Source organism: Tenrec ecaudatus, chromosome 9 (assembly GCF_050624435.1).
Source record: "Tenrec ecaudatus isolate mTenEca1 chromosome 9, mTenEca1.hap1, whole genome shotgun sequence".
NCBI classification, from domain to species: Eukaryota; Metazoa; Chordata; class Mammalia; order Afrosoricida; family Tenrecidae; genus Tenrec; species Tenrec ecaudatus.
Window position 1 is genome coordinate 56,745,769 of NC_134538.1, and position 251,424 is coordinate 56,997,192.

The 251,424-nt window shown below is 40.5% G+C and overlaps 1 protein-coding gene across 1 annotated transcript; it reads left to right on the forward strand.

Annotated features, from left to right (window-relative positions):
• The first annotated feature begins 98,844 nt into the window (after positions 1-98,844).
• VWC2 (von Willebrand factor C domain containing 2) lies at positions 98,845-234,931 on the forward strand. The gene is made up of 3 exons (XM_075557503.1): positions 98,845-99,543; positions 136,807-136,936; positions 234,495-234,931. The coding sequence occupies exons 1-3, from the start codon at positions 98,845-98,847 to the stop codon at positions 234,644-234,646; spliced, it is 981 nt and encodes a 326-aa protein (XP_075413618.1). The 3' UTR covers positions 234,647-234,931.
• The last annotated feature ends 16,493 nt before the right edge of the window (positions 234,932-251,424 follow it).

Consider the following 251,424-nt stretch of genomic DNA (forward strand, 5'->3'; position numbering starts at 1 on the left):
CTGATCTCAATGTCTGCAGCCTGGTAATCAAAGACTGATGTAACTCTTCTAGTTTTAGCTGTTCTTTAAGCTTTAATTTTTTCTTTAAGTTCCTCTATTATAGGAGGACCCTTGGCCCCTCTTCGTCACTTTCTAGGGAAATAATGTCATTCTCCTTCTCTGGTGGAGCCTCTCTGAGATCTGTTTAGAACTGACTTTTAATATTTCCTCCGTGTGGCGATGACCACCATTATTTGCAGACAACTATCCTTTCTATCTATCAAATCTTTAATTAAATTCCAATAAGAAAAATCTGTAACAGGAATTCTATCCGGTCCAAAGACCTCATAATAATGCTCCAAAGCACTGCCAACCCTTTTCCATCTTTTTATATCAATCGTCCCTTCCTGCGGAAACCAAGGACAAGTATCTTTTATAAAGGCAAAAAATTTAAATAAATCACAACTTTTAACCTTACTCCTCGTGTCTTTAAAGCCTCTTTCAATTGTTTAACATAAATCTGATGCTGGCTTAATTCTTGTCCCATTTTCAGGCGCTTTTACTCACCTTCATTCTTGGCGCGGCAGGCTCCTTCGTGGCCAAAGGATTTCTTTCACTTTTACTCACCGGCCTCCTTTGGTGCCTTCTTCCTCAAGATATCCCTCGTATCTGGGCCCCTCATTGGGTGCCAGATGTCCTGACCGGCGGGAACTTCAATGGGAACACTGGAGGAGAGAGTGGGAATTGGGGGTACATGAGACACGAGAAACAGAGACAAGCCAGCAGTCTGATCAAGTCTTGTTAATTGAGTAAAAGGCTACAGCTTATATAGGCCAGGGAAAGGGAAACAAGCGGCAGGTGTTTCCCTGAGAACAATGACCGCAGAAAAAACAGTTACTGTGGAAAGTTACAGAGCTCAGGCAATAAAGATCAAGACAATGACTGGGCCTCATGGCTCCGGACAGGCAAGGTTATGGCCGGACCTCATGGCTCCAGACAGCAAAGAGAAAAAGGACAAGATACCCCACAAAGTGAACTGACCAAAGAAATTTATGAGGACCAAAGAAGCCAACAGCACCACATAAAAGGACACAGCAAAATGGTAGCAATATAATCAATATATCAATACAATTATGAATGTAAATAGATTAAATGTTCCAATCCAAATAGTAGCATATTGAGTAAAAACAGGACCAATTAATATGCTGCTCACAGTCACAATTTTTAAAGTAAACTAAAATTCAAAGGATGCAAAATTACATTTCACACTAATGTCAATCAAAAAAGCAGAAATTCTATAGTAGTCTAATGAACAGACTTCAATGCAAAGCCCATTACAAGATAAAAAGAAGGGTTTTATATAATTATTAAAGGGGGAATTGAAAAAGAATTATATTACAATAATAAACACCTTCAAAATAAATCAATCAAACACTTAGAATTGCAGAGAGAAATCAACAATTCTATAGTAATAGTAGGAGACTATTGTGGTAGTTACATAATCCTGTGTCAATTTGTGGAGTTGTGGAGCCTAGCCTGTCAATTAGGTCACAGCTTGATGACCTCATTTGGAGGCACTCAGGAAATATATAGCTCGCTGGAGTCAGGACTAACACACTCCCTGGGAGATATTCCTGCTGACAAGACACATGGGAGCTACGCTAGAGCACTGGAGCTGAAGGAACCATCTGGAGAGCCATAACAGCGCTGAGATGCTTCCACCGCCACTGGATCTACAAGACTTTCCACCCACTGGTCTGTGATCTTCCTGAATTCGGTGCCATTGCATGTGTTGTGTGTTTCTGAATAGGAATTTCTAGATTGTTATTGGGCATATAGGTGAATATTGGACTTATGAACTTGATCTGTGCTGGATTGGGATGTTTCACAATGTCCAATTCCTCTTACATATAAAGCTCTTTCTTATACACATATGAATTTCCCTGGATTTGTTTCTCTAGTCTATCCTGATTAACACAACTACTTTTGAGGAAGGATATAGGAATAGAAAAGAAAATCAATAAAGACATAGAAGTAAACAAAACGATTCATTTGATTTAGTATTAGTCATATACAGAGCACTCAGACCAACAATAGAAAATACACATTATTTTCCATGTTATGCAGCGCCTTCTCCATAATAGAGTATATGTTAGATCATAAAGGGAGGTTTTCATGAATTTAAAAACTGAGCTATTGCAAATAATTTTCTCAGACAACAATGCTGTAAAATAAGAAATCAACAATAGGAGGATCAAGGGAAAAAATAAAAACATGAAAATTGTATAGCACTCCACTTAATTGCTACTGTAATTGAAGTAAAGGCAGGCCTGGTGGTATAATGGTTACAGTATGGGCTGTGATCTGCCATGTCAACAGTTCAAAACTACAAGCCACTCCACAGGAGAAATTCAAGGTTTTCTACCCCTGTAAAGAGTTGCCGTGTTGGAAACTCACAGGAGCAGTACTACCTTTCCTATAGGGTCACTATAAGTTATCATCGATTTGATAGCAATGAATATGTTGGTTTGGAATTGAATGAAATGGAATGAAAGTGAAAATTCTTTGACACAATTGATAATTAAAACACAGCATCAGATGAGGATACCAAAATCAACACCAACTAAATAAACCTTTAACCAACAAAAGAAATAATAAGTATTAGACTATAAATAAATAAATCAGAAGACAAAACAATAGAAATATCAACAAGCCCCAAAGTTGGCCCTTTGAAAGGATTAACAGAATTGACAAACCATTGGGAAATTAACAAAGGTGAAAAAGAGAGGCAGCGATATCAAGTATAGCAAATGAAATGGACAAAATCATCACAGAAGCATCTGAAATTAAAAAGAGAATAACACAATACTGCAAAGGGCATAGCTGCAACAAATCTTAACACCGATATGTAATAGAAACAAATTTCTAGAAAGACCTTACATCCCTAAAGTAGCTCAAACTGATGTTGAAGGAAGCCTCAATCAACCCCAAATAAAAGAAGAAATAGATAAGGTTATCAAATATAGGAAGACATGTTTGCAACCTCTGGTTATTCAAGAAAGAGTTGCAAATCCAAACAACAGTGAGAAACCACCTCACACTGGCACTGATAGCAAAGTTCCATAAACAGGAACAATTATGGAGAGGGTGCAGAGAGATGACAATGCTCATACATTGCTGCTAGTTTTTCTTGTTAGGTGCCGTTGCGTCAGGTCTGACCCATTTCAACTTAATGCATAAGAGAACCACACGCTGCCTGATCAAGCACCATCGTCACACTGGTTTCTAGACTTTAGTGCATTGTTCCAGCCACTGTGTCCATCGTTTCACGGAAGGCCTTCGTCTTTTCTACTGCCCCTCTACTTTAATACGTCCTTCTGACATCATGTCCAAAGTACGTGACACAAAGCTTTGCCATCCTTGACTCTAAGGAACAATCTGACTATACTTCTTAAAAAAAAGCATTGTGCTTTTGGCAGTACTTGACACTCAATATTCTTCTCCAAGAGCACAGGTCAAATGCATCGTATTGTCTTCGGTCTTCCTTATTATATGTCCAACTTTAACATGCATGTGAAACCATGGAAAACACTGTCTTAGGTCAGGTGCACCTTAGTCTTCAAAGCAACATCCTTGCTTTTCAAAACTCCAAAGAAGTGTTGTGCAGCATATTACTTAATACAAATTGTCATTAATAGTGGGCCCAAGCAAGAAAAAAATCCTTGGCGACTTCAATGTTTTCTCTATTTCTCATGATGCATGTTGCCTATTGGTCCAGTTGTGAGGATTTTGGTCTTCCTTATATAGAGCTGTAATCTACACCAAAGGATGTAACCCTTGATCGTCATCAACAAGTGTTTTAAATTCTCCTCACTTTCAGTAGGCATGGTTGTGCCATCTCCATATTGCACCTTGTTAAGACATTTTCCTCCAATCCTGATGCTGAATTCTGCTTCATACTATCCATCTTCACTGATTATTCCTGATGATACAGATTGAATAAATATGGTGAGAAGATATAACCTGTGGCAGTTGTATAATCTCCTGTCAAACTTAATGAATGGGGATGAATCTAGCTTGTCAACCTCATTTGGAGGAGTGGTGGAGATAAACAACTCACTGGAGGCCAGACACCTCTCTACCTCCCTCTTCTGCTGTGGAGACACTCGGAGAGCTAGAGGAAATACATGGAGACCCATGCCAGTGCCGAGATGCTTCCACTGCTACTGGATCCACAAGACTTTCTACCCACTTGCCTTTGATCTTTGTGCATCCAGCATCATTGCATGTGCCACATGAGTCTAAAGAGGAATTTATGGACTATTATCAGACATATGGGCTAATATCAGACTTATGGACTTGATCTGTACTGGGCTGGGATGTTTTCTCAATATATTATTGTTCTTTTATATAAAGCTCTTTCTTATACACATATTAGTGTTTATGAATTTGTTCTCTAGTCAACCCAGACTAACACACAACACTAAGACATACCTTTCTTGGTTTTAAACTATGCAATATGGTTTTTCTGTTTGCACAACTACTTCTTGATTAATGTACAGCTTCTGATAAAGTCCAATAAAGTTTTCTGTAATTCCCTTCTCAAGGCTGTCCATAGTTGTTTATGGTACACAAAGTCAATCAAATGCCTTTGCAATCATCTTTCTGTTACTCTCTGCTTTCGGTGGAAATCCATCTGGCATCCACAATGAGATCCCTGATTCCACATCTTCTACTGAATGTGATCTGGACTTCTGGTAGTTCATTGTCAATATACGGCTGTGATCATTGCTGAATGATCTCCAGTACAATTTTACTTTCATGTGATATCAATGTTATTGTTCTATAAATTGAGTATTCTGTTGGAGCACCTTTCTTTGGATTGGATACAAATATGGAATTTTCCAATTAGCTGTCTTCCAAATTTCCTGGCATAGGGTACTGCTGGTGGGACTGTAAAATTGTTCAATCATGATGAAAAATGGGACAGAACTTCCTCAAATATCTCCAAATAATAATACCATCTGGCTCAGCATTCCCTTTACTTGGTATACACCCTAAAGAATAAGAGACAGCACAAGCAGAAATATGCAAACCCATTTTCATAGCAGTACTATTCACAATACCAAGGAGATAGAAACAGCCTAATGTTCATGCATTGATGAATGGACAAACTGCACATACATGCAATGGATACTACATGTCACTGGAGAGTAATGATAAAACTGTGAAACACCTTTTGACATGAATGGACCCGAAACATGATTGGTGAAGTTAGTCTATCACAAAAAGACAAATATTCTATGAGGCCACTGTCACAAGAGGAAGAATCAAGACATTGCTTTTCATTCCAGAGGAAACAGATTTCATGGTTATACAAAGAAAGAAGAGAAGGGCCAAAGAGGAAGCAATGGGCTAGGAAGTCAAGTGTCGTTAGCCTAGGTGACGGGGAAAATACTGTTCAATACGTGAGAAGATAAGGTGGGGCGAGAATTCTCCAGAGAAGCAAAACCAGTAATCACTACCGCCAGCCAGTAGGCAGAAGAAAGATAGGGGTTTCTACTACTGTAAACGTTTGTAGTTTTGGAAACCCCAGGGCAGTTCTACCCTGTCTTATAGGATTGCTATGTCAGAATGGATTTGATGGCAGTGTGTTTTGACTTTGATTACAAAATATGATTGATTACAAAAATATGATCTGAAATGTAAACGATAAATTTAAAATAAAATGAAAGATAAACTTAGGCCAGGTAAGTAAAGTTTCAGGAGTCTATGACTTCAGGTCTTCATACCAAATCACATGGAATTTTGTTTTTTAAACATAAGCAAAGCATAAGAAACCCTTTTTTTTGGGGTTGTTGAAGACTGTGTGTGTGTATTCATATATATATATATGATATGTATTTGCCATTTAAACTTATTATAGGTTACATTAATCAGGTCTGTAACCATTACCCTTTATAAATCTGATTTTTTCATCACCATGAACAGAAAATCAATACTCTATAATCAATAATTCCTCTTATTAACATTCCCTCCAACAAAGATCTTATATATATGAAAAGGGAAGCAAAAATGTCAATGTCACAGTGATACAATGTGAGAAGAATTGAACCCACTTGGCCTGGTTTTGAAGAAAGAGGGGTGCACACACCTAGGAATGGAGACAGCCGTACTCCAAAAGATAAAAGAATCAAGGTAATAAAGGTAAGTCTGAAGCCTCCAGGAAAGAAATGCTGCCAACATCTTAATCATAATTCCATAGAATTCCTATCAACCTTCTTTCTGCCTTCCTGGACTTTAAGAAAATAAACCTGTGTTGTTTTAATCCACTAAATGGATGGTAATTAGCAATAGAAGCAATGAAAAGCTACAACATAGCTTATACACCATGAAGGCAGCACTTGTATCTTGTTCACTGACATGATATCGCCAGCTCTGAACTTAGCTCATAGGTTAACTATTATTGTTTCCTGGATGAATAGACAAGTAAGATCTTGACCTTTTTAAAATCAGTGTCTCTATATTTTGTTTCTCTCCAATCTCAAACCCACAGATTTCTTTATTTCTATAACGAGTAAACATGGGCACTCTGCTGCCAGATGACCTTTCTAAAGCTGAGATGGTGAGAGTCTTCTGCTGAAATCCAAGGACTATTACTGAGACCGCTGTGCAGCCTTCACAACAGGCTTCAGTATGGGCCTTATGCAGATCTTTATTCTTTACAAGTTCTTGTTACATGGACCAAACCACTAGCTATGAATCCAGAGAGCTCCCTGCTCTGCTCTGCTCTGCTCTTACTCTTACAGAGATCCCCTATTCTGTCGTCTAATGGGCATCAGACTCACCTGTCTAGCTCTGCTTCATATCACGTGACCTTTCCCCATAATTTGATCTCATTGATCTTAATTAATTGGAGACAGATACGTGTTTTATTTTTAAAAATCCACACAACTCATATCTGAGTTGAAAATCAGTGATACAAAGATCACCACCTCAGACCACATCTCTGTGAAATGTCCCCAGCTGGACAATCTTCTTTCCTTTCAACTGCCCTCCTGGTAATAGATATTTAAAATGTTTTGAATTGTATTATAGCTATCTGCCTTTTCTTTTTTCACAATGTGTTTGTTGGTGTGTCAAACTGATGGCCTCCAAATTGCTAAGATGCTGCCCCTTGTCGTCCTGACTGCTGGCACGCTGACTGGCACTGGAGTACTGCCCAGCGCTGAGAGCTGCCAGTGCCTTACCAGGGTCCCACTGACCTTGCATGACCTTGCATAACCACATGACTCTGCACCCACCAGCCTGCGATTTTTTTTTGTTTCTTGTTTCACCTTTGTGCAGCCATTGGAGATGACTCCATGAATCTGAAGAGGGATTTATGGACTAGCATCAGACTTACAGACTTGAATAGACTGGACCGGAATGCCTTCTTAATATATAAATACATTTTTATATAAAGCTCTTTTTTTTAAAAAAAAAAAAAAGCATCTTATTGGGGGCTCTTACAGCTCTTATCATCAGCCATACATACATTCATTGTGTCCAGCACATTTGTGCATATGTTGCCATCGTCATTTTGAAAATATTTTCTTTCTACTTGAGCCCTTGATATCAGTTCCTCATTTCCCACCTCCCCTACTCTCCCACCCTCATGAACCCTTGATAATTTACAATTTTTTAAAATCTCTTTCTTATATACAGACAAGTGTCACTGGATTTGTTTCTCTAAACAACCCAGTCTAAACCACCTGGTAACCATCAAAGTCTTTTTTTTTTCCTGTGAAAACTCTTCTTCTTTCCTTGTAAAATAACAATGGTCTAATTCAATATCTGTCCTTTAAAAAAATACTAATTTCATTCAACACAATGTTCTCCAGACATATCCATGTATGAACTCATCCGTATTTATTTAATATTGTGTATTATTTCATTTTGTGTCTGTACCCAAGTTTACTTACCCATTTTCCACCAATGGGCATTTAGAATGTTCCTCTCTCCCTTCTAAGTGCCTTATAGATGCCTCCCTTTGGTGGATAGCTCACCTGGCTTGATGTAGCTTTCACATACCACCTGAATACTTCCCCAGACCACGTGCTCTCCCCCAGCTGCCTTAAACAGCTCATTACCCTAACTATATTTGGAGCAAGGTCCCTCAACTCTTTTTTTTTTTTTCAGGGAAAAAGTCTATCCAACGACATTTTCTTAAAGAAAACAAATGCAAGTATATTTTTGCTAATCTGGTATATAGTTTAAATAAAATAATTGGTAAGTAAATTAGTCCAACCCTCATAAGGAATCATTTTTCAACCTAACGCAGCACTTCAAAGTTTCTATAGCCCCAAACTAGAAGATTGGAAAATTGACAATGAAATATATATATATATATATATATATATCTTTATAGCCATAATGGCTATTTCTGAATTGTAAACTATCTGTGGAAGTTATGTTGCCACAAGTCTGGGAGTAGAATCCATGGAATCAATGCCAAGGTGAGGGGATTAGGAATCGTCCACACAGAGCTGGACATAGATTTAGCCTTTGACCTCAGAGCATCCTCCCCTCTCCTCTCCCTCCGACTCAGAAAGCAAGTGAACAGCTTACTCGACACCCTACTTCTCCTCCCTGGAACTCAGTTGCCACCAACACAGCATGAGTATTGAACTATATGTCTTAAGGTTAAAATTTCTGCTCCCACTGTGACAGGTTGACTGCAGGGAAAACTTTCTCGCATAGTCACCTCCGGATAATCAGCAGCTTATATATTCACTTATGTCTGTCTGTTTGGTTTTTACTTATGTTAAGCCTTCCACAATTGATTCACTTTTTCATTTTTTATGTAAACATCGACTGTTCATTTGATCTTCCAGAGTGCCATGACACAAAGATTTAAAAAAAAAAAAAAGGAGAAAAGAAAGAGTGAGAACGCAGGCTGTGGAAAAACCCCTGGCCTAATTCAGTTGATCAACTGCCCTGGTTTTCCTAGCACTAAGCAGCCTCCTCAGACTTCTCAGTACTCAATCCAGGAAATTTCTGTGCAAACTGTAAAGTTTGTTCATCTCATCGGAGCCCTGGTGGTGCAGTGGTTACGCATTGGGCTGAGGACAGAAAGGTCCGCAGTTGATGAGGTAGTTAGGTTATTTTGCCAACCTGGCCGATAAACACTGTGGGGTTCATTGAAGGGCAGATGGATAAATGGCTCAGTGAGCTTTACCTTTCTAGTTCTCAGGTTTCTTGCTTTCTGATGGTCGGACCAGGGTGCAGATGCCTTAGCCAGGTCCCTGTTTCAGCTGAAAGGCTCAGTTCCTGCAAGACATCCCCAAGGAGAAGCTGCATGGACCTACCCCGATGCAACCCTGGGTGCTGGAGCAGCCACGAGGAGACCCCTGCCAGTGCTGAGACACTTACATGTTCACTGATTCTGCTTTCCTCCTGCAGTCAGCATGATTGCATGTGTTTTGTGAGATGGAGGAGAATTTTATGGATTGGTATTGGACATATGGGTTAATGTTGGACTTGTGAGCTTGGGTAGAACTGGGTTGGGATGTTTTCTTGATGTGCACTCACCCTTTATTTAAAAATCTCTTATACATATGAATTTCTGTGGATTTGTTTCTCTAATGTACCCAGACTAACCCAGTTAAAAACCACCAGCAGTTCTGTGGGAGACAGATGGAGTCTCTAGTCCCATACCCAGTGACCATTTCAGTGACCCACAGGGCCATTGCTGCTCTATCCTGTAGGGTCACTCTGAGTCAATATAGACTCGATCACTGAGTTTACAGTGAGTTCACCTTCTGGTGGAAATCAAAGGACGTCCACATGATTATAGCACACAGCCCTAATAGAGATACTCTCCGAGTACTTAAGAAGGGCAAAAGTGATTCCTCTTCTCTGATCCTAGATGTACAGAGATTGGTTCAAGAAAGAACATAAAAGAGAACTTCTGGTATAAAGAACCTTGGATCTAAAACTCCAACATTCAAGGAATCTGTATAGGAATAATATATTCCGCCTAGAGGATGGGTATTTCCTCAAAAACAAAATGAAGATAAATAACGTACTGTCTTTAAAGAATGCCCACAAGAAAATCAGGGCAGGAAGTACACAACTATCCTAGATGGGAAAAGAGGAACTGTCAGAAGCACAGAAAAATGAGACATCTTTGAGGACGAAAGGGTAAAAAAGCAACGTGGACTGAAGATTACAAACAGTTCCTAGTAACCTAGCTCAGGTCACCAGCTCTCAAACCTGGCTCAGACTCGCTCAAATACCTGGGTTGATATTACAAACCACAGGGGTGGAAGGATACAGTTTTTAAACAATAATTCAATAGAATCTATTTGGGTTTTGGAAAGATTATGTCAATAGTATAGAGGGAAGACAACTATGAAAAACATGTAATACGCAAAGCAAGGTGTTTCTTAAAGCAACATCTCTAGCATTGTGTTTTGGCAATTTTGGGAAACTAAAGCAGTGGGGGGAAAGTACCTTTTAAATTTATGCAAATATGGGTTAGAGACATTTGGGTGCTGGCTTTGGCTGGGTTCTCTACAGAAGCAGAACTAATAAAGGTTATATAGATATAGATAAGTTATATCAAGGAGATGGCTCACACTATTGTAGAGGCAGGTAAGTTCCAAGTCCTTTGGTCAGGTATCAGGCTGAAGGCTTCTCCTGACATTGAGGTTCAAGGACTGATAAATTCAATATTGGCATGTCACAGCTACAGAGGAAAAAGCATCCAAGATCTACAGGTGTATGGCCATTTATAATTAATAGAAACCCTATAGGACAGTTAAAAATCACTCTCTAGGGATTGTGAAGCTATAAATCTTTACAGGAAGAGATAATCTCAACTTCTTTTTCAGAGAAGCTGATGGTTTCAAACTTCTGTTTAGTTGCCCAATGGGTACTCCACTATGCCAGGGCTTTGTGGTACATACATACAAGGAGCAAATACAATCCTTGTTTCTGGTACTAATCACCTAGCTGGAGCTGGTACTTATGACAATTTTCTTCCATCACCCATTCTTAGCCCCTTTGCCTTCAGCGATCACCTCAACTGATTATGGTTCTTTGCCTTGTAGGGTGAAGCAAACCTTCATTTTGGAATGTTATGACCCATGACTTGTCCTATCCAAATTGAATTGCTATAGTTGACTTTCAGCGTAGGGCCTGTAAGTACTAAAAGACATCCTAGGGAATCTTCTAAATTTCTGACATATCTGACCAATCTTTTTATGCAATACAAGTCCTTTCTTTGCCTATTGGTCCTGAAGCACAAAGAGGTGAAACAATCTGGGTACCATTCCTACAATACGGTCCAATAGAATTGGTGTTGCATTTTCAGGTGGAAGAACTCTTCATTTTGGAACAAATTTCTCCAACTCAAAGAGCTAAGTGTCACAGGGACAGGAAGCACAGTTGTTGCTAGTAGAAATTTATCCCACAAATTCTAGCAACTGGAGAAACAGTACTATAATTCAGATAATGATTTTGAATATATATAACTTTCTGGAGAACCATGCTACCATAATTTTGTTTTTAAAAACCCATTCCATTATTATATCAAGGAAACTCCTTCAGGATAATGGGAAACCTGGTAAGATCAGTGAATTCCATGGTCATGGGCTCAATTCTATACTTTATGTGCTATGCAGTGAGTCCCATGATGTAAGACCATTGCAGAGAAGGCAAATCCACATCCAGAAAAATATTTATTCTAATAAGAATAACCCCCTGCACTTTTCATGATGGAAGTGGTCCGATGTAATCAACTTTCCACCAGGTAGCTGGTTGATTTCCCCAAGGAATAGTCCTATATCACAGATTGGTGTTGTTCTCTGATGCCGACAGTTTAGGCACAGCCAAGTGTAGGCTCACAGCCAAGTCAGTCTTTCTGAGCAGCAGTCTGCATTGTGGCACCAACTCACAAGTCATCACTTCCACCATGGCTACTTGCTTAATGAGGCCATTGAGTAATGACTGGAATGTTTATGAAAAATATGACTGGTTTTCAGAGCATGCATCATCATACCCACTTGGTTAAAATCCTCCTCTGACAAGTTGAAAAAAGAAAAAAAGTAGACAAAACAAAAATCCTCACAACTGGATCAATAAATAATATCATGATAAAAGGAGAAAAGATAGACGTGTCGAAGACTTTAACTTGCTTGGCTCTACAATCAATGCATATCAAGGGATGAGTCAAGGGATCAAATGGTGCATTGACTTGTGTAAATCTGTTGCACAACACCACTGGAAGGTGTTGATGAGCATCTTTGAAGACTAAGGAGCACTCACCCCAAATCATGTGATTTTTGCTTACCTCACATGCATGTGAATGTTCGATGTTGGACAAGGAAGGCTAAGGAAGAATCCACACCTTTGAATTACGATTCTGGTGAAGAGTCATGAAAGCACCATGAACAAACAATTCTGTTTGGGAAGAAGTACGGCCAGAGTATTCCTTAGAGGCAACGTCATGCTGGACATGTTAGCAGGAGAGACTAGTCCCTGGAGAAGGACATCATGCTTGGTAATGTAGAAGGACAGGGGAGCAAGAGGAAGAGCCTTGATGAGAAAGATTGACGCAGTTGCTGCAACAATGGACACAAACAGAAGAACAATTGGGAGGATGGCAAGATTTTGTGCTGTTACATGGTGGCTATGAGTTGGAACCAACTCAACGGCACTCAACAGCAACAAGCACTCGAGGGAACCCATTAAGGACTATGCATGAGGATGCGAAGATCTTCACTCTTGTGGTCCCTTCAGGAAGGTCTGTCCACAGACCTCTTTCTTACACTTTGTTGTCACTAATTTTTCAATCATGCCTTTTCCAAATTCCTGACTATCCAGCCAAACCTGTGGCCATTAAGCACAAATCAGTATACAGTCTCGCGTCTGACTATTTCTCCTTTCATGCACAATGCACAACTGGCAGGATCCTGATAGAAGTTTTACCCATTAAAAGGATTGTCCTTCACCATTTTCACTCAGGAAGAAGTCTTGGTTGTGTAGTTGATTTATGTTGGCTGCTAGCTAAGAGGTCAGTGATTCAAACCCACCAGTCCCTTCACAGGAGAAAGATGTAGCTTTCTGTTCCCATAAAGATTTCCAGTCTTAGAAACGAATAGGACCAATTCCACCCTGTCCAATTAGGCTCACTATGAGTTGGTATGAACTCAATGGCAATGAGCGTTTCAGGTTTTGTTATTGTTACTATAATTCAGGTGTCCCAGAAAGGGGCTGCATGCTGCTACTGTGCAATTTTAAGTGGACTGTGCACTGCTAGTGTCAATTGCATGTGTATAGAGCCATCTGTAAAGGAAGCATAGGGTTTTGCCTCCTCAGTCATCAGAAATTTCCTATGAGGTCATAGATGCCTGTTGGAATAGGGAAGACAAAGTGACAGGATAGGAAACATCAACATTTTGGCCACTTCTCCATGTAATTTTATTGAGCCTTTAGGTACTTTTCAATATATATATATATATATATATATATATATATATATATATATATACCTGTGGTAGTTACATAATCTGTTGTCAATGTGGGACTTGAGAGGATTAAGAGTGAAGAGGTAGAGGCTAGTCTGTCAATCAGATCATAGCCAATGAGGCCTCTGTGTGGACATGGCTTTCTCCTCAGAATTGTGCAAATTCCTGAATTTCCTCCTTGGAGGTAGGAGACACCTCTTTCTCCCTGCGCAGTCCCTGTGAGACATCCTAGCTGACAAGAAACTCTCCCTCGGCTCACTCCCTGAGATGTCAACAAGACACATGGTCCTACTCTGATAGACCCCATTTCCTGGGCACTAGAGAAGCCACATGGAGACTCCTGCCAGTGTTGACATGCTGACAACACTATTGGTTCCAAAGACCCACTGGCCTGTGATTGTCCTGCACTCAGTGTCATTGCATGTATTTCATGAGTCTGAAAAGGATTTTATGTGTTGGTGTCAGACATATGGGCTAATATCAGAATTATGGACTTGATCTGGCCTGGGCTGGGACCTTTTCTCAATATTCAACTACTCTTGTATTTAAACCTCTTTCTTATATACATGTGAGTGTCTATGAATTTGTTTCTCTAGTCTACCCAGAATAACACAATACCACGTAAACTTAGTAATAGAGTTCTTCGGTGCACGTCTACCTTTATGACTCTGTGGGTCAGGTAACACCTAAATCAGGTACCACCTAAATCAGCCTTCATGGTTAGGCTTTCAGTCTCTTCTAAGGCCCAGCCATAAACCAAAAGCTACTTTTCAAAAGATTAATCATCTGCAGGGGATGGCACATTGTGGCTCCAAATTCCTAAGGGTTTGTAAGGTGATCACCGATAGGGGCTGGCCAAACACTCCAAACTTGATCTCATTTTGCCACTGACACAACCAACAAGAATCATTGGATCATATGGTCCAAGTGGCGGGGCAACTTACATGGCATCTTGGCGGTTTGGGCAATGCCTCCTCTTTTTCCTGGCCATACTAAAAACTAACACTTTTTGAATCAATTGATAAACAAGCTGGAGTAGCACACTCAAATGAAGAACTAGTTTCCTTCCCAGTCCAAAAAGGACTCCCAGGCATTGTGTCTTCCTTTCAGTTGTGGTAGCAGACAGATGCGATAACCTAGCCCGACTCTAATAGGAACCGTTTCAATAGGTCTCACGGTAGTGGAGCCCTGACCATTTCAAAGGTGTAAAGTGCCTGAAGTTTTGTCATTGAGTTGCCTACCCACCAACAAGTAAGTAAGGAGGCCTGGTGGCACGGTGTTTCTGTATAGGGCTGCCAAGTAAAGTCAGCAGTTAGAAACAATTGCTCCCTGGAAGATAAAACTTTCTATTCCTAAAAATAGAGTCAGTCTCAGAAGCCCACAGAGACAGTTGTACCCTGTCCTACAGGCTCGCTATGAGTGAAAATTGACTCAGTAAGAGTGAGATGTTTTTGTTGTTTTTTTTGTTTGCTTGCTTGTTTTTTTACCTGGAGAAAATAAAAGTGTAACCAATTAAATCATTGCTGCTCTTTCTTTACTAGATCCAATCAGCATACTATATCAATGTAATGAAACAATGTGATATTGCACAGTAGGAATGGGAATCAAGGTTCTAGCAGACTAAGTTATGACCCAGGGCTGGAGAGGTCGTTTATCTGCAGTAAAACAGTGCAGACTTATTGTTATAGCTATGCCAGTGGAAGGAAAATTGCGTCTGGAGACCTTTTCAAGCCAACCTTGGTGAAGGGAGAATAGGCTGGGTCAATCACTGAATATCAGGTGCAAAGAAATATATTTGTTTTTCAAATAATAAAACTCAATCTGGAAGCACAGTTGCAATTGGGGTTGGCACTGATTAATCTACAATAATCCACGTTCTTTCTCCAAGATCCATCTGATTTTTGCACAGAACACAAAGGTGACCCCGTAGGACAGGGTAAAACTGTCCCTGTGGTTGTCCAGTTGTATCCCCAAATTATTATCATTCCTCTTACGCCAATAAACAAGCTTTTTTGTTACGAGACCATAGATACTTTGGAGTAGGCTGGGAGAAAGTCGAACAATGAAAATGGTTGGCACTGTAGTGGGACCCTTCCTCAAGGGGAGTCCGCCTCCCCTTTACATAAGAGGTTATAGATTTCTAAACTGACTCAAGTTTAGTAATTTTTGAGGGGATGTGATTTCTGATAATTCAAGTTATACTACCATTCAATTGATGTAAATTTCTTCTATCTATACAGATCAAGTAAATATTCTTTGTACTTCCTTGACTCTGCTGTCCATTCCAGGAAGCATGACCACCTTGTGTGTGTCGTTTAAGTGTCTTCCCTGGGTTCCTACCTCCACTAGGTTCAATCAAACCCATTTTAGTCAGGTGTCTTCACTCAATTATGGTGCTTTCCACGGACAAATCTGACTTAAAATAGTAATCTCGTAAAATAATAATCTCAGCAATCTTCAGAGATCCAGGGGCTCTGTTCTTAAATTTGTTCCTCACCAAGTGATAAATAATATATCCTCTTGACACTCCACGTGTGGGTCTATGTGTCTATCCTGGTAAATCTACGTTAACATGCCAATTTCCACAAGTCTTTGGATAATTTCTTTGACTGTATATCAAGGTAGGTTTAGTACTTCAACTTGATTTATTGTCAATGACTGCACATTTCATGCTTCAATGACCCAGTCGAATAAACTTTCAGAAGTTTCCCTAATCTCCCGAAATAGAACATCAAATGAAGATTTGGGGATGGGTCACATGGTGGGGCTTGCTGGAAGTTAAGTCTAGTTTTCAGTCTAAAAGCCATAATGAGTGGTGGGACGATCTTTCCTAGAATAATAGTTTTACTTGTAACAAATTAGCAAAGATTGAACAATATCTTCAAATGGGAAGGGAGATCATGTTGGCAAGATTGATTCAATTGGAGGTAGGGGCCCCATTTTCCCATCTTCCTGATTACCTGCTGATATATTACCATCTCGTGTCAGGATGCCATTTCTTTTTAATCAATGCCTTTGCTTTACAGCCACCATTCATGGCATGAACTCAGTTGGCACTGTCAGACAGCCTATGATGAGACTTTGGGTTTTGTGAGGTCCTTTATGCAGGCTATGGGCTCTCACTTGGAGTCCTGGCCCTCCACCCTGTCTCACCCCCTCATCCTGCGCTGCCCTCTCTGCCCCTTGGCAATCATTGTTGCCTCCCATTTGAGATCAGCAGTAGTTCAATGACCTGTAAACATGGTATCAAATGACTGAAGCCCATGCACACGATTTTAAATATTGTTGCAAGACCAAAAAAATGCCACTTATGCAGATCTGCGAATGACCTGCCTACAAACATTACATGACAAACCAAGAAAATTATTAATATCTGCTTTGAAAGTGCTGTTTTTTCACTCTCTCATCCTTGAAGAACATAATTATACATTTCAAATAATGTTTTACACTTAAATTTTAAATATAAACATTTTTGTTACTATCTATATTTGAATGCAAAATGCATTTTATATAATATATTAAATATGTAATCAGTTTATCAATTACTTTTAGTGAAGTAAGTATAGCTCAATATTTCAATGTCTGTAGATTTCACTACTGATCTTTATCATAAAAAACGCCACTAAAGTGTCTTATTAAGGCATTATCTCAGACAGAGCTTGACAGCGCCAACATCTAACATATTGCTATTTACTGCATTAGAAATAAATATAACATTTTAAAATAATTGATACTTCAGATTAAAACTGCCAACATGTCTGTGGGTTAAATAATCATTTCTGCTATACAGAATTTTAAATTGAAGGAATGAAAATTTCCTTTGCAAACCAATAAGTCTGTAAGTCAAAAGATCTAGAATGTGTTTCAGAAGTATCATTGAATCTCTATGAGATCCATCAAGAAGTAATGGACTTTTTCCACCAAGAATAAACAACTCTGGTGCCTTTTATACTCCAATCGGTTATTGAATTATTGGGAAGCTAGAAAATTCATGTAGTTAACAATTACTTAGTAAGGGTAGAGTGAGACATCTTACTGACATTTATTTCCCATTTCTATACAATCGTCATCTCTTTTTCTTCCAACCAGCTACCCTCTCCTGAATCCTAATAGACTTATTTTATGTATGTACAGCAAAAATTAGTTTTCTCCTCTTTAAGTTTTTCATGAAAATAACATGCTATATACAGTGTGATGCATCCTGATAACCTCACTTCATCTAGAAACTAGATACATTTCCATTTCTGTACAGAGTTAACACTTCTCTTTCGTTGCTTCATAGCAGTTTATTGAGCTTCTATCAATATGTCCTATCTACCCTTCTCTCCTCTATCCATCCATCTATCTGTCTTTTGACATTTGCAACAATTTATGCAAAGTTCCAATAAAAAATAATAGAATTTTCATGAACTTTTTTTTTTAAATCTTTTTATTGGGGCTCATAAGGCTCTTATCACAATCTGTACATACACCAATCGAGCAAAGCACTCTTATACATTCATTGCACTCGTCATTCTCATAATTCACCTTCCACTTGGGTTCCTGGAGTCAGCTCGGTTTCCCTTTTTCCCCCCACCCCCCTCCCTCCCCGATCCCACCCCTGGTCCCTTGATAGTTTATAAATAATTATTATATCTTATCTTACACTGCCCGGCGTCTCCCCTCACCCGCCTCCCCATTGCCCATCTCCCAGAGAGGAGGTTACACATAGATCTCCAAGATCGGTTCTCCCTTTCTACTCCCCCTTCCCTCCTGGTGTCGCCACTCCCACCGCTGGTGTTGAGGGGTTCATCTGTCCTAGATTCCCTGTACCTCCAGATCCCCACTGCACTGCTGTACATCCTCTGGTATAACCAGGTCCGCAAGGCAAGGTAGAATTGGGGTCATGATGATTGGGAGGGGAGGAAGCGTTCAGGAACTAGAGGAAGGTTTTGAGTTTCGTTGTTGCTACGCTGAACCCTGAGTGGCCCATCTCCTCCTCACTACCCCTCTGGAAGGGGTGTCCAGCTGTCTACAGGTGGGCATTGGGTCCCCATCATGCACTCCCCCTCTTTCACGGTGATGTGATTCTCACCACCACCCCACCTTTGTTGTTGGAGACCTGGTCTCCTCTGTCCTTCACGGTCACCTATGTTGGTGTGCTGCTTCCGTGTGGGCTCGGTTGCTTCTGGGCTAGATGGCCGCTTGTTTGCTTTCAAGCCTTTAAGTCCCCAGACCCTATAGCTCTCAGTAGCCGGGCACCATCAGCCTTCTTCACCACACTTGCTTATGCACACTTTCGTCTTCAGCGATTATGTGAGGAAGGTGATCACACAATGATTGTTTTTGTTCCTTTGTATCTGCTACATGGTCCATTCAACACCTTGTATTCGCTTAGGCCATGTGCTTCTTCTCTGTGGGTTTTGTTGCTTCTGAGCTAGATGGCCGCTTATTTGCCTTCAAGCCTTTAAGACCCCAGATGCTATATCTTTTTGATAGCCAGGCATCATCAGCTTCCTTCACCACATTTGCTTACACACACGTCTGTCCTGTTGTTTTCTTCTCTCATTATTTGTCCAGCCTATCTTGTCTAGGTGGACCTGCTGACAAGTACTATGTGCTTACAAATGCATATGACTTTGACTGCGCCCAAGTGGCCCATAAGAACATGGCTTTGACAGAAGCAACATCGACACGCTGATAAGCAGAAAAGCCACTAACATACAAAATTTACAAGGTAAAAAACAACAAATTTTAAAAAGACTAAACAAAAAGATAGCAAATATTAAAAGAAAAATTGCTAGTAGTTCAAGGTCAGTTCGTGGGCCTTTAGGAGTGTTTTCTAGGTGTAGCTTGTGAGGCGCCACGTCCTGGCCCGGCAGACCATCCTTTATACTCCCTCGGGGTCCCTTTGCTCTGCTTCCTCCACTGCTCCATTGCACGCCCCCAGTGTTTGCCTCAGTGTGGCAGTGTCAGCTCAGTCGCCCATCCCCCATTGTGTCTCAGGTGCTGTCCCGTGTAGGGCCATGTGTTGGTGCAGGATGTCGCATCTCGTAGTGTGGTCAGCTGAATGGTCCTCTCAGTATGATGGGCCCTTCTAACTGGTCTATCGACCTTGGGCTTGGTGGACCCAGGTGTACTCCACTACGTCCTTTCTCCTTCTTTTGTTTCAGCTTCCTTCTGGATGTGTTGTGGTGGGTCAGTTCCTTTCCTACTCCAGACGATCTATTTTTGTTTTCTGTGTTATTCCCTTTGAGTGTGGGGGTCGGCCTAATTCTGGTTTGGGCCGGCTTGTCATCCAGCCTCTTTGTGTAGACCTCTGTACTTTGCGTTGCCCTCCTTGTTTGGTGTGTTGTGTTGGGGTCCGTATGCATGTTCCAGATCTGTGGGGACACAACCGATACTCTCTCCCGGGTGGGTTAGTACCCTGCCCCCCCACCCATACCATCCATTCGGATTCTCCCCCTCCCGGTTCTCCCTCTCCCTACCCCACTTTTTGATGTCCTTCATATTACTCCATAATTCAATTTATTAGTCCCTTATTGATGAAAATATTAAACTTTTAGACTTTTTCTGCACTGAGAGTAAAGGTGATTCAAATAATACTCTACATACACTATTTTAAAATGTGGCTTACAGTTATAGAATAATTTTCCAGAATTATAATTGATTTTCAAAAAGTATATGCATTCATTGATAACATGATCAATGTTGTTTGATAAATTGAATTAATCTTTAATTTTTTTCCTTTTTCTATTATTCTTGTACTTATGATTTATTCAAGCCTGTTAGCTTGATACATCAGCTAAGAAGCTATCTGTTCACGATTTCTATTACATAACAATTTTACTAGTTCTGTATTATCTGTACAACAGCTTATTAGATTCTTCTCTTATCTATATTAATACTCTTTAATTATTTTATCTTCTGTTGTCTAATTCACTCTTATTTTTCTAAATTTCTGAGTGAAAGGTTTAACTATTTAGTATTTAATTTATATAATTATCTATGGGTGTGATTTACTCCCACAGGGTTTGTAAAGTTGTACATCTTTACAGAAATAGATTGCCAAATATTTCTCATGCAGAGCAGCTGGTGAATTCAAATCATCCATATTTTGGCTAGGAACAGAATATTTTAACCACTATGTTAATGTTACTAGAGCATGATAATATTATCTCATTGCTTTGTTTTTTATTGTAAATTATCCTAAAACATGTGTTAAAATATTTAAAACTCGACATAATTTCCTTTGACTCCCCTTTTAAGTGAGGCAATCAGTGTGCTGTTTCCATCTTCTTCCTTCTATTTTTATTCCGATATCGATTTTCTCTTACTACAAAACATTCACTTTTTTTGTTTTCTGAAACACTGTACCACCTCTAACCTTAATTATTTACTTAAATGTGTTCAATTATAAATGATTACTTCTCATCTTATTCTTTTTCTTTGTGTGTGGTGGTGGGGATATGTCTTACTTTACTCAAGTGCATAATTGATGACCAGTTTTCTCAAGAAAAATATTCCTCAAATCCTAATATATTGACCTTCATGATTTTGCAGGCTTTTAATTAGAAGAACAACTTTAATGGACTTAAAAATCTTGACTTGCAGCTTGTGGTTCGGTTGTAAGGTTTCAGCAAATAGGTTCCAACCCAGGGTGACCTTGTGTACAACAGAAGAAAACACTGCCCCACAGTGCTCCATTCTCACAACTACTCCGATGTCTAAGCCCATGGTTGCAGGCACTGTGTGAGTACATCTCCTGGAAAGCCTGGCTCTATTTGGCTGCCCCTTCACTTTACCAGGCATAATGTCCCTCTTGGGGGACTTGTCTCTCCTAACAGAATGTCCACAATATGTAGGAGGAGGTCTCACTGTCCTTTGGCAGCCCAGGATACTTAATAATATTCTTCCTCAACACCACAATTCAAATGCATCCATTTTTCTTCAGTATTCCTTATTGATTCAACTTTCACATGCATATGAAGCAATGGGAAAATACCATGGCTTGGATCGGGCATGCTTTCGTCCTCTCAGTAACATCCTTGCTTTTCAATACGCTAAAGAAGATTCTGCAGCAGATTACCCAATGCAATGCATCTTTTGATTTCTTGACTACTGCTTCCATAAGCATTGATTATGGGTCCAAGCAAGACAAAATCCATAACAACTTTGATCTTTTCTCCGTTTATCATGATGGTGCCTACTAGTACAATTGTGATTTTGGATTTCTTTACATTGCATTGTAATCCATTATGAAGGCTACGCTCCATGATCTTTACCAGCAAGAGCTGGAAGTTCCCTTCAATTTCAGTAAGAAGGTTGTGTCATGTACATTTTGCAGGTTGTTACTAAGCCTTCCTCCACTTCTGAGGCCACATGCTTCTTCATATAACCCAGTTTCTCTGGATTTCTCAGCATGCAGATTGAATACGTATGCTGAGGACAAACAGATTCTGATGCGCACTTTTCCTGATTTTAAAACATGCAGTAGTCCCTTGTTCTGTTCACACAACTACTCCTTGAGCCCTGTGTGAGTTCCACATGAGCATCCGGAATCCCCATTATTCTCAAGGTTATCCATAGTTTGTCATGATCCATAATGCAAGTAAGCATCTTTCTGGTGTTTTCTGTTTTCAGTCAAGATCCATTTGACATCCACAATAATATCCCTTCTTCAACAAGGAATCTGACCTAAATCTCTGGCAGCATCCTATCAATGTACTACTACAATTATTGTTGGATGATCTTCAGCAAAATTTTACTTGCATGCGATATCAGTGGTATTGTTTTATAGTCTGAGCATACTGTTGGGTCACTTTTCTTTGGAGTGGGCACAAATATGGATCTCTTCCAGTCAGTTGGGCAAGTAGATGCCTTCCAAATTATTTTCCTGGCAATGACAAGTGTTCCAATAGGTATTCTATCAATTCCTGGAGGCATGATTTTGGCTAATGCTTCCAATGCTACTTCTTCCATCAGCATCATTGGCCCTTGCTCTTTGCTGCCTCCTGAAATGTTGAAATGTCGATGAGTTCTTGTAGATACAGTGACTCTGTGTACTCTTTCCATCTCTTTTGATGATTTTCTGCATCATTCAAGAGTATGCCTATAAAATCTGAATATTTCAACTCGAAGCTTGAATTTTTCTTGGGTTCTTTCAGTTTAAAATATGCTGAGCGGGTTCTTCTTTGGGGGTCTTCTAATTCTAGGTTTTTGCATATTTAATCATGATTGTTGACCCAGCCCTTTGAAATTTTCTTTTCAGCTCTTTGACTTCATCCTTGTTCCCATTTGCTGTAGCTACACTATTAGGAAGAGCAAGCAGTCTTCAGAGTATCTTCTGACACCTACTGTGTTCTTTCCTGTCTATTTAATGACCTTTGCTCTCTTCATTAATAATGTTCTTAATATCCTCCCACAACTCATCAGGGCTTTCTTAGTGGCCAATGCACCATTGAAGAGATGTTTGCTTGTGTTTTGTTGGATGACTCTGTGGGCATCATAACAAGTTATGAATATCCTTAAGAAGAATGGGAATTCCAGGACACAGCTGTCAATAGTGTTCAAGGCAGCTAATCTATTCTTGCGATGTTCTGGAAAATCAGGTGGGATAGACTCAAAATTTGATTTAGGCTCTCATGGACTAGTTTTAAATTTCTTCAACTTTAAGCTAAACTTACATATGAGTTGTGGATGCTCTGTTCCACAGTCAGCCCCCCACCCCCTTAGTTTTAGCTGCTTACATTGGGTTTCACCATCATCTCTTCCTACAGATGCCATCAATTTCATCATGTGGATTCCTTCTGAAGAACTCAGTGTTTATAGATGCCCTTTGTGTAAGAGAACAAGTATTTGCTATTAATACATTGTTGGTATCACAAAACTCTATCATGCAAACTCCAGATTCATTTCGATCACCAAGTCTATATTTTCCAACAACTGGTTCTTCCTCTTTGTTTCCAACACTTACATTCCAATCTCCAATAATTCTCCATGTACCTTGATTGCATATTTGAACAATTTCTGACTGAGGTCACTGGTAGAATTTGACTATGTATTCATCATCAGCTTTTGTGGTTGGTGCATAAATTTGAATAATAGTTTTATTGATTGGATTTCCCTGACGGAGGATAGATATAATCCTATCACAGAGAGCAGGGCACATCAAGATTCATTTTGAAATAAATAAAATAAATAAAAGTTTAAAAAAATTCATTTTGAAATGGCCTTTTTGCCAATGAATGCCACATAGTTCCTCTCTGTGCTTTTTTGGCATGGTAAGTCATATGATTTTCTGATTCAAAATGGCCAATACCAGTGCATTCCAGTTCACATTAAGACCTGGGACAGTGATCTTTATGTGTTCCAATTCATTTTTGACAACTTCCAATTTTTCTAGATTCATATTCCCACATTTCAGGTTCCAATCATTAGCCTATGTTTGCAGTTATTTCTTCTTATGCTGAGTCATGCCCCATCATCAAATGAAGGTGGCCAAGGCTCCCCTCCTGCAGGCTTTACTCTGGTCACGTCACCCTGGGTGACTCCACTCTGAGAAAGCAGCTCCTCCTCAGTCACATTTTGAGTACATCCATTCATTATGTGTTCAGGATCTGACAATGCTTCAAAACTATGCCTATCGTTCTCAGGGGCTGCTTGATCAGAAGTAGGCAGCTAAATCATTCTTATTCTGGAAGCTCTGCTAAAACCTGTTTATGTTAGTTGACCTGTCTGGTATTTGAAATACCAGTGACATACAGTAGGTTCCAGCAGCACCGCAACTCAAGCCACCGCAGCACGACGCACTGACAGATAAGTGGTAGGATTTGCCGTTTGTTTCCTTGCAAATATTTCAATGTGATCGTAATATTTTCTCATATTGAATGTGTTGCAGATTTCTGTGGATCTGAGATTAATTTTTTTCTTCCCTTTTAAAAAAAGATTTGATCATTGCATCTAGATGCCCATATGGTTGCTTTTTTTTCAATGTGTGTTATACATCTTATGTTTGAATTCAATACTTTATGTCCCAGCGTTAGTCATCTTAGGAAACGTGTAGCCTGGCACAGGGAGCTATTTTCTAGAGTAGAAATTCAAATCTTGTTTTATTTAAGGAGTTTCTTGAATTATATCTGTTTTTAATTATTGTGTTGGTTTTGTTCCTTAGAAATTCCGATGACGTGTGTTTAGTTTTCTTTCTTTGCATTTTATATTTTTATTTTTCTCTCTATTCTTTTTATTCATATTTTGATTTTTTCTCATTTTATTCATTTTTTGCTTCTATGTCTTTGAATATTATGTTGTCTACTTTGTCTTCCTTACTGTGATGAGTCTGTTTCTTTAACATACTTCTATCCCAGTTTCTTTCCATTTATGCCTCATAAATGTCCTTTGTGTTTTAATTTATTTTCTTTTTTATCTTCCTTCCTAAACACAATTATTCATCATGCTTTTGTTCTGGTTGTTTCATTTTTAATTCAACTCAATGATTTAGGTTACAATGTTATCTCAGTAAAGCTAAATTTTGCTCATAAATATTTTTAAGGTCATTATTGCTGATCCTTTATTTTTGCTTGAATATACTTTATACCAACATTATACATTTATAGTCTAACATTAATTGGCATGTTAGCTTTTCTAGATTTAAGTCCCTAGAGTCAAAAAAGGTCATTTAAATGTTGCTATTTTCCACATTCTTCTTGTTCCCTCTTATGCTCTCTTAACTGAAGCAATTCCAGAATGTTTCTGATGTCATAGTTTTCCACTTTGGAAATTCTCTTCTTCTTTAGAGTTTAATTCATTTTTAAAAGATATTTCTTGGATCTGATACTAGATACCATTGAAATCTTCTTTATGACTTCTTACTCTTTCTTTTCTGTACTCTGTTGGTTAGTTCTGAATGTTTGTTGTTGGAGTTTGGAAATTACATGTCTTTTAATTTTATTGAGAATTAAACTTTATTTTTTATTTATAAGTTTATTTTTGAATAATTTCTAGGACAAGAAGGACAACACAAATTTCGAAGCCAATTTCCTGTTAGAAGTTATTCCTAAGAAATTATTGTAATTACTCTAAAATAAATACATTTTTTCATCAGAGCAAAGAAATAAATTATTTCAATATATTTATTTATAAAACTATCAGAAAATAAATGTAATAGTGAGCTAAACATAAATGATAAATAGATATTTTTATTTGAAAACAAAGCATATACAGAGAGAAAGAAGTCACATAAAAGATCTAGAAGAGAAACTTTGGTTATTTGAGCAATCTCAATTTTGTGTGCTAAATAATAAACAATGATAAACTTTTTTTCAATATTTACTATCTCATCCTGACAATCAGCACTGTAGAAAATCACTTGAGGTATTGTAATCCACTGGTACATTTCCCTAACTACAGTAAACTCACCTAGAAATATAACAGCCATTTAACCCAGAAATATAACAGTAATTCCAATAGTCAGAAGAGTCATCTGCTAGTTGATGTTCGTCACCTTAGACAGACAGAATTCTCAGTGAGGTGTGTGTTCAGCTATAGTATAGTCACGCCATGATGAGGTCTGCTGTGAGCCACCAATCAAGTGAAAGGAGGTGGCCTTGAGGATGTAGCTGGCTTCTAAAATAAACGGGCACTCCAGAAAAGACTGTCCACTTTCCGCTGGACCCGGGTCCTGCATTTGGCTCCTCATCTGACCTTCACTTCTCTGTACTTGAGCCAGCAGACTCCTGTATTTCCTGCTTTTCCTGGGAGTGACTCTGTAATTAGACATGAATATTCATTATAGTGAGATAATAGCCCATTTATTTTAAAAGTGGTGATAAGAGTAACAGCAGACAGGATTTATACGAGGACTGGAAAGGGGATATCATTATGGCTGTCACATGAATCTTCACTTAAAGCAGAGAATACCAGAAAGATGTTTACTTGTGTTTTATTGATTATGCTAAGGTATTCTACTGTGTGGACACACTCTGGAGAGTCTTAAGAAGAATGAGAATTCCAGAACACTTCGGTGTTCTCATGCAGAACTTGTACATGGATCAAGGGGCAGTTGGGCGAACAGAACAAGGAAATTGGCTTAAATCAAACAGACATTGGGCTAAATTAAACAGAACACTGCGTGGTTTAACATAAGGAAAGGTGTGCATCAGGGTTGTATCCTATCCCGATACCTATTCAATCTCTATGATGAACAAATGATCAGAGAATATGGATTTTATGAAGAATAATGTGGCACCAGGTTTGAATAAAGCTTAATAACAACCTGCAACACAGAGAAAACAGAACTCTACTTGCTGAAAGGTGGACTTGAAGCACTTGTTGTTGAAGATCAAGCATTATACCTTTACTAAGTCCAAATCTTCACAGCTGGACCAATAGGTAACATCATGATAAACGAAGAAAAGGTTGTACTAGGTTGAAGTAAGTTGTCATATATTTTACCTTGCTTGGATCCACAATCAACACTTCTGTAAGGAGCAGTCAAGAGATCAAAAGACAAAGGTAAATCTGCTGCATCTCTAAAGTGTTTAAAAATAAGAGTGTTATTTTGAGGACTAACTTTGCCTGATCCAAGCCATGGGATTTTCATTCACCTCATATGTTTGTGAAAGTTAGACATTGAATAAGGAAGACCAAAGAAGAATAGATGAATTTGAATTGTGATGCTAGCAAAGAATATTAAATCTATCACGAACTGCCAAAAGAGCAAACAAATCTATCTTGGAAGAAGTATGGTCAGAGTACTCCTTAGAGACAAGGATGGTGAGATGTCATTGTTACATACTTTGGATATGTTGTCAGGAGAGACATGACCCTGGAGAAGGACATCATGCTTGGTAAAGTAAAGGGTCAAGAAAAAGAGAGCAAGGCCCTTAATGAGATCACTGGTACTGTGGCTGATAGAATGAGCTCAAGCAGAGGAACAACTGTGAGGGTGGAGCAGTATGGGCAGTGTTTCCTTCTGCTGTGCAAAGGATCACTGGTCCCAAACTGACTCCATGGGGCCTAACAACAACAACAACAACAGGTGTGTGTATCCTAATCATGTCCCATGTCCTGTTCCTGGTGTCCTTAGGCTGTGATAAATTGATCAGCCACCCATCAAAATTTTGTGACAAATTTCCTTTATTTTTCATGCTTTGAAATTTGATCCAGAGGCTGTGAATCCATTAGGAACCCTAATGGTCTTCTTTATCTAGACAACTTGACTTTGTCTTAGTCCTGTTTAAGATTTAATAAAGGGATCTCAATAAAATACATTTAAGTTGGCAATCTTGTTTCCTCCTAAACAATGTGTTTGTGAGCCAAGATCTGATGCTGATGAACCATTTTTTTATAATGACGGCCTCTGCTGTCAAACGAAAAGATGCAAATGCATGCAAATGCACAGTTACTCACACCAGTCTCCATTCCCCAGTGTGTGTGTGTGTGTGTGTGTGTGTGTTTCCCCAATCATTTCATGAAGACAACATGTAGATCCTAGTGTCCTTATTCAAATCCTCAGTGCTGTCAGACTTTCAGCTCTTCCTCATATGCTTTCTGACCGTTTACACTTTTCCAAGCAAATAATATATGCAAATTTTAAAAAGCACAAGTACTACAAAAAATTGAGCCATGTTATTCTTCATGCAAACATATCTGCAATCCTCTTTTGATGACTGTTTACATGAACACATTCACTTGACCCGCATGCCCTAATAGGGGGTGAACAAATTGACATGGGCATTTTAATTGTGTTATTCTATTTGTGATATTAACTAATAAGCTTATCCTAGGATTAATGATTTTCCCCTCTAAATTTGGTGGCAAAATATTACCTAGCATTGTATATTGATGAAATATGAGTTTTAAAAATATAATGATTAATTATGGAATGCACACTTGGAAATAACTAAGCTAAAATTGTATTGGCCCTTGAAGTCCTAGAACCAGAATAGGTTCCCCTCCAGCCACTTTCCTGTCTAGAGCAACATCTGAGCCCTGAACACCAAGTGTGATTTAACAAAATATGAAAAGTAAAGGCTTTGTTTAGAATCATGAACCAGCTCTAAACTACACAAATTATTGATGCTGTTTAATTCATGTGGTTCTGAGAATAGTCTCCAATATTCCCCAGCCTGAATGCTCCTTGAATTTCCCTTCCACTCTATTTGTCTTTAATAACCAAAACATTTGTTACTTATTTATGTATAACCCCTGGAAGAAAGCTCTGAAAAGTCAGCCATGGACCCCAGAGAACACTGTTCTATTCTGACACACATGGGATCTACATAAATTGGATTCAATACTTGATATACTAATTTTTAAGTCAGGATGCAACTGTTGTTTTCTTGTTTTCTTCTTTTTCACCAGCGTAGGCAAAAGAAGTTAGGACAGGGCTTGAGGGAAGGTGAAGGGAAGAATTTCCTGAATTATTCTGATTGTAATTTCAGGGAAGACATAGGGGAAAAATCTGTACCTCCAACAATATAGCACTACAAGTAATAATTCTGATGTTTCATTCTAACCTGTCTCTTTAGTCAATTTCTCAATGGGCTCAAAGTCTGTGCATAGAGAGAGTGAATAAATATCTTCCATAGTATATGAATCCACAGGAACCATGAGTTCTTAAAGCAGCGAGCTTGGCAAAATGATTGACTTCACACTGAGGGCTCAACTGAGCAGCAAAGGACCAAGAGTAGAATTGACACAGGGGTTTCAGGCATAAATAGATGATTGTGGAAGCATAGTATGTGAAGGATCAAGGATAAACCTGCCTTGGTCTGAAGCAGAGCCTGACTCCACAGAGTGAGGGTAAAAGGGAACACATATCCTATTGGCAGCATGAGAATCTGCCAATCTCTTTGGAAACATCAGAAGAACTGGGCCCGAGAGAGAGCTACTTGGTGAGGATGAGGTTATGGGGAAAACACTTGATTCTGCCCAAAACTTTGTTTAGCCATTGTCTATTTTTGAGACTCAAGATTAAGTATATTTTGGTTTAAATACAATTAAAACGTTTTGCTTTATTTTGTCTTTTTAATTGCTTTGAGCTATTGATTATTTTATTTTACTTTTTTAAAAAGTATTATTAAATTGGATTTAATACATATATCATATAATTTCTCAGTTCAATCACATCAAGTAAAATTGAACAAATGCTACTACAATCATTGCTGGACATTGTTTTTCCTTTCTTTCTTTTGTTTTCAAAAATAATTTTATTAGGGGTTCCTACAGCTCTTATAAAATTTTATCAATCATAATTTTATATTTTTAATGGAAGACATATTTCTTACTAAAGATGGTAAAAGCATTATTAAAATAATGTGATGTGTTATAGTTTTTAATGTTGGTTCACCCTTATTTTGAATGCCCAATCTCTGACCTTTTTTTAGTTTGATATGTTGCAATTAATACACATCATTGCTTAGATATAAAAGTGCTCAATATTTTAAAAAATATATTATGGGTTAAAAATATACTATGCCTATATGTTTTATAAGCTACATTTGCTCGTGAGGCATGACTGCAAAAATCTCCTAATGATCAGAACTTGGACTGTACAAAGTATGAGTTTAGGAAAATTGCAAGTGGTCAGAAATAAAATGAAACACATAAAAATCAATATCCAAGGCATTAGAGAGCTGAATCAGAAAACCATATGATTTACTATATTGGGAATAACAAAATAAAGAGATGTGACATGGTATTCAGTGTCAGAAAGGATCTTCCTATATCCATCATAAAATATAATGCTATATATGATAGGATTATATCTATTTGACTCCAAGGAAATTCAACCAATACAACTATTATTCAAATTTATGCACCAGCTACAAAAGTTAATGATGAAGAAATTAAAGAATTCTACCAACGACTGCAGTCTGAAATGGATCAAGCATGTAATCAGATGCGGTCATGATTATTAGTGATTGGAATGCAAAAGTTGGAGACAAAGAGGCAGGACCAGTAGTCGGGAAATATGGACTTGGTGATAGAAGTAAAGCTGGAAATTGCACAATAGAATCTTGCAAGACTAATGACTTGTTCTTAGCAAACACCTTTCTTCAACAAAATTTGACTATACCAGTGGACTTCCCCAGATGGAATACACCGAAGTCAGATTGACTACATCTATGGGAAGACATAATGGAGAAGCAAACATATGAGCATCTAAAACCAGACCAGGGGCTGACTGTGTAATAGACCATCAATCGCTTGTATGTAACTTCAGGATAAATCTTAAAAATGAAAAAATAAGTCCACAGGAACCAAAATATGACTTGAATCTATCCTACCTGAATTTTGAGGATGTCTTATGAACAGATTTGAGGCATTGGATACCAGTGACTGAAGACCTGATGAGCTGTTGGAGACATCGAGACCATCACCATGAAGAAAGCAAAAAGGTCTTTAAAAAAGATAGAAAGAACGAAAAGATCAAAGAAGATGTTAGAAGAAACTCTGAATTGCTCTTAATCATAGAGTAGCTGAAGCAAATGGGAAAAGGATGAAGGAGCTGAATGGAACGTTTCAAAGGACAACTTGAGAAGACAAAACCAAATAGTATGACTAATGTGCAAGAACCTCAAATTAGAAAACCAAAAGTGAGGTACATGCTTAGCATATCTGAAACTGAAAGAACTGAAGAAAAAAAAATCCACACCTCTATGAGCCCCTAATAAAATGTTTTTAAAAAATGACAAAAAATCTTTAAAAAAAATAAATAAAAATAAAAATCCACACCTCAAGTTGCAATATTGAAAAATGCAAGATCCATCAAGAGAAGATAGAAAGAACACACGGAGTGTCTGTACCAAAAAGAACCGGTCCACAGCCCGCTATTTCAGGACGTAGTATATGAACAAGAACTCCCGGTGCTAAAAGAAGAAACTCACACTCCATCGAAAGCTTTAAACAATAATGCTTAGGAATTGACAGACTACTCATTCAAAGGTTCAGCCAGCTGAAGAAGCACTGGAAGCACTCACTGGTGTGTGCCAAGAAATTTGGACAATAGCTACTTGGCAAACTTAATGGAAGAAATCTGTGTGTTTGCTCATTCCAAATAAAGGTGACCCAACAGAAAGCTCAAACTATAGAACGATATCACTGATAATGCACAGAAGTAAAATGTTGCTGCAGGTCATCCAACCGAGGTGCAACAGCGCATTGATAGGGAGCAACCAGATGTTCAAGCCGAATTCAGAAGGCTTGGAATAAGGGATATCATTACAGATGTCAAATGGATTTTAGTTCAAACCAGAAAGGTGTTTACGTGTGTTTCCCTGACTTTGCAAACACATTTGACCATGTGGTCTACAGTAAACTGTGGATAATTCTAAGAAGAATGGGAATCCCGGAATGTGTCATTGTGCTCTGGTGACACTTGTACATGGATCAAGAGGCAGCTGGGTGAACAGAACAAAGATCGCTGCATGGATTAAAATCAGGACAGGTGAGCATAAGGGCTGTATCCTCTCACCATGTTTTTCAATCTGCATGCTAAACAACTCGTTAGAGAAGATGGATTATATGAAGAAGAATTTGCAGATGACACAACCTTACTTGCTGAAAGTGAGGAGGACTTGAAATACTTGCTGATGAAGATGAAGGATTGTAGCTTTCATTATGGACTAGAACTCAATGTCAAGAAGACCAAATCCTGACAGCTGCACCAATAGGTAGCATCATGACAAATGGAGAAAAGTCTGAAGTTATCCAGGATTTTGTCTTGCTTGGTCACACAATGAAGGCTCATGGAACCAGCAGTCAAGAGATTTTAAGATGTATTGCACTTGGTAAATCGGTGACACAAGACCTCTTTACAGTATTGAAAAGAGAAGATGTTACTTTGAGGACTGATATAGTTAAAGTGCATTGTGCCAACCTGGCCGATAAACACATGTGGGGTTAAATGAAGGGCGGAGCAATAAATGGCTCGGTGAACCTCATCTTTCAAGTTCTCCAGTCTCTTGCTTTGTGATGGTCGGACCAGGGTGCAGCTGCCTTAGCCAGTTCCCTGCTTCAGCTGGCAAGGCTCACTTGCTTGGCTCACAGCTTGCAAGGCTCACTTGCAGTTCCCTGCTTCATCTTGCAAGGCCCACTTCCTGTAAGAGATCCCCAAGGAGAAGCCGCATGTTACCCTGATCCAACCCTGGGAGCTGGAGGAGCCGTGTGGGACCCCTGAGATGCTTACATGTTCACTGATTCAGCTTTCCTCCTGCAGTCGGCATCATAGTGTATGTTTTGTGAGATGGAGGAGGACTTTGTGGATTGGTGTTGTACATATAGGTTAATGTTGGACTTGTGGGTTTGGGCAGCACTGGGTTGGGATGTTTTGCTGATATGCACTTAATCTTTCTATAAAACTCTATCTTATACATATGAGTTTCTGTGGCTTTGTTTCTCTAAAGTACCCAGAATATCACAAGGACTAATGTGTGCCTGACCCAAGCCATAGTATTCTTGGTTGCATCCTATGCATGTGAAAGTTAGACAATGAAAAAGGAAGAGTAAAGAAGGATTACTGCGGAGGAGTAAACAATATTTTACAGATGACTGAACTGTGGTGCTGGAGAAGAATTTTGAAAATACTATGGACTACTAAAAGGACAAATCGATCTGTGGTGGAAGTAGGGCCAGAGTGCTCCTCGGAGGCACAGATTTATAGGAACACTATAGAGCTGCAGTACATTGAACTTTTTAATATGGCTCTTTTAGCCAGCCTCTTTGTAATCCCCACCACGTAACTTTTCCTTTAAAAAGTTATAGGTCGTTTTCTGCGAGACATCCCTGTGGAGAAGACACATGGATAGAGGCTGATGGGGCCAGACCTCTGGAGCCAGAGAAGCCACGTGGAGACTCATGCCAGCACTGAGATGCTTACAACTCCATGGGATCCACAAGACTTCTGACCCACTGGCCTGTGATCTTCCTGCATTTGATGTCATTGCATGTGTTGTGTGAGTCTGAAGAGGACTATATAGATTGGGACAGACATATGAGCTAATATTGGGCTTATGGACTTGATCTAGACTGGGCTGGGATGTTTTCTCAATATTCAACTTCTCTTGTATATAAAGCTCTTTCTTATACACACACACAAAAAAAGTTATAGGTCTGCATAGGAGAAGGTGGGAAAAGATATTGAAAAATAATATGATTCAGTTGTCAGTGATGTTAATAAGCTTAATGTGAGGATCAGTAATTTTGTCCTCCTGCTGGGTAAAAAAGGATATATTTCCAAAACAAGCAGGTGGGGAGTGAGGGGGTTAGGAGAGAGAATTCCTCAATACCATCAAATAAAAAAGGCAAGCGGTGTGGTGCTTCCTTTGGGTCCCCATATCCTCATGCACTGAAGTTCCTTGATCTAGGGACAGACTTGTGACATTAGAGGTGGGACAGAGTAACAACGTTCCCCCTTCTAGAGAGGACATCAAGGCAATGCTACCTTGATGCTTCTGACAGAGATTGTATGGTAAAGCTTTATGGGAGCAGACTGCCACAGCTTTCCTTGTTGGCCTTTCATTAACAGCGGACTATCTCCGCTACCTTGTAACCAGGACTCTGGAAGATTTGCAGAACTTGCAACAATTATCAGCTTCATTCTCCATTTTTATAATCAATTCATAATTAGGCTTCCTCTGAATAATATTGTCTTTTTTACACTCTATGTTAAAGTGGGGGTTGCTTTTTGAATGTTTTGTGCTTAATAACATGAATATTTTAACAATAATACCATGTCCAGTTTTATAAATTAAGTTATCCCCAGTCCTTACTTCTGGACATGGTTAAGCTGCAAAGGTTTCTATAAAAACTGGTCTTAAGTAACCGATGGGGGTCATACTCCATTTCAGTACTGACATCTCCCAGATGGCTCATTGCTCAGGGTACCCTTTGTGTATCTTGGAGTGCACATGGTAAACAGGCTTCTCTTTCATACATGACTTACTTGCTACCAAAGGGCCTATAGGGGTTGAGGTGGTGGGGGTGATCATAAAGGGCTGCCCACCACCAGCCACCTCCTACTACTCACCTTTGCTGGAGATCCCATTAGTCCTCCACCTGCCACCTGCCACCACCTATGCTGGGTAAGGACACATCCTCTGATGTCCCCAGGCCTTATATTTAGTTGCCAGCTCCTTCCCACTCCAGTATTGCCTACCTGCTCCCCTGTGAAAGTCCTGGACATATTCCAATCCTTATCTGGCTTCCCTGTGCTTTCTAGGACCTTCTGTGGTGAGACCAAGACATTGCAGAAAGACAGCAGATTATATCTGACAGTTGGTCAGTCACTGTTTCGCTTGTGGCCGAGTCTTCTCCAAGGCCTTTGTTGTATTTCTTTAAGCAGAAGCACACCAGACCCTGCTATGATCTGTGTGGGCCCAATTCACCAACAGTGCCACCTGAGAGTAAATCTGAAACGTTAAATAAGGAGATGGTCAACAAACGAGTGGTAGGTCTAGATGACTTCTTCTTCTTCAATCTTACATATTTTCAAATTTTCTGTTTCTTAACTGGAATGTGCAGATCTCAAAAACAGGTTTCTAGTCCTGAATCTACCTGGTGTAAGATGAATTGGTGGCAGTTTGGTAACCAAGAGTATGGAATACACGTAACGTACGTGTATTGGTTGCCCCCTCTGGAGCTCATTGTCCTCATCTGAAAATGGCGGTTACAGTGCTTTCTCCACGAGATGGTAGTGAGGACAGAATGAGGGAATGGCTACAAATTCTCTTGCACTGTGACTGGCGCATCATAAATACTAAATTACTCTTAGTTCCCTTTCTTCCCTCTTAATAATACATAAAATAATTCAAATTTAGTAGCTAAACACCAACCCTTTTCAGAGCCACCTTCCATAAGTCTTTAAGATTTCTTGACTCCCTGTGATATCTTTCGTTAGGGAGGAAGTTTATAGCAGGTAATATATATGTGTGTATACTTTTAATGAATATATATAAATAATCTTTAATCATAAGCCAGTCCACACTATGGCTGCATGTCAAGAGCAAAGGTAAAGCAGCAATATATAACAACAGTTTTGTTCCTTCCAGCAAAATGCACTTGTTCTGTAGAGTGAATTCTGCTGTACAGAGAGAAGTCAACAGAGTGAAAGAGGTGACCTCGTAAGGATTCCCTTGGTACTTGGAAAGCATCTTTCAGAAACCTGCTGGCAACATTCTAGGAATGAAGATGCTAAGTTTCCCCTTAATTCCAAATTATGCTCATACTGAATATGTTACACCGCATTGATGCAATTAAAACCAAAACCTCACCAAAGTTTCTAGTGTCTTCAGTGAACAATAAATAAATAAATTTGAGGGGATCTTTTTTTTTTTTTCAGAAACGATCTTTGTGTTACATCTGATTCAACCCATGTCCATTTTCATGCACCTTCATGAAGATGTTTATACTGTCCTAAACCAAAATGCATGAGCGCAGTAGTGCTTCAGCAGAATTCTCTAAGGACTCGAGGTTCAATCCCAGCAAATGCGCTTCAGTATGGCAATCTCCCATTCACGAATGGAGGTCTGAGCATGGCTATGATGCTCATTAGCTTGCAGTGGAGGTTCTAGACCAAGATGGGTTAGTAAAAAATGTTTGAAAATCTTGAAAAATCAGACAAAATCTATGGAGCAGAATAATCTGACCCACAGTCAACAGGTTTCTGGTAAATAGGCAGTGCTGTTTAGCCATTTAAGGACAATGGAATATTACACAGAAATCATAGATTGGAGAAAGACAAATGATAATTGTTTATTCTCTTGCTATCAGCAAACCATCTCTTACAATAAAATTTCACAATTATGTTACCTTTCTTTTCATGTTAGGGGCATTCTAATCCAACATATGCCATAAAACTCTACAAAGTTGCATGTGAAAGGTATACTATGAAGATATTTTTAAGAGAAAAGTGCCTGTTTACTGCCCAGTAATATTTTTGAAATTTACTAAATTTATAAAATAAAGACAAAATAATACAAAAACATATTTTTTCTAACCAGAATTGAATGAAATTTTATGCAGGTTTCAAAGTAAAACAATCTATAAAACTAAAATTACCACTGATAAGGAAATATTGCTTTATTGGAGGAAAAAAGGGAGGGGGCTGTAATCACTAACAGAGAAATAGCTAATTAAGCTGAAATTATTCATACAACTATAAATATTAAAAACATTCCTAAATCTTAATGACATGGAATTTATTCATTATATTAAATTTGTGTATTTTGATGTAAACGCTTATGTAGAATATACCTATGAAAAAGCCAAAAACGTTATGTGTGTATGGTAGAGAGCAAGCCATACAAGAATGACATGAAAATGTTAAATGTGTCCATCCATCTTTGGAATATTTAACATATTTTTGTTAGTGGAAAGGACAGTAAATACCAGGATTTTCAACTATAATAAATGTTATCAATCCTTTCCATAGAAAGTTTATCCCATTACAATGAATATATATAGCCTCTCAAGGAAACTGCTTTATTAAAGGAATATTTGTTGTGTTTGGTTAAAAATCCATTTATAATCTTAATATTCATTTACATAATCGAATAATAAGATACTACATATATTAAACAAAAAATAATATGATATCTGACCAGCCTGTGACTTCATCATACGAAGAGACTTCAAAGAATTCATAGAAAAATTCTGTTGCTTTCTTTTTTTTTTTCTGTTGCTTTCTAATGTACTTTTCTGATGAACCTTTTGAAGACTCTGGTGTTGTATTATTTATCACCTCACATATTTGGAGGATGTCTTCCTTACCCCTTTTAAGCTTCTAGCACATAGATTCCCAAATGTATTTGGCCTACTGCCCTCTTTTCAGAAAACAAACAAACAAAAAACATTATTCAGTGCACTCTGGCCATTAAAAAAAAGGTTGTACTATAGCCCATAATCCAGAAAACTCTGCTGGTATCTGCTTTCGCAGCCTGCGTGCCCCCATCTGGATCATCCTAGCACCCCCCAGGGAGAGGTATTGCCTACATGGAGAAACACTGATCTAGCATACCAACAAGCCTATATAAAAATCAGCAAACCTGCTGCATGTGTTTATGCTATAAAGTTTTAAAACTTTACCCCCAAAATACAAATAAATCTCTATTTGTTAGAACTCTCATCCTTGTCAGCCAACGGGCTCTTCTTCACATCAATACATATTTCAGAATACCCCATAATTCTTTCTTTTCTTTCTTTCTTGAAACCTGGAGCTACTAGCATGTCCCTGGCAGAATTCCCAGATGCCTGATGCTTTAGTTTTATTACAAAGCTAGCCCATTTTAATCTGATTCTTTCTTCATGATACATGAGCTGCTTCTTGCACGGTAAGTTCATTCAAGTACAGTTATCTCATTTGAAATTAATCAGCTGCTTTCAGCATTCCCCAGATTGAAGTGTTGATTGTGCACTATTTATCTTCTTAATAAAAAAATAATAATCTGCAAGGGAAGAGTAAAGAAGGTGGTTTGTTCTCCATGGTGAGAGATGAAGCACTAGGATGCTTCCACTGATAATAACACTGGCATCTTTATATTTATTTCTGGATGGTCATTATTTTGTTTACATATTATTGCTTTGGGCCTTATTTTGTTTCAATTATTTTATTTGGGGTTCATACAACTCATCACAATCCATACATACATCAATTGTGTCAAGCACATTTGTACATTCGCTACCCTCATGGTTCTCAAAACATTTGCTCTCCACTTAAGTGCCTGGCAGCAGCTCTTCATTTTCCCCCTTCTTCCCTCCTCCCCCTCCCTCATGAACCCTGGATAATCTGTAAATGACTATTTTTTTCATATCTTACACTGTCTGACGTCTCCCTTCACCCACTTTTCTGTTGTCTATCCCCCAGGGAGGGGGTTATATGTAGATCCCTGTATTTGGTTCCCCCTTTCTACCCCACCCTCCCTTGACCCTCCCGGTATCGCCACTCTCACCACTGGTCCTGCAGGGATCATCCACCGTGGATTCCCTGTGTTTCCAGTTCCTATCTGTACCAGTGTACATCCTCTGGTCTAGCAAGTTTTGTAAGGTAGAATAGGGATCATGATAGTGGGGGCTGGAAACAAGCTTTTAGGAACTAGAGGAAATTTGTATGTTTCATCATTGCTACACTGCACCCTGACTGGCTCGTCTCCTCCCCGCAACCCTCTGTAAGGGGATGTCGAATTTCTTACAGATGGGTTTTGGGTCCCCACTCCACACTCCCCCTCATTCACAATGATATGATTTTTTTGCCCTTTGATGCCTGATACCTCATCTCTTCCACACCTTGTGATCACACCGACTGGTGTGATTTTCCATGTGAGCTTTGTTGCTTCTGAGCTAGATGGCCACGTGTTTATTTTCAAGCCTTTAAGACACCAGGCACCATATCTTTTGATAGCTGGGCACCATCAGCTTTCTTCATCACATTTGCTTATGCACCTACTTGGTGTTCAGCGATTGTGTCAGGAAGGTGAGCACCATAGAATGCCAGTTTAATAGAACAAAGTATTCTTGCATTGAGGGAGTACTTGAATGGAGGCCCAAAGTCCATCTGCTACCTTAATATTAGACCTATAAATATATGCATATATATATCTATTTCCCCATGCTCATACATACATATATTTATACATGTACATGCCTTTATTTAGACCTCTATAAATGCCCTTTGCCTCCTAACTCTTTCCTCTATTTCCTTTTACTTTCCTGTTGTCCCACTATCATGCTCAGCCTTCATTTGGGTTTCAGTAATTCCTCTCAGTTACATTTCCATTGGTCACACCTTACCAGGCCTCCTACACCCTTCTCATCACCGATTTGGGTCACTTATTTTTCCCTTGTTCTTGGGTTTGATAACACCACTTCTTTTCCCCCTACCTCCCCCTCTCCTATGTGCCCCCAGAACTATTGGGCCCATTGTTTCCTCCTCGATTGTTCATCCAGCCTGTCTTATTTAGACAGACCTGCAGAGATAATAACATGCACAAAAACAAGACAGATCAAAACCAAGCAACAAAAGAAAACAAAATAACAACAACAAGCCATTTTATTTAACATTATTCCTGGAACCTCGTAAAATGTATTCCAGGTCTCAATGAGACTAGAAAGTATAGCAGGCTGTCAGAAAAGCTGAGTAATGCCTCCTAATCTCCACTTTTAAACCACCCATCTTTCAGAGTCACGGACACAGCAACATTTCAAAAGAAAATATTGCAAATTGATGAGGTCAGTAAAACCTGGCTTCCTCCTTGTTAGGTCAATTCAAACCATTCATTAAAAACACACTTGCTTATCATACCAGCTACCTACCTACTTCCTACCTACATTATGCTTTGAAGAGTGCGCAGCCAAGTGTAAACCAGTAGGAAATTGTTTATTCATAAATGCCAGTTATAGTGGGGTGTGGGGAGCACCCATAAATGCCTTAGAAATTATATCAGTTGTCAGAATTCTGCTTACCAAAAAAATCAAATCTATGCTTAATACAAAAGTCTTCATGAACTCTTAGATCAGAAATAAATGTTATTCTTATTTCAGGAAAGCGAAAAATTCTGAAAGTCTGCCTCCAATGGAATCCACAGGGGTATGTGAAACAAATCCCTTCTAAGAAACAATAATACTTCAGGAGCAATGGGACTGGAAGACTGGGTGGTGGAAACAGTTCACACTCTGGGCATGGATTCAATGTTCCCTTGGAAGGAAGCCATTGAAAACCATAAGGAGCGTGTGCGACCCTGACACAACTGGTGTCACTGTAAGTCAGGACTTGAAAGAAAGTGGTATTTGCAATCCAGGATCACTCCAGTAAGACTCAGAAAAACCTTTTTATGAAACTGTTCAGAATAATGAGTAAATGAGATGACAAGGTAAAGTAAAAAAACAGCAAGAGGCTCCTGAAATTAAGCCCTAATCTCTACAAAATTTCTTCTATCCAACGACCCAACCAAGCTCTCTCAAACCATGGAACAGAGCAGCAGCCCCAAAAAGTAATTCTCAGTATTCACACGAACTCCTTGTCTAGGACTTGCTATTTGTCAGGCATTGTTCTTGGTAGATGCTTTCCATGTATTATTCTTTTAATTTTCTCAAAAATATTTTAAGCAAGTCACAATTGTCCTTATTTTACAGATGAAGAGACATGGGCACAGAAAATTTGAATAACTTGACCCAAAGCTAAGATTTGGACACTGGTGGGCATGCCTTTCCTTCCACGTCTCCTCTCTGCTCACCTCCCCTGCCCACCTCTCCTATCTATTCTTGCCCTTTATTGGTACCAGAGAAGTTGACCGTGTCTTCTGCATGCCAATGTTGAAACTGTTTATACATGCTGTTGTTAGCCTAGAGTGGGACCCTTGTCTGACTTCTGTCAGACAGAGAAGTCTGACTATGGTTCCTAAGCCTTTGAGCAGAGACTTCACCAGAGTGGAGACAGGGCGGTTTGATGACCCCCAGTTATGTCTCAGGTAGTACAAGATTCTCAAGTGAGCATCCCAGCTTCCCTGTTAGATATTGGACAATCTTGATCAGATGAGAAATGTATTATCTTAGAGAAGGGAAATAATGCAAGTTTACCCATTGTCATGGAGTTGATTCTGACTGAGAGTAACCCTATAGGGTCGAATAATATTTCTCCTCATGGCTTCTGAGGCTGTAAGTCTTAAAAGAGCAGAAACCCCATCTTTTTCTTGCAGACTGGTAAGTGGATTCAACTTGCTTACCTTGCAATTAGCAGCTCAACAAGTAACCACTACACCACCAGGGTTCCAGGGCTACAGTCCCGAGTTCATGGAAGAATACAGAACACAGAGACAGGTTATGAGAGGACAAGCAACGAATGTTGGTCATTTTGAAAAAATGATAAAAGCTCCAGACCTAGCTGTAGCTTAACAAAATGAGATAAATGATCCCATTAGAGTGTAAGTCTCATTCCCAGCTGCTCCCGTGAACAAAACAAAACAAAAAACTCAGGATGCAACGGACTCATGTTCTAAATAACATGACTGAATTGACTTAGCAGGTCTGTCAGTCTTGTTATTGCTACAAACCTGAGTTATCACCTACTGAAAAGACCACGGTGAGTGTAAGTAAGGTAGATGTGAAGTTACACAGGACGTCTCCCCTGTTCTAACTGATGGACTTCACTTTATGAGAAAGGATTGTTATTGTGTGCCATGGAGTCGACCCTGGCTCATAATAACCCTTGGTTATGAATAGATTTGCTCTGACAGTGCTTGAGACTATAATATTTACGGGGCCAGATTGAAACCCACGGGTTGGTTTCAATGGCCAGCTTTTCCGAAAGCAGCTGAGTTCGTCAGCATTGTACCAGCCGGGCTTCTTATGGACAACGATAAAGCTCTGGACTTTGGGGGTGGCCATGTAAATTTACTCTGAGTACTGTGGTAACCTGACAGCTTTTCTGTCTTCTGCTACTTCCAAAGAAGTTTGAACTTAGCAAAATAAGGCAGCATAGACATGCAGGGAAAACAACACAACAAAGCAAGAGAGTGCTTTAAGGCGACACAGGAGCAAGGAAGGAAGGGGCGGAGGGATGAAGGACATGCAGGAGAGAGGGAGAGAGAAAGCCGGAAGATTAGAGGGATCATTTCACCAGCCATGACGCTCAGCGCGCTCCCGTTAGAAATTGCTGGAACCACTCACTAATCTAATGCTCCCATCTTGTCTACCTGCCCCACCAGGTGAGCGTCCAGTCTGCGGAACACTGCCCTTACAGCAAGTCAGCCACTTCACTCCGACACCCATCTAAAAACGTATTCGCCTTTGACTGAGAGGAAGCGGCTGAGAAACAGTACGCGCCCCCCCCACCCCCCCATCTAGAGCCTTCCAAGAAATTGGAAAGAGTATAAACCTTCTGCTTAACATCTGCTATTGCCTGCAGCTTACATTAGGGGCGAATCAACTTTATCCCAGAAATGTGAGATCGCTTGCAGTGGGCAGGCAGCAAAGGAGTGATTTCAGCCTCAGGTTTGTCTACTTGTGGATATTCCTCTTTCTCAACCAGGCCTTTGGTAGCATGTACGAGATTAGAACGCGCTCCCTCTGCCTTCATAATCATTCTCATGAAGAAGCTCTTTTATCTTTCCCACATATCTTTTTTGCCAGATTCCTATAATAGAAGGACTTCAGAAAACAGTTTTCTAAATTGCCTATTAAGTAACTCATTTACTTAATTTTTCTAAAAGAGACCTCACGTTTCATATCAAATGAACGCAAAATTTTATTTTAGACGACACAGAATTTAAGGACTTAACTATTTTATCCGCATGCCCAAGTTGCAGACAAGAATCGCTAGGTTCTAGTGCATTCTCCTCTGGAGGTCGAGCCACACAGGCCTGCAGAGTTTGTTAATATAGCCTTTGAAGACCTGGCTTTAAATGGACTGTCTCTGGCCAAGGACATGGCATGAAGCAATGAGTATTTATGTATGTAATTACCTGATTTGCATAGCTAATTGCCCTCCAACGCTTGGGCTGTGTGGACTGTGCCAATGGTCTAGATGTGGGGCAGGGAGCCAACAACTGCCTCGTGCAAACTCTCTCTCTGCAATTCATTTGCTGAATGGCTTAGACAAATCATTTAGAGCCTCAGCATCGCAGTTCGCCAATCTCTAACAGTGGCCATGGGTTACACTCATTTACTAATTAGCTGACTTAGTTAATAAATTTAAATTGCTTGGTAGGTAGATGATAAGGAGTACAAATAAGTATTAATTATTGTAATTTGTGAACACCTCTCAAGTAGTGAGTCTTATATATAAATAAGGAAATAACTAGTTTAATTTGGTGGAAAAGAGTAATAAATGCTAAGTAGAAGTTGTGTCAGCAACTGTGAATGTTTACATGAATGTAGAAAGGAAGAATTAGAAAACTTGTTGACGGGTAATAGTCCTTGGACTGCAAATTCATCTGTTGCTTCCAGAGTTAAAAAAAATAAAATAGATTCAGTGAGTGAATGAGTTAGTATTGTGTAGCGAATTACTTGATATGGTCTTTCTAACCATAGCCATCATTTTGTGATATATTGTAAATCCTAGCCTCCACATTTGGGGTAATAGTCCCATTTTTTAATCTGTTCTGCTAATGATTAAGGTGGGATACATCTGGAGTCCTCACCTTAGTAAGGTATGACTCAAGTCAGCTTGTGCCTCAATTCACTACCTTTAGTTTCCTTGGGGATGTAGTCTGCAGATTAGCTTTCTATCTTTAAATAAGAGCTAACCTCCTATATTAAGCTGCTGCCTTAATAGGCAAACACCAGATTCCTATTTAATTGAGAAAAGTAGGAGGTTGTGGAGACTAGACATGGCCTGCCTAACATGTGTAGATTCACTATGACGTCCTTTAACTAGCCTTTAACTTCAGAAGGCAAGAATCATACCTTCATCAAAGCCCCAGATATGGGCAAGATGATGTCTTTGGGACCTCTCTCCTCTTTGTGACTGATAATGTTAGGAAGACTAATGCTGAGTCACTCAGGGGAAGACACCAGCCAGATACCAAGTAACTCCATAAAAGATCGCAGACCCAAGGCTCAGAGAGCCACCTTGGTGCCGTGGGTCCCTGGAGCTCCTTTGCTTGACCTTCATTCCCTTTGGGTCATTTTGCATCTCTGTCGCTCATCTAAGCAACCTTGGCAGGATTCTTTCTCTTGTTCTGCATCCTGTATCTGCTTGGCCCGCACCAAACCGCCAGTTTTGGGACTTGAGTCAATGACCTGTCAACCTGATCTGATTGACCAGTTTCTGCAGCTTTGTGAATTCTGTGAGAATTTGTAGTGAATTGTTGAACCTTGGGACAAAAGGAATACTGAGGGTAGTGGTGGCGTTTCACATAAGGGACACGGAGTGGAACATTTTGGAAAAGTTAGACATTGGGGATATCTTTAATTTCCATGCCCTGGGGGCCAGCTCTATGCCAATCCTACTAACAGAAATTATTTATTCACAAGGGAAATTTTATCATGGACTCTCGCCCTTTCACGTGGCAGTGGAAATCTTGGATGTTGGAACTCAACAGTAGAACCTGAGAAAAATAGAGCCCCAAGGCAGTTAACAAGGCAGCACTACTTGGTAATGTACTATTTTATCCACACATATCTGAGGGCCAGCCTCATATCTTAGCTCAGACAACCATAGTTTCTGTGGTTATAGAAATAAGTAGAATTTGATGCAGAGATACAGGGAAGCTGGAAATTATTCCGGGAGGTAGCATCAGAGCATGATCAATGGTGATCCTCTCAGAGGCAGTTCCCCAGGACATTGGTCTATCCTCCTGGAGTTCAATGTCTGGCCAGGACCCCTCTCTGAACTGCAACCATTCAGAGTAACTCTACGAATTCCCAATATATTCTGGAAGTTTTTATCCTGTCCTTAATTTTATAACCAAGAATTTTATAACCCAAGCTCCAGAACTCCCCAACCTATACTTGGAAGAGTGTAGGCCAAATATGCCTTGTCACTTGGTTATGCTTTCTGGGTTCTAGTCACAACATTAATTTCTAGCACTTTCCAGAAGTAGTGCTAAGTTAATCAAAGTCCATCTGAGTTTGGATGAATGAGGAGAATGGAAAGCTATCCAGTAGCTAATATGACTACTATGTGGCCTGGCTTTCTTTCTTTTTAAAATGTAATCCTCTATATCAGTAATTCTCAACCTTCCCAATGCCGTGACTCTTTAATCAGTTCCTCATGTTGTGGTGACCCCCAACCATAAAATTATTTTCATTGCTACTTCATAACTGTACTTTTGCTACTGTTAGGAATCATAATGTAAATATCTGCTATGCAGGATGTATTTTCATTGTTACAAATTGAACATAATTAAAGCACAGTGATTAATCACAAAAACAACATGTAATTATATCTTGTGAAATATTTATTTCTAATGATGAATAAATGAAATTTTGTCTTGAAGCATGGGTAACTGTCTTCATGCCCAGTACTCATATGTGAGCATATCTACATGTAGGTGGACCTTCCTGGAGATGGACAGAGGAGTGGTGTTTCAGTTCCTAAGGCCATCAGAAATACATGCTTTCCAATGGTCTTAGGCGGCCCCTGTGAAAAGGTCGTTCTACCCACAAAAGGGTCATGACCCACAGGTTGAGAACCACTGCTCTATATTCATACCTATGACAGATAAAGGAAACCATTTACTTAGCTGCTACCATGTGCTTTCTCTTTAGCTTGTTACTTTAGTTGTCCTAGTTTAATTTTCCTATCCTTGTAGGACAGTATTATCCCTGTTTCTTGAGCAAGAAACAAGCATCAAAGACATGCAAACCAAAGAGATGCAGGAAAGAGACAGCCGCAAACATGCCCATGAAGATAGTCGAACATACAGAAGGGAAGGGGAGGCAAATTTCTTGGTCATATCTAAACCCCTTGAGGGAAAGAGTCACTGGGCCAAGGGGCCACTTGGGGAAACACCAGGTCAATTGGCATAATACCGCCCACAAAGACAAGTGGCTGCTTTGATGAGTAGCCAATGGATCTTAAAAGCTGATGAGCAGCCATCTAAAGTACAACTATTAGTCTCTCCCTGCCCAGAGCAAAGAAGAGTGAAGAAAATCAAAGACAAAAGAGAATAATTAGTAGAGTGAAATAATGGACCATGTGAATCTCAGTCCCCACAAGAGGCACAGATTGAATTGTTTCCCTCAAATGCATCGATCAACTTGGCTAGGTCATGATTCTCAGTGCTTGGTCAGAATGCAGTGTGACAGTGTAATGGTACCTCGTGAGATGAGCTGATGTGATGAACAGTGCACTGTGAAAGGACCAAGGTCGGGGTGCGTTCATCTCAACCATGTAAGGACCATTTCCTTGGAATGCGGCCCTTTTCTCCTAAAGGAGAAAAGGAGGAAGAAACCCACAAAAATCAAAAGGATCCACAACAACAAAGATGGAAAAAACAGGACTGAAATGATTTCTTTGAATCTGGGGTCCTTGTGCTTTGAAATTCCACAGTCCCAGGGAAAATTGATGCCAACAGATGTGGAAATCTTCATGGAATGTGAGGCCTACATATGTAGAAATAAGGACTTTCCATAGCGCCAACAGAGAGAGGAAACGGTCCCCTAGAACATGCACTCTAAATTCAACCTTCTTATCTCCTAACTGTGAGAAAATAGACTTCTGTTTTCCATACCATTCACCATGCTATCTCCAGAATAAAAATGAATAACAAGCGGTGACCAGAATGCCGATAATTTAGAATGCTGACATAATGCTGGTGGCAACACAAAAAATATATATATGAACAGAGATAAACTTTGAAAATAGATAGATGAACTTTCAAAAGCACTTTGCTTTAAATTATCTAGAAAAAACACAACTAATGACTAGTCAAGTTGGCATATATTTCAGTGGGACATTATTCAATCCATGGCCCATTATGTGAATGAATTCAGTCACAAAAGACCATGGATTGTGCAAAATCGAGAGAGGGAGAATCGATAGGAGCTGGTAAGACTGCAGCTGGGTTGGGAACTGTGTTGGAGATGGGGTGGATAAGAGATGATAGCGGGTTTTGTTTTTAGGTGATGAAAATATAGAAAATTGGCTCCTGGTTATGGCTGGATAACTTTATAAATACACTAAAATATACTTTGAACTTTGTTGTATGCATATTATATGTTGATAATGCTATTGAAAGAGAAAGCAATGTTACTAGTCCAGTCGATACTTGTGCTCTGTGACAAATCGTCCTCAATGCTAAAGATGTTATGAAAGTTGTTTCTAACAACCCCCTCCCTTTGAAGAGGCAGGGTGGAGGGTGGTGTTAGGCACACAGAGTTCACAAAGGGAATGACAAACAGGGAAGCCAACTGTGACCAAGCTGGAGCCAGCAGCCACAGTGGCATCCATCTCACCGGTGACGAAGAAAGAAGCTGTGTCATGTGTTTAATCCATCAGATATCATCCAAATGAAAGCACTCTGATGTATCCAATAAACTTGATCTCTAATTGTACGATGGTTTATAAAGTGCATCCTTCCTCCAGTCCATGTTCTTCTGACAGTATGGACTCTCAGATGTGTTCAGGATGCAGTCTGAGCAGATCGGGTGAACGGATGAACTCTGCTGCATGCCGTTTGTGAATTTTGAACTCTGTCTCAGAACAAATAACTTTTGATCGATACAAAGGTTACACAAGAGCACATTCACTGTTCTGAAATGTCCATTTTTTAATACAATTTTGACGATAATTTGCTGTGATCCACATGATCAATTGTCTTCCCGTCATCAACAAAACAAAGGCAAACATCTTTCTGTTCTTTTTTTGTTTTTGCCAAAATTCATCTCATGCAAGCAGTGATAAGAATTGTGAAGGTTGTATTCTGAATCCATGTTAATTTTTTGTTAGTTGCTTGGCTTGTCAATATATAGCTACAAACAATGGTGGAGTTCAGCCAGTTTGCACCAGTTCAAGAGAATGAATACCTAATTTTCTGTTGCATTTGTGAAACTTGTTTTTAAATTGGCACTTGTAATCAAAGTTCTTTCAAAAGTGGGTAGTGAGGCAGTCGCCCAATGTAGAAATAACAAATTTACATTCCTACTCTTTTTTTAACATTCATATGTCCAACAGTAGTATTCTGATATCATGTTGAAATAATAAAATACCTTTCAGTATATCATTTGTTTGTCCTTAAAACAAACACCAGGGCAATGAACCAGTTGTTAAATTTGAATCACTAAACCAGCTACCACCACCACCACCACCCTTTTCTTAACAAGAAAGACAAACATAATATTTCTTAGAAGAGAAACTTAGGCTCAATTATTTTGAAAACGTTATTAGGAAAGAAAATACTAGAGAAGAACATCATATTTGGTTGAAAAAAAAACTAAAACTAACTGCAATGGAATAAATTCAGGTGTACATAGGCCTTTTATGGGATGTCTGAGATTGTAAAGCTATACAAGAATAGACAGCTTTGCTGTGGAACCCCCCAAAACCTCACTCATGCATTCCCCAGGGTTCCATTTTGGATAAAGTGTAGGATTTGTGAAACCCTCAATAAGGCGGATCGACACACTAGTCACAAAAGAGATGGGACAAAGTGAGTCAACATTTTGTTTTGTAATGAATTGCCATTGTAAGTAAGACTTGGAAGTAATTAATAATAACTACAAATACTGTTTCCATATTTTGGTTGAGAAAAATAAGATTCAGGCAGGGTACATTTTCTCCCACACTATTAATAAGTAAAGATCGCAAATCCCCATTCCCTAGGCTCTTAAATCAAAGATTGTTTCTACTTTGAAAACCAAACTGCTCTCTTCAGTGTTATTAGCAACTTTCACTGTGCAAATGACCTACCTTTGCTTGCTGAAACCGAGGAGGACTTGCAGCACTTACAGCGGCCGATCACGGACTGCAGCCTTTGCTACAGATGACAAACAAATGTAAAGAAACCTCAAATTTTCACAGCTGTACCAACAGGTAACATGATGACAATTGAAAGAGAAAAGGTTGACGTTATCAAGGATTTCATCTTTGTGGGTCCACAATCTATGCTCACGGAAGCAGCAGTCTGAGGTCAAGAGACACGTGGCCCTGGGCAAAGCTGCTGCACAAGACCTCTGTAGAGTTTTGAAAAGCAAAGCTGTTACCTTGAGGACTGTGTGCTTGACCCAAATCTCAGTATTTTCAATCTCCTCGTGTGCATATCAAAGTTGGACACTGAATAAAAAATGGATGCATTTGAATTGTGATGCTGGTGAAGACTATTAAAAGTGCCACGAGCTACCCAAAGAACAAACACTTCTGTCTTGGAAGAACTACCGCCAGAATGCTCCTTGGAAGCAAGAATGGCAAGACTTTGGTCTCGTGCACTTTGTTATCAGGCGAGATCAGTTCCTGGAAAAGGAATCATGCTTGACAATGATTGACACAGTGGCTGCAGTGATGGATTGGAACCTAACAGCCATTGTGTGGATGGTGCAGAGTGAGGTAGTGTTTCCTTCTATTTTACATAGGTTGCTATGAATGTGATCCCTCAATGGCACACAACAACAACAACATTCTTCAAATTTCGAATAGTTCATTATAAGATATAAAAGCTCTGAGAAATTAGAGAAACCAAAATTTTTCTCATGGTGATCACAAAGTAATAGGAACCACAATATAGTAGAATGTTCAAAGGTTCCTAGAGTTGTTTGAATGATGATGTTCATTCAGTTATCAATCCACTGCTCCTGAAATTTTTGAACAGTCCCTAGAACTTATATTTAAATATATTTTCTTTAGTTCTTCTGAGTTAAGTTTAATCTTTTTTTTTACTTTCAAAGTACAACAATTAATGCACTGATGGTAAAGAGAATCAGACTTTCCAGTACTTGAACAGGTGTTAAATTAGACACAAGAGAGCTCTCATATTATTTCCCAAATGTAATACAATAGAATTACAGGGAATGCATCATTAAAAAGAAAAGCTTTTTAAAACTTTTATTCTCCAGTCTAAATTAATAGCTTCCAGATTTACTCATTCCCAGAAGGAAAAAAGCTGAATTTGTTTACTCTGACATATGAATAATCATGTCCATCATGTCCCATTGAAAGAAAACACCAGAATGATTAATGTTCTTTATTATAGGGAGTAAACAGAATGCATACTTGGAAGTAAGCAAGGAGAGAAGGTTAAAATGTAAAACAAAAATTGGATCTTACCATGGGGAATTTGAATTTATGGTTAGCTATCATAAGAGGTAATAATACAATTAGTACTAAAATATGTGATCCCTACTATGTTCTAACCAGTATTAACTTAGAAGCATTTTCCTCCCATTTACGTTTAAGGTATGGCTAACATGAACATTGCATAAGGAGTTCTAGATTTCAGGAGCTAGGAGATAGAAAATTGAGAAATGGAAATTGGTCACTCCCAAGATAAAGTAGCCTTATTTGGGTCTTAGTTGAAAAGCATTTAGCACAAGCAATCTTATTAAGCAGGTTAAAATAGTGTTCTAAATTAGTTCCACAATTATAATCTTAAGGTATCACCCATCTGTCATTGTGTTATACTGTGGTGTCTTCTGCTGGAAGCTATGCCAAGGCTATTTCAAATACCAGCATGATCATTCATTGTGAACTGGTTTCAGCAAATCTCCCTGACTAAGATAGACTGGGAAGAGAGACCTAATGACCTTCTTCTGAAATTGTTGCTATTAGGTACCATTGAATCAATTCAGACCCATAATGACCTTTGGTGGTTACGTAATCTGTCAAATTGCAAAGGGGTGGAGTCGAGCCTGTCAATTAGGTCACATCCATTGAGGTCTCTGTGTGGGCATGGTCTTCGCCTGAGGATTCTGGGAACTTCTATCTTCCTCCCTGGAGGTGGGACACACACTCTCTGCTTGTCTCCCTGTGAAACATTCCTGTTGACAAGCCACATGGAGCTACAGGTTGATGGAGCCAAGCCCGGGAGTTGGAGGAAACATGTGGAGAACCACACCAGTGCTGAGGTGCTTCCACCACCACTGGATCCATAGAACTTTCCACCCACTGGACTGCGATCTTCCTGCATTCTGCATCATTGTATGTATTGCATGAGTCTGTGAGTCTGAAGTAGAATTTACAGATATATGACTAATATTGGACTTAGGGACTTGAACTGGACTGGGATGGGATATTTTCTTAAGATGCAATTGCTCTTTTATTTTAAACTTTCTTATACACATATAAGTGTGAATGAATTTGTATCTCTAGTCACCCCAGACTAACCCATGACCCTATACACTGCCTGGCCTTGTGCCATTCTCACAATTATTCCCATGTCTAAGCCCGTGGTTATAGCCACTGTATCAATCCATCTTCTAGAGAGATTTCCTGTCTTTTGCTGCCCTCCCTTTTACTGAGCATGGTGTCCTTCTCTAGGGACTGATCTCTCCGGACATGCCCAAAGTATGAAAGACAAAGTCTTACCATCCTTGGCTCTGTAAGGAGTACTTTGGCAGTACTTCTTCCAATACAGAAAGGTCAGTCCTTTTAGCAAGCCATGGTATTTTCAGTATTCTTCTCCAACACCACAATTTAAATGCATCTATTTCTCTTTGGTCTTCCTTATTCAATGACCAACTTTCACATGCATACGAGGCTATGGAAAATAACATGGCTTAGATCCTCAAAGTAACTTAGTCCTCAAAGTAACATCCTTGTTCTTCAAGACTCTACAGAGCTCTTGTGCAACAGATGTACCTAATGAAACTTGTCTTTTGATCTCTAGACTGCTGCTTCCATGAGCATTGATTGTGGAGCCAAGCAAGATAAAATCCTTGACAACTTCAACCTTTTCTCCATTGATCATGATGTTTCCCATGAGAAAAGTCGTGAGGATTTGGGTCTGCTTTACATTGAGTTTCTAATCCATACTGAAGGCTGCAGTCCTTCATTTCCACCTCATTTTCAGGAAGCAAGATTTTGTCATCTACATATTGCAGGCCATTAATAAGCCTTCCTCCAATCCTGATGCCACTTTCTTCTTTACCCAATCCAGCTTCTCTGATGATTTTTCAGCCTACAGATGGAATAAGTACGGTGAGAGGATACAACCCTGACACACACCTTTCCTGATTTTAAACCATGCACTATCCCCTTGTTCTGTTCACACAACTGCTTCTGGGTCCACGTATAAATCCCACATGGGTGCACTGAGGTGTTCTGAATTTCCCATTCTTCTCAACGTTATCCATGGTTGTTGTGATCTACAAAGTTGAGTGCCTTGGCACAGTCAATAAAAGCAATTTAAAATATTTTTATATTGTCTCCTTTGAGCCCAAATACATCCCTGTCAATTTCTGCTGTAAATGTTGTCAGATGATCTCAGCAAAATTATAATTGCATGTGATATCAATGATATTGTTCCATAGTTTGAGCATTCTGTTGGGTCACCTTTCTTTGGAATGGGCACAAATGGAGATCTTGTCCAGTCAGTTGGCCAAGTAACTATCTTCCAAATTTCCTGGCATAATCTAATGAGTGCTATTTAAAAAAATATATATCAACCAACTTCACTTGCATTGGACATTATCAAGAGGAATCCATAAATAGAAGAGAATATAATACTTAGTAAAATTAAGTTAGCAAGGGAATTAAAGACATGCAGTGAAATGCAATAGTGTACTCAAAACAGGCTGGTGAGCAGGAGGATGCTGTAGGACTGGGTAGCCTTTTATTCTATTATTCAGAATATTGCCAAAATCCAAGTCAACAGCCGTGAATAAAAACCACATTTTTCTTGAAAAACCTCTCGTAATTGTTACTCTTAATTGCTATATGAGAATACCAAAGCTAGAGAAACTATGTGTCCCCTAGTTTAAATTGCCTTGTCTGTGTCTACCAGGCCAGGCAATTTGATCTCTAATTCTAGTCTCTGAATCCCCATATTTATAATCTTCTCTTAGAGGACTGAGCAAGCTCAAGACTGAAGACATCATTAGAGACATGCAGGCCAGCCGAAAGATGCTGAACCAATATGACATGCTCATTGGACTGCCATCCAAAGGCAAAGCTGGGGAATGGGAAGCAAATTAATCTGGAGAAGTCAGGGCTTAGAAAGCATTGTAAGTAGTAGGTTAATAGCTCTTGCTATGAAACATCCAAATTTGAAAATATTAATTATATCCAAATTATACATTTACTTCTTCCTTGAAGATCAGTTGGGATGACTTTCATCCATATTTACTTTGTCCTTTATTCAAGACCAGTAAACTACTAGGTCCTGTCCTACCTGTGGCCATGACAGAAACACAAGAAAGCTGTCTCCTATGCATTCACACAAATGAAGCCTCTGCCTGTGGAAGTCTTCTATTACCCCAGTGGTCAATAAATCAGAGCCCAAGCCAAAGTTTAAGGGCAAAGCAGCATATTCTGCATTTTGTGTTAACCAGTTACAGTCAAGTCATTCCAATTCATGGTAACCCCATGTGTGTCAGAGTAAATCTGTTCCAATGAGTTACTCAATGGCTTCTATTTGTTGGAAGTCAATTGTTAGGCAAGGGAGTGGATATAACGGTCTAAAGAACTGGGCACACTAATCCAACCTACTTGTGTTACAGCATTTCAAGTAATTTGATTTCAAAAGGCAACTGCTAGAGAATCATAAACACCTTTCAAAATCATTTTATTGGGGGCTTGTACAACTCTTATCACAATCCATACATCCATCCATTGTGTCAAGTACATTTGAACATATGTTTCCATCATCATTCTCAAAACATTTGCTTTCTCCTTGAGCCCTTGGTATCAGTTCCTCATTTTTCCGCTCCTTCCCCTCTTCCCTCTCCCCCATGGACCCTTGATGATTTATGTTATTATTTTGTCATATCTTACACCATCCAATGTCTCCCTTCATCCACTTCTCCACTGACTGTCCCCCAGGGAGGAGGTTATATGTAGACCCTTGTATCGGTTGCCCCTTTCTCCCTTACTTCCCTCCAGGTATCGCCCTCCAGGTACCTACCTCCAGGTATCTACCCTCCAGGTACCTACCCTCCAGGTACCTATCCCTGCAGGTACCTACCCTCCAGGTATCTCCACTCTGACCAGTGGTCCTGAGGGCTTCATCGGTTCTGGATTTCCTGTGTTTCCAGTTACTATCTGTACTAGTGTACCTCCTCCAGTCCAGCTAGATTTGTAAGGTAGAATTGAGGTCATGAGAGTTGGGGGAGGGGAACATTCAAGAACTAGAGGAAATTGTATGTTTCATCATTGCTTGCTACACTGCACCCTCACTGGCTCCTCTACTTCCCGCAGCCCTTCTGCAAGGGGATGTCCAATTTCCCACAGATGGTCCCTGGGTCCCCACTCCACACTACCCCCATTCACAATGCTATGATTTTTTTTTCTTTAATGCCTGATACCTAATCTCTTTGACACCTTGTGACCTCACAGGCTGGTGTGCTTCTTCCTTGTGGGCCTTGTTGTTTCTCAGCTAGATTCCCCCTTATTTATCTTCCAGCCTATAGGACCCCAGATTCTATATCTTTTGACACCTGGGCACCATCAGCTTTCTTCATTGCATTTGCTTATGCACCCGATTTGTCTTCAGCGATTGTGTCGGGGTAAGCTAGTGTGCTTTCTTCCTTGTGGACTTTGTTGTTTCTCAGCTAGATGGCCGCCTATTAATCTTCAAGCCGTTAAGAATCCAGACACTACAGGGATCCTCAAACTTTTTAAACAGGGAGCCAGTTCACTGTCCCTCAGACCCATTGGAGGGCCGGACTATAGTTAAAACAAAAAACAATTAACAAATTCCTATGCACACTGCACATAGCTTAATTTGAAGTAAAAAGCGGGGTGCAAAAACACCCCGTGGGCCAGATAAATTTCCTTAGTGGGCTGCATCTGGCCTGCAGGCTGTAGTTTGAGGATGCCTACATGATATCTTTTGATAGCGGGGCACCATTAGCTTTCTTAACCACTTTTGCTTATGCACCTGCTTTGCCCTCAAAGATTGAGTTGGGAGACATGTGGGTTGTTTCTCAACTAGATGGCCGCTTATTTATCTTCAGGTCTTTAAGACCCCAGATGCTATATCTTTTGGTAGGCGGGCACCACAGCTTTCTTCACCACAAGCATAAACAACTTTTACTGTAGAATTTGAGAAGACTTTGATTTTAAGGTTAAAAAACAACACAAAAGTAAACAACAACAAAAAACTTTTTGCAGTGGTTTGCAATGAGGGGATCATAGAACATCATGTCTGCTTATTCTATGAGACCATAGATCCAGTCTACTTTTAAGGAGAGAAGATTACCCCAAAAAGTGTGAGTACCAAGAGGCAGTGCATTAGGCTGGATCCTCAAAAGAAGCAAACCAGAGATGCTTATATGTGTTTGTTTATAGAAAGGTGACCCGTCCCACGGGTCATCAACAGCATGGGTACCTGAAAGGGGGACTGGGAATGAAGATGGGCAAGAGATGCAGAAAATGGAGACAAGACAGGAATCTGATCAAGTCTTGTTTATTGAGCTGAGAGCAGAGGCTTAAATAGCCAGCAAATGGTGGGCACCATTACGTCATATAGAAATAAGGTATACCTGGGGTAGCCAATAGTCATGCACCTGCCAAATGTCGAGCGACTGTGCTCAAACCGGCCCGCATGCTAATGAGGCATACCAGGCACCTGGTGGAAGTGCCGCCAGGTGTGTGTTGTCCAATGAGCGTAGCGGCTGCTAGCAATTGAGTACCAATCCTAGCAAAGGTCGAGTAACTAATGACCACAGGGGGAACAAGGGCAGGAGGACCACTAGGCACAATTTATATGACAGAAAACCGAGAGTAAATACATGAAAGTTGTATATGGCTTTTGATCCAGGGCTGAGGGACATGCAGTTCCCTACAGAAAGGGATTTATATCAAGAAATGGCTCACACAGAAGAAAGTCTAATCAAGTTCATGTTCATAGGTCAGATGTTAAACTAGAGGCTTCTCCTTACTCATGTAGCTGTTGGGCTGAAGAACCAGGAGGCAGACATAGCAGGAATAACTCAGACTTTCAGATAGAATGTTGAATTAATCTGAGGTGGGATATCTGCTAATGGTTTCTGGGATTGGCAAGCAATATGGCAGAAAGTCAATGTAGCAGATGCAGGATCCAGACTGAAGAGAAGTGGCCAGATTTCCCACAGAGTCTGCTTATAAAGGAGGATCCTTTATTCCAATTGCATGAAGGCTGTGACCTGATCAAGGAGGCTACATCCCACCACAACTGTTGGTTACTCACAGGATTCATTATGTAATGTTACATCCCATCGTAGAAATGGTTACATGTTGTTAGAGGGCATCATTGGATTACTGCCAAACTACTACAAGACATGGCCCAGGCAAACTGACACAAAACCTCAATATCCTATGATGGGGATCAGTGGGAATCATCTTAGACTCTATGAGCCACATTGGTCCTTCTTTTTATTTATTTAAATGATTTTAAAATTTTTTAAGTTGGTGGGGTTTATATTTCACAGCATCAATTTTGTATTTGACAACATAAATGCAACTTAAATTAGTTATCAAATGCCCCCTAACTTCCCCTGCCCCTCACCCCTTTTGATTTCATTTCACCCTCTTATGGAATACACCTTCACTTCACCCAAGTTGATGCCTGTCCACCTTCTAGTCTGTTGCTTCATCTCCCCTCTCTTGCCTCCCTATCCCACATAAACACCAAAGTCAGTTTCTTCAGGTATAGGAATCTGTGTCTTTATTTTTATTTACAGCAATGGTCTAATGCAATATTTGTCCTTTTGTGATGACTAACTTCATTAGCATAATGTTCTGCAGGTCCCTCAATACACATTGACCATTCATAACAGGAGAGGAATGGGGAAAGCAAATAGTTCAAGAGACAGAATCAAACTCAACTCTGAATTTTTTCTAAATTGTCTATCTGTTGTGACATAGCTATCAATTTTGCTTATTTTTGAGGCTGACACACTTTTGATATGTAGTCATTTGAGATCTAGTCATCTTTTCCCTTTTAAAGACTGTGGAGCTTCACACGGAGAAGAGAGGACTCCACAGTGGAATGCGGGGGCATCTGAAGGTGAAGGACTAGGGCAGATCCCATCTCAGGAAGACCCCTGCCTCATACTCTTCTGTTTCTTCAATGACTATTAAGAAAACAATTCTCTCTTTTGTCTTTGAATATATTGTCTCCGGAGTTAATGTGTTAATGTGTTACTTATCACTTGGGATATTCAAGCAGAGTATGGAAGATAATTGGTTAAGATATTGGAAAAGGATTAAGTGCTTATTAAATTAAATGACTTCTGATAACAAGTTTCTAGTACAGAAAATTAATATATGCTGAATAACTACTGTTTTACAAACACTCTTAAAGATGCTTTTTTTTTGAAGTGTTTGTTTTTGTTTTTTAATGAAATAATGCTAGAATTCTCTTTTACCTCCCCTTTGTTGAAAAGGGAAATAATACACATAGAAAAAGAAACTTTCCTAAGCTTCTGTATCTAGACAATGGCAGAGGTAGGATTTAGGCTAGGTATCTCAAGAATTTTACTTTATTTCATGAAGTGTGCATTTGTTTTGCTTCATATCATAATACAATTTATAACCTTAGTACATAAGAAGTGAACCTTTATTATTAGAGTATGAATTTGATTTAATTTGGGCTTTTTCATTAGTGACTAGCCATGTCATCCTATTAGTCAGAAGGAAAGAAAATGAAACAGCAGTTTTTAGTGGAATCCTATTGTACACATAGTTTCACTGAAGAGAAGGGGGCAAAACATAGTCTTTCAAAATAGCATTGAAGGTAGAAATAAAAGTAAAACATTACCTAAATAAAATGGGCACTTTTTTTAAGCCAAGAGAAAATTGTAACTTAGCAGGTTTGGGAAGAAAAAATTTGAAAATAAAAGCTTTCCCCTGAAGCAGGAACATAGAAGAATTATAAAAAATCTAGATTCTCCCAGACCTACAATGAATCTCTATTGAACGACCAAATCACAGGAGACAGAAACCAACATTCCATATAATGCAATTATTGTTGGTTGGAAAGACCTTGTTCCTGGACTATCCTATGGAGATACTCACTTTCGGAGAGGTAATCAAGTACAGGTTTCCAAAAGAACATAGACACGTTTTAATGTTTTGGCCTATTCAAAACACCAATTATCATCCATTAATTATCAAAACATGGAATATAGAATTATGGATCTCAGAAATTATCGAATATGAAATGAAACACACAAAATCAATATCCTAGGTAGTAGTGAGCAGAGTTGAAATAGATGGTCATTGCCCATTTTGATTCCAATAATAATATTGTCTATTCTGACTTTATCACTGGGACTTACATACCCTTGCTCTGTTGACCCTGTGGGATTAAATAGCATGCTTCTCAAAAATGAATTACCAATTCTCACTGCTTCTGACTTTGTTATTCATGATCTTGTTTATAATCTTACCTCACAACCGCAGTCATTATGCTTAACAACACTTTCCTCATCACCATCTAGTGTTTTTCCCCTTGACGATGATTAGCTTGCCCTTCTATCTAGATGTCTCTTAGATACACCCCACCCTACGTCTAAAGCCCTTTACAGGCACCTCTACCAAGGTCTAAACGCTGCCTCCACTTGCTTTATCTAAACCAGCAATTTTAAGAGTTTCCATCTGTGTTAATCAGCAGAACCAGGTGAATAAATTGCAGGTGCCAGTGCAAGATGAAAATGCAGGATCCCTTGCTTGCCAATTATTTTGAATTTCAAAATAGTAGGAGTAGGACATTAAGCATACTTAAGCCGTGTGCAATTGCATAGGCTGCACACTTATGGACCCAACCCTGCTAGACAGGGTCAAAGCCGGAAAAGAGAAACCACAGTAAGTATTTAAAACAGAGAAAACCTAAGGTAGGAAGTTGGTTATTGAGTTGAAACAAATAGCTGAAAAGACCAAAGGGGACAGGGTAGTAAATCAGAAATGGACATCACTCGGAAGCTATCAATAACCGTTAGACCAGGTTGCAAAAAAAAGGAGGGTGTTCTTGAAGCCAAACCTGAATTCCATATGGCAGGTCTCTGCTGCGATGATGCCCTTCAAGGTGCAAATAAATAATGCACTTACTGCCAATCCAAAGGGAGGTTAAAATGCATCCCAAGGCACAGCAGAAGAATGGCCTGGCGTTCTACATACCTAAAATGTCAGTCACTGAAACCCTGTGGAGCACAGCTTGACTCTAACATGAGCCAAAGTCAAGTTTGATGGCAAAGAGTCTACTGGAGGTTGCAACCAGACAAGAGCCTGCTATAGGCAGCAGAGTCATCTGAGGCCCTTGTTCCCTCCCTTTTCTCTTCCGGTCTCCGGTCCCTCCTACTGACTGCATCCATCCAGGAGCCAGCTGACACAGACGCCTTGGGCATTTAGTCTGGAGGATCAAGCTCTTTTCTCAGGGTCCTCCAGGGGACTCCGTCTCATAGCTCCCCCCTAGGACAGCATAGGCCTGCCTCTGTGAGTTTCTGAGACTGTAGCTCTTTACAGGAGGAAAAAGCCGCATGTTTCTCCCACAGACTCTCTTAGAGATAGGAAAGCAGGGGACAATGAGGAGGGCTCGTAAGGGGACAAATTAAGGAGCAATATGGTTCATCATTTTTCCTGCCAGCATCTCCAGTCTACTCTTATTGAAAAACGTCATGCTTTCCTGTGCCATGATGCAGCATTTGTACAAAGGAAGATGCTCTCATGGGCCCCACTGTACGGCATATGGAATTGACAGACAGCACTTGAAATGTTTCCACAAACTAACATGTGACCGGAAGTCCTCGCTAGTCTATGCAAAGAAATTTGCAGGACAGTTGCCTGACCAAACAACTGGAAGTTATCCAGGCTTGTGCAACTTCAAAACAAACAAACGTGACTCAATAGAATAGGGAGTGGGGGGGGGGGGGACCAAAATCATTTAAACAAAATAAATCATTTTAAAAAGCAAAGTATTGAATAAAATCATTAATATTACATGAAAGTAAAATTTTGCTGGATAATTTTTTTAATGTTTCAGCCAAACATCAGAAGACAGAGGCAGGAAATTCACGCAAGGTTCCGGAGAGCACCTGGAACTCGGGGTAGCATTGATGTCGAATGGATCTGGTCTGAGAGCAGAGGCAATCCGAAAGATTTTCGCATGTGTTTGGTTGTCGCTGCAGATGCCTTCACCTGCGGATCATAACACGCTATGGAGAACATTGCAAGAAGTAGGAATTCCAGACCTAACTGTGCTCATGTGGAAACGATGCATAGACCTTCAAACATAGCAAGGGGATGTTCCAACCAAACCAAACTCACTGCATCAAGTCCATGCTGGCGCACAGCTACCGCCCTGTAGGTTTCGCAGACTGTACCTGCTTATAGGAATAATAAAGTACTGAGTATTAAGATTGAGAGAAGACTAATTAACAATCTGCAACAATTGTAATACAACCTTGCTTGCTGAATATTAAGAAGACTTGAAGTACACAATTCCCACACTGTGTCTCCAGTGTTGTCCCTCCTAGCACTATGGGTCAATGCAGGACAACATGTCTCCTAGTGGGGCTGGCCCTGTGGTCTTCTCCACGCATTAGCTGCTCCAAGCTAGAAAATCAGCCTCAGAATTTGGTGGGCCAGGATGTGTTCTACCACATCGGGTCGAAACACTAAGGGCGTGCAAGAAAGCAGAAAGAGAAGCAAAGCAATAAAGTCCTGGGGGAATCCCAAAAATAGCCTTCAGGGGCAGGACATGGCACCTCATCAGACTCAGACTCAACTGGAAAACACACACACAGAGGTCAGCAAACAGACCTGAAACATTTATAGGATTTTCGTTTTTCTTACTGTTTTGCTTTGGTATTTATTATTGCCTTTGCATGTCTATCTAGATAAGACATGCAGGATAAACAACCTGGAGGAGAAAACAAAGGGACCAATGTTTCTGGGGAGGCACTGGTGAGGGGGTGGAAGGGGAAAGGTAGGGGGTTGTCAACAAATCCAGGGACAAGGGAACAACAGTGATCTAAAATCATTGGCGAGAAATGCATAGGATGCCTGGTGGGGCTTGATCAAATGCCATGTAGCCAAGAGGAATTAATGAAAGCTGAATGAAGGTTGAACATGGTAGTGGGATAAGAACAAAGTAAAAGGAAATAGAGGAAAGAACTGGAAGGCCAAGGACATTTATATAGGTTTAAATCCAGGCATGTACATATGTGAATATATTTATATACAACAATAGGGACATTAATCTGTGTACATATATTTATATGTTAAGTATTAGATAGCAGACAGATATTGGGCTTCTACTCAAGTCCTCCCTCAATGCAAGAACACTTTGTTCTAATATATTCTCATTCTGTGATGCTCACCTTCTGGACAAGATCACTGAAGACAAAATGGGTTCATAAGCAAATGTGGTGAAGAAACCTGATGATGCTCAGCTATCAAAAGACATAGTATCTGGGGCCTTAAAGGCTTGAAGATAAACAAGCTGCCACCCAGCAGAGAAGCAACAAGTCCACATGGAAGAAGCACACCACTCTGTGTGATCATTAGGTATCAGTGGGATCAGGTATCAGGCATCAAAGACCCAGAACAAAACAAAAAAACCATTGTGAGATGAATGAGGGGTGGGGCATAGCAGAAACAAAAAGCTCATCTGTAGACACGTGGACATCCCCTCACAGAAGGGTCACAAGGAAGAGAGAAGTGAGTCCAAGTACAGGATAGCACCGAGGAAGCACACAACTTTCCTCTAGTTCTTTAATGGTCCCTTCCCCCACTATCATGACCTCAGTTCTACCTTACAAATCCAGCTAGACCAGAGCATGTACAGGGGTACAGATAAAAGCTCACAACACAGGGACTCCAGGACAGATAAATTTCTCAAGAAGAAGAATGAGAGTAGTGATGCCAGGAGGGTAGAGGAAAAGTGGGGGGAGAAAGGAAGAACTGAACACAATGATCAACATATAGCAACAACCCTCCCCCTCCAAGGGGGATGAGCAACAGAAAAATGAAGAGACAGCAGAGTAAGACATGAATAATAATAAAATTTATAAATTATCAAGGGTTCATGAGGGAGGGAGAGGGAAAATGAGGAGGTCATACCAAGGGCTCAAGTAGAAAGAAAATGTTTTGAAAATGATGATGGCAACATATGTACAAATGTGCTAGACACAATGGGTGGATGTATGGATTGTGATAAGTGCTGTAAGAGCCCCAGGATTATTTCAGGATTTAGCTAATGAACCCCTTTTTTTTATCTCCTGACTGCAGTTTCCATGAGCAACATTGTGGATCCAACCAGGAAAAAATCCTTGACAACTTGAACCCTTTCTCCATTTAATGTGATGTTATCTACTGGTCCATTTGTAAGGATTTTGTTCTTCTTGACCATTAGCTGTAATCCATACTGAAGGTTACAATCCTTGATCGTCATCAGCAAGTGCTTATCACAGGTTGTTAATAAGAGTTCTTTCCTTCAGAGGACAGCACTGAAGCTGCAGCTCAGGGAGGGGGGCACATCTGATCTGCGCACACAAAAGCAAATGAAGAGGGAAGAAAAGAGAGTGGAACACATGCTGCCCCCCCCCAAGCCCCAAGGACAATATTTCTGGTCAGAGCAGCCAATGTACAGAGAGGACCGTAGGGCCGTCCCCACCAGGAGAACATGACATCCCTCACTGACCCATAGTGCTAGGAGGGACAACACTGGAGGCACAGTGAGAAAACTGTGCCCACTCTGACTCCACTACACCGAGGGCATGTACCAGAGCAGCAAGTGGGGGCAAGGCAATGAAGTGCCCGGGGATTACTAAAAGTAGGCTTTGGGTTCAGGGCATGGTACCCCTTCAGACTCAACCAGAAAACACTCATAAAAGTCAACCAACCGACCTGGAACTATTTATATACATTCCTTATTTTGTCATTGGTTTTGTTGTTATTGTTTGGTTTTTGTTTTCTTTTGTTATTTTGCACTGCCTTGTTTTTGTGCTTATTATTGTCTCTGTATGTCTATCTAGATAGGATAGGTGGGATAAATAATCTGGAGGAGAAAACAATGGGACCACAGTTGCAGGGGACACAAAAAATCAATGGCAAGGAGGGCATAGGAAGCCTGGTAGAGCTTGGTCAAGGGCAATGTAACCGGGAGGAATTCCTGGAACTGGAATAAAGGCTGAACATGATCGTGAGACAAGAGGAAAGTAAAAGGAAACAGAGGAAAGAACTACAAGGCAAAAAGCATTTATAAAGGTCTAAATACAAGAGTGTGTACATATGTAAATATATTTATATATAGCAATAGGGAAATAGATCAATATACATATATTTATACACTAAGTATTAAGGTAACAGACATTGGGTCTCGTCTCAAGTCCTCCCTCAATGCAAGAACACTTTGTTCTAATAACCTGGCCTTCTATGATGCTCACCTTCCTGACACCTTTGCTGAAGACAAAAGGGGTGCATAAGGAAATGTGGTGAAGAAAGCTGATGGTGTCCGGCTATCAAAGATATAGTGTCTGGGGTCTTAAAGGCTTGAAGATAAACAAATAGCCATCTAGCTGAGAAGCAACAAAGTCCACATGGAGGAAGCACACCAGCCTGTGTGATCATGACGTGTCATGGGATCAGGTATCAGGCATCAAACACCGAGAACAAAAAATCATATTAATGTGAATGAGGGCGAGTGTAGAGTGGAGACCCAAAGCACATCAGTAGTAAATTGGAAATCCCCTTACAGAAGGATCACAAGGAAGAGATGAACCAGTGAGTGTGCATTATAGTATTGATGAAACATACATCTTTCTTCTAGTTCTTTATGCTCCACTCCCACTCCCCACTTACTATCATGACCCCAATTCCATCTTACAAATCCAGCTAGGCTAGAGTACATACATGGGTATATATAAGAGCTGGAAACACAGGGAATCCAGGACAGATAAACCCTTCAAATCCAATAATGAGAGCAGCAATACAAGGAGAGGGAGGTGGGGGAAGAAAGGGGGGACTGATCACAACAATCTACATGCAGCCCCCTTCCCAGGGGGACAGATGACAGAAAAGTGGGTGAATGGAAACATTGGTCCAGTGTAAGACATGAAAAAAAATTATAAATTATCAAGGGTTCATGAGGAAGAGAAGGTGTGGAGGGAGAGAGGTAAAAAAGAATGAGGAGCAGATACCAAGGGGGGCAAGTAGAAAGAAAATGTTTTGAGAATGATGAGGCAACAAATGTACAAATGTGCTTTGACACAATGGATGGATGTACGGATAGTGATAAGAGCTGTATGAGCCCCAATAAAATGATTATCAAAAAAAAAAGGAAGAAAGAATTCCTGCAATCTTGATGCTACATTCTTCTTCATATAAGCCAGTTTCTCTGATGATTTGCTCAGAAATTGGTTAAATAAGTATGGTGAAAGAATACAAACCTGTCACACAACTTTTCTGGTTTTAACCATTCAGTGTTCCTTTGTTCTGTTAGCACAACTGCCTATTGATTCATGTACAAGTTCCACTTGAGCACAATCAAGTGTTCTGGAATTTCACATCCTCTCAAAACTTGTTCTGATTCACAGTCAAATGCCTTGGCATAGTCAGTAAAATACAGGTTTCCTGGTGGTTTAATGCTTATGCATTGGGCTGTGAGCCACATGGCTGGTAATTCCAAACCATCAGTAGCTCCGCATGAGAAAGATTGGACTTCCTACAGTTATAGACTCAGAACTCACTGTGGTTGACGATGAGCTAGCATTGACTTAATGGAAGTGACAAACATCTTTCTGGTATTCTCTGCTTTCAGCCAACATCCATCTAACATCCACAATGATATCCCTGTTACAAATCTTCTTCTGAACCTGGCTGAACCTCTGGGAGCTCACTGTCAATGTAGTGTTGCAACTATTGTTGGATGCTCTTCAGCAAAATTTTATCAATGATATTGTTTTATACTTTGAGCATTCTGTTGGGTCACCTTGCTTTGGAATGGGCACAAATATGGATCTCTTCCAGCTACTTGGCCAAGTAACTCTCTTCCAAATTTTGTGGCACAGATGAGGGATTACATCCAGTGCTCGTCAACCTTTTGAACCATTTTGATTGGCATTCCATCAGTTCCTGGGGCCTTGTTATGGGCAAGTGCTTTCAATACAGCTTGAACTTCTTCCTTTAGCACTACTGGCCCTTGCTTATTTCCTCCTCTTGAAATGTTGGAATTTTCAGTAGTTCTTTTTGGTACAGTGACTCTGTGTAGTTTTTTTTTTTCATCTTCTTTTGATACTTCCTGCATCATTCAATATTTTGTCCAAGAAACCTTTGAATATTTCAACTAGATGCTCGAATTTTTTTCTCGAGTTCTTTTCGTTTAAGATATGGTGAACGTTTTCTTTTTGAGGAGGTTTCTAATTCCAGGTCTTTGCACATTTCACTACAATAATGAAATGAATTTGCCTTCTCGAGCTGCCCTTTAGAATTTCCTATTCAGCTCTCTGGCTTCATCATTCCTTCTGATTTCTTTAGGTTAAGAGCAAGTTTCAGAGCCGTTTCCAACATCCACTTTGATCTTTTCTTTCTTTCCTGTCTTTTTAATGGCCTTTTGCATTCTTCGTGAATAATATTCTTGCTGTCTCCCCACAGCTCATCACGTCTTCTGTCATTAGTGTCTATTGCCTCGAAGCTGTTCGTGATATGTTCTTGAAATTTAGATAGGAAAGACTCAAGATCATATTTTGGAACTCCTGGACTTGTTTTAATTTCCTTCACCTTTTCCTGAACTTCAATATGAGCTATTTTATTGTCTGTTCCACAGTCAGTCCCTCGCCTTATTTTTAGCTGCTGAAAGTGAGCATCTCATTGTCTCTTTCCACAGATGAGGCCAATTTGATTTGTGTGTATTTCATCTGCTGAAGTAAATGGGATTGTTGCATCTTTGGTTGGTGGAAAAAGTTGCTTGCTATGAACAAGTTGGTCTTGAAAATTTCTCTGCATTTCTATAATCCAAACCATATTTTCCAACTACGATGCCTTCTTTTTGTTTCCAAATTTTTCCATAATCATCAAGGCATTCTCGATTGCATATTTGATCAATTTCTCACTGAAGTCATTGTCAGAATTCTTCAAATTTTTCCACTAATTTTTTTGCTTAGTGCATAAATTTGAATAATAGTTGTATTCATTGAATTTCCTTGAAGATGGATAGATACAATGCTATCACAGACAGCCTTGCACTTCAAGATTGATTTTGAAATGTCCTTTTTGAGAATAAATACAAAACCTTTCACCTTGATTATTTCATTCCCAGAATATTAAGTGAGGATTTTCTGATTCAAAATAGCTAATACCAGTCCATTTCAGCTCACTAATGCCAAGGATATTGATCATTTTTGACAACCTCCAGTCTCCTTAGATTCATACTGCACACATCCAAGTTCCAATGGTTTGCAGATTTTTGCAATGACATCTCCTTACCTTGAGTCGTGCCCCATCAGCAAATGGAGAGATCCAGAAAGCTCCCCTCCCACAGACTCTACCCCACTCATGTCACGTTGGTGGACTTGACTCTGAGGAAGCAGCTCTTCCTCAGTCACATTTCGAATACCCTCTGCTCTGAGGGCATGATGTTCAGATGCATATGCCTTGAATAAAGTCTAAAATATAGGGATCGTGTAGCTGGTTCCAGGGGAAAAAAGATGCCCTACCTTTGGTTGCTTTTGCAATGAATGTAATTCAAAGTAGCTTTTACTTTTCTCCCTCTGGAATTGCTTAGAATTCCCATGTACTCATTTCCCTAGGCCATCCAGTATATGTTTTTTCCTACCATGCTGTTCCTTTTAAGTATCTCTGTCCCTGCCCCAGACATCAATTTTGCTGCAGGTCTGGGATCATTTTTCATGCATGCAGTCTATATCCACGCTATGATGGTTATGCTGATATAGGCTGATTGGTAGGGTGGGCTCCATCTGTGAATCTCCAACTGCTTGCTATCTCTACTTCAGTCTTTCCTGATTGGTGCGCAGTTTTAATCCCCAGCCCTTGTTTCTGCCCATGGGCGGAGGCAAGAAGGGTGTAATGATGGGAAGGAGCAGGAGGAAAGTACAAAAGGGCAGGCGTGGCTCTGTGTCTTAGTGAGAACTGTGAAGGGAGAGTACTAACACTTAGCTCTGGGGCTTTGTAATACTTGCTGGACCTGGGGACCCAGGTGCCTCCTCTCCACTGCCTATGGGTGCAGCATTGGCAATCCATCACTGCATACCTGCTATGGGAAAGTCTCACCCCAGCACCACACATCCACTGAGAAAAGGTCCTTAATGCCATACTAGGAAAATCATCACTAAAAAATGGAATGCCACCACAGGAAGGTCATGTGGCAATTGGATTTCATGTCAACTTGAAGATGTATGGAAGCACAGGGGGAGAATCCAACCTGTCAATCAAGTCACGGCCTGGTGATGCTTCTTCGGGGGACTACCCTTCTTATAAGCAGGGAAACGAATCTTCCTCTCTCGCTGCCACTCCACTTTTCTGACTGCCTGAACTCTGCCTGCCTCTAGAGGCGCACCCAGGGGGGCCGCCTACCCTACGAGCGGTCAGCACCCTGTCATGTTTCCATTGACCTAGGATCCACATGACTCTGCACCTACCAGCTTGCAATCTTCCTGTTCCCCGCTTTCATTTTCTGCATCTCTGGCCTATGACTACATGAGTCTGAAGAGGGACTTATGGACTGGAGTTGGACTATGATGGGATGTCCTCTTGAAATATAATTACTTCTTGATATAAAGCACTTTCTCATACATATATGAGCATCACTGGATTTGTTTCTCTAGAAAGCCTAGCCTAGCACACTCCTCAATGTACAGGCCACTGTGAGTAGGCCATGTCTACCATTAACCAGCTAATCAGAGGAAAATCCCACTTCAGAGATGCTGCCTTGTTGTAGAAGACCCCACTGAAGTGCCTGTACCTGTGACGATGCTTTGGTGTGAGAAAGACACCATCAGCATCCCATAGGGCCTTTGTAGTGTCTCCAGTATATCTACTGTCTGGAAAAAGGACCAACTCAGCATTACTGGCATCCTGTACAATTCTGCACAACAAATTCTGTTGGGAAACCACACTCAGCTAACCAATAACTCCCAAACCATAGGCATATCTCCAGGGGAAAATGTGTGTGTGGTGGGGGGGGGGGGCACAGTGCGTATAATTGTATCCCCACCAGTTCCAGCACAACAGAAATAAGATTGAGGAACTCCCAGCAGTCAGCTGACTGCTGAAAGAACACATGACAGATCATAGTACATGTCACATGTTAGACTGATACAGTGGGACGTCAAGATATCTGTAAACAAACTTGGCACAATGTGACAAGACAAGTAGTGTGTGCACAAAAGTTCCACTGAATTCCACTGAATGAAACATGAAGCAATTTAATGATAAAATACTGAAGGCTGGCAACTCGAGGCACAGAAAGCAATAGCAAAGAGGTAACAAGTGCATTTACACAGGGAGGCGAGAGTAGAAACAGAGAAGTACCTGCTTAAATAATATTTAAAAATAGGAATAAAAATAATTCAGAAAGAACAATCTAAAGAGAAGTGGAGGAAACAAATTTCCTGATTTATCAAAGCAAAACAAACAAAGGTGTGCCACAAAACAATAGATAATTATAAAAAATTATGTAGAGAAAGAATTGTAGAACCTCAAAGAAAGGGAAATTGTCTTCAAATCTTACTATGAACTACACTTCAAAGAAAAATTTTAAAGAGGCCTTTGTCGACATAGACATTCATTTCTTGGAGTTTATGCCAAGGAATGGAATTGCTGGATGCCATAGGTTGAATTTTGTCCCCTAAAAATTATGTTTTGACTTAGCTGGGCTAGACTAATTATGTTTCGACTCAGCTGGGCTAGATTCTCAATGATTTGTCAATTATATAATGATGTCCATTATTCTCCATGATGTGATTTCATGTGAACCATTACACAATTGTAAATGGGATGAAGTTTGATAGAGAGAGAAATAATAAGCCTTAATAATAAAATATCAGAAAGAAGAAGAACATTAAAGAGATAAAATATACAGATCATGGCAAATTTAGTAAGGTCAAAATGTAATATCTTATCATTTGATTTCCCTTTAGATTCATTTTAAAGCTGTTTCCATTTTATAAAAATTGAAGAGGAAATAACATGTGGATTAAGTCTTGGGAAATCCGGTCTGAGCCTGGCCAAGGATGCCTACAACCTTGCTAGCAGACAGAATGCATTGAAAAGTGGATTGTTGCAGATGCAGTTTGGTTAAAATTTAGCATTCTATCATTTTTTTCTTTCTTAATTTGTTCTAGTTTTTAATTTTTTCACTTGCTTTTTTATTGAGATTTTTATGTTTTTCTTTGTTATTCTTGTTTGTTTAGAGTTTTAAAATGTGTTTCTGTGTGTAAAATCAAGGATAGGTAAATCTCTAGAAACATTAATTGTGTTAATGGTTTCTTAGGTTTATGAGAGGAGAGGTTGGGAGGAAATAGAAAACTAATAACTATGAGTAAAGGATTAAAGAAAATGCTCTAAAATGATTTGTGGTGATGATTGTACAATTCTTCCTGATGTGTTTGAACTATTGAATTGTATATTATGTGAATTATATGCCAAAAAACTACTGGGAGGGGGGAATAAAATTTAGAATTGAAATAAGATAAGAAAGGATCAGTAAAGACAAAATAGTTGGGAGCCTTGAGACTACTCAATCTGAGGAATAAACAGAAAAAAACAATGACGATGAACAAATTGTAAGGGCAATTGAGAACACCACCAAGAGGAAAGAATACAAAATCTGAAAAGAAAATGTAGTTTCAATGCCATGGAGTATTCCTACATGCTTTTTAAAGCCCGCTCACATACAAGAGGATACCCCCCAAAAAACAGAATTTTTTTTTTCCTCTGAAAAGCATTTAATTTTTTTCACAAAACAATCTTATAAGCTTCAAAGTACTCTCGATTACACTTGACAAATCTGTGATTCCATTCTTGGAAACATTGTTCAAACTCATTTGTTTGGAGGGCCGAGAGCACCTCCCTTGTTTTTTTTTTCCTTTACTTCTTCTACCTCCTCAGGTCACTGTTCTTTCATGTCCCTCTGCATTCGTGGAAACAAAAACAAGCCGCACTGAGTGAGGTCAGGTGAGTGAATGTGCGGGGCAGGAGAGGATGATCTCTTTTTCCAAACACTGGTGCACTGTGATGGCTGTGTGGAAAGATGCATTGTCATGGTGGCAAAACCAGACCCCCATGTGCTGCAAATCAGGCAATTTTTTTTGTCACATATTGTTAACTCAATCTTTTCAAAACCTCTAAATCAGTGGTTCTCAATCTGTGAGAAACAACCCCCTTAGGGGTCAAACAACCCTTTCACAGAAGTCACCCCATTCATAAAAGTAGCAAAATTACAGTTATTAAGTAGCAATGAAAATAATTTTATGGTTGGGGCATCACCACAACATGAGGAACTGTATTAAAGGGTTGTGGCATTAGGAAGGTTAAGAATCACTGCTCTAAATAGAAAGTTTGATTAACAGGCTGATCTGGTAGAACAAACTCCAAATGCACTACAAGTCAATATTTTTGTCTGTTCCAGAAGTTGATGGACATCCAGAAAAAGGTTTTTCATCAATCGACATTTTACTTTTCCAAAACGAGAAACCCATTCAGACAACTTGAGTTTTTCCCAAAGCACTGTCCTTATAAGCTGAGTTCAACATCACAACAGTTTCTACTGCATTTTTCCCAAGCAGGAAACAAAATTTCACCAACACACGCTGTTCTCTTAAATTGGCCATCACAAACAAACAAGATCCAAGGGAAACTACTTTTACAAAAAATACTTACTGTGACCAAAAAGAACCTTCCCAGGCAATGCTACTGGGTGCACTAACTGAGAGCAAGTTGCTCAGTGTTTGCCTAGCGGGGAAAGTGCTTACCATAATAATGTGTCAATTTTTCCTCAGAAACAATATATTTAAAGTGCTAAAAAAAAAAGTATACTAAGCACAATTGCCATTCAAACTGAGGGAGAAATTAGGACATTCCGGTATGAGAAACTGAGAACTGGGAAAAAAAGAGTTTATGCAGAAAAATTCTCTCTGCTCATATCTATGATGTCTGGAAGACAGATTCTGGTGGAGAAGCCTTCATGCTTGTGAGCCGGAGATGTATCCCAGTCACATTCTCCTAAGTAAAAGTTAGTCCTTACAATATCCCCCCCTCCGCATAATCTTGCCCATTTTAAGGTGTTGCTTGAGAGCACATAGTAGTTGCTAATATACTCTCAAAGGTTAACTGCTTGAAAGTTATCTGTCCTAAGTTGTCTGACAGCAAGAGCAATCAGATCATGGAACCCTAAGTACAGCCCCCTCCCTTCTGATAAGGATCATTGATTGTTCCCCTGGAGAAGCACTCAGGGACACCTAAGGACAAGCCAGCTCAGGGATAACAAAGGTTAGGCCACCAACCTGCCCATCTTGTTACACATGTACCTTCCTGTCAAGTGTATACTCCTAGCTCATCCCCCTTCCTGTTATGTGTGTGCCTCTAATACAACCCCTTCGTGTTACTTATTTGTACGATGTGGCTTGCGTGCCCGAGATTATATAAGTGTGTAAGAGAATCCATCCCCCCACTCTCTGGGTCCAGTCGTCATGGATTAGGTGAGCCCTTGCATGTCTTGTCTGATGACTCTTTAATCTACCCTTCAATTACACACCCCTCCCTTGGACCCATTCAGTTGGGAGGCTGGTCCTCCCATAATTCCGGGATATGCAAACCTCAAGATAATGTATTATAACCATCTGAGCTTTGCAAGAAACATGAAAGGGGCATTTTCTGTGAATGGCCACCAGATAATAAGCACAGGAAGGTCTCCTCAGCAAATACAGAGATGTCAAAATAGAAGGGAATCCTCAGCTCCCTGGGACATAGGGAAATAATATAAAAGCTAAGTGTACCAAGTCCTTCTTTTCATTTGTATTCAGCAACGATGGTTGATGGTTTCTGTTCCTGACGCCTCTCCACCGTTGGCCAGCAGTGTGACCAGCATCAGAGCACACGCCTTGACCATGAATGAGTCTCAGTAAGATCCATCCCAGGTCCCAATTCAACTCACCCAACTGAACGCCTCACTTGACTAGACTCTGGGAGACCTGAATGCGTAGCTGACCAAAGTTATTATCACTACCCAAACAACAATTTTTTTCCAATTAAAAAGAAAACATTTAATTTTCCTTTTTATTGTCTCATTTCTTGTCGTCCCTCCCTCCCCAGTGTTATAGACATTGGTACATAAAAGACTCACCAATGAAGCAGGAATCCCCAATCAAATTGAAGAGCTATTATTTTTTATAGTTTGGTTTTTATATCCTTCCTGCACTTTATTTTAATCTATAAATACTGAAGAAAGGGAATTCCAGAATACTTTATTGTGTTCATTCAGAACTTGTACATGGATCAAGAGGCAGCTGTATGAACAGAATATGAGAAGACTGCATGACTTAAAATCAGGAAAAGTGTAAATATCTAGGATAAGACATGAGAAAGATGACATCACAACAGATCCAAATGAAATCAAAAGCATAATAATACAGTACTATGAAAGACTGTACTCCAACAAGTTTGATATTTTGAAAGAAATGGATACATACCTGTAAACACCTGTGATCGGTTTATGGCGCCAACTAGGTCTCCATAGGAACATGTGGGCGGAGTTTAATCAGATCACATCTTGATTGGGGGGGTGAACGAAATAAATGTTTTCTGAGACGAGCATCCCTTCTGTCTTTGTCCCTAGTGATTAGCATGCTCATTCTGCTGCTTGAGCTAGTTCTTTGCCTCAACCATGTGCTGCACTACCTATGGGCTGAGTCAGCCTGTGGACCATGCCGACATGCGTACATCGCTGGAGCTTGAGACCCGGTCAGGGCCTGCTTCACTATGCTCCCACATTACTGACTGGTGCTGCCCCACCCTGCAGCCTGTTGCCTTTGAATGGACTCTACATGTCTTGCCTGAGTGCAGTCTGCTTTCTGGAGCTTGGACCTGTGGGCAGGACACATGCGTTGAAGGACCTTCAGTGTAGTACCTGTTCCACAACAGTAAGTTGAACAGAGCCCTCTGTACTGCTAAGTGGACTAATTCGCCATTATATTCCTTCTTGCTGTATAGACCTATCCCTTTATATATACATTATCATCATAAGTGCCCTGGTTTTGTTTCTCTAGAAAACCCTACCTAACGCACACTCTAGCTACCCAAACTAAGACAGAGGGATGTGGAAAACCTGAACAGACCTTACACTTTGGACATACTGTAAGGAGAGAACAGTCCCTGGAGAAGATCATTATGCTTGGTAACATGGAGGAGCAGCAGAGAAAGAGGATGATCCTCAATGAAATGTTTCATTGGTAACAGATGGTTACAAGGATGGATACAGGCATGGGACCACTTGTGAAAATCAAGCAGGGTCGGGCACTGTTTCCTTCTGTTATGCATAGGGTCTTTGTGGGCTAGAAGCCACTGAATAGTGCCTGTGTTAGACAGGGTTCTCTAGAGAAACAAAACCAGACCCAATGACTTTACATATACTTATACAGATAGAGAGAGAGATAACATAAGAAATAAACAGTTAATTAAATCATAAAGCAATACAAATTGCTCATTGCAACTCACTCCCGTGAGACAGTTGTGAGACACTGGCAGTCCTTCAAATCTTGAGGGCCGTTGGGTAGTCCTCTGTAGAGCAATTCAGGCTATCTCGGCACAGGCAGCAAACAGAAAGACAGGTCACCAACAGTCAGCCAGATGACAAGGTCTGACAGTCCCCAGCTCAAGAGATGTAAATTCCAACGGTGTGGCGAAGCAAGTCTTGAAGGAACCTCAAATTACAGTGACACAGTCCATGGGTTAGGTGTCCCACAGGTAATGTAGCTTGCAAATTGAGGCACAGAACAAGCAAGGCAGCCGCACACTGGTCCAACGATCAAAGAGCAAGAGACAGGAAAGGCAAGGCTTGCCAAGTAATTTAAATCTCCGCCCTTCAATTAATCCCACATGTGTTTATCAGCCAGGTTGATACAATAAACTAACTACTTTACTACCTAAGAACAACAACAACTATGTGAGTCTTTTTATTAATATAACTTTCCCTCTAGATATATTATATATGTAAAATTATAGACTAAAATTTTATATATGGAAATACATACATACATATATGTAATATGAATGCAACATATATAATATATGCAATATATTAAAAGTTTCATAGGTACTGAAAATTATATTTATAGAACAATATACATCCATATATAAAGAACCTACCTAGATATGCATTACCTATATATGTGTATATATACTGCACTTATGTGTAATACATAAAATATATATTTAATATTGATGGAAAGTTACATTTTTTTTCTTTCCTGGAAAACCCAGCCTAACACATAGGGTTATTCATGATTCATGAAATAAATTGTTTTCTATCCTTTTGTATAATCTGGAATAGTTTGAGTAGAATTAGTGGTAGTTATTCTCTGAATGTTTGGTAAAATTCACCAGTGAAGCTCTCTGTTCTCTCTCCTTCCCTCTGTCTCTTTCTTCTCTTCTCCATAAATTAATCCTATTTAATGAGAAGACACTTAGTCTCTAAGGAACGGCAATAACAATAGGTTATTTTCAAAGTGAAGGTATTGATGTCAGTTGACTTATCCTGGTTCCCAATTGTAAGAAAAAACAAGTTGAAAACAACTCAACCAGATTATCTTGTTTCCCATCTGCTCTCACTTCCTTTCCTCTCTTTAACCAAAAACCCACTGGAAACCCCAAACAAACACACAAGCCCATTGCTCCTAGTGAATTAGTACTCACAGCAATTTCTACGTTTCTGGGTTTCTGAGGCTGTATACCTTTCCAGGAGCTGCCCTCTCTTCTTTCCCCCACGAAGTAGTTGGTGGATTTGAATTGAATTAACATTCAAAAAGTCAGTGGTATTTTGCATGAGCAATGTTTGTTTCTTGCCTGGGAGGCTCCTTTTATTCAAAAACCTCTTCTGCTTTCAGTAAGACAGACTTGAATTAATTGATATTGATTACTTGTATAGCTTTATGTGTGTGAATGTATTACATTTAAGCACTTTGGTTGCATATTTGTAATGACCTGATCAATTTCTTCTTTCATCGTAAGTCTGCTCAAGTTCTCTACTTCAATATATGTTAGTTTGTAGGTAGTGTTTTTCTACAAATTTATCCATTTCTTCTAGATCTTCTAGTATGTTCTTTATTGTATTCTGTTATCATCTTTTCTATTCATTGCATCTATAGTATTATCAAGAAATTCATTTCTTATTAGTATGATTTGCATTTCCCCCCTCTTCTGTTTTGTTAGATTTGCCAGTGTTTTGTTGATATTATTGACCCTTTCAAAGAATCAACTTCTTGTCTTATAGATTTTTTTCTATAATTTTCTTGTTTCAATTTTTTTTCTCTGATCTAATCTCTCTCTCTTGCTAGCTCACTCTTTGTTTCTTCTTCTGGTAACTGTAGGCTTGTTCCCCTGCTGCACCTTTTCCACTCATGGGAGATGTTGGGTTAAAGTGTTCATTTTGAATCTTTCTTCTTTTTTGATGTATGTGTTTATTGCTATAACTAGCCCTATAAGCACTATTTTGCTGTGTCCCCAAAATTTTGGATTGTTGTGTTTTAATCCTTTTGCTTAATCCACCATTGTATTTTGGAAACAGAGAATTTATATTCTAGATTCCATGGTTGAAGTGAAATTTTACCCCTCTATTAAATAGTACTAAAAGCTCACACAGATTTGATTTAAATAATTCAGAAGGTGAGATTTTAGATTCAGAGATGATTTAAGAATCTTGGGATGATGTAATGGGATGAATATGTTTTACATGTGGCAACAATATGAACTTGGGGGAGCAAAAATAGGAAATGTTATAGATTGAATTATGTCATGAAAATTTTGTGTTGTAAACCCTCATCCCTATGCTTGTGTTTATAATTCCTTTTGGCAATAAGTTGTCTCTGATATGCTAGTGAGGCAGAATTCTTGTAGGGTACATTGTGAGGCAATCTCTTCTGAAGTGTAAAATGAGATTAAGCAAACAAGCTGACAAAGGAGATGGGTAAGGTACATACCAAGATATACAGAGATAAGAAACAGGGAAGCAGAAGCTGAAGACACTACAGACTTCCTCCAGAGCTGACAGGGAAAACAAGATTTCCCTTAGCAGTGGCATCCCAAATTTGAATGTCTAGCTTCTTAAATACTGAGAAGATAAGTTTCTATTTGCTAAATTAATCCATTTGCGGTATATTTTTATAGCAGCACTTGATGCCTTAGACACCTTATATCTAATATGTTAAATGTGGTAGTTAGTTACATAATCTGTTGTCAACTTGAGACTTAGGAGCACAGGGGTAGAATTTACCTGTCAATCAGGTTGCAGCTTGATTACCTCATTTGGAGGTGCTAAGGAGATAAATAGCTTGCTGGAGGCAGGACACTCTCAGTCCCTGCAAGACATCTTCATTGACAAACCACATGGAGACAAGCTGATGGCAGCCAGAGCTTCAGAGCTGGAGAAGCCACGTAGAGATCCCTCCCAGCACTGAGATGCTTACAACATCTCTGGATCCACAAGACTTCCCACCCACTGGCCTGTGATCTTCCTGCATTTAGCATCATTGCATGTGTTTCATGAGTCTGAAGAGGAATTATTGATTGGTGTTGGACATATGGGCTAATATCATACTTATGGACTTGCCCTGGACTGGGCTGGGATGTTTCCTTAATGTACAATTACTTTTTATATAAAGCTCTTTCTTATACTCATATTAATGTCCATGAATTTGTTTCTTTAATCTACCCCGACTAATCTATCAACGTATTTTTATATTTTTGTAAAAGCTGTAACCATAAAAGTGTTTCATTTTATGTTTGTATATATTTAATAAAATCACAATTGAAAGGATTTAAGTAAACTCTGGGGGTCTATTTTCTAGTTTCAAAGAGTTCCATACATATTTTAGGCTGAGAAATACTGAGTATTCCTAAATGGTGTTATAATTGCAGGAAATCCAGAAATCTTGACTGGATGCAAGGAATGGCAGACAGATATAGCAGAGCTGGCAACCGCACAATTCAGAAACAGTTCTGCCTCTGAGATCATGCAGGCAGACTTGCTGGGATCGCATGAAAGGCATTCTTGTGTAGAGAAGGCAGCGGCTTAGTTTCTAAGTGAGAGGGGACTTTTGAAAATCCTGGATAGGATTAGGAACTATTTACAGGCTAACCATTATGGGAGGGTTTTGATGTCCACAGATATATTTGGTGGACACTATTTGAATTGTGATGTAGCTGAGTTTAATTAATGAATCATTTTCTTTTCCGGGGCTAATAAAATAGCAAGTGACAGAAACCTCAATTTACACCAACTTAGCAAAAAATATATATACATCAGCTGTGGCCAAGGAAAAGGTAATAGCTATAGGCATCTTGGAGACAGAAGGACGTCATATAAAGCCATCAGTGTTTCCTTCTCTCGCTTCTGTTCTGTTTCCCTGTCAGGTGGAATTTATAATTGAAGATTCAGGAGGTTTAGGATTAAAAACAACAACAACAAAACAGATCCAAGTCCAATAGGGAAAAGAAAACTTTATTATTATTTTTTTTCTCAAATTGATTGAGCAGAAGTTCTAGGCCTCATTTTCTTAGCTTGAATAGGATAAGATGCTAGTCAGCCTTACATCCATGCTCTGTTCTGCTCCTCAGGTGGAGAGAGAGTGTATAGAGTAAGCTTACGTTATTGTTTGTAAATAAAAGAAAGCTAGTGGACATTAGTGCCAAAAGTTTATGCCTCTCTAAAAATTCTCCGAGTATATTAACCATTTATAGCACCTAGGAACTCCATATATCCCTAACCATATCAATAGCTGTATCTCTCTACTTGGATATAATATCCAGAAAAATAAGTATATGCATAAATAAGAGTATGATACTTTAATGAATGAATAATAACAATATCTTCTGGGCACACAAGCATCAAGGATACCGATGATTATGAAGATGGCACTGGATGGAGCTGTGTGCTGTTCTGTGGTACACAAGGTTGCCATAGCCCCCCAAATTCTACACAATACCATTCTGTGGTACACAAGGTTGCCATGACCCCCAAATTCTACACAATACCATTTTGTGGTACACAAGGTTGCCATGGCCCCCCAAATTCTACACAATACCATTCTATGGTACACAATGTTGCCATGGCCCCCTAATTTCTACACAATACCAGGCATGTACAGAGAAGTCTTCCTCTGGGCCTGTCTGAAAAATCCCTAAACAATGCTCCAGAATATGTCACCTTTGTTAGATATGCCAAGATCCCTACCTATGGAAGCTTGGTGATTATTCATTACCAATTCCAATACCATATGGCTTATGGTATTTTTTAGAAAACTAAATGTTGGACGGGCTCTATTTCATGATAGAAGTTTTTGGAACTGTTCTAGTCCTCAATTTTACTTGGTCTTTGATACTAATGCAGTGCATGACTCTCTGGTGCATTAAAAATTGGTCCCTGGAAATCTTTCAAGGGACAAGTTTTCACCACTGATTTCAGACGACTCTTTGTTAGGCAGTCCCTGGCTTGTCTGAGCAGATGCTGCTAACTTCTGACATGAAGCAGGAGCAATGGGTCCCAGAGGCGTGGTGTGATCAGACAGAGCGTCAGCAGGTAGGCCTGGGGAGCAGTAGCTCTCCGCCTTAGGCATGGATTAAAAGGATACACAGTAATGCAGCTGTAGCATCTGCTGGCTGGTAGCTGCAGCCAGAGCAGAGCTTTAGTTGGCGGGTCCCTGAACAGACGGGTTTTCATGTTTGCCTCCATCAAAAGACACCTGAGCACCAAAGGGGGTCTCTCCAGTCATTAAGTTGAGTTAATGGTCAACTTTTTGCCTCGATCACCAAAACCTTGCTAGCCCCTGACTTGAGGTAACGTGGCGTTTGTTCCAGCTAACATTGAAAGGGTGGGGTCGCAGTTCCAATGTCATAAGCTTTTCCAAAGGTGCGAATACAATGAAAGAAATGCTCAGGACAGAGCCCAAGAGATCAGCAGGGATAGAAGAGGAAACGCCCATGTTTTCTGAAGGCACGGTTGCCCCACTGTGAAGTATCAGCTTTCTAAAGTCTTCCTTTTCTCACAGAAATTATACTGCCCTCTCGTCATTGATAAAAGCAAGAAACACAGGCAAGCCTCCCTCCTCACCACCCCTACCCCCAACTTCTTGGGTTCCGGGATATGATGTCACAGAGAGGCCCATTTCCACACCAGCATCTTGGCGTCCCTGGGGGCTGCAGTGGTGATAGTGGTGTGTTGCACACCATCCCCTTATTGCCTGCTGCCTGCCCCGGGTGAAGTATTCTGTTCCTCTTGGACTGGCCTAGGTCCTCCTGTCCCTTCTCTTCAACCCCAAGCTACCTTCCAAGCTCCTTTGAGCCCTGACCCTGCCTTACCCTCCATGACCACAACCTCTGGAGTGCCACAGTTGGCCCTTGTCCTTCATGGCCCAACATCACAGATTCATGAGAGAACGCTTTCTGCGTCTGGGAAGCAACCATCTCTTGAGTGACCTGCTCCTTATCTGAGCCTCTTACATGACATTTGGGGTGACCCAAGTAAAGAGTACCAGAGTGCCCAACGGTGGTTCTGAGAGGCCTTGACCATTGGGATCCTGAGCCTGAGAAAATGTTCAAAATAAACAATCAGTAGACAGTAAATGAGGAGTAGATGCACATAGCTGATATTAAGATTTTATAGGAACTAATGATGATGACTGGGCCTGCACATGCAGCATGTTGACTGGAAAGCTAACTTAGGCTCCTGAAACAAAACTTAGAATTCTACCAATGAGCTACGACCACTCTCCAGAGATCGGTAGTTTGTGGAATAAAGGACTCCCAAAATAGATTTCCACTGGTACCTCAGAATGTGACCTTGTAGCAAATGAGATATTTGCAGATATAAATAAGAACATTTAGTTGAAATCATACTGTATTAAGACTGGGCTCTAAATTTGATGACTAGTATATTTCAAAAGGTCCCTGGAGAAGACAAAAGGTTTGCACTCTACCTTGGCCTAAAGGTTGGTGGTCTGAACTTCCTCCTAGTAGGAAAAAGGCCTGGCTGTGTGCTTCCACCAACATTGCCGTTACGAAAACCCTACGCAGTAGTTCTACACTGTTGCACATAGGGCTGCCAGGAGTCAGAATTGGCTTGAAGATATCAGGTTGTGGTAGTTACATAATCTTGTGTCAACTTGAAGAGTGAAGTGATGGAGTCTAGCCTGTCATTCAGTGATGCCTCCTTGTGGGTACGGCCTTCTCTTGAAGATTCTGGGAACTTCCTCTCTCTTTCTGCCTTCGTCTTCCTGTGGACAAGCCAGGCCAGAGACTTGCTGAGACCTGCAAGGGGCCCTTCTCTCTACTTCCCCTTCCTGTTGAAGAGGTACACACAGAGAGCTGGAGGAGTCGTATGGAGCCCGTGCCAGCATTGAGATGCTTCCCCCGACATTGGATCCACAAGACCTTAAACCCACTGGACCTATGATCTTCCTGCATTCGGCATCACTGCATGTGCTGAGTGAGTCTGAAGGAATTCATGGGCTAATATCAGACTCATGGGCTAATATCGGACCTATGGATTTGATCTGGACTGGGCTGGGGTGCTTTCTCAATATACAATTGCTCTTTGATATAAAGTTGTCTCTTACACACATATGAATGTCCCTGGATTTGGTTCTCTAGTAATCCAGTCTAACACACGAGTATTTCTAATAAGAGAGAAGAGGGAGATTTGAGAGACACAGAGAAGCCCATGTAGAGACAGAAGTGGAGATTAACTCAATGAGTGTGCACTATCAAAGGATTGCCTCCAGCCTCCGAAATCTGGAAGAGAGGCGTGGAGCAGATGCTGTCGAGCCTCCAGGGAAAGCAACCCTGCCTCCACCTTGATTCCAACTTCTGACTTACAGAACTAAGAGAGAATAAATCTGTCATTTTAGGTCATCCAGGTTGTGGTAATTTGCTACAGCAACTCTAGAAAACTTGTAAAGCTTAACTTCATTCCACTTTATATTTCACACGGTGTTTTTTCTACTCTAAAGCCATAAGCATCATTTCGGCCGCTCATGATGCCAGTGGATGAGCCTTTGAGAGCAGGTCGGGGCTTCTGAAATCCATTCTGCTTCACTTGTACATTTTTCTGCATGCTGGTCTGACACACATTCTATTTCTGTGAACCTTTTCTTACTTGTTCTTCTAAGGATCTCATTTCTCTTACCCTTTCTCCTAATCTAAGACATTTTATCACCAAGTTATTCGGAAACATATCTGCACTGACTCATTCGCTCAGCCTTTTTCTGGGTGCGTCAGTATCTCAGTGCTGCTACAACCAAAACATCACAACACAAAAGGGTGGCTTTAACAAACAGAAATGTCTTTTCCTGAAATTCAGGAAAGGATGCAAAGTGTCCAAATAGAGAGCTATTCTTCTAGAACAAGCCTTTCTCTGGAAACCAAACAAAAACCCCTCCCTCTTTCAATGTCTCTCTCTCTTCCTTTCTTTGGTGATCTTCAGGTGGACATTAAATCCACTCCATTTGTCCTTCTGATATGCAGCCTGATTAGGGATAAGGTGGGGTTGTCTCCCCCAAATGCCTGCCTAGCAAAAAGTGGATGACCAGGCCACGTAAAAGGGTTGCAGGAAAATAATGGGTTCATTGTACACTTATGGGAAAATCTAACCCGGGCCCACACACAGTACTGGGTCCCGGCAACATGACATCACTCAGGTGCAACTAAAATCAGCCAATAACATCGGCCTTCGGCAGTGCCTCCCCAGCCAGTGGGGACAGGAGGGTATAAATAACAGGTTGAGAGCAGGACTCTTCTCTCCGTTGGGGTGTGCTCGCCAAGTGGAGGGTGAGAATCTCTCCCGAGTGGTGCCGAAGTGACTGTGGCCCCTCTCAGGGCCTTGTTCTCTTGGCTCTCTTGGGATTTCCTGCTCTTGGCTACTCACACTGATTCTACGCTCCTGTTCTGGTATTCCTTGCACATGCTTTTTCCATGATCCCCTGAAACAACCAATTTCAGTTGCAACCTTCCCAAGGCCACTGCCATGAAACCTGTACTATCTGAAACTTCCCTTCCCTCATGAAAGTCACATGAAGTCACAAAAGTGCTTCTGCCATGTGAATTCTGTCAGTGTTAAGAGGCAAGAACCAAGGTAAACCATCCCCAAAATGTAACACTTCCTTGCTTCTCTGCCTACACTGTTCCTTTTCTATCTGGTATGTATTTGGCTAAAGCCATACTCTTATTGATATAGTCCAATTTATACAACAAAGAAAGTTCTATTTCCAGATGGATTATATTCATATGTTAGGAAGTTCAGGTTTAAGGCACATTGTTTTGGTGGGGGTGGGGGAGTACAATTCCATCTGTAGCATTTAGTAAGGACAAATGGGATCCTCATTATGAGCCGGGCACTATTCTATGTTTGTGAAGATGAGTCAATCTTATCAGCGAACCCCAAATGACTCACAGCCTTTACTGGGCCTCTTGTCACCTGAGCTTCCTGATGAGATTAAGACCCGGGACATAACTCGTGTAGGATCAATGGAATGGAAAAGCTAGGGAAAACAGATTTCATTTTTTTTAAGCCTAATTTACATATCAACCAGGAGATGGCAGGTAGCTGTAATGTCTTGACAGGAAGGCACTGGGATAGTGCCTGGGGTCTTAAAGACTTGTCTTTAATACAAACAGCTTCTGAGTAAGGTGCCAGCTAAGAAGCACACCAGCCCATGTGACTGAAAGATTGCAAATAATAAAATCCAAGACAAGAGTAGGGCCTTATATTAGAGCTGAAATTCTGAAAACTCAATTAAGTTATGAGCAGAAGGCTTTGGAGGACAGTGAATACCCAAAGGCCATTTGCAGAGTTCCTGGATAGATTGTCCCCACTCAATTCCCTCAGAACTTTGAACAGATAATGTGAATAGTTTCGCCCACAGAGAGCACTGAACAATGTATTCCTGCAGAAAGAGTTAGCTTAGAATTTAACATATTCGGGGGTTTAGGGTCATCTAGTCAGAACCTCTGGGAAACCCTCTGCAAAGAACGTTTGGGCAAAGGGAAAGCATCTTGGGATCCTGAGCTCGGGACCACGCCTGAGGAGCAGAACCCTCTGCTAATTGTTCCTTGGAGTTTTATGTGGCGGAATTGTACCCCGAAACCCAAGGATTCTGTGCCCAGCTGGATACCTGCAGAATTGCCCCTCCCCCAGCACTCCAGACCCGAACTGACACCAAGTCTCTGCACCTGCCCCCACTAAGACTTCTTCCCAAGCCTATCTGACTGGGTTCACTAGAAAGGAGGTTCCTGTGACCTAGGGATGAGAGGTTCCCCGTCCACTCACTGAATTCAGGCTGCTGAGTGGAGAGACTGAAATCGCAGAGGCTGGATTGTGGTAAAATTTCCCCAGAACACTGAAGGGAGGAGACATCTCTGGGGCCCGTGGGCCTGTGTCATTGAGGGAAACAGCAAAGGAGAGTTTGAGCATCTTTCCACAGACCCAGAATTCAAAGTTGTATCACCTGCCTATTGATCAGTCCTCACCCAAATAGACTATAGGCCCTGTTCTGACATACACAGTCAGTAAAAATAGCTTGGATGGATGACCAAGCAGTGTTTTAGATGGTCTCTTACAACTTCAAAACCAGCATGATGATTGGGAATAGTATTTAATTATTTAACTCATTTGGCTCCTGCTCAGGGTAGCTTAGTGCCAAACCACCTGGCCATCCTTGGCTTGGCAAGGTATTGTCTTCAGGCTAGGAACAAATAGCAAAACAAATAAACACAACAACAACAACAACACCATGTCACAGAAGCAGCAATCAATGTGTGCACATCCAGAAATAGGAAAAACAACTCAAATGACTGGATACATAGAGACGTGGACCCAAAGGATTTCTTGGAGTAGGAGAAATCTTGAGATTCTACCACAAGGCGTTTAGAGCAATGATCTTTAGCTTCCTTGAGCAATTGGAGGGAAAAATTGACGAAATTGAAGAAAAACCAAGTAAATATAGATGAACTCAGGAAAGCACTACAAGATCAATCTGACCAAATAAATGAAAATCTAGAAATACTTTAACAATTCCAGCAAGAAATTCAAAAGACAAACACTAAAAATAAGACACATATAACACTTTGAAAAAACAAAAGAGGACTGAAAGAGTGGAGAGAAAAATCAGTGATTGTGAAGACAAATCTCCAAAGACCAAAATACAAGTTCAAGTGAAAAAATTGTAGTTAGGTTAAAATGTAATACCTATTATTTGATCTCATTTTTGGCCCATTTTAAAGTTGTTTCAGTTTTTAATATATTTTGCTTACTTTTAAAAAAATACTATTTCATTTGGAGTTAATAAAGATATCACACCATTCCATAATTCGATCACATGAAGCACTATTACACATTTGCTACCGCATCGGTTAAAAACATTTTCCGTCTTGAACTCCTTGACATCTGCTCCTCCCCCCACCATACTAGTGTACCTGTCAGAAACCCTTATTCTACTTGCTGTCCCGATAGGTTATCAATCTGGATTTCATATACAGCATATGCAACCACAAAAAAAAAACATATAGGAAAAATTCAGGGCAGTCATCCCAATGACAAAACGCATCTGAGATAAACTCCAATATGAACAATAAAAAAGAAAATGTTGAAAACCAGATCAGACTTAGCATGCATCAGAGGGGGGATCAACTGACAAGGTTCTAACCATTGAGTCAGGTTTATCGCTCTGATCCTCTGTAGTCACTTCTGTAACGCACTCTACTTGGTTAACCACTTTCCTCCCATCCCTCTATTATGGACAGAGGGAAATCAACAATGGCTTATTTCCTATGTAGATCCCTTGGTGTGTTAGACAGGGTTCTCTGGATAGACAAAACCAGATTGCTAATAATTTTATATATATCTTTATACAGCTAGATAGATATATAACACAAGAAATAAACAGTTAAATTATAAAGCAGTACAAATGACTCAGTGCAACTCACTCCCATGAGACAGTTGTGAGACACTGGCAGTCAGGCAGTAAACAGCAAGGCAGGTCACCAACAGTCAGCCAGATGACAGGGTCTGACAGTCCCCAGCTTAAGAGATGTAAATTCCAATGGTGTGGCAAAGCAGGTCTTGAAGGAACCTCAAATTACAGCGACACAGTCCACGGGTCAGGTGTCCCACAGGTAGTGTAGCTTGCAAACTAAGGCACAAAACAAGCAAGGCAGTTACACACTGGTCTGATGATCAAAGTGGAAGAGACAAGAAAGGAGAGGCACACCGAGCCACTTATCTTTCTGCCCTTCAATTAATCCCACATGTGTCTATCGGCCATGTTGGCACAATAAACTAACTACCTCACTTGGGTTCCCACTGTCATCCATAGCCTTCTGCAAACCAAATTCTCACAATTTAGGTTTTGATACGATTCCCTCTTTTGACTTTAGATTATATGATTTACAATCCTCCCATCATTAATGCTGGTGGACTTCGTTGACATCTCAATTAGATGGTTGCTGGTTTGGAAACAAGCTTTTAAGATCCCGGGTGCAATTTTGTCTGATAGTCAGACATCATCTAATTTCCTCACCAAATTTTGCTGTAGCACCAGTGTGATCTGTGTTCCCTGGCTGAGGATGAGTGTTGAGCAGGCAAATGATGTAAGTACTAATTGTTCTTAAATTGGAGCGCAGGTTTAGTATGAGCCCCAAACTCATTCCAGGATCTATATGTTTGTTTGTTTGTTTGTTTTCATCTGCCTTTGGCTCCCTTTCAAAACCTTGTTAATTTATGGTAGAGAGTTTTCTGTTTTCTCATTAATATTGTTAGTTTGTTTGTTTCCTGTCTGTGTGTTCTATGGTTTTCTGTATATCAGATCTAGGGTAGGTAGATCTAAAGACACAGACACTGGATGGATAATTATCTAGGGGCACAGCAGGGGAGGATAGAGTGGACATAGGGAGCTAACAAATATGATTATGAGAAGAAAATATCTTGAAATTAATTGTGTTGATGATTCTACAAATCTTCTTACTATGATTGTAGGTGAAAAACGTATGCTATGTGAAATATATACCAATAAAATGTGTTTCACTTTGTTTTAAGTTGAAGAAAACCTATGGAACATTATAAAAGGTATAATCTGTGGAACATTAAAAAAAAGGTAAATGTGTGTTTTATAAACATTCCAGAACAGGAAAAGAAATATTAGCTATAGAGAAAAAAGCTGAAGAATTAGGAAAGGATAATTTCACAAAAATTATGACAGAGCAGAAAAGATTCAAGAAGTCCAAAAAGAATTTATCACAAAAGAAAAGCACTGTGGGAGGGCGGGGTCATTAGAACTGACTTTGCTGATGTATGTAAAACTCTCTTTTTAAAAACAGTTTACCTATGAAAGTGTGTGATAGTGAATGCTATATTTAAGAAAACTCCCTTGAAAAAAGAATCAAACTTGACGTGTGGTTATCATGGGTCAAAGAGGAAGAGCTTTTGGTTAGGGAGCATTCAGTTCATGGTGGTGAAATAATTTGGGAAAAAATATCAAAAATACTTGTACAACATGAAGAGTGTAATCAGCAACACTGAATTGTACGGGTCGAAATTGTTTAAGTGGAGACTATTTTATCGTGTATATTTTTGCCAGAATTTAAAATATTAGATGAATAATAATGACTACAGGAGAGAAGAAAAGGTTCTCAAATTGAATGTGGTGATGACTGTACAATTCTTCCAGATATGATTGAACTATTGAATTGTACGATATGCGGATGAAGTGTCAATAAAACATAACAAAAAAGAAACAAAAACAAAAATAAATAAATGGAAATCACCATGAGCTGCCCCAGTCAAACTTTTTAACATCAACAAAAAGGAGGAGTCTTGAGAATAATGTGGGAAAAGGAACAATCACCTCTAAAGGCCAACCAATTAGGATAAGTTCAGATATTCTATAGAAATCACATACGAGCCCCCAATAAAATGATGGGGGGGATAATCAATGCAGGCAAGAAGGCAATAGATTGATATCTGCAAATATTTGAAAGAAGAAACCTTGCCAACCACGAATCCTATGTACAGCAAAATTATCTCTCCAATATGGGAGAGAAATTAAATCATTTTCAAATAAGGAAAAAAGTACAGGAATTTGTTAAAACAAAACCAGCCTTACAAAAATATATTAAAAGGAGGTCTTCAGAGAGAGAATCAACAACGAGAGACAGCAAACTAAAATTATCATTCAAGACATTGCTCTTGAGAAATCAACCTACTTAAGTAACACAGAATCATACAAATCAAAATAAGGAACCACAGATAACACATTAACACATTACAAACAATAACAAAATAGAGGAAACAGTGAAGATAGGAAATATTTGAACAGAGAAGTATGGAGTCTTTTGCAAAAGAACACAAACTATCTTAAATTTGGAATGAAAACAACAAAAAGCAAATTGAACTAAAAAAATTAAAACTTCAACAAAACAAAAAGAGTGAAAGATCATAAAACCCTGTTAAACAATAAAATTAAAACAAAAAAGCAAAGAAAGCACTGACAACAAAATCTATAAACAATAGGGGAGCAGCATGGAAAATTATCATGAACAATGAAACCAATAAAACCATAAAACATAACAATGACAGTAATGAAGCCATATCTACTGATAACAACATGGAATGTAAACCGATTGAGTTTGGCAGGTCGAGACAAGTAATAGCACAATGGAAAAGAAAACACAAGCTTGTTATTATGTTGCTCATAAGAAATACATCTTAGATATAAAGACAAACAGGATCGAAAAAAGTAACAAGCTAAGGGCAATCAAAGGAATGCAGATACAGAAATATTAATTTCTGATAAAATGGACAGCACAGGGAAAGCCATAATGAAAGACAAAGGGTATTTGTTATACAATGAACAACTGAACCAGAGCCACAAGCATACTTAGCCTCTATTCATACAGTGAAAGGTCTGCAAATACATTTATCCAATTCTTATAGAAACGCAGAGACAAATGGACCATAATACTATACCACTAGGAAACTGCAGCACATCACTTTTGAGCAAAGATCAATCAACTGGAAATGAAAATCAACAAAGAAACAGAAGAGCTAAACAATTAATCAACTTGCTCTCTTAGCAGTACACAGAACACTCAACTCAACAGAAGCACAATATATATTTTTTTCTAGTGTGCATGGAACGTATGCCAGAGTAGATCACGTTTTCGGCGATATAAATCAAGCACCAATAAGTTTTGAAACATCAAGGTGCTACAAACCGTGTTTTCAGATCACAATGCTACAAAATTTGAAATCAACTATTGGATGATCAACTCTAAAAATTCAATTACACGAGAATTATATATGAAAGAACCATATGATTAAATCAACATACAGGAAAGACATTTGATAAAATTCAACCTTCTTTTTTGATAAAACACTTAATAAAATAGTAATGGTAGGGAAATTTCTCAACATATTAAAGGGTATATATGCCAAAACAAGACAAATAAATATTCTATTTAATGGATAGAAATTGAAAATATTCTCCTTACTATGAACGAGAACCAGACAGGGATGTACTGTAGGACAACTCTTATTTAATATGAAGGGGGTATCCCCCCAAAAAACAGATTTTTTTCAAAGCTATAAGTTTACTTTTTTTTTTTTTTTTTACCAAACAACCTTATTAACCTCAAAGTGCTCTCGAATACACTTAATACATTTACCAAAACTGTGATCCCATTCTTGGAACCATTTTTCAAACTGCTGACAGCACCTCCCTCATTTTTTCCTTCGTCTCTTCTACATCCTCAAATCTCTGTCCTTTCAAGTCCCTCTTCATTCGCAGACTCAAAAAGAGCTGCATGGAGCAAGACCAGATGACTAAGATCAGGTGGGGCAAGAGAGGCGTGCTGCTTTTTGCCCAAAACTGGTGCACTGAGATGGCTACATGATTAGGTGCATTGTCATGGTGGCAAAACCAGTCCCCCATCTGCCACAAATTGGGCCTTTTTGTCTCACAGTGTTACTCAATTTTTTCAGAACCTATAAAATGAAAGTTTGATTAAAAGTCTGACCTGGTGGAATGAATTACGAATACATTATCCCCCTCACATCAAAAAAAAAAAAAAAAGAGCATCTTCTTGATCTTTGATTCCATTTGACGAGTAGTTGTGGGGGGGGGGGGGGACAGGTGAACATGGTGTCTTCAACTGGCTTGATTGCTGTTTGCTTTGTTGGGAGTCATAAGAATAGCCCCTGTCTTCTCACCAGTAATGACCTTGGCAGGGGGAAATCTGGGTAACTTTGGAGCTGTTCTTTCAAAGCACGGTCTGTTTCTGTTTGATGCTCTTTTTCCTGGTCAGTCAGCACAAGTTTCACAGTGACCCTTCTCATTCCCAAATCTTCCATTCAAATTGGCTGAACCATGCTCCAAGACAGTCCAGAGAACTTCCCCATGTCTCAGTGGTCTACTGCCAATCTTCAAGCACAAGTGGAAAAATTTTGTAGACATTTTCATCAGTTTGGGAAGTTGATGGACTTCCTGAATGAGGTTTGTCATCAATCAACATTTCACCTTTTTGAAACAAGAAAACCACTTGTACACCTAAATTTTTCCATAGCACTGTCCTTGTCAGCTGTGTTGAATAGCACACCAGTTTCTGTGTCATTTTTCCTGAGCAGGAATCAAAATTTCACAGCTGATTGCTGTTCTCTTAAATCACTCTTCACAAAAAAACGAGATTTAAGTGAAACTGTTTTATGAAAAATAATGTACTGTTCCCAGAGAGAATTTTCCCAGGTGACACCACGGGGTGCACTAACTCAGAACAATTTGCCTGATGCTCACATAACAGGAAAAATACATACTATGAAAGGTCTGCCACCGGATAGGGCAAGATATGACAAAATAATAATCTGTAAATTATCAAGGGCTCATGAGGAAAGGGGGAGCGAGGAGGGAGGGGAAAAACGAGGACCTGATGCAAAGGGCTTAAGTGAAAATGATTAGGGCAAAGAATGTACAGATGTGCTTTATACAATTGATGTATGTATATGTATGGATTGTGATAAGAGTTATATGAGCCCCTAATAAAATGTTGTGGTTTTTTTTAAAGGAAGGTCTGCCCAGTGGAGTTTTCTTCCTTTTTTAGGGGGTATTTGGGGGGTGGGGTGGGAGGTAGTACACCATCATATATTTTGGGATGTCTTAGCCAGAGCTATAAGACATCAAAAAGATATTAAAGGAATCTGCATTGGCAGAGAAGAAACAAAACTCTTTATTTTCAGGTGATATAATCGTAGATATAGAAAATCCCAAAGATTCAATTAAAAAATGCTACAACAAATTGAAAATATGGGCAACATATCAGAGTATAAGAGTAACATAAAAATCTGTTGAAGTTTTGTATATTAAAGAAGATGATACTGAAAAGAAAATTACAAGCACTTTACCATGTACAATAACTACACACAAGCTAAGATAAATCTTACCAGAGAAGCAAAAGACTTACATGCACACAAATACAAGCACTATAAAAACACTTCTACAAGAAACCAAAAGAGGTTTACAGAGAAGTCCCATACTCATGGACAGATCAAACCAAATTCACTGCCATCAAGTTAATGCCAACTTATAGCATTCCTATAGGAAAGGATAGAATGGCCCCAGTGAGTTTCGGAGCTAGCCCTTTATGGGACTAGAAAGCCCTGTCTTCCTCCCACAGTGCAGGTGGTGGCTTTCAATTGCTGACCCGATGGTTAGTTACCCAACACATCAGCATTTCACCTCCAGAGCTCCTCGGGGTTCAAGTAGAGGAAAACATAATAGAATGAAATGTCAATACTACCAAAAGCACTCCATAAATTTAATGCAATTCCTATCTAAATCTCAGTACAATTTTTGAAAGAATTTGGAAAACCAATCACTGACTATATTGGGCCAGGCTGACTAGTGAAACAAATCCAGTGGCAATCATATATGTATAATAAAGATCTTTCTATCAAGAACTAATTATGTGTCAAGAAAGCATCCCAGCCCAATCCAAGTCCATAACTCTGATATGCAGACCTTGCATCCAGACTACAGAAGACAAAATACAGTACGGGGACCATTTTAAATTATGACTTTTATATACATCACAAGGTTTCATCAAAAGAGCAAAAGAGACACACAGATGGGGGTGGGGGGGTTGGCAGTGATAAGTCAGATAGAGGGCTAATTTCAAAAATCTATAGAAACCTCCAATACCTTAATAAGAAATATACAAATAACCCAGTCCAAAAATGAGCACACGTTTTCAGAATGCCATGGGTGACAGTGAGAGCCCAAGGTACATTTGTGGGCACTACATAAGAAATAAGCCTTGGCAGATCTCTCTCTATCCATATTAGAGTAATGGGAGGAAAGTGGTTATGAACAGTGCATTGGGGAGATGAGCACAGAAGATCAACAGGATACACCTGACTTGAACAGGTAAAACTTGGTCAGGAGATTCCCCCTCTGCTGCACTCTGGCCCTGATCTGCTTTTCATCGGTCTCTGTATTTTTGTTTGTTCTGTCTCAGAGGTGGTATGTCATTGGGGGTCACCCTCTTGAGATTGCACTATTTGTCTTTCTGGTGTTCGGTATATGAATCCCGGGTGCTTGAACCTATAGGGACAGCAAGTAGAATAAGGACTTCAGGAGGGGAAGATTACAGTGGGACCGAGGGGGGGGGGCGTAAAAGGGAGATGATGTCAGGAGTCCAGGAAGAAAGAGAATGCTTGGAAACGGATTGTGGTAACAATTGTACATTATTTCTTGATGTGATTGAACTGTGATATGACACGTCGGAAACTGACTGTGCTAGCAATTGTACAATACTGTTTGATGTGATTGAACTATGATATGAGAGATGTATTAAAACTCCCAATTAATAATGAATTAAAATAAATATTGTTAAAATGGGCACAGGATATGAATCGACAATTTTGTAGAGATGACATCACAGCAGCCAACAATCATATGAAGAAAGGTTCCTGTTCATTAGCCATAAGAGAAATTCAAAATTAAAACACCAGGGACATACCACCTCACAGTGACACTGTTAGTAAAATTCAAAAACAAATAAACAACAACAAAAACCCAACCAGAAAATAGTAAGTGCTAGGTTGGATGTGGAGCTATTGGGATCCTCATACTTTCCGGTGGGATGGCACACTAATGCCATCGCTATGGAAAACAGTATGTCACTTCCTTGAATGAAAATGCAAATACCTTATGATCCTGCACTCTCTCTCTATTTGGTATATATTCTATAGACATAGACATATGCATATCTATGTTTATTGCACTAATTTCTATAATAGCAAAAATATGGAAACCACCCCAAAGCCTGTCGTTAGAGGAGTGGACAAACCAAATTTGGTAAATAGACACAATGGATCATTATGCATCCTGAAAAACAATGATGAGCCTGACCTCATGAGATGGAAAAATTTGGAGCACCCTGATGAAAGTTAGTCAACCTCATTGAGATAAAATATTTTATGACACCATTATTATAAGGGACAAATTAAATTAATATGGTTTTCACACCAAAGGACAGGATTGTAAAGGCTACAGTGAGGCCAAGGTCAGGACCTGCAGGGAGGAGGAGCTGGAAGGGACAGGAAGCAAGGAGGGAGGGAGCGTAGGGAACATTGTAAACAAAGAACAAAAATGTACCACATGTATAGGGGGTTTAATGGGATACTATCTCTTTTCTTATGCGATGGCTTTTGTAACTAATAAAAACTAAATGAGAGAGATCCCTGCCTTAAAAACCACCAAGATTCCTAATCCATCAGGCCTACACAAGAGTCTGCATGGTTGTACAGGAGGAAAAATAAAAGTGAAACAGATTTAAATTCTCTTATGGCACACAAGCTAGTTTCAAACAAACAGAAATTAACATCTTTCATTTATTTTCCTCGACTCATTTTTAACTTGTTCAAGTGTGTATGTTTTTAATAATTATTTTATATGTTCTTTTGGATTGAAGTTTATCTGTGTTTTACTTCGTGGCTGCTGATGGACTTTTTATTTAGTTTTTTTTTTTTTAAGTATGACTTTCTTATGGTCAGCAGCCCAACGCAAAAGCACTATGAAAGTACAGCATGGTAAGACTTTCTTTACATAAATCCGAGGATCGGTCAATCTATAGTGGGACTATGTGGATTAATGGGTCCTTGGGTTATTGACAAGGGAGGCTGAGGGATGAGAGGGAGTTAATAACAATAGATACAAGAATGAAGAAAACGATCAAACCTTGATTGTGGACATGATGGCACAGTGCTTTTTAATATGTTTAAACTATTAAATCATAGTGCATTTGAATATGTCAATAAAATGTTGTTTTTTTAAAAAAGGATTCACATCAGAAGTCTGAATTTCAATCTGATCCTTTCCCTATTAACTGTGTGTTCTTGGTCAAGACACAATACCTTTTTTTGAGATTTGTATTCCAAGTAGCAAAATGAGAAGCCAATAGTAGTCCACCGAGACTAGTGGTATTGTAAGGAACTGAGGAGATAGTTTCAAAGTGCCCAGATTATGGGTGATTCCAGGCTTCCCTTCCTCCTCCCCTTGTTTTCCCTCCTCTCCCTTCCTTTTCCTTCCCTTCTTTCTCTCGTTATCTCCCTCGCTCCTAACACTTGATCCTGTTACGGTCTTAGGCTTCAAGCACATGAAGACGGATATAGTATAGTCCTGGCCCCTTAATAAGCTGTCAATTTGGACATAGTTGCAGATACCTGGTTGAAAAGTCCGATTGGGAGAAGTGCTGTAACGGTGACATGAATCATGTTCTGGCCCTGCAGAGGAAGGAAGGAAAGAGTACGTATGCTTTAGGGGACAGGAGTGCCTGCCATGGAAGTGCCTCAGGACCCTGCAGAAAGCCTGCCTTCTTTACACATTGCTCTGGACTAGCCCTGAAGCCAAACACTTACTCCCAGGCTCAGTATGAAACGTGAATTCTTATTTAAGCTGTTTGATTTGATTCCTGCTTCAAAGGAGACGTGGAAATAATATGCTGGGATGAAATAGGGCAGAATAGCAGACCTATTTCCAGAACCTTTCTTCGTGTTTTTAAGATTCAACAAATGCGTTGGTGAGACATGTGGAGACTTGTCTATCTCCTCAAAATTGGTGCTTTGTAGAGTCATCATGAGGTCCAGGTCACCTCCCTCTGTGACCAGAGGTCTTTCCATTGCCACTTTTAGTCTGTGTCCTGGGAAGATTTAAACAGAAGGAAGGAAGGAAGGAGGGAAGGAAGGAAGGAAGGAAGGAAGGAAGGAGGAGAGAGGGAGAAAGAGAGGGAGGATAGGAGGAATGGGAATAAAAATCAGTCACAATTATTGCATTGGCAGTAAATCGTAATTCTTTGGATGGCTGCAAAACCCCCTATATTTTCTGAATTTAGTTAATCAAGGCTGGACGGTCACTGTTCCTCACAAAGGATGGAAATCCTTCTGAAATTGCTTTCCTCTCTCATCTCACCTGCCCTATCACATCACTTCTGAGAGTATCTGAAAGAATAAAGTGATGTGAATACTTGGAAGCATAATTAATTCCTAAGTGTGTCATTCCTCTTGCAAGCTTGACAGGCTCATATTCTGAGCTCTCCACTGTGACCAGGAGACTGTGACAGAGGGTTTCCTGATTAGACTAGATTTGTGATTGAGTGGGATCAATAAAGGAACGTCATTAATCTCTCCATATGACCCCCATCAAATGCTCACTGGAAACAGAATCTTTTGCACCTACTATGATAGCTTTATTCTTACCAGTTCTATTTGGAGCCGGCCCATAACAATAAATGAGAGTGACTGTTGACAAAAGCAAAACAAAATCCGTAAAGGTCTGAAAATAATGAGCTGGTAAATATTGCAATGTAATGGGAAAAATTGTCACCTGAACCAAGATGTCTTGAGCGCATCACAAGCCACTCCAGGGAGGACCCACTTACCGTATTATAAACGATGATGCTGCAAAGTTATCGTTTTCGCTTTGGTGGCAATGTGGAATCCGTGGTTATTTATGATACAAGCATGATTTTGACAAGAAGGTCATGCATTGAGCATATGGTGAAGAACTAGAAGGAGGTAGATACAGAGAACCCCCAGTTACCCTATCCCAGGGGTCAAGCTGGCCTACCTACTGGCTTGAAATAATAGGACGAGAGAAATGGCGGCTTTGGAAGTAGAGAAGCTCAAACCCTCTGGGGATAGGACCGGGGGAAGAAAATATTCTGGACACAAAAGCCTTCCATGCCCATCATTTTGGTTTCTAGAGAGAGAAGACTGGCCTCCCACAAGCATTTCGCTTCCTGTCCTTCTTGGCGCTTCCGTTAGAGCTGGTTTCTACATTATGAAGAGTTCCGATGAGTTAAGTACTCGGTTGTGGACCTTTTGAACCCACTGTGCACCCCTCTGGAGGAAGGTGTGCCGGCTGCTGCCACAAAGACTTGTATTGCGACCTGACCGAGGGAGCCCCACGGGCCACTTCCACTCTGTCCCGGGGCTGGGGTATCGTGGGAAAGGAGGCACAGTGGCAGTGGGCTCTCTACTTTGAAGACTGTGGGGGAAAGTACAATGTGTCTCAATGCATCCCCTCCCCCCCCCCCTAATACACACACCCTACTCACCCAGAGTAGAGGGCCTGAACTTTAAGTCAAGGGAAAGGTGTGTGAGGGACACACAGAGCACATGACTGGAGATCTGGTGACTCTAAAGGCTCACGTGCTCAGCCACTATGCTCAAGTCCACTCAGAGCTGCCTCAGAAGACGGGTCCAGTGCTCCACTCCTAAACAACGAGCCGCCAAGCCTGATGGCACAGATGTTACACTGACCCACACAAAATCTTCGTGGGTCCGCTCCACAACTGGATTGCAGGTTTACTATTATATGAAGAGGGATGGCTGCACTGTGAAAGGATGGTTCTATCCAAGGGCCCTTTTAAGGATGACTCTGAACACATTGGTTGGCCTTCTTCCTTTATCCAAGAAATGTAACTAATCGATGGACCGAGATCAAAGAGTGAAAACAAAGCAATCTCCGCCACAGATCTATGCTTACCAGCTTATCAACCTCCCAAAGAAGCAAAGGGTGTTTCCATTTGTAGCAGCTGAAAGAGAGATGGGGAAGGAAAGGGAGAGAGAATGCCTTTGGATGCTTCAAGTTTCTTCCTCTATCACATCTATACTCCCTGGGTTCCTGAATGCAGAGGAGAAAAAAACTCCCAACAGTCCGCTCAACTAACAAGGTCTCTGAATTCCAAAGTGAACAATTTCGTTTCCGTATTTCAACAGTGGCAAACAAAGCGTGCCACAGAGAGGAAAGCCAGAGGGGGGCCAATTAGGAAGGATGGAGTCAAAAGAAAGAAAAAGGGGAAAGAAGTGGGCAACAATGAAAGGTCCAGCTGAGAGTGAGAGACAAGGGAGGAGGATGGCAGTCCGGCGAGGATTCTGGCCAGCCTCTGAGCTCCGGAAGCTGCTGCTGACAGGTGGGTCCTTCAAAAGGTGTGGAAGAAAAGCCAGAGCGGCTGGCGGCCCTCTGGCTGGGTGGGTGTAGGGGAGGGGGAGGGCAGCGCTTCATCCCGGAGGCAACACTTCCTGAGAGGCGCCAGTAGGGGCGGGGGCCCCCATGGGAGCGGACAGGATGCGGCTGCGGTAGCTGCAGCAAAAGGACAGGAGAGAGCCACGCGACAGACATGCCGGCTCCCACGCAGGTCCCGGGACCCACTAGCCCGCCAGCTGCTCCCTGGGCCACTCCTCTCTCTCTCTGAAGGGCAGAGGTGGCCAGGGGGATTTCAGTCACCTGGTCTGGAGAGACCGGGGTGTGCAGGCCAAGCGCAGCTGCCTGCCTGCCTGCCTGCGGAGCGGAACGTGGCGGGACCTGGCAGCACGCGGGTGCATTGTCCCGGAGACTTCGGGAAGATCCACGCCGGCAGGGACTTTCGGCTGCGCCAACTTGCTGCCAGAAGCTGGATGAGAGCGCCCGCGGAGACGCCCTAGCGGGGTGCCCGCGCTGGGTGGAGCGCGCAGGTGGGGCTGCGCACTCTGGGCCAGGTCCGCACCGCGCCGCGTGGTCCGCGCCGGGTCGGAGGATGGGCCAGGGCGGCCCTGGGCTGCGCCCTCCCTGGCAGCCTCGGCGCCTGCAGCGGTCCTGGTGTCTGGCAGGCGCTCTGCTCTCATGTATGTAGACTGGGTGCATGCCCACAGGGGTGAGGGTGCATGTGCATGACTAGGGTGCGCTCCAGGGGTATTGGCCTCAGAGGGCATCTTCACTCACCAAGTTTGTAAACAGGGGCGGATTCACAGAGCAGACTGAGGTCTGCTGGCCTGGGCTGGGGAGGAGCACAGGGCAGGCAGGAGCCAAGCACTATTGGGGGTGGGGAAGGTCTGAGGGGAACCGAGAAGTCCAGGTGGGAGCCTAGCTTTGAGAACAATTTGAGCTGAAGATGAAAAAAAGAAAGGCTAGGTTGTCCTAGTCCTAAGGCACTTGGGCTCTTGCCACCCCTTTGGGGAATCACAGAAATTGAGATCAGAGGGCTAGGGGAAACTAGGAGTGCAATGAATGGTAGCCAAGATCCAGTGCCCCCAGCCCCAATTACCTCTTTCAAACTGTGCCCCTTCATTCACTCACTCACTCACTCACTCACTCACTCACTCACTCACTCACTCACTCACTCACTCACTCACTCTCACTCCCATTTCCCTCTCTTTGGCCATGTCTTCTCCAAGGCCATGGTCCTTTCCCTGATCAAAGCAGCTCTTCCGGTAAAAGTACAGAGCTTTGTAGTTCCCAGCCTTGCCCCAAGTCTTGAACAGAGGACTGGACAGAACCCTGTTGGCCAATGCAGAACCAAATCCCCCTGGTACCTCCATAAAGCCTCTTTGGGAAGGAGGGGCCCAGGCATTCTCTTGGGCAGCAGGGGTTGGGAGATGGCAAGGCAGGAGGCATCTGCTGCATTACCAAAATTAAACATCAAAAAGTTGTTGAAAATGAGCCACAGGATCCTGGGAGGAACTTTGTATTTTTCCTCCTCTCCTTCCCCCCAAAGGCCCATTTGTCTTTCTCTAACTTCACTGCAGAATGTTAGATTTAGAACCCTTTAAGTACTAGTGATGCCTGGAGCTAGGGAGGGGTACTTAAGGTGCTTGACTTCAGTAGCTCTTAATTGAGCACTCCTGGAAGCATGGGCCCAGTTCTCAGTGGGGAGCCGATGCTGGTCTGATTCCCCCCCCCCCCCCCCCCGCAGGGCCACCCATTCTTCTTGAACCTTCTAAAATGACCTAAGGAAATACAGTGGGCAGGTGTTTTCCTCGGACATGGCCTCTCTCTGTACCCATGCCGCTTTAGAACATTGGGTACTTCCCCAGGGGCAAGCCCCTGGCCCAGACGCCCAGACCTTTGCTGGAGAGCCAGAGCAGAGCCCAGAGCCCGGCAGTGCAGGGTAGGGTGCGGGGCCGCCGCGAGCTGCGGCGAGCTCAGGCCTTGGGGCTCAGTTGTGCTGCCGTTCTCTCCGCAGGGACGGCGGCTCCCGGCTGGCGGCGGCGCGTTCCCGGGTGGTGAATGCCACTCGCCCCTCCGCGGCACTCCCCGCCCGCCCGCCCGGACGTGGTCGGGGATGCCCGGTTCCTCTGCAATGGCAGTTGGCGCGCTCTCCAGTTCCCTCCTGGTCACTTGCTGCTTGATGGTAGCTCTGTGCAGTCCGAGCATCCCTCTGGAGAAGCTGGCCCAGGCGCCGGAGCAACCCGGCCAGGAGAAGCGCGAACACGCCTCTCGGGACAGCCCGGGGCGGGTGAGCGAGCTCGGGCGCCCCGCGAGGGAAGAGGGCGGCAGCGGCCGCGACTGGAAGAGCAAGAGCGGCCGCGGGCTCGCCGGCAGGGAGGCGTGGAGTAAGCAGAAGCAGGCCTGGGCCGCCCAGGGCGGAGCGGCCAAGGCCGGGGACCTGCAGGTGCGACCCCGGGGGGACACCCCCCAGGTGGAGGCTCTGGACGCCTTCGCCGCGCAGGACTCGGCGGGCCAGGAGCTGGCCCCGACGCTGGAGCCCCCCGAGGAGTACGCGTACCCGGACTACCGCGGGAAGGGCTGTGTGGACGAGAGCGGCTTCGTGTACGCCATCGGCGAGAAGTTCGCGCCCGGCCCCTCGGCCTGCCCGTGCCTGTGCACCGAGGAGGGGCCGCTGTGCGCGCAGCCCGAGTGCCCGCGGCTGCACCCTCGCTGCATCCACGTCGACACCAGCCAGTGCTGCCCGCAGTGCAAGGAGAGGAAGAACTACTGCGAGTTCCGGGGCAAGACCTACCAGACTCTGGAGGAGTTCGTGGTAAGCGACCGGCCCCGCCGCCGGGGCGACGTGGCACCTGGCAGGAAAGGGGCGGGAGAAGGGCGGAACCGAGGCTTGGCTTTGAAAAACAGCACCTATGGCAAGCGCGGAGGCTGTAAGCCCTCTCTAAAGCCCCGCCACTTAAATAACGACCGTAACATCTCCAAAATACAAGCCAACCTCATTAATCTGTCATTCATTGCACTGGGACGCGCCATGCCAATGACCACGGCCTCTTCTTTGCTTTCAGTGATGAAAATTGATCCGTTCTGTGGTACAGTCGTTTGTAATAGTTTCTTTTCTTTCTGCACTCAGCTGAGCTAGATGACATGGTCTGCCTTGAGCCACGGTAGCTTTCAAATTTGAAAGCACTACTTTTGCTGAATGGTCTGTCACAGCTCGACAGAGAAATGACCAGGGTTGATAGAAACTGCTCAGTGTGCCCCCTACTTGTGGCCCCGGGGCATTGACCTTACCTGCTGTACCAGATCTAGACTTCTGATGGGGATATGTAATTCAACCTACTCTAAAGATGAGGTGGTTCTGGTTGTCAGGGCCAGAGAGCGTGCCCCTGTAGCAAGACCTGAATGTTTCAGCAGAGACATAATCATTTAAAGCAGGGTGGCTAATCCTCATGAATTCCTTTGATACTCGCTTTAAAGAAAGGTGTCCTTAGGATGAAGCTCATGACGGGGTTGGACACTTAGCAGCTGTACTTTCAACATTCATTGGCCGCTTCCAATTTAAAGGTGTTGGCGAAATTCTCTTCCTGTTTTCAATCATGGGATAATTTACAGTGCCATTTGGGATATATCCTTTAGCTAATAGCTAAGCCTATTCACATAACTAAACCATTTCCCTAGATTACGCAGTCAGGACACCATGTGAGTGCTCTAAATATTGAAAGGAAAAAAGGAAAACCCTTGCTTATTGAGGGCCAAAATCAAACAGTTGGCACAGAAGTCTCCTTTATGTGTTATTTTTGATAAGCAGTTGTAATAATATAGATAGCATTGCCACTTCCCGGATGCATATCTCCTGAATGCTGGGCACCTGGTTGAGTTGAAAGTTTTGTCACTCTATTATACAGATCACTATCTCTTAACTCTATCTTGTGGAGAGGAGGAAACTGAGGCATAGAAAATCTAAATAACTCCAAGGCAGCACAGCTATCAGGAGCATATTTATGAGTCCTATTAAGTGTTCTATTCCAAAGCCCATGCCTTCTCCCCCATGCTCTACTTGACAGAAGCCTCTGTCTCACTGAAACCTTAAGTGTATGGAGATACTAAGAGGACTACTGGTGGGCCTGCACAACACTCTGAGGCCTCAGTGGGTAAAATCTGAAGATCCTGCCCCAACACTTTAGTAGGTTGAAGGTTGAAGAATAGCTGTTAAGCCATTTCACATTCAGCTAGGTAGGGAACCCTGGTGGTGTAGTGGTTAAGTATTGGGCTGCAATCTGCATGATCAGCAGTTCAAAACCACCAGTAGCTCCTCAGAAAAAAAAGACTGGGTTTTCTACTCCCATAAACATTTACAGTCTTGGAAACCCACAGCGGGTCACTAAGGGTCAGCATTGATTTGATGGGAGTGAGAGACTCAGCCTGTGGCCTGCCTGTGTTGATGTAGCATGCTGCAGATTTTGTTCTCTGCCAGCAGAGAGAACTCTGGGAAGAGAGCCGCAAAGCATGGAAGGCCATGTTCAGAGAGATATTATTTTAGTTTTCTACTGATTCTATGATCGGTGTGTGTTGGGCACTTCATTAATGCTTTTAGGAAGGGGTTACTAAGTGTAGTAGAGGTATAAAATCAGGATGGTCAGAAATAGTGCTGATGTACGGGATGTGGAAAGAATGCAGAGACTGAGTGGGATATTATGTGTTACCATTCTGACTTTAAGGGGCCTTGGTGACACTGTGGAATTAGCATTGTGCTGCTAACTTCAAGGTCAGTAGTTCAAACCCATTCACAACTCAGGAGAATGATAAGGCTTTTAGCTCTTAAAGAAAAACCCTATCCTATAGGATCTAGAAGAGTGGGAATCAACCTTAAGGCAGTGGGTTTGGTTCTGATCTGCTGACTCTGAGGAACCCCAGTGGTTCAGTAGTCAAGTGCTCAGTTTTAAACTACAATGTCTGTGGTTTTAACTGAGGGGTTTCACAGGGCAAAGATGTGGCAGTCTGCTTTTTTCAAAATTTACAGTTTTGGAACTCTAGGGCAATTCTAATATGCCCAATATGGTCATTATTAATTAAATGGATTCAATTGCACTGGGTTTGGTTAAAAGTATTTTGACTTTACCCCTAACTGATGAGCAATCAAAGAAAACAAATTCACCTCTCTCTGGATTATGTTTTTCCGTATCTGTAAGATTAGAGAGATTTGGACCACATTTACCGAAGGCTAAGGAGTCTGGGTAGCATAGTGATAATGCATTGGGCTGCGATCAGCAAGGTTGGCAGTTTGAAACTAGCATTTGCTCCTAGGGAGAAAGATCGTACTTTCTACTCCTGTAAAGAGTTACACTCTCAAAAACTCACAAGAGCAGTTCAAACCCTGCCCTATAGGGGTCACTGTGAGTCAGCCTTGACTGGATGGGAGTGAATTTGGTTGAGTTTCAATATACCTAAAGTGCTTCCAGCTCTGACATCTTGATTGTCAGAGTAGAGCTACAGAAATAACTTGTTGACTTCCAGTCTTCAGTGGCTCATGATGATGTCATGTTTGTCAGAGTAAAATTATGTTTTAAAGGGTTTCAATAGTTGACTTCTCAGAATTATCCCATCAACCCCTTCTCTGAGGCACCTCTCAGTGAACTTGCAATTTTAATCTTTTGGTGAGCAGTCAAGCATGTTACCTGTTTACCCCACCCTGGGACTCCATGAGGATAGATTCTTAAATTCAGCCTTTAGGGGAAACAAGGCATACTTTGATGGAAACTGCATAGAGACCGAACCCTAGCAATACAGAATAACTAAGACAGGAACTCTGGCCTCAACCTTCTTCCTGTTCACTGAGAATATTTCTCTCTAGATCAGCAGTTCTCAATCTATGGGTCGCAACCTCTTGGGTGGGGGGAGGTGTCTAAAGACCCTTTCACAGGGGTTGTCCAATTCATAACAGTAGCAAAATTACAGTTATGAAGTAGCAACGAAAATAATTTTATGGTTGGGGCGTCACCACAACATGAGGAACCGTATTAGATGGTCGTGGAATTAGGAAGGTTGATAACCATTGATCTAGATAGTTTGAGTGCAGCCCAGGAAGCGGTTAGGCAAAAGTGCCCAGGCTAAGATGCTCTGGGTATTAAAGGAATCTAAAGGAGGGGAAACTCAATATGGCTTGGGATAGCCATATTGAACACAATGAAGCAGTTATCTCAAATATTGTGAGATCTATGAAAATTGGTTAGAGGGTCAAATATAGGCAATGGCTGCTGGGAACAGTTCCCTGCGTGCTTGGTGACTAACCAGGGGCTCCTCAGAAGACCGCCTCCATCTGTTCCATCCGGAACACCACGTGAGGTCTGATCTATGGCTTTGACTAATTGTCCTTCTGTCGCATATAGCTAAATGATGACTCTAAGGGGATCTTCTGAGCAGTTTGGCATTTCTGAGTTCACCTGCTCCTGATGTCTGTCATACGAGTCAATGGCATTTCCAATCTCTTTTTATTATTATTATTCCATTTTGAGCAACAAAACAAGGTATTCCTATCATGGGGGATCCTAGTCCCCTGAGGCACTGTAAAGACAGAACTGGCGCCTGCCTGTTTCTTTAAGTGCTTTACAGAATCTAATGGAATTTATGCACCCTTCTGAGATAAAGCCTTATGGGACCACGAAAACTTCACATTTCTTCCCTTTGGGTTGGGATATCAGTTCACTGTATCGACATTAGTTGCCAGAACTTTTCATAGCTGATTTATAAGCCTTTGAAGAAAAGGAGGTGATTAATTAATAATAAGTACTCCTTGCTAAATTATCTCTCAAAGCATGAGAACAGTTAAGCAGGCACTAATGAAAAGGGCCCTAGGAGGGGACATGATCTGGGACTGAGAAAATGAAACCCTCTTTTGGCTTTGCTCTCCAGCTTGTGATTAGTTCCCTGTGGAATCTTAATATCTAAAATGTCATGAATGTAAAACACCTCTATATGAAATTTGGAATCAAGAGATCATTCCAAATAGAACTCTGTTGCAGTTATGAATAAGTGTTAGTAAAAGGACGACATGAGTACTCATTTGTTAATCTAATGGTATTAGTATATTTTGACTGATGTTGCTTAACTAGAAACAATACTATTGTTATTTGCCTTGGCAAAGTGGAATGGATCAGTCTGTACAAAATTCATGCTCTTTTCTGTCAGTCCAACACGCACGCTGTTGCTGACTCTTAGTTTGTTTTGGGTATGAGTAGGAACTCGAAGATTTGATACAATTCAGTTTTTTACTTTCTTTCTGAATCCATGTAGCCAATAAAAAATAAAATATTAAGCTTTTCTAAGCCTTCTAGATATGTACCTAATACAGGTTGGTGGGGGGAATATAACTTTTATGGCATATACCATCACATGATATTTTATATGTAAGTATGATAAAATTTTGGTCTTTTGTAATAGGAAGAAGGAAATTATGATTCTATCTAATGTCTACATTTTTATAACTCTTCTAGTTTACATAACAGAAGGCTATGTCCTGGGCATTGTCTTTCTTTCTAAGAAGGGAAAACTAAGGTTCAAAGAAGTTAAGTAACTAGAGAAAGTCATCAAGCTCTTAAGATTTGGGTTCTCGTTTGTCAGACAATGGAAATTGTGCTCACATTCCAGTGTGCATCTTCGTGATTATAGGGCCATGGAGTATGTGTTTTATGTGCAGCAGAGTAAAGGCAGGCACATGGATAAAGGAAAGGTTACATAGGCATGTAGCACATAGTGCATGCTCATTAAACACTGGATCAATTCAGTAAATGTTGATTTATGTGGATTTATGTTGTCTTGTAGTGGTACAATGGTTACATTCATTCCTAGAAACAAGCAAACAAGCACAGGATTGAAAATCATAATCCTGGGAAGAGAGGAATCCTTGACGTGCTGACTGCCCAGGGAACATCTGCAGGTCTTGAGGTCTGGATATTTGGTCTTCCTGGACAAATTGGGCAAGTGACCTAGGACCGGACCTCAAGGAGAGAGCATCAGAAAAGACTCGTGAAGCCTGGCTTTCCTGAAGAGTCTGTCTTGCAGGGAGATACGCCTGGCTGAGTCTCAGCTCTGTGCAGAAAGAAAAAGACGTGTTTTTCTCAGAAGTTGCAGACTCTCTCATGCATGTCCTCTTATGGGTCTGGAGCCGCATATTTGTTCTCCCATGCAGTTTGAAAGATCCAAGAGAAATGGTTTTGTTTAAAGTGGCCCAGATTGGCAATGGCCACAGATATCTGACTGAAGAAGACACAGCTAGACATGAACTAGCTATTAGGAATTTAAAAAAAACTAAATGTCATCAGAAAGAAATATGGCATAAGTTTAGCTTGCAGTCAGTTCATAAAATATATTTAAAAAAATTTTAAGGCCATATATGTTTGCCTTCTTGCTGTCTAGGGTGACCCATGACATTTGCCACCAAGCTTGCTCCACTCTACTTTGGATGCTTGTTCATGTTCTGACTATACAAAATTCCAGAACTCTTAAAAGTAATGGTCCCTTCCTACCTATCCCTCTCTACCTTTTGGCTTCTAGGGAGCTCAGCAATAAATCTTAACTTCCACTCCGTGGAGCACTGGCCCCTCTGTATTACATGTTTGCTTTCTGTTCATGCTCCCATGCTGCACTGTTTCCCAGTTCCAACTTTTAAAGGTTTCTTTATATTTTACTTTCAATGTTTCTTTTTAAGATGGCATTTAATATTTTCATCGGAGAAACACCAACAGCAACCACAACAAAAAATAGAAAATAAAGTTAATAAATAAGATTCATTGCATGCAGGCAAACCACTATGGTTACTTCCTAATTCTTTTAGGTTAGGAGCCCCTGGGTAACACCAAGTTTACATGCCAGAAGCACACCAGAAAAGTTGGTAGTTAAACCCACCTCTAGGCCTGTTGGAAAGAAAGCCCGGTGATTTGCTTCGGAAAGGTTGGGGCCACTGAAAGCCCTGAACACAGTTCTGTCTACTCCAACACATAGGGTCTCAATAGCGTGGAAATTACTTGACCAAACCCACTGGCATGGAGTTGACTCTGACTCATGGCTACCTTAGTACTCCCTAGGGTTTCTGAGGCTGTAAATATTTACAGGAGAAGAAAGCCTCATTCTTCTTCTTCCTCTTCTTCTTCTTTTCAGAAAGCCTCATCTTTCACCCTTAGGGCAGCTGCTGTGTTTGAAGCGATGACCTTCTGGTTAGTAGCCCGACACTTTGCCCATGATGCCACCAGGGGTCCAAAAATAAAAGCAGGGTTCCCGGGATATAGCTCCTCTTTTAATAGCATTCTGATGCTACCAGCACATATGTTTTATCTTCAGGGGATATAGGAACCGAGGACATTCAATCCTGGAACTTGTTCCTGCAGTCAGCTCGAGCTCATGGCAACCCAGGTGAGTCAGGTTAGCTGTGATCCACAAGGTCTTCAGTGATTGACTTTCTGGAAATAGATCGTCAGGTCTTCCTTTCAAGGTGCCTTCGGGTGCCTTTTGGTCAGCAGCTGAACGAGTTAGAATACTGTCCTGAGGGCCTTTGCCTTGACATCCTGGCGATCGAGCTGTGTGGCACACATGACAATGTCAGGGTGGATAGGTTGAAAACGAAAAAGAATACTGACAAGGGCATTACGCTTCCTGGGCCTGTGAAGAGTACTGAGAGATGCCAGTGGCCTGAGGGATAAACTGTGCTCTCATGTCTGGCTGCGGAACCTCCCGCTGGTAGCCAAGTTCACCCCTATGCTCGCAGAAGCCTCCAGGAAGTGAAGAAAACAAACTCATCTTGCTCCTGGGCAATGTGAGGGACGGCTGATGGAACTTAATGGCCAGACCTTCAAGGACTGTTTTATCTAGTGTCTCAATGCAAAGATAGATCATTTCTGTACGAATGAGCAGTTTCTCCCTCATCCAGGCTTACAACCTTTACTGAATAGGACTTCATTAACTGAAGAAACTGCTGGTGGTGACCTGTTCAAATTTCAGAGTATTTTGAAAGAAGTTGACTTCAAGAGGCAGGGAGAGCTGGCAGAGCTGCTGCACTTTGGCTTGGGCAGTGGTCCAACTTTGGCTGAGTAATTGGCAGCTGATGTACTGAAACCAAGTTTAACACGACAGCCAGACTCTTACTTCAGATGGTGTCCAGACGGATAGAGCTATGGGCTCAGTTGATATATATGGGGAGTGTGAGTCCCGGGCCTGGAACAGGGCCAGGTTTGGACAGAGTGCAATCTGACTCACGTCTGTGATCATCCACATGACTCCCTGTTTAAGGTGCGAGCAACAAACCCAAGGCATGGTATTCTCTGTCACCTGCTGTGCACGCGGAAACTATTCAAGGAAAAGAAAGACAGATGAAGAATGTCTTTATTTATCTGAATTATGGTCCCGGCAGAGTATTAAATATACCGTGCACTGCCAGAAGTACAAAATTCTGTCTTGAAAGAAGTATAGCCAGAAAGCTTTGCCACAAATTTGGGAAAGCGGAGGGTCCTGGAAGAAGAGGAAGACCTTCAATGAGATGAATCAGTAGGAGTGACTGCAACAAGGGACTCAAAGATAACAACAATCGTGGGGGTGCTGCAGGACCGGGCAGTTTGTTGTGCTGTTGCTTAATGGGGTAGCTGTGAATCAGAACTGGCTTGCTGGGAACCTTGGCATAGCGGTTACACACGGGACTGCAATGTGTGTGGGCATCTGTTTGAAACCACCAGCAGCCCCACAGGAGAAAGACTGGACCTTCCACTCCTGTAAACAGTTAAAACCCGCAAGGGGTGGGGTCACTGACAGCCTTCACTCAATGGCAGTGAGTTTGGGTTTTTTTTGGGTAAACAACAACTGGGACTATTTTATCATTCATCCAAAGCAAAATGTGTTTTGATCTTCTTGTTTTCTAAGAAGAAGGACTTATCACTGAATAACATTTGCCACCTGGTCTTCCCCCTCCCCCCCCCCCCCCAGCTCCATGTGAGACGGTACTGCACAGTGAGCAGTATGCCACGACGTCACTCACTCCTTTGTGGGTGATTGTCTTCTTTCTGGTCGCTGGGACAAGCAGTGAGCCATATTGTTGTCATGTGCCACTGAGTCACTCCCACCCCTTATCAACCTTTACCCATACCAGAACAAAGCACTCCCTGACCCTGCGCCATCCTCACCATTGTACCTAACCTTCATCCACTGCTGCTATCTCCCTGAGGGCCTTCCCCTTTGTCGCTGCCCCTCTGTTATGCCAAGCATAATGTCCTTTTCTAAAGACTGGTCTCTCCTGACAACATGTCCAAAGTATGTAAGATGAATTCTCACCATCTTTGCCTCTGGAGAGAGGCAGAGATCTTCCAACACTGATCAGTTTGCTTCTTAGCAGGCCATGGTCCTTTCAATGTTCTTCTCCAGTATCACGGCTCAGATGCATCGATTCTTTCACTGTCCTCTTTGTTCAATGTCCAGCTTCACACGCACATTATGCAATGGAGAATAGCATGGCTTGGGTCATGTGCACCTCAGTCCTCAGAGTAAGCAGATTTACCTAATGAAACCCTTTTGATCTCTCGAGTGCTGCTTCCATGAGCACTGACTGTGGATCAAAATCCATGACAATGTCCACCTTTTCTCCCTTTATCATGGTGCTACTTATTGGACCAGCTGTGAGCATGTGGGGCTTTATTATATTGAGTTCTAATGCACACTGAAGGCAATGTCAAGGCAAAGATACTCAGGACTTTCCAACTCATTCAGCTGCTAACCAAGAGCCACTCAAAGGCACCTTGAAAGGAAGACCTGGCGATCTATTTCCCCCAAAATCAATCACTGAAAACCCTATGGAAAATGAGCTAATCTGGCACACATGGGTCAGGGGGTGGGGGTAGGGGTAGGCATGGGGGTAGGGGTGGGTTGGGGGTGTGGTAGGGGTGGCGGTAGGGATTGGGTTGGGGGTGGGGTAGGGATAAGGGTAGGCATGGGGGTAGGAGTAGGGGGTGGGGTAGGGGTTGGAGTAGGGGTAGGCATGGGGGTAGGTTGGGGGTGGGTGTAGAGGGTTGGGGTGTGGTAGGGGTAGGGATGGGGTAGGAGTAAGAGTCGGGGTAGGGGTAGGGGGTAGGGTTGGGGGTAGGGTTAGGGGTAGGGGTAGGAGTAGGGGGAGGCATGGGAGTAGGGGGTGGGTTGGGGGTGGGGTAGGGGATGGGGTAGAGGTAGGAGTGGGGGTAGGGATAGGCGTGGGGGTAGGAGTAGTGGGGGATAGGGGTAGGGGTGGGGGTGGGGGTGGGGGTAGGGGTGAGGGTGGGGTTGGGGGTAGGGTTAGGGGTAGGGGTAGGAGTAGGGGGAGGCATGGGGGTAGGGGGTGGGTTGGGGGTGGGGTAGGGGATGTGGTAGCGGTAGGAGTGGGGGTAGGGGTAGGTGTGGGGGTAGGAGTAGTGGGGGATAGGGGTAGGGGTGGAGGTGGGGGTAGGGGTAGGGGTGGAGGTGGGGGTGGGGGTAGGGGTGAGGGTGGAGATAGGGTAGGGGTGGGGGTAGGCATGGGGGTAGGCGTGGGGGTAGGAGTAGGGGGTGGGGTAGGGGTAGGGGTGGGAGTAGGGAGTGGGGGTGGGGGTAGGGTTGGGGGTAGGGGTAGGGGTGGGAGTAGGGAATGGGGACAGGGGTAGGGGTAGGGGTAGGGCGTGGGGTAGGGGTAGGGGTGGGAGTAGGGAGTGGGGGCAGGGGTAGGGGGTGGGGTAGGGGTAGGGGTAGGAGTAGGGAGTGGGGGTAGGGGTAGGGGTTGGTGTAGGGGTGGGTGTGGGGGTAGGAGTAGGGGGTGGGGTAGGGCTAGGGGTGGGAGTAGGGAGTGGGGGCAGGGGTAGGGTTGGGGGTAGGGTAGGGGTAGGGGTGGGAGTAGGGAATGGGGGCAGGGGTAGGGGTAGGGTGTGGGGTAGGGGTAGGGGTGGGAGTAGGGAGTGGGGGTAGGGGTAGGGGGTGGGGTAGGGGTAGGGGTGGGAGTAAGGAATGGGGGCAGGGGTAGGGGTAGGGATAGGGGTAGGGTGGCCATGATTTCAGAGTTGACTACAGCCACCGACTCACAGGCTTTAATGTGCTTTATGAATCCGTCCTGATGCCATTCATTAGGCCTTCAGGATCTGGCAATGTTTTGTAGCTATGCATAAGGTTCTCAGTGGTTCCTTCTTCTGAAGCAGAGAACTTCCGACCTTCTTCATTATCTGCTCTTCAATAGAGTCTGGAGGCTCTGCTGAAACCTGTTCACTGTGGGGCGACCTGCTGGCATTCAAAATACCAGTGACGTAGCTACCAGCATCACAGCCACACCCAAGCCACCAGAATATGACAAAATGAGTAGACAAGTGGTGGGTGAGTCATTTGAGCACCTCAGTATCACCCATATTTCCAGGTTACAAGATGAGTCCACTCCTTGCCGTGGACCCAGTGTCCCACATGCCTCTGTTCTGGTGCCTAAAATTTGGTGCCCAATCAGTTTCTCCCTGGCTGATCTTCTCCCTCCCTCCCTCAGTGCTGTTTTCAGTCTGCAGGAGGATCAATGACCAGTGTCAGGACATACCTGAGTACATGCCTGCCTTCCCAGGTGGCCAGGTGAGGTTTTGCTGCACTCCTCCTGTTTGTATAAAGGCCAGATCCGCGCACTTCAGGTGGGTTCTTTAGGTCTGGGTCATTAGGCCATAAGAGGTCAGCGTTGCGTTCCTTGAGTTCATCTCAGCGACTCAGCTTCTTGCCACCAGATGAAATCAGTATGCAACTTAAGCCCCGCCAGCAGTTTTCTCCTAACAAATGACCTAGCAAGCTCTTGAATGAGCTGTTTCATCTGAAGGAATTATTCAGGAGCGCATTGGTAGATTTTAGCAGATGAAGGGTTTTGCCTCCCGCTAAGCCTTAAAGAAGGAAAGTTATTCTTTAGTGCCTAAGAAGAAAGCCACGTTCTTGTGCATTTGTCGGACTGGCTTCGTGGTAATCTGGTATATGGTAAGTGGAGCTGTTTTCTTCCTGAGACTCAGAAACTGACAGCTTCTGGGGACAGTTCTTAATTAAGTCCCTTTGTGTAGAAATTCATTCTTTGACGGAGAATGAAAAGACAAAGGGGGGCGGGAAGTTTTTCTCCTAACAACAGAGGAAGCAGGAGCTTTCTGTTATTTACATGGCTCGCTGTCTGTCTTGGAGCCTGCGAGGCAGTTCTTCGGGGCAGATTCATTTATGTTAGGATCAGAGGCAGCCGGCATGGGAGGGATAGACTGGGATCTGAAGGCACTGGGTTGTGCATTGCCTGAAGCTGGAAGAGCATGTGGCACTTGTACCTGCCTGAGCTAGAAAATGGGGGTTCCCTTGGAGGGTCGGTGCAGGCCTCTGCTACGTTTCAAGAGACAGGTGAACTTGGAGACACTCTGGGCTGGTTTTATTAGGCAGGTCCTGGTAAGGTATCTGATGAGGTTTGAGAAAAGGTGTGATTGTTGGAAATAAACCTATGACCTGCCATAGAGTCTTCTGGGTGTCTCAAGTGATGAAGGAGAGATTGACCAAATAGAGAACTGATCAACTGCAGTGCTTCTCAACCTGTGGGTCGTGACCACTTTGGGGGTCAAACGACCCTTTCACGGGCATCCCCCAATTCATAACAGAAGCAAAATGACAGTTATGAAATAGCAACAAAAATAATGTTATGGTTTGGGGGCGGGGGGCACCACAACATGAGGAACTGCATTAAAGGGTCGAGGCATTAGAAAGGTTGAGAACCACTGAACTAGCATCTCAGGATTCATGCTGAATTGTCTGTTAAGAGTAAAGACTTTGTCAGTTATACACCTGGTCCCCTGATTAGCACTGAGTGCCGGCAGCTGTGTCTGGGTTGCTGGATAGATTCTTGGAGATTACTCGACATGTAGATACGCCCTCTCTGCAGAAGAACCTGGCTCCCGGTGACCCCTTGTGCCACAGGGTAGCCCTGCGTCCTGCAGGGTTTTCCATGGCAGGATTTTCAGACACAGCTCGCCAGGTTTTTCTGCTGAGGCACTGAAAACCTCCACCCTCGTGGTTAGCAAGCAAGTGTGCCGTTTGCACAACCTAGGAACTCCAAAGGTGTCTCAACTGCCATCAACAGGTGCCATTGTAGAGCGATGGAGCATTAACAACTTCTGCCAAGGGGCCTCCCTCATGCTTATGACAGGCATATGTACTAACGTTTTTGAAATACAGATTGGGCAACGGGCGAGACACTTTCGCCATCTGGTGACAAAACTGAGAAAATGACTTTGGGAAGCTGCTTGCTGTCCAAAGCCAGAGGACAGTTGCTGTCAGAGAAGCAAGATTCTCGTTCGCTACTCTGGCAACTCACTGCTTGAGAACTTTCCCTCCAAACACAACACATGTCCGTTTTCTTTCCATAAAACCCGATGCTTACTGTTACTGATAACTCAAAATTGAGCAGTCAGGTTCTTGTGCTAGGTAGCATCTGTCCCCTTTGGAGATACAACTCTTGGATTTTTCTGCCCAGTTATAATGGTGGATGACCTGAAAGGAAGAATTTTGATTTTTTTTCCCCCAGAATATTGAACGACTATAATTGCAACAGATAAGCACTTATTGAGTGATTGTTGCATGCTACTCACAATTTGAAGCACGTTAAATTAGCAGCTGATTTAATCACACTCCCTTTCCAGATAAACTCAGGAATTAAGCAATTTGTGCAGCAGGGGTACAAATACTAAGCTGCCCCAAGAATTGAAAGATTCTATAGGCAAAATGTTGCATGATGCAAGAAGCATCGGCAGAAGAAGGAAGGAATACACAGATTCACTGAACCCAAACTAACTAGATGACAATTCACCAGTTCAAGAGATAACATCTGAACAAGAACCAATGGTGCTGCAGGAAGAAGTTCAAACTTCCCTGAATGTATTCATCAAAAGCAAGACTCCAGGAACTGGTGGAAGACCCACTGAAATGCTTCTGGAAGCTGAAGAAGCACTAGAAGCACTCGCTGGTTCTATGCCAGGGAATTTGGAAGACAGCTACTTGGCAAACTGACAGGAAGAGCTCCTAATTTGTGCCCATTCCAAAGAAAGGTGATCCATCAGAGTGCTCAAACTATAGAATGACATCACTGATACGGCGCCCAAATAAAATTGTGCTTAAGGTCATCTAACCACGCTTGAAGTGGTACATTGACAGAGAACTGCCAGAAAGTCAGGCCAGATTCAGAAGAGGCCCTGGAATAGGGATATCATTGCTGATGTCAGATTAATCTTAGCTCAAAGCAGAGAATACCAGAAAGATGTTTACTTGTGTTCCCTTGACTATGCAAAGTCATTCAACTGTGTGGGCCATGATAAACTGCGATAACCTAGAGAATGGGAATCCCAGGCACCCCATTGTGCTAATGAGGAACCTTGACCCAGATCAAGAAGAGGCAGCTGTGTGAACAGAACAAGGGGGCACGGCAAGGTTTAAACTCAGGAAAGGTGTGAACCAGGGTTGTACATTGTCACCAACTTGTTACATCTGTCCGCTGAACAAATCATCAGAGAAACGGGATTATATGAAGAAGAATGTGGCATCGGGATTGGAGGGATGCTCATTAGAACCAGCGATATGCAGATGACACAGCCTGTTGCTGAAAGTGAGAAGGACTTGATGCTCTTACAGATGAAGATGAAGGCTTGTAGCCTTCAGTGCGGATTGCAACTCAATGTTAAGAAGACACAAATCCTCACAACTGGGCCAATAAAGAACATCATGATAAATGGAGAAAAGTTTGAAGTTGACAAGGATTTTATCTTGCTTGAATCTACAATCAATGCTCATGGAAACCGTAGTTCAGAGATCTAAACAAGAATTGCATTAGGTAAATATTCTAATTTAGAGTATTGAAGAGCAAGGGTTTACTTTGAGGTCTAAGGTGTGGCTGACCCAACCAGGGCATTCTCCTTGCATCATATGCATGTAAAGTGGGGCCCTGAATAAGGAAGACCGGAGAAGAATACATGCATACGGATTGTAGTGCTGCCGAAGAATAACCATGGACTGCTAAAACCACAAACGCATCTGTATTGGAAGAAGTGCATTGAGAGTGCTCCTCAGAGGCAAGGATGGCGAGACTTCATAATACAATACTCTGGACATATTGGAGGAGAGACCAGTCCCTGGGAAGGGGATCATGTTTGGTAAAGTGGAAGGGTGGCACAAAACGAGGAAGGCCCTCAATGAGATGGATGGACATCCATGGGATCAGGCATTGAAGCAATTGTGAGGATGGCGCAGGGTCACGCAGTGCAGTGTTTGTTCCATCGTGGGGCATCAGGTGGCTAATGGGTCAGAGCCGACTCAATGGCACCAACAACCACCACAAAGAGTCTGATCAGAGGAACCTTAACGTACAAGAAAAGGAACTACTGTTGTTATGCACTGTAACTAACTCTGACTCTTGGTGACACGGTGTGTATCAGTATAGAATTGGGGGCTATAGAACTTCACCCTTCCAAAGCTGATCACTTACATGCCAGCTAGTTACTATTCTTGTTAGGTGCCATTGTGTTGGCCTCAACTCAGAGTGAGCCCACGCACAACAGAACAAGACGAAGTTGGCATCTGCGCCTTGGCTGCCATGGTTGAGAACAGTCTCGTAGCCGCTGTGTAATCCATCTCATGGAAGATCTTCCTTTTGGTCACTGCTACTCGACTTTACCAACGATGACATCCTCCTCCAGGAACTGAACTCTCCCGAGAGCCTGTCCAACGTACATGAGTCCAAGTTCCACCACTCTGGCTTTAAAGGGCATTCTGATTGTACTTCTTTAAAGACAGAGTTCTTTATTCTTCTAGAAATTCATGATATATCCATTTTTGACAATACCATCATTCCATACCAACAATTCATCTGCAGCCTTCCTTGTTTTTTCCAGCTTTCCCATGCATATGAGGTGATTGAGAATACCATGACGAAAAAAAATTAAACATTAAAAAAAGGAGAATACCATGACATAAATCAGGTGCACCTTAGCCCTTACACTAACTTATTTGTGATTTAATAGTTTAAAGAGATGTTTTGCTGCATATTTACTCCATGCAATCTGCTATTTCTTTCTTTCTTTTTTGCTGCTTCCGTGGGTGTTGCTTGTGGATCCAAATGCAATGAAATCCTTGACAATATAACCTTTTCTCTGTCTATCATGATGCTGCTTATTGGTACCGTTGTGAGGCTTTTTGTTTTCTTTATCCCAACTGGATATTGTAGTCTTGATCCTCATTAGTTAGTTTTTTAAGTACTCTGTTTTCAGCAAGCAAATTTATGCCATCCGCCAATCGCAACTTGTTAGTGAGTTTTCCTTCAATCCCAAAGCTACCGTCTTCAGATAGTCCACTCTCCCCATTCAGATTCAGTGTGATAACAGAATAGACACCAGGAGGATACCTTTCCTCATTTTAAACCATGTGATATTTTCTTGTTATTTGTGAAGGACTGTGTACAAGTTCTGAAAGAACACAATTAAGGGTTTTACTGTTTCCAATTCTCCAATGTTATCTATAATTTGTTGTGACCCACACAGTCTGATGACTTTGCATAGTCAATGAGCCATATGTAAATATCTTTCTGGAAAGCAACATCTTGTCTGTTTTCACTCAAGATCAATTTAACACCAGTGGTGATATCCTATATGCTTCTGAATCTGCTTGCATGCCTGACAGTTCTCTGGGATGTGCTGCTGTAAAATTTCTGAATTATCTTCAGAAAATTTTACTTCCTTTTGATATTGTTGTTTTTTAATAAGTTCTTCACCTGCGTGGATCACATGTCTTTGGCATGGGCACAGAAGTGAATCTTTTAATTAATTTGGTGGTCTCTATCTTCCCATTTTTTGGCATTATATCCATTTGTGGACATAGCTTAATTGATACTCCATCAATCATCAATTCCTGGAGATTTATTTATTATTTATCCAATGATTTCACTTTAATTTTCTTCAGTACTTTTTATTTTTATTTCTCATTTTTATCAATGGTTAAATGTTGGCCAATTCTTTTGAACACCATGACTCTATGTTTTCCTTCTATCTTCTTTTGAGACTTTGTTTAATATTTTGCAGATAGAATCTTAGATTCCTCAGGCTTGACTTGGGATAGACACCCGTGGGAAAATTCACTTTGCATAAAACTAACCATTTCACTACTTTTAAAGTATACAAAGTTATGGCATTTACTGCAATAACTATGTTGTACAACCACTGTTTTATGTTATATAGATTGAAGAGTACAGAATTGCTTGGGGAAGAGTTAGAAAGATGGAAACATTATCTTCAGGAGTTCACAGACTCGCATAGAAGAGATGTTGAGAAACAATAACTTTTACATTTTGAACATTTTAACAAATCTTCCAATGAATTTGTGACAGTATTTTCTACTTACTCTTGTATATGTATATTCTGGCAAAGCTGGCTCTTTATTAATCCAGCATGTGACTCAACATTCTCTGACCCCTGCTTTGTGGGACTTGAAGTCGTAGCCTGCCGCCTGCCCTGCACAGCTTGGGATTTGTCAGGTCCTGTAGCCCTGTGAACCTGCAGCCTGCCCTGTAGCCCTGGGAACCTGCAGCCTGCCCTGTAGCCCTGGGAACCTGCAGCCTGCCCTGTAGCCCTGGGAACCTGCAGCCTGCCCTGTAGCCCTGGGAACCTGCAGCCTGCCCTGTAGCCCTGGGAACCTGCAGCCTGCCCTGTAGCCCTGTGAACCTGCAGCCTGCCCTGTAGCCCTGTGAACCTGCAGCCTGCCCTGTAGCCCTGTGAACCTGCAGCCTGCCCTGTAGCCCTGTGAACCTGCAGCCTGCCCTGTAGCCCTGGGAACCTGCAGCCTGCCCTGTAGCCCTGGGAACCTGCAGCCTGCCCTGTAGCCCTGGGAACCTGCAGCCTGCCCTGTAGCCCTGGGAACCTGCAGCCTGCCCTGTAGCCCTGGGAACCTGCAGCCTGCCCTGTAGCCCTGGGAACCTGCAGCCTGCCCTGTAGCCCTGGGAACCTGCAGCCTGCCCTGTAGCCCTGGGAACCTGCAGCCTGCCCTGTAGCCCTGGGAACCTGCAGCCTGCCCTGTGATTGCTGATCTTGAGTTCATCACTTCTTGAAACGATGTGTGTCATGAAAAGACTAGCCTGATGCTAGCTTCCACAAGCCATTGCCACGAAAGAGATATTTTTCTATATCTTTGCATATACACTTAACTGGTTTTGTTCCTCTGTAGAAGCGCATCTCAGACAATGGATATGTTCTTGTCAGATACCACTTAGTCAGTTGTGACTGATAACAACCTCAGACAGTTAAGGTTTATTGTGCCAACCTGGCCGATAAACATATGGGATTAATTGAAGGGCAGAGAGATAAATAGCTCCATGAGCCTCGCCTTTTGAGTTCTCTCGTCTCTTGCTCTCTGACAGTCAGACCAGGGTGCAGCTGCCATAGCCAGTCCTCTGCCTCAGCTGGCAAGGCTCACTTCCTGCGAGACATCCCTGAGGAGAAGCCACATGGACCTACCCTGATGCAGCCCTGGGTGCTGGAGCAGCCACGTGGAGACCCCCGCCAGCGCTGAGATGCTTACACATTCACTGGATTCAAAGACTTTCTACCCACTGGCCTGTGATCCTCCTGCATTTGGCACAATTGTGTGTGTTTTGTGAGTTTGAGGAGGACTTTGCAGATATGGGCTAAGACAGACTTTTGGGTTTGGACTAGATGGGATTGAGATGCTTTCAGAATGGTATACTTAACGCTTTATATAAAACTCTCTCTTCTACACATACGAGTTTCTATGGAATTGTTTCTCTAGTCTACCCAGACTGACAGAGCAACCCCATGTGCAACGGAACAAAACACTGCCCAATCTGACACCATCCTCACCAGTGTTGCTATGTTGGAGGCCAGTGTTGGAGCCACCATGTCCATCCATCTCTTGGAGGATCTTCCTCTCTTTTTACTCACCGTCTCAAGATCCTTTGTCATAACTGATGTCTTTCCACAGGGATTATTCCTTCCTGATAACATGTCAAAGGAAGTGAGACTAAGTTTCAGCATTCTGGCTTCCAAGTGGTTTTCTTGCTGTACTTCTTCCAAGATAGGGTTGTTCATTTTGCTGTCAGTCTGTGATTTGTGCATGCGGGATGCAGTGCTAGATATCGCTCAGGACTCACGGCTGGTCGAAACAGTTGACACACTTATCTATAAATTGAGAACTGGGTGTTTCCAATCTGGTGAAAGAAGAGGCACTTCTGGAAGGAGGCTTGGTGCTGTAGGAAAACCAGCCTTTATCATGCTTGTGGGGTATATTGTACTCGGACACACGGGTTCACCAGGACTCTGAATCAATTCATGGCAACTGTTTTTTTCTCTTTCTTTCTTAATAGGAAGCTAGGGTCGTGCTGGGTACTTTAATTCCTTTCTTCTTAGAGTCACCGTGAGCACCTCCAAGCACAGCTATTCATACTATTATCAACATCATTTATTTCACTTGTGTATTAAATGTGTATTCTAAAACTTGATCCCTCTCAAACAGATATTTTTATTTGTTTTTACTTCCAGTTTGATCAAATGTAGGGTCCTCTACCATAAATTGCCCTTTATGAAATATTGAGCAGTTCTCCATGAAACAAAGCTCCAGACTACAATATTCACATTTTAGTAATGTACTGTGCATGCTAGTTTTCATTCTTGTATCTTTTTTTAACCATTTGTAGCTCTTTTCCATCTATGCGTATTGAGTCTATCCAGCATGTGACCCTTGTCTGGGCACCGTGACTAAGGCCTGGCTGTGGCTCTGTGCTAGCACTCCCCACTGGCTGGGCTTGAGGTTTGTCAGAGCGGGAGACCAGAGTCCAGGCCACTATGCCTGCAAGGCTTCTGTGAATCTCAAAACGTACGTGGTATGTAAGGAAGGACAGGTGTGTGAGAATGCCACAGGAAGGGACAGGCCAGTCCCAAAGGCAGTGTTTCTCTTTGGTTTCATGCACAGATCACCTTGCTACTTAGCAAAATCAAACCATTTCGGAGCTAGAAAAACAAAAAGAACATCTTTTCTGGGGGAAGAGCAGAGAGATGAAGAGAAGAGGGGATAGTGTTAGCTGAACAAGTTTTATACTGAAAATTATTAACTTAAACTTCTCTTTCTTCTCTAATGAATCCCACATCTCTGAACACATTGCAATGACTTGGGAAATGGTGCTGGGATGATCATATCTCCCCTGTGTCTGTTCTTAAGTGATCCTCTGAGTTCGGACTGGTATTTCTCCCTAATCTACAAAAGCCACATAACTTTGCAGCCCTGGGATTTCTGAGCAGCCACTTCAGTAGGCCACAGTGAGAAGACGAAACAAAAATCGAAGTTGGAAGTATACGAGGGGGTACTGAAACAAACAAACAAAAACAACAGATTTCTCCCCCCAAAGTTATGTATTTAAATTTTTCACAAAACAACCTTATCAACTTCAAGACACTTTCCATTACACTGAATACACCTGGAAAGTCTGCAATTCCATTCTTGGAAACATTTTTCAAACTCAGCTGTTTGGATAGCGCAGAGCCCTTTCCTCATTTTTTTCTTCACCTCTTGCATCTCTTCAAAGCGCTATCCTTTCATGTCCGTCTGCATCCATGGAAACAAAAAGAAGTCACACAGAGTGAGGTCGCGTGAGTAAGGTGTGGGGGCAAGAGAGGCATGCTGTTTTTTGCCAAAGACGGATGCACTGAGATGGCCACGTGAGCAGGTGCACTGTCATGCTGGCAAAACCAGTTCCCCATCTGCCACAAATCAGGCCTTTTTTTGCCTCACCCTGTTTACAATCTTTGCAGAATCGCTAAATAGAAAGTTTGATGAACAGTCTGATCTAAACATTTTTGTCTGTTCAGGAAGTTGATGGAGGTACCGAATGAGGTTTGCCATCAATCAGCATTTAACCTTTTCTGAAATGAGGAAACCACTCGGACACTCAGGGTTTTGCATTGTGCTGCCCTTGCATGTTGTGTTCAACATCACAGCAGTCTCTCAGGCATTTTTCCCGAGCAGGAGACAACATTGCACAGCTGCAGCTGTTCTCTGAAATCAGCCATCACAAAAACTGAGGTTCAAGCAAAACTGCTCTACAAAAAAAATTCACTGTGACCAGAGAGAACCTTCCCAGGTGACACCACTGGACGTACTAAATCAGAGCAAGTTACTTGATGCATACCTTGTGAGTAAAATGTATACTACAAAAGTTCTGCTCTGCCTAGTGTTATTCTGTTTTTTGAGGGGTACCCCTCGTGATTTTGGTCCAGTGAAAGGATTATTTAGCATATATTTCTCAGCTCTCATCCATGTCAATGGCAGCATAGTTGTAGAAATGGTTGTAGCATTTAATTTGAATTTAAGAAAAATAAGAGTTTCTTAAGCAGAGGGGCACCCAGATAGAATTCTGCTGTGCAGATAGGTGGGAGCAGCAGAAGTTGTCTGAAGGGATATTGGAAAGAGTTGCTCCATAAATGAGACTGGAATTCAAATTCAAGTTGCTTCTATCATTTCCTTTTCAGAACCTGGTTGTTCTGTTGTTATTACAACTGTAATCATAGTTATGGCATTAAATATAACAAATATGAATAGACAGACGCCTTATTTTACCTGAGTATATTAGTGTAATATTTATGAGATAAAACAAAGTTGTTTATGTAATGCTCATATAGAAATGTTAATTCAAAACGCCTTGCCTCTTATCAGTGATTAGGTTTCTAGTTTATACACGAGTAACTTCATTTAATTAGTGCCCTTCTTTCAAGCAGGTGACAGTTTACATTTAATAATTGTTTCAAATAGGAAAATTATGCTATCCATTTGTACTTATTTAGAAATTGATTCAATGTTTATTTCATAGTTATTATCATCTATGTATATATAATATGGGCATGTATGTAATTGCTAAGCATTATAAAAATCTACCTAATTATGAATCCTGTTGTACGTAGGATAACTATGAGCTGGAACTAACTCCGTGGCAGTTGAACACCAATAATCTATTTATGGATAATGTCTACATTAGTAATTGAGTTAAGATCTTTACTGAGACTTCCACCCCTTGCTGCGCATGTTATAGTCATAGCTTTATCATAAAAAATTAGCCCGAGTGTCTGTTCCCGACTGTGTTGATTGGGTTTGAGGGTATATTTCTTAGATCCATATTAAACTCAATCACTTGTCATGGCTTGCATGTTGATAGAGGTTATGTAACTGGTATCTCAAAGGTCAGCTGGACCACCCATCATGGATCTATTTTAGTGGAGCCTTCATATTAAAACAGATTAGAAAGAAAATCCTGGAGATATATATGCCAATGAAACCTTATGGATCATAAAAGAACAATATCCTGCATAGAGCTAGCAAATGAGCTTCTTTGGTTGGAAGGCATTAAAAATACGTGTCACAACAATGGAGATGGTAGCGAGTGCAGAGACAGCTTGCTCTGCTGTGCACGCCGTCGTGACAAGTTGGAACCAACGTCACAGCAGCAACATGTTGCAGAGTTGTCCATAAGACAGGGTGACTATACCAACTCAGAGGAAAATGTAGAAAGGACCATATTAGTTTAGAGACCATGTCCCTGGTGTCAGGTGTCACACTTACCCAATTATTGATATATTCTACTATGCCAACTAGCATCCACATTCTCACTTTCCAAAGAAAGAAGAGAAAGTAAAAAAATAAAAAGAACAGAAATAGTATTTATCTTTATGGCCTCAGAACCTAAGTGAATGGAGAAATAAAGAGAATGCCTTTATTCCTAAATCTAATTCTGAGAAATCATGTTTGTTTTTTATTGTGGTAGTTTTTGTTTATCATCCAAGCACCAAAACTCCTTATACAGTCATGAGTTTGGCTTACATCCTTCTCCACCACATGAGATTTTCCGTTACACGATTGTTGCCTGAACCTGTCAAGTGTGAATTCCAGGAGCTGAACCTGACAATAGCAAACGGATGGACAATGAGTCCCTTCCTCAAATGTTTTTCTACGATATGCTGCTAAATTATATCTATAAAAACCAAACCAAATTCACTTCCCTGGTGTTAATGCCAGCTAATAGTGACCCTATAGGACAGGGTAGAAAGGCCCTTGTGAGTGTCTGAAACTATAACTGTTTACCCAAGTAGAAAGCTTGTCTTTCTCCAACAGAGTGACTGGTTTCAAACTGCTGGTCTTTCAAATCACAGCCCAATGTATAATCAATATGCCAAATTATATCTATAAGAAGATTAGAATTTAACTGGGATATTAATAAAGAATATAGTATCTCTGTCAAAATAGTGTACACAAATAGTGTAAACAATATATAGGCTGTTTATTGCTAACAACGGATGTTTTAAAATCAGGGTAGCCCTAGCTAAGTTTTTTTTTTGGGGGGGGGGCTGGTGAGGGTAGAGGGACTAGAGAAGAGGGACAGTGTGTAAATTTGTAAGAGGATAAAGCTTGCCTCATCTGATAAAATTTGCCCAGAAGTTCACTCTCATCATTGGAGATACAGGGGTGCACTCAGACATGATTACTTTCAGTTTTTTCAAAACACCCACAGGGCTGGCGGGAAGCAGTTTAGCTCTGGGATGCCTGGAGGGCTTGAGGAATCTTCGGTTTGGAAGGTGCTCAGACGTGGTAGTTACAGTTAGAGTAGCAACGTGAAATTTAATCATGGCAAGTAGATCTTCCTCTTGAGTCCTAGATAATGGAGTCAGATGTTTGGAATGCTGAATATTTTGTATGTGAAATGACCCAGAATACCAGAATGACTTTGCAGACTGAAAGATTTGTTCTATAGAAGCTGGGGTTTATATATCTGCTCCTTCACATCTGTGTTAGACTGTATTGTCAAGAGAAACAAATTTAGGGAGACTCATATATGTGTAAGAGCGAGCTTTATATCAAAGCTTTATATCAATTTTATATTGAGAAAACTTCCCAGCCCACTCCAGACCAAGTCCATTCGTCCGATATTGGCCCACATGTCTGATACTAGTCCATAAATCCCTCTTCAGATCTATACAGTTCATGCAATGATGCCGAATGCAGAAAGATCACAGGCTGGTGGGGAAAAAGTCTTGTGGGTCCACTGGTGGTGGAAGCATGTCAGCATTGGCACGGGTCTCCATGTGGTTTCTCGAGCTCTCTGAGTGTGGCTCCTCAATGGGAAGGTGAAGCAGAGAGAGTGTAGTCCACCTCCAGGGTAAAAAAAAGGAATTACCCAGAATCTTCATGGCAAGACCATGACCACAAGGAGGTATCATCAGACTGTAGCCTGAATGACAGGCTAGACTCCACTCCTACACTTATTTATCAAGTTGACATGAAATTATGTAACTACCACAGCACCTTCTCTATTTCAGGCAGTGGGGGGTCCCAACATTGCTGCCCAGGTCTGAAGACAGGGTGCTAGACTTTTGTAGAATATATATGTTCTGCTCATATATATATATGGATATGCCCACTCATCAGAGCTTCTTTGTGCCAGAAAGAAGAGTCCTGTGCTTGACCCTTGGGTGTAGAGGGGATGTGGGGCTGAATGCTATGAGAATCGCTGACAAGCGTGGACTTGTGCCAAGGCCCTTGGTCTCCATCACACTGTCCTGGAGGACTGTGGTTTAGAGTTCAATGATGATTCATCCCCATGAATCAGTGAGGCTTAGACAAATGACTGCATCTTTCTCAGCTCGCCGCGCAGCTCATTTGAGCAGGCATTTTGCTTTTAATTTGTCAAAATTTTACATTTACTAACCCTCATTCATTTAAACTACATAAAGAGATGTGAGATATAGGAGTAAGATGAGGTGATGATTAAAGGAAAGAAGCGACCAGCTCTGCAGTTGTTAGCATCAAAGATGACATCCCAGAGAGGAGACATTTCTATTCTATATAACATAAGTAGGAGTTTACCAAATGATGAGTCTTTCAACGTAGATAGGTCAGCATGGTGAGGCCTATTAAAACAGCATAGTGATCTCAAGGTGTTGTATGACTGAGCTTTATGTTCTAGGATCCAGTATTAATTTTGTCCATTATGTTGGGCAGGCCTGGCTGCAGTTGAATGAATTTGGTCAGTGAGCCACACCGGACATCTAGGGAGTGATCACGGGGCCCAGCAAGTGTTCCTACCAAAGCATCATGCTTAGCAGGAGGTCAAACCATAGGGTGGAATTGGAACTGCTCCTAGCCTTGGGACCAGGTCCGCTGGCAAGTGACAGGAGCATGAGCGTGGTGAAAGCAGAATTCTACTATGTGACCTGGGTTCTGAAAGGAGGGCCAGGAGTGTTGACATCAGGTGAGAAGTTCTGACTTAGACCAACAAGGAGATTGTGAGCTCGTGCTCAAATTCCGTTAACAAGGGAGCATGCTAGTATCCAACACAGTGGTTCTCAACCTGTGGGTCACGACCCCTTTGGGGGTCAAATGACCTTTTCACAGGGGTCACTGGATTCATAACAGTAGCAAATTACAGTTATGAAGTAGCAACAAAAATAATTTTATGGCTAGGGGGTCACCACCACATTAAACTGCATTAAGGGCTCGTGGCATTACGAAGGTTGAGAATCACTGATCTAAGGGAACTGGCATCATTTTTTTTTCCCTGTTGCTGTCACCAACTCAGATTTGGCTAGGATCTAGGGGAGGGCTGGAAGAGAAAAAGAGCAAATAGGAACCCACGTATGACGCAGGTAGAGGCTAACGTAAGTATCAGAAGGTGAAGCCGGAAATTGATATCGTCATGGTATTCTTGATTCTAAGCAAAAAGTCAGAGATTTGAGAAATGAACAGGTGGCAAAAGAATTGATCAGTATTTCAAATATGAGGAGCTTCAAAAATTCATAGAAAAATATAATGAAAGATAGTGGAATGTTTGCATAAACTTTTTGAAGCACACATATTTCGTGACAGTAAAACTGAGCATCAGATTCTAGATTAAGCTAAAAATCCTGTAAGAATTGTGAAAACTAGCATGAATATATTTGCTTCAAGCAGAGCTCTGTGGTCAGGGCTGTGAAACTTCAGCTCCTGTGAGAGTAAGACGTGTGTGGTTTCCAGGTCAGTCGTTTCTGCGCTATTTGCCAGGATCCTCTGGTTCGTGCAGAAAGGAGCTGCTGAAGGCGGACTCAGGGACAGCTACCTCAATGATGGACACTTCCTTAATTGTGCAGTCTCCACACCTTGCTCTGTGATGTGACTGTTTTCCTGGGGCCCTACCTGGGGCCTGGCATAGATGGCAGCTCTCTCCTTTCAAATTTTCTAGCCAAAATATACTTCCTACTTCCCCACTGAAGTGTAGTGGAGAGGGGTAGAGGGGTGGGGGCAGTGCTACACGGTATCCTTTTCTTGAGGATAGAGACCAACATCCAGCCATCTCACCCCAGATGCAATATTTTTTTTAGCCAGGCACCATCAGCTTTCTTTACCACATATGTTTATGCACACATTTTTCTTCAGTAATCATATCAGGAGTTGGCACCTGCTGTACGATTTTTAGTTCTTTGATGTCTGATAACTGGTCCCTTCAATACCTTGTGGTCACACAAGCTGGTGTGCTTTTTCTATGTGGGCTTTGATGCTTCTCAGCTAGATGGCTGCTTGCTTATATTTGAGCCTTTAAGACCCCAGACGCTGTATCTTTTGATAGCTGGGCACCATCAGCTTTCTTTACTACATTTGCTTATGCACACATTTTTCTTCAGCAATCGTGTTGGGAAGGTGTACATCCTGGAATTCCAATTTAATAGAACGACGTGTTCTTGCATTGAGTAAGTGCTTGAGTGGAGGCCCAACTAAACCTATAAATATATGCACGTAGATCTGTTTCCCCACACTCATATAAATATATTTACATATGTACATTCCAGTCTGTAGACCTCTATAAATACCATTAGTCACCAAGTTCTTTCTTCTATTTCCTTTTACTTTCCTCTTGTCCCACTATCCTGCTCAGCCTCATTTCAGTTTCAGTAATTTCTCAGTTACATTGCCCTTGCTGAATCCCTACCAGGCCTCTCGCACACTTATTGTCACTGATTTTGGATCTCTTGTTGCTCCCCTGTCCCTTAGTTGGTCAGCACTACCTCCTTACTCCTTCCTCCCTCTCTCCCATGTCCTCCTGGAACCATTGGTGCCATTGTTTTCACCTGTAGACAATTCATCCAGTCTATCTTATCTAGATAGATCTGTAGAGGTAATAATATGCACCAAAAATCAAGCCATAGCAAGATAGGCGATGAGTGAGAACACAGTGATGCCAAAAAATAAAAAATAAAGCAAATTACCCATAGGAGAATAAATTAATTAAAAGAAAAAAAATTTTAAGAAATAAAAGTCTGTAAATAGATCAAAATCTGTTTTTTATTTCTAGGTGTGTCCTTCAGTCAGGTCCAATGGGGTACCATGCTCTGGCCCCAGAGTCTGCCCTTTGTACTCCCTCAGGGGCTCCCTGCCCTGCTCCCACAGTTGCTCTGCTGCACGCTTTTAGTGGGTTGTCTCAGTTTCACAGGGTCAGTCTGGGCCAGTCCCAACACTGGGTCTCCAGTGTTGTCCCCCTTAGGGCCCTGGGCCATCAAGGGACACAGCGTGTCTCATAGTGGGATCAGCCATATTGTCCACTCTGTCCATTGGCTGTTCAGAACAGAAATATCATCCTCCAGGCCTGGTGGGTCAGGATGTGCTCCTCTCTGTTTTCCTCCCCCTTCATTTGCTCTGATCAGACATGCCCCTCTCCCCTAGCTGCCACTTCAATGCCGTCCTCTCACATAAATTCTTCTGGTGGGAGTGGCAGTTGTCCACGTAGCTGGTATGGGGACCGAGCCCTCAGGCCCCTCCACTAGCTCCCCAAACCTTGCTGGCACACTGCATTCATCTGGCATTGGCTTTATATCTGGTCCCTCGTGCCCCGTGAAGACACAGACAATACCCTCCCCTTGGGTGGGCCAGTGCCATATCCCCCATCACAAATCTTTTTTTTCTTTCCCCTTTTCTCCCCTCCCCCCTTTTAGTTGGCTACCATCTGTACCTCTGGATTTGGTCTGGCCCCTGCCATACTACCTGGACCTCACCCCTGGAGTGTTTGTATACAGTAGCTTTTTCTCTGTGCCCCTTTTGCATTTACCATTCTGGTCTTTATTTTTATGTATATATAAACTTACCTCAGCAGACTCATGTTATACTTGTCCTTAATGTGTTTGGCTTACTTCACTTAGCATAATTTCCTCCAGTTCTTCCCATGCGTCAATATGCTTCATGCGTTCATCACTGCTTTTTAGCGATGCGTAGTAGTCCATTGTATGTATGTACCACAGTTTTTAATCCATTTGTCTATTGATGGAAATTTGGGCTGTTTCCAACACTTTGTGATTGTGAACTTTGCCGCAATGAACATTGGAGCACAGATGTCTGGCCTTGGTTTGTTTCTTGCCACTTCTGGGTATATGCCCAGTAGGGGCATTGCTGGGTCGTATGGTAACTCAATTTCTATCAGTTTGAGAAATTGCCATATCGATTTCCATAGTGGCTATACATACCTACAGGTCCACCAGCAGTGGAGGAGAGTTCCTATTGCACCACAGTCCCTCCAACACTTGTTGCTTTTTGATTTTTTGCATTGGGCTATCTTTGAGGGTGTTAGGTGGTATCTCATAGTTGTTTCGATTTGCATTTCTCTTATGACTAATGATCAGGAACATTTTCTTATATGTTTATTGGCCATTTGGATTTCAGACTCTGTGAAACTTCTGTTCAGGTCCTTTGCCCACCTCCTCAGTGGGAAATTAATTTTTCTTATTGTAAGCTTGCAATAGATTGTAGATTTTAACAATAAGGCCTTTGTCTGATGTGTCATTGCTGAAGTTGTTTTCCCAGTTGTTTCCCCTACTCTCTTGGTGAATTCTTTTGATGTACACAGGTGTCTTATCTTCAGTATATCACACTTGTCTATTTGTGATTCCCTATTTCTGATAGCCTATGTATTACCTGTGCCAAGGTTCTCAGGCTTGTCCCAATTCCCACATTAATGGCCCTAATTGTTTGCGGTTTTATCTAAAGTTCTGTGATCCACTTCGAGTTTATTCTTGTGCATGGAATGAGGTAAGGATCTTTCTTCATTTTTCTGCAGGTAGATATCCATTTTTTCTAGCACCATTTATTGAAGATTACATCTGCTTCCCATTTAATATTTTAGGGCCCTAATCAAAGATCAGTTGCCTGTATGCTGATGTTTTTATTTCGGGTTCTTAAGCTCTTTTCCATTGGTCTGAATATCTGTCATTATGCCAGTACCACACTGTTTTGACTACTGTGGCTGTATAGTACATGCTAAAGTCGGGTAGAGCAAGCCCTCCTACTTTGTCCTTCTTCTTGAGGAGTTCTCTGCTAATTCTGGGCTTCTCCCCCCACCCCCTGCCCCCATATGAAGTTGGTAATCTGTTTTTCCAATTCCTTGAAGAAGGAAGTGGTATTCGTATCAGGATAGCATTGAACTTATACAGAGCCTTGGGCAGAACTGAAATCTTTACTATCTTGAGTCTGCCAATCCAGGAGCATGAATATTCTTCCATTTGTTGAGGAAACTCTTGATTTCTTGTAGTAGTGTTTTATAATTTTCCTTATACAAATCTTTCTCTTTTTTTAGTCAGGTATATTCCTAGGTATTTCAATTTGTACGTGCCTATTGTAAAGGGTACTACCTTTTTAATCGTCTCTTCTGAGATCTTGTAGAGAGTCCAATAGACTGCTGTTTCTTGATTTTGTATCCTGCCACTCTACCATATTCCTCTATTGCTTCCAACACTCCGCTTGTGGAATTTAAGGGATCTTCGATATATAGAATCATTTCATCTACAAATAATGATAATTTTGCCTCTTCCTTATCCAGCTGAATACCTTTAAGATCTTTCCGTTGTCTTATGTTGTTAGCTAGGACCTCTAGTAAGATGTAAATAGGAGTGGGAACAAGGGACATCCTTATCTGGTCCCCTTTTTCAATGGAATTGTTTTCGTCTTTTCTCCATTAACTACCATGTTGGCTATTGATTTTTCATATATGGCTTGTATAATATTGAGGAATTTTCCTTCTATTCCTATCTTCTTGAGTGTCTTAAACAGGAATGCATGTTGGATGTTGTCAAATGCATTTTCTGCATCTATTAATATTATCATGTGGTTCTTATCATTTTTCCTCCAATGTGGTGAATAATGCTGATGGTCTTTCGTATGTTGAATGATCCCTGAGTCCCTGGTATGAATCCCACTTGGTCATGGTGAATTATTTTTTTTAATATGCTTTTGTATTCTATTGGCCAGTATTTTGTTAAGGATTTTTACATCAATATTCATTAGGGATATTGGAATATAGTTCTCGATTCTTGTGGCATCTATGTCCGCTTTAGGTATCAGAGTTATACTACCTTCATAGAAAGAGTTTGGGAGTTTTCCGCCTTTTTCTATGTTGTGGAAGAATTTGTATAGGATTGGTGTCAGTTCTTCCCTGAATGTTTGGTAAAATTCTCCTGTGAAGCCATCTGGCCCGGGGGATTTTTGTTGGTGATCCCTTGATTACCCTGTCTATTTCTTCCATTGCTATAGGTCTGTTGAGGCTCTTGACATACATCTGGGATAGTCTATGGAGGGATTGTGTTTCCAAATGTTTGTCAATGTCTCCATTAGAGTATAGACCTTCATAGTACTGTGTAATTATCCTTTTGATTGCATTAGGTTCTGTTGTAATGTCTCTGTTTCCTTCCTCATCCTTGAAAATGTCATTTGTTTCTTCCTTTCTTTAGCTAGGTTTGCCAGAAGTCTATCAATTCTGTTAATTCTTTCAAAGAACCAACTTTCAGTGGCATTAATTTTAGTTTTCTTGTTTTCCCTCTTCTGTATCTCAGCTCTGATTCTCATTATATCTATCTTCTTGCTATTAGTAGGGTTGTTCTGTTGACTTTGCTTTAATTGGTACAAGTTTTGTGTCAGTATATCATTCTCGAATCTCTCTTCTTTTTTAATGTGTGCATTTATTGCCACCAGCCTTCCTCTGATAAATGCCTTTGCTGTATCCCACAGGTTTTGGTATGTCGTATTTTATTTCTCATTGGTTTCTAGAAACTTCCTGATTTCATCTCTGATCTGGGTCAATACCCACTCCTTTTGCAATAGGAAATTGTTCATCCTCCAATTGTTTGCCCTTGTTTTCTTCACCGCCCTTCTGTTAATTTTCAGCTTTATGGGGCAGTGATCAGAGAGAGATGTCTGTATAACTTCTATGTGCTCGATTTTACTCACGTTTGACTTGTGTCACAGGATGTGGTCTATATTCAAATATGTGCCATGTAGGCTTGAAAGAATGTGAATATTTTTGCATGTGGGTGGAAAGCTCTAAAATATTTATCAATTCAAGTTGTCAATTGTGCTATTTAGATCTGGAGCCTCCTTGTTGAGTTTCTTTACCAATGATCTGTCTTTTTAAGAGAGTGGTCTATTTATTTATTTTTTTGAGAGTGGTTTATTAAGGTCAACTTTTGTAGTGTTTGATTTACAAATTTCACAGATCTCTCCTTAGGTGCATATATGTTTATTATGCTAACTGGCTCTTGGTCTATTGTTCCCTTGAGCATTATATAGTGCCCCTCTGTCTCTTTCTATGGCCTGTATATTGAGGACAATTTGGTCAGATATTAAGATCACTACCCCCTCCATTATTGCATTACTATTTGCTTGGTATATTTTTCTCCAGTCTCTAATTCTCAAACTGTTTTTGTCTATAAGCTTGAAAAGAGTCTCCAGGAGGCAGCAGATCGATGGATTATGTTTCCTGAGCCAGTCTGCAAGCCTCTGCCTTTTAATGCCTGAGTACAGGTCATTGATATTCAGTGTTAATATATCCATCTGTGGACTCTGTGATGTCATCTTGTACCTTTTGTGTTGGATATTTTCCTATCTACCTATCTTATCCACTTGTGTTGTGTGAGTGGTTTATGTTTATCTTCTTTCCACTATTGAGCTGATGCTATGCTGGGGGCTGTTTCCTCTTTGTTGCCCTATGGGTGGAGTTGTTCTATGTGATGGTCTCTTATTTGCCCTCCGTGAATGTTGATCTTCTGCCCATACTAGATCAGAAAGGATCTTTTGTAGGGCTGGGTTTCTTTTTATGTATTCTTTGAGGTTGTCCTTGTCTGGGAAGACTCTTACTTCTCCATCTATCTTAATAGATAATTTGGCTGGGTAAAGTATTCTTGTGTTTGCGTTGTTTTCCTTGGAATATGTTACTCCCTCCTCTTCTTAATTGTTTCCACTAATAGGTCTGAATATACTCTTATAGGGATACCTTTATACCTGACTGTTTGCTTTTCCCTAGCTACTTTTATGATCTCTTTTTCCTCATAGTTGGATAATTTGACAATTATGTGTCTTGGTGACTTCTTCTTGGTATTCAATCAGGCTGGTGTTCTTTCAACCTCTTGAATGGTTGCCTGATTGTCATTTATTAAACTGGGGAAGTTTTCCTCTAAGAATTACCTTGCTATTGTCACTTTTGACTTTTTGTTGTGTCTTTTTCTGGTAGTCCAATTATTCTAATATTGTTTCTTTTCATAGCATCAGACATGGCTCTCAAGTTTTCATCAGGTAATTTGATTGTCTTATTTGATTGCTTTTCCCGTTTGCTGAGGTCTGCTAGGTTATCATCTGGGTCACTGGTGCAGTTCTCTGCCTCCTCAAGCCTATTGGCAAGGTCTGTCAATTTGTCACTGGATTTTGTTATTTCATCCCTTAACTCTTGTATTTCCCTTTGGTGCATTGCCTTTATCTCCTGTATCATTTCATCTGTTTTCTGCATGGCTTGCCTCATATGCTTTAGGAATTCAAGCAGCATTTTGAAAATTTCTTCTTGAGGCAGGTCAATATCTCAATATCTGCTTCTTCTATGCCCATCATTAGGTTCATAACTTCTTGCGGCATTGTCTAGTTTCTCCTGATTTTTCGTTGAAGCTGTTAGAACTGGTTGCTGTTAACGTGTTGTTTTATATGAGCCTGGAGTCATCTTCCTGAGTCGAAGAGCCCTGGACTCTCTCTTGGGGGATTCATATGAATAGTTCTATGAACTATCTGTCGGTAGCTGTACCGAGGGGTCAGGCTATCGCTATATCCTCCTCTGGTTTAACTCTTATCCTAGCCATCCAGTATTCTGCTACTTGGAATGTGTGTTGGATATTCTTTTCATGTGACACTGGTCGGGTTGTTGCTTCCCTGGCCGATCTCTAAGTAGGTTTCCCGGTTCTTGGTGCACCTCGGCTGGCCTGTGGTGTTTTCCTCTGCAACTGGAGTATTGAGGAGGGTGTGTGGGTATACCCTTCTTGGTGTAGAGCTCTGTAGCTGGCAAGGGAATTACCGTAGACAGAGATCGCCTTGGAGTTTGGGTGAATGTACCTGCAGTAGCATGGAGCCCTACCAGTGGTGGTCAGGCATTTCCCCCAGTCACTTGTAGGGCCTTGAGATTTAGGCTGGGGAATGCCCCACTTTTTGTATGGGAGAACCCCCTGCTGGTCGGTGTGTGAAAGAGAACAGGTTTGAATTCCTTGGATGCTTGCCATGCCAATAAATATGGGTGGTAGCTCCCCCAGTTGGGCTTTCAGAGTTACCCTAGACAGAAGAGAGTGACCTGGAGGCCTCTAGTGGCTTGTGACAGGAAAGAAAGTGATAGGAGAGGAGAAAAAGAGGAAGTGGAAGACACAGACTGGAGCATCATTGCCAAGCAAGCTGACACCCACTCACACACACAACTAAAATGCACATAGTAAACAATAGATAAGACAGTAAAAGAAAACAACAAAGGAGAACTGAATCTCCTTAGGCTGTGGTAGGAAAGAGAGAAGAGCTAGCAGAAGAGGAGATAAAAAGAAAACATGAAAGAAGAACAGGAAGAAAGAGAAAAAGAAGGAGGAGAGAGAATTTTAAAAATAGATAAAGAAATAGCTGACCCTGTGCTGTGCTGTGTGTAGCACTTAGTCATCCTGTGAACAGGACTGTCTTAGGCATCAGGCTGACCACTGGGAGGACAGGGTTGTCCTAGGCAGAGTGTAGGGGTCTAGGAACCAGGAGTGGCATGTGAAAGGAATGAGAGGGAGAAGAGAGAATCATACATGCAGAGAGAGAAGCAAAGAGAACAAAGACCAAAAGAGGGAAGAAAGAAAAAGATAAGAAAAAGAAGAGAAAAAACTCATCGTCTTCCCCAAGATTGGCTGTTCTGGTTAAGAGGGAGGAGAGAGAAAAGGAGGAAATAAAAAATAAAGGGATAGCTGATCCCTGACTGTTTGAATGTGGAGCCAAAAGGGTTTGGTCCCTGCCCCACAATGGCAGGTTGGTGTGCCCTTTTAATGCAGGGACCCAGTGATGCTGGGCGAATTGCTCTAGTTGAAGAGATTGCTTTAGAGGTCTGACAGAGGTTTTCGCAGCAGCACAGCACGGTGTAGATGTTTGTCCCAGCTGCCTTGTGTGGTGCACAGCACTCCCATGGAGGGCAGGCTGGAGTTCCTCTTGCTATGTGGGTTGATTTGCCCTAAGCGGAGGGTAGTGACCTGGAAGCCAGTAGTGGCATATGATAGGAGTATGTGGGGGAGAAGAGGAGAAAGAGGGAAAAAGAAGAAAGTGAAAGAAAAAAAATCCAAAACAGACCTGAGCTCATTGAGACTGACTGCAGTGGGTAAAATAGAAGGGCTAGTGAATAAAGTGAGAAGAAATAGAGGAGTAGGTAAGGAGATAACTGAGACTTGATCACCTGTCCATGAGGCTGGAGGATTTCCAACTTTTCCTCAAGGTAGCGAGGTGGTGTACCCGTTTGATGTAGGGTTCCACAGATGCGGTGTGGGATTGCACCAGTGGCCAGGCGTCAGTTGAGTGCTGGAGTTCACTGATGGACCTGTTTTGTGCTGTATGTAGCGCTGCAGCAGGGGTGGAGGCTGACGTGCTCCCATAGCCTCGTCTAGGGCCCTAGGACAGGCAGGGCCTCCCCAGCTATGTGTAGAATCACTGAGAGGGAAGCTGGGCTTACTGTCCTATCTAGAACTGCTGGTGCCTACTAGATCAGAGGATTTTATTTTTTATCCCCCTGGCCGTCAAGAATAAAATCAAATTAAATTGTCTCCCACAGTCTCTAGGCTGCAGCTCCATGCTGTTTGAAGCAGACACTTGCTACAGTGGTCTTTGTTATTCAAAAAGCTGTTAGGCCCTGTAGCTGAGTTCTGGCATTCCTTAGCTAGGTTTCTTCTTATGATGATTTGTGTTAAGGCCTAGCCCCCCCCCCCCCCCATCCCTTATGCTTCTTGGAGATGAGAAACCAGACTGGGGTTTGAGTTTTAAACTAATAATATATATTTCACCATTTTAAAAATTATGCTTGCGATGTGTTCTGATTTGGGTGCTGTCAGGCTGACCCCTAGAGTGGGAGACCCAGCTTATCTGGGGGGTCGTTTCCTTCACGTCCAATTGGAATTAAATTCGCTCCCTGGACTCTGACTATCTGCCTATTTTCTCCCACACCATGATCTACCTGAAGTAAAAATCTGCTTTTTCATCTACTCTAAATTATGGCTACCTGCCACTGCCACTCTCGAGGCTATGACCTCAAGGCAGCCAACAGCATGGAGAGCTCTGGTGTGCAGTTCTCCTCATGTCTGTGATTCTGTCCCCTCTCAGGCCTCAGCCTGGAGAAATTGCTGCTCCCAGCAAGAGCACACCTGGCACCTGCAGGCTTGCCAAAGCTAGAGTGCTTTAAAGCATTCTTGGTTTGCTTTGTGAGTGGAAATCACACCTGAAAAGGGGGTTCAGGAGAGAGCCTAGTACCCTAGTTCTAATTTCAGGGCTCCACCTCCCCATTTCCTTCACCTAACCTCCCAGTTTTCTGGTCTGGCAGCAGGAGCTCTGGATGAGTGAGTCTATAGGGTTGCCGTTTTTCCCAGTTTTCTGGCTATAATTTTTTATTGAAGCAGACTGATTCAGCTTTTTCTTACAAAGTGACTGGTGGGGTCGAACACCCAACCTTTGGGTTAGCAGTCCACCAATTATCGCACTGTGTCACTGGAGTTCCCTTCTGCGGGCTCCTCTGGAGTTTGGTCAAATTCCTTTTCCTTCTTTTCCCAGCGTGTGTGCCTGGGTACACATACATCCCTGAGACCTAATTTCTAGGCAGATTAATCTTTTTCCAGGGTCTAAGATTCATAGTGGTTTAAATACCCATTAAGCTTTTATTTCATCATATAACCATACATTTAGCTGAGATTTTACTTTTAAATGTTTATACTAAGGATAGAGTTGTGAGTACGGTCTGTATTTTTTACAAATGTTTGGATCATAGCTGTGGTATTGGAAAGTCAGCACAGCATCTCTGTTCTTTAAAGTCAGGATTCCCATTTTAGTTCCTGTTTGTGATGTGTGTTAGTCTGGGTACTTTAGAGAAACAAATCTACAGAAACTCTTATGTATAAGAGAGAGTTTTATATAAAGGTTAAGTGCACATCAAGAAAACATCCCAACCCAGTGCTGCCCAAGCCCACAGTCCAACATTAACCCATATGTCTGACACCAATCCACAATGTCCTCTTCCATCTTACAAAATACATGCAATGAGGCCGACTGCAGGAGGAAAGCCAAATCAGTGAACGTGTAAGCATCTCAGCACTGGCAGGGGTCTCCACACTGCTGCTCCAGCACATAGGACTGCATCGGGGTAAGTCCATGCGACTTCTCCTTGGGGATGTTTTGCAGGGAGTGAGCCTTGTCATCTGAAGCAGGGACCTCCTAAGGCAGCTGCACCCTGGTCCGACCATCACAAAGCAAGAGGCCCAAGAACTAGAAAGGCAAGGCTCACTGAGCCATTTATCTCTCTGCCCTTCAATTAACCCTACAGTTTTTATCGGCCAGGTTGGCAAAGTGAACTTTAACCATATCATGGTGGGTGGTTCTGCCTGCGCTGCCTAGTCCTGTGTAGCCCTAGATGAAAACTCTTGTCACTAGAGTTTTCTAGAAATCTATCATCCACAGCATTCTTGACTTTCCATAACTCAACTCACTGACATCGAGTCAATGCTTCCTAATACTAACCACCCCCCATCCCAACCCCTTTGTGGGTTTATGAGACTGTAACTGGAGCAGAAAGTCCAGCCTTTCTCCCATGGAGATGCAGGTAATTTCCAATAGTCCATCATGTAGATCTCAGCCTAGCACGTAACCATGAGACCACTAGCTCCCAGGACTTGCCACGGCAGGATTCAATTGGCAGTGCATGGGCGTTTCAGTGCAGAAAAGGTATTAGGCTTGGTTTGACTAAACCCAGAAGTAGAACTAGAGCCAGTGGATAAAAATGCAGAGACAGGTAGAAGTCGAGTATATAAATGAACATACCACTGGACAATGGAACGGGTTGAGAAGACCACTATATATTCTGCCTCTTATAAAGCACTACCCAAGAAAGTTGTCTAATTCCTCTGAGACTCCGTTTCTTATCAGTAAATATGGAGAATATATTTAGCAGCTTTCCAGAGTTACTGAGAGTTCAAATAAATAACGTAATGACAGTTCCTGGCAGTGCCCATTGTCCTGGGAATCAAGTATTATACATCTTCCCCCACCATTCCCTGTTCTACCATTTTGTAGCTAGAAACGTAAGTTTTGCTTGTTGATTGGTTTGGTGGCTATTTGACTGGCCTGCAGCGTAAGCATCATTTACATGATGGTGATTTTGCAAGAATTCATATGTTTACTTTTGAAAGAAACAAGAACCGTTCTTCAAAAGTAAGTTGAAAACCCCACATGTAGAATAGTGGAAACTGAGCTGCTCTAGGTGGTGTTAGGTGAGAAGATAGAAGCCCTTGCAAGTGTTTTTATTCCCCAGGGGGCGCTGTGCAATATCCCGGACTCCTGTGCTCACACATGGAAACCACCGCTCTGGGTAATTTTTTAACGTCTGTAAATGATGTGGCTGTCTTCTCAGCAAGTCAGGGGAGGAGGAGGAGGAGGAGGAGCATGAGAGTGTCTGATAAGCACTGCTGGAAGAATGATCTAGATGGATGGGCTTGTGTTTCAGGTGTCTCCTTGTGAGCGGTGCCGCTGTGAGGCCAGTGGAGAAGTGCTGTGCGCAGTGTCCGCGTGTCCTCAGACAGAGTGTGTGGATCCCGTGTACGAGCCTGACCAGTGCTGCCCGATCTGCAAAAACGGTACGTGAGACATTGCCTGCTGGGAGTGTGCCTCCTGCACAGAGTATGCCCATGTGGCGTTCACACCACTTCCCAGTGTTTAAGAGTTTAATATGTGTTCACATGAACTAAGGCATGCATGCGTGCGTGTGTGCGCACGCGCGCACGTGTGTGTGTGTGTGTGTGTGTGTGTGTAATTTGAGATCTTAGGGTACAATCTAGAGTTGTTCTAGTGAGGCATGACGTTTTCTGTTATTGGTGTCAGCCATGTATGTCCTTTGGAAGTTAAGAAGTTCTTTCAGGGAGAAATTCAATTCCACCATCCAGAAGAATCACATTTTAATTTAGCATTGTTTGTTCTTACAAAGCAGTGGTGGTATCTCTTTTTGAAAGACAATTCAAACATGCTGGTTGGACTCATTTCCGTTTCATTAACAAGTGAATTAAACTTGGAACATAATTGAATATTTTTCATAAGCAAATTAGGCAGGAAGAAAGCTCCCTTTTATTCCCAGAGAGATTGGAGGGTGGATCAAAAACCCACATGCATTATTAAAAAGAGATCACAGGATGTCCTTGATCATAATTGATATAGGTAGAATATTTCTTTTTTCTTGGGTAAAGAGACTTTCTTAAACTTGGGACCTGGAGTTGTTCTGGATACACTTTATGAGGATGTTTGACCCAAATGTGTTCTTAGAATCCATACTTTAACTACCAAGTATGAGAAGACTTTCCCTGGCAACAGGGATTGGACTCTTTCTTTGTTGTCCCAAGGCATGAAGCTAGGACTCTCCAGAGCTCTCAAAGAACACTAGTCATCAGAGTAAGAGCACCTCCTGGAATTGCTGGTTAGTGAAGTGTTTCATGTCCCCTGCTGTTAACCACTGGTCTTCTGGCTCCCGTCCACTCAACAGCGCCTTTAAAAGGACACTGACAGGGAGGGGGGAGTGGGGAGGGAGGGAAAAAAAAAGAGGACCTGATGCAAAGGGCTTAAGTGGAGAGCAAATATTTTGAGAGTGATTAGGGCAAAGAATGTACTTTATACAATTTGATGTATGTATACGTATGGATTGTGATAAGAGTTGTATGAGCCCCTAATGAAAAGTTTTGTTTTTTTTTAAAAAGGCACTGATAGTCTCCCAAATATCACAGCCATGGAGAAGGGTAGGGAGTGTAGCTCCACTTTACAAACAAAGAGGGCCAGAAGTAGGAATGGATGCAAAGATATTTGATTTTAGTTTTTGACCATTTCAGAGCAAGAAGAGGCTAACTTGTGAAATGTTCAGTTTTTCAATTTTGGAGTCACCAGACCACAGGTTGATAATCATGTTATGTGGCCATTATCAAGGGGTTGGTTGGGAGTAAGCAGAGATATTGGATGGGTAGTCAGACAGGGGTGCTAATCATGTCGTAGGCAACTCTTAGAGTCTTCTCCATCAACATTGTGTAGGTTCTGAGCCTTTACCAATGTATGCACAGAGCTGGACTCTCTACAACAGATCATACAGTTTTTGAAATAAACAATCTGGGAATAGAAATAAATGTTTATTGAACAGGGATAGAACCAAATGAACAATATGAAGGAGTGTCATAATTATGGCGACAAGTTCTTGCACTCCGTTGAATATGGCCATGTCAAAATAAAGGTGGAGTATGTTTTGTGTGGGGTTTGCATTTCATCTGTATATATTGATTATGAAAAAGGGAAACCAGAATGCATGATTCCATTGAACTGAGAAGCTGAATACTGTTTGAACATGAATTAAGTGATTTTTTTTAGTTTCAGCCTAATTTTAAGGCAAGGCAGTCATGCCACATAGCTTCATTAATGTCTGCTGTGATAACTGGGATCACAGAAGAAGTAGACAGGGAGGCTTGAAGGGTCACATTGAGTTGTAGCATTTAGTGTACCTGGTGAAGCCCTCAGGTGGTGTGTTTTAAACCAGTAAGCACTAGCAGCTAAACCGAAAGGATGGATGCTTGGGTCTACCCAGGGGTACCTCAGAAGTATGTCCTGGCATTAACTTTGGAACAATTAATTATTGAAAATCCTATGGAATGTAGTCCTATTTGGAAACTTGTGGGGTTGTCATGAATCAGAGATGACCCAATGGCAGTTGGTTTCAACTGGCTGGTGAGGAATCTGAGTTGATACTTTTGAATTTGTTAGCCCGCTGTTAGTACTACCCTCTGACTGTGGGGATGGGATGGGGTAAATAAATATCTCATTGCTTTTCAAATGACATTAGTGTATCGCTTAAATACAAATTTCTCATATACTCAATGTCTTAGGTATCCAGAATGTTTAATACTCTTATTATGCTTTGAAACTAAATTGTAGAATTAATTAGTTAAGGAATCCTTAATTTGGATTTTTATACAAGATAGAGATACAATTTTAATGTCCCACACTTCTTAATGTATATATTATTTTTGGAAAAATTTTAAGGAAAAGTTGAATGAAAAGTACTATGAACACTTCACTAAATCTATGTGTTGTTAACATTTTGCTTTCTCTGATTTTATCTCTTTCAAGCTCTCATTGTCTCTCTCTTTCCATCTCTGTTAAACCAAGACCCTAATTTATGTACTTGTTCTCTTCTACAATATACACCGGATAGTGTCTACCACCACCATTAAGCTTACTAAGTAAAGTTCAATATTTCTATTCCTTTGTGTCTTATGAAATATATCCATCTTAAGATTTAAATCCAGAGAGCTATGTTTAAAAATATATCTGAATTAATTCTTTAACCTGTGCAAATATGTTAAAGAATTATAATGATCTAGTCATTTGCTTTTGTTTGTATTCGCTTTTGTCATTTAGTATATAATTTTATTTTTTAAAGAACTAAAAATTTCAAAAGTAAAATCTATAAATAAGATATACTCAGGTTCGAGGACCTGATGCAAGGGGCTTAAGTGGAGAGCAAATGCCTTGAGAATGATTAGGGCAGGGAATGTATAGATGTGCTTTATACAATTGATGTATGTATATGTATGAACTGTGATAAGAATTGTATGAGCCCCAATAAATTGTTAAAAAAAAGATATACTCAGGTTCTGAATATATTTCCATTTGCATGAATGGTTTTGGGGTTGAGGAGAATGTGATTGGCTTGATAGTTAACTTGTAAATGTTCTTCTGTCACCGCTAAGAGTTATCGAGGAGGAAGAATATTTGTGATGGCATATTAGTATAGATTCTTAAGGTATTTTTAAAGACTGTCATATTTCCATTATATAACGACCATATTAAAATTAATATAATTACATGAAAGCATCAGCAGTATCTTACATCCAGGAATACACCTAAGAAGAAATGTAAACTTATCTACTCATGGAAGTATTGCTAAATTTGCTAGAATGTGTTCACCAGATAGAACTCAGCTTTCAATGATCACTTGTAATAGGGTATTCTGACCTTGAAGTGTAAAATGCTGTTTTGGATTCTTAGTCTACAGAGGTTTGCTTGAAAAACAAAGATAGTTTCTGTAAGAAATGAATGCTCTTTAATAGTTTACTGAATAATATATAATATTCTAATCATGCCTCTTCTAGGAGAAAATAATATTTTGATAAGAAAAAATATATGTCTGATATATCACAGATTAGAGGACATTAAAAAAGAATGCTTTATATGAAATTAAATGCTTGGATAGACTTAGGTTGAGTGAAATCTGAAGGTTTTAACTTTTGATCTCAGTAGGCTGGCCTTTGCTCCTCACACTCTAATGTCTTGACATAGAGAATTAAATAGCTTTTTCTCCCAACAGAGGGAAAATTACAATTCCTTTGCTAGCTGCCAAAGTCACTTGCATCAAAGTAGCAAAGCTTTGAAACCAAGAATGCCTGGAATATAAATAAATGATCACAAATCAAATGCAACTTAATATATTCACTTTGTTGACTTGTATAGATCAATCTCCTAAAGTTATTCTTTTGATAAAATGGATGTGTTTGTAGTGGTGCCCTTTGTTTTTGTTTTCCCAGAGATATAAATAGTGAATTTTATATTGACTTTCAGGAATTCAGGTTTTCTCTGGTGATGGATGTACTTCAAAGGCCTCAGGACGTATCCCCTTCAACTCGCTTCGTGTTAAATGTGCTTGTGAGCATTAAGCAAGGCCAGTGCTCCCAGGGATAGCTATTAGAGGCCAGAAGGCCTCCCTTCTGTCTGTGTATGTGCAATCTTATTTTATGGATATAAAGCAAGAGATTTAATTAAAAATAGGGCACTGATATTAAAATGTGAGGGCCTTGTAGGGATTATCTATTCTCAAAAGCGGGATATGATACCCTGAAGGGTATATGATGTATGCCCAAAACACAAATGCACTGGACATAGAGATCATTTAATGCCCTGAAGTATCCAGTGCTCTTTGACCATAGTTGCTTATAACTTTATTTTCACAAGGAAATAGATATTAATGGAATTGGAAAAATTGTTAGAAGTGTTATAAAGAGAAACATCGAAACTTCAAATTATTGGAGGTAACTTCATGGAAAATATGTGAGAGACAATGCCTAAGAAAAGTCAAAACTTTGTTTTGTTCCATTTTCCGATGTATGTCAGAAGGTAGAATGATAAAATCATACTCAAAGCTCATAGTAGTTGGACGGACATGAATGGTTGGTGTGAGAGTGTGTTCAGGAAAAGGGTTTTGGGTGTGTGGTTGCATATAAATTATTCAAATCTTTTTTTTTTTGGCCTAAAAAGAAGACTAGCTTCATTGAATTCACCATTGACTCTTTCCAATGAATATATAAGATCCGTATTGGAAACGTACAAAGCTTTATTTAAATAAATTAAAGAAGACTTAAATAAAAATAGTGATATACCATCCTGGGTAGCCAAGTGTTTACGTGCGTCGGTACTAGCAAAAGATGGGTGGCTTAAGCCTGCACAGGGCTGTCTCTGAAGATAGGTCTGAGGATGTGCTTCTGAAAGCCACACCCTGGAAAGCCTGATGGGGCAGTTCTGTGATTACACAAACGAAAACCAGGAGTTCGAATCAGCTCAGCCACAACGAACACAATCAGCCATGTTCATGGTAGGAATACTCAGTATTGATCTACACTCAATCTGCCCCAAACTGATTGGAACATAATTCCAGTGAAACATCCATGGGGAAGATTGAGGAAATGAATTGTTGAGGAAGATGAATAAAGTGGGATCTTATACACTGGCAAATGGTGTAGAATGTAAGAGTAATTAATATATTGTGATATTGTTTGTGTATGTACATGGACAAATAAAACAGAATGGATTCAGAAAAGATCAAATATATGACTAAGCTGGTGCTCCAGATAAGAAAAAAATGTTACCTATCCAATAAATGATTAATTGGGTAGCCATATGGAGGAAATAGACATCTTGATTCTTAACATTCTACAAAAATAGGAATTCAAAATATATTTCAGATCTAAGTATGATAGTTAAAACAATAACAATTTTAGAAGGAAAAATGGAAGAGCATTTTTGTGGCATTTTAAATGTTAATTTAAAAGGACACAAAACTATGTACTTTGAAGTAAAAGATGATAAAATAAACTATATAAAGGACCTTTATAATCTCTGTTCATCGAACGACATCATTAAACTTGGAGAAAGACATTCAACAATATATACTGGTAATAGTGTGGAAATTATTTGTAATACATTTAGGTGATAAATGACTGAACAGCTCTGACAAATCAATATGGAAAATACAAATAGAAAATGGGCAAATAATTTCTAACTTGAGCTTAAAAAGAGTATATTCTGGTAAACAAAAGGAGATAAGATTGGCTTTGCTTTCTGTAAGTTTCAATTTCACTATAATTTTCAAAAGTATATGCTGTGCTGTTAGGATATGGTCCTTGCATTTCTCATTCTGGCACTATAGTTATAGAGTATTTGAAATCTCAGAGTTTCTTTGGGTATCGTCTGTACTTGTGCAGCTTGGAATAGAACCTGGCACTTATGTTGGCTCATATGAGGGGGTACCCAAATAAAACCAGAATTTTTTTTTCAAAGCTATGTACTTAATTTTTTTTTTACAAAACAACTTCATCACCTTCAAAGTACTCTCCATTGCACACAATACATTTATCAAATCTACAGTTCTATTCTTGGAAACATTTTTCAAACCCATCTCTTTGGATAGCCAACAGCACCTCCCTCATTTTTTTTCTTCACCATTTCTATACTGTCAAATCGCTGTCTTTGATGTCCCTCTTTGTTAGTGGAAACAAAAAGAAGTTGTATGGAGCAAGGTCAGGTGAATAATGTGCATGGGGCCAGAGAGGCATGATGTTCTTTGCCCCAAACTGGCGCACTGAGATGGCTGCATGGGCAGGTGTTTTGCTGTGGTGGCAAAATCAGCCCCCTGCCTGCCACAAATCGGGGTTTTTGACTCACACTGTTATGCAATCTTTTCAGAACCTTTATAAAGAGAGCTTGATTAACAATCTGACTTGGTAGAACAAACTCCACATTTCCCATCCCCCTCACATCTAGAAAACAAATGGGCATCACCTTGATCTTTTATTTCACTTGATGAGCTTTTTTAGACAAGGTGTTGATGGTGTCTCCCACTGACTTGATTGATGTTTGCTTTCAGAGTCATAAGAATAGCACCATGTCTTGTCACTAGCAATGACCTTGGGGAAAAAAGTCGGGGTTGCTTCAGAGCTGTTCTTTCAAAGCATGGCATGTTTCTACTCTTTTTCCTGTTCAGTTGGAACCCAAAGCACAAATTTCCAAGTGACCCTTCTATTCCAAAATCCTTCATTAAAATTTGCTGAAGACAGCTCCAAAATAGTCCAGATAACTTCATTATCTCTTCAGTGATCCGTTATTGGTCTTTGAGCACAGTGGATGAATGCTGTCAACATTTTACCCCATTCAGCAAGTTGATGGATGTCTAGAACAAGGTTTGTTATCAACCGACATTTCACCTTTTTTGAAATGAGAAAGCCACTGGTACACTTGAGTTTTTCCATAGCGCTGTCCTTGTAAGCTGTGTTCAACATCACAGCAGTTTCTCTGGCATTTTTCCAAAGCAGGAAACAAAATGTCATAGCTGCATGCTGTTCTCTTAAATCGGCCATCACAAAAATCCAGGTTTAAGCAAAACTTCTTTTACAAAAACATTCACTGTGACCAGAGAGAACCTTCCCAAGTGATACCACTGTGTGCACTAACTCAGACCAAGTTGCTAGATACTTGTCTAGAGGGAAAAATGTGTACTACAGAAGCTCTGCCCCATGGAGCTTTCTTCGTTTGGGGGGGATACCCCCTCATATGTTAAACTGATGCCTTTTCTTTTTTCCCCCATCATTTTATTGGGAGCTTTCATGGATATTATAACAATCCATAATTCAATTAGATCAAGCATAATGTACAATTGCTGCCACCATCATTTTCACAACATTTCTTTTCTTCTTGAATTCTTTGATATCAGTTCCCCTTTATCCCCTCTGTTCCCCCTTACCCCCAGAAATCCTTATTATTATATTTATTATTATTATTTTGCCATTTCTCACACTAGATGAATGTATCTGTTCACCTACAATTCTAGCTTTCATTCCTCTCAAGTGGGGTAATGTAGTTATTGTTACTAACAGCTTCTCCTTTCCCACCTTCCCCTCTCTTTCTCCTGTACCCTCGGTAAAGTCATTACTCCCATTTCTACTTCTGAAGGGTTTATCTATCTTGGATTTCATGCATTAAATGAACTTGTTTATACAAGTGTTCATGAGGTGTCATGGAAAAGGTATAAGAAATTCAAAAACAAGCATTCAAATTGACATGAAGGAGTATAGATAAAGTGGAGACAAGTAGATCCCAAACCCACTTATAACACAATTGGACAGTCCTTCACAGATGGGGCACATGGAAGGGATGATATATCCAGAGTGCAGTATAGCAGCAATGAAACATGATTATTCTCTAGTTCTTTAATAATTCCTCTCCCTACTATTATGGTCTTAATTTTCCCTCATTAATCTTATTTATCATGCCTTTTCTTACTAGTAGTTTCTACTTGCTCTATTCGAGTTTTACTTGTTCAACTGAACTTAATTTGAAACAAAGAAGCAAGATAAATAAGAGACAAAGATATAACATTTTGTATATAACAGTATTCTAATCACAGAATTTTCTCTTTGAGTGTTAGATATTTGGGCTACCACCACTAACACCATAATATTTCACTTCCATGGAAGAATCTGACCTGAACACAAAGTCATGAAAGAAGAAAGAAAGAAAAGTGAATTTAATGTTGTGTGCATTAGCAAAATTAATATATTATTAGTCTGAAGTACATTGCAACAATATGGATATTATAATTCTAGAGAAATTACTAAGGAAATCAATACAGGAATTGAAAATGATACCCACACACAAAAAAGTATGTAACTTAAAGAAGACATCCACAAAGAAAAATAAGAACAAAAGTGACAAGAAACATATAGAAAACAAATATATATATATATTCAAAGGGGATTTAGATGATTACATGATTGTAACTAAAAAACTTAAAGACCAATTTAATAATTCTTAGTAAAATTAGCAAGGATATAGACACTTTAACTGATACTATGAACTCAATTATAGCTGACATATATGAACACTTAACTCAATTACTGAAGAGTAGACTTTCTTATCAAGTGCAGACATACATTCTACAGCATTAAACATCATAGAACATCAAACAAGTCTATGAATTTAAAGAACTTAATCATGCAAAGCATGTTCTTTATACTGAAATTAATTCAACAAAATTAAATTAGAAACAAACAAAAGAAAATAATCTGGGAAATTTGCAAATACTTAGAAATTAAATAGTGAATTTTTAAAGAACTTACAAGGCCATGAAGAAATCATAAGAAAACTAGAAAATACTTTGAACTGATCAGAAAAAAGGAACAGGTCACTTCAAAACACTAATGCTAATACTTATGCTAAATACTAATGTGAAAGCCGTGCTTTAAAACAAAGCAGCCTCTCTGCCAGCAAGCTGATTCTGATGCACAGTCAATCTATGGAGGCTTTCCAAAGCTGTAAATCTTTCTTGTCTTTTCCTGAAAGCCGTTGAGTTTGAACCCCCGACCTTCTGTTTATCAGTCCAACACTTACCTGACAGTGTTTCAGACACATATTGAAAAGAAAGGAAACTCTGCAGTCAATCACGGAAGCTTTAATCTTATTGTTAGGTGCTGTCACGTCAATTCTGACTAACAGTGACCCAATGCGACACAGTAAACTGCCCCTTCGGTGAAATCTTCATGGGAGCATACCACCCTGTCTTCCTGCCAGTAAAGTGTTGGTCTGTGTTCTAAGCTTCTCAAACTGTGGATTGTGACTGAATGTGGGAGTCATGGAAAATTAGGCCACAGTAAATGACTCCTGAGGATGCAACAACCAAAGTTGACTAAAAATCAAAGGTACAATGCCTACAAAGGTTAGGCATCCATTCTCTAGAAAAGCAAAACCACTGATAAGACAGTTGCAGAAGTGCTTTAGTCCAGTCTGGTTCAAGTCTGTGTGTTTGATGCTAAGCTGGGATATTTTCCTAACTCCTTTACTTTCATTGCATCAGAGCAGTGACTTGATTAAGAAGGTAGCGCCACCTTATGCTTCCCACTCCTGCGTGGCTGCTTACAGAAGATCACATCATAAAGTTAGATATATTATGTTAGTTCTTGTCATAGGAGGTTTCCGGTCCAGCCAAGTTGACACAAAACCTATCAAAGTTGGGTTTAAACTACCAATATTTTGGTTAGCTGCTGGGGGGATGAATGAACCAGGAAATAGGAAAAATGCAGACTGTTAAAGGCAGAGGCAGATGAATCCAAGTCATCAAATAATGTGTCAGGCCAGTGATAACTCCCAAGGCCAGCTGGTCCAGGAGCTAGATACAGTGCCTAGACCAGCAAGTAGTAAGCCAGGTTTCCCATAGTGTCAACATATAAAAAAGTTAGCCACACCCCACAAAGAAAATGTCTTTCATTGTTTCCAGGCAGCATTCTACCTTATTCTTCCCACTTCTGTGTGGCTACTTATAGAAGATCTCATCATAGAGTTGATTACATTGTGATAGATATCATTATGGAGATTTCAGGTCCAGTCAAATTGACACAAACCTTATCAGGGGTGGCTTTAAACTATCAACCTTTGGGTTATCAGCTGAGTATTTAACCATTAAAGCCACAGGACTTCTTTCTTCTACCTTAAACTTATTGTTAATAAAAGGAATGTGAACTATACCACAAGCATGTAGGAAAAATTATTTTTAATTTTTAAGCAGAAATACATGAGAAAGAAAAGCAAAAAAAATTTAGAGTGGTTAGTTCTTTGAAAGTTATATATCCCCCTTTCCATATTTCGATTATTTTAGTCACTAACCACCCCAAGAAGCACTTTAACTTATCCTTCCCTGCCATGGCTAAGTCAGAACTCAAAGCTAGAAATATTCTATCAAAACCTCAGCTGTCTCTGCATCTGTTCTCTAAGTGAGCCACACTGAGCCAAGTCAGAGTTTACAAGCTGAAAGGATTTTGTACTTCCAAATGACAAATAGGGAAAACACTCCCAGGGGATTCATTAATTTTCCATACTAGCTAGCAGAATATGCAAATCTGTCTCGGGAGAAGTGTAGTCAGAATGCTGCTTAGGAGTAAAAATGGTGAGACTTCAGTTCACATACCTACATGCACAGTTACCCGGCTAGTGCTTCAGGGACTTCACCTTCAGCGAGCAGGGTTGTGTCACCTGCATATGGCAGGTTGTGACCAAAGCTCTTTCCAAACCTGATATCCTGTTCTTCTTCATATAGTCCATGCTCCCAGATTCTGTGCTGAGCATAGAGATTGAATACGCGTGGTCAGAAGAGATAACCCTGTTGCACATCTTTTCTGATGTTAAACCACATTATCTTCCCTGCTCTATTCAAATTACTGCCTTTTGCTCCATGAGCAGGTTCCACCAATAAAAATAAATGATTCATGCTACAACACAAATGAACCCCAACACTAATCCAAATGCAAAAAAATCACCTATGATCTGATTCTGCTTATTTGAAATATATAGAAAAGGAAAAGCTATGCAAGCAAGTTGTAAACCAGTGGCTGTCTAGGGCTGGGATCAGAATGGGAAATTACTGAAAATGACTGAAAAGTTCATTAACTGGATTGTGATAATGGTTGCATAATGACAGGGATTGACTGAAATCAATTATTTTTACATTTACAAATAATTTACAAGGTATAAACTATGCCCAACTAAAACTGCTAAAAATGTTGAGTCTCTTAAAAATAGTGATTTTTTCCAGTATATGCCTTTGACTCACTCATCGTGCTAATCTTGATTACATATCCATAGAAATTGGCTCTTTGAAACTTGTAATAATGTCTTTGATAATTTTATAAAATCTTTAGCCTGTTTAAGGCTCTTCTAGGCATATATTGTTATTTGTCTTTAAGATGTAGGTAGAGATATAGGAAACTGTAGAGAATAAAAGATAAAATCACCAAAATGTATGCAACATTTTTGTAGAATTTCTGTGCCCTACATTTCACATTTGTGGTCCCTGGCTTATTCTTTCTAGTTATACAGAAGTCCAGCTCCCCACACACCCTTATTTTTCCTTCCTTCAAGCCCTGCCTTATCTATGCCATTCTAGATCTCCATTCTGGAGTTTTCCTCTCTGATGCTGCAACTTCTAAGACAGGGGATTACATGGAAAATGAAAATGGATCAATACCGTAGATGACCCTATTCACCCATCACCTTTAAAGGGGAATCCCCTGAAGGCTTGGAAAAACTCAGAAGGCTGACTCCACACTAGGGTTTCTGATTTGAATGCCTGAGCTTGGTCCCACAAATGAGCATTTTGGACAGATTCTCAGATGTCCTGCTACTGCTTGCTAATCTGGGCACCCAATTTTGAGAATCTCTGCATTATGACATTTTGCATTCTCTACTTGAATATATTCTTCTAATCTAATAAGAAAAACACATCATATACCTATCAAGTTTTATTTACTGTTTTCATAGAAATTTGACTGTATTTTTCTAGAAATGTGAGCGTTTATAGAAATAGCATACATCAAGTACAGTGGTTAAGTGCTCCTCTGCTTACTGAAAGGTCTGCAGTTCAAACTTACCAGCCACTTCTCCCACCATCTCTAAGCCAGTTTGTCACACGGTAGTGGTAATGCGATGTTGGGAGCCACATGACTGATATTTCCTCTACCAGCAGGGTCATTCAAAGTGAACAGTTTTCAGCAGAGCTTCCAGACCAAGAACAGACAAGGAAGAAGGAACTGGCTGCCCACTTTGGAGGCGGTATCCACTGAAAGCCTCAAGCAGAGCTTCCAAACCTTGTCGGAGACTGAAGACCTAATGCAGGGAAGTAGAACATTGTCTGATATAATGCCAGAAGACAGGCTCCTCGGGTCTGAGGACACGACATGTCCCTAAGGATGAGCTGCTTTCTCAGAGTGGAAGAAATCAGGCTGACCTGAGCTGGGTGGTTCTGTGAGAAGGGAGCTTTCTGGGTCTTCATTTGTGAACCGAGCACTACTCAAAGTAAGGATAACCAGCTGCAAAATCTGCAAATGATCAAAACTTGTAATGTGCAAAGTATGAATCTAGAAAAACTGAAAATCATCAAAAATGAATTGGAACATATAGAGATGGATATCCGGGGCTTCAGTAAACCGAAATGAACTAGTATTGACACTTTTGAATCAGAAAATCATATGATTTACTATGCCAGGAATAACACAATCAAGAGGAATGGTGCATTCATTGAAAAACAAATGGACATTTCAAAATTAATCTTGAAGTATAAACCTGTCTGTGACAAGATTACATATATCTGCATCCAAGAATATCCAATCAATTTAACTGTTATTCAAATGTATACACCAACCACAAAAACTAGTGAAGAAGACATTGAAGAATTCAACCAATTACTTCAGTCAGAAATTGATAAATATGCAATCAAGATACTTTCATAATTATTGGTGATTATAATGCAAAGGTTGGAAATGAAGCCAACAGAACATTAGTTGGTAAGTATGGTCTTCCTGACAGAACCAAAGCTGGAAATGGTAGGAAGAACTTTGCAAGAAAAAGAGTTCATTCATAGCAAATACCTCTTTCAATAACAGAGAAGGTGACTATACCACGTGGACTTCTCCAGAACGAATACACAGAAATTATATTGACTACATCTGTGGGAAGAGACAAAAGAGAAGGTCGATATCAGCAGCTAAAACCAGGCCAAGGGCTTACTGTGGAACAGACCATCAATTGCTTACATGTAAGTTCAGGATAAAGCTGAAGAAAATTGAAACAAGCCCAGGAGAACCAAAGTAGGACCTTGGAGTCTCTCACCTGAGTTTCTTTTTTTTTCTTCCTTTCTTTTTTTAAAATTAAAAGATCATTTTATTGGGAGCTCTTAAAACACTTATTATAAGCCATTCATTGTATCAGGCATATTTATACATACGTTGCCATCATTCATTTCAAGAAAATTACCTTCTATTGAGCCCTGGGTATCAGTTCCTCTTTTTTCCCCCTCTCTCCCCACCCCCTAGCTCGTGACCCCTTGATAGAGTATAAATTATTTTTTAATATCTCACATTGACTGCTGTCTCCCTTTCCTAATGGTTTCTGTTGGAGGTGGGTGTGTGGTTGTATGTCAATCATTACGATAGATTTCCCCCCTCCCCATATCCCTTTTCCCTACCCTTCTTGTATTGCTATTCCCATTCCTGCTCCTGGATTCCATGTGTCCTGAGCTCTTATCTCTTATCTATACCTGTGTACGTGCTCAGGTCTAATCCAAAGTGAGAGGCAGCACTGGGGTCATGATAGTGGGAGAGAGGAAGGAAGCCTCAAGGAACCAGAGGAATATTATGTGCTTCATCAGTACTTTACTGTGCTCTAGTTGACTCATCCTTTCCCTGTGACCCCTTTGTGGGGGATGTTCCATTGTCTACAGATGGGTTTTGGGTCTCTGCTCTGACCCCCCTTGTTCTCAACAATGTTTTTGTTTGTTTGTTATGGGTCTTCTGAAGCCTGTTACCTGGTCCCAATGACACTTCATGATCATACAGGCTAGTGTGCTTCATCCATGTGGGCTTGCTGTTTCTCTGCTGGATGGCCGCTTGTTTCACTTCAAGCCTTTAAGACCCCAGATACTATATCTTTTAATAACTGGGTACCATCTGCCTTCTTCACCACATTTGTTTATGCACCCATTTTGTCTTCAGTGATTGTACCGGGAGTGTGGGCATCATAGAATGACAGTTTATTAGAACAAAGCGTTCTTATATTGAGGAAGGGTGTGAGCAGGGGCTCAAAGTCTGTCCACTACCTCTGTGTATTGCCATATAAATTGCCATATATATATACATACATACATACATACATAGATATATATACTTATATATCTCTATTTTATGGATTAATGTATTTACACATGGACACACATATGTTTATCCATCTATTTATAGCTTTGCTTCCTAAATCATTTTTCTGTTGCCTTCTACCTTCCTCTGGCCCCACCTCATGTTTGCCTTACTTCTGCCTCCTAGTAATTCCTCTCAGCTAGAATGCTTTTGCTCCAACACCCCCAGGGTCTCTATATCCTCCTTGTTGTTGATTTTAATTCCCTAGTTGTTCCCATTCTATGGAGTTTTTGCTCATCACATCCTCCCCCTGGTCTGTTCGCTGACCTTTATGACTCTCTCCCCATTGGTCCTGGGGGAATTCTGGGATCTTCCCTGGAATTGGGGGGTTCTGTAGGGGCTTTGTGGCTTTGCTTTGTTCTAGTTGCTAATCGGTTATGTTCTCTTCTTGATTTGCCCTGCTGTGGGGGGTCCAAACTGAGACCGCACTACGTCCCCGCTATGTGTCCCCAGTATTGTCTTCTGTCGCAGCATGCTGCAGTAAGAAGACAACATGTCATGAGCTGTTGTTGGCCCTACAGGTGTCTCTGAGCCTTAGCAGTTCCATGCAGGGACATCGACCTCCATGCTTGGTGTGCCAAAATGGGATCTAGACTGTCTCTTTCTCATTTTCCTACTTGGTTTGCTTCCGTGTGGGTGTAATATGCCGGCCCCTCACCCCAACCTGTATGTTTAATGTTGTTCTCTCACACGTACTTCTAGGGAGGGGGTCAGTTTGGCTCTGGTTGGGGCTGGCCCCAAGGCCCAATCCTTTCATGCTGCGCCATAGAGAGGTCTGTATGCACACCTCCGATTCTGTGGAGACATAACCAATACTCTCCCTCTGATGGTCTTGGAACAGAGACACCCGCTCCTCTATCCGTCTACATCAATTGCAACTAGTTCCTGTTTGCAATATTATTTTTAAAATTGAAAAAGCAGACTAAAGAAATAATGCTCAATCACAAGTCAAGCCAGAATGATCATTCAAACAACCCACCACCACCTGTATGGAAAGGTGGGTAGTATATTTTACTCTGGGCTTTTACAGCAGTCAAAGCATGAATGAGAAGCGTTAATAATCACAAAGAGAAATACATCCAGTTTCTGTTTTTCATGGCACTAAGGCTTGGAGAAAATGACATGGTAGTGAACAACTTGCTAAAAGTAATATGTAAATAAATAACATTAACTCACTGCTCACTACCTGGAGTTGATGTTGATTTATAGCGACCTATAGGACAGGGTGGAACTGCCCCCATGAATCTCAAAAACTGTAACTGTGTATGGGATTAAAGCCCTATAGAGCAGCTGGTAGTATTAAACTGGATCTTCCAGATTGCAACGCAGCGTGTACATGAACTTGATTCATCTTCTTTTGATAGCATTCCTTAAAGGAAGGCAAGAACTCCTTCCAAAGTGACGACACATTTCTTTCTCTAAGGGTCTGCTGTTTTCCTTGCATTTTGGTTTTGTGGGCACGATGATTCAGATGCAATTCCATTCATCTTCATCAAGCTCAGTGAGCACCAATTAGTGGTTCTTATTTAGAGAAGAACTTGAGTGTCCCCAGCCGCTGGGATATGTGTTTGCCATGCTCTTTAACTCATGTCAATTCTGCATTTTCTGTAGCTGTTCAAACCTTAGATCCTCATTATCATCAGCAGACAGTTCAGATAGCTCTCAGACCTCATTATTTATGACAAACAGGAAAAGAGGAGAGTTTAATTATGTTTCATCGACCACTGAGATCTTTGAATTAGCAGCTCTTCTTGATAAATTTGAGAAATGCTTAATGACACGTTTGTTTAAAATATTGAGGTCTAATAATTTTTCTTTCTCTACTGCAACGGCCCAAAAGTAGTTGTTTCTGGTTTAGTAGGATGGAGTCCATTTTTGAATTAAGTTTAGTTCTAAACATCTAGTTATAAACTATATCAGACTCATTTTACTTGTGAGTGTCCTGTAAACAAACTCCACTCGTTCATGGATTTTAACTGTAGTTCATGAAGCTAAAGACATAGGTCAACTGGTGTCGACTGAATCTGTTCACTTCCATTTTACATTATGTCCTCTGGGCCTCTACAATTGAAACCTCCTAAGAATGATTTGTGAGTCTCTGAATTTCCAACGACTTGTGCTCAAATCTCCTGACCTGGAAAATCTTCTCTGCCCTGATATCCTAAAGGAAGTCTATTTTGTAGTCACTGCTCTCAGAACCTTATGTACAGCATCGTTATCGCCCCAATCATGCTTATGAACAGGAGAGGCACTATTATTTAAGCAATAGTTTATTGTTGAACATGTCATTATATTTAAATATATTTATATTATATATGTTTATATAATATATTTATATTACATGTTTATATAATATATTTCTATTATAGATATCTATATATGTGGAAAAGATAGGATGGGAGGGGAGAGACGAGAGGAAGTATGACTTTTCTAAGCCATTTAGACACTTGCAATTTATATTTCTGTGGATGTAAGGATGATCAAATAATGGTCTTGCCCTTACTGGGCTCATAGTCTCGAATCCAGAGAGCTCCGTCTGCCGTTTTACGTGAATTACAGTGAAAATGACAAGGGAGCTAGGGTTAGGGAGAAGTGCTTAATGTTGTAGTAAGCATCACCTTGAATCTGGCTTCTATTTACTTTTGAATTATTTCATTCAGATAAATTCCCAGGGGTGAAAATTTCAGGTGTAAAGCTGGAATATTTTTATGACTCATACACATTTCTAAGTTGTTTTATAAAAATGCTGTGCAAGTTTACAGACCCTTTACTTTTATGGTAGACTTGATAATTTTTTATTAATTTAATTTATAGAAGATGTCTCATTGTGCTAATATTCAATCTTGAAGTTTAAAAATTTTAGCATGGCATTTTCCAACCATGTACTGTGCTCCTCAGGCTTCTTAGCAAGGTAACAGTGAACATAATTTAAATGGCTCTTGTAGGCTTCCCTGTATGCATTGAAGTCTCTGAGTAATACTTGGATCAAGTAACTTGATCTCCCTGTATCATTTTGCCACCTGTAAAATGGAGATAGTAAATATTGTCGGTGCTGTTGATAATTAAGTTGCCTGGTATATCTAAAAATGCATCATCAGTTCACTCAGCATGTATTTTTTTAAAATAACATTTTATTGGGGGCTCATACGATTCTTATCACAATCCATCTATCCATTGTGTCAAGCACATTTGTACATTTATTGTCATCATTTTCAAAACATTTTCTTCTTACTTGAGTCCTTGGTATCAGCTCCTCATTGTTTTACCTCCCTTTCCCACCCTCCCTCCATCTCTCATGAACCCTTGATAATTTATCAATTATTGTTATTTTTTTCATGTCTTACACTGACCAATGTCTTCCCTCACCCACTTTTCTGTTGTCCATCCCCCTGGGAGGGGGTTATATGTAGATCATTGTGATCGGCTCCCTCTTCCTCCACACGCCCTTCCCCTTCTGCTGTGGTATCACTACTCTCAATATAGGTCCTGAGGGGTTTATCTATCCTGTGTTTCCATCTCTTATCTGTACCCCATACATGCTCTGGTCTAGCCAAATTTGTAAGGCAGAATTGGGGTCATGATAGTGGGGTATAGGAAGCATTAAAGAACTAGAAGAAAGTTGTATGTTTTGTCAGTGCTATACTGCACCCTGACTGGCTGGTCCCTTCCTTGTGATCCTTCTGTAAGGGGATGTCCAACCAGATGGGTTTTGGATCTCCACTCTGCACTCCCCTTCATTGACATCGATAGGACTTTTTGTTCTGGGTCTTTGATGTCTGATCCCACTGGCACCTCGTGATCACACAGGTCAGTGTCCTTCTTCCATGCGGGCTTTGTTCCTTCTCATCTAGATGGCTGCTTGTTTATCTTCAAGCCTTTTAGACCCCAGAGGCCATATCTTTTGATAGCCGGGCACCATCAGCTTTCCTCGCCACATATCACTCCGCATGTTTTGATGATGGTTTGCTGTATGTCACAAGAGATAAAATGACGAATATAACCTCCAGGCACAGATTTTTGTGAGGGGAACAGACTATGACCGGAGGCAAGAAACATGTGCGAAGGAGACTCTCAGCACTGTGAGTTCACACGTAGATTTTTCAGAAACCCAGACATACATAAAGTCAGAAGAGATGGAAGAGAGTATCTATGGGCTATAACAAAGGAAGAACAGTAAGGAAGAGGATGCTAGGATGAGGAGAGATTTCACCCCAACATGGTGAGAGAAAGCACACCATATGTGTGAAATTAAATGGTTCCCTGAACCTGGAGGTAAAACGAAAGTTGGGAACAATGAAGCAGAAGCTTCAGAATAGTCAGATACTAGCTTAACAATCTTTAACTTTGTTTCCCCAACCATTTAATTGGCATGAAATTCACATATAATTCAATGCAATATTCAGTCACATCAAGAACTGTACAATAACCACCATGATCAGTTTGACAACATGTTCATTTTTGTGCCGATTGTCCTTGGCTACCCATTTCCCATCTGCCATAATCCACGATCTTTAACACTTGAGCTTTCTTGCGTACTTCAGATTTAATCCTGAGGTGATAAGGACTCAGACAGGGGGTTTATGATTGAAGTGGAATAAGATTATTTGAACTATAAAAAGTTATTATGGTGGAGGAGTACTGTATGGTGTAATCCAGAAAAAAGCTGATAATGGCTTGAACTCAGACAAGAGCAGTGGCTCTGGAGAGCATTGAATTTAGGATATTCAGGTGATCCCTGAGGAAAAGTCACAAAGAATTAGTTTTCTGAAGTGGACCAAAATCTAGAGTTTAAGAATGGTATCTATTTTCAGACTTGAGATATGGGAGATCTGGTAGTACTGGTCCCTGAGATGGAAGAGCAGCCAGTTGTAAGTGTTGCCAGGTATTGGAGTTGTCAAGTTAGACTGACCTCCTTAAGAAATAATGTGAAATTCAGTATCAGTAAAATTAGTGATACATAAATTTAAGTACCGACATGGGAGCCGAGGTGGTTTATAGATGGTGTAGCTAATAGAGTACACTACTGACTTCAAGGCTAAGGGTTCCAATTTACCAGAGGCTTCTCAACAGAAAGACTTGGTGGTCTACTTCCAAAATTTCGTTGAAAAACCTTTGAAACCCAGTTTTATTCCCATGCTTGCTATGAGTAGAAATCAACCAAGCCACAGATCTGAGTTTGAACTGAATCATTCTTGTTAACTTGCTGATCATCTTCAAATTCCTCAAAGGAGGGGACCGCTAGACCTTACCTTGATGATTTACTAGGAAAATTAGACGAGTCAAGTATCTAATGCAGCCTCATTGTAGAGAGTCACACTGGTTTTCTTCCCGCTTTAGCCCCCAAGGTTCCCTAAAGTATTTGGCTAATAACCCAAAGGTGGGTAGTTTGAATCCACCAGCCACCCTCAAGGAGAGCTATGTGGCCGGGTGCTCTGTAAGGATTGACCATTTCAGAAACCCTATGGGGAAATTCTACTCTGGGCTTTAGGGTTGCTCTTAGTCCCCATCACCTTGATGGCAGTGGTTGCTCTATACCCAGTTGTGCTTCTTAAATATAACACCCATCACAGATGTTTCCTGGAGGCAGGCATGGCCTTTGTGTCATAAGTGGTATGATGGCAGTCGTGAGCAGAGGTCACAGCTTGCCTCGCCACAGCTGGATCATAAGCTTCGGCCAAGCCCCTGTCCCCCAGCTATTTGAGGTATTCCCTTTGTCCTACAGAAGATTAGTATTCATTCTCCTTCACCATTATTTATCTGTTAAAAGCTGCTTGGTCATTATCACATTGGTCTAGAATATCCAGCCTGTGGCCTCAGCAGAAGGGAAATCAATTGTCACAGTTTACAATAAGGCTATTCATCCCAAGACTACTATAGCCACAGTATGATCAATGGAGCTATTACCAGAGGTAACTTGAATTGCATCCAAAACACTTACATGGGACACATTCTTGTATAAATGATCTGTCCGTGGAAGACAACCTGAAGACAAATAGCCCTGTGGACAATTTACCCAATCTGTCTTCAGGAGAAGAAGTCCCATGAATATTCTTAGCAAGGATCTTTGTGGGTGCTTCTGGGGAATGTAAAATGCCCTCTCCGATGATTGGAAGACCCATTCTGCTCTTACATGAGGAGCAAAGCTCAGACCTTTTATTTGTCTTTCAGGAAGATAAACTTCAGGTATAAAAGATTCCATTACCCCAGGAGGAATCCATAAACCTCCAATTCTGTAAATTGCATCTCATCTTTCCTAAAACAAACGCTATCACCTAAGAGCAGTTACAGTGTGGCAATTCTGACAGCTGTGAACTGAATTTATCTTTAATCACACATTCCTGAGTGAACAGTGAAAGCATAGCCGCTATCAGTGAACAGAACATTATGGTATGGGGAGGGCAGGGAGTGGGGGGGGAGTCATTGCAAATTCTTTAATTAGGAACATTTTTAAAATATTGAGAACGGTTTACCTCTGAAAAGGGTACGTGCACGTATATTTTAGCCTGATTCTTTAAATACTGGTTAACTCGCTGTTATTTGAGCAATTGTTTGGTTCCTGAAAAGCACACGGAGGTAGAAATAAAGGTACAAGTTAGACTTCAATCCAAAAGGAAGGCAAGTTTGGATGCCAGACAAGGATGAAAAAAAGTCTTTCAAAATTGAATCAGATCACTTGATGTGCCCTTCAACATGAAAAATCTATTCTTCTTTGAAGTTGGTGAAAAATGCCCCACACCTTTTTACTTGCTGATCCATTGGGTGTATATATAAAGACCATCCCCCCTCTACCCCTGGTTACCCGTAATTCACAAGGTTGTTTTTTTCCTTTGCACATGTTAATTATATCAATAAGTAATCTCATAAATTAGCAAGATGAACGCATGAAAGGTGCATTCCTTATTCCTTGACCTTCCACAGAGAGAAGTATTATATCATTTCCCTGCCAATGGAATCAAGGGAAATGTACATAGCCAGGCAGGGATTGTCAGTCCCTAAGAGAGCTCAGAGCCTGAGCAGAGGCTCAAATATGGTTTTCTTCATACTTCATATCACTGAGTGGTCCTGGCTTCGTTTGCAAAATAGGATAACTAGGACCTTCTAAGATAAAATTGGCAATAACCAATATGAATTGGAATAACCAATATGAATATTGGTTCATTTCAGAGTTGCCAACAACTGTAATGTAAGGAAGCAGAAATGTATTAGTAAATAAATAAATTTGATTAATAATTATAAAAGGTGTGAAAGATTTTCACCAGAAAATCCCAAATCCATTTATCTCCTAATAATTAAAAATTTAAAGCCCCCTTTACTGGCTTCTGGGAATAGACCAGGGAAATAAGCAAAAGGTGCAAACCACTACCCAGCTTGTCTGCAGACTTCCTCTGTCGTCAGCTACATCTGCTTCCTCCCTCGGTCTTGTGGCTGCACAGAACCACTTATCCTCCATATCCTATCACCTCAGTTTTCCTCAGTTGCTCATTTTAGATGTCGAAATGCCTTTCTCTAAAAAAAAAAAACTTGCCAATTTTAAGTTCCCAACCAAATGCCTGCACTGTGCTTTACCCATATATCACGATATCTCACCTTCACTCTCACCGGAAACATTGTGTGTGCTTCTACCACAGAATTCACCCGGCGGAGGTAAAATTTGCTTATTGACCTATTTTTCTCCCATGTAGCAGTGTGCAGTCTCAATGCCATGGGCCAGAGCTTCCCCATTTTCATAATCCTTCTGAACTGCCAGGCCTATAAAAATCACTCCAAGACATTCCACAGGGAACAAGGAACCAAGATATACAGGCAAACTGTGTAGCCCAAACCATAAAAAGTCGTGTTTCTTTATAAATTTCAGGGCTTACATCTTTTCTAAATAAAGAGCCCTTAGAGAGATCAAAATGACTACCCTTATTTTGAGAAAAGGACTAGCCATACAAATCTCTCTGAAAATCCAGAAGAAAGATGTGTCCAGCACACTACCTCACGCCCTCACTGTGTCTCAAAGACTGCGCTGAAGGCTAGGATTATCTGAACTATTTTCAACTCTAGACCTCAGGGAACCGTTCTCACTGAAGAATCCTGATGTGCACCATCTAAAATATAACACCAAACAATGAAGAGGCTGAAACTAGTCACTCCAGGATTCATGGATAATGAAAAGCCTGAAGGAAATACTTACTCTCTTCTCAAGCATTTACAAACAGAGGGGAAATAAAAACATATTTATTTTAAAGAAATTAATTTTTGTGCAGTCTAGCCTGACTTTGGAAGAGCATTTTGGTGAATATAAATTTATTAGGAAAAATGATTAAAATAAATATAGTGCCCAGCAGGAAGGCTTTTAAATATTCCTCAAATGTATCTTAGCAACATTGTGTTTAAATTTATCTAAGAAAAATTTGATATTTTGTTCTAGAGTGATGTTATTTTCATATTTTGTTCTAAAGTGACCTATCAAAGTTATCTGGAGTAAGATAGCTAAAGTTCATATGCATATTCCGGGAGTAGAGAAAGTAAAGTGTGCTTTATAAATATTGACTCTCCCTGACTGGCAGGTTGTGGTTGACATCTACTCCTAAAAAGACATTTCAGCCATTGGAAACCCCATGGAGTGGCGCTCTGCTCTCTAATACACTGGGTCACCAAAAGTCGGAAGTGACTTCACAACAACCTTAGCATTACAATGTCTTTGAACTCCCAAACTAAACTGGCAAACCATGCTGATACGAAATCACCGAAGGACTGAGAATTTGTCAATATACTCCAAATGAGCAGCATCAGGATAGGCTCGGAAGCTGGCTGGGAGAAGCCTTCCTATGAGGGGGCCAGCATGCTCAGGTAGGAGCTATTCTTCAGACTGGGGTTTGGAGGCGTGGAGGCAGGACCAGAACTGCTCAGCCTGACACATCTGAATTAAGGGCTTGTTCTTATATTGTCAGGGGCCACCCAGTTGACTCCAACTCCTAGTGACCATATGAACAACAGAACCAATTGTTGTCTGGTCCTGTTGCAGCCTCACAACTGTTGTGCTGTTGGAGCCCACTGCTGCAGTCACCGGTTCGAATCATCTCCTTGACAATCTTCCTCCTTTTCTCCGCCCTTCTCCTCTACAAAGCATGATGTCTTTTTCCAGGGACTAATCCTTCTTGATAACATGACCTAAGTACATGAGATGGTCCTTGATGCTTTCCATCATTTCACCAACACCATAATTCAAATGTAACAATTTTCTTTGATTTTCCTTATTCAATGTCCATCTATTATGTGCATGTGAAGTGCTTGAAAACACTGTGATGAGTCATGTTCACCTTTGTCCTTAAAGTGACATCCTTGATCTTCAACACTATAAAGAAGTTGTGCATAGCAGACTTACCCATCATTTGATTTCTGGACTGGGGTTTCCATGAGCATTGATTTTGGGTCCCAGAAGGATAAAATCCTTGACCATTTAAAACTCTTCTCCCTTTATCATGATGTTGCCAATTGGCCCAGGTGTAAGAATTTTTCATTTCTTGACATTGAGTTGTAATCAATACTGATGGCTACAATCCTTAATCTTCATCAGCAAGTGCTTTAAATTTTCCTTGCTTTTAATAAGAAAGGTTCCTTCATTTGCTTATCACAGAATATTAATAAACCTTCCTCAAATTCTGATGCCACATTTTTCTTTATATAATCCAACATATCAAATTATTTGTTCAGTGTATTTATTGAATAAGTATGGTGAAAGGATTCAATTCTGAAACACAGCTTTTCTGGTTTTAAAACCATGCAATAGTACATTTTTCTGTTTAACCAGCTGACTCTTGATCCATGTACATGTTCCCTAGGACCACAATGAGGTATTCTGGAATTCCTGTTCTTCTCAATGTTATCTATAGTTTATTATGGGCTACACAGTCGAATTGTTTTCTTAGTCAATAAAACACAAGTAAACATCTTCCTGATAGTCTCTAGCTTACTTTCAGCCAGAGTAAACCTAATGATATTATTCATCACTATTAGTCTTTTGGCCGGTTAACTGTCTTCCAAATTTCTTGGCATAGATGAGTACGTGCTTCCAGTTCATCATCAGCTTGTTGAAATATTTCCATTGGTATTCTGTCAATCTTGGATATCTGCTTTTTATTAATAGATTCAGTGCAGCTTAGACCACTTCCTTGAGTACCATAGTTTTTTTGTTTTTAAATAGTACCATGGGTTTTTTTATGTTTTCACAAGATGGAAATGTGTTTTCCCCTTTCTGTATGCATGAGCCGGAGAATGTCCGTTGCACTAGACAGAGTAGTACTGCTACATAGAGTTTTCTTGTCTGTAATCGTTATGGAAGCAGTTCACTAGGCCTTTTTTCGTGTGCACCACTTTTTGTTTATTTGTTTTATTAGGGGCTCTTACACTCTTACAATCCATACATACATCAATGGTGTAAAGCACATTTGTACTTTCATTGCCCTCATTATTCTCAAAACACTTGCTCTCCACTTAAGCCCCTGGCATCAGGTGCTCATTTTTCCCTCCCTCCCCACCCCTCTCCCTCCTCAACCCTTGATAATTTACAAATTATTATTTTGTCATATCTTGACTTGTCTGATGTCTCCTTTCACCCACTTTTCTGTTGTCTTTCCCCCATGGAGGAGGTCACATGTAGATCCTTGTAATCAGTTTCTTCTTGTGAACCATCAACCTTTCTGTTGAGAGCCAAATGCTTAAACATCATACCACCAGGGTTCATAGTCAAGTGCAAACTGTATATGCCACCCTAGGACCCGCTACCTGGAAAGATGAGATTAATTCCTATGGAGCGATAAACCAACAAACTCAGTGCCATGGAGTCAATTCCAATGTGCAGTGACTCAACCGGTCAGCGTAGAACTGCCCCTGTGGGGTTCCAAGGTTGTAAATCTTTTTTTAAAAATACTTTCTTGATCATACACTAACTTCTTGAATATCAACCAGTTCTCTTTGGCACAATGATTCTGTATGCTTGGCATCTTCTTTGATGCTTCCTGCATTATTCAATATTTTGCCCATAGAATCTTTCACTATTGCAACTTGAGGCTAGAATTTTTTCTCCAGTGCTTTCACCTTGAAGTATGGTGACCAGTCTCGTCTGTTTGGGTTTTCTTACTCTAGACGTTTGCACATTTCTTTATAATACTTTGTGTTCTCAAACTGCCTTCTGAAATTTTTGCTGAGCTCTTTGGCTTCATTTCTTCCCTATATCCCTTTCAAGAGCAAGTTTCAGACTCTCTTCTGACACACACCTTGATTTTCTTCCTTTCTTTCTTTTTAATAACTTTTTGCTTTCTTCATATGTAATGTTTTTGGTGTCATTCCACAGCCAAATATCAGATTGCTATTATTATTCATTAAGTCAAATCTATTCTTAAGAGTCACAAAATTAAGGTGGTATGTACTCAAGTACATATTTTGCTTCTCATGAACTTGTTTTAATTTTCTTCAACTTCAACATACATATGAGTCCCACAGTCATATTATGGCTGCTGATATTGAACTTCTCCATCGTCCGTCCCATAATGTAGTCATTTGGATTTCAGTGTGTCCCATCTGGTGAATCAAACATGTACAATGGTCATTCATGTTGTTGAAAATGAGTATTTCAATGAAAAAAATCATTTTTATGCAAAACTCTATCATGCAATCTCCATCATTGTTTCTATTCCCAAATCTTTATATTTCCAACTACTTTACCTTCTTTGTTAACAACTTTTACATTCCATTCCAATTACCAATCATTATCATTTATCCTGATTGCATGTTTGATCAATTTCTGACTGAAGAAGTGGGTAGAATTCAATTTCCTCATTAGTAGCTTTAGTGGTTAATGTATAAATTTGAATCATAGCTATATTAACTGAATGTCCTTGTATACATATAAATATTATTCTATAACTTACAGCATTGAACTTCAAGAAGTATCTTGAAATGTCCTCTTTGATGGTGAATGCTATGCTATTCCTTTTGAATCTGTCATTGTCAGCATAGTATACTGCATTATTTTTTTATTTAAAATCACCAACACAAATCCATTTCAGCTCACTAATGCCTCGTATTTCAAGATCTAGTATGCCTAGTATTTTCAGACCTGAAGTACAGTGCTGTTCGTGACAAGGTTGTATCTATCTGTATTGAAGCAACTCTAATCAATAGAACTATTATTCAAATGTATTCACCAATCACCAAAGCTTGTGATGAAGGAATTAAAGAATTATACAAATGTCTTCAGTCTGAAATCAATAAAATAGGAAATCAAGATGAACGGAGAACTATTTCCAATTGGAATGCAAAAGATGGAAAGAGTGAGGAAGGAATGGTACTTGGAAATTATGGCCTTGGTGATCCAAACAAAGCTGGAGTTGGCATGACAGGATTTTGCAAGACTAACAACTCTTTAGCATAGCAAATACCCTTTTTAAAACAACACAAAGGCACTACACATCTGGATTTTTCCAGATTCAATACACAGAAATCAAATTGACTACATCCATGGTAAGAGACAATGGAGAAGCTCAATATTGGCAGTTAAAAAGTGTACGTGTTGACTAGGGAATGGACCACATACTGCTCATATGTAAGTTCAGGTTGAACCTGAAGAAAAGTAAAACAAATCCACAAGACCCACAACATGACCTTGCATCTATTCCATGTCCATTTCGAGGCCATCTCAAGAACAGACTTGATGTCTCGAGCAATAATGAAAGGAGAGCTGATGAACTGTGGGACACAGGACATCCTTGCCTGGTTTCCGTTTACAGGGGAGCTGCTTTCAGTTTTTTTCCTTGGAGTGAGATATTTATTGTGTGAAGAAATTTCCCTCCTATTTTTCTGAGAGTTTTTATTAGGAATGGATGGTAGCCATTGTCAAATGCCTCTTTTATATCAATTTATGTGATCCTTAATTGTTGTTTATGTGGCTTCTTAAACTAATTGTTTTGCTAATGTGGGACTACCCTGTTTGTCTGGTATGGATCCCACTTGATCATGTGGTATTAATTTTTGATATATTGTTGGAGTCTATTAAACAGTAGTATTAAGAATTTTTGCATCTCTGTTCATGAGGGATATTGGTCTGTAGTTTTCTATCATTTTAGTGTCTGTTTTTTATTTTCATGTCAGGATTATGCTTACTTCATAGTATGAGTTTAGGGGCCTTGATGCAAGATTCCATCTATGTGAGACAGGATTCTCTAGAGAAATTAAACCAAGACATTAATAATTTTCTATGTATTGATATAGATAGGTAGAGAGGCAACATAAGAAATAAACAGTTAATTAATCTATAAAGCTCTACAAATGACTCAGTTCAACTCACTTTCGAGAGACAGCTAGTACACTGGCAGTGTTCCAAGTCTTGAGGGCCGCAGGGTAGTCTTCTGTGGAGCAATTCCGGCTATCTGGCCACAGGCAGCAAACAGGAAGCAGATCACCAACAGTCAGCTAGTTGACAGGGTCCGACAGTCCCAGGTCTTGAAGGAACCTCAAGTTACAACGGCACAGTCCACGGGTTAGGTGTCCCACAAGTAGTGTAGCTTGCAAATGGAGGCACAGAACAAGTAAGGTGGCCACACTGCTCCGATGATCAAAGAGCAATAGAGACTGAGAGGCGAGGCTTGCCGAGCCATTTATCTCTCCGCCCTTCAACCAATTTCACATGTGTTCATTGGCCATGTGGGCACAACACACCCACCTATCACACCATCTCTCAGAGACAAGCTGGGCTCCTTTATTCCCCTTTCGTGTGGCTCTCTACTGGTTGAATGAGGCCCCCCTGCTTTATCCAGGATACTCTTTCCTTCCAAATAGCTGATTTTAGATATTAGTTATAACCACACAATACCTTCACAGCAATATCTATATTAGTGTTTCATACACAAAAAAAACCCTGGACACTGTAGCCTACCACTCTGATACATAATTAACCATTTGATAAGCTTCTTGAATATTCTACTTAAAATATCATAAAGATAATAGATTTCCCTTAAACATGAGCATTAAAACCTAAGTATGAAACAAAACACAACCTAAGTATGCAGCAGGCCACAAATAAAATACTAGTTAATTGAAACGAGTGAAACTCATAGATATATGTTGAAAACTTATAATGGAGTACATTCTGTATGTCACAGGAGGCTCTCAGAATGAGCTATGGAGAGAAGTACATCAGCAATGTTGTCATGAAGTGAACGAAATGATGTTGTTTTTGTTAGGGGCTTTGAGCTTGGCTTTGATTTATGGTGACCCAATGTATGACTCTGACACACAAAGATTGCCATGAGTCAAAGCCAGCTCAAAGGAAGCGGAATTACAACATTTCATAAACATGTAGTATTTTAAAAAGTACTGCATATTACTTGTCTTGTAGTGTACCATAACACTTCCACTTACCAGCAGAAATTACTTTCGGATTTCTATTGCTATAGATTGTTTCTTTTTTCTTTTTAAAACACTTTTATTGGCATAAAATTCACATATCATGCACTTAGTTTGGAGATTGTTTTCCCCCTTTTCTCAGACTACTTACAAGAGGAGTTATATATTAAATCATTAGTACCTGGCTTCTTTTCCCGAATAATATTTAGGAGATTCATGTTTGTGTGTTTTTGTTCACTTTTTCTTGTAGCTTGGTATTCTATCATAGAGGTGGACCACAATTTGTGAATTCATGCTCCTGCTGGTGGATATTGCCTATCTTTACAATTTGATAATATAATGAAAAAAGTACCATAAGTATTCTTGTATAATTCTTTTTGTGGGCACAGTTTTCATTGCTCTTAGATAAATAATAAGAAACAGAACTTTGCAGTCATGTGTTTAGTCTATGTTTAGGTGTTTAACGTTGTGAGAGTCCATGTTTGCGATTCCAACAATGAGCATCCCTCGTCTTTCTCAATAGGCCATTTTATCGGTGTGTGGTAGAGTATCATACATGTGAGGCTGGGGATGGGCTTTGTTGACAGTCAGTTCCCTTCTATCAAGGTTTTGATATGACTCATGGTTTGACTTGAGATTTTCTTTCAGCTGTGTATTCCAGCAGCCAGTTTTCCAGCTTTAAGGACACTCTTTTTGTTTAAAACATGGATGCCAAATTTCTGGGTCTTGAAAGTTCCTATTGTTCCCCTCTGTGCTCCTAAGTTGCCTCACCGTTAGCTATACCCCATTGCTTGTCTGCCCTTGAGGAGTGTCTTAATTAAGGTCCAAACAATGTGGGGGAAGGGAGTGTGAAGTTTTTTACATCTTTTACCTAACTGCAATGGGAAATTCTCAAATCTCGGGTGCTGTGATGTATTGAATTTTGGAGTTTGTCATACCCCAGAAAAATAAATTGAGGTTCAACCCCTGCCTCCCACCTGTGGATGTGACCTTGTTTGAAAATGTTATTAGTTAACCAACTAACCTGTGGATGTGACCTCATTTGAAAATGTTATTAGTTAACCACCCTAACTATCCGTTAACCAGCTATCAGCTACCAAGAGATGCTCCCTGAAACAATCGATTAAAATGACTTCAGTTAGGTGGGTCCATTAGTGTGGTGTTGTTATGAAAAAGAAGAAACAAAAAAAGGAGCAATATTAAGAGTCAGAAACACATGAGTTACCAGAAGCTAAGAGAAAAGTACAAATAGAGTCCTAAGAAGATGCTCACATTTGACTTTCTTATTTCCAGACATGTAGGACAATAAATTTCTGTTCTGTTAAGTCACCCACTTTGTGGAATTTGTTACAAAAGACCCCCCACACCAAAAAAATATACCCACCAAGACCAGATACTGACTCCCTCTGCAGTCGGAACCCAGTGAAATGTGGGGATGTGCGCCCCTCCCAGGCAGTCTCTTATTGCTTCTCACCCGACGACCCTCCCCCCCCACCCCCACCCCCCACAGTAATGAATGGCTGGGGTTCTCTTTTTCCTTCGAAGACATGCGTCTTCCTAAATGTGAATCCTCTGGGGTTCTTTCCCATTATTGGCTCACTCAAGCTTAAAGATGAGGTATACAAACAAGCTATGCTTGATGGCCTTGCCAACTGCTTCCTGCTGTTGTGGGCGTGACCCCTGCCTGAGACTCCTTCTATGTGAACTGGATGCAGGACTCTATGTGGACGAATTTGTGTATCATTAGTCTATGTTTGTGGTTGATCTTTTCTCGAGCTCAGCCGTTCTCTGACATGACTGCTATTGCTGTGGGGAATGATCACTACGACTATGGAATTGTGCTGGTAATTCCCTTTTGTTCATGCCCTTGAGCTACTGAAACATGTTCATTTTCTCGTCACCAGACAAGTCACCCTAATCAAGCGCAGGGCTTGCAGCGCATGCTTCCCACGTCAAACGGGGACAGTGCTCCGTCTCTGTTCCAAGTCTCCAGGAGACACGTAATTGGAAGCAGCACATTTCCTTTTCTTTCTTTCATTTCTTTTTTCTTTTAGTTGACATTTCATAGTCTCTCCTTATTTTCTTTAAGTGTGTATGTGTGTGTGTGTGTGTGTGTGTGTGTGTGTGTGTGTGTGTGTGTGTTAAAGTCTTCGGACGGAAGGGGAAACATTATTCCTACCAGGCATATATCCCTCATGTACTTAGGATCCTCATAGCTTCCCTGCTGTTACAATTCTCTATTTTATCTATATTTCAATTTAATTATATACTGTATTGCCTGGGTGGAATTTTATAATTTGTGAGATTACCTGGTACTTTTGTGGTATGATTATTATAATCAATTTGAGAAAAGGTTTTTTTTCTGGACTAGTGTTTAATAAAAGATCATTCTTTTATTATTTCTCGCCATTCAGAATTTATAACTTCGTTTTCAGCATGCTTTTTATAATAAGACACTCCTGCTGCTTCTGGCTTAACCATTATTCTTTTGTCTTTGGGGTAAAGAAGTAAATGAATGTTCTCTGGATCCACCTGTGGGTCCTGAAATGAGTATTTCTCTCCTCAGCCCGTCAGAGGAGTACTGTTTGAGACTGCCTACAGTGTCAACCGAGAGATCTAGTCAAGTCTATCAAGAGGTGGTCACTGTCAAGAGAGCTGATAGCAAGCCAGTGGGAAGTCATGCCTTACTGTGGGACTTGTTGGGCAAGACCATTGAGCTTCTGTCTACACTGCTACCTTTGGGTCCAGAAAATGAGCTAGATACGTCATGATGTCTCAAAGAAATGAGTTGGTGCCCAACTACCATCAAATGAGAAAACAATGAGCAGTTAATGGGTACACAAAGAACACATTCACTGGCTACCTCCTCACCCCCCACTTTTTTACTTGCCTCAGAACACCATAGAAGTAATTACAGAAAGATAGATACTTAAGATGTCAAGCCATTCCACAGCCCCAATTCCCTGCTAACCACGAGGAGAGTGGTTCTCAACCTGTGGGTCGTGACTCCTTTGGGGGGGGGGGGTGTCAAATGACCTTTTCACAAGGGTCGCTCAATTCATAACAGTAGCAAACTTACAGTTATGAAGTAACAATGAAAATGATTTAAGGTCACCACAACAATGAGGAACTGTATTAAAGGGTCGTGGCATTAGGAAGATTGAGAACCACTGCCCTAGAAGGTAGGAGAGCTTAATGTGAGATGTAAGATAAAACTTTTATAATGGCCAGGGTTTTTCTTACTAGAACAAACAAAAAATAAAGTCAACTAGTTGCTAGCAAGTCAACCCTGACTCATGACAATAGCGTGTGTGCCAATAGACCATGCACCTCACATGGCTCTCCAGGGCTCATTTTTCAGCAGCACGTGGTCTGATCTTTCTTCAGATGGTCTTCTGTGTGGATTCAAACCCTGAGTCCTTCAGTAAGTAGTCGGGGGATGTTAACCCATTGCACTACCCTGGGACTCCTAGTTTTCATAAAGGGCTTCAATTGCTTTACGAAACAATACCCAGAATTCTAGGACGTCAGCTTTTCCTAGAATATGTTAATTTGGAGACTTACCATTCATGAATTCAAACTCAATCTTACTGATTGAAGAGATACCTTCAGTAAATAAAGCAAGAATTATTCGGTGGCAGAATTAAAAACACGTGCCAGTTCTGGGCTGAGCGCTTTAGTAAGTGAACTTTAGAAGGCAAGAGAAACGCAAACGATGATGGGATGAAGGATGTGCCACAAAATGAGTGCAAACCACCAGAGCAGTGAGATGTGGGTCTGGCCAGGGCAGGAGAAATGGAGACGAGATCATGTGCAGTATGCTAAGTACTATATTTTTACCCAAATAATGGGTGTGCTACATGGTTTTTTACAAATTGCACAATTCCTTTACACATTAGTTTCATGTGCACTCCATGTGCATTACATACATGTCCAGTACAAGTGATGAATATGGTAGTTTGCTTTCTTTAAATATCTTAATCTATAGGTAGCCACTGAGGATTATTCCTTTATTGAAGAGTAGACTCTGAGATGTTAAATAGCCTTTCCAGAAGGGGTGGCACAACTATGTTTTTTATTGTATCAAGGTCCAAGCTGTTTTTTATAGACAAGAATCCTATAAGCAAGAATTATTCAGTGGCAGAGAATATATATGTGTCAATTCTGTGCTGAGTACTGTAGAAAATTAACTTTAAAAGGCAAGAGAAACAGACATGATGATGGAATGAAATGTGAGGTATAAATCAAGAGATGTCCATCTCCAGAGCCAGGGAGTTGACAGTGAGCCAAGAGAGCAATGTATTGGATGGTGAGACTAGCAGTGCCCCTGCTAATTTGGGACGAGAGAGGTTGCTAACTTCCAAAATCATGCTCTATGATATGTATGGGTGAATAATCTTGTTTTTATTATGTCACTGTTAGAAAAGATTCTAAGGTTAAGTCGATGCAGTTTATTGGTATGTTCTCTGTTTTCAATTCATTCGTTTCAGAGACAAATTCATTCCCAGGAGGAGCTCTGTGAGAATCACAAAGTCCAGTTTTATAGAAAAGCAATCTGAGACAAGAGCTAGCTTCAAACATTAAGAACTTGATACTAGAAACAAGACATTATAATAATTCTAGTTATGTAAATATATACTCATAAAATTCATTAATTGAGCAAGTTTATTAGTTAATAGATTTGTTGGTCTTACTACTAAGTGATCTCTGTCTCTGGGTCATGGTCCCCTTTCCACTGCAAACACACAAACACTGGATAAAATATGAACTTTACATTTTTAAATATATGAGGGCAGGTCAAAATGTGTTTCTATTGCTCTCCCAATTGATACATACATGGTATCATTCCAAAGAAAACATGTTGGAATATGTTTCTGTTATGAGTAAATGACTGCATAAAAACTCTCAGAAATACATGTCGGTCTCACGATAGTGCTTCAAAAGCATACGCCATCAAAACTGGGGCTTCGAAGGGGACCAGGTAGGAGAGTCAAATTCAAGGCAGAGGAGCCAGTTCGGAAGGGTATGTGGACTGTCATAGGGGATTCAGAAGAAGTAATTTTGATAGATTTTCTCCAAGGAAACAGGACGAGAGTGAAGTCTTATTACAATTAAGAAAACTGAAAAAGGACAGGATAATGGTGCCAAGCATCATTTCTTCATGACAGTGTACCTGTTCATTCTACAAGAGCGGTGTCTCAGTGAAGACCCTAGATTGAAGCTCTGTTTAAATTAAAAAGAAAAAGTTTATTGAAGAAATACAATCACTTTGAAATGAAGTAACATGACAGATATCCATGTTGATAGATGCCAAGCTCTGTGTAGCAAGTGGCCAATACCAGTTTGTAAAAGTCACGTAAGCAATGATGTGCTTGCAGGGCCCAGGAGAGGAGAGGAAGCACGGAAAAGGGTACAAAGGATTTGTTAAACCTTAGGCCTAAACAGAATCAGTAAATTTAATTGTGCATTGTGAATTTGTCATATCTTGAGAGTTGTCTAACGAAAGTATTTTGTCAAGGGCTGATTTTTCATTACGTTTCAGTCTGTTTTCTTGTCCCAAAGGCCTTGGTCTCTCCCTTAATTATGAACTCAAAAGAGGTAATAAAAACATAGTGGAATATCCTAGTAAGTTAAATTTTAATTTTAGTAGTAACGTTTGTGAATGTAAAGACTGATATATATACTTAGTTATTTAGAGTCTCTAACATTATCTTTTTAAAATTTATTTTCAATAGTTTTATTGGCATATTATTAACATATCATACAATTAATATTATACTTCATTTCATCTATCATCTCGCTAACCATTATCAACAAAGCCTTCTGGAACTAGCTACACAAACATTCAATTAAAAAAAATCATTTTATTGGGGACTCATACAACTTTTATCACAATCCATCCATCCATCCAGTGTGTCAAGCACATTTGTACATTTGTTGACATCATCATTCTCAAAACATTTGCTTTCTATTTAAGCCCTTAGTATCAGCTCCTCATTTTTTCCCTCCATCCCCACAAGCCATCGCTCACAAACCCTTGATAATTTATAAATTATTATTATTTTGTTGTGTCTTATACTGTCTGACATCTCTTTTCACCCACTTTTCTGTTGTCCATCACCCAGGGAGGGGGTTATATGTAGATCTTTGTGATCAGTTCCCCCTTTCTACCCCACCTTCTCCTTCCCTTCCTGGTATTTCTACTCTCATAATTGTTCCTGAGGGGTTCATCTATCCTGGATTCCCTGTTTCCAGTTCTTATCAGTACTAGTGTACATCCTCTGGTCTAGCTGGATTTGTAAGATAGAATTGGGATCATGATAGTGGGGGTGAGGGGTGGGGAAGGAAGCATTAAAGAACTGGAGGAAAGTTGTATGTTTCATCATTGCTACACTGCACCCTGACTGGCTAGTCTCCTTCCCGTCACCCTTCTGTAAGGGGATGTCCAGTTGCCTACAGATGGGCTTTGCGTTTCCACTCCGCGCTCCCCCTCATTCACAATGATATGAATTTTTTGTTCTTTGATTACTGATGCCTGTCCTATCAACGCCTTGTAATCATACAGCCTGGTGTGCTTCTTCCATGTCGGCTTTGTTTCTTCTCAGCTAGATGACCACTTGTTTATCTTCAAGCCTTTAAGACCCTAGACACTGTATCTTTTGATATCTGGGCACCATCAGCTTTCTATACCACATTTGCTTATTATATGCATTCATAAGTTTCGTGTGAGTCAGAACCAACTTGATAGAAATAAGTTTGAAATTTGAGTTTTATTTATGCCTAAAAGATAAGCCACATAAAAATAATCCTTAAAATCTGATTCAATGGTAAAATTAAACAGAGAACTTAAACAAATATATATTTATTTTAATATAAAATAGTAAAAATATATTTAAAGGTGAAACTTAATCATGAAAAAGAAAAAAGAACCAATAATTACTGGTTCCTATACAACTTATAGGATGTCCTATCAACTACAAGTAGTTAAGAGGTGATTATAAAAGAACTGCAGAGAAGAGAATTCTATTCATAGAATTCTGACTTCATTGATTATATGATAAAATTAATAAAGAGTTTACTCACTTGTTAAGAGAAGATAATTGTAGTATTCTACACACCTAGCACAATTAATTAGGAAATATAATTAAAAAGAACACTGAATGATCAGCTACCATGAAATACACGGGTATTCACTCTGCCTTAAGAAGTTGTTAATAATTTTTGTTTCCTTCATTATGTAAGTGAAGCCTTTTGAATGATATCATGACTAAATTCCTTATACAAAATAATTGAGGGAAAATTAAATTGTTTTAAAGAAAATACAATCCTTGGGCTATCCTTCCTGGATATTAAATTACAATTTGTAGAGGATAATAATAATGAATTGAAATTGAGGAAGGGACTGTTAGTTTGTTTCATTTGACTATTTAAAAAAAGCCTTGAATAGCTGATCCCTTGTTATTACAATGCACATTAAACTATCAAATTTATTTTAACCATATACATTTTACTCTGATGTTTATATTCATAATACAAAACAGGCACTATTTAAATAAATTCAGAAATAAATACATAAGTTGATACCATTTACTAATATATTTAAAATTAAACTTGAAAGAATTCTTTTTCTATGCCTTTTATTGAAACCGTATTTGAAATCTTTGCTTAGGTGTGCATAAAGTTTATAAAAATGTTTCTTTAGGGTTTTATTAATTTATAACTGTCAACATGTTTGGCATTTTTCCTCAAATTCGTTGAGTATTTTGATATAAAAAAAATCCATACAATGGAATCATAACACCATATATTCTTCTCCAGGGACTGTTTACTCCTATTACACTCATGTCAGAAATTAAAACCAAGCTGACCTTGTAAAACAACTTCAAAAAAACATGAAAATGTTTTCAAAGTTAATGACTAAATTTATGATCACTAATTACTTGAAAATGTCCATCTTTGAAGCCTAAGCTGTTTGTTTTATGTGACATTAAAAATTTGCCTGACAGTATAAAAATATGTGCCAACGCTTGAAATCCATTGAGAACCTTAACAAAAATGACCTAGTTCTCTTCAAACATTTTCATTAAAGATATTCCATGGTTTTCTGAAGACTTTAAATTAAGAATTATAACTGTTACATTCAATGAGGGGATATTAAAAGAACCAGTGCTCCGTGAAATTCAGCGGACCAAGCAGACCTTTTTAATCTTGGCTTGTATAATAGGAATTTAATTAAATTTAAACACCCTTAGAATAATTGCCGATGAGTTTATCTTCTGCGATACTCATAATAAATGCAAGGAAACCAGTAACAAGAACAAACCTTAACTGTGAGCTTACTATGCCCAGGACATGGAAAGGAATTTTGGATACTCCCTGATAAGCTGGAAATAATTAGTGATCTTTCACATGATTATTTGTCTTGCAAAGTGAGGGTGCAGTGATGGAGAGAGTTCTAGACAGGAACCCAGGCTACTTGATCAGTCCTTCATTTTCAGCAGCCCAGTTTGGTGTGTGTGTGGGGGGGGGGTGCATATTTGGCACTGTGCCCAGAGCTGTGAAGATCAAATTGGCAAGTGTTTGAGAGTAAGTAAGCTAAAAAGTATTACTACCAAGGTTCCAGGTCATACATAGATGGATTTATTTCCAATAAAACACGTTTAAATATGTCTGTGATTAGTGAATAGCTGCAGACAACTTTTCTGTGCAATATACTTATCTTCGTCTATTTAGGGGAGTTTCAGAGAAAAGGCCAATTAAAACAGGGGCTTCTGAGAGCATTGGCTGCTGGCCAGTCACATTCAAGGCGGCGGCGAGTTCAGTGTGAAAGGTCACAGTGAATGTCTAGGAGAATTCCAAAGGGATAACCTTGATAGATTTGTCTCAGAGGACTCAAGAATAGCACAGGGGCTTATTGTGAAGATGTTCTAAGAAAACTGAGAATCGCATTGGTGAGAAAGAGGCCTGGAAAGTTGGGCTGATTTTTTTTGTCCATCCTAACAATGCACTTGCTAATTCTTTGAGGGTCGTAAGATCTATACTACTAGAAACTCATTGGGGAACCACCCTACCCAACCTACAGCCCTAATTTTGTCCCTTCAGACTTCTTTATATTCCCCAAACTTAAAGAGCATTTTAAAGGAACATGATACAAGTCACTTGTTGCCATGGTTTAGATTAAAGAATACAGGATTCTTCAAGGAAGGGTTAGAAATATGCGACCACTTCCTTCAGAAGTGGATAGACTCTGATAAGATTCAATAGCTTCATATATTGAAGTTTTTGTTTAATAGAGGTTTGTTAGGTTGGGTCCTCTAGAGGAGCAAACCAGTGAGATATATCTACATAAGTTTATATCAAGTTGGTGGCTCATACCGTCATAGGTGTTGGTTAGTCATGTCTAGTTCAAGTTTGTGGGTCAGATATTAAGCTGAAGGCTTTTCCTGATTCACATATTTGCTGGTGCTGACAAACCAGCAGGCAGAAAGATTAATTGGGTGGTAGAAAGACCACAGGCTTGTAGAGGCAAAGGTGGATGAAGTCAAGGTCAGCAAGCCAGGCTTATGACTGCAGAGCCGAAGGCATCTAAAGTTAGCAGGCAATATGGCAGACCATTTGGCTCAAATCCAAAGAACCAGAGGTTATTACCAAAGAACCAGAGGTGATTACAACAGATGAAGGACCCTGGAAGAAGAGGACACAAGCCTTCCCACAGAGTCTTCTTGAACAGATCACCCCCCAAGGAATGTCCCTTTCCATTATGCCAGGGCTGTGCTTTGGAGTCTGCACTCCTTTCACTCCTCTTTTAACTCCCTTGCTACCCACACCAGGTCTCCATCATGGAGTTGATTACACTGTGAGGTCACATCGGGAGAGAGCCCTCAACCGCAAAACTACTGAGAATCCTTGCCAAACCAAGTTGACACAAAACGTACCCGTCACAAAAGGTTTCTATGATTTTGTAGCAATACTTTCGGACTTACCAACCTATACGCAATATTCACTATTCATTCAAAATATGATTTCACATGACTATCATAAGACATACTATATACTGATACTGAAAGAAAATAAGTGATATAACTTGGGGTGGATAGAAAATTTAAATGTAATAGCAAGATTATAATCCAAAATGTTTCCTAAAGGTTGGCTATCCTTACTAGGAATAGAGTAAAAATTTGACTCTGCATTTCAGTATTCTTAGGAAAAAACTGTTATGGAATGTGTTATTGGCTGGTGCTAGAAGGAGAAGCTAAAGCTAGAAGATGTTGCTCTAAATTTTCCACTTTCAATCTTTGGGTTATGTTTGCTTATTTGTTTGTCCTAATAATGTTGAACAAGGAAATAAGTACTAAATATTTAAATGAAGATATTTCTGCATCAAAGCACACAGACATCTGTGGCACATTTTAAACTAGAAAATATGCTCATCTTCTAGGAGTGCATACACATAAATGCATTTTTCCTTTTTAATAATAAAGCTAATACGCCTTCATTGTAAAAGCCAGGAGATATATTGATAAGCGAGAAGAAAAAACAATAGCAACTGAAATCTCACCTCACAGGGATAGCTATTTCCAACATTTTGATTCCCCCTTCTAGACAATTTTTTTTTGATGCCCTATGTGTGCCACTTAATGACAGAAGCCCTTTTTTCTAGACAATTTTTATAACAGGTATAACTCATTTTATTGTGCTTTGCAGAAGGGTACCTTTTTTGTTGCAAATTAAAGACTTGTGGCAACACAGCAATGAGTAAGTTTACTGGTAGCAATATTCCAACAGTTTGTGCTCCTTTTGTGTCTCTCTCAAATTTTGTTCATTCTCACAGTAGTTCAACTTTTTCATAATCGTATTCTATTGTTAGCATTGTTAAGTGACTACAGTGTGGTGTAAAAATAACATGTACAGAGAAACAAAAAAATGTGTGACTGTCTTGATTGTGACATTTACTTTATCGCAACGATCTGGAACTGAACCTGTAATATCTGTGAGATATGCTGTTAAAATGGGTAGGAAGGTTAGAGAATGAGAGAGGGAGAGAAAATAACTGATTGATGTGATTAATAAATAGGCCAGGATGTGCAAGGGACTGGATAAAGGCAGGTTCCAACTGTGCCTATGTTGTTTACAGTTTTAATTTTATGTCTTCAATATGAATGTATCCTAGCTTAAATATCAGATTTTTCACCCTACCTTAACAATGGACGTGCCACCCTACTGTGTTAGAAGAACGGGTTAGGGTGAGATTGTGAGCCTGACAGCTAACAGTGAGGTCCAAAGTTTGAAACCAGAAGCTGCTCTGAAGGAGAAAGAGGCTCGATCTCCCCGGAAGACCTCGCAGCCTTAGAAATCGTTCGGGGCACTTTTACTGCCCTATGAGTAGGAATCGACATAATGGCAGTGATTTTGATTTGATCATATCTCATGAATGATTTATTCTAGTCACATTTTGGTTGAATCGAATGTATTAGATGTTTTTTAGAAAGTGTTGATTATTAGTGATAAAGCTAAAGGGTGGACCATTAAGCGAATATCAGTGAGTTAAGAACCCAAATATAAGGGACATCGTTTGATTTTATTTATTTGAGGGACAGAAAGGATATTTATCTCTTGCTCTCTACCCCTCCGCACCCCCACTTCCTGCAGGATTAGGAAAAATCGATTGACTGCCGCTTTAAGAGATCTATGCATATAAGCATACATTCCCTGCTTTATTGTTTATTCTTATCAGCTGGGCATGCAGGAAAATTCTCCTGAATTTCCAGCTGCAGCTTAATTACATCTCAGGTCCGCAATGAGTCAAGCCCCATTTTGATGTTGTCTATTTGTTTCTTTCATCATCTCTCAAAACCTTGAGGCCAGGCTATACCTCAACCCCGGGATTTGTCTTGCTCCTTGCAAGCTGGTATGAGCTGATGGGTGTACCAAGCAGGCAGGGAAGAGGAAATAGTTAATAGGCTCAGGAAAAGAAGTAAAAGGCTTGCTTTCAGCTTGATTATATTTCCTCCAAAGCACAAGAAATGGAAATGTTGTCTTACTTGACTGAGTGGGGGAGTGGGCACTGGGATCTTTTCTCTGTAGCAGTAGCAGTAATGCGTGGCTAGGAAGCTGTCTGGGGGGGACAGTGAGGAGATCCCAGTAAGGGGTGTACTCTCCAGGCTTCAGTAGCCAAGTCAAGGAAAAGGGACCCTGGCAATTCTGCCTGGCTGAGATGAACACAATCAATGTTTGTGCTCAGATGCTTAAAATAGCTTAAGATGCTGAAACATTTTTCTATTGTTTTAAATAAGAAAAATCAAGCAAAAACAATAAGCAGAACTGTGAGCTCAAAGTCACATAGGTAAGCAAAAATGAAAGGTTCCAGAAGGGAGGAAAGGAACTGTATGCGTCTATAGAATATGAATTAAAATCAAAAGGGATTAAGCGGTTCCATAGGGATATAACATGATCATTAAACTCAAGTAAATAAGTTCCATTTCTCTAGAACTGCTCAGGGACACTGATAAGTCAACACATATTATAAATGTACAATTTGGGGAAGACTGAATCTCCCAAAACCATTTGGACATGGATCGTCTAGCAGACCACCTTAAATAATGTCTGTGCTGTGGGGTATTCAAGGCAAGTATTCCTATAGACATTTACTTACTTTTTTCTAAGCCTTCATCTTAATCATTGTCCTTGTTCATATGTTCTTTATAGTGCCCATTGTAATACATAGTTACATCTTTCATAGAGCTTCACTTTTGTGGGAAATTTATGCTCAATGTACTAAGCTTTAAATGAAAAGGGGACACTCACTGTCATTAGGCCTTAAGTGCATATCACTGCTTCTTTGTGTGGTCACCAATAGAAGACTGTACATTATATTAAATAAAGCGTAACCAATTATTATCAGGAGAACAGCATTATATAGAATCCCTGTAAAAGACTGGATTCTTTAGAGAAACGTCCTTTGATTGTATCAAGATGGTGACCAGAATAACTACATAACTGCTTCACAGAAATTGACATGAAGCTTATCTATCACAGGCCACCCCTGTCAATGTGGCACTTGTATATATCTCCTTAAACAACATATAAACAAAACATAGTAATAGTAAAGTCATTCTTGTGCCTAACATGATGCAAATAATCTGTGTACAACAGGAAATGCAGTATCCCCAATTACATTTTATAATTAAACAAAATAAAAATAATCGATATCCATACACACAGGAAATATTTAAAACAATGGCAGTTCTCATTCTGCAGTTGGTCTTCTTGCTGTAGCTGGTATTTAGAACTACCTTCTTCCACTCCTCATTCCCTATGTCCTTTGTCCTCAGCAACTACTGGTTCTTTACCTGGTGGGGCGACGGCTGACTCTGGGCCATTAGTTGCCATGTCAGAATTGCATGACTTCAGTTTTGCCGTTGACTTTAACTACAGCACAGAATAATAGTATGAGATGACTTTCGGAATCTCTTGGACTCCGGATCTATTCTGCCTTACTTTCATGATATACTACTAATCTAATTCCTCCTTGGTCTTCCGGAGCAATCTCATAATTCTGAACAGTAACACCCTTCTCTCCCTGTTGGGATCCAGAGGCAGGAGGAGTCCAAAATGCCCAGGGGCATTCTTCACTGGAAACCGTAGAATTCAGAGTCCCAGACCTAAAGAGCACAGGGCTGCAGAATTAATCTGAGATTGGCTCCTTGAATGCAAGGTCGACAGTCTGCAGATGATATAACAGCAGGTCAACGAGCCAGAGGCAGGATTCCAATCCAGCAGGAGAAGTGAGCTAGCTTCTACACACTGTCAGTTATACCAAGAGCAGACCACACCTCAAATGAAATCTCCCTCAATTATAGCAGGACTGTGACCAGATTAACTGCTTGGCTGCTTCACAGAAGAGCCCATTATAGACTAGACCACCCTATGTTATATCATGGGAGAATCCTGGCTCACCCAAGTTGACATAAACCTAACTATCACATATACTAAAGGCATAATAAATTCTGATCCATATAAATGAACAAAGAAATGACTAATACAACACTATGGCTCATATGAGAATATTACCATTCAAGAAGCAAGAAATCTGACAATCTATTTAAATTTAGAATAAAAAAATCCATGATACATTTTAAAATGGCTAATTTATTTTATTCTTTTTTGGAGTTCTCTGTTAATTATTTTTTTATTGACCCTAGCACCCCAAGATGTTGCAGTTTCTTGGTCCTGTCAAATCAGTGCCTGCTCAAAATGGCCGTTTGATAGTTAGGGTTTGCTTTTTTTGTTTGTTTGTTTTGCCAACATGGCTCCCTTAAGAACATGGGGTGGCATTTAGCCTGTCAATCAGCTTGACTGGAGGGCAGCTGAAATAACTGGCTCGCTGGAGGCAGGCCACTCTCTCTCTTTGCTTCACCTTTCTGTTGATGAGCCACTTTGAGCCACACTGATGGCAGCCAGAGCCCTGGAGATGGATGCACTCCCATTGGATCTACAAGACTTTGCACTCTTTGATCTTCCCGCATTCTGCATCATTGCTTGTGGCTGTGTGAGTCTGAGGAGGGATTTATGATCTAATATTGGATTTATGGGCTAATACCGGACTTATGGAATTAATCTGGATTAAGTCCATACTTGGGCTGGGATGTTTTCTTAATGTACAATTATTCTTTGATATAGAGCTCTTTCTTATAAATTTATGAGTGTTCTTGGTTTTGTTTCTCTAGAGAACCCTGCATAATACAAACCTAATCACAACAGAATGAAACATTGTTCAGTCCTGCACCCTCTCCACAATTGTTCATATGTTTGAGCCCAGTATTGCAGTCACTGTATCAATCCAGTTTATCTAGAGCCTTCTTTTTTGTGTGCTGCCCTTGCACTTTACTAAACATGATGTCCTTCACCAGGGACTGGTCTCTCCTGGCAATACATTCAATGTACATTCAATACATTCACTATTTATTTCTAAGAAGCATTCTGACTGTCCTTCTTCCTAGACAGATCTGCTTGTTCTTTTGGCAGTTCACACTACTTTCAATATTCTTTCCCAACACCATAATTCAAATGCACTAAGCAGATTCCCATTAGGCATGATGGTGTAGACAAGTAACTATAAAGGAAAACCTAAAAATGTAGATATAAGATGCACAAGAAGTTAAGAGTCTAATAATAGAAAGAGACATCCACTTAATCATGTAATAATGAACCTACTGTCTTGACGGTAGTATCCCTCCAGAAATTGATCACCCCTAATAGTGTGTTCATGAGCTTCAGAAAGTAATATTTTCATTTTGGTACATTTGCATATATCAAACTAAGAACAGATCATGAAGGACTAGACTACTTACTTCAGAGGAAGCAGCCAGTGAAAAGTTATGCATAGCTTCAAAACATCGCAGATAACGATGGCCAACTACAGGCTCAATGAATGGAAGCAGAACTTTGTGAGCTATAGTGTCAGAAGGTGAGCACTTCACGTTAGATGGCACTCACCATCCGGGGAAGAGCTGCTTTCTCAGAGTAGAATAGACTGTGGTGACGTGGATGGAGTAAAGTGTGTGGGAAAGGAACCTTCTGGATCTTCATTTCCTGATGGGGCATGACTCAAGGTAAAAACAAACGACAATCTAATAATTAGAACTTGGAATGTACTCAGTATGAACCTAGAAAAACTAGAAGTTAGCACATATATTATGGAACACATAAAGATGAACTAGGTGTTAGTAATTGGGAATTGACTGGTCCTGGCTCTTTTCAACAAGAAAGTCATATGGTTTACTGTACCAAGAATAATGCAATCAAGAGGAATGGCATTATATCTTTTCATTTACAAAGAAATCCAATCAATATAACTGTTATTCAAATTTATGCACCAATGGCAAAATGTGTTAAAGAAATTGAAGAATTCTACTTATGTTCTTCAGTTGGAAATTGATCAAACATGCAATCAAGATGCATTAATAATTATTAGAATCTGGAATGCAAAAGTTGGAAACAAAGAGAAGGGAACAATAATTGGAGCATATCATCTTGGTGATAGAAATGAAGCTGGATCTGGGATGAAAGAACTTTGCAAGACCAACAAGTTGTTCATAGCAAACAACTTTTTCAGCAACACAAATGGCTAATATAAATATGGACTTCCTCAGATGGAATCCACAGAAATCAAATTGACAAAATCTATAGGAAGAGATGCTGCAGAAGCTCAATATCAGAAACTAAAACCAGGCCAGGGGTTGGCTGTGGAATAGACCATCGGCTGCTCATACATAAATTCAAGTTAAAAGTGAGGAAAATTAACAAGTCCAGAGAGCTAAAATATAACATTTATGTTAAAACATCTGAATTTCAAGAACATGTTAGACCTGTTAACGCTAATGACAGAAGACCTGATGCGCGATAGGAGGGCATCAAGAACATTATTCATGAAGAAAGCTAAAGGCCATTAAAAAGACAGGAAAGAAATAAAAGATTAACGTGGATGTCAGAAGAGACTCTGAAATTTGCTCTTAGTCATAGAGTAAGTAAAGCAAGTGCAAGAAATGATGAAGTCAAATAACCGAATAGAATTTTAAAGAGTAGCGTGAGAAGACAAAGCTAAAAATTATAATGGAATGTAAAATGATCTAGAATTAGTAAAAGAACACTCTCAGTATATCTTAAACTGAAAAAAAATCTCAAGTCTTCAGTTGCAATATTCAAATCCTATCATCAGAATATTGAATGATGCAGGAAGTATCAAAAGATGATAGAAAGACTACACCGAGTCACTGTGGCAAAATCAACTGATCAATATTCCACCAACTCAGAAGGGTCGCATATGAGCAAAGAACAATAGTGCTGAAAAAAGAAGTTCGAGCTGCACGGAAAGCTTCAGTGAAAATGAGGCTCCAGGATGGATGGAGTGATAACTGAAGCACTTCAACATGCCGATGAAGCGCTAGAAGCACCCACTCCTCTAGGCCAGGGAATTAGGAAGGCAGCTTCCTGGTCAACTGCCCAGAAGAGATCCATATTTGTAGCCATTCCAAAGAAAGTTGACCCAACAGAATGCTTAAATTATAGAGTAGTATAATTGATGATTATACATGAAAGTAAAATTTAATTGATGATCCTTTAACAGTGCCTCAGTATATTGACAGGGAGTTGCCAGAGGTTGAGGCCAGAACTTTTGCTTTTTAATCATTTTATTGGGGGCTCTTACAGCTCTTATCTCAATCCAAACATCCATCCACTGTGTCAAGCACATTTGTACATATGTTGCCATCATCATTTTCAAAACATTTTCTTTTTACTTGAGCCCTTGGTATCAGCTCCTCATTTTTTCCCTCTCTCCCCTACCCTCGCTCCCCCATGATTCATTGACAATTTATAAATAATTATTTTTTTCATGTCTCATATCGATTGCTGTCTGCCTTCACCCACTTTTCTGTTGTTTGGCCCTATGAGGGGATGGGTTACATGTTGATCATTGTGATCTGTTCCCCCTTCCTCCCCTACCTTCCCCCTACCCTCTTGGTATCACTACTCTCATTATTTGTCCTGAAGGGTGTATCTGTCCTGGATTCCCTGTGCTGTGAGCTATTATCTGTACCAGTGTACATGCTCTGGTCCAGCCAATTTGTAAGGTAGAATTGGGGTCATGATCGTGGATGGAAGAAGCCTTAAAGAACTAGAGGAAAGTTGTATGTTTTGTTGGTGCTATACTGCACCCTGACTGGCTCATCTCTTCTTGTGACCCTTCTGTGAGGGAATGTCCAATTGTGAAAAAATGGCTTTGGGTCTCCACTCTGTCCTCCCCTTCATTCACAATGATATAATTGTTTGTTCTGCATCTTTAATGCCTGATAACTGATCCCATCGACACCTCATGATCACACAGGCTGGTGTGTTTCTTCCATGTGGGCTTTGTTGCTTCCGAGCTAGATGGCCACGTATTTATCTTCATGTCTTTAAGACCCCAGACATTGTACCTTTTGGTAGCTTGCCATCATCAGATTTCTTCACCCACACTTGATTATGCACCCATTTTGTCTTTAGCAACTGTGTAGGGAAGATGAGCATCACAGAATTCCGGGTAACTAGAACAAAGTGTTCTTGCATTGAGGAGTAATTGACTAAAGGCCTAATTTCTATCCACTACCTTAGTACGTAACATATAAATATATTTACATTGATCTATTTCCCTATCTTTATATATAAATATATTTACATAGATACATGCCTGTATTTAGACCTGTGTAATGCCCTCTGCCTCCTAGTTCTTTCTTGTATTTCCTTTTACTCTTCTCTTATCCCATGATCATGTTTGACCATCATTCGGTTTTCATTAATTCCTCTTGGCAGTTGATCAAGCCCCACCAGGCATCCTATGCCCTCCTTGCCATCGATTATAGATCTCTGTTGATCTCTTGTCCCTGGGTTTGTTGCCTCCCTGCTTCCTTTCCCCTGCCTTGCCCGTTCCCATGTCCCCCTAGAACCGCCAGTGCCATTGTTTTCCCCTCTGGATTGTTTATCCCACCTATCTTATCTAGATAGACATGCAAAAACAATCATAAGCACAAAAAAACAAAGTAAAACAACAACAAAAAAGAAAAGCCTATAAATCAGCGGTTTTCAACCTGTGGGTCGCAACCCCTTTGGGAGGCAAATGACCCTTTCACAGGGGTCACCCGATTCATAACACAAGCAAAATTACAGTCATGAAGTGGCAAAGAAAGTAACTTTATGGTTGTGGGTTATCACAACATGAAGAACTGTATAAAAGGGTCACGGCATTAGAAAGGTTGAGAACAGCTGCTCTAAATAATTCCAGGGGTGTTTGTTGACATGAGTGTTTTCCAGTTGAGTCTGATGAGATGCCATGCTCTGCCCCCAAAGTCAACTTTTGGGATTCCTTAGGCACTTCGTTGCTTTGCTCCCTTGATGCTCTGCTGCACGCCCTTAGCGTTTCTCCCTTAGCGCTTCTCCCTTAGCGTTTCTCCCCAGTGTGATGGGCTCAGATGCAGCGCAATACCTGCACTGTGTCTCCAGTGTTGACCCCTGCAGCACTGTGGGTCGATAAGGGATGTTCTGTCTCATGGTGGGACCGGCCATATGGTCCTTTCTGTGCATTGGCTGTTCTGAGAAGGAATATGGTCCTTGGGGCTTGGTGGGCGAGGATGTGTTCCACACACTCTCTCTCTCCTTCCCTCTTCATTTGCTCCTGTATGATCTGATCAGATGCGCCCCTCTACCAGAGCTGTAGCTTCTGTAGTACATTCTTCTGGGGCAGGCCAGATTTAAAAGGGATATCATTGCTCTATTGACTATGTCAATGCATTTGACTGTGTAGACCATAATAAACTATGGATAACCTTGAGAAGAATGGGGATTTCAGAACACTTCATTCTGCTCATGTGGAACTTGTACATGGATCAAGAGACAGTTGTGAAAACAGAACAAGGGAATCCTGCATAGTTTAAAATCAGGAAAGGTGTGCTTCAGGGTTGTATCCTCTCACCATAGTTATTAAATCTCTATGCTGATCAAATCATCAGAGAAGCTGACTTCTATAAAGAAGAATGTGGCATCAGGATTGGAGGAATGCTTATTAACAGCCCGATATATGCATATAACCAACCTTGTTTTAGGAGAGGAGGAATTGAAACACATGCTGTTGAAGATCAAAGATTGCCAGCTTCAGCATGGATTACAACTCAATGGAAACAAGACCAAAATCCTCACAACTGGACCCAACGGGTAACATCAAGATAAATGCAGATAGTTGTCAAGCATTTTGTCTTTCTTGGACCCACAATCATTACTCTTTGAAGCGGCAACCAAGAGATTGAAGAACGTGTAACATTGGGTAAATCTGCTGCACAAGACCTCTTTAGAGCATGGAAAAGCAAGGACATCACTTTAAGGACTAACTTACACTTGACCCGAGCAGCGGTATTGTCAATCACATCCTCTGCATGTGAAAATTCAAACTTTAGAAAGGACAACTGAAGAAGGATCTACATTTGAACAGTGGTGCTGGGGAAGACTATTCAAAGTACCATGGACTGCTGAAAGGAACAATACATCTGTTTTGGAAGAAGTAAGGTCAGGGTCTCCTGAGAGGCAAGAATGGTGAGACCTCATCTTGCATATTTTGGACAATGTCAGGAGATACCCGTCCCTGAAGGACATGAAGCTTGGTAAAGCGGAGGAGCAGGGCAAAGAGGAAGGTCCTCAAGGGGCTGGATGGTCAGAGTGGCTGCAACATTGGGCTGATGCACAGAAGCACCTGTGAGGATCGCGCAGGGCTCCCTTTTTGCTCTCTGCTGCTGGGCACAGGGTTGCTACGAGTCAGAGCCGACTTGGCGGCGGCACCTAACAGTAACAGACCTTTGCATATTTTCATTTTTATTGAAAATGACGGTAGTACAAAATGCAATCATTCGTGCTATGCCCTTTGTCAGTAATTTTCGTGGAGATGTTAAAAAGAAGGAAAATATCAACTTGTGAATTTGGCCAAGTAGTTTTGATTCCATTCTAACTAGATTGTGACTTTATGAAGTCCAGTATGACCCTATAGAAAAGAATACTGGCTCCTCATGCTTCCATGAAAAAGGGTGTCAAAATTATTTATCTCCTCATTCTTTAAAATCCCTTGCTTACATTAAGAAGAATCAACACACATGGGTAATCCAATATTCAAGAAATACTCATATCAAGCTAGATTCAAATTCTGGCTTACATTACATTCCTTTATGAATGAAGCCCCTTTCTTAGAGCCTGATGACTCCAGGCGCATAAACACAGTAGACTGCAGATGAACAACAACAGATCCTAGACCTTGGCTAAGGAAAAGGAAGCCCAGCTCAGCGAGCTCCTCAAACTTTAATGAAGGCATTTCTGGTGAGGCGGGAAGGGTGCCATACTCCTTAGCATTCAAGACATAAAATGTCCAGTTAATAATGAGCCTACTGCCCCGGTCAAACCACGGACCACAATATTCTGATTTGACTAAGCCAGCTACTTGAATAAAGTTTTTTTTAATCTAATTATTATACTCCCTTGGATGATTTTATTTCAATTAATACAGAGCCAAATTCTGTACTTCTTTTTCAGTTCCACTAATAAATGTTAATCATTTTCTGTCTCACTAGTATACCAATGATTAGAATCACAACTATTATTATTGAAGTTATTGACTGAAATGTTGAAGTTTGTGTTAAAATCATAGACTATTGACATATAGAGTTCTAGAAATCATGTCATTTAACCATCAATTTTTATCAAAGAGGAGAGGAAACCATGATGGGAAGATAAGTCACTTGTTCAAAGCACCCTGCGTTCTGCCTGGCAGATCCGTTGACCCAAGATCTCAGTGTCTATTTCATGCTGTATCTCAATATTAGTACATGTTTACACTGTGATGTTTCAAATCATTAAGCCTTAGAACTTTATTTTAATAGACATCCATTCAATTAAGATGTGTTATATAAATATTACTTGAAGTAATATTTACTGGACACTGAGAAACCTATCTTCAGTTATCGAGCTCAGATGGAATAAAGCCTTTGTTTGATAGTGTGATGTGGCCTCGCTTATGTGGAACTGAGAAAATGGGAAGTTTGATAAGTTAATAAGACTTGCCAAATGTAAACACTGACATGTTTTAAAATACTTTGAAGATTGAAAGATTAAAATCTATGTCCACAAAGGAATTTTAAAATCAATTTTCATCCGGGTTGATGTAGCAATATTTAATACCAACCACTTTAGCATTCCTTTTGCACATGAGATTCATGTGTGTCCAGTCCAATCTCTCAACTTAGCAGGGCCTTACCTAACCTAACCAAAGCACTGATCTTACCCTCCTGCTTCTCTCCCCAGCAAAATCTCAGGGGATCCTCCTCCTGCATTCTCTATGTGGAAGAATCTCCATCCATCTAGTCACCGCCACCAAACCTGCTTTCCCCTCACATGCACACCCTCTCTCGTTAGTCATAAACCCTTCCTTCCTGTCGGACTCCGCCCAACAGCGCCTTTTATATAGCTTCCCTCTCCATCTGTCAGGCCCTCATTGCTGCAGTCTCAGTCCCCTTCTCTCATTTATCCTCTGCTTGACTGGCAGATTGATTTTTCTGAAGTGAAAATACGATCAGATCTCGGGTCAGCTTAAATCCTCCTAAGACATCCTCAAGTACCAGGCTGAGCACTCACACTTGAGAGTTTCTTTTGCAAGCATTCCTCGGCTCTGGCATCCAGCAGATCTCTGCTTTTACCCATCTGTGATGAGGCAGTGCGCTCCAGTCCTACGGAACAGCTTCCAAGTCTACACACAGTACAAGTTCGCTCTGTGTTCTTTGTCTTTGTGCATGCTCGTCCCTGACCTTGAATGGTTCATCCTCACCTTCCTTGTGCTCACCTCAAGCATCTTCTCTCTGAAAAGCCAGTTGGTCTAAGCAGGTGGCTGATTCCTATTCTCATTGCATTCTCTTGTTCTTATTAAAACTACATTAAAATCTGTGAAAGCTGAAACTTGTGTAATGTCGAGACCTGTCAGGGAAGGAAAGCAAATATTTTCTACTAAAATGAGTGATAGGGAAGTGGGAAGACCATTCACATTCAAAGGCAGAAAGCTTGTGAAATCTGGAAAATGTAACAGTTCCATTGAGTTCTGACTTTCACGGGTTTCACTGTTTAATCCTAGCTCGATTGAATTGCTTTCGGTACAAGAATATCAATATCTTTTATGGACTGAGTTGTATTTCCCAGATAAGCAAACTAAACTCACTGCCATCAAGTCGATACTGACTCATTGAGACTTTCTAGGGCAGGGTAGAACGGTCCCTGTGGGTTTCCCTGACTGTAACTCTTGACTAGAGTACAAAGCCTTACCTTCCACTGAGCAGCTGGTGGTTGCAAACTGCTGACCTTGGGGTTAGCAGCGCAACTTGTAACCACTAGGCTTATGCTACCCGTGTTCCTGCCTCCCAGATAGATATGCTCAAATCCAAGCTCCTAGTACTTGTTATTTTAACTTTTTTTGGAAATTCAGTCTTTGAATATGTTATCAGTGAACATGAGATTGTACTGTTTCAGTGTGTGTCCTAATTTAATCTGTGTTGTCCTTCCATGAAACAGAAATGGAGGAAGGACAAGCCACGTGGAAATGTAGATACAAGTCAAGGGATATCTGAGGCCACCAGAACCTGAAAGAGATAAAAAAGAGATTCTTCTAGAGATTTTGAAGGGAACGTAACTTAGTGATACATTGTGTGGGTTCTTAGCCTCCTGAACTTCTTAGACCTCTCTTAAAGGATGAAAAGCAAGAATGTTACTTTGAGGAATAATGCATGTGAAAATTGGGCATTGAATCAAGAAGACTGAAAGACAATCAATACATTGAATTGTGGTACTGATGAAGAATACTGAAAGTACCATGGACTGCCAAAAGAACCCCAAAAAATTCTTTTTTAAGTTTTTCGTCTTGGAAGAAGTACAAGCAGAATGCTCCTTAGAAGCAAGGATGGTGAGACTTTGCCTCCTATACTTTGGACATCTTTTTTTTTTTAATTTTAACAATTTATTAGGGGCTCATACAATTCTTATCACAGTTCATACATATACATACATCAATTGTATAAAACACATCTGTACAGTCTTTGCCCTAATCATTTTTGTCTCCTCTTTTCTTTTTTTACATTTTATTAGGGACTCATACAACTCTTATCACCATCCATACATATACATACATCAATTGTATAAAGCACATCCATACATTCCCTGCCCCAATCATTCTCAAGGCATTTGCTCTCCACTTAAGCCCCTTGCATCAGGTCCTCTTTTTTTTTTCCCCTCCCTTCCCTTTCCCCCCTCCCTCATGTGCCCTTGGTAATTTATACCTCATTATTTTGTCATATCTTGCCCTATCCGGAGTCTCCCTTCCCCCCTTCTCTGCTGTCCCTCTCCCAGGGAAGAGGTCACATGTGGATCCTTGTAATCAGTTCCCCCTTTCCAACCCACTCACCCTCCACTCTCCCAGCATCGTCCCCCACACTTTGGACATCTTTTCAGGAGAGCCCAGTCCCTAGAAGAGAACTTCATCGTTGGTCAATTGGGGTGGCAGCAGCAAAGAGGAAGGCCCTTCAGGAGCTGGTGGGTTCAGCAGCTTCCGTGATGCGTCCGAACGTGATAAAGACTGTGAGGACGGCCCAAGACCAGGCGGCGTTCGTGCCATTGTTCCCGGGACTGCAGTCACAGGAACTGACTCAGTGGCAGCTAACAACAACAAACGACAACCTACAGGATTAGGAGACAGGATGCTTCAAGCCAGGACAGTAGTACCTCCTCACTGTTGTCCTAGACAGCGAAGACAGGTTCATGCAGGATGTCTCTGTCATCGTGTCCAGAGTGGCTACTAAGTAGAGGACACATATGTCCCCCGGATACATAGATATGGATTCCATTCCTCCGTGCACATCATGGCAATACACGCATTTTCCATTCAGCTGTATAGACACAGATGTAATTTTCCTAGAACATCTTTTGACAGACAGGAAGCCAGGTTCCTAATAACCTTGACACCTTGGTAGTTTAGACTGGGAGAGGAAAATATTATGATACAAATACCTAATTGTTTCTCTTTGAAGGAATAATTAGCAGTTTGACAGCTTGCATATGTGAATTATTCAGTGTGAAGCTGTAACTACCTTACATGCTGGATTTCATTCTAGCTTGCAGTGAGCAGACAGCTTGTGTTACCAATTATGGATGCCTTTGGAAATACTAGCTTTTTTAAAAGAACAGCGGGTCACAGGAAGAGCATTGTTAAAGAATAGATGAGTTTTTAAAGAGTCGCTGGCAGCCTCTCAGATCCTCCTGTGAGATGAAATGTGAAGACATGAAATATACGAGCATTTTATAACATAATAACTAATTAGGCTGTGAGGGTCAGCTGTGGTTCCCTGAAAGGAATATCATCTTCCAGGCAGGAGACCTTGGTTCAACTCCAGGGCTCTGAACCTCATGCATAGCCACCGCCTGCCTGTCAGTGGAGGCTAGGATGCTCACCCAGGTTCCGCAGAGCTCTCAGGTCCACTTCTGAAAATGAGCCAATGGAAACCCTGCGCTTCCCAGCAGGGTGATGCACATCTGGTCATGGAGGTGGCTCAGGACCAGGGTTCTGTCAGGTTTTCGTTCTGTCGTCTGTGGGGTCACCATCAGTCAGAGACTACTTGATGGCAGTTTAAAAAGGGGGGGGCAGAGGGGGAAATAGATGAAATTGTCATATGTTGATTACATGATATTTTTATCTTTTACAAATTCTCTACTAGGGAGAAGACCTGGCTACATTAGTGAGGCCCATTCAAGTGCCATTCCTTAGATAAAGCATCAGGAATTGAATAGCCAAAACTTGTCCATTCAGCCACTGCCCCGGTATGGCTTCAAAACCCATTGCCCTAGCTGGGAACAGAGCTGAGTTAGGACTCAGGGGCCACATGGGGCTTGGCTCCCCTTCCACGATGTACTTCCTGTGCAGCTCGTTGACCTCTAGGCCTCTGCTCCTCAAGGAGAAAAGCAGGAAGAGTCCCTGAAAGTAACTGTGTGCCTGGGCCTGGCCCAGACGTTGACCATTCGAATCCACCTGGAAGAACCTCAGGAGAAAACCTTTTCTCCCCGCCTCTCAAAATGAGCCATGGAACCCTGCGCAGCACAGTACGACTCTGACCCACCTAGTGTCACCATGAGCGAGGGGAGACTAGTCAGCAACCGATGGTTTGACCCCCAGAAAGAGAGTGCTGTCTCCAGAATCTCATGAAGCTAAAAGTGCATGAGCATTGGGTAGATTAAAAAAAGACACTGTCCAGAAGTCTGGCTACTCGGGCCCTAAATCATACATGCCCAGGTTTATCCTGGACAAACGCGTGTGAGCATGTGTTTGCAAGAAGTGGATGGCTGCTGCCACATACCTGCGTCATACATTGGTCTTAGTCCTGCTAGGGCGGCTTCATAAAAGGTCAAATCAAAGCAGTGTCTTCCAAGAGAATCCACCGGGCTAGTGAACTTCAAGGCAGAGAGTTCAACTCTGAAGGTTATGGTGACTGTTCTTGGGGATTTCAAAGAGGTAATCTTGATAGATGCCTGTGATAGTTAAGGTTTATCGTATCAAACTGGCCAATGAACACACTTGAGGTTAATTGAAGGGCGGAGAGATAAATGGCTCAGGGAACCTTGCCTTTCTTGTCTCTTGCTCTCTGATGTTCGGACCAGGGTGCAGCTGCCTTAGCTAGTTTGTGCCTTAGCTGGCAAGGCTCACTTCCTGTGAGACATCCCTGAGGAGAAGCCACATGGACCTCCCCTGATACAGCCCTGGGTGCTGGAGCAGCCGTGTGGAGACCCCTGCCAGCAGTGAGAAGCTTAGACATTCACTGACTCAGCTTTCATCTTGCATTCGGCATCCTAGTGTGTGTTTTCTGATATGGAGGAGGACTTTGTGGATTGGTGTGGGGCATATGGGTTCATGCCGGACTTAAGGGTTTAGCACTGGGTTGGGATGCTTTCTTAATGTTCACTTACCCTTTATATGAAACTCTCTTATGAAATATGAGCATCTATGAATTTTTTCTCTCTAGTGTACTCAGACTAGCATAATGGCCCCGGAGCTCACTACCGAGAAGTCTTAGGCAAAACCGAGAGCAGCGTTGCTGAGAAAAGCACTGGGAATATTGTGCTCAGGGTTTTTTTCATTTTTAACCAGCTCATTCGTCGAGAGTAATAGTGACCATCTAGGAGAATGTCATTAGAAAACCTTACAGTCCTGACCTTGCACCTTCCCACTCCTTTTTGTTCCACACACTCAAAGAACATGATTTCAAAGATGCCAAAATGACTATTTTGACATTGGGAAAATTGAAGAGTGTATAATTCTTCTTGGATGGAAACACTATCTTCAGAAGTCAATAAACCTAGATGGATATATTGAGAAATAAATTACTTTATATTTCTGTATTTTGTTTAATAAAATTTGTATGCAATATTTTTGACCTTCACCCATACAGGACAGGCCCTGAGACCAAAACAGAACTAAAGAGGCCTGAGGTAAAGTGGCAGGCTACATTCGTTTTCCAACCTCCACAGTGAATGGCTGTCCTAGGTCTTGTGGGCCTCTTCCTTTACTATTCGTATGGAATTAGGCAGGCGGGGAAGACTCCTTAATTCTTGCAGACCATTGCTTGTGGGGCATAATTGATTCCACAGAGACTTTTGGTTAAAGATTTGATTGATGGAGGGCAAAACTAATGTAGACAGTGAGAGTGAAAGAGAAGCAAATCTGTCCCATTTTTGCTTCCTAGAAAGAGTTCAGTCACTTGGGAGGAACTGTCTTTGCTCCTTATGAGAAGCTGCCTCATTTTCGAGCCGTACCTCCCGTAGGCTGTGAGCTTTGGTCCAAGAGCCCAGCCTCATCATCTGTGCTTTGTACCAGGTGTATGAGTTTCTTGGGACTGACCTGAAAATAAACACCATAGACTAAGTGCCTTAAAGCAACAGGAATACATTGCCTACCAAATCTGGAGGCCAGAAATCCGAAATCCTGATTTCACAGGACACTTCTCCCTCTGAAGGCTTTAGGGAAGAATCTTCCTTGGCTTTTCTAGCTTCTTGTGCCTCCTGGTAATCCATGGTTTGCAGCAGAATTACTACATTTTCTGCCTGCACCTCCACAACCACTTCTCCCTTCTATGTCTCCGTTTCTTCTCCTCTGTTTCGCTCATGTAAGAACACTCGTCATTGGCTGTAGGGTTCACCTTTAACGCAGAGTGAACTCTTCTGGAGGCAGTTGCCTTAATCATCTCTGCACGGATTTGTGCTCTATATAAAGCCACAGTCTGAGGCGTTAGTTGGACCTCTCTTTGGACTGATGCCACTTAATTCACTTTACCACGTGAGTAGCTTTGATCAAAGACCGTCACCTTCATGCACCACGGTGCATGCGCTGTCAAAAAGGAAAAATGATACTGCGTGGACAGTATTCTGCATGCACCAAAGACAATACGTGCAGCCTGAGTAATTGGGTGACGGTAAAGTGGATGCTTTGCAAACCAGTCTCACTCTGGTGATTAACAATGACTCTTGCTGTTGACTTAATAACAGTGGCCACTCCTTTGTCACAATGGCTGGATGTGTAAGGCATTCACAGAGCAAATAATTGGCTCTGACTTAGATAGTATAGCAGCCCCATCTAGTGGCTACATGGTACATTACAGGCTCATTCGGAAGCAGGCATCTATGAAAACTATTAATTTAGGCAACAAGCAGAGTAAATCAAGACAACTAGGCTTTTATAAAAAAAATCTATCTTTATTACTACAGGTCAACTCTGATCCAACACCTTTCTTCGCTTCACATATTTAAAACATCAACAGTAGCGGAGCTAAAGCCAGAGGAACTGAAAATGACCAAACTTGATCTTTAACCTTGGACTGAGCTCACAGGGCTATTGCTGCTGCTAGGAGCGACCGAGAGACTAGCTCTGACGAGGATCCTGGAATGGAAATCGGCTTAGTTTTCACCCCATCACTGTAGGCAGAACCAGGGAGCACCCCCTTGGTCCCGCACTCTGCTCAGAGGGGTGGCTGCTCGGCCTCCCTTGGAGAGGCCGGCCTGACTTCCCAACGCCCAGGGAGGGATTATCCTAGGCCACAAACGGAAAAGCTGAACTGGCCCAAGCAGCGCACAGATGCTCTTGTCCTTCCATTCCTGCCAGAGGTCCTCGCCTGGGTTCAGGGAGCTCTAGGGCAGCAGTTCTCAACTCTCCTGATGCCACGACCCTTTCATACAGTTCCTCAGGTTGTGGTGACCCCCAACCATAAAATTATTCTCACTGCTACTTCATAACTAATTTTGCTACTATTATGAATCATCATATACCTATCTGTTATGCAGGATGTATTTTCATTGTTACAAATTGAGCATAATTAAAGCACAGTGATTCATCACAAAAACAACGTGGAATTATATATGGTGAAATACTTATTTCTAATGACAAATGAAATTTTGTCTAGAAGCATGGTGTAGCATAGGTAACAGTCTTCACGCCGGGTACCTATATGCGGACATATCTGCTTGTGGGCGACCCGCCTGGAGACGATAGAGGAGTGGTGTCTTGGATCCTTAAACAGTTGGAAGTATGTTTTCTGGTGGTCTTGGGCGACCCCTGTGAAAAGGTCATTGGACCCCCAAAGGGGTTGTGACTCAGGTTGAGAACCACTGCTCTAGGGGGATCAACACCCAGCATCTTCCCTCAGGCATCTTACATGCAAAAGGTAAGTAGGCTATTGTATGCCTCAATTTATTTAAATAATCATGAAAGAATAAAAATCATGATGAGACTGAACAAGAGAATTTGCGTACAAGACTACAGTAAGGCCAGCCTAAAATCACTGGTACCAGGACTCCATCTCAGCCAGGCAACTGGCTTATTCCAAACAAAACCTGTTGAAACATGTCTCTGCCATCAGTGGGTGGTTGCAAACAGACCTTCTTAGTAATGCACTGAGCCTCCGAGGATCTTTTCAAAGAGAAGTTGCAGTCAAGCCATTTACAGCATCAACACAGGGACTAAGTCTCCATGGATTTCCCTCTCACCACACTGAGTGACGGGAACAGCCTGCTTCTCATTCAGAGAATCAGAGAGATGACTGCAGTGGATTACAGCGATGACCAATCTGACTCGAATAGTTAAAACCTTGTCACTAGATCTCTTTTGAAGCACTTTGTGCTTCGTCTGGTTTTTTAACGTTTTCTGTGTAGGTTTGGGTTTTTTTTTTTGGGGGGGGGGTTCGTATTGGGATTTCCCCCTGTTGGATTTTGTCATTGTTGGTAGCCTTCCTGACTGCCTGTCATATGATTTTTCTATATGTTTCAGTACAGGAAACCCAGGACACATGAGTCTATAGAGGCAACCACTACAATCAGGGTTCTTGGGGAGTGTGGCAGGGGAGGTGGAGTGGGGAAAGGGGGAGTTGATATCAAGGATTTAAAAAAGGAAGAAAACTCAGTTTTGAAACTGACTGTGGTGGCAATTGTACACGGCTGCATGATATGATTAAACCATGGAATGGTATGATGTCTGGATTATGTTTTAATAAAATGGTTTGGAAAAAATTAAGGATTTTATGATTTTGTAAAAACAAACAAACAAAAGACTACCCAATGGCATCCAAGAGGATCTGCTGGGATGGTTAACTTCAAGGCAGAGAGCTCAGCTTAGGGGCTTAGGCTGACTGCTTGGGCAGTGGGGGAGTGGGGCTCCAAATGGGTAATCTTGATAGATTTTATTGAAGTACAAGTGATGGTCTCTGGAGCTTATTACAAAGAAACTTTAAGAAAATCCCAAATTGCATGCATATGAAAAAGGCCAGGAAAGATGTGCTCAGAGATGTATTTTCTATCCAAACAAGACCCTGCTCATGTTTCCCGGAGAGCAGGGATGTTCGACAAGAACTTCATTGGGAAACTGTACTTCACCCACCCTACAGCCCTGATCCTGCCTTTTCACACTTCTGTTTGTTCCCAAACATCAAAAGATTATTTAAAACAAGCACAACTTGAATCCCTCAAAGATGCCAAAACTGACTTTTGGACATGTGTGAATTAAAGAGCATAGAATTCTTTATGGGAGGCTCAGAGAGACAGAGACGGAAAGTTGTCTTCTGATGGTCATTGACCTTGATGGAGCATATGTTGGAAAACAAAGCCTTGTATTTTGATACTTTGGTTTAATAAAATGTTTTGATGGTTTATAGCATAATTTTTACTTACTCTTCTAAAGTTATGTCACTTTATTTTTCTGCTAGTCAGTTATTATTCTTACCATGAGCCAAACTTTGTACTAAATGCTGATGGTACTTTTTCTCATTTACCACAACTTCTGAATAGGATCACTATTATGATCTACATCTTTTGTGACTAAGAAAATTGAAGCTAAGAAAGGCGAAGTGATTGGTCCAAATGAACGATCAGTTTCTCTGCAGAAAATGTTTGCTTCCATTAAAAATAATAATAATTATAGACTTAGAAACCTAATCGAGCAGTTCTTTTCTGTCTTAATGAGGTGCTACAAATTGGAATCAATTTGACACTACTGTTTTTGGTTGATTGGCTTGGGTTTTTGTCTGCTGATCATAACTGATAATATTAGCACTGGAGGACAGGGTAGAGTGGTTAGGAAATAAGAGATAATTAGCTATCATTCATTGAAAGAGTTTAGCTGGCGGGCACTGTAGGATAAGCATTCACTTGCTAAGTGCAAGGTTGCTGGTTCAAACCCACCAGCCACACTTGAGAGAAAAGAGGAGGCTATCTGCTTTTTAAAACTTTACATCCTTGGACGTTAGAATAAACTCAGTGGTGGTGAGTTTGCTTTGCTAGTGGTGGGACGTGGTGATGTAATGGTGGCCAAATGATTGAGTTCTGTCACTCCATGTGGGACACCTGGGTGAGATTTCTACCATGGCACTTTGTGCAGCTACCACACATTTGTCGGCGCAGGCTTGCGTTGGCTACAATGCTGAGCAAGTGCCAGTGGAGCTTCCAGACTATGATGGACTAGGAGGAAAGGTCTGCGGATCTACTTATGAAAATCAGCCAACGGAGAGGTGGTCAGATCCCGAAGGGATCATGGGGATGGAGCTGGACCAGACCGTGGTTCATTCCCATGCGCATGGGGGTTGCCATGAGTCAGCAGCAGCCAAGAGCATCTTAAATTAGCTCAGAGAAGTACTGTGGGTCACAAAAGTGCAAATATAAGTACTGTTTAAAATGGAGGAGGAATCCTTGGTTCCAATATTTGTAAAACAAACTAACAAAAAATGAATGCATTCCTCAGAAGAGTCGTAGAGACGTAAATAAGAGCATGCATGTGAAAAGGTTAATAGACAAAACAGCGCTATGCTTAACAGTTCCTAAAAAGCACATTATTACATGGCATCATCTCTGACTTCGGGAATTGGTTTACAATCCATGACTGAAGGACCAGTGAGTTATAGCTTATTGTCAGTATTCATTTTCTTTCCTATTAATGATCACAGAACCAATGATATCTTCCATCCGAAACTGCAAAAATAATTTGTATAAGGATTAGTACAAGATTGGCCTCAATGAGATAGAAGTTAAAGCTATGCCAAATATCCAACTTTCCACAATGCTACACCACTCCACGATCCCTGATACTAACCACTCCCCTTCCCCTTAGGGTTTCCCTCCCAGGCTTCTGCCAGGCGCTCCAGGGTCTGACAGGAGCCAACAAAGAACTGGCTCCAGTGGTTCTGGAGTCCAGCAGGCCCTGCATCCATCTAGGGCAGGGGTCCTCAAACTACGGCCCGCGGGCCACATGCGGCCCGCCAAGGACGTTTTACCAGGCCGCTGGATGTTTTTGCCCGTTTGGGTTTTTTACTTCAAAATAAGAATGTGCGGTGGGGTCGGTGCACTTGGAACTGTCGGAGTGTGAGAGCAGATGGGAACCTGGTAGCGCTATGCCTTTCTGCAGCTTCTCCGGGGCGAGGTTTTCCAGAATCACTGTGAACCCGCTGTACGTGTGTGCCAAGTGCGGCTTCGAGCTGTTCTCCCGCTGCTCCACGTACGCGCTCGTCGCCGTGGCCAGCCTTCACGGGGACCATCCATGATGAGAGCGTGGCCGAGCGGCCGAGCGCAATCAGCCCGATGCTTTTAAGGTGTGTTGCAGTAAATGCGACCACGGGCTTGGCCACGAGTTACCCAATGATGGCCCCAAGCGGGGACAGTCCCGCTTCTGAATATTCAGCAGCTCCCTGAAGTTCATCCCTAAAGGCAACACATCTGCCTCCCAGGGGAAGTAAGCAGGCAGCCAATCCCAAACAGCCACAGGCATTGGTCACCCCCCTTTAGAACTACAGTCTACTGACCTTCAGGCAGGGAGGGCTGGATGGGGGTAGGGGGCGGTGTTTCCTGTGCCAGGATGGGGCCAAGGTCTGGTTCATCTGGGCCTCTGAGGCTCGAGGCTGGGACTCTGGTCTTAGGGTGTCTGTGTCTTGAAAGACATAACGCCCTTGGCTTCTCTCCTCAGCTTGGCGGCCCCTTCCTGCCTGTCTAGTCTCACCCATGTGAGCTCCAATTCCCAAAGGGGCTCCAGCCCTCACCAGAGCCCATGCTGACCCCCTAAGTTGTGTGAGCAGATGCAACCACTACAAGGCCATGTCCCAGTCGGCGGCTCCTGCCTGGTCACTGCATTAATCGCTCTGGTCAAATCCTTCCAGGCTCACCAGGACACTGATGGCCTGTGACCTGCTGGGACATGCAGGCCCATGGCACAACCCCTGAGTCCCAGGTCTCCATCTGTGTGGGAGAGCAGACACTCATTCATGGTCTTTCTACCAGTCCCTGGTGGGGCCTGGGAGGTCTTGTCCCACAGTCTGTACCTGCCCAGCCTGCCCCAGGAGAGTATGTCCAGAGCTCCTTGTGGCGGCCTCACCCTTTCCTGCCTCACCCTCTCCAACTTTCGGAACTGATCAGCTGGACACTGATAAAGCAAGGAGACCCAGCACGCCGCTGCGTCCATGACTGGGTCTGTCTCCAGTCTTAAAAAAAAAAAACATGCAGTGTGCACAGGAATTTGTTCATCGTTTGTTTGTTTGTTTAACTATAGTCCAGCCCTCCAGCAGTCTGAGGGACAGTGAACTGGCCCCCTGTTTAAAAAGTTTGAGGACCCCCTAGGACATAGGCCCCCAAATGTATTTGACCTAAGGCCTCTTTTTCCAAAACAACAACAACAAAATACTCAGTCCTCTGCTCTTGCTCCAGGGACAATTAAGCAGTTTAGTGCCATAGCCCTTAATCCAGGAAAAAGTGTAGCTACCTACTTTCGCAGCCCCACTGGATCATGCCAGCACCACCACAGGGGAGGTATCATCTCCTCTGATAAACATGAATCTAGAGGACTCTCTTCATTCATACCCAATTGGGCTATTGACTCACAAGGTTAAGTCCTAAGCAGGAGAAGTCATTGAGAGGCAAGCCAGACTTGGGACGCAGGGCCAGAGAGCAGACATATCTAGGTTGCCTAGTGCGGGTCAGGATGGCTACCTGAGTCCGTCGTGGGCCAGGCATTTGTCACCAAGTGGGCAACACTCTTTTCTTCAGTAAGGAATGACAGGAAGGAGGGAGGAGGTGCAAACATGGCATCTTGCCCATATCTTGGGCTTTGATGAAAGTGTCATTTTTGCCTTCTGATATCAAAAGTTTAGATGAGGACTCACTGATCATTTTTGCACACATTAGGCAGGCCAGGGCTGGCCTCAGCCATTCCCATGGCCCCAGCCTATGGTTTCCTCAATGAAGCCAACAGCTGGACGTTTTTCTGTTGCACAGACGTCTGAAAACCAGATATTAGCTTTTAACAAATATATTAAAGAAATGCTAATCTCCAGACCATGCACTCCAAGAAACTAAAGGGATGACTTAGGGCTCAAAGTATATCTCATCTTAATCTTGAATAACTATTAAAATAGATAACTAACTTCAAAATAGGATTGTAGCCATTTTATCCCAAAATGGAGGATGATGGTTTGAAGGACCATATGAATTAATTAACTGCATGACAGATTTTATTGTCATTATGTGTGTGTGTATATATATATATATATGTATATATATATATATACTTTTTTGGGATCTGTCCAATATTTTTAAACAGGGATTTAGTTTTCTTAAAGAAAACGGAAAATGCTGCATGCTGCTGTATGCTCCCGGTTCTGATAGGGAGGAGGACTGAGTCCAGGAGAGAGTTAGGGAAAGCTTCAGTTGGGAGGAGTAGCAGGGAAGGACAGGAGGAGGGGACCTGGAGGACATTCAGTAGATAATGTTCCTTTAAATCAGCCCAAAGTTTCATGCTCCACTACTACAGGAGAACGTGGCAATTCTCCAAAATAATTTCTAGAGCCTGTGATAGCAGATGGTGAGTCATGAGGCGAGCTACACTAGTTTCCGTTTGTGTCCAGCTCAATCCTTGGCTCCCCTGGCAAGGCAGACCTCCAGCTGCCTTCTGCCACGCCTGTGTACCCTGGCTGTTCCCAGGATGCTCATAATCGAGCACCTGGCAGGCTGGCAGATGGCTGGACTGGCCACTCCAGGCTCCTCCCTAGAGTATGGGAGCTGGACCTTACAAAATGGGAAAAAGGAAGGAGAGGACCAAGGACCCTGGAATCATGTGACAGAAATCAAACCTTCCAACTTGCTCTTGAGAACAACTATTTTGTTTAGATAATTAAAACCAGTAAACTCTCATTTCTTTGGGTCAAGTTTAAAGAGGCTTTTCTGGAATTGTCTTCAGTGCATCCCACAAGTACCAACCTACTGAGAGCACTGCAAATGCTACTGTAAGAGGAGACTAGGTTCTCATGCTGGGATTCTGTAGAATATACCTAGGTGATCTTTAAGCACTCTTCAGTGTTTCTTCAGGACTCATGGTGATTTGGGGGCAGAGTTGATATAGGGATAGAATTCTTGATTTCCATGGTGGAGACTTGGGCCCAATTCCTGGCCAATGAGCCTAAGTAGTGTGTTTCCATGGTGCTGGACAATTAACCCAAAGGTTAGTGGTTTGAACCACTGTTTCTGCTCCATTGCTATATGCCATTGGATTATCCTAGGAAAACCCATGAAGTGGTTATACTGGAATTGACTTGCTTCAGTAACAGAAATGTATGCTTTTACAGTTTAGGAGGCGAAGGTTTGGGGGGAAGGTATTGTATCACTTTTGGCTTGGGGGAAGGTCTCTGTTCTTTTCTTGTCTTTTTGATGAATACTATGTAGCATCGTAGCCACCTTCATCCATCTCTGCTAATCTGTTTATTGTACCTTTATACTTTAAGAGACTGATTTAAAACACGCCCTACACGAATACTGCTTCACTAACATAACAATGAAATGGGATTCTAACCTCAGGTATAGGAGTTAGGATTTATAACTTATTTTAGGTTGATCTAAGTCAATGCATAACATTCCACTCGTCCTCCAATTCTTATCCTTCCTCTGCCCGAAACTAAATTTAAAAAATAACCTTATCACATTATCCCAAAAGTCTTAAATCAAATTCATATTTCACCTTGTAGGCCCCTTGGGGTGGAAGCTTCTCTTCGGCCCTACTTGCTCCTACTCCATGTGAATGGCACCCCTGCCCCATCAGCATTGGGTGCTGTCCCCAAACTCCTGTCCTTTGGGCAGCACCAACCCTGAAACTTTGGGTGGCAGCCTCATCCCCTTGGTCAATCAGAACAGCAACCCCAGAGAGAAGCTGGTGGAAATCTGACTCATTGAACCTTAGGAACCCTTATACCACCACACTTGAACCTGAGGCAGACCCTGTTTTCCATACTTCTACCACAGTTCTGTTGAGATCCTAGCTGCCCCTGAGGGATTCTTTTCTTTTCTTGGAGGACAACAGACAAGCTCCTTTGTATTGTTTTCTGCCTATAGAATTCCGAAAGGTCGAACCTTCTTCCCTTTGGTTCAGTCTCTGCCCGCTTCAGGCTAAGCTAATGGGTTTTCTCTTGGGCAGTTGTGACGTCTATTGGTCATAGACTGAATTTTTTTTCTAAATGTTTCAGTGTGCTGTAGGTGAAGGTTTACAGACAGCTCATCAGTTTTGCACTAAATAATTCATCACCCTTTTGCTTGCTCCTCCGCCACAAGGCGCCATCGCCATCCTGAGTCCTTCCCGCGGGTCCAGTTGCATTGCTCCTTCATTAGTAACTCGATGAACTTTGTCTTTGGGTAGATGTTGCCCTTATGATTCATCATTCCAACATGGAAGTGGTTTCAGTCCCAGACCCAAAGAGTTACTAAGGGACAGAGTTTTGGGGCTCCGTCTGGAGACCAGTCAAAGTGGTCTCTGATAGGAGTTTGAGTTCTGCCCCAGATTTTCTGCCATTCTGCCTACTACTTCCTAATGTGGTCCTTTTCAGAGAAATTGGTGATGGTAGCAGGGTACCATCTAATTCTGACAGCTAAACGGCAGATTCCACCCATTACCCAGGTGCAGTATACTTCCATATTTTAGCTATTTGTCAGAGAAGTACCTCAATAGCTTGTATCAGATCCCATCTTTTGTATCTAGTGCTACTGTTATGGAAATACTACAAGTGAGAGGCTTTAATGAACAGAAATTTATTTTCTTAGGATTCAGGAGGCTAGATATACAAGTTTAAAGTATCTGAGCTGGAGAAAGACTTTTTCTCTGTGTTGGCTCTTTGGGAACATCCTCATTGTGTGTGTGTGTGTGTGTGTGTGTGTGTGTGTGTGTGCACTATAGCAAAATATTGTGAGGAAATTAGATGGTGCCCAGATATTAGCTAAAATTTCATCTGGGGTCTTAAAAGCTTATTTCCAAAATAGCAGCCATCTAAATGAGATGTCAACTAAGTTCACATGGAAGAAGCACACCAACATCAGTGATCAGTGGATTGTTACTCACATAATCTGCAATCAAAGGCGGGAATAGTATCAGAGTCAAAATTGTGAGAATCTGGTTTGCAGAAGGCTAAGGATGACAGTGGGAGCCTTAGATACATTTGTGGGATGTACATAGGAAGCAAGCCTCTGGTGAGCTCCCTGTCTCCATAATAGAGGGTGGGAAGAAGTGGTGAGCACACAGGGTGCTCTGGAGAGATGACTGTACAAGAGCAGAAGGAGAAACCTGACTCAAATGGTTAAAATGCTCTCAGCTCATCCCCCTGATGCTCTTTAAATCTCATCGAGTTTTCTGTGTTCTTTTTGGGTTTTGTCTGTACATGTGGAATTTTATCTGAGATGTTTTATGTCATTGGGGACCACCCTCTTGAATTCTTGTTACATTTTTTTCTGTTTTTCAGGGTATGAAGCACAGAATTGGTGAACTATAGGGACAGCAAGTAGAATAAGGGCTTCTGGGAGAGAACAATTTGGGTGGGGATGGGCAGGGATGGGGGAAGGGAGCTGATGTCAAGGAGTTCAGGAAGGAAAAAATATTTTTCAACTGTTTGTGGTAGCAATTGTACAATTGTGCTCAATGTGATTGAGCTATAAAATGATATCTGTATTAACTCTCAATAAAATGGTTGGGTAAGAAAGGAATAGCATTATGAGATCATGATTGTGGACTGGGAATCTGTGTGGTGTGATTCTTCTGATTGTGAGATCGTGATTGTAGGCTGGGAATCTGCGTGGTGTGATTCTTCTGATTGTGAAAGCATGATTGTGGACTGGGAATCTGTGCAGTGTGATGCTTAGTTGTGAGAGCATGATTGTGGACTGGGAATCTGTACTATGTGATTCTTCTGATTGTGAGAGCGTTATTGTGGACTGGGAATCTGTGCGATGTGATTCTTCTGATTGTGAGAGTGTGATTGTTGACTGGGAATCTGTGCAGTATGATTTGTCTGATTGTGAGAACATACTTGTGGACTGGGAACCTGTGCAGTGTGATGCTTGGTTGTGAGAGCATGATCGTGGACTGGGAATCTGTGTAATGTGATTCTTCTGTTGGTCTTGCCTGGGAGCTGCTAGACTCTCACTTGCTTCCAATTATTTAGCAAATTGACCTCACTCCCATGGCTGGTGGTTGGCACTCTGTGGCCAGGAGCTGACTGACCATACTTTCTTCACGGTTCCTACTCTCCAATCAGCTAAGTTAGGTTCTGTCATAGTGGTCTCAGGGTTGCAAGTATAGTTAGCAAGCTGGACCAGAGGTGCACTCTCAAGCCCTTATGATTTATTTTCCAGTGGTTAATTAGCCAAAGGTTAACCACATAGCCAAGCCTCCTTTTAAAAAGTGGGAAAGAAGCCCCCAGCCCTTAATGAGAAGACCTGCATTGGTCTATGGCCAACAGATGGGATGGATTTAAGTTCTCAGTCAATGTCAAGGACCTACTTTGGAGGCTTGTGGTTAGCCTTTATGTTCTCATTTGTTTGAAGGAGGGAATGCCCCACATACAACTGACTTCACAGGATGATTGTAGAAAATGTGCTGTAGACTGCTCCCTAAATCTGTTCGCCATGCATCTAAGTTTACTTATTTTCAACTCAAGCAGTTTGGATGCACGTCTGAGGTGGGAACCTGCTCTCGCCCACCAGTGACATGAGCAAAGCCACCATCCATCTGAAGATCGAGGGATCTAGGAAGCCCGGTGGTATCCTCTGCCCTCTCAGATATTTGAAGTCAGGCAGGGAGAATGCAGGCTTGATTACATTACCCTCGTAAGTCATCATGGAGAATCGTCTGGCTCGTGAGATTCAAATAGCAGCGCCTCTCTTCAGTGGTTTGTTATAGCCTCCTGAGAGTCTACTGTGGACAGCAACTTTTTTATTGTGATGAACTTCCTAGGAAGAGCTTTTGTCTTTGGAATATTCCACATGGATAGGATATTGAGAAAAATATCACTAAAATATATATGAAAGGTTTTCAACACCTGAAGATGGCTGGAAGAGAAGAGAAAAGCAGGAAATGTGTAGGAATATGCGTAGGTTTTTGAGAGAGCAATTGCCAGAGATATAAGCTGTGATAACTCACAATTTAGGAAGAAACATTTACACTTTCATTCAGTTGTTCCATAAATATGCATGTAACATTAGTTATGTGCTTCTAAAGAATTTAGTTGTTCCAGTTGAAGGCAAAAATATGAATAAAACATGACAATCTAGAATTTTGGAGAAGAGTCAGACACTGACCATAATTTCATGTGTTAATTGTTATAATTTAAGCATTTGCAAAGTACACAATGATGAAAGAAATAATTCTAGTCAGGGATCAGAAAAGAAGGATAAAGGATGTAATGTTGGGGATGAGTCTCCCAGGGTGTGTTCACCAGACAAAGCTGAGAGGAGGAGGAGGTGTCTGAATAATGCATGGAAGTCTAGAGGCAGAAGGGGGGCATTTCCAGTTGCATGGAGCTCAATGTTGTTCAAGTTTGAGCGGTAGTAAAAAAGAGGGAAACTCTTTGAAATCCTAGCTGACGTGTGGGAGGGACTTGCATGCCATGATAAGACATTTTTATTTTATCCAGTAGAAAATCGAGTATTATTAAACATTTTGAACAGTCTGAGTATTGTTAAACATTTTGAACATTTTTATTTTATCCAGTAGAAAATAGAGTATTTTCAAACATTTGTACCCACAGTCTGCTTCTTGCAAAAAACACGACTGGCAGTAATTTGGTAGATAGATCACAGTCAAGGAACCCAGCAAGAAAATGAAAGCCAAAGCAATATTTGAAAAAATTAAATAAAGGTTACATTATGTTGTTAATTACTGTTTATTTGATTCTGATTCAAGGTACTCTACCGTACCATCACATTTATATGCTTTAAATACCTTAGGTTTTTATTATGACATTTTTGCAATATTTAAATTCTGTTTTGAAATCATTAGGTCAAATGTTTCATAATAAATATAATTCTTAAAATTTAAAAGCATGCCAAGAGCAAACGGTGCAAAATTATGAAGCAACCAGAATTCTCACAACTTGCAGTACAAACTTCAATGTAAGCCTACCCTATGATCTAGCACTTCTGCTCCTAGATATATACTCCAGAGAAATGACAACATATACTTCCATAACAATTCTACAAAAGTGGAAATATTGATTGTGTTCAGAGTAGCAACCCACCACTAGAGATAGCGCAGGTAGCCATCAAGTGGAGAATGGACTATTTGTTTCATGAAAGGCAAGGTCGACTATAAAAACATATATGTTGCTCAGAGTGAAATAAGCCTTAAAAAACAAACAAACAAAAACAAACCTAGTGCCCTGGGAGTGACATGGATTATACACTGGCTGCAAACAGCAAGGTCAGAGTTCAAACACACCAGCCTCTCCATAGGAGAAAGACAAGGCTTTCTACTCCTATAAGATTTATCTCCTCAGAAATCCTCAAGAGAGTTCTACCCTGCTTGGCAGGGTTACTATCAATTGGAATCAACTCAATGGCAGTGAGTGATATTATTCTATTTACCATATTTGAAGTCCAGGAACAGGGAAAGTGATGCGTGGTGAAAGAAGATTTAATAATAACACTGAATAGGAAGAAATTCTCAGGTGTGGTAAATTCTTTCCTGTATCATGATTGGAGTGATAATACATAGACATATACTTTTCAGCTTTTATGGGTAACATTTGCTCCTTTTACTTTCTATAAAACTTTGTATAACACAGGGCAGGACATGGCCTAGGGATTCTTTTGGGAAAGAATTTTATAATTATATAAATAAGCATTAAAAATGCAAAACAGTAAAAATATTCTGCATAACTAAAAAACTAGAGAATTTATGCCTAAGAATGCAAAGATTATAAAGTATTCCAGAAAATGTTTCAAAAAATACTTTTAAAAGCAACAGAGACGAAGTAATAAGATATCCGTTTCAAAGCAAATATTGAATACAAAATATCACAGTTTGTTACATCTACAGTTGGTAGCTTAGAGACTATAAGTTTTTACCGCCTTTAAGTGAAAATAAAGAGCATTGTTGGCTATAATTGAAATCTCATCTATCTTCCAACTCATTAGTCGCATTCCTGGGAGCAATGTGCACATAAGAAGTTCATACATTGATATATGTCATACATTTAAAGTTGTAACATGGAGTTTAATAAAAGACAACTCTAGGGAAATGATGGATACTGATGATAAGCAGTGGTGTGCCTTCTTGGACCAGCGTCCACTGAGAAGAATAGATTGCTGCTTGTGTTGTTTGGTGATATCCACTCAGTTGATCCTCACTGTGACACGAGGTACAACTAAACAAAATACTCCCTGGTCCTGTTCCATCCTCCCAATCGGTCTTGAGTTTCTTTGTTTGTTTGTTTGATTTTTTTTAATGAGCTGAAACATAAAGAGAAAAATTGCTTAGCTATATATGAGGTGACTTAGTATTCATATTGTATCATTTTTAAGCAGTAAAGCAAGAGATACAAAATCAAGTGTAATGACTTGTTTCTTCAGAGAAGCATTGAGTACAATAAATGAAAACACACATGTGTTTTTGCTTATTCTATTCTTACATGATTTGGGAAAGAAATGTTATGAAAGCAACATTGGTTTTTGCAAAGATGGGGTGTGTTACATGTTGGCTTCTAAGTGCAAAATAAGCAGTTGGAACAAACACCAGCCACTCCATGGCAGAAGTGAGCCTATCTAGTTCCCAAAGGGTTACAGTCTTAGAAAGCCGCAGTGATAGTTTAGGGTCTATATGAGTCAGAATTGACGTGATGGTAGTGAGAAAAACCAAAGAAAAATTGATCTCTTAAAAACTTCGTGTGCCTCAGCACAGTTGGCTCCTCTGAGAAGTCTCAGCAAACATTCAGAGAAGAGTGGACACCAATTCTAGTCAAACTGAAAATCAAACAAACTAGAACAGGAGAGAAAACTCCCTCTGAACCGAGCACCACTCTGAGCCTAGAAACAGGTGCAGACACCACAAAGAGGACACGTACAGACTTCGTGAACGTCGGCACAATCGCAACAGAATTCTCACTGCCATGAAGTCACTGGTGACTCATAACCTCCAAGCGTTTCCGGGCCTGTGGCTGTTTATAGGAGTAGAAAGCCAACTCTTGGTCCAGCGGAGTCACTGGTCATTTCAAGCTGCTGACCAGACGGACCGCAGCCCAACATGCAACCACTACACCAAACAAAGTTCTCGTCCTCCCTCCCCCAAGATTCACGCTACACACACACACACACACACACACACACACACTGTAATCAGGTGGGCTTCATACCAGAAATGCAAGAGTGAGTCAACATTAGAAAATCAGTCAATGCAATTCACCTCCTAAATAGAAGGGAAAATGAAAATAAACACATGTTCATCTAAAATGATCCAAAATGATGTTTGATAAAGGATAACGCTCTTTTCTAATTAGAAAAAAAGTAAACCTCTTGGGCAAATAGGAATATAAAGGAAAGACTTCAGTATAATTAAGAACACATGTACACAACCAACACAATTCTCAGTTGAGAAAGACTGGGATCCTTCCCCTTAAAATGAGACCAAAATGATTATTACCATCTCTCTTATTCAATATTGTACTGCAAGTTCTAGACAGAGCAATAAAACAAGAAAGGAAATGAAAGAGTACCCAAGTTCAAAAAGAAAAAAAATAACACTATAGTTGTGTTGTCCCTGGACAAGATCAGTTAATCCATAGGCAACTTCAATTAAATTTAAGAACCCATAATTGACCAGCAGTCAAGGGGTGGCTACAGCCTAATTCACCCTTGACCCTGAATGCTTAAAGAGGAGAGTTTTATATTGTAGAATAAGCAAGGCACAAGGACAGGTCAAATTATGATATATGGAAAAATGAGAATTTATAAAAATAAAATGGGGCATTACAAGCAACATCAGCACAAGTTAGAAAATGAATTACAATACAAAGTGGCCATACTTGAAACAAAACAAAATTGCTTCCCTAAGGCTAATTAATACAGAATGGTTACATTGTTAAAATGACTACCTCTAAGCTAACGACTACAATATGGTTACATTGGGGTTAATTGTGGTGGGTTACTGCAGTTGTTACTTGACATAATCCTATAAAATGAAGATACCAGAGATTCCACAAGAAAGCTATCAATCTAATAAGCCAACTAAATGGCAGGACACACTATCAATATGCAAAAATCTGTTGGATTCCTTTACACTAACAAGAAGGACTCCAAAATAAAACGTATTTACAAACATCATTAAAAATTTTCCCCAAATCCAGCTAGACCACAGGTACAGATAGGAACCAGAAACACAGGGAATCTAGAACAGATGATTCCCTTCAGGACCAGTGGTGAGAGTGGCAATACCAGGAGGGTGGAGGGAAGGTGGGGTAGAAAGGGGAAGTCGATTATAAGGATCTACATATAACCCCCTCCCTGGGGGATGGACAACAGAAATGTGGGTGAAGGGAGACATTGGACAGTGTAAGACATGACAAAATAAAAATAATTTATAAATCATCAAGGGTACATGAGGGTGAGGGGAGAGGGGAGGTGGGGGGGGATGAGGAGCTGATTCCAAGGGCTCTGGTAGAAAGCAAATGTTTTGAGAATGATGAGGGCAACAAATGTACAAATGTGCTTGACATACAATGGATGTATGTATGGATTGTGATAAGAGTTGTATGAGCCCCCAATAAAATGTTTCACAAAGGAAATAGTACCTAGGAGTAAAATTAAGCAAGGATGTAAAGTGTGCCATACGATGACGGCCTGTCTTCTAGTGATGCTGGAAGCTGTACGACCATATGTAAAATATGAGTAGGGTCACCACGGTGGACAGAATTCAGCACAGCTTTCAGATTAAGACAGGAGGATGGAGCTGGTGAACCAGTTGGGGGAAGAAAAAAATTGGTCCATGAAACCTTATGAAAAATGGCAAAACATGGTACCCAAAGATGAGTCCCTCAGGTTGGAATGCACTCAAAATATGACTCAGGCAGAGCTGCCTCCTCAGTGTAGCATCAACTGCAATGATGCGGATGGAGTAAAGCTTCCAGGACCCTTATTAGCCAATGTGGACTAACTCAGCATGCGAAGACATAGCTGGAAACAGTAATCATTAGAGTGTGGAATATATGAAGTATGAATCAAGTATATCATCAAAAAGAAATTGAAAGCATAAAGATCATTGCCTCACCAGAAGTGAGCTGAAAAAATGCCTGTTGGCCATTTTGAATTTTCAAAAAAACATATGGTTCACTAGCTGGCAATGACAAATTGAAGAACTGCATGCCACTTATCACCAAAAAGAATATTTGATGATGATGGCAACAAATGTAGACATGTGCTTGACACAATGGATATATGTATGGATTGTGGTAAGAATTGTATGAGCCCCAATAAAATGATTTAAAAAAGAATATTTGAACATTTATCCAGCATGTGGATATCCATCCAGCACTGTCGGTGATAGTATGATATCTATACACCTACAAGAAGAGCCCAGTAATAAAAGTATTATTAAAATTTGCATGCCAACAACTTATACCAATGCTGAGATAATTGAAGACACCAGCATCTACAATCTGAAATAGATCAAATATAAAATCAATATACAGTGGTCAATACTGAGGATTGCAAGGGAAAAACTGGGAATGAAAATCCATCTGAATTTGCAAGATATGACCTCAGTGTAGAGGTGATAGTGGAGATTACATGGTAGAAATTTTTAAGATAAATAACTTGTGTTCAACCACAAGAATGGTGACTATGCAAGAACATGATCAGGTTGAATACCAGGAGTCAAACAGACAACATCTGTGTAAAGGAACAGTGGAGAAGCTCAATATTATTAGTCATAACAAGGTCAGGTCTTGATTGCAAAGGAGTCCAGCAATTGCTACTAAGAAAGTTTGGGTGGGAGCTGAATAAATTAAAATATATCCAAGAGAGCTGATATTACCTCAAATATATGCCACCTGAATTTTGAGACCATTATTAAAAATAGATTCAATTCACTGAATATTAGTGACCAGTGCAAGAACAGATGAGTCAGGATAGTGCCAAGGAAACAATAATTGAAAAAAGCAAAAAGACAGGAAAGAAAGGACCAAAGTAGATGTCACAAGAGTCTCTGAAATATCTTTTTGAATATGCAGTAGCTGAAGTAGAACAAAAAATGAAGTAAAATAATTAAACAAAAGATGTCAAAGGGAGGGTGGAGAAAACAAAATAAGGTATTATAGTGAAATGTGTAGAGACCTGGATTTAGAAAACCAGAAGAAAGAGGTATGTACGGCATTTCTCAAGCCAAAATAACTGAAGGAAAAAATTCAAGCCTTAAGTTGAAACATTGGAGGATTCTTTGGGGGGTCAATTTTAAATTATACAAGAAGCACCGAGAGAAGACAGAAGGAATACAGACTAACTGTACCTAAAACCGCTAGTCAATGTTCCTCAGCAATGAAATTCACTGCCACTGAATAACGTCTGATGCACAGGGACCCTGTAGATCAGGGGATGACTGGCCCCCATGGATTTCCGTGTCTGTAAATATTTACAGGAGTAGAAAAGTATAATTCCTCAACTTTCTCTTGGTTTCCAACTGCTGGCCTTCCCAGGGTTCTGTTCTACCACGTTGGAAATGTGTAATTGAGAAACAATGGTATTGAAGGAAGGAGATTGAGCTACAGTGAAAATATCAGCAAAACCAAAACTCCTTGAATGGACAGAATGCCAGTAGAGATGTTTCCACAAAACAATACCAGATCGCATGCTTGGTATGCTAAGAAATTTGGAAGATCTGGCCAACTGACTGGAAGAGACACATATTTGTTTCTAGTTTAAAGAAAGGTGATTCAAAATAATGTGGAAGGTAGAGAAAAATATCATGAATATCACACAAAAAGTTTTACTGAAGACAATTAGAAAACAATTACAGCAGTCTAGCCACAGAAAACTGCACCCAAAAAAAAGTCTATCTGAACTGAAAAAGGAGTAGAATAAGGCTATCAATTCTGATGGTAGATGGACCTTGGCTGAAAACAGAGAAGCCAGAAAGTTGGTTAGCTGTGCTTTATTAATTATATAAAGGAATTTGACAGTATAGTTCGTTAAAAATTATGGATAACATTTCAAGAAAGGAAAATTCCAGATAGTTTAATTGTGCTCTTGTAGAATTGATACAATTCAGTGGTTCTGAACCTGGGGGTCCAATGACTCTTTCACAGGGGTCCCCTGATTCATAACAGTAGCAAAATTATAGTTATGATGTAGCAATGAAAATAAAAAACAAATTAAAAAACAATAACAACAACAACAAAGAAAATAATATTATGGCTGTGGGGCCACCACACATGAGAAATTGTATTAAAGGGTTGCAATATCAGGAAGGTTGAGAACCACTGCTATACATAGATCATAGGCAGTCTTTCAAACAGACCAAGAATATACCACATGATTTAAAATCAGGGAAGGTCTGTGTGTTAGTCTGGGTACTTTAGACAAATCCACAGAAACTCATATGTATAAGAGAGAGTTTTATATAACAGTTAAGTGCACATCAAGAAAACATTTCAACCCAGTGCTGCCCAAGCTCACAAGTCCAACATTAGCCCATATGTCTGACACCAATCTACAAAGTCCTCCCCCATCTCACAAAACACACACAATGACACTGAATGCAGGAAGAAAGCCAAATCAGTGAATGTGTAAGCATCTCAGCACTGGCAGGGGTCTCCACATGGTTGCTCCAGCACCCAGGACTGCATCGTAGGTCCATGTGGCTTCTCCTCAGGGATATCTTGCAGGAAGTGAGCCTTGCCAGCTGAAGCAGGGAACTGGCTAAGGCAGCTGCACCCTGGTCCAACCATCAGAAAGCCAGAGACCTGAGAACCCCAAAGGCGAGGCTCACTGAGCCATTTATCTCTCCGCCTTTCAATTAACCCCACATGTGTGTATCGGCCAGGCTGGCACAATAAACTTTTAACTAACTCAGTCTGCATCAAGACTTTATTCTTTTACCATAATTAATCAATTTTCCATGTTGAGCAAATAATCTAAGAAATTGGATTAGACAAAGAAGAATCACAACATCAAGATCGGGGTAAACTCACTACAGATGATGCAACCTTGTTTGCTAAAAATGAAGATAACTTAGAGCTCTAATTGATGAAGATCATTTATGGATACCGGAAGAGATTCTGAAACGTGCTCTTGAATTTAGAGTATGGACTGCATATTTCTTATGGATAACACCTCAATGTAAAAAAAGAATTTTTCAGAATTGAACACAAATGCAACATCTTGAAAAACAGAAAATATAGACCTTACCAAGGGCTTCATTTTACTTCTATCCACAATCACCTTTCATCATCATCATAGCATTCCAGAAATTAAATGATGTATTACCTTGGGAAAATTTGTTGCAAAAGACCTCTTTAAAGTATTAAAGATAAAAGATGTTATTTGAAGACAAAAGTGCACCTGAGGGAGGCCATGACTTTTTCTATTGCTTTATTTTCATGCAAAAACAGGATATTGAATACAGAAGAATGAAGAATTCCATTTTTGGTGGAAAATATTAAACATACCAAAGACTGCCAGAATGCACTAGCAGGAATTTTACTTAGAAGTTGGACTTCTTTGTCATGTAATGTATGCCAGGGGTCCTCAAACTTTGTTAAGCAGGGGCCCCATTCACTGTCCCTCAGACCCGTTGGAGGACTGGACGATAGTTGTTTTGTTTTTTTTAATATGAACAAATGCCTATGCACACTGCACATAAATGTCCTCAGCGGGCCATATGTGGCCTGCGGGCCGTAGTTTGAAGATGCCTGATATAGACCTTAAGTGACATGGATGGAAACAGTGGCTGCAACAATGGACACAAACATACCAATGAGTACAAAATGGTGCAGGATTATGTCTTCCTATTTTATATAGAGTCACAAATTAGTCAAACAGACTAGAAAAATAGAGATATAAAACTTGACTACAATAAAATGGCAAAATACTACTGAAGAAACTAAGAGACCTACATAAAGAGAAACAATTGTTTAATTTCATGGATTGGAAGACTAAACATGTGACAAGGTCAATTCTACTCAAAGCTATCAATAGATATAATGTAATTCTGAATAACAACAAAAAATAATAAAATTGACTAAATTTATATGGAAAGGACAGTGGACTATAAAATAATAAACTATCGCAGACTCTGATACCTAAAGCAATATTAAAGAAGAGCAAAATATGAGACTTCACTCTTCCTGATTTCAAAACATACTGTTAAAGTATCACAATCAAAACAGCCTGTTGAGAAACAAAATTGCTTTACAGACTAGAATTGAGGACCCGGAAGTCAGGACATTTACCTATGGGCAGCTGACTTTTGACAAGGGCTCAAAGTCTAGTTAGTGGTTTAATGAAGTTTGCTTTCCCCAAATATGTCTGCTTGACTGAGACTGATTCTCAGTCAATGTAATCATTCTCCATTATATAATCGTATATCATTACCCCATGTGTTGCGGTGGTGCGTTAAATTACTTGATATGGTTCTTCTAGCCATAGATTGTAACTCTCGTCAAACAACTGGGTGAAGCATTATGTTAGGCATATTTCCTCTTTTCTTGATGGGTCTGGAGAAGAGAAGGTGAGTCAAGATGCTGATAGAATTATATTATTCAATTGTGAGTGATTGTTGACAAAGTTAATTGTGATTATAAAATCATACAACTCTAATGTAGGAAGTAGTCAATTTTGCCATCCTGCTCAGTAAAAAAAAGAACTATCTCAGAAACAGTGGAAGATGGGTTGAGGGGGGGCAGGTGTGTTAGGTTAAAAAGCTAACATTTTATCATTTGATTTCCCTCTTGATTCCTTTTTAATTTGTTCAAGTTTTTTTTTAATATTTCCTGATTCCTTTTAGAGTAAGATTTTTTCTCTGGTTTACTTTGTTACATTGTTGGTTTCATTGGTCAGTTTTATGTGTTCCTATATATGAAATCCAGAGGTAAACTTATAGATACAGTTACTGGATTAATGGCAGGGAAAGTTGGAGAGAAATGGGGATCTAATAGCAGTAAGTCCAAGAAGGAAGGACATGTACTGGAACTGATTGTAGTGATTATTGTGCAACTAGTTTTAACATGACTGTACTTTTGAAGTATATAATATGTGAATTATATGCCAACACAACTACTTCTAAAAAGCTCAGAATGAATTGTATCAATTAGACCATGAGATCTCAGCATGCTGAGTCTCCTAGATGTAGGTGGCAGAAAGCCGTGACTCTGTAGGAGTAGAAGATGGGTGGCAGCAGAACTAGAGCCAGTGTGGGAGACGAAGTCATGGGCTTCTCAGCCCATGGAGCAAGTAAACACAAGTGCATTTTCACAAGTACAGCTGAGCCTGACTTGCAGTGCATGTTGTCTCCAAGCCGAGACCATACTTCCATGTAGCTTTCAGAGACTAGATAGCGGTGAGGTTTGTTTGTTTGTTTGTTTGTTTATATACAGGGCAAGACACTTATTCAAGAATATTTGAAAACAGACATGTTTTACTTATGGGAAATATTTGTCTCTTTTTTCAGTGGGACATATAAATATCTTTTATCAGAAGATCTGATATATATATATCACATATAGATCTGATGTGTGTGTATATATTTATATATTTGTGTGTGTGTGTGATTTTTCTCATTGAAAAACTTGGGCAAGTCCTTAATAGCAACATGCCTCAGTTTCTACATCTATAAAATATAAGAATAGCATCCATCTCTTGGAGTTAATTGCATGCATGTAAAAGCTCCTTTGAAAGCATAAACACACTTATGAATATAATTATCAGGTGGTATTTAGATATATTATATTTACATAATTCATATTTAATTCAGTACTTCAATTGAATACCTACTTGGAGACACTATGTGAATATTAAGCCCTAAAAGCAGCCCCAAGAAAGAGATGAAGGAGAAATTTTTGTGTTGGTTTTCATAAGCCTTGACATTTTATCCTATTTTAAGATTCTTCTTCCTCCTCCTCTTTCCTGACAGTCTGTGTCTATATTCAATCACTACCTGTCAACACAGTTTATTTGGTATGAATAAATATGGTATAATTAGCTTGAAAATTATTCTCTTAATTACAGTTGTAGAGTTACTTTATTTTTCAGCCTTCATATCCAAAGAAAATGACACAACCTGCCAAAGTAGCTTAAAACATAAAGTATAAATGTATCAGTGTGACTTTTTTGACATGTGCCTATTATTGTAGCTTTGCCTAATTTCCGTTGACCACTTTGGAAGTTAAAAATACATCAAACCACAGTATTCTGTAGGATAGGAGGCTCTGTCTGGGTGATACAATCTGTTAATAAGCTTAGCTACTAAACATTAAAATTCCTCTGTACTGTCATTATCCGTCCTGGATTCCCTGTGTTTCCAGCTCTTATCTGTACTAGTGTACATCCTCTGGTCTAGCCAGATTTGTAAGGTTGAATTGGGATCATGATAGTGGGGGGTGGAGGGGGAGGAAGCATTAAAGAAGTAGGGGAAAGTTGTATGTTTCATCGTTGCTACACTGCACCCTGACTGGCTTGTCTCCTCCCCATGACCCTTCTGCAAGGGGACGTCCAGTTGCCTACAGATGGGCTTTGGGTCTCCACTCCGCACTCCCTGTCATTCACAATGATATGATTTTTTTTTGTTGTTGTTGTTCTTTGATGCCTGATACCTGACCCCACTGACACCTCATGATCACACAGACTGGTGTACTTCCATGTGGGCGTTTCTACTTCTCAGCTAGATGGCCACTTGTTTATCTTCAAGCCTTTAAGGCCCCAGACACTATATCTTTTGATAGCCAGGCACCATCAGCTTTCTTCACCCATTTGCTTATGTACCTACTTTGTCTTCAGCGATCATGTAGGGGAAAGTGAGCATCACGGAACGCCTCAGGACCAATAATGAAGTAGCAATACCAGAAGGGTAAGGGAAAGGTTGGGGGGGGGTAAGGGGAGAACCAATCACAATGATCTACAAATAACCCCCTCTCTGGGGAACAGACAACAGAAAAGTGGGTGAAGGGAGACATCGGACAGTGTAAGACATGAAAACACAGTAATAATTTATAAATTATCAAGGGTTCGTGAGGGAGGAAGGGTGGGTGAGGGAGAGGGGAGCAGAGAAGGAGGGGGGAAATGAGGAGCTGACATCAAGGGCTCAAGTAGAAAGAAAATGTTTTGAGAATGATGATGGCAACAAATGTACAAATGTGCTTGACACAATGGATGGATGGATGGTGATAAGAGCTATACATGCCCCCCAATTAAAAAAATAATAAAATAAGATAAAGAATATAAATAAATAACAAAAAAAAACAACTTAAAAATAATCTCCTTCCCTGATCTGCTGAGAAGATTTCAGTCCGCCCAGAAACACATTGAAAGAAAGGCTTTATAATATCAGTCATTGAAAGCCTCAGAGCAGTTCTGCTCTGGTCCACCTGGAGTCACCCGACTTGGAACTGACTCAATGAAGTGATCAAACGTGCTCATTTGTTTCTTGTGGAATTCTTTTAAACATTCTGGAGTCGCCAATTTCTACACTGTTGCCATCTCTTCTTAAAGTTACAGATAACATGGAAAGGAATTGAAGGAAAAGATGATGCCACCAGCAGGCCTGGCAACATGAGGGTTCCGTAGTGATAATGCGTCCGTGAACTCACCACTGTCCACACTCTGATCTCAGCCTTGACATTCGGGGGTGAGTCCTATCTAAAGGACTCAATTGGATGGACATAATGATGCTGATGCACACTACATCTACCTTTAGAGAATCAAGAACTTACGGACTGCTGTGAACCGCCTCCTGCTGTAGTGCCACCCAATAGCTGGGAAAGGCGGCTATTCTGAAGCTTGCTTAGAATGATAGAAGCAAGAAACAACAACAAAATAGTCTTCACTGCTGACTAATGGAGACCCATGCATGTCAGATAGAGCTGTCGATAAGGTGATCAGTGCCTTAGATATCCATACCTTTCTTCTGTAGTACCTCTAGGTGGTCTCCAAACCAAACTTTCTGGTTCATAGCACTTAACGTTATGACAAAATTTTGCAAGACAACTTTTGCATTACAGATACCTTTTTCAACAGCAGAAACAGAAACTATATACATGTAACTATATACACTATATATGCCTGGATAGATAACAAGCAATTATATACAAGTATGTATGTGTGTGCACATAAAGAACAACTATATATAAGAATATGATTTATTTTATTTTTAATAGTTTATTTTTTAACAATTTCACCAACTTTCAGTAAATATATCATACATTTCAATAGTCTAATCATGTTCATAAGAGTTGTGAAACCATTATTACAATCAATTCCAGAACATTGCTTCTTCCTTACACTCATTGTTAGCTCCCTTTTTGAGTTAGTTTATTGTGTCAACCTGGCTGACAAATATGTGGGGTTAATTGAAGTGTGGAGGGATAAATGGCTTCGTGAGCCTTTCCTTTCGAGTTCTCTGGTCTCTTGCTTTCTGATGGTCGGACGAGGGTGCAGCTGCGTTAGCCAGTTCCCTGCTTCAGCTGGCAAGGCTCACTTCCTGCAAGACATCACTGAAGAGAAGCCACATGGACCTACCCTAATAAAGCCCTGGGTGCTGGAGCAACCATGTGGAGACCCCTGCCAGTGCTGAGATGCTTACACGTTCACTGACTTGGCTTTCCTCCTGCAGTCCGCATCATTGCATGTGTTTTGTGAGATGTAGGAGGACTTTGTGGATTGATGTTGGGCATATGGGTTAATGGGTTAATGTAGGATCTGTGGGCTTGGGCAGCACTGGGTTGGGATGTTTCCTTGATGAGCACTTAACCTTATAAAAAACTTTCTCTAATACATGAGTTTCTGTGGATTTGTTTCTCTAAAATACCCAGACTAGAAGCCTCTCTGTCTTGGAACCCTGGTGGTGTAGTGGTTATGCATCGTACTGCTAATTTCAAGAGCAATCATTTGAAACTACCAGCCTGCTCCAGAGGAGAAAGATGGGGCTTTGTACTCCTGAAAGGAATAACAGCCTTGGAAACTCATGGAGCAGTTCTATTTCGCCTTATAGGTTTGCTATGAGTGGGCATCCACTTGATGGTAGTGAACTTGGTTTGATTTTGGTTTCCCCTGCCAGGTCCCTTTAAATCTATTGATTCAGTTTCTTATTCAGAAAATAATACAAAATAAAGATAGACCTCAATCAAGAACACAGGAGAAAGTATTAAAAACCAGAGCGATTTTGTATTGGTCAAGAGGGAGATTGCTGGCAAGGTGTCACGTTTTTACCCAGCTACAACTGCAGTAACCCTCTCTGCAATGTACTCTGGTAACAACAGCCTTCCCATCTCTGACAGAGTTAGAGGGGATTCATCGGTGGGTTAATCCACATGGGGGACCTTGCAAATGGGTTTTGGACTTTCCCTCTCATTGCTAGCCTTTTGCAAAGCAGATATTCAGAATTTAAGCTCTAATACCATTCCTTCCTACAGATTTGGATATAATTGTTTACAATTCTTGGCTCACTCATGCTGATGTTCTTCTATATGGACTTGGCCAAGGCCTCGTTTAGATGGCTGTTTGTGTTAAGGCAAGCCTGTAAGTCCCCAGATGCCATTCTTTCTGGTAGTTGGACATCATCTGTTTCTTTCACCACATGTTGCTACAGGACCACATAGTCAATGATCCATGGAGATAGGTATTGAGTAGTGTAAGAACTAATTGTGATTAGATCGTGGGTATACTTAATTGAAAACTCAAAATCCACCCATGTATCTATGGCTTTTGTATGTCCCTGGTTCACATGAAAGATGTCATTATTTTATAGGTTGGCACTGGACATTATCCCCATGAGGTATATAGTGTATAGGATAGTATTTTTAGCCCAATGGGTGTTGATTTGTAAAGATTAACACTTTAGGTGACTAGAGACTATTTACACTTACACTGAGGGTTGGAGATAAGACAAATCTTTCACTACTGTTCTTTCACAAAGGTCCATTAGTCTGGGGTGACCATCAATTAATGTTATATAGCAGAGCAGGAGCCGATTGGTCTTTTCCCTCTCTGGACATCCTGGGAAACTGGCCTAGTGGAGGTTAGGTTTCCAGTTTCTTGCGATTGTAAACTGAGCTGCAATAAATGTGGAAGAGCACACACCTGTTTGTATTCTGTCTCTTACTTCTTTGGGGTATATGCCCAGTAGCAGTATTGCTGGAGTGTATGGGATTTCCACTCCCAGGTGTTTTAGGTAGCACCGCATTGCTTTTCATAACGGTCCATACATGTTTACAAGTCCATCAACTGTGAACAACAGTCCCAATTTTTCCATCTATTCGCTGGCATTTGTTGTTTTCTGTTATTGCGATTATTATTAATTGGACTAACATTGTAGGTGTGAGGTGGTAGCTCGTTGTACTTTTCATGTGCAGCTCCTGGGTGCCTAGTGACCATGAGCACTTTTTTGTGTGTTTGTTAGTCACTTGAGTGTCATTTCTGGTGAATCGTTCAAGTCTTTTGCCCACTTTTTAGTTGTGTCACTCATTATTCTTTGCCTGTGATGTTGTAGTATTCTGTATACTTTGGTAATCAGATCCTTGTTCGTTTTGTCATTGCTTAAAACTTTCCCCCTGTCTGTGGGCTCTTATTTTACAATTTTGATGAATTCCTTGCTGTGCATACATATTTGGTTTATAGTAGGTCCCAGTCATCTATTTTATCTTCCACTGAGTGTGTTTGCTTTATTATACTTAATAATCTGTGTATTCCCTGCAAGAGCTCCCTTACGTTTGTCCTCAGTGGATAGTTGTTAGTCTTGTAGAGTATCAATTGCCTGTAGATGGATTCATAGGCTTCTGCGTTTTCTGCTCTGTTCTAGTGGTCTGTATATATTATTGTACCAATGCCAGGCTGTTTTAAATACCGTCACTAGGTTGTGGGGTTTAGGGTTGGGTAGTGCAAAGCCTCCCATCTTGTTCTTCTTTTTAAGAAGTTCTTTGCTTATCCTGGGTCTCTTCCCTGTCCATATAAAATTGTTAATTAGGTTTTACATTTCTCTAAAGAATTCAGCTTGGGATTCCTTTGTATCTATCGACTGCTTTAAGTAATATTGGTATTTTCATAATCTTGAGCCCGCCTATCTGTGTCTATGGAGTACTTTTCCCTTGATGTAGGTTTCTTGTCATTGTGTTCTGTAGCTTTCTTTGCACAGGCCTTTGGTTTCTTTGGTTGTTTATTCCTAAGTATTTCATCTTTTGTGTGGTGATTGTAAATGATACTTTAAATTTTTTTTCTGACAACTCTCTTCAATGGTATACAGGAATCCAGTTGATTTCTGCTACTTTGCTTGATTGCTTCCAATATTTTTGTCAAGTCTTCTGGATTCTCTCTCTATAGAATCATATAATCTTCAAATAATGAGAGTTTCACTTCTTCTTTGATTTTTGTTGTTGTTGTTGTTGTCTGATTGTTCTGGCTAAGACTTCCCGTGCCACTTCTCTGGTTCCCATTTTCAGGGAAAATGTTTCCAATTTTTCTCCATTGAGTGTGATGTTGACTTGGTTTTTCATATATGGTGTTTTATTATGTTTGGGAATTTCTTTTCTATTCCTTGTTTTTAGTGTCTTATCAGAAATGGGTGTTGGATACTGTCAAATGCCTTTTCCGCATCTATTGATATAGCTGTGGTTCTTATTATTTGCCTTACTTATATAGCGAATTACATTAATCGTTTTTTGAATGTTGAATAATCCTTTAGTCCCTGATATAAAGACCCTGAGGTCTTAGAAATTATTTGATTCAGGATTACAAAAGAGATGGATAGAGAGAAAGCAATTCCTTGGCCCCAGTGATGGTAGTTACATAATCTAATTCCAATTTTAGGATTAAGAGTGTAGGGGTGGAGTGTAGGCTGTTAATCAGTATATGGCCAATGAGATCTCTGTGTGGGCATGGCCTTTCCATAAGGATTCTGAATTTTGCTGAATTTTCCTCCTTGGAGGTGGGAGACTCTCTGCTCACACCCTGGGAGACATAGCAGCTGACAAGACATATGGATCCACCCTGATGCAGCCCCGGGTGCTGGAGAATCCATGCAGAGACCCCTGCCAGCATTGGGATGTTTCCAATGCCACTGGATCCAAAGACTTTCTACCCACTGGCCTGTCATCTTCTACATTTGGCATCATTGCATGTGTTTTGTAAATCTGAAGAGGACTTTATAGATTGGCATCAGACATATGGGCTAATATCAGACTTATGGACTTGGGCTGGTATGTTTTCTTAATGTTCAATTGCTCTTCTGTATAAATCTCTTTCTTATATACATATATGTGTCCATGGATTTGTTTCTCTAGTCTACCCAGACTAACACACCAACTTTCTAATTATTTGATTCTATTTTTGGTGACATTTAATGTATTCAGAGGGATTTGTGTCTACCTGCTCAGAGTCTTCATTCATCTGAAATTATAGCTTGAGCAATTTGAGAAATTAAAATAAAAATGTTGATAAAATAATGTTTGTCATAATGGGAAATGGTTAAAAGATGAGTTGATAAAGAGAAAAGACTAGCTAAAGCATTCATCATCCATCTATTATTTAGTCATATTGAATTTATATGCATGTTCCTATAATCCTAGAAGCTGAGCCTCCAGTGTTCTAAATATCATCAAGTGGTCAGATTTTAGTACAATGTCAAAACTAAGACAGACCAGGAAGTACGGTCTAGTTTTCTAGTTACAAAAAAATGACCTAGGGGATACTAAACAGATCACAACAGTATATCATATAATAAATAATGTGCGGCAAGAGGAACTCCCAAGGTTGAAAGTCATAATGAAAAGTTTGAAGTTAGCACGGACTCAATGATCATGAAGTATGTTAAGGAAGGGCAATGTTCCTTTATCTTCACATAAGGCAACCATAAGTTGGAGCCAACTCAATGGTAGCTATGCTCAGAATGCCTCATTGTCTTCTATTGCTATGTCTTTAATTGCATGCCTTGCTTTTCTTAAAAACAATATATTTGATATATATTCAGTTTCCCTAAGTGTTTTTGCTTTGATTTAATATGTAATGGAATACACAATAATAAGCTGTTGAAAGGTGATTTCTCCTTTCTGCAGTGATTGAAACAATCAAACAATAATAATTCTCTTAACTAAGTAATTATTAATTTATTTTGTGCTAATATGTATTTGTACAAAATATATGATTTATATATGAATTTACAGATAGGCCTCTAAAGGATGAACACAAAGCAAAAAAAGTTTTATTATATTAAAGACACTAAATCTCTACTTCATTGAATAATATTTGCCTTTTCAGTGTGTAAACTAGTTTTTAAAATAAATTATATTTTCATTTACAAGTGAAAACAGCTTTTAGATAGGCTTCCAAGTACCAGCTGCTCACTTAGCGATTTCTCACTATTGTTCTCTCTGATTTAGAAATTATTTAAACAGAAAAGCTATTGTACTTAAATATTTATGAAATATTTCCATGTGCTTCAAAACTTAAGAACCACATTTATGTTGTTCTCTGAAGATTAATGGAGGGGCCACTCCTTTCTCTTTCATGGAAGTTTTCAAAAATTTTCCAGCAGAAATAGAAATTAAATACTGGATATATTGCCTCAGTTCTGCTAAACTTTGTCTACTCCCATCATCCCACACAGGTCCCCAGACTGCATATTCAATCCTCTCTCCAAGGGATTGAACCTAAGTTTGTGGCCTCATAGGCCACCTACCTCTTCTTAGATAACAATATATTTACAGCTGAATCTGATACTCAGTGTTGCATTCTAACAATCTGCATTCCTTTCGGCCTCCTACGGCCAGATCTCCATAGAAGAAATCAATATCTGAGAGGATACTAAAAACACAAAATCTGTTTTTTTTCAAAGCTATGTATTTATTTATTTTATTTTATTTATTATTATTTTTTACCAAACAACCTGATCACCTTCAAAGTACCCTCCATTACACTTAATATGCTCATCACATCTATGATTTCCTTCTTGGGAACCTTTTTCAAACTCATCTGTTTGAATGGCTCTCTTCTACCTCACCCAATCGCTGTCTTTTCATGTCCCTCTGCATTCACAGAAACAAAAATTAATCACCCAGAGCAAGGTCAAGTGAACAAGGTGCATGGGGCAAGAGAGGTATGCTGTGTTTTGCCAAAAACTGGCACACTGAGATGGCTGCATGAGCAGGTGCATTGTTTTGATGGCAAAACCTGTCCCCTGTATGCCACAAATCAGGCCTTTTGTCGCAAACTGTTATGCTATCATTTCAGAACCTCTAAATAGAAAACTTAATTAAGAGTCTGGCCTGGTAGAAGGAACTCCAAATGCACTGGAAGTCAAACTTTTTTGACCATTCAGGAAGCTGAGGGATGTCCAGAACATGGTTTGTCATCAGTAGACATTTCACCTTTTTTGAAAGAAGGAAACCACTGGTATGTGTGAATTTTCCCCTTAGCGGGGCTCCTTTTAAGCTGTGTTCAACATCACAACAGTTTCTGTGGCATTTTTCCTGAGCTGGAAACAAAATTTCACAGCCACATGCTGTTCTCTTAAATTGGCCAAAACACATTTTAAAAAAAAGGTTTAAGTGAAACTGCTTAAAAAACAAAAAAACATTATGACCAGAGAGAACCTTCCCAGATGACTCAACTGGGTGCACTAACAGGGTGAGTTGCTCGATGCTCATCCAGTGCAAAAATGCATACTATGAAAGCTTCGCACCGCCCCGCACAATTCTGTTTTTGGGGGGTGTGCCCACTCATATAACCCCAGTAAAGTTATGCTGCTATTGTTGTCACATTCAAACAGTACCTGTGAAAGCCAAAACAGTTGTAAAAGAAATTTGTTTTCTTGTTTACTCCTAAAAAAAGAATCAAGGCAATTAATAAACTCTGGATAGAGTTTTTTTCTTGTACTGGTTTTCTTAGACCTTGTACTCTCTGCAGGATTTAGAGGCAGAAACCCGTGAGAAAAAGTCACTCTTTTGATGTCAAGACTTCCAAGGTTTGTTTTGCTTTCCCCCACCACCAAATGGTGCACTTCTCACACTGTATCCCCCCTCCCCCATCTTGCTCCCCATCTTGCTCCCTGGATTAACTTGCCTTCGTGGTGTCAGTGTGGGTTTCCCCTAGAAAAACAAAACCAAGGCTGGGTCAGAAAACGCAAGAGATTTATTAAGGGAAACACTTTTGAGGGGAATAGAGTGTGGGTACCCTAGCTAGTGCTGGTCTGCTGTGGAAGGAGAAAGTGAGGCATGAAGATTAAGGTAACTGAAAAACCAAGCAGACCTGAACTATGGGGAACCCTGCCACGAGCATCAGTCAGAACAAACAGCTCCCAGCATTGCCATGGACACAAACACCAGGCATGGGGACCCTGAGCAGGGTCGAAAGGGTCATGTGTATGTTCCACTAGAATATAGCCAAACATTAGATAAAATTTCAACTCCATCTCTATAGGTATATAAAGAGGAAAGAATTGCAAAGGGTCTAATATAGAGGGATATTATATTTCAAATAGAAAAATATCACCCAATATAGCAGAAGGAAAGCTTGATTCCTCCTAATGATATTTAGCTATTGTCAGCATTACACCAAACCAAAAACCAAATTCATTACTATCAAGTCAATTCTGACCCACAGTGACCCTGTGAAGCAGAGTGGGTTTCCAGGGCTGTAGAATGGGGTGGAATGCTTCATCTTTCTCCTGAGGAGTAGCTGGTGGTTTTGAACTGCTGACCTTTTGGTTGGCAATCCAATGTGCAACTACTCTGCCACAGAGCTCTTTACTGTTTACTACTATATAGCAATTTTTAGCCAATAGAATTATTTAGGATAAAAAAGGGGGTAAGCAACTTCTTTCTATTAATAATATCATAATATATCTGCAACATTTTATATCAAATATTAAATTTGTGACAAAAACATTATGTTTGGGTATAAAACTCTTTGATGGAAATGATTTTTTCATATATTCAGAAATCAATTACATTGTGTAATGATGTGAAAATCCATGTCCATTAAAAAATTTAAATGATAAAATATTTTAGATAAAGATATTGCAAGTGTACTACAAACAAAAATTTAAGTACCCCTGACAGACCTAAACTAGTTGAAAAATATACTAGGTACGTGGATAGTGAGATTCAAATTATTGAAATTATAATTCTTGTTAAGTCAGTTTCTGCATTGAGTGATTCCAATAGAAATAACAAGGTGAATTTATTTTTTGAAACTAGGCAAACTGAATATAAAATAATTATGGAAAAATAAATCATGGACAGGATGTTCTGTAAAGGAAAAGAAAGAGGATAGTCTATCTTTACTTAATATTTTAAAAAATTGTGTTTAATGTATAATGATTTTAGTTCATAAATATGCTGAGATCAATGATACATAGGAGAAAGTCTAGAAATAGGCTGAAATACACATAGTAAAATGCATTTTAAGATAGAAATTTGGTAAATAAATAAATTTTAACTACTTGGTTAGAAAAACTGTACCTCCTTACAAAAATAAGAATTTATATAAAAAGAAATATAATTCACTCTTAAAATAGATAACATATTTCAGATAATAATATGTTCATATTTCTATATTGTGTGACTGAAAGGCATATGAGCAAGTGATACAATTGATACTCTAATAAAAGTAGATCTCATGGACAGCAATAATCAAGTAAGAAGGGCAATGTGGCTTTTCGATGTTTATATTTTTATATCATATTCAATTTTGAATCATGAGAATTATGAATTCACCGTTTCTTACACTGTTGTGTAGAAAAGGGTCTCCTAATAAAATATGCCAGGTGAAGTAGGATAAAAATCTTCAAAATATGTAATCTGTGTTATCAGACTAAACATTTAAAAATAATAATAAACCTATACAATTAAATTTAAAATAGCATAGGAAAATTAATGAAGATGTGAAAATCAATATTTGCCAATGTTTAAAAGTGTCAGTGGACGAAAATAGCTGATCTCATATGTGTTTGTTTTAGAAACATTGCCACACAACAAGGAAAAAACATGCAATCCCACCTTCTCATAGTTGTAGCCCTTAAAGGAGACATAAGAACAGATGGAATAGAATGCGTCATCACAAATATTAAAACCAGAAGAAACAAAATCCCCAGTGCAAGGAAGACAGAGAGAGAAAGGGAGAGAAACCCAGGACCAGCATGATTTTTCCTTCTTGGATACTATTTTCTTTACCACAGAAATGCGCATGTTAACTAGCCTAGGCTCCGTTCTTAGGGTGACGTCACATACTTTTAACTAACACTCGAGTCATTTCAATGGACAATCAACAGACTCAACACTAAGAAGCGGAGGGGCATGGAAAGCCAATCTCCCATGGCTGTGCTGGTGCAGACGGCATTTTGTTCTGGGCAGTAATAGTGTGGGCTGTGACACGTGAGTGTACAATGAAATGAAGTTACCTACATCCCCAAAGAGCACTGAGCATCGGATTCGGCTGTAAATCTTGTTATTATGGATGGATGAAGAAGGAGCAGCAAGTGGACTCTGAGGCCACAAATTTAGGTCTAATCTCTTGGAGGGAGGATTTTAATATGCAGGCGGAGGACCGGAGGTCCATGCTTGAAAGAAGGCAGCGGGATGGGGGCACGGAGTGAGCACATTGTTAACAGTTGTGGAGGCCAGACAGACTTTCGGGCCTGAGCGATGCCAAAACCTAGACAATTTAGAACCATAGGTCTACTCTGATGTTAATTTATTGTCTTAATTTTTTCACTTCTAAGCACAGGTAAGAATAAACGTGCTAATGATTCCAAAGAAAGACAAACCAGAAAAACTCTAAAATGAATACTGAAGTTTAAAAAATATCAATCATGTTGAAGTTAATTCCAATTCATGGTGCCACTCCGTAATACAGAGTAGAACTTGCCATAGGGTTTTCTGGACTATCATCTTTACAGAAGCAGAAGCCACGCCTTTCTTCCGTGGTGCTACTGTGTGTGTTTGAACCAACAACTTTGGGTTAGTAGTTCAGCACAAACTATTTTTACCTTCCACGGACCCAATATTAAAATTATTACTCAATAAAAAAGTTTTAAATTAACTAGATAACAAAAGCGTATTGATAAAATGAGAACTAAATAATATAACTAAATGGATAAAATAAGAACTAATTAGCTTCTTAAAGAAATGAAAGTTTCTAACAAATCAAGTCAAGAAAAAGATTAAAAGTATGATCTTAGAAAATCTGGATATATAAGTAAGATACAGCAGTTGTATTTGAAATTATAGGAAAGTGATTTGTAAAAGCATACATTTCCATTAATAAAATATTAAAGTCTCAATGAAGTGAATTATTAATATGTCAAAATATGTGATTTGAAAATAATTTAAAATAATGAAATACATTACTAGACTCTATAATTACTTTCCTCTAAAAGAGGCATATCTAAGGTGTTGTAGATATGACACTTGTCCTGGGTGATCCTTGAAGTGGGGCACCAATGAGAAGCTCCTATTAACCATCATAATTTCCATATCCTCCTACCAGAGATTCGGGAATGCAAACCTAATGTTTGAGAGTCTCCACAATTCAAGTTGGACTAGTTATCTTTCTCTGCTGAATGTAGAAAGGCATGAACACACAATACAATAGATCAACTGTCATCAGTGACAGTAAGAAAGATATTTTTTGTAATTTTCATGGGGTACCACAATATATTTATTAAGTTAAAGCTTAATTAGCTTGAAATGTTGTTTGACTTGGTATTATTATTATTCTCTAAACAATGAATATAACAGACATTTGAACAAGGATGCAATTTTCCATCGACACTTCTATTCTCTAATAACTTTTAAAAATGTCATTTGAGGGTTGGGTTTTGGGGAAATGCCATCATCAGACTTAAATTTTGACAAGACTCCACAGACTGCCTGCAGGATAGAGAGAAAGGGCTCAGGGACAAAATGTGGTGGCCACTTGGATGCTCTGGAATCTAGTGGCAGTGCTTACTCTACACTGGTGGCAGTGAAAATATTAAAAGGACTTTTATTCTGCATGCATTTGGAAGATAAACCTGCTGGTAGCTTCTATGTGGTCTTGTAATCCTGGGCCTTTGCAACCAGAGTGTCCCTTTCATGAAAAGTTGTTTGTTTGTTTTTTATACAGTATGGAGAAACTTGGGAATTATCTTGAGTAAAATTTTGGACAGGATATGTCTGATCAGATATCCAAATGAGGAGGCAAGGTAACAGGTGCATGGAGGAATCTGGCGTTTGTGGGAGAGGTCCAGGTTGGAGAACTGGACGGGAGCTGCTCTAGTGGGCTGGGGGAAATCACACCTGAGTAAGCATAGGTAAAGAAGCAAGAGGTTCATGAGTTGGAACCTGAGTTCCACAACAGAAATGTTGTTGTTGTTCAAGCAAACAAACAACAACAACAACTCAGGACCATGAAGTTGATTGCAACTCCTGGTGAAGGACAGGGTAGCACTGTACCTGTGGGTACAGTTCTGAGAGTGTAGCTCTGACGGGAGTAGAAAGCCCCTTCTTTCTCCCATGGAGCGGCGTGTGGTTTCAAACTGCTGGCCTTGAAGTTTGCAGCACCACACATAGCCACTACACCTGCAGGGTGCTCTCGAGTCTTTTTCCTTCCCAGCGATCCTCTGTAAAATCAAACACTGCTCTCCTGAGCCAGCCTCACAATTATTGCAAAGCTTGAGCCCATTTTCGCAACGTCTGTGTTAATCGAGGGCATGTATCTTCAGTAACATTTAACTAGCATGTGATATTAACAATGTTTTAAAATAATGTTCCCCTTCTGTTGGATCCCCTTTATTTTCAATGTGCACAAATGTGTATCTATTTCACTCCGTTGATCAGGTGTCTGTCTTCTGGTTCTCCTGGGAGAGAAGAATGATTGCCTGCAGTGTCGAATCTGCTTGTTGAAACATCTCAATTGGCGTTCTCTCAATACCTGGAGACCTGCTTTCCATCAATGCCTTCGGTTTAGTGGCATAGATTTCTACTTCAGAGTATTCTGTATTATTAGAAAACCAGAACCTCTCCCTAAACTTTGTGTGTCTTACTTTATTAGATGTTGGTGTCATTCACCAATCAGGAATGATGACAGACAATGATAACCCAATAATCAGGAAGAGATAACAAACACAAAAATGTAAAAGGTCTTTTGGAACCATGAAAAAAAAAACAACCAGATCATTTGGAACTAATGTAAAATGTGGTCAAATAGAAAGTTTATTAGAAAATAAACTTGGGTTATGATAATTTTGCTTCCCTAATGAAGTTTGTAACTATGGTGACACTTCAATATCAAGTTGATCTGTATTATGGAGTGGTCTTTCATATTACAACCAACAGGTTTTAGAATGAGATAAGATCTCGCACCATTTAGGTATATAAAATAACTCACCATAACATTTCTATGCATCTCACATACTCTGAGGCCACACACTCTGTGCTAACTGAGACTCTGAGTTCTTCCTTCTCCTGAATTAGGAAGTTGATATACCATCACACTATCCCATGGGCTCTCTCCCTGACTATATTACACCGATCTGTAAATGGAACGACTCTCGCCTTCCTCCCGCATTTCTGTCTATTTTAAATGGAGAGGAAATTTGACCATTTCTACTGATCTCTTTTTTCTTTAATGCTAATCACTAAATTACTTGAATTTTCCTTATTCAACCTCTTAAAGCTTAACATTTATTTCCTAAGAGTAATTCTGGTATATGCTAAAATTACATATTGTTTGAGTGGATTCTCTAAAGAAGCAAAAAATAGTGATTCTTGGATATGTATAGACAGAAATTTATATCAAGAAATGGCTTACATAAATTTAGAAGCAGGTAAATCCAATCTGGTTCAAGTCCGTAGGTCAGGTGTAAGCTGGAGGCTTATCCAGCCTTGAGTAGCTTCAGGAACTGATAAACAGGAAGAAGGAAGATAAAGCAGGAAGGCCAGAGCTGAACGAATTGAAGGTTGGCCTAATAAATCCAAGTTTGGCAGTCTACTAACGGCATGTGGGACCAGTAAGTGACACAAGAAAAGGCTGACTAACCAGGACCTTGATCCCACAGAAGGCAAAGCGGGCAAGAGCGAGCCCTGAGCCCCAGTCTAAAGGACATGCTCAATTCCCATCTCTTTTTTTCTAGTGGTATCTAGGTCCTCTCTCTGCATTATTCTATGTCCTTGTATCTCTTGTAAGATCAAAGATGATGTAGGCTACAACCTGGGACATTCCCGTTACATTGCATCAGGGCTGTAACTGAGTAATGTTGCACCCCACCCTGATTTTCAAAACAGATTGACTGATAACATCAGATAATATAAAAGGAATGAAGGGTGGTTACATTATTATATACATTTAAAACTTGATCATTACATCACTGGCAAACCAGTGAGAATCAAGACCCAACCAAATGCACACGTCTTTCGAGGGAGACAGCTCGGTCCATGACATCTGTGTCATGGTCAATAAAAAGAGGGCAGTCCTCCAGGGGCCGGGTTGTCATGGTGGTTTTGGCAATGGCCTTCAACTGAAGGGTTGTGAGGATGATACAGAGCTGGGCAGTGTTTCCGCTGGAACCAGATAAATAGGTCCACCACAGCAGCAACCAAGGAGGTTAAAGGGACAAAGGAGTATATATTTTGATATGCTTTTATATGAAAGTATACAATAGGGAAATCCCTTCTGCAATGATAGAAGTCAGAATAAGGGTACTTCAGGGCTTCTGACAGTCCAGTAATCTTCTCGATTTGTGTGGTGAATTTTACTGTGTTGTTTTGCAAAAATTCACTTAGTGCTACAACAGAATATTGTGCATTCTCTTGAGCAATAAAAAGTTAGCACAAAATATTAAAAAATACATTTCTGAGACTAAAGGTGCCAAGCAAGCTTGTTGGAAAACACGTTGCAGGCTTATCAGAAATGTGTTGCTTTAATACATTGATATTTATTGAAGTGAATCAATTACTATTATTTGCCATTTTTCATGTTTGTGCTAGTTTTTTCTCTCAGAGGTATGCATAGTTTCATCTTTCATGGGCCACTTTTAGCGGCCTGTTTTGCCCACCGAGGCCTTTAGATATACTCATAGCATTATGGGCAGCAAAACCCATAGGCACTTCTTTTATTGCTTTAAACAGAGAGTCTTTACTGTACCTCCAGAATTTAAGGTCACCACTGTTGCTCCTCCTTTTGAATAGTTTCTTATCAATGACTAATATATTTATAATTGTGTAATCAAGACCGACAAAAATAAAGTGAGGACCCCTTCTTTATGAGGAAACATGTTAGGTGGTACGCATTGTAAGAAGAGTGGGAGACTCATTCACTTGCCTGGGAATTAGACTATCCAGCCCCATCGCGCCCACCCCTCAGCACCGAGGGTGCAAATGATCATTTTTTAAAAACTTATATCTTATTGCTTTATTTTCCAAATGCCTCTTTGTGAAATATAAATGTTCATTTGGATGTTTGTGTGTAAAGCTTACCACGGTCAATTGAGTCTACAAGATACTGCGCATTCTTCCTGTCTGCCCCCGGTTCTATGTGGGTCAGACTAGCCCAGTAAAGACTTACTCAGTAAAAACCCTCTGTCACATTATTCAGTGAGATGGGGTTATTTGTCTAGTTCATTTTCCTGTGGAGATATTTTTAACATCTCCCTTAAAATACATAAAATGAAAGGAACCCTTTTATTACATTTTCAAACATTGGAAAACACTGCTCTCATTCTTCATTCCTCCTAAGACAGAACAGGATCTACTATTTTTTAAAGGACACAGACTGTGAAAGTTTTAGCACTGGAAAATTAAAGACATAGTTTACTTGACTTTGATCAAGACTTGGGTGAGCAGTGTTCTGAACTTGAAAGAATTAGAATAAAGTGACTCCAGAGCTATCAACAAGATTCCAGAATTCTAGGATGTGTGCCTGCTCCCAAAAACTAAGAGGGAGGGAACGCAGCTGGTGGGGGGGGGGGGGATGTCTCAGGTCTTCAGAGCGCTCCCAGAGTAAACAAGAGGGCAGTACTTCCTCTCAAAGTCAACAAGAGGGCAGTACTTCTGCAGGAAAGTAAGCTGGAAAATATTTTCTTTTAATGATTATTTGATTTATGAGATCAAATCAATTTTATTTTCATGCTTATTTGTATACCGTTCCTCTTTCCCCTAATTTTCAATTGATCTCGCACATGTCTAGTTTTAAAAGCAATATTTGTACAAAATCCTTACCAGAAGACACATATGTCCTTGCACAGTATCTTGCACGCATGCAAATGTAACACAAACATGTAAACCTTTAAAAATCGTTTCACTTTACTTCTGAGTGAAATAAAATTGCATTTTTGGAATAGAGTTTTTTCCTGTATGTTTGATATCAAGGTCAACTTGATTGGGTCCCCATAAGTCTGCCTCAAGCTGATGCCAATTAGTTACACCTCTTGTGTTTTATTTTTATGGAAGTTAGTCCTAGCAATCAGCATGATACTCGAAGAAACTCTGTGGGGTAAATCTACTGGGACAGTGGAGGCCCCATGAGTCAGTCAACTCAACAGCCCCTCACAACAACAGTTTTAGCTATATATATATTAATCAACCTAAAAGAATTCAACTCAATTTGTACAAATACTAGGTTCAAATACATTTTAAAATTGCAATTCATTCTAATTCCTCTCCATAAGGAGTTATCGATCAGGGGAGACTATTTGTGGGCCCAAGAACTGTAACTGTTAGTGGAGATGTTCTCAGAAGCATGATAACAAGAAGGGTACTCAATAATAAACACCCTCACAAGTCCAGGACTGATTTGGTATTTGCACACTTCAGCCTAACTTTAATTCACCATACACCAAGGGGCGGCACCTTTCACGTGATAGTTTGTGTTGGTGACTAAGGAAACGATGGGAAGGACACGTGGATTTTGTCCTCCGGTAGACCCAAGGTGGAGAGTTCATAGGCGAGTTGGCTCCTTTCAGAGACGTTGCTCTAAAAGCAGGTCTTTGCTCTTGAGAATATATTATCCCCCAAGTTGTGGATCTTAACAGTAAATCTAATTACTGTGTGATTGCTTATTGTTAGCTACCCTAAAGTTGACTCCATTTTATGAACACATAATGGACACCTTTTCTTCTTTCTTGGTTCTTCAGGTCCAAACTGCTTTGCAGAAACCGCTGTCATCCCCGCCGGGAGGGAGGTGAAGACGGACGACTGCACAATTTGTCACTGCACTTACGAAGAAGGCACCTGGCGGATTGAAAGGCAAGCCATGTGCACGAGACACGAGTGCAAGCAAATGTAGAGCATTCACAACATACAAACTGACGTTTTTCTAAGACATTTTCCTGAAGTGAGCCTTCCAGATGACCCTGGGAAGTGTACATCACTTGGAGAAGACTTTTGAGGAGAAATAATGGGAAAATGTTGGTACTCTTGCTTTCCTTGGTAACAATTACTACAAGAAATGAACGGAATATATTTCAAAGCACCACCAAGAACTTTGGGCATAAAGGCCCTCTCTAAATCAATGTGCTATTTTCACAGTAAGTATACTAAAGAACACTATTATATATTAAATGTATTTCTATAATCCCTCCATTAGAGAGCTTCTATAAATGTTTTCTATAGATACAGATTAAAAAAGCTGTGTTGTCAACCGTCCTCACTGTGTACTGCATATCTTTTTTTCTGTTCTGATTTCATCACATGGGAATGTTCGTGGTTGATTACATGCTCACAGAACAATGCACCCTTTAGTGAGTCACTAGACAATAGACCTTTCTACTGAAACGCAGTGTAAATTTTATTTAATTAAAGTCATACATCCAACTTTTATCATTAAAAGAATCAACCTAAAACACAGATATATAATTTATAAGTAAATATTTTCCGACAATAGCATACTGCCTTAATGTGTTCATTCTCATCCATTTGGGAAATGTGAGCACAAAGGCAATTTTCTCTTTGTCAAATGCCTCACGTTGGGAGCCACAGATAAATAATATATAATAGTTACTTATACCCACTTTCTCTCCTAAGCATACCTTTATGCATTCTCTAAAATGAGACAATAACATTTGGCTATGCAATTTGCATTACTTTCCCACGAGGGTGAAGCTGAAGTAAAGCAGGGGGAAAGGTAACCAATTCTGTGGAAGAGAGTAAAGAATACTGAAATTCCTGAAGCAGGTTATACATGAAATATAAATGAACCACCCCCCAAATAATAACACCCAAACCAAACTCCCTGCCATAGAGGCCTTGCCACCTTCTAGCAACTCTGCAGAACAGGTAGAACTGCCTCTGTGAGTTTCTGAGATTACTTATACGAGAAGGAAGCCCAGCCTCTCCCGTGGAGTGACTGGTAGTGTCCACCGGCAGCCCTCATGGAGTGCAGCCCACTGTGCCACCAGGATTCCTAAATGTGGTGCTAGCGTCCCCCAAATCCCAGGTCAATGAACGTATGCTTCTTCTAAGCGTGAATGAGTAAACTTTCAGGAGGATAGCCCAGCGGAGTCCTCCCAGAGAACGACGACGAAGCAGTTCTTCTGCCCACCGTGTCAAATATAAGAGGTGAAGGAAAATTCATTCTACGTGTTGCCCGTAATGACACACAGATCTCATCCAATTTATTTCCTCTTCACTCAGAGGTGAAATGAAAGGAGGTACTGTAAGTGCTGCGGATGGAATCATAGGATCGATACATATTACAGAATAGCTAGTTCCGCCTTTCTTACCCCGGCAGTTGGCACATGGGTGAGAGAGGGAGTAAACGTTCATGAGTGTAAGGTAAGAATAATTATAATAAATTCTTGAAGCCTTAATTTTTTCCTTTTTCTTTTCATGCATTTATTTATTCCAAAAAGCAGAATTAAGAACCTATTATGTATAAATGGGAGAGAGACTGGGCTTTCATTGCCTGTAAAGAGTTACAGTCTTGGCAACTCGCAGGGGCAGTGCCACCATGTCCTAGAGCATCCCTATGAGTTGGCATAGACCAAATGGCAATGAGCCATGTATAAAGTAGGGGTTATGGAAAGTCATAAGGTAGATGTTGTCACTTTTAGTCTCTGGTAGGACATGAATCAAAAATTACAATGTCCTGTGTTAGGAGCTAGCAGTGAACACAGGATCTATAGACAGGGTTCCATAGGGATATAGAAGAGCGACTAATAATCTAGTTTGATAGGGGAAGAAGGAAAAAAGATGGCTGAGAGCACCCCCAGAATATCATTAAATTCCATCACTAAAAGTATAATAATATTCCAGAGGCATTGTAGACTTCAATGTAACCTCACTGCTACCTAAATTCTTAAGAAATTTTTGTTCATAGTTTTTCATTCTATTGTGATCAAAAGAACTTCTTGGGGGAAATGGGCTACATTCACATTGACAGTCATAAAATCCTCAGGGGAAATATTATATAATTGTTCTCAGGTGTGATAAACTTTCCATAATTAAATTTTGGAATGAAAGACTGTTGGATGTAGACATTATTCAAGTGTGGATTTTTATGAGAAATAAAGTTATAAATTGGTCAACAAATGGTCCTCAAGCCCAAAGGTGGGAGAGCCATCAGTTATACTAACAGCATCTAACTGCAGACAGATTGCCCCTTCCCTCCCTACTGGACATGAGCGCAATTAGAGGGCCAACCCTTTTCTTACCCTTGATGACATGAGCTCTTAAAATAATTGCAATGGTATCTTACTGTGTTCTCATCCTGGTATTAGCTGCCATCGTGTCAGCTCCATAGACAATGGATTGAAAAGGTGCCCAGACTCATAACATTTACAAAACATCTGGGTTACCTGATCATTGGGGTGCATAGGGTCTCCTTTGGCTGATTTGCATCAATAGCCTTAGTTCATTCTAGTCTGGAAAGCAGCAGTGATTTTCACCTTATAAGCAAAACTCCACTCTTTTTTCACAAAGGCTTTTTAGTTACTATACTGAATGGGTTTCAGCTGAGCTTTGAAATTAAGACTGCCTAAAAAAAAGACACCTTGGGCTACTTCCAAAGTCTACTAATGAAATCCTACAGATAACCATGGTCCACCTGCAATCAATTATAGGGATGGCTCAGGACCAGGCAGCATTTTATTTTTTTTGTCCATGGTGACACCAAGATATGGTGCACATTCAGTAGTAATAAATGACACTATGCTTGAAAGGTCTTCAAAAAAAGCTCATGGAAATGCAGATTGTGAAAAACATGAACAAAACTATGGATGGATGTAAAATAAGTATGTTTATACCAAAACAAACTCATATCAAACTCTTATGTCGGTACAAGATCTAGTTTAAGGCTCAATCTTTAAGACATAAATTTGGGGAAAACAATAACAACATGGAATGAACATGAATTGTGCTAAATTGAGCAAGATCAAATATCAAACATACGGTGAAGCTTGCATGAGAGGGTGGTGAAATCATTGCTGCTTTCCAAAAAGTTTATTGGACCAATACTCAAGTAAAGCAGCAGTTTACAAATGAATAACTCACTTTAAGAAGGATCAGACAATGCCAAAGATAAAGTGTTTAGTGGTAGGCAATCCGCAGAAAGTTTTAAGGAATCAATTTTTGTGTGCCTTAAATAAAGAAGACTGACCCCCAAGAGAGGAAACATTAGACAGAACTCTAGACATCTCAATCCTGACTGAAAAAATAAAGTTGAGCAAATTCTCCACTTGATGACTGCTAAAGCTACTGTCCCCAGAGTAGCTGCAGAGTTTCCATGGAAATATTAAGCAAGTGGGATCAAGAACATGGGACATTTCTTGGGACAATTATAACTAGAGTTAAAACATGGTTTTGTCAGTATGATCCTGAAGACAAAGCACAACCAAAGCAGTGGCTACTACACGGGAAAACTGTCCAGCCAAAGGAAAAGTTAACCAATCGAGGACAAAGGTCATGACAGCAGTGTCTTGACAATTTCAAGAACTGTGCTTGTTGAGTTTCGGGATAGCCAAACAGCAATAACTTCTGCTTATTATGGGAATATTTTGAGAAACCCAAAGCTTTAGCAACAAGCAAACAAACAAAAGCCTGAAAAATTTCACGAGAGAGTCCTTCTACCCCGAGACAATGCTCCTGCTCCTTCCTCTTAGCAAACCGGCCATCGGCTTCATTTGTGTGCTGCCAAGCCTTAGACATCAAGCCTGTTCTGACTCATAGTGATTGACATTTGGCCGTGCACAGTGAGCCCATGTGATATAGCTCTGAGACACCGACTGGCATTTACTTGGTCTCAAGTAATGTGAGCTATACTTTACCTAATACACTTCCTAAAAGCTGAGTATCATGTCCATTGTTAGTCTAAACTCACTCTTCTCTACTCTCTGGTCCAACTACACTAATTCCTTTCCCCATGTAGAAACAATACATAAACCATATCCTGGACATAACTTGGATCAGTAACACTTAAATTTCTTAATGTGCAATGAGATGACTTGTATTTTTTGTCCAAGGGAAACTTATACTATTCCCAGGTTCTTTTTTTAAATTCAAGTCATAACTTCATATATATATGTATATATATACATATATATATACCACATGATGGAATTTATTTTCCTCTTGCCTCATCCCAAAGTATTTAATTGCTGAGTCTAAGAAATCTAATTCTAAAGACACTATGACATGAACATGGCACAGAACAGATGAAAATACAGTTTTTTGAAAAACATAATTCTGTAAATTCAAGTAGGTCTTCCCAATAAGTGCCTAATAATTATTATTAGATATTTATAAGTCTAAAAATTAAAATGTGCTGATAATATATTATATTAATTCATTATAAATTATTAAACCACTTTTAGACCTGAAAAAAAAGCTACTTATGTAAATAATGATAAGGCTCAAGAACTTATCAAACCTGATGTATTAGGAGATTTTCAAGTTAGATTCATCCTTTCAGTCAGAATATCTTTTCATGTTAGGTGGATTAATCAGTGTTTTTACTTACAATTCACAGAAATCTTGAGCAAAGTGATTTCAAAAAGTATATTCTATTCATGACAGAAACACTAACTGTTCCTACCAAGGTCCTATGACTGGTACAAGGTCCTCTGACTGGTACAAGGTCCTCTGACTGGTACAAAGGATGAAGCAAGATTAACCGTGTGTACACCTTGCCTTCAAGATGCCTAGACCTGAAAACAAATTTACACTTGATTATTTTACTTTTGATATTTGGATATATTAGTTAATAGTAATATTTACTTTTAATATTAGTATATTCAATTTAATAATCTCTTGTGCAGTGAAATATAAAGTAAGAGAAGTATTCTACTTTTAAATTTTTCAGAAGCATGAATACAATTAAATTCTAGCTCATCTCCAAGTAAATACCTTAGGTATATAATTTTAACACAAAGGTCCAAAATTATCAGAGAATTCTGATGCCTTCTATTTTTTCTTGTTATTTTGTGTTTAGTCAGTGAAACCGCATTTTAATGCATGCATTATTTCAAATATGATTAATACCATTTCAAGCAATCATTTAAAACCTCACCCATGCAGACTACTTAAGCATACAGAAACATGATTATAGACATCAAGATTTTTTAAATATTCACAATTTACTACATTTGTTTCAATAGGCAAGAGATTGAATCTCCTTTTTATTGATTTTTTTTCAAAGTACTTTCCCCCCATTGCATTGAAATAAGGAAAAGTTATCTAGATGTTATCTCCTTAGCAATAAGAGAGTAGAACTAGGTCTATAGCTGAGCACCCTGGTTAGCAGTGGATGTGCTTCTTTGGTGAATATAATTTACAGCCTTAGATTACTGCTCGACTTATTATTTACTCATTTCTCCCCACTTGTAGCATCTTGTGATGATGGTGGTGGGTCCGGTGGAGTTTAATTCTGTGGTATGGCTTTATTGGTGGCTATGAGTCAAAACTGATTCAATGGCACCTGGCAACAGCAGTGACATTTTGGTGGCCGATGTGGTCACTAGCTCTCCTGTATGGATTTAGAGAATGAAATTGATTTGTGTAGATAACAATACTTTTCACATTTCACTCACCACCTCCAATATTCAGGTTCTCATTATTTCATGGTACTGATGAACCACTATCAACTCTAAATGAACCACTTTGTTATAATTGTGATTGTGTAAATACAGATCTATCTTGTCTAATTCTCTATTTCCTTAGCACAGCCATCTGACATCGTCATATTTAGGTTTCTACCTACAGATCGACTTTAGGATACCATCTTCCACTCACCCTTGTGAGCAGAGTCTTCTGGCACCCCAAACTATGCTTTAAGGCCTATTCTTTCTCAAATTCAAGATTATTTTCTTCAGTATGTGGAAATATGAACCATTTTTTTCAATATCTAACTCAGGTGTCATTGTTTGTGAAAAGGTGAATGTAATCTAATTGAGTGAATTGTCATCTGTCTCTACCATAGTATGTGTGTGTATGTATGTATATATGTATATATATATATACACTTTTTTAGCCTTTATAAAATAGAAATCACTTAATACATATGTGTTTCTCTACACAAACAATAAAAATATGATAAATCTAGCTATGAGACATTGAATCACCAACACTTTACCTGGTACTTTTTAAAGACTTTTTGAGATGTAGTCAAACTACTAAATCAGAATAGCTTACAAAACTCGTGTATGACCAACACTATATTGTATAAAGTTCCTTTTGGTTTTTCAGTTAGCTTGTCATTCTTAACTGTTCAAGACACAGCAATTTAGGAAACCTTTACCTAGTTTAGGATGAACTACAAGAATCATTGGACATTTCTGATACAACTCAGTAAGCAAATTGCTTGTATTGTAAAGTTATGTTAAAATAAGTTCTTATTAATTACACAGCTAATGAAGTTTACACTTTTTAAAATGATAAACTTATTGTCAACATTTGGAATCTGTATCTCTTGCTTTTGAGCATTTCTACATATTGTAATATTTCTACATATCATAACCAAACACATTAGTATCTAAATGACTTGTGAAAATAAATCCCTGACCTGAAAGACTGCAGAAATACAAGTTTTCATAGTTAACTTGACATGTGCTAAGGTTTTATGGATGTCTGGGTGTCACCACAGTGTCAAATTTCACTCCGAATTTGGCAAAGATACTGCTGTTTTAGCATTGAGAAAAAAAATGTGGAAATTAAGTTCAAATGCTTCATTTTCTTGTAAGCAAGAAAAAGCTTTATATACAAGAGTAATTGAATTTTGAGGAAACATCCCAGTCCAGTCCAGATCAAGGCCATAAATCCAATATTAGCCCATGTGTCCAATACCAATCTATAAATTCCTCTTCAGATTGATGAAACACATGTAATGATACCAAATGCAGGAAGATCACAGGCCAGGTGGTAGGAAGTCTTGTGGATTCAGTGGAGGTAGAGGCATCTCAGTGCTAGCAGGGGTCTCCACGTGGCTCCTCCTGCTCCAGAGCTCTAGCGTAGCTCCATGTGTATTGTCAATGGAAATATCTCCCAGGGAGTGAGTGTGTGTCGTGCCTCCTGCGAGCTATTTATCTCCTAAGTGCCTCCAAATGAGGTCATCCAGCTGTGACCTGATTGACAGGCTAAGCTCCACCCCTTTACTCTTAAGTCTCAAAAGGATAAAAGATTATGTAACTATCACACCCTATCAAAATTCCAATTATTAGTATGTTTTTTCTGCTGTCTCTTCTGATTTTGAATTATGCCCCAGCAGCAAATGAAGGTTCCACAGACTTTATCCCCACAGGCTTTCACCATTCATGTCATCATGATCGACTTTACTTAGTCTCCATCTCTACTGTCCCTTTTGAGTGACTATGCTGGTATTTGTGGTACCAGTGACATTGCTTCAGTCCAACAGCAACACAGGCCACAACAGCAGGACAAACCGACTGACGAGATAGCAGGACTCTTTTTCGGCATGGGTTTGGAAAGGTAGTACATCTTTAAAATGATTTCATCTCTAAAGGATCTAGCTAAGCAATTAGGAAGGGTCAAGGCATAACGATTATAAAAAGAATGTTGTAATATCCTAAACACTGAAGCTCCCTGAACGAGGAGGTTTTTTCCTTGGGTAATGATAATATTAACTAACACTTACTGAGCTCTTGAAGTTGTCAGGAGTTATTTTAAATGCTTTTGGTAAGCTATCTTTTTTTAAAATCATTTTCCTGGGGCTCATACAGCTCTCATCACAATCCACACATACATCAGTTGTGTGAAGCACTTATACATTAGTTGCCCTCATCATTCTCAAAACTCGCTGTTCACTTGGGTTCCTGGAATCAGCTCATTTTCCTTTTTCCCCTCCCCGCTGCCCGTCCATGAACCCTTGATAATTTATAAATTGTTATTTTTCCTTATCTTACACTGCCTAGCGTCTCCCTTCACCCACTTTTCTGTTGCCCATCCCCCAGGGAGGAGGTTATATGTAGATCCTGTGATCGGTTCCCTCTTTCTACTTCCTCTTCCCTCCCAGTATTGCCACTCACCATTGGTCCTGAGGGGTTCATCTGTCTTGGATTCCCTGTGTTTCCAGTTCCCATCTGTACCACTGTGAGGAATTACTGAAATCAGAATGAAGGCTGAGCATAGTAGTGGGACTGGAGGAAAGTGTAAGGAAATAGAGAAAAAGAGTAGGTGGCAAAGGTCCTACATAGAAGCCCAAATACCGGCATGGACATATGTAAATATATTTATGATTATGGGGGAAATAGACCTATGTACATATATTTATAGGTTTAGTAGTAGGGTAGCAGGTGGACATTGAGCCTCATGCGCATTCCCTTAATACAAGAGCACCTCGCTCAGCTAAATGGTCATTTCATGATACCCACCTTCCTGACATGATCGTTGAAGACAAACGTGTGCATAAGCAAATGTGGTGAAGAAAACTGATGGTGCCTGGCTATCAAAAGATATAGCATCTGGGGTTTTAAAGGCTTGAAAGTAAACAAGCAGCCATCTAGCCCAGAAGCAACAAAGCCCATATGGAAGCAGCACACCAATATGTGTGATCATGAAAGGCTGAGGAGACCAGGTTTCAAGCACCAACGCTGATGGGGACCTAATGCCCATCTGTAGACAACTGGACATCCCTTGCAGAGGGTTAGTGGGGAGGAGATGCGTCACTCAGGGTTCAGTGTAGCAATAATGAAACTCACAACCTTCCTCTAGTTCTTAGATGCTTCCTCCCCCCAACTACAATGATCCCAATTCTACATTGCTTCATTTTTATGAATAAAACCAACTAGATACTAAATGACACCAATACTCATGCTGAGAAGTGTTGACCCAAAGTTTTAGTAACATTAAGAAACATGAAACTACATTTTAAATTCTTGGGAAATGACAATGAATGGAATGAGAAGTCTTCTGTTTTACTTCTTCTGTTGGGTTCAGCAAAGTGGATACATCATATTGTTACCTTATAGGGATTTAAGAAGCGCGGATGGCACTGTGGGCTAGGCAGGCTAGCCACAAACGTGGGCGTTCAAATCGACCAGCCAACCTGTGGGAGAGACGGCACTGTCTGCTAGTGTGAGGCTTTAGGCTCCAGAAAACTACATGGGATTACTATGCATGGAAACTGACATGTGCCGAGGCTTAACATGATAAAAGCAATCAAAGGATAACAAAAAAGACTCCGTGTTGAAGTTCATGCGCAGGAGGTATAATATATTTTTCATTAAAATATTCAATAATATTTCATATAATTAATGTTCACTACTTTTTAAATATATGGATTTCAAATTTTAGGAAGAACTTTTCAAATATACTCTATGACAATATATATTTTCCCATTGACTTTATATACTATCCTTACATTACATCAAAGGGATACCATTTTTTGTGTATTATGGCCTGTTTTCTTTCTAAAAATGTAATTATTACAATTGAAATGAAAAGCATCAAAGATACTAAGTCAGTAATTAATTTCTATAAAGCCATAAAGATGTTCTCTATTCCAGGAAGAAATAGCATGTTGTCTATGATTTCCCAGCAGGTACTCATTCTCCAGGAGACCTGGTGGCACAGTGGTTATGTGTGGGGCTATGAACTTCAGAGTCATCAGTTTAAAGCCATCAGCTGCTCCACAGGCAAAAGACAGGGAATCTTATTCCCATTAAGAGTTTCCATCTCAGAAACTCACAGGGAAAGTTCTACCCTGTCCTCTCGGGTCGCTATGAGTCAGTATCCACTTGTCAGCAGTGAGTTTGGGGTTTTCTTTGGTATATTCACTGTCTACACTCACACCACCCCACTGAGTATTCACAGTGGTTGTGCCAATGATGGGAGCGGCACCATCAATGCCCAACCAACTGAGCAGTCAACCTACCTCGGTGTGTCCTTTGGAAGAAGAGATGCACATTTTAAAGGTGGCACCATGATTATAAAATACCTTCATTTGAAGTCACATGATTTCCTATATACATTTTCCTGTAGTTTACAGGGTGTGGCTAGATACATTTTAAAAGTACTTTAAATAACAAAACAGAAGAGAAACCCAAACTTTTTCCTACAAGTTAAATGTCTTGAAAGAAATATATTTAATAAAATATCGCCCAAATTTTAAAAATATGACAAACCACACCAGTTGCAGTTGGGTGGAGTCTTATTTATGCCTTCAACAGTTAAGCAGTCTTTAAAGTTCCTTAGAAGGGGTTATTAATTTTGATATGGTACAAAATGGTGAGATGAAATTTAGAGTAATGTAGAAATTATAAGGTGCGTCAGGAGAAAGCGACCTTCCCACAGCCAGGAGATTCCAAGCCTTGGGCTGGGAAGGCATGGTGGATGGTATTGGTTGACCCCATTGGCTGGGTTGAGCTCACCTGGGTGATGCCATGAGCCTGGGTCTAGTTTGGACTGCCCAGGTGTATCTCCCACGTGTCTCGGGGGCTTGAATAGGAGCACACTCATTTTGGGGGTCTTCATAGGCATCTAATGGTTGCCTGATTTCTTCCCAACCTCCTTCATGGGGGCCTTTGCAGGCATGGAAGGGGCAACCCCCCCTGTTCCTAAATCTAGCTACCTAACAGGTTCACTGAGAAAGTCACAAAAACAGGGTTGGGTGTATAATAAATCTATTTGATAAAATGGTAGGAAGCCAGAAATATTTGGAGAAGAGAGACTGCTCATTCCCCATAGAATGTTCTTATCGGGTATATTATAAAATATCTTCTCACCTGAGCAATGCCAGCGGAATACAAATATCCAGGCACTCTGTGCTCTTTAGAAGAGAGCTCTTCTCATATAGTTTCCTTGAACACTTTTTTACTAAATTTCCAATATTGTTCTTTCCAAGTAGTCTAATACTTAAAAATCATGTTACTTGTAAACCGTTGCTCCTTTAAGCCAATTCTTAAATATGGATGCATCTGTCCACTTTTTCATGCTTATAAGGATGCATTAACATTTTATTTCTTCATTGATTCATCATAGTGAATTCCCCATGAGGTTATTGGTGTGAGTTGAATGTATGGGGCGTGGGGGAAGTGGCACTTGAAACAGAACTGTGAGATTTGGAGCCATTTGCTCATGCAACTTACTCAATATGATCTATATAGATATATACATACTGCTCTCACTATAGAGAGCTGCTCTACACACCAAGCTTTCTGGCTCAGCATGTCAGACAATCCCCAGTTCATGCGGGCATTTCAGATCACACAGGGATTGGTGTTTAAGACTAGAACCCAATAGCACTACACAAGTTGTTTCTCAAAGGGAGAAAAGCTATCTTCAAAGGATGGCACCATTTTCTTGATCACTCCAATGCCTGCGCTGTGATGAGTACATCTGTAGGAACCTCGTAAATATTTTATACAACATACTATCTGTAAATGACACTTCATGTATGATTGGACCGCCTACATAAAATCATACAGCTCAATTTGAGATTAGGTTGCATAACTGCCTGGAGCTACAATTGAACCATATTTAGGGCAAGATTTCATTGAAAACTCTTGACCTTTCAGGTGATTCAGTAAATGAGCAGGAGCTTCCCACCCAATTAAAACAAATAACTTGAAAACCCACCTTCCCTCTGTAATTGCTTTTTTTTCTTGGTGAAGACAGAAGTCGGATGTAGAAATTACTGCACAATTATAGAGACTATGGCCGCCTGCTTAAAACCATTGGGTCCATAGAAATTATACTAAAGAAGAACACTCCTAAATTCCTGTAGTGTTCAGTCTCTAGCTCTCTGGCATGCATGTATCATAAGCTTGTCTGGGTATGTCCGAATTCCAGCTTTCCAAGTCCCATCAACATGAGACCTTCAATGCAGTGGTTCAACAGGATACACCATGGAGTGGCAACATAATCAAATTTACCCATGGACAGGATTATAATAGGGCACTGGCAATTTTATATAGTCCTTCAGTCCAGGTGTATTTCTGGTCATTGGGTTTAGAAAAGAAAAAAACAGATAAGCAAACACACCTGGTAGTCTGTAATAAAAATTATAAGGACTGAAGCCATTCAAGAGAACAGCGATGGCACACCAGATGCTGCACCGAGTCTATTCTGACTGACAGCAATCCTTTAAGATTGCTATGACGTAGAACTGTCCCAGGATTTTCCAAGATTGTAAGTCTTTATGGAAGACTTACTCTCACAAACTGGCTGCCAGTTTCATATTGCTGCCCATGAAGTTAGCAGTCGAATGCTTAACCACTATGATGCACCAGCTACTAGGGACATTATAAATTTATTCTTGTAGATAAACAACATCTGGGACCAGAGTCCCACGTGATTAAGTGGGAGGGTCAGTATCCAAGCCCCATTTCTCTTCTTCCCAGGACAAATAGTTGAGGTGTATGAGGTCAGAATCATTGTCCTCTCATTGTTTTTTCCTTTTAAAAGAGCATTAATCTCTATAATCCCTCCTGAATTATAATGGGTTCTTTTGGTAGGTTAAGGCCATTTAAATCCTTTCACTAAGCTTTTAAAAAAATAATGATCACCATAACTCGGTAGGCATTGCAAACAATGAAAGGAATTCAACCAAATGCTATACCAGTTATACATTCTGGACCTCTTAAATCATATGTTGGGAACCTATTAAGTTCACTCTTTAAATGGGCCCCAGCTCCATCGCTTTTAGCCCACGCATAACCTCACCAACACTTATATTTTACATTTTTTGTCATTGCCATCCTCACTGTAGCTTTCCAAATTATTCTATCACCATTAACCAACAAATGCCATCTAAGCGAATGCCCCTTAATGGTATTTGTAGTCCCCAAGTATAGCATTGCTTTGGAGCAAGGATTTCATAATCTCCAAAGCATTTGATATTTTCCTTTAACTAAATGTGGCATTTGCATTATCTGTTGTCAATTCGAGACTTAAGAGTGAAGGCGTGGAGTGTAGCCTGTCAATCGGATCACAGCTTGATGACCTCATTTGAAGGCCCTAAGGAGATAAATAGCTCCTTGGAATCAAGACAGGCTCACTCCCAGTGAGATATTCCTTCTGACAAGACACATGGAGCAACGCTAGAGCCCTGGAGTTGGAGGAGCCACGTGGAGAAGCACTGAGATGCTTCCACTGCCATGGGATCCACAAGACTTTCTACCCACTGGCCTGTGATCTTCCACATTCAGCGTCATTGCATCTGTTGCGTGCATTTGAAGAGGACCTTATACATTGGCATTGGACATATGGGTTAATGTCACTTATGGACTTGAATTGGACGGGGCTAGGATGCTTAGTGTACAATTACTCTTTTATATAAAACTCTTTCTTATACACATATGAATATCCATGGAATAGTTTCTCTAGTCGAGCCAGACTAACACACTAATACACAGAAGTTTGCATTAATGGCTTCTCCAAAGGAGAAAAAAAAACTACAAAAGAAATCCTTAGAAATGTAACAGTGTCATTTCCCCATGGGACAATTACCATTGACCAGGCTATACATTGTTCAAGGTGAAAATAACTCTGGGTGAGTTGGTTGGTCTTGGAATTGACTAAGGCATTATGACTTTTCTGTCACAAGTTAAGCTTCTCTCTAGGCCTAAAGCATTTCAATTCATTAAAATCAATGAAGTCTTTAGTGGATTGTTTCTCTCTTTCAAAATCATAAGTAATTAGGCAATGTCAAAGATCCCCGAGAGTTAAATAATTCTGAGGAGTGCTTCAGCCCTAATGAACATCTCTCTCTGGCTACCTTTGGCCCTTACGTTAGTGATCCACCAGCCTGATTGTATTCATGGAGTTCATTTTGATGGCAGTACCCCACTCATTACTGGATTGTAGTGCTATTACAGAGACTTCAATAACACCAGTGTCCACTTGACCAAAGTACTTCCTTAAGCACTGATGAATGAATCATTATCCAGACACCAAAGGGATTAGAATCAGAGGGTGGGTGAGCAGGTTTTCTATTAAAAATATCACTCTAGGATTTCAATATTTTCAAGGCTTTGGATGCCTTACTCAATATACTGGGTAAATTCTAGTCTCATCATTGGGTCCAGCTTTCAGTCAACCAACTGAGCAGGTGCATAGTGCTATTCCTTGCTAACCATAATAACCCAGTGAAATCAAGAATCTCTAGTAATGACACTTTTATCATTCAATCAAGTCCAAAATAATCATGTAGGTCTTCTTCCCTGGCTGAAAAATGCTTATGATTCATTCTGCAGCTGCATCACAAATAACTACAAATTTTTACAGTATCTTTGGGTTAGGGACGTGAATATGAGTCGACAAGGCTGTATGCTCAAGGTCACATAGGCTCCGGGCAAAGATTTGGTTGGACTGAATTCTTTTTAAAGTACAAAGTCACTTTTCAAACTCAAATTGTTGGCAGAATCCTGTTTTTCTTCTTCCTCAATCACCTTCTTGCAGTTATGGAAGTAAGGTTTCTCTTTTCTTATTGACTGTCAGCCAGGAGTTGCTCACAACTATTAAAGGCCCTTAAAGTTCCTTTCCCACTTCAACCTTCACAGCATGATGGCTTATTTCTTTGATGTGACCAAGGTAACCACTTTCTTCATTTGGTTAATATAAGGTCTTACATAATGTAATATAATCGCGAGTTGCTCTCCTATCATTTTTGCCATATTTTATTATCCAGAAGAAAGTTACACCTGAACTCAAGGGAATGTTGTAGTTGTTCGATGCCATCCAGTTGATTCTGGCTCAGAGAAAACCTATGTAGAATAGAATGAAACCCTGCCCAGCCTTGCACCCTCCTCACGATTGTTCTTGTTTGAGCCCATTGTTTCAGCCATCCTGCCCATCCATCTTGTCAGAGGCCATTCCTCTTTTTACTGCTCTGCTACTTTCCCAAGCATGATGTCATTTTCCAAGGACCGGTCTCTCCCAACATGTCCAGAGTATGTGAGATGAAGTCTTGACATCCTTCCCTTTCAAGAGCAATCTGGCTAAACTTCCACGACAGATTTGTTTGTTCTTACAGAAGTCAATGATACAATGATACTAAAGGAAATAGGATCACATAAAAGTCCGTCGAGCATTCAGTTGTGTTTGCCATTATAACTCTTGTAAAATTATTTTGATAAATATGGGAAATAACACTTGGGTCCAAACCTCTTGGATGCTCCCCAAATTAAAGTCAATAACAAAACTCACTGCCACTGAATTAATTCTAATTCATAAAAACCCTGTAGGATAGTGTTGAACCTGTTGGTTCCCAAAACTGTAACTCTTTCTACAGGAGTAGAAAGCCTAGTCTTTCTATTGGAGAACCAATGGTGGTATCAAACTGCCGGCTTTGTGGTAAGCAGCCCAACTCATAACAACTATGCCACCAGAGCTCCTTTCCCAAATCTCACATTTAATTAAAAGTTTAGAAATGTTGATGCACTGAAACAGCTTGGTAAGGCCTTTGGATCCATAGCTTTGTAACTTCCAGCAGGTGCTTGGATATTGGTGTGCAAATAAGTTGTAGAGGGCTGTAATTCAAGGATTGGTCAGCTTGGTTATTCCTCTGAGTATAAAAGTGAGTCATCCTAGATGCCGGAAAAAAAGGAATCGATGATGGTATCGAAAGAAAAGTCCCCAGTGGGGTATGCAAGATCTGTGGCTAACATGGCAGAGGCATCAGAGACGGCAGCACTGAGATCATAGGAAAGAGAAACAGAGAAGTGGCAAGACCATGGAGTAGAGTGACAAGTAGGATCTTTGACCCATTAAACGAATAAAGTTGAGAGCCTTTGGGCAGGATGCTGGCTTGCAGAGTGGGCTGGGTGCCCTTTGAGAATTTATCCACACTAAAGGAATTCTAACATTTTCTAGTGCAGGGCAGAGGCCAAGGGACTGTGAAACCAAGGGAGACATAGCTGCTAGCATGACTGAGAAGGGACACTGATGTGGACAGAGAACTGTAACCTTAACATTTTCTTTTTAAATTGTTTTATTCTGAATTAGTTTGGGTGGGGGTGGGGTATTACATTTTAGCAAACTATTTTTATATTCAACAATTAACTAATCAAAACTCCATGTTAGCTCCCCTAATAAACCCCATATTCATATGCATTGTCTAATAAACCCCATATTCATATGCATTGTCTAATAAACCCCATATTCGTATACGTTGTCTAATAAACCCCATATTCGTATGCATTGTCTAATAAACCCATATTCGTATGCGTTGTCTAATAAACCCATATTCGTACGCGTTGTCTGTGGGTGTCGTGTGGTCACAGCGCTAACACAGCAGAGTGCCATGGGAGATACTGTCGGTGTCATAATAGGATCCAGATGGTTGGAGCGCAGAGTCCTGCCTGAGCGCTGCCTCATGGGAATCGCCCCGGGGCAGATGTGGAGTTGAGTTCCCCTTTTCCTTTGTGTAGACAGAGCAGGTCACATATGGTCCCCAAGAAATGTCTTCAGAAGCAGTGAGACATTATAAAAATAGCTGCTGCAGAAGATAGAGGCAAGGGAAGCGTTTTAGGAGCGTCTATGACAGGAGTTTCAGGCAAATGGAAGACTAACCTGCTCACATGACAGAAGCTTGTTTCTCTTGACAAAAAGGCTTAACAGATTTTTGAATTTATTTACATTTTCCAAGTGTTTTCAACTCGGTTTTTAGGATCCTAT

Coding starts and splice junctions, on each gene's coding strand:
- VWC2 (XM_075557503.1), top strand. CDS start 98,845: ATGCCCGGTTCCTCTGCAATGGCAGTTGGCGCGCTCTCCAGTTCCCTC. Junction 99,544..136,806: donor AGACTCTGGAGGAGTTCGTG/GTAAGCGACCGG, acceptor CTTGTGTTTCAG/GTGTCTCCTTGTGAGCGGTG. Junction 136,937..234,494: donor CTGCCCGATCTGCAAAAACG/GTACGTGAGACA, acceptor TTGGTTCTTCAG/GTCCAAACTGCTTTGCAGAA.